The sequence below is a fragment of the Adelges cooleyi genome, unplaced genomic scaffold (assembly GCF_023614345.1).
Source record: "Adelges cooleyi isolate 19-005CV unplaced genomic scaffold, UGA_ACOO_1.1 ACOO_flye_CR_arks_rails_tigmint_CR_PRNA_30, whole genome shotgun sequence".
Classification (NCBI taxonomy): Eukaryota; Metazoa; Arthropoda; class Insecta; order Hemiptera; family Adelgidae; genus Adelges; species Adelges cooleyi.
This window is the reverse complement of record NW_026095971.1, coordinates 13,674,693-13,939,335: the sequence shown is the minus strand read 5'-3', so window position 1 is coordinate 13,939,335 and position 264,643 is coordinate 13,674,693. Positions and strand designations below refer to the sequence as shown.

The 264,643-nt window shown below is 31.7% G+C and overlaps 13 protein-coding genes across 20 annotated transcripts; 7 read left to right on the top strand and 6 right to left on the bottom strand.

Moving 5' to 3' along the window:
• Nucleotides 1-54,880: 54,880 nt before the first annotated feature.
• Nucleotides 54,881-57,706, bottom strand: LOC126839386 (uncharacterized). The gene is made up of 4 exons (XM_050574694.1): nucleotides 57,534-57,706; nucleotides 57,303-57,458; nucleotides 56,094-56,261; nucleotides 54,881-55,048 (listed from the first exon to the last, which is right to left on the bottom strand). Exons 1-4 carry the CDS (start codon nucleotides 57,624-57,626, stop codon nucleotides 54,881-54,883), a joined length of 585 nt encoding a protein of 194 aa, XP_050430651.1. The 5' UTR covers nucleotides 57,627-57,706.
• Nucleotides 57,707-89,744: 32,038 nt separating this feature from the next.
• LOC126838441 (sialin-like) lies at nucleotides 89,745-236,271 on the top strand. 4 transcript variants are annotated; one of them, XM_050572845.1, is made up of 11 exons: nucleotides 215,473-215,784; nucleotides 222,043-222,136; nucleotides 223,485-223,663; nucleotides 230,667-230,939; nucleotides 231,666-231,750; nucleotides 233,337-233,560; nucleotides 235,033-235,182; nucleotides 235,270-235,402; nucleotides 235,484-235,639; nucleotides 235,709-235,794; nucleotides 235,887-236,271. In XM_050572845.1, exons 2-11 carry the CDS (start codon nucleotides 222,070-222,072, stop codon nucleotides 236,079-236,081), a joined length of 1,548 nt encoding a protein of 515 aa, XP_050428802.1. In that variant the 5' UTR covers nucleotides 215,473-215,784; nucleotides 222,043-222,069; the 3' UTR covers nucleotides 236,082-236,271. The 4 variants fall into 4 exon arrangements, with proteins under 4 accessions (XP_050428806.1, XP_050428802.1, XP_050428805.1 ...); XM_050572847.1 differs by lacking the exon at nucleotides 215,473-215,784 and adding an exon at nucleotides 220,660-220,817; XM_050572849.1 differs by lacking the exons at nucleotides 215,473-215,784; nucleotides 222,043-222,136 and adding an exon at nucleotides 89,745-89,750.
• LOC126839385 (uncharacterized) lies at nucleotides 117,802-130,516 on the bottom strand. The gene is made up of 4 exons (XM_050574692.1): nucleotides 130,510-130,516; nucleotides 126,479-126,630; nucleotides 118,418-118,585; nucleotides 117,802-117,939 (listed from the first exon to the last, which is right to left on the bottom strand). The coding sequence occupies exons 1-4, from the start codon at nucleotides 130,514-130,516 to the stop codon at nucleotides 117,802-117,804; spliced, it is 465 nt and encodes a 154-aa protein (XP_050430649.1).
• On the top strand, nucleotides 167,596-168,402 carry LOC126838445 (uncharacterized). Its single transcript, XM_050572852.1, has 3 exons — nucleotides 167,596-167,879; nucleotides 167,951-168,073; nucleotides 168,133-168,402. Exons 1-3 carry the CDS (start codon nucleotides 167,722-167,724, stop codon nucleotides 168,314-168,316), a joined length of 465 nt encoding a protein of 154 aa, XP_050428809.1. The 5' UTR covers nucleotides 167,596-167,721; the 3' UTR covers nucleotides 168,317-168,402.
• LOC126838440 (importin subunit alpha-6) lies at nucleotides 171,684-176,735 on the top strand. Of its 2 annotated transcripts, none has more exons than XM_050572844.1 (8): nucleotides 171,684-171,938; nucleotides 172,126-172,299; nucleotides 172,800-173,018; nucleotides 173,079-173,299; nucleotides 174,266-174,529; nucleotides 174,813-175,017; nucleotides 175,680-175,823; nucleotides 175,898-176,735. In XM_050572844.1, exons 2-8 carry the CDS (start codon nucleotides 172,135-172,137, stop codon nucleotides 176,243-176,245), a joined length of 1,566 nt encoding a protein of 521 aa, XP_050428801.1. In that variant the 5' UTR covers nucleotides 171,684-171,938; nucleotides 172,126-172,134; the 3' UTR covers nucleotides 176,246-176,735. The 2 variants fall into 2 exon arrangements, with proteins under 2 accessions (XP_050428801.1, XP_050428800.1); XM_050572843.1 differs by lacking the exon at nucleotides 171,684-171,938 and adding an exon at nucleotides 171,950-172,064.
• LOC126838439 (xaa-Pro aminopeptidase ApepP-like) lies at nucleotides 176,860-190,812 on the top strand. The gene is made up of 14 exons (XM_050572842.1): nucleotides 176,860-176,985; nucleotides 182,599-182,731; nucleotides 182,822-182,906; nucleotides 183,463-183,639; nucleotides 183,724-183,949; nucleotides 184,255-184,516; nucleotides 184,601-184,721; nucleotides 185,118-185,264; nucleotides 185,425-185,638; nucleotides 186,280-186,513; nucleotides 187,694-187,765; nucleotides 187,886-187,953; nucleotides 188,044-188,139; nucleotides 188,340-190,812. Exons 1-14 carry the CDS (start codon nucleotides 176,946-176,948, stop codon nucleotides 188,535-188,537), a joined length of 2,073 nt encoding a protein of 690 aa, XP_050428799.1. The 5' UTR covers nucleotides 176,860-176,945; the 3' UTR covers nucleotides 188,538-190,812.
• Nucleotides 188,684-193,751, bottom strand: LOC126838444 (oxidized low-density lipoprotein receptor 1-like). The gene is made up of 5 exons (XM_050572851.1): nucleotides 193,518-193,751; nucleotides 193,290-193,435; nucleotides 192,638-192,773; nucleotides 189,364-189,546; nucleotides 188,684-189,259 (listed from the first exon to the last, which is right to left on the bottom strand). The coding sequence occupies exons 1-5, from the start codon at nucleotides 193,588-193,590 to the stop codon at nucleotides 188,949-188,951; spliced, it is 849 nt and encodes a 282-aa protein (XP_050428808.1). The 5' UTR covers nucleotides 193,591-193,751; the 3' UTR covers nucleotides 188,684-188,948.
• Nucleotides 194,325-207,681, bottom strand: LOC126838438 (protein bark beetle). Of its 2 annotated transcripts, none has more exons than XM_050572839.1 (35): nucleotides 207,155-207,681; nucleotides 206,901-207,076; nucleotides 206,641-206,837; nucleotides 206,355-206,529; nucleotides 206,115-206,284; nucleotides 205,822-206,051; nucleotides 205,631-205,749; nucleotides 205,432-205,568; nucleotides 204,131-205,130; nucleotides 203,457-203,699; nucleotides 203,190-203,373; nucleotides 202,936-203,096; nucleotides 202,650-202,876; nucleotides 202,385-202,567; nucleotides 202,012-202,259; nucleotides 201,701-201,941; nucleotides 201,430-201,535; nucleotides 201,123-201,371; nucleotides 200,638-200,882; nucleotides 200,368-200,552; nucleotides 200,034-200,306; nucleotides 199,408-199,969; nucleotides 198,215-198,359; nucleotides 197,880-198,143; nucleotides 197,564-197,821; nucleotides 197,251-197,489; nucleotides 196,978-197,192; nucleotides 196,595-196,825; nucleotides 196,395-196,519; nucleotides 196,186-196,323; nucleotides 195,853-196,123; nucleotides 195,573-195,768; nucleotides 195,256-195,500; nucleotides 194,977-195,163; nucleotides 194,325-194,911 (listed from the first exon to the last, which is right to left on the bottom strand). In XM_050572839.1, exons 1-35 carry the CDS (start codon nucleotides 207,452-207,454, stop codon nucleotides 194,751-194,753), a joined length of 8,286 nt encoding a protein of 2,761 aa, XP_050428796.1. In that variant the 5' UTR covers nucleotides 207,455-207,681; the 3' UTR covers nucleotides 194,325-194,750. The 2 variants fall into 2 exon arrangements, with proteins under 2 accessions (XP_050428796.1, XP_050428797.1); XM_050572840.1 differs by having other exon boundaries at nucleotides 194,325-194,878.
• On the top strand, nucleotides 209,559-210,899 carry LOC126838442 (eukaryotic translation initiation factor 3 subunit G-like). The gene is made up of 3 exons (XM_050572850.1): nucleotides 209,559-209,768; nucleotides 209,892-210,406; nucleotides 210,500-210,899. Exons 2-3 carry the CDS (start codon nucleotides 209,901-209,903, stop codon nucleotides 210,843-210,845), a joined length of 852 nt encoding a protein of 283 aa, XP_050428807.1. The 5' UTR covers nucleotides 209,559-209,768; nucleotides 209,892-209,900; the 3' UTR covers nucleotides 210,846-210,899.
• Nucleotides 236,272-239,002: 2,731 nt separating the features above from the next.
• LOC126838694 (uncharacterized) lies at nucleotides 239,003-246,907 on the bottom strand. Of its 3 annotated transcripts, none has more exons than XM_050573327.1 (4): nucleotides 246,685-246,906; nucleotides 244,422-244,591; nucleotides 240,420-240,654; nucleotides 239,003-240,209 (listed from the first exon to the last, which is right to left on the bottom strand). In XM_050573327.1, exons 2-4 carry the CDS (start codon nucleotides 244,511-244,513, stop codon nucleotides 239,088-239,090), a joined length of 1,449 nt encoding a protein of 482 aa, XP_050429284.1. In that variant the 5' UTR covers nucleotides 244,514-244,591; nucleotides 246,685-246,906; the 3' UTR covers nucleotides 239,003-239,087. The 3 variants fall into 3 exon arrangements, with proteins under 3 accessions (XP_050429284.1, XP_050429285.1, XP_050429286.1); XM_050573328.1 differs by having other exon boundaries at nucleotides 244,422-244,572; XM_050573329.1 differs by lacking the exon at nucleotides 244,422-244,591 and having other exon boundaries at nucleotides 246,685-246,907.
• A 224-nt stretch (nucleotides 246,908-247,131) lies between these two features.
• Nucleotides 247,132-249,534, top strand: LOC126839382 (cAMP-dependent protein kinase catalytic subunit alpha-like). Its single transcript, XM_050574686.1, has 6 exons — nucleotides 247,132-247,275; nucleotides 247,359-247,472; nucleotides 247,557-247,726; nucleotides 247,829-248,106; nucleotides 248,366-248,755; nucleotides 249,363-249,534. Exons 2-6 carry the CDS (start codon nucleotides 247,415-247,417, stop codon nucleotides 249,532-249,534), a joined length of 1,068 nt encoding a protein of 355 aa, XP_050430643.1. The 5' UTR covers nucleotides 247,132-247,275; nucleotides 247,359-247,414.
• A 4,749-nt stretch (nucleotides 249,535-254,283) lies between these two features.
• Nucleotides 254,284-255,193, top strand: LOC126838588 (uncharacterized). Its single transcript, XM_050573119.1, has 2 exons — nucleotides 254,284-254,432; nucleotides 254,642-255,193. The coding sequence occupies exons 1-2, from the start codon at nucleotides 254,418-254,420 to the stop codon at nucleotides 255,017-255,019; spliced, it is 393 nt and encodes a 130-aa protein (XP_050429076.1). The 5' UTR covers nucleotides 254,284-254,417; the 3' UTR covers nucleotides 255,020-255,193.
• On the bottom strand, nucleotides 255,177-256,713 carry LOC126838589 (pupal cuticle protein 27-like). The gene is made up of 2 exons (XM_050573120.1): nucleotides 256,448-256,713; nucleotides 255,177-255,614 (listed from the first exon to the last, which is right to left on the bottom strand). Exons 1-2 carry the CDS (start codon nucleotides 256,711-256,713, stop codon nucleotides 255,515-255,517), a joined length of 366 nt encoding a protein of 121 aa, XP_050429077.1. The 3' UTR covers nucleotides 255,177-255,514.
• Between the last annotated feature and the right edge of the window lie 7,930 nt (nucleotides 256,714-264,643).

Sequence of the window (264,643 nt, the reverse complement as noted above, 5' to 3'; positions counted from 1 at the left end):
TTCAATATTCTCCCCCGGACGACCGCGTGTTGACTTATTGACCCGGGGCGGTATCGCACTGGTCGATCTCCATCGGTCCTACAACGTCTTCCCGGTGGTATGTATCACCCACGGATATCATCGCCAGCTTATTGGACAATCCAGTCGTGTCGCCACAATGACTAATGTTTACCCGTGAAGTCATCGAAGCTTACCGATCACGACACGGCTGCACGGTCGATCATCTATCTGTAAACAACAAGAAGCGATTCGAAATTGAAAGTCGTATTTATACGCAATACCAGCAATCAAAATAACACCTATTAAACCTTGACGGAGTGTAAACGTTTGCAAACTAGAGCAGCGCTTTTAACCCAATAAGCGTTTAAAGGTCAAGCTGAACTTTTGTTTTTTTTATTACATAATACCGCATAACCTTTTAGATTGACTCCCTCGTCGAGAGGTCAACCAACAACGCGAACTGAATAATAATAATAAAAAAAAAGAAGCTTTTTCCCTCCGACACTATTGGAGCATTGTTTACTAAGGTCAATGAAAATACTAATTTGGTAGTCTCTATATATTATGTTGTTATGTTCAGTTAATACCACATGTATTAGGGTGCAGAATAAATCAAACCCCGAGAACGTCCAGAAATAAGTGCTCGCTAAAACACGGAAGACTATTTGCAAGTTATATAATGGCATACACGTAAAACCTTTTCCCAGACATAAGAAAATCCTGTGTCTCTGTAGACGGAGGCTTGATTAATAGCAAACCCACGCCCCACAACATCCTTTCCAGCTGTGTTAATTACTTTCTATCTAATTTTCAAAAATAAAACAATGTATACTTTTTTCATTTCTAACTTATTTATTGGTATTTTAATTTATTAAGTAGCTGTATTATTGATAGCTTTATTGTTGGATCTCTTAGTTTTTAAATATATTTCAACTAAACCAAATACAAAATTAAAAAATAGTTCAATGTATTAGATTTGTTATATATTTTCAATAAATGTATTAACAGTGATCAAAGTTGGGTATAGCTGATTAAAGACTTGTATCAGTTTCAAAGCATATCTTTATACCCTCTTACGTGTATAAATGATTATGCTTCAATGAAGGTGTGAGAAATTAACAAAACTGAAAACATTATCCAAAAAAGTACAACATTTTCAAAATACTCAAATCGTTTACATTTTTTCAAGTAAATTTCTAATTAGGAGCTGGTACGATCTCCCATTCAACTCGCCCGCAAACAGGACTTGTGCATTGAATAACTGTACAGCTGGCGCATGATAAAATGTTTTAATTAACAAAAATTTCACAGGTGTTAAGGAAAACTCTTTACCACAATTGTTTCGAAGCGTTTTTTTTTTGTCAGCTCTTAGATTTAAATTAAAACTTATTCGTGCAGTGTTGCGGCCGGTACATCAATAGCGGACACACTTTTTTCACGAGACAAGAAACAGATTCGTTAGCCCCGCAGTAATACAGTCTTCTTACAATGTATATATATTTTTTTTTTTTGTATATAATAATACATTATTATTATTATAATGCGTCCCAACTTATGCGTGCTGGGTACTGAAACAAAAGTCAACGGCAATACTTTTAATTAACGCGCGTACTATTGTTGCCGAGTGTTTTACACGCGTGTTTCGGTTTTCATTGTGTTCCTCCGGCTCAGGTTTTTGTTTTTTTTTGCGGTTGTTGTTTTATAAAAAAAAATTGTTTCTCTCCTTCGACCTATCGACTCGGTGGCAGCAGCAGCAGCGGTATCAACGACGATATTCACACTAACACTGACACGTATACTGAATAATATAATATCATAATATATATTATGTTCATAGTATAATGATATTATGTATAAAGCACACATGTGGTCCGCCGGAACAATAGGCTTGGAATAATATACATATGCCCTGCCCGAATTTATATACATATTAAAAACACTTGAACATATAGGAAACCGCATGGGCGCGCGCGCCAACTATACATACGTAGATACACACTTCATACATATTATATTATATCTATAAATATGTGCATGGATAGGACAAGTAGTGCCTCGGAGGAGAAAAGGAATGATAATAATAATAATAATACAAAAAGAAACACAATAATAGGTCGTCGCCAACGGTATGCCATGCAAGTTTGGTCGCGTGCTCGACTGCAGGATTTAAAGTTGAATAGGTTGACCACCCTCCGTCGTTGCTTTCACTATTGGCTTTTAAAAGTCGCGTCTCGTACATAAGAAAACAATGAGAAACTTATTTTATATAACCAAACCACGCGTGTTTATTCGCGATGAACCGCAGAAGTTGCACAAACCAAAACTATATCTGAGTGGCGTTGCATAATATAATTGCTATATTATAACAATATAATATACTAAACATTGTTATACATCAAGTAAATTATGTATGTTTAATCAATGACCGGAATACGGTCGACTTGGCTTTGTTTGCAATGATTGCATTATAATGAACCTAAAGGATTCAACTCTTATAACTGTAAGACAGTGTAACATTTATTGTAGTTAGTAACCGAACTTGTATTCATACAATTTTATAACAATGACCGAGAATGTAATGTTTGAGATTAAAAATATCTCAGGAAATTCAAACATAAAAGTTGTTGCATATCAATTATTTTGGGAACTGAATATTTGCTAAATTTCTTTTTGATTTACAATTAGTGTTTTAGTTTCAATGAGGATCTGAAAAGGTTTGAGTTTTACAATAATATTGTGTTTTAAAATATTTGTTTTCCTCAAAAGAGGAAGTTACGGTTCCCTGGAATTTTTTTTTTTAATCTCGGGGTGGAGTACACACCGATAGTAATGTAGTGTAATAGCATTCAAAACTGCATGTACATAATATATTATACTTTATCTCGTTGGTAATATTTTTTTTGCATTTGGTTTTAGCACGTACCTATAATCCATCCACCATTATAATATACTCGAAGCTATACGAGATATTTTCTCTACAATACAATATAGCACAGCTTCGACCCAGGAAGCGAATACCTGTGGCTATATATTATTTTGTAGTGTTTGTACACAGAGTCTATATTATATGCGCAAACGACGCTTTCTTATGTTTATTGTAACTATGTGTATTGTTTGAGTAAAAATGTATCCGAGTAAAACACAGTCAGGAGAATAAAAACAACAATAACAAAGCACTTGTATATTTTGTATCCAAGCGAGATATTATAGAAACCGATACGCGTATATGTACTTTTTTTTTTAGTTACCTAGAAGTTTATTATTATTACTTACATATTATGCACGTTTTTAACGACTGTATTTGTGTATCTAAACTCTACTATACCACGAAGCTAGTGGCATGTTCAACGTTAACCGTTATCCACATGAGATGTAATGAACAAACTAATTATTCTTATTATCCGCTTCAAGCAATATTGTTTTTCTAGAAAAAACGTATAAGCCAATAGGTACTATACAATGCAAATGAAGGACAAACATCAAAGTTTTAAGCACATAATCGACCTTGACTAAAATATTATTTTAAAGCATGCAACATAATAAGATAAGTGTAAACATCGCGTGGCCTCCGGTGATATTTTTAAAAATGTATAGTCAGACATGACAATATGGTAAAAAAAAATTCAAGAAAGCATTTTATTAGCTACTCTTTGTTGTTAAACGTTTGTTGGACAGTTCGTGTAAGAATGGCTACTATAAAATCGTTATAAATATTTACGGGGTGTCCTGTTTAAAGTTAGCCTAACCGTGAATTATAGCAATATCGGACGTTCACTTCGCCCTGTATACTTTATTTTTTTTTTTTTACATAATTGATGCCAAACGGCATTTATACATAATTTGTGGTTCTACGATTAACAAAAATGTAAAAAAACATGATTAACAAATATGGTCTACGTACTATGATGATTATTGAAATCGCGCATCATTCGGTCCAGGGGCGCATTTCTCATAAAATTCGTTTTACCTAATGGAAAATAAAAAAGATTCTGTGACTTGGTGATTCACGGTACCCGGATACTGAGTCTTTCTATAAGACGTGGAGCGTTTATACGCCTATTTAGTAATCCCAAGATAAAGCGAGTACCTAAATACTTACGCCTTTCGTCTAAATTATCCAGCCTAGTACCTGTATGACCGGTCCATAGTCATGAGGTTGGTGTGTAATTCCCAAAGTGAACCCTGCAAAGCTGAGGAACCTATTTTGTACTCGATGAATTCTCCGAATATCGGTTGCAGTGTAAGGCGACCATACCATTGTTCCGTATTCCAATACTGAACGGACCGAGGCATTATATAAGGCAAGAAGAAGGCGACATGGTGAAATAATTGAGTCTATGGGGTTTATAAAAATGTTGAATAGTAGTAGGGAGAGGTGACTTGTGGGACACCAGACGTTGTACTAAAACGATCGGATGAAGAGCCAAAGAGACCAACAAACTGAGTTCTGTTACTCGGGTATGATTTTATCCGTGAAAGAAGTGGTTCGCCAATACCTAAACGATCTAAAACATAAGTTAAAGAACCATGATCGATCATATCGAAAGTCTTTGAAAAGTCTGTATACACTACATCTACTTGTAGCTTGGATTCATATGCTTCATAGACAAAAGTGATGAAATCAACCGCACTAGTTCCAGTAGAACGACCCGGAAAAAATCCGTGCTGGTCAACTGATAGAGTTGATTGCACAGTCCGCTCAATCTGCTTTAATACGATTAACTCGAACATTTTTCCCAAGAATGGTAGGCCTGATATAGGACGGTAGTTCGGGACCGGAGCCACGGGTGTTTGATAGAGACTCTAAAGCTACTAATACTTCATCTGGAGGTAGCGAAAGGGTAGACGGTAGAAATGAGAATTGTCAGCTAAGAACGTATCTAACTCACTTTAAGAAATGTTTATTGGTTCTTTATAAACTGATGAGAAATAAGATGCGAAAAGACTAACCACTTGGGTCCCTGAAGTCTTTTGACTTCCAAGATCGACTTCATGAGGAATAATACTCTTTCCTTCATAGTTTCGGATAAAACACCAAAACGACAGGTGGTCGCGAGTTAGCTGTCTTTGAGTTAAAATCAAATAATTATTATAAAGCCGTCTAGACTCTGCCTTGCATTGAGCACGTAAAAGAGAAAAATTGTAATATGGGATAATATACCTACTTGGGTAGGTATATTATCTTGTATGTCGGTGGTGTTTCAGGTGAGCAATGCGATATTAATAATCACATGTGTTTTGTTTTTCACTGAAAACGGAGTTGTGTAATTTGTAAAACATAAGTGTGCGGGAGATGACGAAGACCGTTTCAACAGAGTGAATTAATAGCATTTATAACCCGTATCATTCACAAAATTAATCGCTTGCAATTAGTTTCAGACATTTGTATGCGTTTCTGTGCGTTCTGGTGCATCATACCACATGAGATATACTCGGCATAAGTTTGAAAAACGATCCAGAGAAGTGTGCGCACGTATTGTTATCTTCAAATGATAAATATATATGTATATATTGGTACACATTTTGTTCAGTACAATCACACCAGCCCACGTTGTTTTCATAACAAGCCCAGAACGCGTTATTACAAGGGATGGATTTTAACGCCCAAAGTAGGTGTATACACGTCCTAAAAATATATACTAAAACGTTCATTTGGCCGCGACGGACATACCGTCATATTTCCATAATGCCCGACGGTTTATCATAAAAAAAATAACACGGTGTGTAAACGGTAGACAGAATCGCCTTGGGCAAGGATAAGCCTAAGCGTATTTATCGTTTGACCGACTCTCATTAGGCAGCACGCGTTAACAAGACGTCGAGAACACTCTTGTACATTACACAATAATATACGATTATGTTCCAAACGACCGTTTTACACAGACCAACAACAGTTCGATTGAGTCCAATGTAAAAACACAAACATCGTCCACCGGTATACTAGATTTTGCGACTGTTTTAGCTAAACGCGCAACAAAAAACCCTGCATGGTGTTTTTTTTTTACATTGAATAATGTTGACCTTAGCAACACCTAATTGTAACTATGTACACATAGGCGGGGCTATGCTTCGGTGTACAACCGACCGCCGACGACGATCAACAAAGCGTTAATACGGCAACTTTCAAAAACAATTGGAACGGCGTCAATGGGCTAGAATGGCCTATAGTACCCGGAGATTGATTCGCCTATACATAATGGGAAAAGCAACGAGCATTACAATGTTGTTATTATCGTATAGCTATTATAGGCGACCGCACAACACCGTCAGCAGTCAATTAACTTATTGCATAACCACGTCATGCTAAGTGTACATAAAACGTTTTTGTTAAAAAAAAAATCCAAAAACTCGTCGCCGTGTTTTATCTTAATTTTATGTAATGTTAATGTTCGATTGCCCAAATAACGAATTGCCGTGGAATCTGTCGTCCGTATCCAGTGGAAATACTTACCATAAGTTTGACTATTTATCATGAATGCATATTATAATTCAACGGTGTATTCTGTCAATGGACAAAGCGTTTGTGTCGTCGATTGCACCATGGTAACGTCGTATACCGGTTTACTCGGTGTACACATATAAACATCCGCCGACCCTTTTTTCGAACTGTTGTTTGTTTTTCGGGGATGTATTTACTACACGTTTCCGATAACCATCGACGGTGCCTATTATATATACACAATATATTATGTACAGCACACCTGCAATTTTGCAATCGCATCAAAATTATTATAATGCATCAGATGTTTTGATGAAACACAAGGCGGTACGGGGGGAAGGTAGAAGTTAGAACGAGCCAAATAAAAATGTTTTGGAAACGAATTGTTTTCCGGAGAAAACAGACCGATTATGTTTTTCTACCTCAAATTTGCGTAGTCAGTGTTAGACATAAACAACTAGAAATTGGGACCAAGTGCGTTACATAAATACATTGATTTTGTAGTTAGACTAAAAAGTTAAAATTACCTATAATTTTTACTTTAACTTAAACTTAGTAAGCTTAATGCTTAGCTTTGTGTATTAGTAAAATATGCAATTATTGCAGATTCTTTTCCTAAGAAAATGTATTATAAAGGCAATCGAATCCAATGGCACCTGTTGGTCGATAGTGATTAATGTTAAGTATCAGAAGTCCGAATTATGTGTTATTGTGTGTGTAAGTACAGCGTGCGTTAAATAAATTATCTTGGCTACAACATAAAATTAAGACTATCATCATAAATCGGAAGGAGATTATAGATTTGAAATAATCATTATTCGAGAGCCAGTAGACTAAAGCATGTTCCATGTTTTATAATTTTAGCCGTTAGACTTTAAGTAGACTGTAACTTTTTTTTTTAATTCGGGATACACACACAACTTTATGGTAAACGTATTAGGAAAATATAATTTTATTTTTAGATTGTTTTAATACGCACTTGAGAGTTTCCTCTTGAGAAATTCTGCTGCAATATTGTTTTATTAGACTAAAAGCTCTAGGTAAGTACATAATTAATATTACTATCATAATTAATAATTAGCTATTTATTTTTTTACATTAGAGCACATTCTTGTCTAACTGAACGAATATTATTTTAACTCGTATTATGTAAATAATAGGTATACTACAACCGTCGTTTAAACGTTGGCTCGACCAAAGTTGGTTAATTTTCAATAGCCGTAAAAAAATACACAAAATTATCGACACAAACGCTCATTGGATAATAGTGTTTCCTTACTAATTTACAAGGCAAGAAGACAACAAGTAGGTAATAACAACATTGTGTTCAAAACAAAAAAATTACATATTATACTATCTTATTCGGGAACTCTAATACTCGTACACTGCCCGTAACAATATCATAAAAGTGATATGGACAAAAAACTAACTACTATATGCATATATTAGTGTCGCGTTAATGCATGTTATGGCTTTTATTAGTATCATTATTTTCATGTGTCAACATATGAACATATACATAATATTATAACACTAAAAGTAACCAACGATACTGAATTTTTACGAAGAAAAAAAATGATGCACTATCTCTTGCCTAACACACACTCAAAAGTCGAATCCGTTTGCATTAGATGTAATATAATGTAATTGTCCTTATAATATAAGAATATCTAGATGTAAAATGTAATAAGTATACAATTTTGTTGGTTTTTTGTATATGCTTTTAGTAGGTTTACACTAATTATAACTTTGCACGGGAAAATAAGGCAAAATCAATGTTAGACCAGAATTGGGCAAAATTTAAATAAAATAATAAATTATAAATAATTTGACGAATAAAATAGTTATTTTATTTGTAAACAACTTTGAGATAAAATGTTATTTCAGTAAATTTCAAATTTAAATACAATTTACGAATAAAAACAATTATTATTTAAATAATTTTTTTTACCTCTGTTATTTATTTAAAATGTTTGATTATTATTTATAAACTCTAGTTGTATACTTCAAAGGTCAATATTATAAGGTTTGTTTTAATCACTAAAAATGGTAATCTAATATAAGCTCAAAGCTATTATTGGGATAAAAAACAGTTTTCCCTGATCCTGTACTAACGATAAGAGTTAAGAGACTATGTGGCATTATTTAATCTTACCTACAGTTATCTCAAGTACTTTTTGATCTTCCTTCTTGTAATTTAAGTAAATAAATAAGTACGTAAATGTCGTACCTAATGAATGTTTGAAGTGTACTTTGAGACAAGCATTTATTTACAAATGTAAAGGCAGGAGGCTACTAAACGTTTCTATTCAATATCTTATCTAGAGTATTAATCTATCTACCCATGTCCGTAATAGGCTAGTATTTACAGTTGGTATTGTAACATACGAGGTTAAGAGTGGGAAATGAAAGTCCATGGGAGTATTGGATTGCAAAACCGATAGTGTTGTCATTGCAATCGATCATAGCGCGTTCTTCTGTGAAAATTACACATGCAGTGCTTAACAGACCGAGTGCGCGCCTGACAGGTCACACACAGCTATCGGGTTCACTGAGCATGTAATGCATAATTACAGTAGGTACAGCTTAAGTCATCGATTATGCCATCCTCGATCATAATCACCGGCGATCAATATTCGCCCGTGTACAATATTATGCACGGCATTCCTCGAGGACCCTAATCGGAGAGAAAGGTTAATTAAGCGTCCTATCCGTCGTTAACCGTCCGATAAATCAACGGGATCAAATTATACGCATAATTAATTGAAAGAAGACGAAGAAGAAAAAAACTATTAACGACTCGTTAATAAATATTATGGTTATGATTACACACCGTCAATACCATTACATATTTTTCTGTCATATTAGAATAGCGTAGAAGAAAAACAAAGCTATTAGTATAACGAGCCCGGGAGACTCGGAGCTGTGCATAAGTATAATAATGTTTTTTGTTTAATCGACTGCCAGTAGATTTAAATGAGTAGGTAAATCGCAGTGCAGTCTAACTGTACGCAGCGCTGGGTCCCGCCAATTAATCATAGACGCGGTTAGGAGTATATTTACACCCAAAAATAGAAATGCCTGTTGGCATATTATGGCCGTAATTATTATTAATAAGTTTATAACACGGCGATGATGTCCGTATGAAATTTGGTAGTTTTTCATAACTGTACATTCGGTCATTACAGCACGTTAATTGTCTCCAAAGCGTACGTGCCGCAATGATAGATATCATAACGATATACTTGATTCAATTAAATAAGCTCATGTGTTATGTTTCTATAGCGGGCACGAATAATATAGTGGAATACTCCAAGCGTGCCAGCTATTTGGGCCTAGTGCAATGTGTGTGGATGTACGACTTAAGGTATAATTCACCAGAAACCGAATAAGGCATAGCGGCGCATGTACACTAAAACGCATTTATATTGTTTTTTAACCAGTCGACAGCTATACCCCGTAGTGATTTTCTGGCAATTAAGGCGGACTTATAATAGGGTATGACTTATGATAAAAGCGTTCAACAATAAGACGTGTACAACAACTATAATAGCAGAATGCGCTTAAAAACAATTTTAAGTAAAACGTTTTTTAAATGCGTATCTAGATCTCATGAAGTGCAAGTCGATGCGATGGTTTGCCTTCGAGACAATCTATGTTAGCTATTTATAACTGGTCTGAGTAGAATGGGGTTCGATTATAACACAGCTATAACACATGTTGTTTAGCATAGACCATAGTTCTTGTACAAACTCTTGTATTGTACAGTTTACTAGGATGAGTTGTTGGGTATTAAAATTGAGTGAATCAAATAAATTATTATATCCATATTGGTGCTTGATTTTTTTCACTGATCATGCATGACCTGCGTAAAAACAATAGGATATATTATGAAGTCTTGAACCGTCAATGGTGTAAGTATGAAGGGTCTAACGCGATAATATCGTATCGACTGTTTGTTCTTTATGTTATTATTCTATAAAGAAGACTAAGAATTCGAATATTGTAGTTGGTCGATAATTCGCAACATATTGAATTATTATCATAAGACATCGAAGAGATAGACAATTTTGCACTAATATACTCGGCGTAGTCAGTTATTCTATTGTAATTAGAGAAAAGGAACATTAAGAACACAAAGAAATATTGTTTCAGTACCCGCAGAGAATATTTGTTTGTAAATTAAAATTTTTATCTTACAAATTTACTATACTATGTCTCGAGAGAGAACGGTATTGCGCAGACAAAAGTAAACAGCAGTAACGCATTTTGATTTCTGCGCACAGTGCTGTTCCGAGATAGAGTATAGTCTAACAATTTCTAAGCAAATTTGTTTGTCTTAGGGTCAATGCCTGGATTTTGCGACGGTCGGCCTGCGCGTACACCCTTTTAACTCTGCGGCAATGGCGAATAAATAACTTCGAGAGACATGTTTGAAGACATATTTGTTTATGTCTTCACCGTGCCGGCGGCCGTGGCGGGTTTCATTCAAATGACATCAAAGACCTTACGGCGGTACTTGCGCGTACTTACACAGTAGCTGATCCAGGAGTGCTGAGGACGTTGGGGCGTCGGCGTGACAACCGTCGGCTTCAATGGGCACGCCAACGACCGACGTGTATTTATGAGACCCCTTTGACCGAATGCACACAATGCTGATAATATATGTACGACAGTCGGTGGTATAATAGAACATTTAAACGTGGTGCTGGTGTCCAGCTAATTATTAATATAAACGCGAGTGACCGGTGTGTGACACAAACGTTTTAGGTCTTGTCTCTCGTCCGTCCTCGTGATCCGAGCACAGGCCACAGCGTCGGTATGGCATGGCGTGCTGTAGTTGTATACACCACCTATAATATAGTCTCACTGGTGCATGGGTGCCGTATTATGTATAATAATAATTATGTGGTACACCTCTGTATGGACAACTTGCAGGAAAGATAAAAAAATAAATAAAAAACCATGCCAGCGATTACGTAAGCGCGGTAGCATCTTCTCGTGTCGCGTTGTCCTGTGCTGTGTATGTGTGTTTTTGTGTGTGACCTACACGAAACCCATTAGAATAGAGTGTGTTTGGACGTGGAAAATTTGTTCAAGAGAAATAAATAACAACGAATCGCCGTAATAATTGTACACGTAGAACTAGTTGTTTGCCAAAAGATTGTCCGACCCGATACTGCTTGTACAAATATTATTCGATTAGTGATTTTTTTTTATAATATTGTAATAAATTTATTTTAAAAAACAATTTAAAAAAAAGTATACATAAATAGCATGAACTAGGGTCTAGGCGGCAGCAATGTATACCGCTTCGTATTTCATTTTGGCGCTATCGAATATAACGATAATAATTATTGCACCGGTTGTTATTTACATTAAATTTTTTTCCCACAAAACCGCGCTCGCTCATGACATTAGTGTTTATAAAAATTGACTAAGAATTTGAAAACGAACAAAATAGTATGGTAAACAACGTCGGTTGGACAGAACTCAGACATTTCTCGCCAAGCTGAAAACTCTTTTTTAAAGGTACCTTATAATTTTGAAATTCTTTAGTACACCTCGTTTGTACTCATTAGGGGTTAGATGTGTTCGTCAAATTTGTAAACTTACCGCCATAAAAAATAGTATACAAATCGAACACAGAGAACCACAACAACAGCACCACAGAGAGTGGTGCTGTCTAAAGGTCAAGTTTGTTGATATTAACTTGTCACACTGATACACGGTAACTATAAACAATGTGATGAAGAATGCTTGTATTTCCATGTTACTTTATTTATTTTGGTTACGCGTGGCTGTTTAATTGAAATTCTTATTGGAGTTGTTAATTAACTTAGCTGACACTATTCTGGTTAATTAATGTTTAATTGTATTTGTATATAATTGTAATGTACACATTTACATTTTATTTAAGTCAAAATCAAAGTCGTACGTGCGAAATGTGAATTGTAACAATTCAAATATAGTTATAGGATTATACTATGGTAACTAAATGAGTTTTCTTAATAAGGCCAACAAGTCCTTACAAGAAATGTAAATGAAAAATAAAATGTCAATGGTCAATATTTCATAGAGTCAATGGTTCATAGAGCCCAACTCTATGTATGTGCAACGAAAAATGTTTGTACCAATAGAAATCTTTTGTCTATTTGTTATATAATTAGACACATTCAGAATTTAATTATCAGTTTATCGAGATTTGTAAGAATTGGGAAATATGGGGTTGCTTTAAAAAAAAGTCGTTATGTTCGAATGTGTTCCCTATATGTGCCTATAACCTATACAAAAATAACCAAGTTGCCCATTTATGTAGTTACAAAGAAATCACCATACTGTACGCTGTCCAATCTCAAGTCATACAACATTTTTAAAGTGAGCCACTCTAAATAGTCTATATTTTCCTTAGACCTTTTTACATATAAAATCCTGCGGAATATTGGACGGATGTTGTAATATTGAAGTATACAACTGCAATACTGTTGGTGTACGCCTCGACTATATCATTGTGTATAAGCTATTAAACTCTGTAAATTATATTCAGCAACGGTGCGCGAACCAAATCATAACATGGAAATATTAAAACAGCGAAAGTAATAATGAGTTGAAATACAGCGACGGACACGGCCGTTTGAAAGTAACTCATTCGTGAACTCTCACCTCAGTACGCCCGACACTCACAGTTACAGTCTATCCCACATGTCCTTAAAATTTCATTGTGTGTGTGTGTAATATGCGCGCACGCGCAAGCCTACAACTTGGGTCAAGCAGGTGAAAGGGCAAATAAAAAAACATTAAAAAAAACAATTTTTTTCAAAGGTTTTACACTTGTAATGGGTTATGGAATGTGCATAGTTGTAATAAGTCATGCACTTCGATCGTTGTCAAGTAACGTGTGAATTCGCACATTGATGGTCATTTACACCCCTTATACTGCATCAAAATGTTATAACGTGGAATAATATTGAGGAATAAGGCGGTTGTCGAAGGGTAACGTTTTTCGCATAGTATTTTTTAATATCAATATATATGAAAAAAAATCATGATTATAATTTTGATATTAGCAATGATGTTATTTTGAACGTTGTAAAAAGGTTGTAAGTCGAGTCGAGTTATTTGCCATTTTTTGGTACACTCAAATGGTGCGAAACCGCGTTCCGATTAATGACTTGTGATGTATTGGCTTTAATTTTTTGTTAGCAGTAAGGGTTAAGACATTGGTGCGATTTCCGGTAAATAATCGAGCAGCAACGAAAACTCCATCCGACTGATAAAATTCAATTCTAAGAAACAATATCTTTTGCCTTCATGTATAATAAAAACGGATTTTTTTTTTAGAAAAAAAAATAAGGGTCAGATGAAGAATAAAAAATGTAATTAATTGCTGAACCAAAAATGTTTTATTTCAAATTATTATTTAATTTATGCAAAACTATTTATTATATTTATCATACTATATGTATTATATTTATAGCTATTGCATATTATAGAAATAAAATGTTCCAAATAAACGATATCAGGCGGTCGGTATTAAACATTACAATATAAATTAGTACGTTTTTAAAAAGGGTGCATCTTTGAATAACAGCACTGTGTTTGTCCTCAAGGCATTTGGCTTAATAAAATCACAGGTCGTTTATTTTTATTGAATCCAATTGACATAAAATAAGCTTGGTGACGCCAAACAGCATATAATAAATTTGTTTTTATAAGAAAAATAAAAAAGTAATTATATTATCAAATATAAATAAAGCAGTAGGTTGAACCTATATTTATATAGAACATAGGTGAGAAATAGTCGCATATTAAAATTTTATATCGAATCGATTACACGTTACAATTACTATGGCCAGTCCTGGAAATTAATAATACGTTTTCATTGCGTTACTAAATTATAATGGCTTCGAAGCTAAGAATTTGCAATACAAAAATATATCAATTAGTTTCAATAAATTACCAAGTTATACCACACTGCAATATTTAAAAAAATTCTTTTGTCCGGACAGCATGAGCTCCCTTGGCTACATTCGACCTCAATGGACTATGTATGTAAATTAATCATTCAGTTAACCTTTTTTTTTTCTTCATTGTATTTAGTTTTGCGTTTGTACACACATTATTCTTCATTGATTTTTTTGCCAGCAAAACTCAGTTGTTTAAGTATATAAGCTATAGCTTATACTATAAGCTATAGTTGTCACCTAAAATATTGTAAAAAGTAATTTTTGAACAACAAATTTCACATATAAAAAGAAATAGCCTGGTTTAATATTACACTATTTAATGATCTCATCGTTTATAGCTCTTTACATATTTCTATTTATCATCATTATACATTTAAAAAAAAAACTCTAAACAAAACATACCTACCCATTTTTAGTATGATCCTCAGAAGACTGTTGAACTCACAGCAATCAATGCAAATTTCATTAATTAAAACGGATTTCAAAATTACCTTTCTTACTTTCTTCTATGTATTCCAATCAATATAAATATATTTTATTTTTTAAGGACTGCAGAAACAAATTTTAAAAAAACTGGTTTACACGTTAACTTTGTGACTTACACAAAGTATTAATTTTAACGACCAATATTGCAACAGTCATTCTAAAGACATACTTTAAAATAATGTTGTTGTCTGACCCAAAGTATTATTTACCGCCGCGCCACTGCGACTGGACACATACTGAGTACATAAAAACCTATTCGATACGCGTGATGACCATGTAAATTGTTTAATTCTTTTAACTTGTTTATTTTTTTGGCCGTTTTCCAAACACATCACAGACGTGTGTAATCGTACTTGTTTGTACCAATGAAGCCGAAGTATCGTGTTGAACGCGCAAAGAATAATATTTTTATTCTTATAAAGTTTTCTTTAGTATGAACGTTTTATTATTCTGAATTCTTTGTTTAAACACAAAATAAATACCACGACGAAAGTTGTCTTGTATAAAATAGATTTGTTAAATTAATATTGATATTCTTAGTCAGTTATATATTAATTTAAAAAAAATACCTCATTCAAATTCATATAAATTATTATCAGTTGTGTATTAATTGTTTAGGAAAACGAACCCTATAGAAGTCTGTATGTAGGTATATGAAAAATTATCTTATACCATCCATGCGAAATTTTTATTGTAATATATATTTGATATTACTCCTAATATATTACACTACGGTTAAAATAAACACTACTGAGTGAGACAGGGGCGACGAAATCTAGTAGGGCAGAAGTAAACTTTTGAATGGTGCTTATACACACAGATTTATATATTATCATGTGAATTGTGTACTCACGGTAAAAAATACTAGAATCCCGCAGGACATCTCACGTGTCGAAGGTATTTATTATGTGGGCGGACACGGTGCGACTCATATCTTAGCTCGCACACTCTTCACAATCTAATTAATCGTTTTCGATGATCTAGACAAGAAGTTGTAGGTAGGCAGATAACTTAACACGCACGCAGATGTTTGTCTTATCAGATATTTCAACGCCGCTGCTTTCATCGTCATAGAGCACACCGCCTGGTCGCCACGGTGACGTTGACGTTTGAATATTATGTACTTGAGTAGATATTACATTAGTATGTTCACTGTAAAATAATAACACAATTAAAAACGGTACGTATTCCAAACGACAGAAAATATATTATATTATACATTACACGGTAATGCATATTCCTTATCGGACGCAGACGCACATCCATTACTTTTTATTATTATTATACTTAGACTAGCGTTTAGAATTACACGTGACCATGCGAAAAATGTGCTTCGGCTTTCTGTCGTCAGATCCGCACGGTTTTGCGGTTTTTTCGTTTTATTAGATTACAGTTTTACACACATGCATATACACACACGTTAACACCATGCTCTTAAAAGCCGTCGTAAAACATTTTCCATCCATATGACACAACATCACACAGACCTGGACCGCCGACCGTATAATATAGAAATCCAACTTTATTAAGAAGATTTATCAACAAACAACAAAGAAATATATGTATATACATATATAAAGTTATATATTCTAAGACCACGGCAAGTACAAGAGCATGGCATTATGTTTCATGTTCAGTAGCGATCTAAGAGACACACGCTTCATATACTACATATGATATAAATGACGTCCTACACGATGATTAGCTCATTGCGATCTTCTCGAGTAAATAATGTTAAAACTGCTTCACTCGTACTTTATAATTATCGTTGCACACGTTTTTATTTATTATTTTATGACTCGTTTGTCGTGACTGATGAAAATAGTTAAAATAGCCATTTTTTACTAGTACATATAATACTGGATACTGTAATTAGATTATAAGTTTCGAATATACATTCCGCCCTCCCCATGTCTTCCTCTTCCACCTAACCCCACCCTCTAAACGTTAACGATTCTAGTGTGTTCGGGTTAATAGATAATAGTTTAAAGTTATTTATATATTCATAATAATTGAATATTCGTTATTAAATGTAATAAAACGATTGTTTTGCGAGCATATTTTTTATTTGAGCGCTAAGTAATGTTATTGGAGAAATTGTGTAATGTTTCAAGGTCTGTACGAGGAGAAGTGTGCATAACGTTTAAGTTCGGCGTGCAGCACTTTATTCTATATACATCATTATACTAATTCGTGATGATATCAGGAAAAACGCCACAACTTGATTAAATCAGTTCAACGATTTAAATAAACTAATAATTTTGAACGACTAATAAGGGCCAAGGCTGATTTTTAAATGTTAACCAGAGATTGTTTTTCATTACCATTTATCATGTTTAAGTACTATCGAAGTCTCAATTTTCACAGGCAAAAAAAAAAATAACATTTTTGATGACCATTGTACGTTTACCCGTTCAATGTACAAAGGTTTCGTTTCGGTCACACGACAATCCTAACCTACTCGCCAATCCCTTTCAGTTCGTGAGATTTCCTGCACACAATTCAGTAAAATAAGACCACTTGCGGAGTACTGCGACCAACCAGATGTGACACTAAAACGTGACCGTCCCTACGAGTTCCCGTTTATGGACAGCCGGTCTTCACAGACAGGAGTCGAATCCGCGATATAGATACCGAATGAATAGTATTGTAAAACCGCGAGCACAATACATCGAAGCACCTGATCAGTGAAATTTGTTTCCCATTCCTTCAAATGGCCATATTCTCACAAACTTTTTATTAGGCTTCTAAATTAATAAATTGTTATACTTTCAATGACTTAAAAAGTTACATGAAAAATATTATGAAATTGATAGTGTCATAAAGTCAGTAAGTCATAGTAAACTATCATTTTAATGGAAACTAAAGTTATTTTAGTACATCAGCAGACGTTTCTCAATACTGTCCTCTCTTTAAATAGACACAAATCAAATTATCAAACTGGCAGCAATTCATTAACTATGGTACCTTTATTTCTAAATAAGAATATTATTTGCATCGATGAAGTTTGGAATAAAAATTAAAAAAAAAATTATAACAATTGTTGCACAGAGCCTGCATAGAACAATACGATTCGAGTTTTGCGACCATATAGTGTTGAGCATAAAACGGTACTTTTAACCTGTTTCCTGTTTTCTGCGTGTTTCACACAAACTCACAAGTGCCTTAATCATTTCCCGAAAATATTCCAACGACAATTTTCATATAATATAATATAATGATCTTATGTGCGTGGGCGGTATGACCTTTTTTGTCTCCTCGCGGTTCGCAGGAACCCGCACCGTTAAACAATGTGTCGTACACATGTGCGTCCGGAGCCCATATTGTTTTTTGGTTAACTGTTTTTGTCTGTTTAAAAACCGAATTCTTCACATCCGCTATCTCGCGGTTTGCAGTAAAACGTTTTAAACCAAAAACAGAGCCCGACCAATATTGTTATGGCGAGCTGGCCCTTATCTTGCCCAGCCCTATGGCTAACGGTTTCAGCGCGAGGCTCCTTTATCAATAATTGTATAATAACAATAATAATAAGTTATATAGTTTTATAACACAGATTTCCATTTGGATTCCAAGGGCAGGCCTGACGTACGTGACTTTTCACTCGTTTCGAGTCGTCGTAAAAATACTCTTAAGCGCGCACATATGTTTATTTTCGACTACTATCATGTAGAAGTCATTAAAATTTAAGACATTTTGTACAAAATCACATTATTGTGTACAGTAAGATTTTTTTTTCTCGTGTTGTTTTTACTACTCTAGGTCTGTCGGGAGACGTCGAATCAAACTCCAAGGATTTCTCATTTCAACCGTCGCTGGCCTTTATTGTGTATACTTTTACGGAGGATAGTTTTGATAGTATAATACAATAATTATACTATCTGTTGTGATCGCGTACGAACAGTATTTATAAACACTATATATACAGGGTGTCTCACGCTGTTCCGATAAATTTACATACAGTACATAGAAATCGGTTAATCGGTTTTAAGCGATTTTTTCCCATTATCTTTTAGTACGACGCATTTTAATGAATACAATAACTGTCAATTAATTAAAAATTATGAGCGCACTATTAAAAGATTAACAATAAATGTATTATTGTACTTTTCGATTCTACGATGCCTCGTTAGATAGCGGCTAGTTAAATAAAAGGATGATAAGAGTGGAAAGCTAACGAGTTGTAATTTAATGTACTATTAATACATATAAGAACTATTCTAAAAAATAATATACAATGCATAATAATTACATTATGAAATCAAAGCCAAGGGTTAGACGCTCGGTCGACATAATATTGTTATGGCCTAGTTTTTTTCTTGTGTTACTCAAGTATAGATATTCGTCCGGTTTTTTTATTGTATTCTGTACGGAAAACTTTGTTTTTCACACTTCAGTAATGATACACAGTAAAAAAAAGTTGGCAAAATTTAGCGGATTGCGTCAAACGTGCATACAACAATACTTTTTATTTGTTACTACTAAAACATATTATATGCAATAATTGTATTATTCAACGGTTCGGCGATTCCGCAGTGTTGTATTTATTATTGTGTTAAAATTATACTATTATTATGCAGTACTGTACAATACAATATATATTAAGTAATAATTTTTTTTTTTAACAGTATAACACATTATAATAATTTATACAACCGCGCTTTTTTTGTGAAATAAGCTCCAGAGAAAGTTTTTGTATAGTTATTTATAATATAAACACATAGAAACAATTACAATTAGTAACATTAGTACATCCTGACTAAAAGTTGATGCTTGCTTTTTAAATAGCAATTATATTTTAAAGTAACTTACAAAGCGTTTTCGATTAACAATTTACTTTGTAATACGAAAGAAATATATCAGTAAAATATCAAATAATTTATGAAGTCGGCTAAAATGACCATCTAATTTTTTAATTTGTTAATCAATAAGATAAAAAAACAGCTGTATTGTCGATGTAGGAAAATAATTAATATTTATACCAGAACTGATTAAGAACTAATACCGCGGAATGGATCAAAAGATATATTTACTATGTTGACTAAATTGTGGCGCCCACTTTTCATATAATAAACAATCAAATATTACTTTATATCAGCTGTAAATAATTAGAACATAAACATCACAACGCGATATAATGTCGTGACATTATGTTTCCAAGAATAAAAAAATATTGTTAGTCTACAACATGTGTGTCAATACAATCGAAAATTTGAAATTAGGCTTGTACTTAATCACTTTATAATATTATGAGCCTTATTATGTTCCCACACTTCTCAAATTAGTAAGATAATTTTAATGGAAATTGTAGATACAGATAGATCTAACTACATATTATTACGACGATTGTATTAATATAATACATATTTGTACAACGCATACTTATATTGTGTATGCAATACAAGTAGGGTTTTAATAAATAACGCTACCCCGTTCTCGGTATCTTAAATTCCTTCCAGCTATCGTACATTCTGTCTGATACTGATCGCAGTTTCCTTGTTAAATTGGATTAAACTTGGATGTAACGACTTGTGCGGATCCCAAATGCACAATGAACACAATTTATAATAGACCATATGATCGTGTTGTTTTTTTTAATGGCGAGTATATATAGGTATAACATAAAAAAAGAGAATACAAATAATATGATAATCCGTTGAATGTGTGTAATAAGATTTGTACGACTACAAAATACATACAAACGAAAGGCTGCGGTTGTCGATAAGAAGCTGTATAGATAAGACAGCTGCTGGAGCGGACTTAATGCGGTAGAGTTCAATTGTTGTTTTTGATCGCGACCCTGGAACGTATTATGTTATTGGTCGACATCATACTAGGTATACTGTTGTTGTCCTGCAAAAACCATCTGCGAAAAAGGATTTTTCGTACGCGAAGGGCAGGAGAAGGATTGCGAGGGCGATAAGGTAGGCCGCAAAATGTAAACACCGAGATGAATTTATATAGTGTTTATATCATATATATATATATATATATATATTGTATTGCTACAAATCGATTTCATGGGAACGAGAATGGTCTGAATGGAGCAGTGAACATATGGGGTGACGGTGGTGGATTTATAAAATGTATAACTCGAAGAAAGGAATCCCTTATGTCTTTTTAAGCCGATTCCGGTGTGGTGTGGTATACTTAAAAACCTAAAAAAGAAATCAAAAGTGCAACGGGTGAAGATTTTTTGTATTATTATTTCTATTTAAAGAATAATATGTAAAAAAAATCCTACCGTAGCGGATACACAATTTGTGCATGTGTGTACGGCCCGGAAAACCATTGTACGTTTTTTAAACAAAATGTGTATTATACCTATTCAACTACTACCCAGCCCCTGCGATAAATGTTTATTTTATGCATATACTCGTGTAAATATATACAAATGGCATGCATACCATTTTGGAAAAATCATATAATGTAATATTGTTATATTCGGTTCATTCAGTGTACTCGGTAGCGATAATGCTTGTAGTTTGCACAATGTTTGTTTTGTGTAACCAAGAATTTGTATGTGTTGCAAATTTTTAAACATTTTTTTGATTGTATTGTTGTTAGTATAAATTCTGCAATATTTTTTTTGTATAAAAAAGTAAGATAAATATATCATATCGCACTTGTAACGTTACGTAGGTTCATCACATCGTTCTGTCGTGATGAGGCAAACGCAAGCAAAAACGAAATTGATTGTATAATTTGCGCAAGTAGTAAAGCTAAATAATTGGCAACACATGGAAACAAATTACTAGACGTTAAGTTAGGTTGACCTTTGTGCAGTTAGTGGTTTTATATTAAAAGAAATAATCACTTTAAACCGTAAACTAGACGCGACTGCTGAGGTTACCTATGGAGGGACCCTTATGGTACAAATTAATAAAAGCATTAAGTAAGCGACCGAGCGTACTCTCGTCTGCGTTCTATAGATATATTATAATATTATTATACTCTTGAGTATAATAACAATTATTAATAGTGTTCCCTTTTGTTGTACTTACCGTCTTATACTAGACTTACATAGGTACACCGTCTTTAACCGGCCTATTGCACGCCCGGTGTTATTATCGTCCCGCTGTGGTTATTTTTTAATGCGTTGCAGTGACGAACAATAGTCGTTCGTCGTAGACATGTATGAATCTAATATTATAATGTAAGAGACAAAAACAGAGGTCTCTACACAGAGATCGCCGTGCCACTTCTCTCTCTCTACATCCAAAGATAGGTCCTATTATTACTATAGTTATTATTATTGTATTTTCTCGAGTGCGTCCTACGCGCGTTAACGATGGTCCGGGTACTAATCGAATTCGGGAATAATAATAATTAAACACACATATAGCATATCATTGTAATGTATACAGGTCACTGTGGTCTCTGGCACAGTTGTATAAAAAGCTGTCGTGGCTCCAAGAGGAACGTACGGGCATTATGTTATGTGTTTTTTCGACGAGGCCAACACAAAGCGGACGGTAACTGGCGAGCACAGGATATCAGGTTTTTTGATACGGTTTTGTGTGTTGTTATATGCAAAAGGTAGGGCATTCGCCTCTATCCACGTATTATTAAACAATAAAACAATCGGAAACGCATCTGTGATGCAGAACATACTAATTTGTTTAACGCACGCGATGTCATCGTTCGTAAAAATACATATGTACCTATACATTTTTTTATTTTAGAGAAGGTGGCTGAAGAGCGGTAGGTTATAGGTCTTATGTGTTTGTGTACAAATCATAATACATACTTTAACAATCTGATCGGTGTGTCTTGATAACCGAAATCTAATGGAATACATTGTGCACGCTTTAAACACATATTATAAGTACTCTTGTTTTTGTGCATTAATAATGTAATAATAAACGGTGTATGTAAGGCAAAAAGTATATACTTCGCATAAATTATAAACTAAAGAACTAAATTGTTTTTAGAAGAATCATATATAATAAGGCCGTCGCTCGACCAAACATTCGGAGAGGGTTTGCTAATTTTGTACCTATTTTAGGCTATATACCCCTGAAATTGACATCATTAAAAAAAAAATAGTCAATGACGGAAAATAAATTCGGGGAAGGTTTTGACCCCAAAAACCACCCTCAATACGACCATCCAAATTAAAGCTGGCAAATGGCGAGGAAGCGTGACCTACGCTAGCACGAAAAGAGTAAACATTAGAGAATTAAGTATTTTAAAAAAATGTACGAACTAGCTTTTGAGAGTGAAATGAGTTTTGTTCTCCTTAAGATTTCACTAATCATGCGCTATTTTAACTTAATAATTACGCATAAATGCTCAAATAGGTTAATAGTAATGATGGCCATCCATTCAGGTACATTAAACAGTTAACATAACTTAACACTAGCAACGATCAAATTTGTGGTTTAAAAATTGTCGTATTCCTAATTAGGTTGATAGTGTAAAAGAAAAAAAAACTGACTTATGTATTCTTAATTACAACATAAATTATTATATAATACTACTTTTCTTAGGTACAAATCTAAATTTTCCAAAGAGCGTCAAACATTTATTTTACCGTTTTCAGTGCGCTCGTCTAGAACAGTATGTGCTATACAGGTTTTGAAGAGTTCAAAATTCGATGACAATATTACACCCTAACGTTTATGGTTATCCGTAAAACCCGACAACGAGGGGATAGTGTTTTATTATTATTGTATCGATTAAACACGCCGCCCGAACGTTCGTTGGCGTTGTTCACTAATCGGACAATCGTGAAATCAAATAAAACCTGAAAGAAATAAAATTCTGTTAATGGAACTGTCAACAACACCCGGCAAAATCCGGTTTTGACGCATTTTGATTGCTGTCATTTACCCATTTCGTTTTATTACTGTTGTTGGATGAGAAACGCTACACGCTATTTTGTAATTGATAAAACCGTCTACCCACGAAAATGAATTTGATAATAAAAAAAAAAAAATTAATACAAATTAATTATTTAACGCATCGACCTTGTACGTATACATTAAAAAAAATATAATGAATTCAAAGAAAATGTGTAATATTTTGTTTTAGTGTAACCAATTTTTAGGTTTTTTTTAACATCAAAGAATTTGTTTTGTTAGTTAAAACAAGTAAATTATAATTACATCGCTATGGCTAATATTATACTGAATTTGCACGGACAAAACCTAATTATGCGCCGAGGACGCTCGAACAATATGGATTTAGATTACTCATACATTCTTATAAGGAAAAGTAGCTTGGATGACGTGCACACACACCACCAGTTGTAAAAACAGAAAAAATTAAAAGAGAAGTATTGTTAAAAATAAAACGTAATTAAAAATCGTTAGCTCCTTGCCAATCCAAACACGTTTGAAATGTTCCTTGTTATCTCTCTTTTTTTTTTATACAATTAATAAAGCACTGATCATTCTACGATTATCATGCTCACCTTTGTTGCCGATGCTATAACAGATGTACAATATGATCATCTCAATAACAACAACTGTATATATTACGATCGTTTGCTATTAAACACATAGTCTTTTGATTTCAACCATGCGGAAAAAAAAAGATTCCATGTAATATTATACAGAAATATTTTTTTATTAAAAACAATCTATACAAAACAATTAAACACAATAGTTTTTTTTTAAATATTTTATACATGGCTTGAATAGCATGAGAGGAAGTCCAAATTGCTAACACCTCAAAATATATATAGAAACTTATATAGAAAGCCAATTCCGGGATAACTCGATCGGTAGACAACGGATTTATTGGATTTGGTATGGCTTTCACAGCCCGGACGAGGGAAATGCGTAGCTAACTAAAAGGGTCTTATCTTATACGTTTTGTTGACACGTATTGACAGACCCTGTATAAGAGGTTCGTGTAAAATATTGGTCGTAGGTTCGTTGAGATTACTGCGGTGCGAAAGCAATCTTATTGCTGAAGATCGAAGGCAATGTGCGCTGGGGCTGACAACGACGGTAAGCTTAGGTGGCACGGGTCGTTTTCTCGGACTTAACCGATATATTTGCATTGCCCGATTGACAGTTATTTATGCGAGTACCTATCTCAAAAACGAGCACCGTGTGTTGCAGACCGGAAACGGTTTCTTACACTTTGCCAAACGTTGTACCCTTTGTGAAGGTGCCACATGACGGTCGTGTCGATGGCAAAAGACTCACGAGGCAGTTGGTATCATCATATTATAATATGTACGGTGTATGCTTATATTATTGTATTATACATTATACAAATAAAAAAGTTTTCGGACAATACATCGGCGGCCGGTTGTAATTAGATGTTTAACGGCCACTGTGATGGCGGACCGGAGGTGGACGCGGGCACGGCCCGGATCGTGACCGGCGACTGTGGCCGAGGTATTAACAAGGAGCTCTTCTAATACGGTCAACATATTCTCGGTCACGATGCGTCGAAAAAGACCGGAGAGGAACAAAAAAATAATAAAAGAAAAAATCAAATATGTATGGAAAAAGAAACATCATACACACATGCGTTCACACACAAAACGTATTTGTCCTGATAGGTGTTTTTTTTTTTCGGGTGTAAGTATAATAACGCGGGACTCGATGACTGGGCACGTACATTTACCGGTCCGGCTATATGGCTATGGGTATGCGTGTATGCCGTACATGTTAATAATACTACACCGGCGGCTCTTTTTTTAAAAGGCGTAGAATACCGAAAACTGCACGTAAATGTAATATAACATAAAGGCCCAACGCACAATCGCCACCCTCGCATGCCGGTATCAGGTCATAGCAACATCCCGGGTAAATGTCATTCATTACACTCGTGCATGTCGGTGTGATATAATAGTCAAAACGCGCCAGTTCGGAGCGACACAATATTTTATCCGCAATGACCGTTCCTTAATATGTTTATGAATGCTTATTAAAATACCCACAACGCAGTTTGCTTTAGTCCACCGAACCTTTAGAAAACCAATCAACTATAATCGAATTTACCGTATTATTATGCTTGTATTACTCGACCGGCTACCGCTCACATAGGCTTTCTAGCGGCATTGTAAAGACACATCAAAACGTGAAATATGATCTTTTAGAAAAAAACAAAAATCCGAACACAATAGCCGTCGAGATTAATATACTCAATGAGTCTTTAATGTCTCTTAATTTAATTTATAGGTAAACGCGTCAGCCGTTTTCACAGTAGTTATAATATAAATGTTGGTAGTAATTTTAAATAATTAATCATATTTTGCTAACGGTTATAGTAGTCAACGTAACTGTGTACCAAAAGAAATCCGCAGTAGGCAGTTTAGGATGTCCATGGTTTATAAATACTAAACTCCGAGGCTGGACATTGACGCGTTAATAACTTAATATTGCCTCTTTAATTTCCCTATAGGTATTTGTTCATTACAATTCATACAATTCCAAAGACATCAGACGGCTTATAAGCACTTGAAGCCATATAAATTACTTTAAACCCATACACTAACAGGGACCATTCCTTCGAATGTGTAACCCCACGCACGTTTTGTTACACTTCGACATGTATTGTTAAAGATCTTTGACCGTCACAATACAAAGACCCTCGGATGGTTAATTTATATTTATAAATCAAAAAAGTTTTTATCACATACAGAATAAATTATTTGTGTTACATAAAAATATCAATTATCGCTAGGGAAAAACGGGTTTTATACATTCGCTAATGGATTTTATATAATTTATTATAGTCTTTCGAAATCGCGACTTCATCGAAGAAAATTATATCTTTCTTTTCAAAATCTTGTTTTGAGCACTTGTGCTTGTTAAGTAAATAAATAAATAAAATGTTTAAAATAGGATTCAGACGAAAATAGTTTTTGGTAAATATCATAAACGTTTAGTAGTGAATAAATTATACATGGGCAGAATTTGTAAAAATGGTATAAACAATTTAATATTGGTAAGGTAGAGAAAAAATAGTCATGTAATTTTCCATTTACTTTTAGATTTCATGAAAACTAAAATATACACTTAATTTAACTAGATTTTGTTTAATTAATAAAACCTATACCTACGTTTTGAATATTTCTTCTTCATCAGTAATTGATAACGACAATAGTCTACAGGGAAAGTCAACAGGGGTTAGGTTGGTGGTTTAGGTCACTTGAAAACTGTATGCAATAAAATCTTTGCCCTAACGTGTGACTTTACAACTGCGTTCAAGTGCCCGTAAATAATTGAAGGTGTACTCAAAGTTTTTGAACGATAAAATGGTACCCTTCGTATCGTTTCGCATTTGCTTATCTGGATAAAAAACCAGTCTCAGAGAAGGATGTGAGGGAGAAGCGGTTAAACACAAAATAGTAACCCCATTAAGAGCGGTTACAAGTGAACTTAATATATGAATAAAAGTTAAATGTGATCATATCATGTACTGAGGTCAATGATGTATTTATATTACCGTATAGTGATTTTAATTCAAGGCAATCGATCGTTCTCATCGCTTGTGTGTGTGTGCTGGTGTAGGTACTCGGAGATATCGTTTTAAAAAAGAGAGCAACATGCCGTACATGTTACAAGATTATTCTAGGAGACCTCAAGTGTCGGCGTCAATACACATACACAAGTCGTTCTCAGCCGTCTATGAATATTCTTGGTGTAGACGATAAGTATCAGCAGCTCGTCTCGGTCTGAACCGCGTGGCGTTGCTTAACGCGCACTGTAAGTAGGGCTTCTGACATTTGCATAAATCCATATTATATCGAGTGACTATAAATATAATACAGCACATACAGTATAATAAACATACATGCAGAACACAGTTCTCGATGCTCCTGTGATGATCCATGGCGTATACCTGCCTACCTGGCAACTCATGCTCGCCATATATGAGTTGTTACAACGTTTAACGTGAGATACTTTATATTTGACATTAATCGCCAAAATTTGCGATCAAAACGTTATGGTTTTGATATATTATATTACCGTGACCATGTGTATCTCGGTGGGGGGTAGGGAAGGAAAAAATATTCGAGTGTGGGCTACACACATACACCGCGATGGCCACCCACTAGATTCCCCGATTATACATCTACACACTCACAAACACACAAGGAATCTCTTGTGGATCTCGGTCAGTGTGTTTGTGCACTGTAATAATAATTATTGTTACCCATAGTATAAGTAAAAATTCTATATTTTTATAAAACAATATATATTATAGTAGTGTGGATAGGTCGATTAAATGTTATGTCGAAATGTTTCTCAGAAAAGGAATCCCGAATGATACAGTGCAAGCTACATGGTCTCGTCGTTTGACATTACCGAAGTACCAGAGTATTCATTATGGTTTCTGTTGCATACTTCAAACGATGTTTCGACATAGGTTATAATCGTGTAATTGATATTCATTATTCACGATGTTTCAGCCAAGGACGAACGCGCAACGATCATTGCGGTTATTTTCTCAAGAAAACACTGACAATATTTTCCAAGAATTCATAAAAAATTACTATTTATCCAAAAACCCTAATTTTTTTTTACATATTGACTCATGTCCCATGGCATTGCCTAATATTAACTCGTGTCAAAGTAACTAATTCTCCATACTAATATAAACATTTAACCAGAGGCTTGAAATTATAATCGTATGTATCAAAGATGTCAACTTCGATTAAATGATTAACAAACCTAATTAATTGTTGGCCTAAGTTTAATTATACCGCTGAATCATTTTGTTTTGGCTCATGAGTTAAAAAAACAACTGACCGAGTAACTTTTTGATATTTTGGTGTCTATCGAAATTAAAATTCAACCTAAAAATATATTTCTTATATCATCTCAATAACTGCGGTTTGATTATAACTCTACGAATATAATATAGGCTTCAACTCCTATAACAAGTTATGTATTCGTGTCTGGTGATAGTTGTGAAGTACATAATATTATGTGGGGTGCATTATATTTTAGTCTCTAATAATAAATTCTCAGATACCATAATACAATCATAATCATAATAATATTAAATATGATAGCATATTGTGTTTACGAGCAAAATATGGAAATCTAATAGCGGTTAACGGCGGTGTGTTTTTTATTGTTATTATTTTAATGTTCATATAATAAAATATCATGAGAACGCTGTGCGGGTCTCTATAATATATACTGCAGATACTAAAGCTATAACGTTATGATATAAGATACAGGAAAGAATAAAAAATATATATATTATATTGTTATTGACACGCGGTATCCACCTTATTAAAAAGTCGTATACAATCGGTATTGCAACTGGATATATTATGTTTGCCACCGACGAGGTGTCTAACGCGGCAGTAAGTTACACTTAATTTTCAAGAAAACATTTAAGTTAGCAATATCCAAGTGTCTGATGTAATTGCAGTTAATTTATTTACTTTGAAAGTACAGAAGTAGCTGTGCGTTAGTGCGACGAGAAGTGCATCATTTATACCCGAAACCGCGTTTGTGGTTTAACGCGAGATCACAGGTTTTTGACTAGGTAAACCACAATATCGAATACAATTATGGTTTTTAATACGATGACCACCGTGCCCGGCCTGAAAGGAATTGAATAAACTCTCGATATAAAGACTGATGCCTCCTCCTCTAGGTGAATCTTTCTATTAAGTACCTATGAGAAGCTCTTTGTTGTGAAATCCTAATGCCTGTTGTATGAACGTTAATTTAATGGTTTAATAAATAAATAGTGAATTCTTTAACGTCATTAAGTGGCGACTCGTGACATTATGAAGATGACCGGTCCTCGTTTGGATTTCAGTGGACTTTAATATTATTATACATTTATTTAGGATAATTACTTGTTTTGATTCTTAAAGACCACCGCTGGCATCAAAATGGGGATTTAAATAAGAATTTAATTTGTAACATATCTTATAAGCTATGCTGTTCAACGCCTGTTGGTGCTGTTAGGGTATATTTATGACAAAAATTAATTTCTTCGTATCATACTAATAATTTGTTTTAATGCGTTTTTGTATATTATGGTAGCATGTGATCGTGAAATGTATAACGCTTGGAAGATTATGGATAATTAATTTTGCAGTTTTCAATAAGCTCGGTTAAAAGCAAAGGGTTTCACTCATAACATTACACAGTGAACACTTCATAAATACCGTTGACGCTGCTTGTTTTTTTAATAATTAACAATATGCGGTTTATATTTTCCTTATCGCCGGCTGCACATAATACGGCAAACCTTGATAATAAAAATATTACAATGTACAACGCAACGGGTGTGGTAAAGTAAACATTCTATAGTTTTAGCAGTCGCACTACTGAATCAACGAAGAGACCATGAAACGTCAAACTATAAGTTCCTTTCTCGAATTTATTTACATTCTTTGTATACGTCTCAAAAGTCCCTGTGGCCTGTACATATAATTTAGCCCTCTGTTTTTCATACGTGCCCGGTCCAACTTAATCTTTATCTCTGGAGTATGCCCACTTTATTAAAATCATTGAATAAAGTACTCAGCCCTCTGTTAGGTCTTATTTAATAGCCACATTCCTCATTTCTCTTTAGACCAAAAGCTATTCATAAAATGTTCCTCTCAAATATCGTTTGTTTTAGTCAGATTTAGTGAATGCCCACGCTCCTCGAGCACATAGTACTATCTTAGCCTTACGAGGGTCTTAAATAATTTTATTTTGTTCTCCTCAAAACTTTTTAAACATAAATAATTGAATCATTGAAAAATAGCTTTTGTTTCCTGCTGTGATTATTTTATGTATTTATTCGTGACTATCTGCTTATATCTTGCTTAATTCTCTTCCTAGGTCCTTTAATAGTTAATGACGGTTTCGAAAACCAGGTACTTTATTGTTATCGCATTTTGCGAGTGCTCTCTCTTAGATACAATCATTTGTTTAATTATTTCAACGGGTAGAAACCTAATAAAGAATACAATAAATTGGTATTGCGATCGATACAGTGTGAAAACACTAATACCAGATAAACCTGTACCTATGATCAAATACTAAGAGGTAATTATTATACATTAAACAAATAAAATAGATTAGATTGCCTAGATAATAAATGCTACAATTAACGTTATAAATGAAATAAATTGATGTTTAAATGAAAATAGCGTATTAAATTTAAAAAAATAGCAATATTTAAAAAAATTAACAGAACACATAAAACGGTTAAATGGCGTATGAAATACATAATTAGATCTCTGTCGAGTATGAAAAGAGGCATTAGATCTAGTGAAACGAGATGGGTCATGAAAAATTTAGATTATGAAAAAATTCAGGGCAGTTTACTTTATTTTTATCTATATTATAAAAAAAATGTGTAACCAAACTTAGCTCTTCGGTTTACAAGGACGTCAAGATTAAAAAAGTAAGGATAGGACCGCAATTGTGGCGCTCTAGGAGTGTTGCAATTAAACCAAAGGAAGCGTAAAAACGCATGCTGGAGACTTTCCAATACCCTTTTTTGACCTCTCATAAAAAGTGACTCAACCACTGATAATAGATTTTTCCAAAAATAGTTAGAGCTAATAAAACCACTGTTTTACACGAATATTTTCTCATTTTTCTATCATCCGTCAAAGATACCTACAGCCAAAGCAACAGTTCGTGATAAACTCAACTCAATTTTAGACGTTTTTTTTTTTTTTAAACTTCTTAAGCAACAGCCGTCATTTGACTGTAGTCCGTATTATTATAATAAACGGTCGGGTCACATCGTTTTCTGGTCGTGTGTCTCGTATTTGCTACTTTGGAGCTACCGCGCGTCTTTTTTTTACTGCTGACAACTATTTTCTTTTTAAATTTGTTTTATTTGCAGCGATCGTACGCCCAAGCACGTTTTCGTGCGTCGTTATTTTGCCTGCATATGATGTGCTTGTATTCATGAGTGTACATACATATATATTATATACTAATACTATGATATGGATTTGGCTCAGCGCCGGAGTCGAGTGGACGGGACGAGTCGCCGATATAATATTGTAATAACCCAATAATTATCGGGTTTAGACGGAAGAAAAAAAAATAACCTACCGCGAGTATTATGGTTCCCTCCGGATGTACGGCATGGAATGAAAAAAACGGCGAATAATACGGTAACGGTCTATTAATAATTGCACGTTAGCAATATTGGGCCAATGGATTTTATTCCTATATATATGTACACTTATGTATATGATATTATTATTAAATATATAATGCTTTTTCCATATTGCAGCCGAAGCAGTACACGCGTCGCCGCCGCCAAAATCAGGACGAAATCGTGACAATCCTTGAAACGGCAGTTCTTTCTCTGTATATATACTATAATAATAGTAATAGTTCTTGTACACGCTGTTATTATTATACATCCACTACCCGTCGTGCTCGCAATGAGGGCCGCGAATGCATCGAGATATTATTGTGTAGGTATAATATGTATGCGATGCGCATAGACTATACCCAGCTATATGTATAATGTTGAATTGCACAACGACGAGAGTTGTACGCGCTCATCGTTTTTTTTTTTATGGCCGCGTATATATTTTATGGGCGACTCCTATAACATTTTTATAAGACTACGATGGTCGGTCGACCCGATTGTTTTTTAGCATACGTACGCGCTTTAATGATATTGAGTAATTTTTTCGAACACACACGCATAAGAGGATAGCTGTGCCGGCAGTCGCACCCACGCCGCCGCCATCGATTACGTTGGACCGATTTAGCCACGGGCAAAATTAATAACACAATTATTGACGCCCCAATCTCTAAGGCTGTACCGTTAATCTCACTGATCCGTTCGCATGTGCCTACCTTACACACTATATTACTACATAATATATATTATGTATACGGTTCGAACAGGGCTGATAATATATAAACACACGACAAAGAGTAAGCATTTTGTCATCGGTTTGGTCGTTGGCCTCAAAGCTACATACCTACATGGTCCATGGAAGTCTTACGCGAACCTCGGCTATGAGTTGTAGATCAACTGCCGAGATTTTGATGCTAAGAGTAGAAAACTATAGACGATAGCTGGAAAAGTTATTTTAAAAATCATAGTATTGGAAGCTGTCTTCGATTGAAATTCCGACTCGCCAATGTCAAACTTTAACCGCAATCTAAAGTCATGTTTGTTTGGTCAGTATGTAGGTGACGTTAATACTTTCGAGAGACTGTTTGGTCGTCAAACATTGTTTAGCTCATTTTTTTGATAAATGTCACAGTTTTTAAGTTTTTTTAATATGAATCCTAACATTTAATCATTCAGAAGAAGTTTTGCTGATTTTTCCTAATTTTGTTAATATTATAGGAACAACTTATAATAGCCGTTGAGATCTAATAACTGTAGATTATATCTATAACTTTTTATTTATTTGGTATGGTCAAAACAAATTTAACGTTCTAGTAAAATAATTTTAAAAGTTAACGCATTTTTTCTTTGGCTATATTTAAGTAAGTAAAGTGAGATGATAAATTAGTTCTTTATTTTTATTATTCTTTTAATTAACGTATTGTTTTACCGATAAAGCTCTAAGCTGTTCCGTGGAAAATGCTACTTGTTGTTTTCTTGAACCATAATATTAAATTTTTTAATGTTATTTGGCGTATATATCAAAAAATACTATAAAATATATTATTTTTGAAATTATTGAGATATATTAACGTTCTAAAATTAATGTACACACTACACGAATAGGATAACAATTTCAATATACTGTCTGCAGTATTACACATAATACACAAGCGTTCCACAAATACTCGGTTCAGTGCGTTATAATGTGTATCGTGCGATTATAACTGCAGTATGATATTATAGCCGTATGCAGACACGGACTAATGTAATATTTAATTCTTATCGTAGCACCCGCCGCCCACTGTCGAGACACTGATGGATTTTTTCCCTGTGCAATAATAATAGGATATTGCCAAATTCGTATTATTTATTTCTGTGGCGAAACTAATTTGCCGAGAATGCGGAAAAAACCTTACGCACGTGGAGATTGTTAGAAAAATAGACAATATTACTACAGTATTACTTTGCTATTACTCATCGTGACACAACGAATTAAACGGTAACGGATGCGGTCAGGGACAAGTGGAGATCGTCCGTTACCTATACCTACTGCCCAACATACATAATATTATTATAATGTTGGTTAATCGTTTTGATTTAAAGCTCAATAAGTCGCACGACGTACGAGATTGGGCGGAGTCGAAGATTTCCTGGGCTTATGTGTTAACGGAATTAAAAACTTGATAATATATTCGACGGTCTTCAACCGGTTATTGGAAGTATAAAATATTAATGGGAGTCTTAAAATGTATACCTATACCTATTCTAGTACCTTACTTGCATATGTTTTAATCTTATTATACGAATCAAGTAAAAAGAAAAAAAACTATTACTCAAGTCTCAAAATTAATATTTCACCACTCATACATATATAATTATACAACAACTATATGTATATAGGCCTAATACCGTACTTTTCAGGTACGATTTCTAATCCATAAACTTGCTATAATAGTGTGGAAAATTACTGTGGTCCAGACACCAAAAAAACAAATCACTGTAAAAACAATACTTGCTCAGCTCCACGTCGAAGTTAAAAAGTCTTTATCGTTTGCAAGCGGTGAGAATGCCAGTGACATTATAACATTATTATGTTTAAAAGATAATTGAATTATTTTTTCTCACGAATAATAAGCCGAATTGTAAACAGTTGCGCAAACACGTTCTGGATAACTTATTTGCACCTTTAGATTACATAGATATTATAATATGGCGCATTGTAAAGTAAACACATAATTAAACGAGTGTGTGAGTTACATGGTTTTTGTGCAAGTAATTCAATTGCTCTTTGTCTGCCATGGCTAGATGCTAATCTGTTATGATGTTTAAGTGAAATTATCATAACGTATGTCATATAACATATAGAATCATAGCTACATCTTGATGGAGTAATGATAAGCTTAAATTTGTTTAAGTAGAGGCTATTAAGCTTTACATGTCACCTCTGTGTAGTCCTTTAAAGTAAATTTTCTTGCGATATAGAGATTGGTTTTCCCTTATAGGTCAATATATTAACAACATATATGACTGCTGATAAGGTTAAAAAACAAAAACTACGTTTCTGGTCAGTGTTGCAGCTTGCCTTCATTTTCAGTCGTCTCATGAGTGTGAAACACTGTGGCAGTTGTCTGTTAGCAATTTACACTCTAGTAATATTAGTTTCTTATTGAAACTTGAAACTACAAAAAAAGAAAGAAATCTGTTGCTAATGAAAAAACAAAAAACAGAATCGTAGACAATAAAATATCAAACGAAGGGATTGTACTGATACCTTAAGCCGACAATGGACTATATTTTCCAAATCGTCTGTTTCTGGTCTGACCTAACCGCGTTGGTTGTACGTATGTCTGACACGAAACCGTAAGTAAAGGTATAACATATATCGTTCACGCACGTATCCGGGTCCATCCGACCGATATCTGAACGGTCCAGCGATCACTCGGGGCGTAAGTCGGCCGTCGTCGTCATCGTTTATCAGTCTTTATTCGTCTATATACGAATCACACCACCGTGCACAGGTGCGACGACTACTTTATCTTCCATACACACGAACGGCATAAGAACCCGACAGGGAAAGACCGTAAGTACGTGACCAGTCCGATTCGGACGTGACCGACCGTCCCCGATATTTAGTGTACAACGGCCAGCAGAGTCCTTTTTTTTTTTTTACCGACGGTGGCCGACCTGAGAGGGTGTTGCGCTATTAGGCCGTGTTTCTATACAGATTATAGGCGTTACACAACACGGTTTATATGCGGATGCACCCGTAAAACACGGCAATTAGGAGTAGGTTACAATATTATTATTATTATTATAATAATGTACGGTGTATGTGGTCGGGGAGACCGCGTGTATTGCACTGAAGGCATCACGTTTCCTTGGTCTACGGATAAACGGAGATATTAAACGCTCCGGGAAAACGTCCGACGCGGCTTTCGGTTGGCGGTCACCTAAACGGCAGGTACACGATATTATGTAATTACTTTACAGACCTTTAGAGGCCACCGCCGGACTCGTCCGAATTACACATAATATTATATTGTCGCTTTTATCTGAGCGCATTCTATATTTATATATATATGTATATGTATGACTACTTATTATTTATTATATTATTTTGCGTTATATTTTTGCCCGGGCGGTTCATCCGTGCGGAGCAGAACAACAGCAATTCCGTCGGCGATAATAATGTTTTGTTGTGTTTTATTGTTGTTTTCCGTCGGATTGCTTTTTAATAAATTCTCTACGCTTTTTTATGGCGTTCTGTGAAATATAATAGTGCAATTTTTAACCCTAAGTCACCACTGCGGTCAATAAACCGAACGACTGCGCGCCCATGCCGCAGCGGATATACCTTCCACGCGAAGGATTACATGGTCTAACAACAATATAACAATACAAAAATGCGAAATACTGCCGAGATTACAATTATTGTAATTTGCAGGCGCAGTAGGCGTGTGCGTAAGCGTAGTATATTATAATACAATATTATAGCCAACATTTGCAAGTTATGTTCGTTTGTGGAAGACGACCTGAGGTGACAACGGCGTAATGCAGTTGGAGATTAGGGACAAAAAGGACATTTTTTTAAATAAATAAAAACCGTTGCTTTTTTTTTAACTACACGGAACTCACGAAGTTCACGAAACACGGGACGGAGTATAATTTGGTTATCGTTCTCAAGTAAAAAACAATATGATTTCAATTGTGTTCGTCAAATGTAAACTTACAGAGAAAAAAAAAATAAGTATTTGTTCACAAAAATAAAATTAAAATAACTATCCAAAGATTAGTTGGCCAATAAAATTTTAATATTAATTTAACTAGAAAGATAACCTGGACTTCAATCTTTAATTTTCTTATATATATATATTTTAAATTGCAGTGCATAAGAAAAAAAAATGGTAATTACATTAATTAATATATAATCAGAAAGAACATAATTTAAATAATAATAAAAAATCTGTATTCTATATTATAGATTGATTAATAACTAATAAGTATAATGTATAATTTAATAACGTTAATTATTTCATTTTTGATGAAAACACTTGAATTATTAAAATATGGGCCCACATGCGTGGATCCAGGTATTTATTTTTAATGGAAAACCCAACAACCGCCATTAATACCAATAATTATGAGTTAAATTACGAGTATTATAGAATTCTTAAATACCCCTTATTTTCAACGAAATAATAAAATTATTCTAGTTTCAATACTGTTTGAAAAAAAAAGTAATTATAAATTATATCAGATTTACAAGAAAATAATATTATTTTACTGGCCTTGGTCAAATTAGTCCCATTTATAATTTCTAGATCCACGTCTGGTAGAACAGTATTATAATTACTACTTATATTATTCGAGTTAAGAGTTATATTTATTTTGTTATGATGTAAAAATATAATAATTATTAATTTATTATTTTGGCCTACGTGTACTATATGTACATTTGTTCAAATTTACGGTCTTATTAAAAAAAATATTTTAATCGTGAACAGTTTTTTCTAGAATTTTAGAATTGGTTATTATAAAATCACAAATTATAATGTTTGTTATGTGATTCAGTTTTATGTTTGAGAACAAAATATACTTGTGTTGTTTTTTGAGTTTTTTCTGAAGAAATGTACAGCATAATATCGTATCTATGTCGTATATGTTTTGCTTCCTAATTAACGTTGGTGTATCATAATGTTCTTTTTGTAAGGTTATGTTTGAGAACGATAAACTAATTAAACTTATTTGTTCTGTTACGTTACTTTCGAGAGCAAAATATTAACGTTTTTGTTCTGTGACTGTTCTTTATCACTGTTATTTTTTTACGTTATAATTGCGAACAAAAATAATATTATAGCAAAATAATAATATAGTAAAATAATATTAGTATGTTTAGGCTTTAGTTTTGATAATTTATTCGGGAAGGCTTAAACAACTAAAATACAAGTTCTTAATCTCTGTATGCGGTGCGTGCTTAAACCTAGCTTATACACATAAAACCTATCTAACTACACCTCAGCCTGACTGCATGCGTTAGCATGAGTGCAATTTTTTTTAGCTTCATGCAGAAAAAAAGTGAGAACTTCTTAAACAATAATATATTTTTATGTTTTGTTTTCACTTTCATTTTATGACACCACACACCCGTCCAGTATACTATGGGTTTCCCTCGGCGAAGATTATTATCAGCAAACCTTGTTTACATGCAAACATGTTAGGTACACACAAACAATACGAGTATTTGCATTGTTTTATTATTTTTGTCGATAATTCTAGTTAAAGTTAATTTCTCTTTTAATAATATGTATATATTGTTTTTCTTTATCGAATTCATGATCTAATGCTATCGTTTTTGTTCCCGTGGGCATGCTTTTCGATCAATAGGTCGCATCTTCACTTGCTACGATATACGTTTCACATTCACTGCCGAAGACAACAACACTGCGGTCAAAAGGAGTGAAATCCACCTCTATATAGTGGGTGTACCAGGTCAAAAGGTCGTGTATCTATATTTTGTATACATAATATAATAAACATGATTGTTGTGCTGTAACGGCCCACGGTTTTCAATTATATGTAGGTAGGTATGTGTTTAATTCGCTCAGTTTATACATGTACTTGGTAAACGCAATGTTTTGGTTTTAATGGAAACGAACCTGCACAACTTACCCTATTGGACCTTTGGACACGACTGAAATATCCATCGAAAGAAAGGATTTCTAGTCTAATAGTAAAAATCATTAAGAGATGATTACCTAAAATTTCAATTGCTTTATATATATTTGAATATGACGCCTATTTTATAATTTTAATTGATACCCATACAACGCATCACAACAGTACATTTTGTAGCTTAAAATATATTGCAATCTGCTAAGTTTAGACAGGAAAGCTATTTGTTGAAATATTGTGTAACAAACACTATGTTCGTAAATATTTATTACATAATACCCAACGGTGTGTAATTGTGTATAAATATTAAGTGAGAAATCTATACTACACACGAGATCCTAAAACGCGTCATTTCGAAAACCTATTAAGTGAAATTATGTAACCGATGGGCGATATTATAATATGTTAATATTTATAGTGTCATTCCGGCGTAGCACACGAGGCCGTCAACGGTATGAAAGAACTTCAAGAATATATCACGCATAATAAATTATTGTATATTATTATACTGTCTCCAATGGCGGTTCGTGTTATTAAAAAAAAAAAATACAGAATTGTTAATTGTCCAAAGACCTATTGGCGAATTCGTCGTGGTGAAACGCGCGGGTTGTCGTAGGTCGTTAAAAAAAATATATAAATAAGTAATCGTTTCGTGGGAAATGCTTGTTTCGAAACCAAGAGAAAAATTAAGCCGTTTTGTCCGAATATATTATTTGATTTTAGTATTAACGGCTTGTCGGTTACCGCACTAGGCATACCTACTATTATAATAGTGTAGGTACACGACATAACGGCTGTCCAAACACAGCTGATGGTGCGAATAGCAGACAAAATAATATTGTCAAATAACGTGAGCATAATGGTTTTTGCCCGACGACAACATTTATATACATATTATATAAAAGAAAAATCTGAATGAAATAATATCACACAAGGCGACACGATCGGATTAACGCGTTAGCTCCGTCCGTCCTCAGTAGGTATAGCGTTCAAAGGGAAAAAAACATTTTTCTTGTACACGACCAACAGTCGTTCATTATATACTTACAGGTTTTTTTTTTTTTTGATCAATTACTATTTGATGTGCGATCGCGAAAGTGAAGCGAAATCTATTGATATTTTGTTTTGTCCACGTCTTGCGATAAATAATGATTTTTCCAACGGTTTTTGTTCTTTGCACGCCAACGCTTTCCTAAGCGAATATTTCCGTGCGGACAGCACACGCGTCCCATTGTAGAATCGTTACAGTTTCTGGAGATAGTACTTTTTTGCGTTACAAACTCTCATTTAAGGGGGTCTAATAATAAACGGATTACATCAAATCGCAATTAACGCTTTGTCGCGTCGGCAACGGGCTCGCGCTCGCTTATTTGCTTGAATTCATTTACCATTCGATAGTGTCACAAGAACCGTTTATAGACAAATAGAAGGATTGGAAAAAAAACATGGGTATTTCTTAACGTGTGTCAACAAAGCGTAACCAGTAGCGCGGCAATAAATAAAAAAATCTAGAGAAAAAAATAACATAATTAGTTTATTTTATCGAGATAACAACATGTACGTTTTTTTTTAAGTCAAATTTAAGTGGGGATAATTGTAAACAAGCCGGACAAATGTAAGCGATATTTTGTTTAAAGAAAAACCAACAATGTTTGTGTTTCATTTGATTGTATAATCATATATTATCCTTCCTTCTTCTGGCTTAGTATAGGCTATTTAGGCCCTTCGCCGCAACCACCACACCTCTCCATGTTTCTCCGTCACTAGTTCTTCGCCATTCATTACTCCTAGCATTTGCATGTCATTCCTAACTCTGTCTACCAATCTTTGTCTTGGCCTTCCTAATGGCCTCTTTCCATTGGGGATCCATTTTGTTGCCTCTCGAATTACCTGGTCTTGTGCTCTCCATACGTGTCCTGTCCAGCTAATACGCTAACTATATATTTTATATAACCTAAAATTTTATTAAAATTTGGCGTTTATTTAATTTAAAAAATCGCATTTACATTTACTCCTTATGACAAGGTCAACATTTTTTGTACTTTTTATTTGTTGTCATAGAAATTAGTTTTAATGTAGAACATATTTAGTGGCCCTTTCGAAAAATGATATCAATATGTTTATTGGCCCTAGTTTTAGAGAAACAGTTCACTGTTTATGCTTTAATAGTCCATCCGTCAAAATTTAGATTTTTTCTAAATAAATTACTATTTTATGTTAATTTGATATTAATGTAGTTTAATGCTATTAAATGTAATATAAAAATATTTTTATACATGTGCAAAGTATGAAAACTCAAATCTTGTTAACTACACTCATACTATTTTACATATAAGAACTTGTAAGTAATGCTAGGACAGTCTTTGATTATTTTATACCACCATTAAAATCAGTCGTTAAACACTTGTAAAATGATCATAAACATTTACATAAAAATTGCGTTTTGCAAATATTTCTCAAATTAGAGCTAATCGGATCAAAATAATGTTATTTTTTGAATCAGTTAATAATGCATATTATGTTTTCATAAAACATGTCGGTGCAAATATTGGTGAAATCATGATGAAATATTTTCGATGAACGTTCACAACAAAAATTATGAGGATTATAAAATACTGTTTTCTGTACAGTGCGTGGGCCGAGAAGTTGCACTGTTTTTGTAATCATACTGTGAATCATAATATTATAGTGTTTACCAATGACGTAGCCGTCTCGTGTTTTGTTTTAATGAGTATAACGTTAGTATTGTTAAATTTAACGTTAAAGTTTGTTTTCTGTTTAGACCTGATATTTATTCTACCCAAACTCCAGTCTCCATGTAGTTCGAAATCACGTCTGTTTCCTTTCAACAAAATACACAGAAATAACCAAGTGAAATATTATGTTTAGGGGTAATGAATGTATTATAGCAATGTACACCCTTCGGTTGCGTCCATAAATTCAAATTATTCGATATTTTTCTCATTCCCATAGGGACATTTAACGACTGCTTTAATGTGAGAAACCCATACTACACTGGATATTAATAATACCCGGAGCTGGTCATTACCACCAGAAGGGTGTTGACATCTGTTGTTGTGTTCTAAAACCGTCTGGTCTACAACATTTCAAACGAAACTCCACCCAGTATAAATAGAGCACTGGTTATTTAATTGCTGCTGGGTATATATTATTATTATAATCATTCGTTTTTACTGAGGCCTGGGCGTTAAAGCGCTAATGAGTTTAAGTTAACTAATTAAAATTAACTTATCTAGTTATTTATCATGATTAGTATATTTATGACTTCATAATACCTTTAAATCAATTTTAAAAGTTTTTTAATAAAGTAAGTAATGTTTATAGTTAAAAGCATTTGATTAGAAATCAAAGATAACATTTTAAGGAGTAAAGGCTGATACTAATATAAGTATTTAATATTTATAGTTCCTATACTATTTATGACGTAATATGTATTTGATTTATTATTCTAATAAAATACTTTAATGTACAACAGCCCCAGAAATGCCAATCATTACAATCCAAAATTGTACTTCGAGAGTTCCAGTGATTCCTAAGAATTGTTTCCTGGGAGTTCTCATTGTTGAAAATGGGATAATTCCGAATAAAGATAAAACTTATTGTAAGTACACGGTACTATCACGAAGAAACTTTATAAAGCAAGATCATGTCGGGGATGACATAAATTTCAAGAGGGTAGACTCTTTTAAATACACGAGATTGGAGATAAATTCGTCTGGAAATAACCATCAGGAACACAAGCGAGAATAAACACAGTTAAAAATTGCATTGCTTTGAGATCAGTATTCAAATCCAGTATCACATCACATAACACAAACTAAGCACTAATGCTATTCGTTTTAACACTAATCTAAATATTATATAACAACGAGTTCTTGTCTTTTTATCTGTCCTTTATGCATTAATACACCATTTATCCAATCGCCATGAAGTTTTGTTTTTTTATAAAAATCATGATTTGTTCTATTGCACTTCATAAAAGTAAGAAATGGTCCACAGCTAAAATTGATAATCAAACCCTTGCAATATTCGAGTCCTGTGTAAAATATATGGGCTAAAGAGAGACCAGACTAGAACAAGATAGTAGCAATAAAAAGAAGAGTAATAATGATATTATTTTAATAAAATATAGAGAAGTTTAAAAAAAAATGTTTATCTTGGCCAGCCTTATTTATATGCTCGAGCTGAAAGTATTGTAGACAAAAGTTAAATTTGTCAAGAGTTAGACAACTGCGACGGGTTATAGCTATGCGATTTCTTCACGATAATTTTCTTTCCTCGTACGAATAAATCAATTTAATCGCCAGACCGACATCTGCGCACACATATCATTTCGACAAATTTCCGGTCTTATAATTACTTCATAGTTCAGACTAGTAATAACGTCGTGGTGGACATTAACGAAAAACGCGTCTTTAAAAGTCGCATCGCCCTGGAGGAACCTGTTGCAAATTAAAAATAAATTGGCGTGTACTCCAAAAATGGTGACGGACATCTGTTTTTCTCAACTTCCTAATACGCGCGTTCGCGTGTGTGTATGTACTATGTATGCAATGTGCTATGTGTGTGTTTGTACAGTATAAATGCATAATAATAAACGTGTAGGAAACGCAGCGCCGAACCGAAGATTTGCCTCGTCCCATTCCCGCCTGTTGTCCGTTAACGACCGTAAACTTCCTGCGCGGCAGATTTTTGTCTTGAGCATTTTTTCCTCGGCCGTTGTCTTCTTATACACGACAAGACCGTAACAGACACACGTGTCTCTCTCTATATATTTAATGTGCCAGACGCACACGTGTTGACTCCGGCAGAATTCCACCGAACACATGGATTTTGGTCGCCCGATCCTGCAAGTGCAAGCGGCAATACAAACACACAGACGACCCTTTTCCCAGCCTGTAGACGTACCCGTACATTATAATGTAGTGCACGTTGTCTTCGTGCACACAACGCCGCGTTTGTGTACGGAAACGTTCGGAAATACGATCGGCCGTGTCCTTTGTAGACGTTTTGATCTTTACGTGCTCCCCAAAAAGATCTAATTACACACACGGTGCACATGTACAGTGTACACTTGTGCCACCGTCTCACTACCCTGTTGCGCAACACGGTCATTATATACTGTATTCGAGTTACCGTGGCCCCTTCGACGGTATAACCGAATTATAGATTCCAGAAAGAAACGCGTCACTCCCGTATCGTACTGGCGTGTGCATCCGTAGCAGCTATCAAGGACTCGATTGGAAACAGATGCGCAAAACGCTAATGGAATGATGCAAAAGCCGAGCGGTGGCGAACAAATTTCACGGTCCTCGGATCCGCTGATTGTCTCCCCTCTGATTAAATTACCGCAGCATAAAATGCCTTTGGCGTCATTTGCCTAACGAGCTTTCCACTCGTCCGGGCATAGTCTTCACTTATAATATTATAACCTAATATGGTTTAATAAAAGAGAGTTATTAGGCGCGTTCGTTTCACCCTTCTGTATGGAATTATAATAACAATAACGATATTATCTTTTGCATTCATTGTAGTCGTGACGTTGCCAAGCTGCATGCTACTGTTTGAAAATTTACCAGAAATCTCAAGTATTTCATCGGCCGTTATACAACGCCAGTTGTACATAACTTCAGCACCGCGAGTTGTGTAAACTAAAACAATTTCATGTTATATTTTATAATTTTTTAATCATGGAACTATGTTTCTCGTTGAACAGCGGCTGCGTTGAAATCGGATATATTCCCACGTTCGAGTACATAGCATCTCCCGTCCCACATAATAATACTATGACAATATTGTACACTATCGCATGCGTATAATATTATAAGGCCTAAGCGTTTTTTGTTTTCATCGGATGCTTTTGGTGCAAAGCTGTGTGTACCTACCTCTGTTTGACACGGCCACCGCCACAAACGCACTTACTCTGTTTGTAGCCTTCTTAGGTTGAGTTCCGATACATAATATCGGTGTGATAAACCGTGTTTTGCCTTTTCGAGATGCTATAGCAAACACAACCGTACGGCATTGTAATACAGTTTGTGTGAGCACTTTCCATTCTTCCGTGCTGGGATACATTATGTTTATTTTTGTTTATACCTTCTACCTTAAGCCTATAACACTATTTTTAATATATTTTGTAGTTGACCCGTGCCGTCGCTGGTCATACATGATAATAGTATTATAATGTCACGTGTTGTTTACATTATACCTATAACACAGCACCAACACTCGGGAACACTCGAGCTCACGACCATGCGTGGCCGTTGACAGCAGCATTACCATGTACTATAATTTGTATATATTATTGTTATTGCTATTCTTGGTCCACCTCTAGTGATCGGAGGAAAGAAAAAAGGAATTTTTGCTATTGTTTAGTGTACAATATATAATGATAAACGGAAATAGAGAGGGAGAAGTATACATTATTGTATAGCTATACGTTTCTTTCACATTCGTCGATGAAAAATAAAATATATTTTGTATCATTTTAGTTTACCTTTACATAAATTTAGAGTTCAAATTCATAAATTCATCTCCTAGTCAAACCAAACATTTAATTAATTACACATATCTCAATATACGAATAGTTATAACCAATTTTGTTCGATTTGGTTTGAATAAAATAAAATGTTCAACTTCACAGCCGTGTCCGTTGTAATGACGCGTACTGTGTTTTGGACAAATTCTACACTATGCCCTTCGGCCGAGTCAATAGTATATGTGACTAAAATGTGTTTGTTTTCAACACAAACACAGACATCTGAGCACGCACTGGAATACCAAACAGTCGTGACGGGTTTTTAGTGGATTGCGCTTGTCGGCCGAAATTCCTTTAACCGTTTCCTCTTTGTCACGTCTTTGGTTTATGGAATTAGCGACCAGTAATAATTCCGTTGTCATGAAATTGCAATTTCGTCCAGTCTAGTTTACCAAAAACCAATTACCGTTTCCACCTACTCAGCCTCAGACAGTTGATAGATTGCTTATATATTTTTTTACTAAACACACCTCTATATACGTTTACACGGTTCAACATGGATCGTATAGCGACCGAGTAAAATTACTTAAAATTAATTTTTATAACAATTCGTTGTTTGAAAATATTGTAAACAAATTAAAAAACCGCTTATAACGTTCCGAAAATACACTTTATATATTTCTCCTCATAACTAAAGGCCGAAACATTATTATCGGTGACAATTTTATCGCTATACCGAGTAGTCCACTTACATAAAGTGTACTATAGCAGAAATTGTAGTTTGTTTGAATATGCAAATATAATATTAGTATAAATGACATGTAATTTTCATAGTTTTATTACACTTCATACGCTTTTATATTATATAGTCAAGTTATGTAAATAACAAAATACTCTAAATGTACAATGTTTTCACTTGTGTTTTTGGGAAATTATGCGGTCAGAAGTTTATCATGCAAACGGTTGTTTATTTGAATGTTCATGTTTATATTTTATGAAGTTATAACAAGTTTATTCTAAAGCGTTTTATACGATGAACTGCGTTTTGTCTACTTTTAAATGCGAAATAGAATGTACTTTATTTTTGCATTCTATACCTACTCGCGTCTCAATTTGTCAGAAAATGATATCTTATTCGGCTCACGCATACTTGCCAACTAAAATTGGATATAATGTTGTATATTATGTATACCGGCGCACGTACCTACACATACCTAGAACTCATCGCTATTGTTATATTTTAGGCCACCGCACTCCGAGTACAAAATCCATTGTTTAGTACCCAATATGGTTTGCGGCGGTCTGAATCATAGTCATGACGAGAGTCCGGTTGTGACTCAAAATATTATTAAGAAAATAATATGAAATACCGTGTGCTCAATCATTTTTGTAAAACTTTCTTGTAGATTATCACGATCTGTACAGCCAAATAAAATATGTAGTATATTCCATATAAATGTACGTTGACGTCATAAACGCTTTAAACTATTTCTGTCAACTGCCAATAGAAACTACCGAAGACGAATTATTATCGTTTACCGTGTGTAGTCAGTAAAACTCGAGTACCTTTTTTTTACGATCGTTTTAGACATTTTCAACATTCCACCAAAGTTGAATAATTTCAGTTAAAATGTTATTAAATATAATTTATGTTATGATCACTCGGAACTCTGTCGTGATCGAGATTAAGTGTTGTTGTTGTCTTTTGTTTTTTTAAATACCGTGGAGCCCAAAGTACCTTCTTAATTTTATGCTGTCGCCGGATAGCCCTAAAGCCGTCAAATTGTCTCTCCGACAAACCAACGGTGAGCAACCCGTAATATATGTATATCATTATCACCACAAGGCACAATGTATGTAAGTTTTTCTGGGCTGACGCCTGACCCTTGTGATATTCATAGATCTTGTGTTTAGAGCGTACATAATGTGACGTGTACCCGACGTAAATGCATGCCATTAAGCGCACGAGCGTCCTCGACAACCCACATATAGCACACACATTATATTATTATGCTTACTCAAACCGAAACCCGGCCGAACCGTAAGCACAATAACAATACCTGGCTCAAGAGAAGTCAGGGCGCGGCCGCGTCGGGTTTGTCACCGGACCTGGCTTATTATTATATACATAATTTATTGTGTTTTGTGTATTTGCATCATTAGCAACATCATTGTTTCTTATTTTTTCATTATTATAATTATTTCACTCTCTCCTCCACCCCCGCCGCCGATCGAACAATGGCGATATTGCTCGCACACGCATATGTAACTATTAGCCGGATAACGCTAAGCCCGCGCGTCATTTGCAGAAGATGGGCGTCTTCTTCTCCTATAGCGTTCCGAGTATATACAATATACATAGTAAAAGACAAATGTTTTTGGCCACCCGGAACTGTATAATATGCCAAGTACCCGCATGATAATAACAATAATAATATACAATTAATAGAGCGTTAGAAGTATATGGAGGTACGGCCGGTCGTCTTGGCAAAGCAAACGTGAACAATCTATTTAGAAACTTAAAAGTTCAAACGTTTCACTAGTACAAAGAATCAAGTCACAAATACATTTGGATCGTACATACGAAAGAAAAACCACATGGTATATGTACATATAAGCAAAATCATAATTTTTATTAAACACGAATAATATTAAAATATAATTTCATATGGATTTACAGAGAAAAAAAAATAGAAATCCCATATATTATATAGACTAGAAAACATAGAATATAAATCCAAGTATAAACTTCTAATATACTATTTAAATCTTTATCTCACCCAAAATATAATTCTTATCTTTTACCTCCCAATATAAAAGCATTAATCGCTGAAAAACGCAGGGCCCGCTCCCGCTGGCAAAGATCCAGACTTCCTTCCGACAAGACTACTTTCAACAATCTGGCAAACACCATTAAAAACTTAATTAAAAAACACAAAGACGACCTTTTTGATAGAAAATTCAAATCTTTAAACACGCAGGATGGGTCATTATGGAAAACCATAAAAAACTTGCTCAAATTAAAAGAATTTTCCTGTCCTATTCAAAAATTAGACGGGTCGCTCGCCCTATCAGACCTCGATAAAGCCAATCTGTTTGGGGAACACCTCTCAAATATTTTTATACCTCATCCTAACATTATTCCAAATACTATACATTTAGAAAAATTAAGTAACTTCCTTGACGCTCCATTACCTATGTCTCTTCCTACTAAACATGTTTCCCCAAATGAAATTGTAAATGCGATTCAAAGATTAAAGGTTAATAAATCCCCCGGTTATGACTTGGTAACGAACAAGATTCTAAAACATCTTCCTAAAAAAACAATTGTCCTCTTAACTTTTATTTTCAACTCAATGTTGAGATTGTCTTATTTCCCCGCCGTATGGAAATTATCCATAATCATTCTCATACTCAAACCAGGTAAACCCTCCAATCTAGCAACCTCATATAGACCCATTAGTCTACTCCCAGTGCTCGGAAAACTATTCGAAAAAATCGTCCTGAAAAGATTAAGACCAATTATGGAAACACAAAATGTAATACCCAATGCACAATTTGGATTTCGTGCAAAACATTCCACCATACAACAAGTGCACAGGCTAGTCGATGTTATTTCTTCTTCTTTTGAGAACAAAAAGTATTGTCCGGGTGTCTTCCTGGATGTAGCACAAGCCTTTGACAGAGTTTGGCACACCGGATTGTTGTATAAAATCAAATTATTCCTCCCTGCTCCTCTTTATTTACTAATTCGATCATACCTTGAAAATCGTTCATTTAAAGTTCGTCATGGTAATGCCTTTTCCTCCCTCTTTCCTATATTAGCAGGAGTTCCTCAGGGAAGTGATCTTTCGCCTGACCTCTACAACATTTTCACTTCAGACATCCCTCACACCCAAAACACTATTCTAGCCACCTACGCCGATGACACAGCTATTCTATCCTCCAATAGAGACCCCACCGAAGCATTTAATGCTCTTCAACAACACCTCGATCGAATTGGAAAATGGTCCTCAAACTGGAAAATTAAAATTAATGCAGAAAAATCTGTACATGTTTCTTTCACACTCAATAAAAAAAATACGCCTATTCTCACCCTCCAAGAAGTTCCTATCCCTTCCTTGTCTCAAGTCAAATATTTAGGTATTATTTTAGATAAAAGACTAACCTGGGGCCCCCACCTAAAATCAAAAAGGAAGTCTCTAAATACTCGCTCGCACTTACTACGTCCTATACTGAAATCCAAACTCCCGCTTCATAACAAAATTCTTATTTATAAGTCAATGTTAAGACCAATTTGGTCATACGGAGCTCAAATATGGGGTTGTGCCAAACCATCCCAACTAAAAAGAATAGAAGCTTTCCAATCGATTTCCCTCCGTACAATCACGTCCGCTCCATGGTATGTTTCCAACCTCACCCTTCACAATGACTTACACATCGAATCAGTTGGAAATTTAGTTAAGACTCATTATAAAAAATTCCACTCTAGATTACTGCTCCACTCAAATCCTTTAATAGCAAGCCAGCACACAGCTACTATCCCGGACAACCCCCCTCGTCGTCTTAAAAGACGTTGGTGTCGGGACCTCCTAACTTGTAATGCTACCGTTTAATTTCTAGCCGTAACATGTCATAGGGTCCTATCACTGGATAGGTTCCCTACCCAAAGTCTCCAAGTTACATATTTACTTTGTTAACATATTTGCTTATTGTATAATATTTATGTACAGATTGTAAATGTTTTTAAAAAAAAAAAAAAAAAACTTAAAAATCTTTATCGTCCTTTCAATATCTATATAAGTAAATATGCCACTGTCGACTTATAATAGCGTTTAGGGATTTTCTAAGTCAAATTCATACAAAACACTAAGTCATACCCGTTTGTGCACGCGGCTTACGCAAAACGAAACTGGTAAACTGAGTCTAATCGCCGTTATTTTAGGTAAATTGAATCTCAACTAAAACAGGTATAAGTTGAATCGAGATCAACTAAAAGGCGAGTATATGCGAATAGTTAAGTCGTTAAATGTTCAGTCTATTTTTTTTATTAAGGAAAAACAGAAGTAGGATGAACAGACATCCGAGTTTTTCTTGTACTTCTTTTTATTGAAGCAGTGCCAGATAATGCTAATACATCCATATCACTAGTTTTTATTTCTGAACATAAAAACTTAGACGATGGATTGAAAATATCTTTTATTATTTTTCTTGGAAGAATGTTACTAAACTTTAGTCTTTGAAGTATTTTTTACAAGTTTTTAATGGTTATGACTTTTGAATAAACTAGCAGTAATAGAACCATAACCATTAATTTTTAAAAACCAATCACATGAATGGCCGCTACATGTCCAAATTTAAACCTTATATTTTAATTTTGTATTATAAAATCTAAATTTATTAAGTGAACTGTCTTATTTCTTTTTATTTTAGAATAGTTACAGTTTTTAAACATACAAATTAGATAATTATTAAATGTAATATTTTATTTAAAAATAAAATGTAAATAACCATCTTATAATAATTTTGCTAACACAAGAAGTACAGAATTCATTTTTTTGTGAAATTAAAAACAATTTTCTATAAATTTTTAAAAATTGAAACTTTAGTTTATATTATACATTATATCAGACAGTGATTTTCATAACCCAATATAATGTAATTATAAAATATATTGTAGTTCTTTCTTGTCAAATAGTAATTAGCCAAACGAAGATAATTAAATTTAAACATATTTTTGAGTAAAGTCATTTTTATTATACCGAAAAACCATTATGATGACTACCTATTTTGTGAATGCTCATAATCGTCTAATTTTGAATTCCCTATCCCCAGCTTTATCTAATAGCCCTAGTCTGTCATTGCTTCCATATACCCTAACATCCATGTAGGATTACCTACCGGTACGACTATTGACCTTTTGTTACAAGAGCGTGTCTTTAAAAGCTTTGTGCGCGACACGAATACCTCGACAACGCTTAATGCAATTCTGCTCACTAGGGGATTACAAGGTATTAAAAGAACGTGTCGCCCGGGCAGGATGTGCTAGAACGTTTTATTAAGCCTATCCTTTTCCTGGATCGTCGACACGTCGTCGTGATACTCTCGTCCTGTTGAAATCACGAACTACACTCATAAACCGTTGTCATATACCCATTGCAGTAAGGTTCGGTTACATTATAAAAAGTGACGGACACGTCAGACCCTCCTCATATAATGTAATGAGAGCGCATCAACTACTCCTCAACTATACTTAATATACATCCATACCGTAGACGTCCGCCAGTCGTTCTCGAGTGTACCTACCAGTCATCTAAATGTCTTCTTCGTTTTTTTCCCATTTCTTTCGACCATCTCTAATCTCACCCACCTTATCCGTTACGGACGTTAACGATTAACGCGTGAGTCTTGTACTTCATCTTGTCTAGCGAGTGTCGAGCAATGATGTCAATCCCGAAAGGGATGAAACGACAGAAACGTGAAATCGTAGTCAACTCCAATTGAAAAATAGAAAAGTTATTAAACAAAAGTTACGAAAGAATTATAAATTGACTTTAAATAACGATTGTTATTTATAAAAACAAAATATTTTTTTAAACTACAGTTTCTTGAAGATATATGTTGATATTATAACACGTCCATTCTGCTGTGCCAAACTTTAAATCTTTTCCTCAAAATTGTGCTTTAATGAGCACTACAAAACGGTAATTTGGCACTTGGACAGTTTGCCGACAAAAGGTATCACTGCCAGGCCACTGTAAGCTCAGCGATAGCGTACGGATTTGAACTTGTGTCGAATTTTACTTGGTAAAATAATTATGGTACTACTCGCGTGGTAGCAAGTTTGTGTCGTCGGCTGCGGTGTACTTAATGTAAACAAGATTCTTTTTTTTTCTATTCTTTTCGTACCCATCAGCTAAGCGTACTGGTTTGATATTTTATTATACTTGCTGATACGAGTTACCATCAACTATTATAAGGTAATAATATAGTGTTTCACTGATAACATCATCAAAGACACCGCGTCATCAACGGCCATCGGGTTATCTGTTCTTTTTTTTTATTCTAATTTTTGTTTGTTTTGTATGCTCAATCTCTAACACGTATGCGTGTGTGCTTGGGATTAATATCATTCTCCTTGAAACTCTCTGGTTGTTTTACATGCATTATTGGAAATTTACACGTTTCGTGCACTTCACTGTTTCGGAAACGGTCGTGAGTCATTGTATCTTATTACTACGTGCGTAAAAAAAGCAATGCGGATAACGGAGTCTACGTTATAATAATTGTGTGTGTGTATGTTGTTTGAAATAAACATTGGTCTGAATAAAATGTATATAAAGGGTGGGGCGTGGTTACTTCCTTATTTTAAAAAATCGTAACACAAAAAGTATTGGAAATATCAATTTAATTTTTTTCCATTGTACAGGGGTACATTTAAAGTTTTATTTCATTGGGTTATAAAAACGACATCTCGAAGGTGGCCACCGTCCTCGTCAATGCACTGAGATGGCCGAAATCTCTTTAGCCGCCGAATGTTTGCGTGCGATCGCCTAGGGGATTTCAAAAGCGCCGCCCTTACCCTCCCGATGTTTTCTGGCGTCCTGGCGGTTCTGGAAGGTCCATCACATTTCTTTTTCATAACTAACAATATCCCTAAACGTGTCCTCCCATAAACAAATCGATTTCCGATCAGGCACACAACCTACAGGCGCGATGTTGAAATGCTTTCTGAAGTTGAGTTGTAATGACCGAACGGCCGAAGGAAAAGTAGGCCTCCACGGCGAACGCGCGCTCCTCCTTTGTCCACTGCATTGTTGACATTGAACTAATCATAAAAAAAACTTTAGATACCGAGCTTTCGAACGCGCCATATACCAACACTCTAGGAGTAATGGTCACTTTGTGGCGCGAGTTTCAAATAAGGAAGTAACCGCGCCCCACTATGTAGATTGTGCGGATCAACAGCAAAAAAACCGTATCTGAACAAAAACCGTAAAACGAAATTGCCAATGCTACTATGAAAACGTATGTTAAGTGACTGATAAGTTCTGTTGTAGGATCGTAAGTCATAATATTAAGAATAATGTTATGTAGGGTTTCCTTTGTTATTGGCATTCACCATAAAATCAAGATGTATACAGTGACACGTTTCTGTAACGGACTAACGAGAAATATGTGTAAATTGTAAAATTGGAAGTGTATCTATTTCAACACATTTAAATATTAATCTGTGGTGGATAAGAAAAAAAACAGGATTTAAGCGGATGTATACACAAGATATACACAACGAATGTCCGAAAATAACGTATTATTGCTATCGATAGTCTTCAAAATTCATTCCCATTGAAATACTAGGCGGTTTTTCTTACCTAGCGTACCTACACAAAACCACGATGTAAAGAAACATGAAGTGTGAATGTGTTTTGCATAGTAATTTACAAGAAAAAAACAACAACAGCAAATAAGACAATAATGTGTAATTTCCCGATAGAGTGTTAGTTTACATTCAAGTTGAAATGCGGGCGCTTCATTTGTATTCCGCGCCGAAAGCAATTTGCGTCCGGTCTTTTTAACGGTATTTGCCATCCGGGTCCGAAAAATATTACATTATTTTCCGTTTGTCTTCCATATTATAGTCTATACCTATAGCACAAACATATTATTAAAAAAGTAGTGCTCACGTTCAATAAAACCTGCCCATAGTTGGCCTACAGCCTTATAAAATATTAACTTTTAATGATAAAAAGAAACTGTCATATTATCGTAACTGTGGCTGTGTAAAATTATATGAATTAGTACTTGGATTATTTACAATTAGTGCAAATAATACATATTACAATAAACAAGATTGCTAGTTTCTCTATGCCAGGGGGAATACTTGTGTTGTTATAAGCCAACCCTCAATATTTAACACAAAGTTTTAACAGTGTGCTTATACTGCTTAACATTGTCTAGCATTGTCTACAGTGTAGACTCTACAATAAGATGAAGCTCTTCGTTATCAAAAACATTAGTATTTCTGGTACTCGCATTGTCATAGGTTGGCCCTTGGGAAATTTAGACATTAGTTTGACATATCGTAGCATACTGTTTTGGGTTGACTCGATTAATTAGCTCACATTGGAAGACGCTGTTGTTATAATATTATTGCGCCACGTCCGTTATCGCGTCTGGGATAAAAAAAACGCACGTGTTACCCTTTTGTAAAAGGACCAAAAATAAAATATAGTCAGTTTTTTTTCTGGTAGTATAATACAATTAGGGGACTGTGTTTCAGTTGATAGTATAATTGGATTAGGGCCAAACGATTTTTCATCTTCACATGTTTTGCCCCTTCATGTTTTTTCAGTCAACGTTTTTTTTTTTAATGAACCTTTTTCGGTCACTCCGGTAATATAGTTTTAATTATGGTATCGTAACAGAAGTAAGAAAAAAATATATTTATAAAATCTTTCTGAATCCCGATGACTAATTATAATTAACCAACATACAGCACACAAAATATTTTGAAAAAAAAAGTTTAGGTACAGAATAGAATAATAAATATTACATTAAGCCTTAATCTATAAAAGAAAAGGTGGTGCCGGTATTTGTTGTATTTAGTTATATTAGAATGTAACCAGAAACGTTTTGCACTTTTATTTAAAATAATTTGCCAAAAACAACAAAAACACTTACATATTATTATTTTAAACAATCCTAAGAAGTATATTTAAACAGCAATTTAATAGGAATTACATTTTTTTTGCGTTACATTTTTTATTATAAGATTAGAGTAGTTTCCAATTATTCCCATGGCCGTATTACATCTAAAACTAACACAAAACAGCCAAGTTTTTCTCCGGTACTCTTTGTGAACAAGAATGTCATTTTATACTCTCCATAAAAAAATTTTTTTGGGAAATTATTTTGCCTCAATTTTTCCATATCAATTCCAGATGTCACGTATACACCCTATAAAAAATAATTTTAATTAATTTTTTTTCAATGTAATATTCAAACATTCCTTCTATCAAAATATACAGACCTAGATTTTAGTCATAAATGTGTAAGCTTATTTAATATACGACTTATATGTATGTTTTTATATATTTATACTAAAGTAAAACCAATCATCACAGTTCAGGCATTTTTTTAGAATATTTTACTTGTTAAGCATAATTGAGAACAAAACTTAATAATGCGAAATATCACTACAGTATTATTTTTGGCGTCGACTTAATGTACCCTTCTATTTACAGCTATGTTAAAATAACTTCAGGAATTCAATGTATAGGCATTTCAAGACGGTGCACTCAAAATTACTTTCAAAAGTTTAGTAATATTTTAGTGAATTTTACGGTAGTAAAAACCAAAATGATAACAAAATATTGCTTGATTATTTGTAATGTGTTATAGATACTTGTTTATCTTTTATTTAATTTTCAGCTCTTTATTAATAAAATAGAGCATGAAAAATTTGTACAAACGAAACAATTCTCGGATAATAACAAATTTAATGAATATTCAAAAAAAATGTTAACACTTAGTCACATAAAACCGGAACATTTTATGTAATTTTTTCCGAACTAGTGTGGAGTATGAACGCACTTGTTTTGACTTTAATATGATGTACGAATTCTAATCCATATATACCCAGTTTGAACCAAGAGATATAATTGTTAAATAATGGGACAATATAAATCCGAATTTTTTAAATAATACCATTAACAATTAAATTTAAAGATTTCAATCAGAACATGTAAACTTATTTCACAATACAAAAACTACCATTGTTTGTTTTTCTTTTAAAAAAAATGCATTTACATTAATTCTACATAATGTATGAGTACATCCAACATTTTAGATATATAAATAAACACATCTTACAATTGATATTGCATTATACACTATATACAAATATAATACAGTATATACTACTTGAAATATAATGTTGATCAAATATTAATTAGTTTTAGATTAGGTATTTAACGATTTACATAATTATAACAACTTTTACCGGCGGTGTTGGACAATTAAATCTTGGCAAATGAAATCCCCTTACAATATCGTTCCATAATTCTCCAAATAGCCATATTGTTTTTGAACAAGCGTTAGTCGTCGTGTAGACATGCGCATTGTCTTTCCAACCACCAATTGAACTTTTCACGGCCATATTTATGCTAATCTGTAAAATCATTTAAATTAAAAATAATTATCTTTAGCTTTTATTTTAATTTAATCATTATTGTAAATGCATTTTAAATAAAAGTTTGTACAAAAATTATATGTGTGGGTTATTGAATCCTATTTTATATTTGAGCCATGCAAATTGCTTCCAAATAAAAAAAAAAATACACTAATGTTTTGAGAAATGTATTTATTTAAATTCTTCTATTTGAGCAATAAATTTGGCATAAATGCAGTTATGATTCCAATTTTTATTATGTCTATACATTTAGTTTTTGATGTAAGAAACGCACACAGACTTCAGTCAATCAAACTTACTTTTGAAGTTATTTACAAATTATTTTTTAATATCATTATGAAAGTTAACTTTTTATTTTTAAAATAATTATTTTAAAGAAAATACATAATACATAGTTTTACATTTATGAGTTTTATATCAAATAAGAATAATTTTGCATCATCAGCAAACAGCAAAATATTAATGTTGGTATCAAGGACCAATGGGAGATCATTTATAAAGATTAAGAATAGGAATGGTCCTAGGTGAGAGCCCTGAGCAACACCCGAGGTCACAGAATAATCATCTGAATAGTAAAACGAGATTTTTACTGATTGTATACGATTAGTGAGATAAGAGTAGAGCCAATTAAAGAAGTTACCTCCAATCCAAAAGCATTTAATTTATGATATAATAATGTGTGGTTCACTTTGTCAAACGCTTTTTGAACGTCCGTGATACCCTTTATCTAAGGATTTAGTTAGGAAATTTTGGAATATTAACAAATTTGTTTGTATAGAAGTGTTTAGAAAGAAAGCCTTACTGATGGATAGATATGTTTTTAGATGAAATTTGATAACTTTTTAGTGATTATCGCTTCAAACGCTTTTGGAATAATTGATAATTTTGATATAGGTATTATATCATACTTATAAAACTAAAATATTACTTATTGTGTATACATTTCCTTAACTTTTTTATCATGTTGATAATAAAATAATAATTAGCTAATGTCTTAGAACTTTGATATATTATACTTACACTAACTGAATCGTCGAATGGAACGTGCAAAGTCATATTACCCTTTAATTCAAATTCAGTAGCAGTTTTTTTACTAAAATATACGTTATATTGTAGCTTATGATTTTCAGTAGATTCGCACGGAAAGAGAGCTTTAAATTTTAATTTATACTCTCCCTAAAATTACAGACACAAAATTATTTACAAACTTACAACTACATTTAAATTGATATAACAATTAATGTGCGTTACCAATGGCAAATTCGGAAAGTACGTTGGTGGTTTATCTCCTTTTATCGTTATAAAAATAAAACATAAAAACAATAAAACATATTGCAGAGACATGTTATTAATGATGTAAAACAAAGCTTGATTGTCGAACTCAAGTATAGTTGAAACTTTCAGAAGCGACTTACGTGTATAGCTCGTTGTATACACACACATTCTGTTTAAATAGCTTACAAATAATACTAGACTTAGTTTAATTATGTACACGTTACATTCAAATATAAATTATATTCACTAACAATACCAATAATATTTAATGTATTTTTAATATTCTTGTATAAAAGATCTATAAAATTGTATTTAGATTACATTTCAATAGCTATTCAAATTTTAAACAAACCCGGATTCTACAAATATAAAAAAATATAAATAAAACCGTGACAAAACAAAACTGATGACATAACATTTTATAAAAAAAAAAAAGATTAACAATACACGTTTTTTTGAATTTACAATAGTTTCAATGCTATATTTCGGTACATGCATTTTTATATTATCAGTTGTGTTATTAGTGTTCATGGTTAAATCACATTGTAAAACCAGCATTCGCTTTTAAGCAAAAATTTTAACCAAAACATAATATATCCCTAATCATAAGAACAATTATTTTTCTTCAGAAATTAAAGAAAAAATTTGATTGAATATTAAATTGAAGTGTAGAAGGACAATAATATGTCATAATACAGCTATAAGTAACAAAAATGTTGGTACTTGCTGCAAATAGGTAGTAAGTAGTAGCCACTAAGTGGGAAGAGAAAATGGGAATACGAAGATGAACGGATGATGTGTGGTTTAACTTGGTTAGGAATTAAAATAGAATTAGAAAGACTGTGTAAGAAGAAGCATCGTTGAAATCTTCAGAATTGTAGACAAATGAAAATACCAGGCTGAGGCAATTTGGGCATTTTAAAAGGCCGGAAGACGTCAAAAATGGAAAGAAGATAAACAGAATTTTATATTTGGAAGGGTTTTCGTAGATCGTAGTACCTTTATACACTGATAATTGAGTTACCGTTTATTACCGGTAAAAAATACATGTAATTAGTTTTGGTATCTTTTTAAAATCTTCCAGTGTTCAGTGTAATATAATATACTGTGACTTATATGTTGGTACACATTTTTTTTTCAGTATACCGATTTATTGCTTATTTCCACACATTCACTTTGGTGGTGAACTTTCCGTTATCTTCTTATCATTAACGCCTGTTTCCATGTCGGAAATATAATATAATATTTTTAATTGAGTAATAAATAGTCGCGGGCCTGTTATAACAGAAGAAAAAGTCATTTAAAGTCACACCTATCTCGGTGGACCACCGACCGTTCTGAATTCGACTATGCGATAATATTTTATAGGTGTGATCAAGTTGATCCGTCGGTATTCAAAACGGACGGCAGTCATACATTATTTAGCTTGGAAGTCGTAAAACAAAAAATCCAGAATAATTTTTGGTTTTTACGACTCTGGGCGTAAGTTATTACACTTAAAAAAAACGAGTAAAATTTTTTTTCTCACTACACTGCGTTTATCCCGACCCCGCCGAATAATCGGCGACAATCTTAACTATTGCTTGACACATCGGCGCGTTATCAAATGTCCCTAAGACTTGAAATGACGACGGCGTTAAAGTCACTTGACACAAAATACCGTTTACTTTTTTATTTCTCTCATACCGCTTATAATAGTATACGTGCCCTCGACTTACTCATAATATTATGCAGTGCGGGTCCATCGACAGGTGTTGCTTCGGCCGTTTTTTATTGCTTTCCGCCACGGATGTGTACACTGACCGTTGTGAACATTGTGTTTATGATATGCGTACAATATATATTATGCCTACACACACTGCCCATAGCCCATAGGGATAGTTTGTGAAAATCGTACGCACCAAAAACATATTATAATTCTCTACGGCCATAAACGCCTAATAGCACAATATATACATTATATTAATATTGCAGCTAGTATACTACAGTTGTAATATCGTGCACTCGTATATAATATATTTATGTTTCGGTAAAAACATACTGGACACGGTCCGATCGATATCCCATAGGGTTCATATGGCGTGCTCAATATGCGATTTTTCACTGTCCTAGTCCGAGACCGATGACGACCAACTCCACCTCCTCGGCGCTGTAAAAAGCCATATGATGTACTTTTGACGACGGTACAATATATTATTATTATTATAATACTCGTAAATGTCTTGAAAAGAAAAAAAATTCATTGTTTTACTAGCCTACATATTGTGTAGTCCGGTGATTTATGTTGACGATTTGGCCGTTCTGTACGCGACTCGTATTAAATATAAAAAAAATACACCGCATACAAAAGCAATTACTTTCAATGGGATTTTTTAACTTTTAACGGCAACACTATTATACTCACCTACGTGAGTGATATACTCGTTCAAAATAGTCGTTAAGTACACATATATATATAACGTTGTACGTACGTTATTTGCAAATAAAAAGCAAGCAATATACTTATTTAACGGCCCTAAATACCACGTAGGTATGCAATTAAAACATAATGTAGTCGGTCGTTGGCTAAGACGGTGTTAATATTATATTTTAATAATTTTATTGAGCGTAAAAGGTTTGAGGGACTAAGTGGTATTCCTTTAACAGTAATAGACCGTTTGCTACGGATCACAGTATTTTATATCGCATAGCATCGACATAGCTCGTTTGCGCCAAATATCAATTCGCCCACTTACAACATAAAAAGTTACTTTTACTACAGTAATTTGTCGAAAAAAATCACACTTTTCCCCAGTCTGTGCCAAAATCATATACATTAACCGTATCATAGATATTAATTATAATAGATTATAATAAAAATTTTTAATATTATTTGATCGTAATTTGTATTATAAATAAGCAAATTGTTTTCTTAATGTAAAAATATATTCGTTTTATTGGCTTGTGATTACTACCCGATAAAACATTACTTGTTATTTATTCTTTACATATGATATGTGTTTTATGTAGCATTTATTAAATATGTTATTTAAATTCAAATATATTCAGAAGTATTGCCAAATTGTTAACATTATAAATTATAATACATACAGTACAACTATTTGATTAATATCGATTGGTTTGCTTATAGTTGTAGCATTGATTTTATATTATAAATAGTTTATTTTAAAATCAATGTTTGTAGTTAATACAAATTCGATGTTATTATAAAATTGGTAAGTCTCATTTTGTTTAAAAAGTTTGTATTTCCTGTAGTATTCTGAATTCTGATACACGTTTATGAATATTTGATTTATCGTTGTTTGTTTCTGTAGTGATTACAGATTATATTTTAAGACACACCTATATTATTGATAATATCATATAATATAAGAAAATCATGCTGTTATATTTGTTCGACAAATGTTGAACATGATTTTGTAATCAAAACCGAGTTATAAATGTTTATGTTATTGAATTATTTTCACTTAATCATAATTTGATCTTATATTTTCTGCAAAATTTCTAGTTATTAAAAATTGTGTGGTAGGTAGTCTCTAACGTTGTGAAAAATACAGGTTTTTGGTGTATTAAAAATATGTTATAGATTTCTTTTAATACGTGTGTTTATAGTTTTAAATGGAAAATTTAAATTTAACTTTTTTATGTTTTTCACGGATTTAAATGAACAACTAAACGTTATAGAAAATAACTATAGCTCCGGTTTAGGAAGATGTATCTAATTAATTAATGTATTTCAGTCTTTATAAAAAATGTCTTCTTTAAAAGTTAATAATTATAAATTCAAAAATACCACATCTGACCATTGTGTTTTGTTACATAAATACATGCATACTAGTGCATAACTAATAATTAGAACAAAAGTTAATTATGAAATATTATTTTTAACGTTTAAACGGAAGATCAACTGATTCGACACCGTGTTAGGTTTGAAAATAAAATGAGTGTACAAAAGTGATTCGTCGTTAATAATATGCATACGTTATATTTTCATACTTCTTGCTTGTTGTTACTATAAACACCTTAATATGTCTACGCGCCTAAATGATTGTTTTGCGGAATATGAAAAAAAAAAGCTAAGATAATTTTTACGGAAATCACAGCACCCGCACCAGACAGACTTTTCTACCGCTTCTTATCTCGTTTGTATAAAATAGTATTGCGTGAACGATAACGCAAAAAATCTGTCTATTCAGCTGAGATTTGTCAAGGTGGGTGTTTGTTTGTAGGAGGCAATTTGTCAAGTCTGCCCGAAGAGTCACTGGCGGCGGCGGCGGTTGCGCACATGGAACACAACAGAATAATATACACAATATTGTATACCTGCAGCATAACCTTTTGAGCCTATTGTTCGCCGGACAGGGAATGGTGACTGTGAATGGTGACGGAGAAGACGTGTAACTCGGATGGAATAAGATATATATATTAATATATTGTATATGTCTAAATCGTATTTCCTCGGACCACACCCAGTGCTTAGCCACCGTCACATAGAAAATAACTAAATAGAGAGGTGTGAAATGTGTTTTCTACAAACAAGTCGGCCCGAGGTGGCTACCGGGAATCGCCGGCGGTAGTTGTAAATCCGTTGACCGTCGCATGGGGTGTTGGTTTGTAAGTACCGAGAAACACACTATTCGGGGAGGTACCCATAATGATAATATGCGTTACTCGTAACGACAACGATCCGGTATAAATATACCGCGTTTTGCTCTTGTTTTCTTCCAAAACATACCCATCCCTTCATGAGACCCTTGAACTATGCCGGACATTATCTGTTTCCTTAGAGCTTGGAATAATATGCGTTGAACACGGGTCAGGTGGGGTATTCATAAACGAACGAGACAAATGTAATTGTAGCCTTTTTTTTATATACTAAAAAAACGCAAAATGTCGTGTTTTATGTAGGCATCGTGTAATACGTTGGCAATTTATTGCAATTTTTATTTTAAATAAAACAAATTTAATTATTTTATGACAATCCATATTTGATGCGAAATAATTTATTAGGTCCAGCTTAATAATGGTCACACTTGTACGCTATTCAGCGTTAAATTAGCTGTATAATATACATATGTAATTTTTAAACAAATTCCTAAAAAAATGACACCTTTTGTAATTTGCAATGTCCATTTATTTCTTAGGAAGTCAAATATAATAGTTTAAGATTATCTAGCTACTAATATAATCATAGCGATCTAAAGAAAACATAAACGAGACAAATTTAACAGTGCACATTATGATAACAGTGAATAAAGCGAATGTCGGTTCCCAGACATAAACGTGTGAGTGGCACAATGGTAAGTGCGACTTGCTAACAATTAATTTTAGGATGGTGAACAACCGAAATCACAAATATATAACTTCTATAAAAAATCTCGAATTTTACAGTACTCAGAAGTTTAAATAATATCACTTGAGCGTCTCTAAACAAGATCTGACATAATGCTGTTGGAAGTATAAAAGTATTTCTGTATAGAATTTGTTTGTTGAATACATTTTTATTTAGAAATCATGGCTAATTTCCATAATACATTTTTTTTATAAATTAATTAATTAAAAACACACTTGATAATTATTTTGTTAGCACAACATAAAATATATGGGTTCATTTTGATACGAAAGACTGATATTTCAGCATAAACATGCAACTATTTCGGACGGCAGACACTATCTAGAATATGCTAACGGCGTTGAGGGATTTGGCACGCGAAACCATATAGTGTATACTGAAAAGGCAAGGTTGAGTGCTCAAGTAGAAAAAACAGGTTAAAGACTCGGCTTATAAGTTCATAATATTGTCGCTTTAGAATTTCCTATCGAGAAAGTCGTATATAAGTGGCCGGTAACCGTAGCAGCCGTTATGATGATGATACTGATATACAAGGGCAAACAATAGTGTACACGGCACAGGAGTTGTAATAAGCCACACTGAAAACTAGACGTAATTATGTGAATGTGCGGAGTTATTATAACGACCATCGTCGCTGAGCACCACCTTAAAACCAGCACCGGACATGACAGTTTCTTCATGGTATGTGACGCTTTAAAAGTGTTTTTCCTTTTTATCCGTACAAACGACATGATTGCTTGTTAATTTTGGGAAAATATAAAGAAAACGTTTCATTAAAATATTATTATTATATTAAATGAGACAATAGAGTCGTTTGTGCAGTTTGTAGACAAATTACCGCATTAACTATTCGAATAACACACAAAGGACGTTTACAAAACACATATACCTACAAATGATTTACCTATTGCATTTATTATAAACGAATGCACGCTGTACGAATCGCAAACGTATGACAATGAACGTAATGTCAAGGATATTGGTACGATTTATTGGCAGTTATCCTAACCCTATGAATAACAAGCGCTTGCGTTATTAACTATAATAATATACGTCTTACGATACATTTAAAAATCGTTGTGTTAGACTTGACCAATTTATCTGTACTGTGAGCTGTTATTGATGTAGCTGTATAATACCTAGCGTCTATACTCTCTTATAAGCAGTACAATTATATATTTCTTTTCTGACACCTAGCGATTGCAATTTTGTAAATAGCTTAAACAACGCTTTTCGCGCTGATTTTACTTTTTATATTATTATTATTATTTATGTGTTTAATATTATAACTCAGTACAATACAAATAATGTATATGTTATAGCAGGCGGAAGATAAATCTTTCTGGGTGATATTTTTATATTTTATATACCTGAGCATAAATGCGTTTCTCGCGTGATCAGTTCGATTATTTATCGGACATGAAACGGTTTGGAATAAAATAATTTTTGATTAACATTTCATTCCTTATAGACTTTATGATTACAGAGTATAATTTCGTTCCAAAGATACAAGATGTTTTATTTTTTTATACTCTAAACATATAACCGTTCAGGTGCGATACTTTTGAGACTCTATTGGTATAATAATAATGTACTCCATCGATCGTGGCGGGCGCGTCAAAGGATCCGTTTTGATTAGGAGTCACGCGAGTACACTATCATCGATAACCGATCGTTTATGGCTAAATACCAAAGAGATCAACGCCTCCAGGGGAATTGCGCACCCCATCACGCGAAACCCAATCAAAATTACACGGTTTTAACGCAAAATAATGGAAACGACAACAACAATGAATATAACGACTATAATCATGTATAGTTAAAAAAAAATCAAATAATAAAACACTACAGGATGAACGGCGAATGGACATCGTTTTCGGAGATCCGCCACCGACGCCGTGTTCCTCCAACTGTGTTTCCTGCCACTTGCGTTCCGCTGTAAAAAAAAATATATAATAATACAAAACTACGGTATAATATGGATTCCTATTTTGTATACATGCACGTCATATCGTAGGCAATACATTGTTATATTTAGTTCAAAAACAAATATACATAATGAACGTATAGTACCGGCGCAATTGTTTTATCTCCTGGTATTCATTTCGCGACACAAACACTAAATAAAAACCTGTTAATTGAACACCAAAAAATTGTAAACGCGTTCGCGTTATCCGGTTTTCTTTTCCGCCGTTCGTTTTGATTCGACTTATCGTCCACGTTGTTATTGTGTTGTTTGATCGTTTTTATCATAAGCTTACTAAATCATATTATGACGATGGCAATGCCGCTAAATAATATTCAAATCTGTAATCTGTTAAGATTTTTTTACAGTTAGATTTTTTAGTTGTAATCGATTTTTTAAAAGTAATATTTTAATAATTAATCTAATAAGTATAATATTTAAAAAAGCACTAGTGTTTTCAAATGTTTCTCTAAAATTATATGTCCAATACTTTTACTGTGTCCTTTAACAAGTCAAAAGCCTTGCGTAGTCTGCTTAAATAGTTTTGTGACGACGTTTTTCACTTACTCCTACATAATAACAGATACTTGTTCGCATTAACGTTCTGGATTTTGAATGTATATCTGTGGTATATTTATGTCGTTATGTGGATATATAGGTTAACTGCAGTGCTGCGCCGGTCGTTGATAGAGATTCACTTTCGCCGGTGTGTTGCAGTCTCTTTGTACCGAATATATAATAATTATAGACGTCATTGTGCGGGGGTGCAGGTATGTAGAACAGATAGGTGTTTCCCATTATAGCGCGACCACGTCAACGTGCCAGGCGTCGGCTTGTAGTCTAGTATTATATGAGAATGTACCTAATATTGTACCTATGTTGTTGATTATTACGATGTAATAGATTATTCAAATTCGACTAGAAAGTCAACCACACCGCGCAATTTATTTTCGACAGCAAAATACTATACATACAACCTGTACACTAGGCACGTCTGTCGCTCTTTTATTAACAACACTTCAATACAATATATTGGTTATTTCTTTTATTAAATCAGGTTAGGACGCTGTGCAATAGCAATCGCACGCTGTATATTATTACTTTTTCATTGTACTCTTGTCGGCTTTGGCAATAAAACAATTGACCCGCGATGATTAACACGTTGCGACGGTAACGAATTTCGCCGTCTCGTTCTTGACGTGCAGATATTTATATTTGTCGAATATCTAGTTCACTTTAGTGCCCATCGACCCATGTACTAGAAAAACAGAAAATACCGTTTGATCGTGTAACACAATATTATCATGTATAAGTTTTAGCGATTACACTTCATATAATTCTAATTGGTATACTGAGCGCTATCAGTGATACTAAAACTATCGTTGCGATAGGACTTCTGGTAAAAAACTAATAAGAAACTAATTTTCCAGAGTTATATAAGTAGATACACTGTTACGGATATTCTTCGGGCCTACCTTTGGACCTAACCTAACCTAGCCGGTCACCGACAGTAGTGCAATTAGTCCTAAATCTATAAGAAGTCGAGTCCACTTTCAGATTCCTTGTCATAATATTGCTAACTTAATTACATTAATAATATCTTGTCATTTTATTCTGAATTTGTTTAGTAAAAGGACTTATAACATAAGTTATTGTTATTATAGGAGTAATCGTTGTAAGGAATTGTCGGTGTATTTTTTTTCTGCATCGGTTGAACTAAAAAAAATATATATATTTTTTTATGAAAAACTACATAATTTGTAACAAACGACCACGGTAATAAAAACAAACTAATTGAACGATGTACTAATTGGTAACAAAACCGATTAAAATACCGACTATACGACGAGTGACAACCCTAAACGCTGCGCTGTTATTGTAGTCATCATAACACTGGTAATTATTGCCAGACTATTACTGCGATAATTTATCGACCGAGCTGTTTCAATTAGTTTAAGCGAGACGGGCGGTTAATATTGTCTGAACGAAAGTAGTATGCACTACACTGCAATTCACTAAACTACATAATTTAGAGTCATATTATGTGTTATTGTATGAAAGACAAATCGCGTTCTATTCTAATCATTCCTCTCATTTCCACTCTATTCTACTCATTGCTCACGACTATCACGCATTCATACGTTATTATTGCCACCGGTTTTAATATATTAACAAGTATTGTTACTACCGTTACTAAAATATAGATACATACACAGGTATATGTTTACGAAGCCGTTTAACGAACTCGCATAGGCCCTCATCACGTTATATACATATTATAACAACTGAAGATTAACGTAGCTATTATTTTTGTGCGCTCTTGCGATACGTTAATAAGTATAGTTTTAAAAAACTATCCGGTATATTAAACAGAGATGATAATAATATAGTCGTATTTCTGCCTGCCGACAGTCGTAGATAGGTGTGTATAGAAATATAATCTGAAACCGTTTTACAGGGTTCCTTCTAGCGCGCACACAACAATACAAATCCTTTACCTGTGGGGCGTTAAAATCTCTTTTGCGACGGAACACCTGGGGGCAGTGATAGGTACGTCGCTGTCGGCCCGCTTCGCATCTGCTGTGTCGAATAATAATAATAATAATATAAGAAATAAGAAATAATATGTCCGTGGAAACCCTTTTGCCAAACGCGAGCTCAACATCTCCAGATGGGATTTAATAAGCTTCGTATATTATGTTATGGCATGCCCGCGCGTTTGGGACAAAAGGCTTGTCTGCGGTTTGACGCCTTTCTTATGCTCTACATGCGGGTCATGCGTCGAAAGGAAAACAATATTATTTCAGAATAGACCAAATAAGCCCCGGAGTAAGGGTGAAAAGCATACGTTGTGCCTAAATATATATACTCGATTAAACAAAACGGGTTCGAGGGTGCTTTATCGAGAAGAATTTGATTCATAAGATCCACCGTTAAAAACAGCAAGGAGTCTTCAAAAGACAACACGTCAAAAGAAATCCGTGTTTTGACTACATACATTGTACGGATGTTATACAAAGGGATCTGTGATAACAAGAGAAGAGTATTGCTCTGTTTCATCGAGTTGTGAACTCGACAATTCTTGATAGAACCGAGGGTACAGTAAAAGGCTAATTTCGATTAGACTTGTGAATGTTTATAATAGTTCTCGCTGACGTTCATAGGAACTCCTGAACAGTAGGACAGCCCTCGCCGGTTATATAAATTATAAGGAAGCCCATATTTTTCATCGGGGTAATATTTAATACGGCCGAAAAATAAATAATTAGGAACGATTGCATTGACAGTCCTTAACGTACGGCGAGAGTAAGATACAGAATTGAGTTCATGGAGTTATTAGCAATAGTCCCAAGGGCCAAGGGTACTGCGGCCGAGTAACCGAAATGGCGTTAAGTGCGCGGCTTCTCACGGCGTCAAGGAAATATAGGCGGTAGTGCAATTATTGGATAGTGCAACGACAGAAGATGACTTGAACGATGGTAATAATAGTAAACGGCAATGTGTGGAGGCGGATATTCTTAGATTGTATGTTATTTCCTAGCGGCTAAATTGTTCACTGGCTCTATAATGGATTTGCTCGCACGATAATTGCGCTTAGAAAAGGAAATTGGTATTGTAGAAATGATATAACGGCAAAAATACTTAAGAAAAATCGACTGGACGCTTACATTGTTCCATGTGTATATTTCCATGGGACACACACATACCTCGTGTGCTGCAGTTTACTTAATAAAATAATATTTTTGTGTGCGTTTTATGAAATATGAGTCTTGCGATTGTGCATATACCCGGTCTTTAAGACTTCTATAATATACAACTATGGTCATGTCGAGGTCGGCTGTATAAGAGAATTAAGACAATTACCGTTATTACTATTGACCTTTCTTATCTGTTTTTTCTGCTGCCGATTAGAGCTTAATATAACATACAATTATGATAAAAAAAAAGTACAGTCATCATAATTACGATTAAGAATAGTATTATTTTTTTTTTACTAAAATCGACTAACCGTGTGCTATATAATTTTAAGCGGTTAATTAATGTTAACTGTCAAACGTTTTTATAGTCTAGACTTTCCGTTTAGTGTTTGTGGATAATCCTTAACTCTTAATGGACATTTTCGAACCTTGATGGCGATAACGGTGAGAATTTCTGTTAAATATGGTGGCTTTATAACATACATTCTGTTTTGTCTCAATTTTTAAACAGTCTGTCTGCGTGTTTAAGACACAAGCATGATTACAACTATTTTGTATATCATCTATTATACTGTTATAAAAATATTAAATTCTAAACGCCAAGAGGGCACAATAGACCGGCGTATGGCAATGCTTTTTCACACATCCAGTGCACTTAGTTATTTTGTTCGCGTTGAAAATTGTTTACATATTATAACGATGCACTTGTTTTATATACTCTAGTGGCCAGTGAAATGTAACTAACACGTACTCGGCACACTCGGTAAGAACATTACTCTTGTAAATATATATTATGTATATATAACACGACAAATCCGTCCGTAAGTACTTAACCCTAAATATTAGCCCTTGCTCACAGTTTGCTGTGTGTGTGAATTTAACCGTGTACGAGAGTCGTTCCATTGTTAAGATACCCGAAGCCTTACATCCGGCGGCCGTCGTCGTGAGACTATCGGAACGGGATAATCGCTTTTGTATTGCACACAAACATGTACCCTTCGCACTCGATACTGATTCTATACAAGAGCCTCGGTGAAAGATATATAGTGGGAGATTAAAACTATGAAAAGGGATATTCAAATTACGGACGGATAAATATTATTATAATTTACTTTATGGAAACACCAGTGAAAATCACCGGCATTGTTAGCGTCGAGAAATTATTTAGTAATAATTAATATAAATAAGTTTAGTACTGCTAACCGATCCGAAATTACCGTTCTATGGATGGCATATTCGCGATGATCCATAAGAGCTCCGTGCTGTCCTTATACCAATGGTTCATACATGCCAGATTTTTCATTAATTTGACATTATTATTTTTTATTTCACCTATACTTTTAAAAGAGAAAATATTTTTTTAATTAAAGCAGTTAGGCGAGATTGTATAACCGACAGCTAACGAGCATGTAGTATACCATTAGGCCGAAATTATTATGGTTAAAACACACATTTGTGTAGTTTTAGTTTGGGGGACCGTTAAAAAAAGTTTCGTCTTGATTGTCTAACATAGCCGGTGAAATCGTAGGTACGGCAATAATAGCTATATAGCCTATACACACTCATAACATAAATACATACACACTAGAGTGTTTTGAGCGCAAACAATAGAGGCCACGACAAAAATAACACTAATCGTTTGCCGGCCGGTAAAAAGAAAAACGAGGCGGTTAAACTGAATTTCATTAACCGAGTCGATTTGTTTTCGACGCCTTGAATACCAGCCGCCTAACCAGAGTGTTCTTATATCCTGTACCTTAGATCCGCTACCGCCAATTATTTCACCTCGTAGGGCCTTGTGAAGTAATTACTTGAGGGAAAAAAATGAGCGCACCTTGGGAATATTTGGATTGGCATGTGTCAATGGCATTCTCGAGCAATACCGCCCGGCATCGTCACAACACCTGTTATCTAGGACAGAAGCCGTGTCAAGCTATCCAACGGTTAAAAGTTTACTCAGAATTAACCTTAAAGTTACTTTACGACCGACTATTTCGACACCCATGAGAACGTTGGGATTGTGACTAATTGTAAGTAATAATATCCGCTCGATCTTAGAAATCTGTGCACCAGGTACCACTGTACCTGTTCACGCTTAATATCAATACACGGTTGAACGGTTTAATCACAGTAATATATGCATAGTCAGATGTCAACTCCATACTACAAACTCTGTGTTAACCACGCGTATTGTGTAGTCGAATTTAAAATAATATGACCGTCGAAAGGGTGCTAAATCGATTACCGCATTACTACTGTATAATGTCCGTGTACAACTTTTAAAAACGATTACAGACTTTTTTTCACATTATATTATACAAAACGCAGTACCTACTCTTGGGCATAGGTATTATAAAACTACAATAATAGTAAAACAATTTTGCCTTCACAGCTTAAGTCTTCCGAAATTTACTATGCTTATATTTACCGTTTATAGTTTGTGTGAATCCTAACATGAACAATTTTGCATAGATAAATATTTTTTATCTGCTATACTGCTCTCTCGCCTTATAAATTAAATCCATCCCATTTCCAATACATCCCAAATAACATTCTAAATTTCTGTACTGTTCATTTACAACCTCTATTAGTTTCTTATTCTAAGCGCTGTCTTTTCAAAATCTTATCCTATTCAATTGGCTATCCTTTTTCACATTTCCCTACACTTGTCTACTTGACGCCATTTCTCCATTTACTATGCAAATCTCTGTGACTTTATAGTTTATTTATAATGTAATTAACGCTAAATAATGATAAAAGTTGGATTGTAAACGTATATTAATATATCAGTGTACTTCAACACGTTTTTAAAAATGCGGTCACCAGCGTATTTAAGTTATTTGAGTTCTGTTATAGCGTTAAACGTACAATGACTTTGACCAAAGTGGTATTAATAATTTAATCGACAACACTAGTAACCCCGATCACGTGCGTTGCTGCCCAAGTGTATAACCGTCGAAAGCGTGTGTGACATCAAAATCGAGTTAACCGAATTCCACTTAGTATCTTTAGAACGCCTAACAAACCTTATTGTGTACCCACGACACAACAATGTAATATACAAACCGGGTTTTCTGTGGACAGTGTTTATAGCGTGCACGCTACTGTGCCGCCTGTCGTGTATGTAGGTATGTACATTATAGGTACACCGTGTTGACCTCCCGTGCTCTTACCTTATTCTGGTACAAAAGATAAATTTCGGTGGTCAGTCCAAAGCAAACATACTTAGCGGCGGCGATACCGCGAAAACCATCTTCGAAAGGGATTTGTTTGGGGTTTTTTTTTGGATGACGGGGCACGGCGGGGAGTAACGAGTGCGCACCTGTCTATGGTCGTGTTCATGCATCACCTGTGCACCGAGGTCATATACGGAAAAACAAAAAAGCGCAGTTTAAGTTTTGGCCGTAAACCGGTCACTACCGGACCGTAAAACCGGAAGGACTTGTTGTCGATCCGACCGTGAACCGTACACCGGTTGTAAAATAATAATGTTATCATATTGTCTAGGCGTCGAAGCTCCTCCACTAGGAACTGCGGCCAACAACCCTGCGACCGCGTCCATATATTATTATGTACTACTTATTATATACTCGCAGTGTACCACTGCACTATAATATCAAATATAATAAGCATATACCAACGTGCGCACATATTACGATATGCTAAGTGCGCCTACTGCGATTTGAAAGGGCGTAAACAGCAGAAGCGGTACCGGATGCGCCCGTTGAGGTTGATGTGCTCACATACAAGTCCTATAGGGGACACAAAATAGGTAAAATTATCATTATTCGATTATATTATATACATACATTATTTGCCATCACCGTGCGTGCGTTTCGTTGCACATATTATGTCTGTCCGGCTGTAATACTAGTTGGACGCTATCGTATTATTAGATCACATCGTGTAAATCCTGTGTTGTTATTACTGACCGAATGCGAAGTGCACGCGACCATTTTGCTAACGGAACAAAATATTCCGGATGGAACAGTCCTAAAATTTAGCTGTATTATCGACCTCGATTATTTCAGAATAGTGTCTTTCTTTATAGTTTGCAACCTCAATGCATCGGCACAACCGAACACTTTGTGTGTGGTCTCCGCGATTTTATTACTATTGATCAAGTTTTTGTAAAGCTCAAATAGATACTACAGGTACAGATACATATTTGTGCATCAAGTTACACAAGGCGAAATACATACTGTGCAACTAGTAGTTTCATACCGACTGTCGAATGTGGGACGTGGACGTCGAACTTGAGAATTTTCCCGCATTTATAGTGATTATCATGTTGGAGAGTTATCATTTGTACTTTTTTAGTATGTCCACTTACCTGATCTTTATTATTCTTTTTATAATTGCTTTCAGCCACGTCGCTTTGTAGGTAAGTTTCATAACTTAAATACCCAATATTGCTTAGAGGTTTTAATAAAACGGTTATAAGTTATCGTCCAAATAATATTGATTCTTCTTAGAGAAAAAAATTTAACAAAAATAATTCTTTAGCTGTTGATTCTGGTGTCACTCATTGTCACTAATTATCATGATCGAGCACGAGGTACGTCCTTTTTAGGTGTCCCAAAAAAAGGACGCGTACGCCGACTTAGCGTTTGATGCGACGGCAACTGCACATCTAACCATTTGACTAATGTTAGCCAAAAGCTGCATCGGTCCACCTCGATGTTAGGCCTCATTCTTTTTCTTCTCTCTCCAATTTTTCTCTTTCTTCACTCAGTTACTTGCTTGATTTTGGCCTGCGGAAAAGTCTTGTGGCAAATAAGACTCAAGTAGCCCCTCGCTTCATCCAGACTATTCTCCGCCCACGCAGAAGAATCTTCTTGACTGAGCCAAGTCGGGCTTGGTTAACTACGGCCCAGCTTAACCGAATCTAGCCCGTGCAGATGTGTCATATAACAACGCAAAATAATTCAATATTCTTTATATTATTATGACATATATTTTCACATCACACCCAAATTTAAAAATATTGTATGCTACTACTCACAACTGATTACTGTACTCTAAACAGTATGTTGTGTTTGGCATTTATGACAACCTATTATTTTGTTGAAACGGTTTCAAACAACACTTTTCTTGGCAAACCCATATAGTATTTTCTCTTTTGTTTTAGTGGGGATTTTGTTAGGTTTTAAGATGCGTTCGTTTATTGCCGGGAATACTATATCTTTATTATCTGTATTATATTTTTACTGAACGTTTCGACCGAACGCACTTATGGTGGTGATTTCGAATGTAAAACAATACGGGTACGGTGCGAGTGTTGGGGGTCGTTACACAATAAGGTCGAGACGGTGGAATAAAGTAATACCTATTCAAGTGGACGGTCAAAAAAAATATATCTATATCATAAACGATATTTTTCCCGTCCGATGCACTCGAACGTAATAAAAAGTAGGTTTAGCCGGGAGTAGTTCTCACGGAGAGGGTAGAGGCAGCGGCAACCGCGTACTAGTTGTTGACAATACATACATCCATATATATAAAAGGACTGCTGCAGGTGCGGTTTTTCAGAAAATTAAAATCGCTTAGAGGATTGCGATTCCGTCGCAAAAGGTTTAATGAAGACTTCTGTGGTGCTGCATGACACTCTTTTCTTGTCTTTTTTTTTATTTTCATTCTTACGCCAATGATTTGGACATTATACATTACCTTATGTATACGGAAAAAGCGAGGTAGATGACCAAACGTCTGGTGCGACATACATAAAAGAATATGGGCGTTGACGGGTTTACACAAAACTGTGTGAGTTTAGTGTCGACGTTTCCATTTGTACGTTTCTTTTTTACGACCAGACGGTGAGAGTATGATTTATTTTTATTTTTTTGAATAGTGTCTACACATATTTTAGGGTGAAAATACCGTATTCTCGTACAATGTATGTTATTTTATTTATTTAGTTTTTTTTTTGCACGCGCCAGACTAGTCGTCGGACGTTTTTAAACATTTTAATAGTGTCTAATAACAAAGCCCGGAATACACGGTACCTAAAATGTAATGGGAGTTCACACGTTTTAGTTTACTTCAAAGATTATATTATGATTTGTCTCGATGGATTAAATTAATGCTATGTAGGTAATAAGTTATAACTGAATGAGTTCTTTCATAATGGACTCGGTTCAAAACCTATAAACAATGATTACCAAACATATTTAAAAATCATACTAAAAGTATTTTTGTATTATTTTCACTAAAGTTAAAATTTACAGAAATGTATTTTTAATAGGCCAGTCAATAGTTTATATTAACTGAATACAAGTTAACCTATAAATTAAAAATCAGTAAAATTAGGTTACAAGTTATAGATAATAATTAATTACTGGTTACAGATAATACAAGCTAAATTTGACAATTACAATGACTTTAATTTTAAAAAAACGATATCTATAATTGTAGAAATAATGTAAAATATCGTTTCAAATAAAGTAATCAATTAGATAGAGTTCATTGCAAATTATAATGAATACATAAATACTTAAATTAAAAAGCATTGTCCAGAATTCTCTTTTTTATTTTAATGTCACACTCCATGTAAAATTGTTGATAAGTGATTTCCTGGTTTCTAGGTTTACCACATTCGCGGTAAGCAGTTTTCTTTTTTTATAGATCACCTGATTTAACTAGAACTACACTGTATTGCGTGCAGTGTTGTACATTTATAATTTACTAGGTTTTCGCTTATTGTTGAGTTTTTCTCAACTCTATATTCTTCTACGAATATTATACCTATGTGTTGCTTATGCATCGACTGACGCTTCGTGATTATCTAAACATCATTTAGTGGCCTGTGATTGACCAATCACAGGTCCATTAAGTTATAACGAACCATTCAATTTATTATTTTTTCCGGGCAACTCTGTTAAATTATGTTCGCATTTTTTCGAATTCTTATTCATCTTAATCCTTGTACTATTCTGATAATATAATTATTGGTATTATACTTTATGCAGCGAACGATTTGAGGGGGCTTTGCGCCTATATTTGTATATAATATTATGAACCACGCTATGGTTTTGGAAATGAGCAGTCAAAAACAACGGTGTTTTTGTTTTCTCGATCGAAGCGAGCGAGGTGCCGCGCCTAATAATTTCACTCTAGGGCAGTATTATGTTACATTAAAAATGATAATTTATTCAGTTTTTTTCTTTTATAAACTCCGGTACACTTATTTTAATTTATTTAATATAATACACGTCGCATGCGTTCCGTCGTTAATAAAAAAACATGTGTTTTACGTTCGAAAATATTTGAAATTACAAATGTTTCAAAAACAAATACATTAACTCGGATTTAAACATATAATATAATTGTTCTGCCCTAGGAAAACTCGATCGTTAACATTTTGCAAGGTCATGCTGTCCGTGACTTTTTTCTGCGCCTGATCCGTATAATGCCACAAAATATGCATTATTAATGACACTTGAGTTGAGTATGTGCGTTGAGTGCTGGTAGCGGACTCGTGCAGACGGTTGAATTTGGAATAAACCACGGAAAACCGTGACTATAGCAATGTATATTATGATCGAATAAGTGCGTAGATTTATAAGTACAAAACACAAGATACTTTTCCCGTTCGGTGTCGAAGCTTAAAAGCTAAATCCAACGTTGTGATTTATAGCCACCTGCGGATAATTTGACTATATTCATATAATATAATATATTCACACTCTTGCGGTTTTTTAGGCGGCCAGGATTGATGAGTGGTGGATCTGTGTTGTGACGAATTACGATTTTTTTTGTACACTTATGGAAGTGAAACCGGTTTCCAGCAATTACGCGCTTTGCATAATAATATATGATATCACGTTATCGCTATACATTACTATACGTACGAGCGTACGAGCTCGACTGACAATAATTTTATTCGCATTAGCATATTTAACAAAAACAAACTGTTGTGTATAAAAAACTCAAACACACACACACACATACATTCATTATTATTACAACGGCGAACACGAACGGTGATCAACCGATTTGTCTTCTTTCGGCTAGTAAGAAATTCTGTTTATCGCACGAAATACGGAATATTATACTGTTTTATATTATATATTTATTAGATATTATGTTATTATTATACAAAAATAGTACCTTGACCGTGCGCTACATTAGTTTGGTCGTCCTCGCACCTGATCTCCTTCAGGTACATTACATTTGTCATGACGGCCAGTACAACCCGGGCACGCGTCATTGAGCACCGATTAACCCGCGACCACCGCCAGCATTTAACGTGCTCTCATTCCCATGAAAAAAGGAAATCGACGGCGGCGGTACACGGCTACAACAACAGTAATATAATAATAATAATAGTAGTATATCGGACTCGATCATTTTTCATGATTTCGAGAAAAAAAAATAATATGTACCGGACGATAAATCTGTTACTACCAAAAAACAAATCGATCGGGTGTACTTCTTTTTTATCTGCCGGCATACAAATGTCATGCGAGCACAAGGCAACGAGTTAAGTGCGTACACTACCTATATCGCATCTTACACCTTAAAAATATACCCAGTCATTAGATCGAGCTGTGTTGCACTTCCGTTGTAACCCAAACTCGAGTCCTATGGTAATTAAAAATATTTTTAAAGCGCCTCCGCGCGCCCAATCGTACGGCTATTGTTTTCTAATGATGGTTGGAATGTTTTTTTTTTTTAAACATCTGTCAATATCAAAAAAAACGTAGCGATTAAAAATACTTTCTCTCCCGAAATCACTTATGAATCTCACTGAACCATTAACTGCAGTTATAGCATTGAATGTTATAATTCAATTTTTAGTTAAAACTATAAATTTTATATGCAGTTAATATGTAACTTACCTTATAAGTTATGGAATACCAGCGAAAGAAACTTATACCACAAGCCATAATAGCATTGATAACTTTAAATACTATTAGGTCTAGTGCTAGCTAGACCCAAGAGTATAATACATAATATAATACAATAATTATATAGTTTTATTATTATGGCGTAAAATTAAACTATTTTTTTTAAAGATGATGCATTTGGTTTTTTTGTAAGGCCTTCAAATTCATACAGGCTACTGTATTACATTTTGTTCAATCTCGTTTTGATCTCTGCTTCCGTTTATCGTGTCTTTACATAATAATAGTGTATTGTTCCTTTTAAAAAAGCCAATCACAAATATATTATGTGCATACATAAACAAACTCGAAAACCCAAGACGCGTACACTACAAGTAACACGAGCCTTGACGATTAGGTATTCTTGTAGAAAAACAATAATTGTTCTGTAGACGAAAAAACCCTCCCTCGACTTTCAACAACTGTGTGCGATCATTGTGAATCACAGATCGTTTGGCTTGGAGTAATGCAGATGCAACCGTGAGCACATACTCTTCGTCTATTCAACGATATCGGATGTAGTGGGCGTGCGGAAACTCGAGATGGCTTTTTTCGATATAATACCACGTACTAGGTATAACACATCCGAATAATGATTGAAATGTCTCGAAAATCGGACGGAAAGAGGCGTGCGAGACCTCCTTAGAGGGTTTTATTCCCAACCACCTGCGAGTGTGTGCTACACTGTCGAGCGGCGCAGGTTCCCATCAACCGCCTATATACCGGACAGATGATAATGGTGATAATGCGATGATGAGCGCAGAGGGCGGACGTGCGATTTTCTTATTTTATATTGTGTTTGTTGGCGTGCACTATATTATATATTATATTTGATAGGTAAAACACGCGTACGCGGATCCCACAAACCAAATACAACAGCAATAATAATAATAATAATGAAAACCGTGTGATTCGCGTGAAAGTTGTCTCAAAGTCATAGTTCACCGACAGAGTCACGGCCGCGGTGACCTTGTTTACAGTCCACACGGCGGGCACCCAATCATTTCCATGTCTCTTGGTGCACAGTCGTGCATTGGGCTACTGCATACGAGCGTCCATTAGCTGTCAGTGCTTTAGATTTTTTTTATTATACTGTTTTACCTATCATTTGCCCCACGACGACGACCATCGGCTATAAAATGCCATTACATTATAAAAAGTACTGGTAACGCGCAAGCACGACGACGATAAGCCGAAATGCGGGCACTGTTGTAACCGTCAGGTATTTTTCGAGCCTTTAAAATTGATGAGACAACGGGACCAGTCTAATGGATTTATTTCTATGTTTCTCACTAAATAAAAATACCTCAGTTGAACTAATTATCGTTACACGTCCGCAAAGTATTTTAAATGGAAGGAAAGGTCCAATGCGTGAGACCAATACCCTAATTCTATAATACATCTGCACGAAGAACTGTTTCTATTTTTGGAAGCCGTTTGGCCACCATTAAATTAAAACTGTAACAACTAAGGTCAATAACAGAGCAGTTTAATGAACTTTTTGTACATCTTTCCAGAGGGAAATAGTTTCATTAAAATCCTGTACTAAGCGTGTAGGTACTATTCAATTCCTGGGTTGCCAAGCTGTCTCTTACGACACAGTACACAGATAGCAGTAAGTGTAGGATATTTTAGAGTAAAAATAAGGCATTGTTTACTAAGTTTAGCCAACTTAGTGCCTACACTATGTTTAGCCGCTTAAATTATAATCGTTTATACTAGCAATTTATGTCCGATTATGCTAAGTGATCTGATTTTGATTGTATATAGACACTTGTGGTTTTTATTAATATGCACCTACTTAGCACAGTATTACCACAAGTTCAAGAACCCAGCGAAAGCAGACGTTTAGATATTCGCACAGTCAGCTGATGTCTGAATAAATCAAATACATTATTTTACATCGTTGGCAGTTTATTTGTTCTTTATTCGAATCAAACGAAATAAATAAAAATTATACGACCCGATGGAGTAAGTTTCTATTCGCTTTATGTTAAAATCTCAACAGAAAAAAGAATCAAGAAGTAATTTCCACAATCTTATTAAAGGCTGCTGAGACCAAGTGTCCGCATAACAAAAACATATGCGACCCTGGATCAAGTACACTTATCAAAAGTAGACTTGATCCTTATTTCTCTTAGCATAAAAGAACTTTTTTTTTATCCTTTCGGTGATTTTATTCTTTTATCAATTGTTGGCCACGCAGTATGGTTTTAGGAGTATAGTAAAACCTTTTATTATTATATACTTGTTTTTTATAACCATAATCTTTTGCGTATGAGTTACGGCGTGCCATAGTGAAAGACTGGACGAGAATAACAGCTCTATTGTCAAGCGCCTGGGAAAGGGATGCATGAACGGGATATTTTTTTTTACTAAAAGAAAAAAACGAGTATTAAATTATATTTTTGCCTAAAGAATACAATTCAGACCAAAACGAATGCCTCGACGACTTAAGAAATGTAACATTTTTATAATGCAACTTAAGAAGTAATATATTTTGCAGACCTTTTGTACCAAAAAAAAAATGAACGTTGCTTTAAAATTAACGCCAAGACAACCGAAGGAAAATAATTCACTTTCTTCGACACACCGACCAGCACAATGTCTATGTCATAATGAAATACGTTACTTATTAAATATAGTTGCGACTTAACATTTAACTGCAAACATGATTTATGTTGTGTTTTTAACTCTATGCTTTTTTTATTATTATGCCATTTACAACGCGTTAAACACATGCATATAAATACAAGTAAATATATATAACTTAAAACGAATAAACCAAATGACATCCAACCATATCTAATCGTTTTTACAATATTATTAAGTTACACTATATAATTAAGTTTTGTTAAGTTCTTGTCAATTTTTTTTTATGATATTGTTTCATTTATATATTGTGTTTGAGTAATGGTCAAGATTTATAGTAGGTATAATAGACTATCTCTATAAACGTAATGTCCAACTTATATCGTTATGTTTTTATAATATTTCCGTATTATATTAATATTTTAGGTAATATCAAACCCCACAGTTGACAGCAATCGTTCATCGTTCATCTGACAGTCGTAGTAAGTACATTTTAATATTTTGGTACATATGTTACATAGTTAATATTTTACATCTTACTGATATTTTTGCAATACTAGATATAATTAATTATAAGTGAGATTTTAATATTTAACACTTTACTTATTATGATCAACATTTTTTCTTCTTTTATTTCAAAGTATTTTTCGTCCAATCAACGAGAAAATAAATGTATTTATATTAAATTTTACTATACATTTACTTATAAATTATAGTTTTGATTTTTCGAATTTTATTACTTGATAATTAGATAAGTCTGTATACTTTTATTATTTCTATGTATGAATATTATTTTGTAACATTTCTTTTTTTTCAGCCGTCGCTCACCCCTCAGAGTGAACACCGATTACTTATTTGATAAGGAGACGGATATTTCGGATTTCGAAATTGGGGCATCGAGTGGCATTTCACGCTTCTCTGGTGATATTGAAGCCGTTGGATCCGGTCATTAATTTAAAATTGTTTGTTGGAGTTCTTTTTTTTTAAGAGTTCAGACGAAATTGCTTATACCGTGTTTTTTTTCTTCAATAAATATGGCCTCCCTATAATATTAAGTTATTTTTAAAATGTCTATAGGCATTTCCGTTAATATTCTGTTCCAAGAGATAATACTCCCGGTCAAAATAGTTTCTTTTGGAACAGAGTATACTAACGTTTAGTAAAATGTCATAGATTATTTATTAGATAACCATTAGATTGTACGCGATCACCTGTAGTATTTTGTTTGCTTAAAACTACTAATTGCTATACTAATAAGTCTTACATGCCTTTTAGCTCTACTCTATAAATGACACAAAGCATGTAATTTGACCGCTCATAAAATTGCCTGACCCCACAGTCTTGCAATGGTAGATCCGTCAATGTATACTACAATGTAATACCAACTCGTATTGTGTCTCTTTGATAACGACGGACGGTATAAGACACGCGGACGAAAGCAATTATAATTATTATTTAACACTTGAATACCATAAACGGGTGCGAGTATTTAACTGCATATCAATTTCGAAGTACACGTGTTTCACAACTATAATAATTGTTATCTGAACGGTTTGTCGTAAGTTCGCAATAATGAATATCATGAACACGATACTTTCTAATATTATATATTTTGTACAACTATATAACTACTGAAAAAATGCATTGTAACGAACCAAGTGTGTTGTTATGCGCATGAGAGAATTTAAAAGAATAAATACAATTTATAAGCGCATAATGATTGCCCTAAATAACCAGTAGGAGCTCATGAATATTGTGTTATTATTATCAGTAGATGCAAGTCGAAATTGGAATTCAACTTTGAGTAAAAGCATAGTCTCGATGGGGTCAACAGGTGTGGTAATACATTTTGGCCGCAATCACTCGCAATACTATCCATTTATATGAAATACAATCGGACAAGTTATAATTAACTATTAGGTTTTCTTAACGTCTATAGGTTCACACAAAACAGATCCACCGAGTAGGTCTATTTGTGGCCCGAGTGAAAATATATTACATGTATATCATAACTCTAAGTGTCGGTAAGTCACAAGTCGAGGTTATACATACATTTATTTCTATGTATCGCCTTCGTCCGTTTGGCTTATATTTTAGAGTACATTGTCGTTTAGCGGGTTTGACGCTATAACTAAGATCAAAGATAATTTTTTTTTTCAAAAATAAAAAAACCTATATCGTTACTTCATATAATATTTTGACGTACAAAATAGGAAATTACGACGCCAAACAGTTGTGACTTTGTAGGACGATTTTTTTTTATACAGCACTTAGATTGTTGGTACACAGCTTTTACGCGTGTACCTACACTATAATACACTGATTGCTAAGTACGATAATGACACTTTTAGTGTCCGAAGTTGGTGTAATATTATAATAGTAGAGATGTTATCTATTTGAACGTGTGTTGATAGAGACAACGCACACTTCTTGAACACATGCCATAGCAACAAACACATCTAATACAAACAAAATAAGAACGTCGGTGGTATACAAATATTTTGTTTCTTATACCGAAACAGAATATTATAGCGCTTATATAATATTTTGTAGAATTTCGACATAGCCTGATCTGGCTGGCGGTGGGTAAATCTTTTTGAAACGATTTTTGATTTTAAACGCAAATAATAATATAATAAAATAGTCACCGGTCGTTGTTTCCTCGACCAAACACTGTTGGGAGTACTGCATATTATGTTATAGTAACGGAATTGCCACCCGACGGAGGGGCGAGGACATATCTCATGGTCTGTGCAGTGCCGAGTACAGGAAACTCGTTACACACCCACGGGGAGACCGGAAGCCCAGTTCCGGTAATGATCACGTACAGCTAAACCATAAACACTCTAATTGTGTGTTATTTTTTTTCACTTCATCATTTAATATAATAATATTAAAAAAAGTATTTTCGCGATATTGTCCTCTTAAATACTATAATATATATATATCCCGATCCTGAAAATAAAAATACTCGACAATTTTATTTTGTAAGCCTTGTTAGCCAAGTTGTAAGCTTTTTACCTTGAACACTATTGAACACTACTTTTTTCGGAGACAGGGGGATTTGTACAATTTTTTTCATTGTTAACAGAACATTAATAATAATTATTAACCGAGCCATTAAATTAATAAAATTGCAGTCCTAGTAAGTTCCAGACCGAAACCGAGAAAAAGGAAAAGTCACGATTCCAAAACACATCACGACGACCACGCAGACATGTGTGCAGTACTTACTTTTGATTCCACTTTTGTCTTTGCGGCCACTATATTTTTAACACCATGCGCCTTATCTGACGGCCGACATCTGGCAGACCTTGGACGCCTAGATCGAGTTACGGACCCCGATGATATAACGTGCCAGTTCCTCCTGTAGCCGTGTACCTATACATATAATAATAATAATATATATACATTCTTATGTCCGAAACCGTTTTGCGGCCGTACCGCAGCCCATATACAATTATACAATATATCACCGCAATGGAAACCTGGAAAAACTGATACAATTACAGATATAATATATAAGTACACGCGAGGCGAGGTGTTTGCCGCAATGGGCTTCAATTCTCTCACACATACCCAAAGTACGTGACGAGACGAGGCGTTGAAAGAGATTCGAATATCTTCTAAACGTTTTTTTTAGGTAGTTTATATTTTTTATCTCTTACAGCTTCAAGATTTTTTTTATTATAATATTACCATCCGACCAATTTGCAGCTCACATGAGTATAATGTTATGTATGTGTGGTGTAATAAGGTGGTAAATGTTCCTAACCGCACACATACACGTGAACTATGATTGAGCTATAAGTGAACACGCTATAAGCGAGTCTGCGCGTCCCGTACCGGTTTCAACGGCTAGCACGTCGGGCATACAAGTCAAGTAAGTATAGTACAACATGTTATGAAGGAACTAAAAAAAAACGTTTTGAATATATTATAAAACGGACGTTAGCATATAGCTCACACTCTCCTCGCACACTCAACATAAGGTAAACGTGCACTTGGTCGCCGGTCACGTGTTATGCTGTCCGGTGAATAGCATACATGCATGCACTATAGGACACAGGTGGGTAATATTTTAATTCGTGTGTATGTATAGGGAGAGAGAAATTCAAATAGTTTTTATAATTTTTTTTTCTATAATTATTATTTTAATTAAACTCAGTACGTTATGGCGAAATGATGAATTTTTTTTCATGTGCTTTATATACATTATATATTGTTACGGTTGGTCACGCTGGACCATAATATCATTATGCACGGTGACCTACGCGCAAATCATCAGTAGCTCCCAGCGTCCACCACGTTATACGTTATTATTATACACTAATATATGAAAAAATTCAATTTTCCAGAAAAACAGCACGTGCGCCATCGTTGATATCATTTTTTTGTTAACGGCCCCCGTGGCCCGTACCATATTTGTTGTTATTTTGTCTTGACAGCTCGGTTAGTTTTAAGAAAAGATACTATAATTGTAAAAAATGTCAAATCAATTTCATTTTGGTATTCAGATAAATCAAAACTGTAATTAATAACTATAAACAACCCGATTAAACATTAAAAGGCTGGCATGCGGCCTTTTTTTCTTTAAGACCTACCATATGGGAAAAAGCAAAACTAAATTAGTAAAATGATGGCTTAAAAAGTAATTTTTACCATCAAAATTACTATAGTTCACATAAAAGAATCTATACGTAAAAAGTTGTATCTTAAAGCTCAACCGAATTAACCTAAAAATAAGTTGGCCCGTTCGAAGTTTAATAAAAATATTTTTTTGTCAAATATTGCCTAAATTTTGCCCCTTAATAAAAATCCAAATGTGGGCCTATTACATACTTTATTTTATTTAAGATAATAAAAATAATTTAGTCGGATAAAACAATACTATATTAGGGATATAGATAGTATTTATATATATATATATATATATATATATTTTCATTATGCTTTTAATTATTAATTACTTTTTGAAAATAATAATAATAACAGCTTCTGGTGTCCTATTGTTATTCTTGTATACAAAATTAATAAACGTTTATTTTTTACTTTCTGTATTAAGTCTCGTAACGTGCCTTATAATTTTTTCCCAATATTTGATAAACCCGTTAAGGTGTTTATTATTATTTAGAAATATGTTTATTATCTTATAAAAAAAATAATTAAAAAATAAATGAAAGGGCAAGATCGTAAATTAACTTTTGGTTGAGTCCTATGTAGAAGTGTATGTAAGCAATCAATCAAAATATCGATTAATACCCTTAGACCTGCGGTGTTTGATGTACACATAAAAAATACTCGGAGTAATTACATTTTTTAAATTCTTTTCCTTATTATTATATTTCATCTAGTATGTTATTAAGTTTTTATGCTATATTTAATGGATTTTAATTTTTATGTAAACATGTATTTTTTATATTTGACAATTTACTAATTTCGATTAATATGCCTACACAAGATTCAAATTTGTGGATTCGGATTAGAACTAGTGATTTGTTGATGGAAAAGGAATTTATGGAATTTTTGTATACATATCGCTTCTACATAACGTTTTTTATACCAACTCTATGAAATAATGACAAATTGAAAAATTGAAAGATACAAATAAAAATGCACACATTATGTTTGTTTACTTAAAAATCGAATTGTATAAGATAAAAGTATAGAATAAGAAATAAAAAATATAAAATATAAAATGATTGCTTTCACTAAAAATTAACCGCTCTTTAGATTGTTGTCTTCGTATTTTTTCTTTAAAACGCTAATCGTGTAGTTTTGAGTATAACTATATTTGAATCAATTAAGATGCTTACTTAGTCGAACAATAAGAAATATTATTTATGTAAGAACAAATGTGTGACTGCTACAAATTAACAACGGTATTTTAAATGATTGCACTTAGAGTGGAAAATAGCAGTAACAGAATGATAGGTAAACTGACTCAATCGGGTAATTCAAACAATACTAAGAAGTAGAAATGAAAAAATGGAAGTAATTCAACAACAATGGCACAAAAGCCGTTTTCAGTTTTGACGCTTAATTTTGTGTCTACAGGCAAAACGGAATATAATACATAATATATTGTAAGTACTAAGTGATTGTAATAACCAAAAGTGCTTGGCTGGTTCAGCACGTTGTTCGTTTGTCAGACTCGAGTGGACACGTTGTGCACTAAGGTGCTATCGTGTCATTTAAGTAAATGTTTATTATAAACACGTTGGGTCATTTACCTTGCGAATAGGTCTGTCCATCCGAGCAGGAAACCGCCCGTCAAAATGGTACATCCGGAAAAAGGACCTTCATGATATTATAATAAAACACAAATAACTTTTAACACACACATATTGCCGGCACTTGTAGGCCACAGGTGTCGAACAACGTCGTTTTGGCTGTCTGTATAAACATTATAATAATTACAATAATATAAACTTAAAAGCTGCGAATGTATTTTGTCAGTATTTGTGTACAAAATATTATGGATTATGTGTGACGTCCTGTTAATGGTATAAACGTTTTTATTGCTGCAATCGTTTTTTTTGGGAAGGCGCCAATAATATTATAACGTTATTTACATTTCTGACAAATTTAATAATCACATAATATATTTACTTACATAAATCACGCAAATACATATACCTAGTACATAATATTTCCTAATATTAGGCGATAGGGCCTTAATTCCAGTTTCCATCATCTGCCAAACCTTAATGGCTAACGCGACAGAAAAATATGATGTATACGCGCACACGTGTACGTTTTAGCGCTTTATTATTATTTTTTGAAACAATATTATATAAAAAGAGCATAATAATCATACTGGTATACATTTATTGATCTAACAATATTTATAAACTGAGGCCATCGAAGGTTTAACACGGCAACATTAGAGTTCAAAGTCAATGTAGTTAAAACATTTATTTTGTTTGTACTAATATGCCAACTTGTTAATTGTTCATAAACTAAATAATTCAAATTGTAAGTAGACTTAAGGGAAAGATACAGAGGTGTGCCTTTTATTAGGCTCTAGGAGCGAAAAACAGAATAATCATTTTAGATCCTACAAAACATACTTCTGCCAGCTGAGAGATTGCTTCGCTGAAAATTACTTGTGTCTTCGTGCAGGAACAGAATGACATTTACAAAACTCGATCTGTGATGAGGTTTTTTTTAAGGGAAGATTGCGATTTTTCGTTTTTTGTTCGGTGAGTCTAATAAAACACACACCTCTGTAAAATGGATAAATATAGAGTACCTACTACGTATACCAAACGGTCGAAATAAAAGTAATAATATTGACACTATATTTTTAACGCAATGTTAATAGACAGAGAATATTTGTTTAATTTATTTTATCCAATAGTGTCCATGTTAAAAAGTCCAACACAAATTAGTCCACAGCTAACCTAATTGATTTAGTCCATGTACCTTCAATTTTACAATCCAACATAGTTTATTATTTTTAGTATGTTACTAGCATATGATAAAAATAAAGTTCAAAATTTATCTAATACTTTATATTCATACTTCATTTTATACTTCTAATATTCAATAATTTATTAAATTAAACAAATTAAATAAATAGTGAACAATATTTTTTTGTACAAAATTGGTCTATAGATTAAATAATTTTATGAACTAACTGAAAATTGAAGGCTGCTAAAATATAAAAATCACTTCAACTACTATACAAATAAACTTATTTTAGTACCTAATAAACAAATTTTAACTAGCAATTAAATGGACGAATTAATATTTAATGTTTTATTCAAGTTTTCATTTGTAATTAAATAAAGAGTACTTCATTTTAACTTAATAATTCATAGGATGTATTCAGTATGCATTATCACTGCCAACATGTTTAATTCGTTCTAGTCGATATTCGTTTATAATAAATGAAAAAAGGTTTTCAAAAAAAAATTTTCATATTTTACACTAAAGATCATTAAGACGTTTACTTAATATTTTGCATAATAGTTATTTCACATGTATCGTAGAATACAATCATATTATGATATTTTAAATGTTGTGTGTTACAATAAGTATATATATTTTTTGGTTTCGAAAAAGGAGTGTTTAATATACGAGTGGAGTTTGCTCGAGTGATTTATGGTGTGCGCGCATGTCTTGTAGTATATGAATTTCAAATTTTATTTTCTAAACGCAGTTTGTTTTTCTAATGTACTGATCAAACATGTTGATGGTTTCCGAAAACCGTCGACGGTGTCCTTAACCTTGCTCTGTCAGTCGGCGAGTTGTTATCCGAAATACACATCTGCACGACCTGTAGGTTGAATATATAAATGCTCATTTTTAATATAAGAAGCGGTGTCGCTTGAGAACTTTTGTTTTTTGATAACAGTAATAATATGATTGTCCACCGTGGATGGACAGAAGAATAACCTTAAGCCGACGGCGGAAATGGAAAAAATAACCGTACAAAAAGTTAAGTATATAATTAAATAGGTACGTGGTGTTATGACGATTGATGACTGTAGTGGACGAATGATTTGTCTGTCGTCGATGGAAAAACGGTCTTCATTGCACAGAAGTGTTATGGCTCCCGCTGTGCCATCGATCGCCACTGTATACGGTCTTCCGATTATTGTTGGGTATCATTTTTTTTTATTGTTACCTCCGGCTTCGGTTTAATAATAATTTTCCTTCGATAATTTGTCCATCGTCGAACGACACATATACACACACACGAGCCAAGCGCTACGGTTACACTGTATATAATAATATTGTTATGTTATTCGACTTTTTCATTTTTTTAATTTTTTTCCACGTGCTATTGTTGTGTCCAAACGCGCCATATCGGCACGTGCACGACGCGCCGCCATGCCATTGAATGGTAAAAAGAAATTGTTATTATAGCAGGTACACCTAGCTATAATACAGAAAAGAAAAATAGGAACCGTCAACGTCCGCGGTCGCCGCTTTTCCTAGTCGTCGCCACCGTTACATCAATCTGTCCTCCTCTCGTTTAAGCGCTTGGCCCGTGTCAAAAGAAGTGAGTAGGTACGCTTTTCCCGACAACCCGCATGCCGGCGCGTACCTCATGTCCTTTTATGATATTATTGTAACCACTCTCGTCAAAGAGTACTCGAAGCACAGTCGTACATATAATATATATTCGTTATTCCACAGTGGATCCGTTTTGATTTATGTTTTTACTGTTGTCCCAATTTTTCTCACGAGTCTTGTTCTCACATGCACTACATAATATGTATTTTCGTCGAACATTTCGAGCACTATCAATTATTGGGGAAAATATCTATTTGTACAATTTAAGTATAAAATCCCAATTGGAGTGCAACAACAGAATAATTTATGGCATGTGTCTATGAATTACAAACGGTGCGTAGAGAAAAAAGAAAAAACCATTACTACGTTTATATTCGGTCGTTAATTCTCATTAACAACTAAGTTTATGTGCACTAGTAATTGGGTTTTACTTCCATTATTTAATCATAACTTAATTCAATAAAAAGGAGCAGTCTTTCCCTCTCCAGCGGCCGTCTTACCGGTCCCGCTACAAAAATAGCAAAGAAACCTTCCCTTCTTCCCGACGCAGCGTAGCCTGTTAAGCTACAAAATGCATTCAAATTTTAAACTCAATTCTAAGGCGAATTAACTTTATACGCATAAATAATAAATGTGGATAACGCCGGCATGTATACGTGGTAAAAGAAACCCGTCATAGAAAAATATTTTATAGATTCAATATCAGTTAGTTATTTATGTTTACATGCACGGATAAAACTGAAATATCATATACCGGTTGAAAAGGTGTACCTTAATACATGGTTTTTAATTCCAGTTAACTAATTCAGATCAAGTTAAGTCGGTTTTAACATCCATGAAAATTTAATAGTTATTAATGAAGTTAATGCGTTTAGCTTTGTATTCAATTTTAATCTCGGAATTAATTCGCATTAACTACTACATTTACACGTGTTAATAGTACAACAGAAAGAAGGTTACATGGATACATTTGTAACCATTTATATTAGTTACACCGCGTTTAAATGCGGAATAAGGTAATCTGGAATTCAGGTACATGTTTACCCGTTTTCATGCGAAATAATTATTTAATTAGATTCAACAAATTTAACTAACTACAATATCATTTTATATACATGCGTTAAATCTCATTTACAAGAAATTAAACCGATACACTTAACTTAAACTAATCTTACAAAAATATTACACATACATAGTTTATTGTAAAATACAAAAATTATTATGCATAATATGTATGTGAGAAATCTAAAACACTTGATCAACTATAGACTAGAATCTAGATATTATGCTTGTTGGCTGTTGGGTGATTATAGCGTAGTTTGCGGAAGGATAAAATACGTGACATAAATATCTTAGTACAATTATAGTATAATTTTTATTAAAAAATCATATATTTAAGTCGGACTCTACGTATATATGTTGTATATCAATACCATATCGTCATGAAATCTGTAGCCGCATTATCTTACGGTCTTTCACATAATATTATAAAGTATATACTAATAAAAAAAAAGTATAGATGTTTAAAAAAAAAAAAAACATTAAGCGTTCCGACGATATTGTTTTTTTTCTCCAAATGACATTTGTTTCTTTGAAGACAGTTGGCAAAAGGGTCGTCGGCGCGGCGCAGCGTTTAAAAGAAGAACAGTGTCATTATAAGGATCGTAAACGTTGGGGTGGCCTTAAGGACTTCGGTCTCGAATAAATTACTAGTTAGATTGTTACATTATCGTGGAGGGAAAAAGACAAACACAGGCTGTACCTTAAACCTGTCGCTCGGCCAAAGACTCCCACAAAACACACGCGTTGCATGTCGAAATTTTAATTTTCGGCGTTATATTTTTATGCTATACTATAAAGGAAGGGTTACTACGGCACAGACTAATAATTATAATTGTCTGGTATGTAAGTATGACGTCCAAACGTAACACGCGACCCGAAATCTTTGAAAAAACGTCCATTTTAATAATACTTATACGCGTTAAGATCAACAAAGGAAAAATAATGTGTCCGGCGAAGTTTACACAGTATGTACGTATATCATGTAATATTGTTTTTTTAATAGTTTAAAAAGATTATTTAACGACATAATAAACGCTACACAAACCAGATGTTGCTTTCTATAACTTATAAATAAAATATAATTTGACCGGTTTCAACACACGATTGCTCAAATTTCAAGAAAAAAAAAATTAGACGTGATTGGATTTTATAACTTATACCACTGTAGTGCTGTAATATTCTAATGTAAGAAACCGAACTAGCGATTGATTGACGTTCCGACAGAAACGTCAATCGATTTCTTCACAGACTCATCAGATAAAAATACTGACGTTCTAATGGAAACGATGAATTGTTAAAACGAGAACTATTAAGTGATGAATCCGGAATCAAAAATTACATTAAGCTTAACGCTTACTATACAGTATACGCCAATCGTTTTATATTAATAATTACTATATTTTATCGTTTTTTTAAAGAAATCATCGAGTTGTATTATAAAATTGTTAACTGAAAAATTGTATTAATTTAATTAAGTAAACATTATGTGTACTGTTAACATTTTTTTTGTTTGTTTGCACTATTTAACACTTGAATACATTGCCACAAGACATTATACTTGAATTAAAATATTTATTTATCACTTACAGGTAATATTTAAAAGAGTCTAGAGTAGAAAAAGTTCTAAGAAATTACTTCTATCAATGTGTAATTTAAAGTAAAACATTTATTAATATGACTATTTTAAACGAAGTATTTTGAATTATAAAATTTACCATCCGACAGGGGAATTATGAGGGATAGATTTTAGTTTGTTGGGTTAAATACTGCAGATTAGACTCTTCTTGTAACCTGTGTAGCACATAAGTGAAAACTAAAATATCAATTCAATATGAAATCGGCATACAGTTGAGACTGTTGAGTGAGTGAGGTGACACTTATGTAGCAGCAAGTGTAAAAGGGGGGGGGGAATCTAGGCAAGAAAAATACATTGGTGTGAATCTGTAGAAAGTTAAAAAAAAAATCATGCGTGTAATAAAATTAACTGAGTTTTTTTAATTAGTTTGAGTAGTGACATACTGTAGTTTCGAGCACTGCCTTATAATAATGCTGGTACTATACTGGTCTTCGTCGCTAAACGATGATGGACTTTTCCGGTTTATAATTAGAGTGTTTTATAATATTATTTCCTAAAACCGTCGACGACGACCGTATATGGTTTATGCAGTTCTATCGTGATTCGAGTCCTCCGTAAAACGCAATAGCGTATACAAGTATAGATACCTATTCTTTATTTTATTTTTTTTTTAATCGTCAATTCCAAAAATAAATTAACTCCCTCGTGTGTAGTTTTCTCGTAAACTCGAAATTTTCACGGACAACCAATTATACTTATTAGTTATTATAGCTATAATGGTATAACGGGTGCGTTGGCGTTCACGCTGTCCCCTTATAATAATACAATAAATAAAATAAAACACCAGACTGTAACGACTCTGCGGCCTACGCGGAATAATAGCCTAAAGATTTGGATAACACTTAGTCAACAATAATTAAGCCTGTTGGCCGGCAAGTTAAATAAAAAAAGAAAACAAAAATACACTCTTCTATTTCCTCTTTCCGATGCTGTTGTAAGTTTTTTGGTGTTTACATATTGCTTAAACGTGTATGATAGGTATCCGTTTACTGTGACCTGCAGGTGGCTATGAAATAAAATATTATACAAAACAAATGATAATACTGTATTGATACTGATACGTGTTTATATTTTTCGAAGACGACCAAACAATTAATCAATTTTAATAATATATATAAGGAACGATAAAAAATGTGCATAAATTAGAATAATATTATAATCATAAAATAATTAATACTAACATAACGGTGTTTCATGCCTACTAAGAATATTATGCACAACTATGCATTTTGTACTTATAAAAGGAATTTAATCATTTTATTTTAAAACGTATACATTTTTATAATAAGTACACTGTAATTTTTAACCACGCTGGCTGGGTATAAAAATAATAAAACTAAGCACAGTATCCCTAATTCAATTCAAGTTGATCCTTACCTCCACTAGACTGGCAATACATACTGTTACTTATTTATATATATAAACCCAAAATGATACCTTAGATGGGTTTTTATGTAAAACATATCGTGAAACTTGTTACCCGTTTTTATTTACGTTCTTCTGAATCTTGGAAAAAAAATATGTTGGTAATTTAAAAAGTGAAAACATGAATCATTAAGAAAGTTAGTACCCGTGCCAGAGTTGTCCACCGACATCAGATAAAAAAGACCAACGACAAATGAAATAAGCACGCGCTCAATTTAATGAACAGCAATTTTTCTGGGCGGACGTTCAATTACTCGAGAATTCATCTAAAGTCGTACGGTATTTAGAGTTGTATTTACATCATTTTCGAATGACGGTTGTTAACGCTATTAACACTTTCACAATTGGTTTGACGGTCATTCCCAATTTATAGTGGTTTCAACAAAATCACGTTAACAAGGTCTAATCACAGTATTGTTATTAATAATGAAGAATAGAGTGATTTTACTGAGAGAAAGTCATTGACCATTGTGGGTATGAGTACATGTTTTTTTTCCGTACTTTATAGTGCAGTATAATTCACTAGTTTCAAGCTTAAGTTCAGAAATACTTGAGTATGTTATATAAGCTAATGAAGCATTAGATAGAAAACAAGTGTACTCTGAAATTAATTAAAGTAATAAAACAAAGTTTTTTTTAATTTCAAATCCAGAACGTATATTTTTAAGAAACAAAAACAACCTCTTTAAAAACCAAATGAATCGTTAATTTCTATGCAAAGCGACATAAAAGCAATTGTTTTTACGAAAATTAAATTATGTCAAATTTGATACCTATATACTAATAGTTACAGTTGTGCTGTTTTGTGCTGGACCAGAACCAGACCAGAACTTTCCAAACCGTTTAATCAACAAGTATCAAGTGTATGGAACAGAAATCGTCTTAAAAGGTACTTTATTGGACAAAAAACTCACCGATTCCCCTTAATAATCAAGAAAAACGCTCAAAAAGTTGAAATATTTTTCAACATTTAAGTTAAAACTACGGCACGCAATAATGTTATTAAAAATAGTCGAAGTAGTTCCAAATTTGTATAGTATATATTTCAGATAATATAGTACTATCAATTTACCTTAAAAAACTAAAAAATATATAATATATTAAAAACCTGTAATTTGAAGACCATAACCTAGTATTAATTTAGGTTCCAGGGCATGTGTCGATAAAGGCATGCCTAATTAATGTTCTATACAACAGCTCCTCATTGAAGCTAAAATATAGGATTTAAGACCTGACTTTTTTCTGTTAGTTGTAGTTAGAAAAAATCAATTTTTTCTTATTCGTTTTTATCAAAATGTGTGGAATATTGATTTTCAAAGTAATCGAAATTTGACCTTAAAAACTGATTAGAGACTAAAATATAGTTACTACTAAAAATCAATAAAATATGTTTTTTGTGGAAATTCAATTTTGCGTATTTTAATGATGGTTAACCTGATATATCATAAAAACCACGTGAGTTATCTTTAAAATACCGCGAAAACACAGTGTCTCTTTAAGGGGACATGGGGTCTGAAAGGGTTAAAACGATATTTTACAATATATTACCTATGTTATTATTGAAAACAAATTATCTAAAACTAGATTTGCGTCACATCTTTAAAATACTAGGTTGAATAAAAAATTCGTTACATTATATACAATATTTTATAATTTATAACATTTCTCCGGACTTGTTTTGAACTTAAAATAGTTGCAAATAATTAAAAACGGAAAAAAACTAAGCGAAGAATATCAGCTTACACTAGCTATCTATTATAGAATATTGTTATGTTAGATTGGATGCGCTGTAGTATTTAAAGAAATTAGCCCATTGTGTTTGCACAAGATTAATATTGTGAATGTCATACAATGCTGCGTGTAGGTATATTATATGTATAATTATAATTGCATGGCTACTGTTACAAAACGATGTGGCTAATTCGATAATAATTATTATACAGCATTAACAATGAAATACGTGCCCGACTAACAATGGTTTGTTAACTTAAGAAAATTAAGCGTTACGCACTTGACTAGCACGTCGCCGTTGTAACAACCGCAATTGCCGTCCTACACTACTATAGATTATTAAAATGATGTAAAATTTCCTGTCCCGATAACAATATATTATGTATAATTCAATGCAAAAACAGTGATTGTACTCTGGTCTCTATGCAGAGTTACCGAGAAAAATTTGAACGCGACGGGATACAATGACTTATCTACAAAACGCAAAAAATGAGACGGCATTTTTTTTTAATAATAATTGCATTCAAATGTAAACAAACGAATAATACGATTGTAGCAATAATCTTAAATAGAATTATGTTAAATACCTGAACTATATTTAACAGTAAGTTAAAACTATGCATAAGTAATTAGTCTCGAATACCGCCAGAAACTCCAGAATTCAATAAAAATGTTGATATAACTTCGACTTTTGTTGGTTCTGTAAGTAGTTTTTATTTTGATATTCATAGTGCGTTTATCTTTCAATTTATTTTTACATAATAATATAGTAGACTATATTATTGTTATATTACAACATACATCATGTATATTAATGATTTTTTAGTAGTCAACAGTGAGCAGTACTAATATTTTTTAAAATTCCGTTGTTTTTTACATCCTTATATTTGAAAATAACACAACAGTGTTAAAATAAAGTAGAGGCTACTAGGTAAAATGTATGCTGTATATAGATATAAATATTGTTTTTTTTTTTTGTTAGTTTTAAATAACATTTCTACTTAAAGAAAAAGGTACTACCAACGTTTGTTGCTGATTTTACTTAAAATGGCAAGTCAAGTTTAATTTAATACATTTATTTAGAGTCAACTATAAAATATTTGGTTGAAATTTGTCACTGTTATACATCAATTTTTTTTTGTGTATAAATATAGTAACGCTAATTATTAATTCTGGTTAAAAAATTATTTTGGCATTCAAGCGGTCACCTATCGATAAAGTGCAAAAGCTATACAATAAACATCACATTAAAACTATAAATTAACGCAAGACGTAGTTCAGCAGTCAAACTATATTAATATCTACATAATTTGTAAATATTGTATATATAAATATATACTTCTACATAGATTGAAATTCATATTTCCTTAAATAATATTTGTTTTACAATCCTATTTCCTCAAATGACATTGTGTGTCTTCTAAAGTGTCGATATAAACGGGTGACTACGCTATCTTCATGTAGTAAATTTATTTCCTTTATGTATTTTTACAACGCCCCTGTCACGGTGTGGCGGTGTATTTTATTATCCCTAATGTCACTATTATTATTACTATTATTATATAGAGTGCTATGCCTAATAATCGTCAAAATATTATGTATAACGACATTGTCTACCGGTACATTTATTTTAGGCTGCTTAACGACTGCGTACAATTTCGAAGAAACTACCTACGGAGACTACGTCTAATTTCCGTTTCGTCGATTCGTCGGTTAACGTAAAAAAATAAAAAAAACAGAACACTTAAACGTAACCCATTATCCTCAAGGGGATGAAGGTAATAATGATTTCTACCCGCTGAGCCGGCCGGCAGCACCGGCAGCAAGCAGCAGACGGATACCATGAACACTGCTGTTGTACCAAATAACTCAAACGTTTAGGGACGGCCAGACTGTTTACCATAATTATTATTATACTACAATGTACCAAATTAGTCATGTACATTTTTTTTTTATTATCGTCAAAAATCAAACGCCCGCCCCGTGCCTTAACGGCTTACCTACTGTTATAAATATATTACGATACCTATAGTTATCATTAAAATAACTACTTACTACCTATACCATTTGATTTTACGATGGGTTTTGGATGCTCATTTTCAATGCAATTTACACCGTAACTTCACCAAATACCCTATTTCGGTAAAATGCCTTTACGCGTTATGAACAAATTACGCATGAAATAAAATAATTATTTTTTGATTGAGACTAAAAAGGTTTTGGTAACCCTAATAACTGTAATGTTATAGTATTTAGCTGAACAACAATACAAAGTATAGTATTTCTTTTAAAGGCGATTAGATAGAATTACAAAAATTACAAGTTTTATTTTATGATAATATCCACAAAAAAAAAATGTATTATGGTAGCGAAATATCACAGAACAGTATTTTTTTCTAGCTTGTTACATTATACATTTATTTTATGTATTTATTAATACTTAATATGTACTTACAACAAAATTCGTTGTTTAACTAGAAATTATTGATATTTTAAAAGTTATATACTTATTGACTTAATTTGAAAATTGCAAACATGGCTACGAATTTGTATAATTTCCAAGCTACTTTTAGTTTTTAAATTTGTTAACTTTATTGTATGTTGTGACTATTTATTTTGCGTTGGTTTTGAGTTGTTTCGATAGTTAATTTAAATACAAATATAATATTATCATTTTTGCCGAGTACAAATAAAAATGCTGTTTAATTTGCTTATTATTTCTTCATTATTTTTATGGAAAAAATATTTTACTTAGTAGAACCAGATGAACCTGAGTCAAACGGAAAAATATGCAATCATTCGCTTTGCCTAGCTAAAAAAGAATAGACGATTCGATACCGTTATGTCATGATAATATTTTATAATTATATATTTTATGTACCGTAATTTAAAATGGTCCGTAGGGCACCCGGTCATATTATTTCGTTTAATATGCAATTCGGATTATCTCTTTTCTTTCGATGTTGGTGTTCGCCGAATATTTTTCATCGGCCACCAGTAACCAGTCAAAACCCGTACACCATGATTCCCATTAGACCTACTATTATTAAATTATATAGATACCCCGGATGAACGCATAGGCTTAATCGGTTTGTGATTATTTTTCGAAAATGAATAAACAATCAATTGATAATTATATACAAAATATATGTACATACTGGCGATAGCGATTATATAAGCGAGAATTTGATTCGTTTGAAAAGGCCGTCTTTACGTATAATTATAATATGTTTTTTAATATCTTATCTTACACACACACATAAGTAAATTGCGCGCATAAATGTTCAACTCCGTGTCAAATACCTCCCATGTCGCGGGTTTCTTTAATCGATGTCCATTCATAGTGTTCAGATTAAAATCGGTCACATCATTTGTTGTGTGCATTAAAACAAATTGCAAAAACGACTGGCAATCCATTATATCTCACACGGTTTGGTCTACAGCCGGGAAAAAAGCCAGACGGTCATTTGTACCCGTAACCACCTCCTTGGTGTAGCCGTGAGTAGGTACGGTATAATATTATTGTAATGGATTAAATGTGTAATGTTTCCTTCTTTTTTTTTTAATGAAACTAGCATGTAAAACGCTTAAGACGACAGCAATAACTCTTGCGAGTACAATATGCGAACATCGAATCGGTGTTGTATATATTAATATATAGTATTACTTGAGCTTGAGTTAATGTTGTAATTTATATGCGAAACAACTGAAAAACGTGTTCTTTTATTAAATGGATTGCAAATTGTGTATTTGGACCCCAATTATTATTTTTAAATAGGCGTTAAAAAAAAGTACACCTCTCAAAAAACATAAATTTCAACAAATAATAATTATACGATATTATGGATCTCCTGACACAACCAAATTTTTAAATTATCGAAGGCATTTTTAAATTATTATAATTTAAAATAACTTGATTTATTTCCTTTGTGTATTTTTAAAACCCTTCTGTAGCGGTATATTTTATTATTACTGATATTATTATTAGTATTATAAATATAGAGCCATGTCTAACAATCGTCATGCTATTGTGTATAACGACATTTTCTATCGGTACACTTTTTTAGGGTGCTTAACACATTTAAGCTTTATAGTTTGGAATATTAATTGGAACTGCGTAAGCCTCAAATTTTCCGAGATAAAAGATTTCTCGTGCAATCGACTGCATGTGTTTTAAGTGTGACTTTTTCACGCGCTACCTTGTGTAAAATCGGATACATTTACAAAATTGACGTCATGACTTGTCGACGAGTGCGGTTTGTGGCCACGCAAAGTACAAAAACGCCATACCGTGTGTACGAACGACATAATAAAACGTGTTTGTGGTCCACGATATTATGTATAATTCGAATTTACAGTGAAAGTGTATTGTACGATTGTACTTTATTGCACCGATGAAGAGATGATGACGATAATCGGTTAACAATAAGCAACAACAATAATAATACATGGTCGGCGCAGACGTAACCGAATTGATTTGTGTGTTGTTTTTTTTTCTTTATTTTTTTTCAATCGTACGAGAAACAATTTGTACGTTGAAATTCCTTATGTTTTTTTTCTCAAAGCGATCATGACGGAATGTTCATTCCTTTACGCACAGATCAAACCGCTCATGTGTGCAAGTTTCTTAGATAAAAATATTAAGCAGACGCCTGTGAATCTTACCATACATATAATATGTATTTTAATCTATCAGATACTGTATGGTTTGATTGCGTCATTACATTAATTGTCATCACACAAGTGCATCTACGGATAAACGTTCTTCAAATATAATATTATTTTCAACAGTCATAATCAGACAAAATAACCTCTTGTCCGTTAGCAAGGACTTATAATAACTTTTATTCTTAATATTTAAATTTGATTCTAATACAAAACATATCCAAACAACATACTGCCATAAAAACGATCATTGAACTTACTTATAATTGCTGTACAGAATACTAATTTATTAAATAAAATATCAAGTTCTTAAGAACTTGATATTTTATAATTTTTTTTTATAATTTAAATGTTAATAAATGACAATTAAAATAAATAAATAATCTTAAGAGAAGAAAAGAAGAAGAAGAATGATTATTAGAGTTATATAATAGAAATATTTAGAAGGAACTTAAAGAAAGAACTATAATGCCTTGCGTTACGATTTTTTTTTCATTCAATTCAGTTAAAATTGGGACGGCCCAATTTTTTTATAGTTATCAAAAAAAGTCAAAATATGAACCACCATAATCAAGACATGTCTTATATTCTATCATGCGTATATCTTCTTATTCCATCCCCATTTTATCTGCTATCTCTATATAGTAAATATTATGTTATGTACCTATATTGTCTTATGCGAAATGATCGGATGACAAGGAGATGAAAAACATTGAATAACAGTAATGCAACTGCCTGCTTGTCTTTCACTAGTGTAAGTACGTATAAACTAAATGTGTAATAGTATTTCTGTCGTAAAAAATCATAGTATATATGAAACCGTATGTTGATGGACTAGATACCAAATTATAAAACTTGCTTATTATTATTATTATATTATACCCGAACGAGGCGCAGTACAGTTTTTCGGGAGAATTAAGTCTTCTGTGGCCGATAATGGGTTTAGACCTAACGGGCACTCGCAGGGTTTTAGTAATTCGACGGTAGGTATAGAATAATATAATACGAGAGCATCGGTTAACATATAATAACTTTACCAGATCGATATAATGTGTATGTATACACATTTTTTTCTTATTTCTCTGGTCCCAATCATGTCGAACGTTCATCTCGGCCGACGTTTTATTAATTCACCTCGAGGACGAGCCATTGGCAAAACGATCGATGGAAATTACACACACACATACTCAGGTGTCTAAAAAATAAGATAATTACCCGACAAATGTGGCGGCGTCCGTCAAAACTCGGGCCGGTGTGATACGCGTTTGATTTTGATGTATGCGTGTATTAACATTAATCATTATTATCCTAATATTATAATATATTCAGGTACGGACATGGGCCGCATGATGGGCGTGTACCGACTAAAATCTGTAAGTAGTAGCAACGGGTATTAGCTTAAAACATAAAAAGGATCTGTATGCATACCTTTTTCAATACATATTTATAATTTATATATTATATTATAACTACAGTGGCGGTCAACCACTATGACTAGTGGTAGAGTACGATATTATTAATGTTTCAATATCGCTATAAAATGTTTTAAGTTAAAAACTGCGAGTGAGTACGCCAGTTGGTGTTGCTGAGTGTACGTATACCACCTGGTTTGGACAATAATAATGCGACTTATTGACAAGGACTATTATACGTTCTGCAAGAAGTAGCGAGTGTAATAATGTGTTGGGAGGGAGAAATCCCCCTTTAGCTTTGGACTTTACTAGTTTTTTCCTTAACTCATTATAGATTTTATATTACTCGTAAATTTTTGTAATTTATGTCTGAAAAGTTATACTGATAGTTCGTAAGTTAAACATTGTACGTAGTACATAATTTATATTTTGTTTTAAAGCAATAAACATGTTAATATATTAAAACAACAACGTTTCTTCAGTAGAATGTTTCTTGTTTTTATAATTAACTATCAATAATGTAAGTGGTATAATAATTTAGCTTCAACGATAAGCATTTGACAAGATTCGCTTTACAGCGTTTTTTTAGAGCAAACTTTCCGTCGAAATAGTTCCTGAAAACCGTTCATGCGACCTGAGGCAATGTTAATTCTATAAAAATAAATGTTTAGTTTTTTGGGATTTTTTATTCGTTCCTCACACCGAATGGTTTATTATAGAACCCGATGTAGTAATAAACTAGAAAGCGTTCCTGTAGGATGTATATTATGAAAAAAATTAATCCAAATTTACCGTTCTACTGGGTATCAGTCTTTGGAGCTCAAGTCTATCGTGCTAGGCTAGGTTAGGTATCATTAACATTTATCACACCCCCCATAAACATCCTCTACGGTTGATAATAGTAAAAATAATAACAATAATAGTAACAGTATCTATGAAGTAGTATGTAAACTGATAGTGTGTGTGTTACTAAATCCTATACTAAAATGCTTGCAGTTCAAACTTATCGCCAGTATAGGTTATCTAATAGTTGTGTGAAAGATATAAAAAAAAATTATGCTACATAACTTAACTTGTTTAGATTTTCCTACTATTAAAAACAATCACAGTTTTTGACATCTAATCTAATGCAAAATCACGAGTGAAAATATTAATAACGTCTATTAGTTGAAGATGTACATTGTTTTTAAACTCATATTCATATGACGTGTGTCGTGTACACACAAATGAAAGAATATCACGTTACCGCGTTGAATAATTGCACTAATCGCACAACCCTTTGCATTTGCAAATAGTTGACTCAGTTATAGATTTTCCATTCGTTGTCTGTAATTTTGTAATACAGCTTTATGTATGCTTTGTTAATTGTTGCACAAAAATAATGATTTTTGTACTTATATTATGGTAATATGGTATGAAGAAAGAAGGTAGACATATTATTTTACGTGTTATTACATTTAGTCTAATTGTGGGTTTACAATTAAAGCGTTCGTTTTTATTAATGTCTAGGTACACAGTATAATGATAAATTATATTATAGTATTATGTTAAATAATTTTTTACCGATAACGTCTTGAGGCTAGCAAAGTTAACATTAATCGATTCGATACAAATAACCATACCCGTTTGATCACTAGTTAAACGTTTTTATTTCGTTTCGATCATGATTATACAATATTTCCATGACAGCTGACGTGCAGCACGTCATCGGTCTACTGCCGTCTCTTAATACAGTCGCCCTATCCGTAGACAAGAAAATTTGTAGCGTTTTCTTGTATCGAATTAAATAGCTGTTATAAACATTATGTATAGTGCAACATGGAATTACCATTCGCATGCCACCTTGAACACGAATTCTTTAGGCAGAGACTTTAACGCCTTGACAACTCAGATCGCCAAAGGGGTTAATCGATTATTTTATGTTAAGATCAGCTTAGTTGGAACAACAACAAAAGATACTATTACAAATATTGTCAGCTGGCCGATTGGTAGTGCGTGTTGTCGTCCGGATAGCTCGTGCAGTGTGTTGCATGTTGTACACGGCAAAACGAGTCCAAAGTCTTGACGTGAACAGTTCAACATGCCCCTAGGGAGGGTGGAAAACCGAACTGGAAAACGAATGCTAGAACGATCACGTCATTCTCACGGGTTGCTCTTCAGTGTACACCCCGGAGCAACCACGACTCGACTACCACTAAATGCGGTTCCACGTTCTGGTGTCTTCGATAATGTGTATAATTTAACGTTTATCGGTTAGGAAGGGGGTAAAATAGAATAAAAACATACATAACAACCATTTCCAGTGAAATCATAATGATACACTGGCCGAATATATTAAAATATTCTTACTAAATTAGTAGCGCCTTTTGATATTGAATATCATCTAAAAATAATATCTGTATAAAAATATTACCCATATTTCAATAGGTAATTTTTAGTGCACTATCAACTTTTAATAGGCACGTGTAATATATTTAATTGAGTTGCTAAATGAAGAACAATTAGTGGAAATTTTGACTGGTTGATAACCAGATTTAATAATTATTTTTAAAGTTTTAAATTTTAGATAACTCTTAGTAATGGTGCAAGCATTATTTATTCGCGTGCGGTTTAATAGGCCCAGTTGAAGGAAGTACACGTTGAACACATTATACGCAACTTAATAGAAGATATGAGTATCAGAGGAGATAATTTGAAAGTTCATAAATAGCAAACATTGAGGAAAAAAATAATGGGGTAATTTAAGTATGAGGAGGGAGGACAAACCAAAATATTAAAATGGCCATAATAGGTCAAAGCTAAATAAAAACAAAACCAAGGACGGTCAGTTGTTTGTCTTATTTCATGTGAAATTCGTAAAGAAGACAAGAATCGGATGTGTGCAGAGTGAATATAAAAGAGAGATGGTGGTGGATAAAATACTGCATAATTGTTCAGGTGTATAACTCGCCTCTGTGTATTGGAAATATCGCTGATAACAAACGGGTTTAACTCCAACCCTTTTTTAAGTTATTCGAATGAGATTAGTTTTATTACTCGTTCAACCCTAAAACTATTATAATACATTATGTATAAATCAGTATAACCCTTGAATTGTACAATCGACCTTGCTTTTGGTATAGGTTACACCGCAGACGATAAAATTATATGTTTTTTTTTCTTCAAAATTGAAACCTAATTGATCGAGATCTTCACGTCAGATCGAATAACTTTTCCGTTCGTTCGCGCACCGATAAGTATCATTTATGCTTATTTTATTTATCGTTTGGAATATTATATTTTTCATCTCTGACTCACATATAACTTTTGTATGTCATCGAGGAGACTATTTCAACATCCACAATGGTTTCCAAGTCGATAACCCCGAATAATATCATGTATATTGTGTGTGTGTAATGTGTACACCAAAATACTAATTATTCAATAGTTTTTTGTACTCTACCTCATATAGTTACATGTTTTTTGAATAATATTGATGTAGGTATGCCACGTATAGGGTACTGAAACTCGATATCGTGTTTTCCATTTTTTTCTGTTAATTTTTATTGTGTCATATTTGAGATTCGGTTTGTTGCTCTCGTAGTGATGTGAAAGGAAGAAAAGTCTCAACAAACAAAATTCCATAGCATACTCGCCTATAATATTATAAAGAACCATAATATGTATATAGTAAACCTAAACAGTAAATGAAATACACAGTAATTTAAACGATAATTTTGACTCTGAAATGCTTGTTTTTTCAAATCTCAGGTAGGTAATTAAATATGGTATGTTCTTTTAAACTACTCTGAAACTGCAAGCATTTATATGTAAACTATAACATTTTTTTACGAAAACAATGGTCGATAATTAGTAATTTAACACAACAAACACCAATAAAGTATATTGCATTTTGCCTGAACGTATTCACTTGTATAGGTATTACAAAGTGTATGGAAATAAATTAATTTGCTAAGACTAATTTGTACAAACTGAAATTCTCTACAATTTTTACAAACCCTAAATTAACTTGGAATTTAGTCAATTGATTATTAGAATCTAAAAATATAAGTAATAATGGTCTAGGATGTGTGTATACACAGGGTAGGTACTTAACAAACGTGGTAATGCACTGAACTCGCAGTAGACAAGGTATGATTAAATAAATCAAAATTCATAATTTTATTTTTTTATAAACTTATAAGATTATCGTAATAAATTATGGAAAACGTCAGTTTATCAAAACCATTTAGACTTGAGCGAACATATTGGAGGCTGAGTTATGAGTCTGCGACGTATTACCTATACGGATTTTACAGCTATAATAGTAAAAACAACACCTGAACGCCTTTTATTGTTAAAAAAATATCATTTTATTTAGGTCCGAGTTTATGGTTTATGATTTTTCTTAGAGTTTAGAAATACATATACAAAAATATTATATCGTGTAAAAAAAAATCGTTATAACATGCGTGTAATTTTTAAGCTAAGACATTTTTATGTTGCCAAAGATTATATATTTTTTACTGCACGTTATACAAGTTAAGAAGAAATAAAATTAATACTCCATTGACTATTTATTTGTTTCATAGGTATTCCATCTAAAAATAAATTGTATTGTCATAAATTTATGAAACTGATATTTTTTAGTTTAACTTTGTTGGGGTACGCTCGTTTAAGTCTCCGGTATGTCGGGTTGGCCAGTTAAATTTATCCTCTTCACATTTTTCTTAAACCTTCCAAAACAGTCCTATTGAATAGTGCGTTTCTCTCTACTCTTCTAGACCTATTGTTAACTTCTTCTGTACTGTCTCCTAGTGGTCATCTTCTAACAACTAGTTAATAGGCACACTTATACTTTCATCCATAACTACGGATAAAAGCTCAAAGTCGAATTCCTGTTCGTAGCATCAAATCGTTGAACACTAAAAACTTACTAAATTATTATACTGGTAAAAGAGATAATACTGATAATAACTGGATAATTGTGAATAGTAAAGCCAAAACACGTGTGTATTAGTTATTATTATTTAATATATTGATAATACGTTTTCGGTCGTCGAGCAACTTGTACGCTGTGGAAGGTATAAGCGGCTAAAACGCCTTTAACGGCGAATTTAAATACTATTACGGATGGTTTATGTGGGATTCGATCGCGTCCTGGTATAGACCCCGTGGCCCCGGGGTCGTCAGAGGTAATTGGTTTTTCTCGTCTAGATAGCATAAAGCATATTATACAAACATAATGTACACCGACACACAATCAATTTACTCGAAGACGAGTATGGGCGACAAAAAAAAAATAGAAGGAATAATAAAAAATAAAAACTCGAAAGGGGTTACGTTATTACTTTATCCTTCTCGCACTGCCACTTTGCCCGTGCCTATTACATATTATGTATGGACGTTCGTCTTTATGCCTGTGCGATGTATGTAAGAGTATAATATTATTAAATATATACGTATACAATACACGGATGGGTATCCTTTGCGCAATGGAAACAGTGCTGGAGGGAGCCAAACGTTTAGCGTGTCAGCCAGACCGGTTTACCCGTTATATTTTATTGCCCGCCCGAACCCATAAAATCGATTTATTTCTCACTTCGGAAATTTCGTACCGATATTTTTCGTGTACATACAACAGGTACATGTAACTATAAAAAAGGTGCTAGTGTAATCTCCCCTCGACCAACCGTTGTTGTGTTAAAAGAAGAAAATATTATGAGATTTCGGAAAACCAAAGCCCCCGGGCCGGACCCGGCAAAAGCGCGTGTAAAGTTATATATACTACCACGTCCTTGGCCGGGTACAAATAAGATGCATATAATAAAGGTAATAATAATAATAATATATTTTACGGATACAATATTGTATGGGATTTGTTTTTTTTTTAAGAGCTCGGGGCGTTCAAGTCTCCGCGACTACGTACCTTATGCTGCTGGCAAAGAAAGAATGCCGGTGTATCATACATATGAATACGATTAAAAACGACGTTTCTAATTCCACGAATCTCCATAGCTCTATAAGTTCTAACCGCTAAGTATAATACAAAAAGTTTTAGGCTGAGAGTTTTAGAGTTCACACGACACACAGTATTGCCGATAGATCTTGTCATTGCGAGCGCATCCCATCTCAATAATAGGTATATATGCACTATGCAGTCGGCTAATATAATTTCATGCATTTTAAAGTTTTTAATTTGCTTAATGAATTATTGTAGCTCTTGGCCGTGTCAATGGTAATTTAATGGGATAAACTATACGATGTACCCCATAGATCATGGAAGAACAATAAATTATTATATGAAACATATATTTATCTTTTTTTTTAATTTATTTATACAAATTTTGAAAGTGTAAAAACAAGATATTAACACAAAACATTTTGCATGGAATACATTGACTCCATACTTTTTATTTTATTTTTATACACTACACTATTGAAGGTAAGCTGTTGATCACATGACTATCTTTTTTTTCTTTGACTGGAAATTACTTCATGAATCTTGTTTATCATCAAATATAGTGTTTTTGTTCTTATTTAATAAGTAAACTGATTTCCGTACTCCAATTCATTACAGACTACCTATAATGTAACATAACCATTGAATATCTTGTCTCTTACATAGACGTAATGAAATGGACAACGCGTTACGCGACCTTTACATGTCTTGGGTTTGACTAACAAACTATAATATCATTTAACTTTTAAGCCATTTGTAGCCATTTAAGCTATTTTCCATCTAATAATAGTTATAAAAATACGAATGGTTCATTAGTACACGTTTCACGCTTGAATTTGAATGTAAATACTTAGTAGACAAGACATTTTTTTTATATATTATTTAATTCAAACTTAATTAGACATTATTGACTGCCGTAGTCATATTATATACTACAAGTAATCTCTGGCAAAACAATACTCCTTCGATTTAATGGAACGTATATAATAACTGAACTAATCAACGTCAGCTATATAGTGGCTAGCTAATAATACTAGCATAGATATTTATTACTTTGAAGTATAAAAATGTATTCCACTTAAAATTAGATGGCTAATGGTATAAACGCATTGACGTTTATTTATACAGTATCTGCATGGACGCATATACACAACTATATATATATATTATATATATATATATATATATATATATATATATATATATTATAATACATTATTATCTCCTATAAGTACCAAAATATATGATATATTATTGAGTAAATCCCCGATGGTTCGTTAACCCACGGCTACCAGATACACACGTGTAGCAAAAAAAGTAACCGATTAGTTAAAACAAAATGCACAGAAAATTTAAGCCTTGAACATGACCTAGCAAACCTGTTTCCAATTTCCATACATATTAGCCATTAATATGTGTGGCCATAGTTCAAATTTCAAAACTACTAAGTACGACCCGGGTTTCCACCACAATTACCGCGGTTTTTTTAATAATACTATGAATTGCATTTCAATGGTAAAAATAATACCAAGCTTTGAATTGACGTCATAATAATGTGTATGATATATGTATCTGCCACCCGGGGATTCAAAAAACAGTTGGGGCTTTCAACGATCCAAAATTAGGTGCGTGATTTATATTTATCGAAAACAATAAATCATGTTTAGGTAGGTAAGGTTAGGTTAGGTACACAAGACGTACGACCAAGGTAAGTCAACCTAACCTAACATGGGAAACGTTCGTCGGTAGAGTCACGATGGACATTTGTCTACAGTCGATTTAAAAAATACATGTAGTTGACATGGCCCGACAAAACATTACACACCCATGTATCACTTCGAGTCGCTGGTGTACTTAAATTTGCATAATTTTAATTTACTTTTTAATTTACTTCATAATGAAAAAAATAATAAAGACGGCGTGCGTCGTTAGAGCCAAGACTGCTCGGAAACCCCGTCGGTTTGGCTTTTCATAGAAATGATAATATTATATTCTTCAAAAAGTTTTTACACTATTTGTGTGTTAATTCCACTGGAAGAAACGTCCAACGCACGACGGCTGTTTCAAGTAACAATCCGTCAATTACTGTTTCAAAGTTATTCTAGAACCGTATGAAAATGAGTCCAATAGTGTGCCTCGCCGTGGCAACAACATGTTTTATAAAAATAAATTGTTTATGTGAGATTTGATGTGCTGGTTGTATCTTCAACGGGCGTCCTATAGGCCTTATAATTCTTATGAAAGATAATACCTTCAGGCAAAGCTCACTGCTCATCACATTAAGCGAATAAAAACATTTAATTTCATTGAAAGATAGACAGCTTATACAAAAACTTAGTAGAAATAATATTTATTTGCTACTTTAATGGCCGTTAGCACTTAGTACTAACTGTACTTAAAATGTAAGGGTAGTTCAACAATACTGTAACAATTGGACTCTATTTAAAACTTGTTATTTTATTTGGTGTGAACGACCAGAAAAGTCATCTGGCTATCTTTTGATTAACTATGAAATTTTCGAACAACTACTTAAGTCTTAAACTAATAACTTTGACTCGGTATAATTGTTGGAAATAATAATAATTAGCCGCCCTCTTTCATATCAAACCGTGGTAAATATTAACGATTTTTTTTAATTTTGACGTGGACTAACGTTGGTAAAAACTAAAAAGTTAATCGAACCTAAACATTAAGTAAATTATCTCGATTATTATTATATTTTGTTTTTTAAATTGGGAAGGACCTCACCCGAATTATTATTATGCTATGTAGTATGTATAGTGCATACATATGTATATACTATATTTATATATAAGTACTAAGATTATGTGCCAACCACCCAACACATTAGTCCCTTCCCCCTACACATACATTTTGTAACGCTCGTTATTATACGGTAATTGTTTCCATTATATTTTTATTACTTTTTTTTCGTATGTGTTCAATAAACGTTTTATAATGTAAATTCCTTAGTCTTCCAAAGTGTTTTTTTTCTGCTGCTGCTTCTGTTATTTAAATGTCAAATTACAAATAAAATAGTCAACGCATTGGTTTGATAACTGTTTACTCGAACGTTAAAACAACATTATTTTTACGAGCCATGCCTATTTTAGTTGGAAAGGTAATAAAGTATCTTCCTAACATTGTTTTTCCGTGGTTATAGACCTAACTAAGTTAGGTTATAACTAAGTGGAATCGTAAAAATGATTAATTTACATACACGTGTGTTCAATTACAGTCAGACTGGTTGATAAAAATCACTCAACTAAGCTAAAATATTTGCATGATTTTCTATTGGAAATAATAATTTATATTATATTACTAGAGCTTCGCTCTAGCTGGGGGCTCCGCTAATTATACGTTTAATTTAATTTAAGTAAAGTACTAACTCGCCAAAAAAAACAACACACGCCGTCACCATTATTATTTGATACGATAACGTTCTGACATGATAAAAACGCGCGCCAACGCTATGCGCTGCCTAAGCCGCCACAGATTCTTTTCCATGAGCGAGATGTATTATATTTTCTTTTCTTAGGTCAAATATAGTGTACCGCGATAAGATTTTAACATTTTATTATATATGATTATTAGAATTGTTAATTTTCATTAAATCGTAAAATTTACATAAATTGTTTAAACCACATGGAGTAGTTCTTAGTTCATTATTCGGCATTCAAATTGGGTGTAACGTGTCATTATTGATTATAACTTATAAGCCATATAATATAATATTTTATATTAGTTTTATGTATGTAGATCCATTAATTATTTATTGTATATGTAGTGTTTACATAAACATATAACCTTGATCTTATATAAGTGTCGAGTGATGTGTGTATAATGGTTGCAATTCGTAATTCACTGTAGTATATGAGAACATAATTTTCTAGTGCATAAATCAGTATCCAAGAGTTTGGCGAACTTAAGTAAATTTATAGATACCATAATAATTAATAGTAATTATGCTGAAATTTAAAAGAACGCATATTTATATTGTGAAACAAAAATGTACCGTCTCAAGTTTTAGAGAAAACAGAATGTAATAATCAATCATTTATGTTATCAGTTATCACTTAATAGTTGTTATATTTGTAAACTAAAAAAAAATTCAAAATCAGTAACACACATTGTATAATGTAATTGGTCCTGAACTAAGGTTCCTTCTGTGTTAAACTTGTGTAAATAGCTGCTAAACTTGTGTCTCGTCTTTGAGCCGTGTCGCATCAGACTTACGCTCTATAACCCACCGACGAAAAGCGACGACCGCGTCTTAATTTATCAATAATTCTAAAAATCACAGGCAGATGTATTTTCGACTTTCCACGGCCGTGCCATATCATTTTATTGCATGCAAGCTTATGAATTATATCGGAATCGATTTTTCCGCCCCGATAATTTCGTATTGTTTCTGCTCTGCCAAGTGACAGATTACATTGTCCAAATTGATGTCAATTTTTTAATGTAGGTACATTTGAAAACAGAAACCTTATGGTTTGATTGCTCTGATGTTTAAAGATGAGATTGTGCGCTCACGTTATTCGGTTAACTCGTTGATGCATTCTAGCTGAGAATTGTCTGAATTTGTTTTCACGGTTTTCGTTCGGATGACTATTCATTTTGTCATTTTATTATAACTCTGAAGCTAACGAGGCCGCTCTTGAGTGCTGCACAATTGTTACTTCTTCTTTTTTTTGTTGGCATTACATCACTTCGGTCGGGCCACTAATAATAGAAATGTTATTTTTGCTTCAAAGAAACAGGAGCCTGGTATTCGGTACAACGACAACTCAATATCGTGTAAAAGTACTTACCGCTAAGACTGTTAACATACATACGGAATAAGTTTACATACCGAGCTCTTATATTATGAACACTGTACTTCAGGTGACCTCCTATCGCCTTGTAATTCGTCATTCGTCTGTTTACCAAAATCAGCCAATAATAACGCACTGATTTGTCTAAAGAATTAAAAAATTTTACTTATGCAGTGCGTTCTTAAAGGTTAATTGAATGAGTTTTTGGTGGACTATTTCTTATTAGAGACGGACGTACCGATATTGTTTTAAATTTTCTATTTCCGCCACGCGACATTGTGTTGATCGTTAAGTGAAAAATGTTAATCTAAACTTTGAATGACGATGGAATTATCTACACGCTCTTCGTCGTCCTTCGGCCATGGTACCTGATGATAGACTTATCGATGCCACGTCAATAACCAGATGACCCGACGTGACGGCAATCGACGGCGATGGGGTCGTAACCACTACCTTGTCAGGAATTTTCGGGTCAACGGGAATGTAATGTAATTCGTTTTAGTGTTCATAATTTTTTTTCTGAAATGAAATATTCTCCATTATCAATAGAGTTTTGTCAATAACCGGAACAAGTATACTACCCTCGGCCAGATGGTCATCTCTACTGTTTGACTAGCTCTCTTTCGGGCCCACACGGACCGTACTGAATCGTGAAAAAACAGTGGGCCGAGTGCAGGACGCATACCAATCATTAACTATTAAACGTCACCGTTCAAATTACCGTTTACACGTCCGAGAAGATGATTGATGACAGACGGCGGGTTCGACATTGTGTTTTAACGTCGACTCCGTTTAAAAAGATAATTATTATTGAGGATTTAAAACTCGTAGCTGCGAAGCCTAGTCGGAATTTCTGTTTCACATAATACATGCAATGTCTGTCTAGGAGAGTCTGAGTTTTTTCCAAACGATTTCTCGCGCGTGCATTGGTACGTTATTCCTCGTCGCATTTACATTATTGGCACCAAAATGCGTTTTATGTAAACGCCACAACATAACCCGGTTTATAGATACCGTAATGGCCGTATAACAAACACTGTACTTATTTCTCTCTCTCTAGTCATCGACGACCGCGACGTCGGATCCCCAACAGCAATCACGATATGATATTGGAGTCGAATTTCCCACGGCTGGTGCATCTGCCGACGACCACGTAACACACTTTTCGCTTCTCTCCGGCTTTGACTCTCTCTCGCTTTGTCTTTCTTATTCCGATTTCGACCTAGCTCTTTTCATCATCATCTTCTTCTTCTCGGTATACAACCAAAAGTATACCTATATTATATTTTACGATCTGCGGTGACGATGGCTACCGGTCGCCCCGGGCTTGCGAAACTTTCAATTTCAACGTCACACTTCTACTGAGTGCACCTTAGTCAATCCATCAAATCAAGGTATAAAGGTACACTAAACATAATAACCGGTCGACCCAAAGTAGCAAAACATAATTGCACGTTTCTACATAGCTTTCTTGTAATGTAATCTAAGCTTCTACCGCGTTAGCTCAGTGTCGGAAAGCGGATATTTTGTACGTTTTAGCTAACAATAATAAGGTTCGTTGTACATTATGAATGATAACACTATTATAATGATGACGATATTATTTCACCAGTCAACTAGCTGAAGTTTGATAATTAAAAACTACCGAGTAACGTATTATATTTTTTCTCATTCCAACAACAAACGATTTACCAGTCTTGACCTTTGGTCAAACATTATTATTTTGGTAAGAGTATTAATTGAGTTTGAGTTAATACTATATTCTATATAATTAATTCTCTATAGTGAATATATTTACCTTCATAAAGTTAGCAGCACAACCTTGGCAGACATTAATTAAACTTATCCAACACATTTGTAGGTAGTTTGTTACTTGTTAGATATTGTTGAAGAAGAACGAAATATTGTCAAGTTAAGGGTTAATACAGAATAAAACCCGGATTTTACTAAATATATCTGAGCGTTGATTTCAGTATTCGTTCGTTTTTTTCAACGATTTCCTAACGATTCTCGTCAAGTGAACTCCTTAAGTGACTGAATTAAATTACAATAGTAATGTCCTATACAGAACACGGTAATAACAACTCATTTTAACAATCACCCATAGGGCCTACAAAAACATAAATCGATTTCCAAAACGTTTTGTTCTCCGCGCCTAAGACGATTGCTTAAGTGTGATTGTATTTTTTTGTTTTTTCGAAACCGGTTAGCTTGATCTCTTTAAACGTCTTTTTTTTTTGTATTGTCGTGTTTGGGACAAATACTTTTTTTTTTTGTAATCGGCAACCCGGGACAACGCTAAACGGTTGCACTGACCACTGTGCATAGAACCACTATACTTACTTTTTTATAAGGTGCAACGAAAACAACCATGCCATCGAGAGACGGCGGCAGCAGCGGCGACGACTACCAAGACTTAATAATGACATACGACGACGTCCGTGTCTTTTTTATAAATATATTTTCTTATGTGTGTCCGCTCCTCGTTGGATTTCCGCCGGGCTCGAGCTTCATAAATCATTTTTCTAGACCTCCGCCTCCACCGTTACTACGGTCTCCCTTGTTGTCGTGTCCGGCGGTTAATCTCTGTACGAGGAATTTCAACGCGGCCGAGGCGGCGGCGGTGCAACGCTAATGGCTTTCTGCCCAATACGTCTTCATATTATTACACACATATATACACTAAATGATAATATACTTTTATTATCAAGGCAATAACAAATTAATTTCACACCTTAACGACCTGTTCGACAAAACGGGACGTATTAACTAGCCCGGAAAAAAAAGTCGTTAAAATTTTTTAGTCATTTTACAACGAGGGCCACAGCAACCAACCGAAACGTGCTGGGTCCGTTGTAATAACTTTATAAAAAAGTGGTAATGCGTTACATATATATATATATATATATTTCTTTTCTATATATAATAAATAAAAGCGATTTATACTTTACACTAGGGTTTTACATACATATGCACACGAACGAGCCGGTAATGGTTTTTTACAATACGAAATTTGTATGAAAAGCAAACCGTGTATACACTACAGTATAAAAGAGAATACTGTGTTGATAATATGGTGCTGTTTTTTGGTAAACGTAATCTAGGGGTAACATAAATCTGGTCAAATTCCGGTTGTGGAATATAAAAAAAAATCTTCTACAGTTAGTATACAAACAAAAATTGAAAGTAGTGAAATCACTTTTATACAAAACAGTTATCAGTAGAATATTTGTTTAATTTTTAAAAACTGGGTTTACATCAATAATATAAATTAATATTTTTTTTAATCCATGAACGAAATAAAAAAAAAAAAAACTATTATTTAAATGAATTAGAAACTTATTTCAACGTACATTTTTTATTTTTACAATATTATAATTTGTGCCATAATTATTAGGCATTTATATAATATAGTACTTAACATATCAAATGTTACAGAGAGCTAAATAATATTTCATTTACTTTAAAAGGTACTTCCAGTATTATTTATGGTTAGCGAATGAGTATAGTAAAAGAAAATTATAATCGTTAATATACAAAACAAGCGGCACAACATGTCACACTTATGTTTTTCTCGCTATAAAACCACAACGTTTATAAAATTATCTACACTCAAATTTTAAGTATACTCTATGTCTCAGAGGATACACAATTGAAAATTAATATTTTATAAAAAAAAAAATTCTTATTTTTTTTTGTTTATAAGATTCCCTACTTTTAATCCAATTTAACTATGAATAACAAACGGACAACAATTAGCGGAAATATAAATTATTAATATAGATATTTACTTGAAACATTAAATGGTGTGCATTTATGTTAGACCTATAACCGTTCACCAACGACCGATAAGAACGTACGTAGGTTCGATTTAAACTTAAAACGTCCACGCAAAAGTTATTTAGACGCGTCAATTATTGTTCTAATTATTATTTATGTTCGAAATTTTATCGTATTCGGTCGAAACAAAAGGCGCGGACGGTGTCATTAAACGATTTTAAACACTATGTAGAGTGTGGAAATAAAATGAGATTTTCGAAGGCGCTACGTGTAAATCTATGTATATAAACATAAAATAATATAGCGTACTATTTTAATTATAATCATTGTCATTATTAAACTTATAGATCCGCCTCCGTCCCGAGGTAATGGTGCCAGCAGTCGTTTTTACGTTACTTGTATACATGTATATATATAATAAGCTGAATTCATGAGACAAATTGATTTGAATAATAATATTATTATCATATTGTTTTTGTACAATAATTGTATTTGTACACATATATTGCATTGTATTTTTACGTAGGAACATATTTATTGTATAAAGGCGATTTAGCATATTATAATGTTACAAAATTAAATAATATTAATATTGTATTATATGATTATTTTTTTTTTATATATATAATATTGGTTAGTAGGCGTACACTGAGTTAGGATTGACCGATTGTTCTATCTGTCCCATACTATTATTTATGCTATTAATTCGAAATTCGTGTGTAATGTGCGTATGCATTTTTGCATCTAAAGAATGAATCTATATCAAATGGTTTATTAAGAAAAAAATTCGTTTTAATGCAAAAAAACTATTGAACCCAACCTGTCATGTGTCACTATAACATTATAATAAGTTTATTCGTACCTGTATGTGAATAAGTTACGCTAAGGAATGTTCAGTTTAACAATGGAAACAATAAATCGATTAAGTGGCTCGAAAATAATACAGATAAATGTAACTGTATAATCCACATAATTCAATTTAGATAAAAGACAAAATACTTGTAAAAGCATTGATTTATAGACAGTAGAAACATCTTAAATTACAAAAATTTCAAAAAATATATACATTCGAGAGTTTCTATTATTTTTGCTATTCTTGGTAGTAACAGTTATTATTTCTAATCCTGCATTTATTTTGTATTACACCAAATTTTTTTAATTAAAATGATCTAATGAATCGATTTATTCAACTCGTATAAATCATGTCTTTAAACTATGTAAATTTAAAAATAGTTTAGTCAATAGTTAACAAAGTGCAAAATATTATTATGAATACAAATTGCTATTGTGGCTTACCCTTTTTCCAGCAAATTCACTCTCAATATTTGAACGTTATTATTTGGTTTGATAGAAGTTTTACGTATAAAATACTAAACAAGTATTATATAAGAGCTTACATCAGCCATTAATTAGTAATTAATTACAATCTTTTAATCTTCTAAAACAATTTATTATTAGGCGTTTAATTATTCAGTATTTGTGTTATTTTCCATCCGTATCTAACGGAACTTAAGCGATTAGATGATAAGCCTACACTTTAAAAATATGGGCACACTGTACATATTACATCTAAATACTTTACATATATTAATGGTTAGAAAATGGAAGGTAAAGCCATACGCGTGGACAGCTTTTTAGTGGAAACAAATTATTGGTCTGCCCACAAGCTAATATCGCTTTTAAAACGGTTTATTATTTCCTACGGTGACAGCCGGACCGTGATTTATAGATTTTTACTCTTTCACGGCGGCAAAAATTAACGTCATTAATGAAGCTGACCGAAAACGATTTTTTTCCTTCTACCCTATCAACACAAATCTGTGGAAATCACTATATAACCTAAAATCGTGTTTCGTTCGCAATAACACTTGTGCGTCTGAAAATAACTCATAAATCAACGTTAGCCAATTATATTTGTCCTGAAACAATATTTTGTTTTGTAAAGTTTATGGTAATATTAAAAATGTAAAATAATAAAAAAAAAATTACATTTTCACATAGAAGACTACTAGATGAGACCAATAAGTTACGGCTTATAATAATTTACAAACATTTCTAATCGTCAATTTATCATCAATATGCGGTATAATAAATAAATTCTTTTTACTTTGAATTTACATTTAGACGAGTAAAATGGATACATATTTTATTTAAATGAAACAAACTACAATATTTAAGCTACTGAAATACATTTTATAGGTACTTAAGTATAAGTATAGTATTTAAATCTCCCATGGTCGTAAAATATCTAAAACTAATACAAAACAGCCAAGTTTTTTGGCAAAACTACTTGATAACGTAATATCATTTTGTACTCTCCGTAAAAAAATGTCTTAGGGAAATTAGTATTCATCATTTTGTCAATGTCAATTCCAGATGACACGTAAACACCCTACAACAAGGATAAAACATGTAAAAATAGTTTATAAGATATAATGCGCAAGACCCCTAAAAAATACTTATATAAATCAAATGAATCAGAATACATATATGGGTTCATAATGATCACAGAAACAGCAAAAGTAAAATTTTTTAAATGTTTGGATAACACGTGGATGATTTTCAGATATATCTATATTCTATATAGACAATAGAATATAGATATATCTGAAAATCATCCACGTGATATTTCAAGCTGTGACAATTTTAACACATTCATATGTTTGGATAATTGATGAAAATGGATAGAAACACATGACTAGAACGTTATTTCTACTAAAATCTCAATTTCATAAAAAATGTTACTTATGTCGTTTCTGTAATCATCGATTTATACATAATATATATTCGAATCGAAAATGAATACCGCTCATTCAGCATTTCGTTACCTACATTATGGAAAATTTTAATCTAATTATAATTACTTTTACCGGTTTTATTGGACATTCCAAATCTGGAAAATGAAATCCATGAATATAAATGTCCCACGAATCTCCAAATAAAAATTTCATTTTCGAACAAGCATTAGTCGTGGTGTAAACATGTGCATTATCTTTACAGCCACCAATTGATCCTTTTTCCGCCATATTGATGTTAATCTATAAAATAACATAATATATAATATAATACACAACATACAAGTATGTGTTATTTTTACTACTAACAAGCTGTCCGGACCCGGCGTTGCCCGGGATTTAGTTTGCCAGGGCTGAGTAAAATAATTCCCATTCCCCCATTCTCACTCCTATCCCCATTTTCACCCACATCCCTCATCTCTAATCTCTTATCTGTTATCAGATAAAAGCGTGACAGCGTTTTTGTGACACTTTTTTAGGTTATTATGTCCTCCTCTTACTCCAGGGTCCCAGTCCCGGTCCCAGTTCCAGTTCCAGATCCAGTTCCAATCGTGAAAAACGTCTCCAGAATCGTAGTACATAGAATCGGCCTGTTCCTTTAATCATCACCTACCATTCGCTCGCGTACCGTGGTTACAAACCAAGTGTTTATTTTGGGTTAACAACAGAAAATAGTTAGTATTTAAAGTACAAAGTTCGTGTTTAAGGCCATCCTTAGGGGTGGAATTTTCGAAAAGTACTATGCCAGTTAGGTTCACGAGAGCATACTCAACAACTTCCCAAAGTTTCATGGCGATCGGATGAATGGTGTACTAATGCATTATGAACAAACAGACATACATTAATTTAATTATATATGTATACTCGTATATACAAGGTGTCCCGACCCGGCGTTGCCCGTGTATTAGAATAGACACACAATCAGCTGATCGGATCACTGTATCCCTGTGGTATGAAAAACCATAGAGATGTATTGATAACTATTGATAATATTGGTAATCATAATTAATCATTTTAATTAATTAAACATTAAAAACATGTTCTGTCGGATCAAATTGTGGATCTAAACCTTTCTCGAATCAACTTAATCGCTCACACAGACTTTCGTAAAAATCTGTCCAGCCGTTTAGAAGGAGTTTGCATACTGACACACGGACAGAAAATAAATATATATATATATAAAGTTATATAGATTAATTTACCTACTTAGTTCTGAGTAATTAATATATAATATAATATTAATTATTTACTTTTATTAAATATAATCAATAGCGAAGGCATACAATATATTTAATAATATAATATAAAAGTTACCGGAAAAGTTGACAATCAGGAAACCACGACTATTTAATCTAGAAAGTCTATTTATATTGTATAAGGTGCGTTTCCTAAATTGTCAACATTTCCAGTAACATATACATAAATACGAGTGATTATGTATAATATTAGCTAACTTAGTATTTCATACAGGTAGAAAATAAAGTAAAAACGAAGTATTATACGATTTTCAATTTAAAAACACTCAGCACAGGGCGATCCCCTATGCATAGTGAGGATGAGGATGAGTGAGGGCGTATTGAGGTTGAGGAAATCACAGATCTTCAAGAATAGTTATAACTGAAAGTCATAAAATCCCTTTTAAATACACGCTTACATACGAAACTGTAAACGGTAAAAAATATTAATCATAAATATAAATTACTTAATAGATAAAAAATGTGTTTATAACGATGCTATTTGATTTTTTAGTTAATCTCAAATTTCAATAAAAAAAATATTACTAATCATTTTTTTATAGCCTATACAGTATACATAGGTAAAATAATCATCCAATACGTAAACCACCATCTTTCGTTTTCATTCAGTTACCTATATTATGTACATTATTAATCATCATGTTAATTAATTTACACAATTTTTAAATATATTGAAATAGTAAAATATTCTAGTTAATAATATTGGTCATAATATTGATTTTCAAACTCTAAAACCTATAATATATAAACTAACGTATACAAATATATTAAACCATTCATCTAAAAACAATATATTTTCGTTAAAAATAAAAAATTAACTCACACTAATAGAATCATCGAATGGAATCAAATAGGTTATATTACCCTTTAATTCAAATTCAGTAGCAGATTTTTTACTCAAATACAAGTTAAACTGTAGCTTATGATTTTCAGTAGATTCACATGGAAAAACGGCTTTAAATTTTAGTTTATACACTCCCTGTAACCAACGATTTAAAATTATAATTTGTAATACATATTTTTCAAGATTTTATATACATTACCATTGGTAAATTTGGAAGGTATGTTGGCGGCATAACCAAAGTACTTACTTTAACACAAAACATAAAAATAATAATTTGCAGAATCATTATTTGCACCAAATGACATCAAACGTTTTAAAGTAAAGTATGTATAAATACCTATTGTATTTTGTAGAAATAATGAAAATATTATAGGCTCAGAAACAAAAACATGTACTAGCAAATTCTAACTGCATAGCTTATTAAATGCAACATTCTCTTGTTAGGTATTTTATTGCATGTGATCATTCTACCATGAATATATCTGATAATATAAAATAGTTTTGTCGAGGATGTTTCTTATTTTTGGAATTTTAAAACATTTTTTTTTTGTTTATTTATCATAACAACCTAATTATAACTGTGTAAAATTTAAATCGCAATAAAGTCGTTAATAATGTTTATAAACAGTATTATAAACAGTTTTTTTAAACAGTATTATCATAATTTAGCTTTTGTGTGGAAAAAGTTGAGACGGTATTGTTTTTTAGTTTGTACAACGATGAGTTTTTATTTTATTTTGTTGTAATCATTTTTTAACCGCTGGGCCTATTTCCTAATTTGTTATCCGAAGGTAAGCCCGAAGCCTAGTTCGGACACCTGCTTGACAGAGTGGGCAATGTTCTGCCGTTGTTTTCTGCAAGTTTTTGATATGGAATCGTCGCTGTAATCCACTCGGCCAGTGTGTCATATTTCCTAATGTAAAAATCTGTAGATCAAAGTTTGTACTCAATATGTACTCGACAAGTTCGGAAAGGTTGCTGGTAGCTTTATTCCTGTTAATATTTTAAACATAACATATATTTTTATGTATGTATGTTTTATTTATACATTTTATTTTCGTATTTTCTTCATTTTTCTAATCTTTACTTTTTTTTAAATAACGGTTAAGTAAAGTCGGGTGTTGTAATCATAAATAAGGATTGACAATTATATAATGTTTTTTGAATAAAATAATTGACAGTTATAAGTGTTAATTGAATACTATATTTATAAGATGATAATGTGTTACATCATTTAAGAAAAAGTACAAACTATCAGATTATTTTTAGGAGAAAAAAGGAGCGGAAGTGTTGTTTGGAAATGCGCGCAGATAAAAATGATTCTACACTCCACCTTTCCTCCTCACCTAAACTTAAAACTTCAATGAATTAAAAAATAGTTATCCGAAACTGGTTATCGACCAGTCAAAATTTTTAATACATTATTAGCAACTTAAAAAGTTAATAAAATATAGACGTTACCTTTTAACTTTCAAAAGTTGCTATCAAAAAAGTTGGGAGTTATTCTAACTACATAGCTTATTAAATGCAACATTTCCTTATTAGGTATTTGATTGCATGTGCTAATTCTACCATAAATATATCTGATAACATGAAATGAGTTTTGTCGAGGACGTTTTTTATTTTTAGAATTTTAGAACATTTTGTTTTGTTTATTTTATTTATCATAACTACCTAATCATAACTGTATAAAAGTTAAATCACAATTAAGTCCATAATGATTTTAGCAGTATTATAATATTAATATTATTTTTTTTTTTTTATAATAATTTTACTTTTGTGTGTAAAAAGCTTAGACGGTATTGTTTTTTAGTTTGTCCAACGATGGATTTTGTTTTGATTTTTGTATCACTTTTTAACAGCTGGACTAAATTTCCTATTGTAGCAATTCTGTAAATTAAAAAGTGTATTTAAGGGTACTCGACAAATTTGGATAGGTTGTTGGTGCCTTGATTCCGGTTATTAATTATTATTATAATATAACATATATTTTTATGTATGTATGCCTAATTTGAGCGTCAATGCGAAGCTGTGAATGTGTTGATTCTTAAATTATGTTTTTTTTCGTGTCTGTAAACACGATAACTTTTTTCTTCTGGACTGATTTACTTGAGTAGCAGCTCTGTAGATCCGAAATCGTATACGATTAGTACTTTGGTTCGAAAAAGTCAACTGCTTCATCCCTAAAATTCGGGAAAACCCCTAAAAAACCTAACCAAGTATAGTTTAAACCAGTACAGTTAAAACCAAGTACAGTTTATTTAAGCCAGTGCAGTTTGAACTAGTACAGTATAAAGTAACCAAGCTCAATTATAAATTAGCATAGTGATTCAAGGGGTATATAATTTTTAAAAAATGTTTTTATTTACGAAAGCTACAATGCGAATCTGTAAATAGTATAACCTAGTACAGTTTAAAGTATAAACCATGTCCATGTATTGGCATAGTTAGATAACACTAGGAGCGCTGTAGTCACATCAAATATGGCCACGAAACAGTACTTGATATCATAACCGGCATATCATTAATATACGTAAAATTTACAAATTAATTAGTACATTATTAGTATTATTATATATTGTATTATTGGTTATAATTGTTATTGTATATAAAATATAATACTCTAATTTCCTGCTGTTGGAGTAGTTTTGGATTGTACAGAAATATAAGTGCAAAAAACCTGAATATCTCTCATGCAGAATAAAATTGTACAGTAATTACAAATCAAATTTTACCCTTAAATTTCTTATTGGAGTATCTCTTGCTGGACTAATAATATTTTTAGTAAGCCTTATGTGGGTAGAGCTTTCAATAATGTTATACCTATTTGAATAAAGTAACTTGATTAAAATAATGGATAGTAATAATGCAATTATGGTAGATTATTAGTGGCATATAACTTAAAAAGTCCTAATTTTCTCCTGAAAAATTTAATTCCTAGTTTATAAAATATTGAAAAAATGTTTCAATATTTTAATAATACTAATAATGTACTAATTAATTTGTAAATTTTACGTATATTAATGATATGCTGGTTATGATATCAAGTACTGTTTCGTGGCCATATTTGATGTGACTACAGCGCTCCTAGTGTTATCTAACTATGCCAATACATGGTTTATACTTTAAACTGTACTAGGTTATACTATTTACAGATTCGCATTGTAGCTTTCGTAAATAAAAACATTTTTTAAAAATTAAATACCCCTTAAATCACTATGCTAATTTATAATTGAGCTTGGTTACTTTATACTGTACTAGTTCAAACTGTACTGAATTAAACTATGCTAGGTTTGATCCGTACTGGTTAAGACGCAACGTGATTTATATTCTACAGGTTTAAAGTTTAAACTATACTAGTTTGAAATGTACTGGTTACGGTTGTACTATACTAATGTAGACTGTACTTGATTTTTTGTTTGATATTCATAAAATGCACATTGTTTTCTAATTTAGTTCAGATCATTGTAACCCTTAAAAATGTTGAGAAATTGTATTTTGTATTTTCCTCAATTTTCTAATTTAGAATTGTTTTTAAATAATAGTATGTAAGTCGAGTGTTGTAATAGTAAACAAGGATTACAAATTTAAATAATGTTTTTTGTATAAAATAATTGACAATATTAAGTTTAAATTGAATACTTTATTCATAAGATGATAATGAGTTACATCATTTTAGCAAAATACAAACTTTGTAGGTTACTTTTAAATAAAAAAAATTAAACTTCCCATGGCCGTAAAAAATCTAAGACAAACACTAAACAACCTAGTTTTTTTTTCTCGCCATTTGTAAACGTGAACGTCATTTTGTACTCGCCGTAGTAAAATGTCTTTGGAAAATTATTATCCATCAATTTTTCAATATCGATTCCAGATGTAACATAAACACCCTGTAGAATAGTATATTTCTAAAAGTTAATATTAGTGTAGAGAATCATTTCCTAACCAAATTGTGTTCCATTACAGTTTCGTGGGCGGAAAACATTTCTGCCAAAATAGACAATATCTTATCGGCCACCCCAATTTAAACACTAAACCCATAATACAATATTTGGGAATCTATGATTTAAAATATATATATATATTGTAATTTATAAATCTAAGTTAATATTCTATGTTGTAATTTATTATTTAACTTAAGTTTTCCTTTTATTTGTTAACTTCTTCTCGTAGACAACCTCTATTTATGTCACTGCCGTAACGTCCGCTGCCTCTGCAATAGGCTGCTATTGAAGGAATTGAGTATTGACATTTCAATAAAAATACAAAATATAAGTACCATAAAATAAAATAACGGTAATGAACTTTGTTGTTGACTAACTACCTGTGTCATAATGATATGCTTTTATTTCGCTTAGAAGTAATATTGTCAATTATTGGCCAGTGAAAGAGAGTATTCTTTAAACTATCGGGTTTAATTGAGAACCTATATTATACCTAATATTATTATTATACTTAGATTATCTAAAAAAGGTATAAAAAGATATACACATAGAATTATAATGTGGTGTATTTATAAGATATATGTAATAAGATATACATGTGTGTGTGTGTTCATGCATTGTAAAGCAAATTATATCCTTGTAATTGAGTTTTGAAAAAATGAGCTTTTTGTAAATTAATGTGTATGAAAAACAATAAAAGTATTCATTCAGTGTTTTTTATTTTTTATTTATTTTTTACATTTTTTGTAGTTGCTTTTCTTTTATAATGAATTATATGACTAAATTTGAATTCATTAAGCAAAAATATGTATTTTTTAAAAATTTGGAGTTTTACAATAAACGTACCATAATTATGAATTCTTGTAACGAGTTTATTTTGTAAGAACTTATTTTGGAACTCCTTTTAAAATAATTAAATGTATTAGTCATTTATTGGGCAACTTTTTCTAGTAAAGAATTTACTTAAAATTATAATATTATTTGTATATATATTTTAATTTTGACTAAATTTGTGACCACTGACTAAAATCTATACTAGAAAATATTGTCCAATGAATGACCATACATTTTATTTTTAAAGGAGTTTATATAATAAGTTCCATAAAAAAAACTCATTAGAAAAATTATTTTCGTTTGGAAGGCGTTCCTTCTCAACACTAAAACAAACTATTTCAAAATGAACATAAGTAGGTATGTCAATTTTTACCGGCTTTATGGGACAATTCACAGACGGCATATTAAATCCTTTTATTAAATCATTCCATAGATTTCCATACAACCATTTTGTTTTCGAACAAGCATTAGTCGTCGTATAAACATGAGCATTATCTTTCCATCCACCAATTGAACTTTTTATGGCCAAATTAATGTTAATCTATTCGAATTAAACATAAATATTTTTCAGATTCAATTAAAATAAATTATACTATCAAAAAGTCACAATTTACAAAGAGATAAATTACCAACGTAGAATTAGGTATACAAGCATAATATGATTTCCAATATTATCATTTAAGAATACTCAATAGTGTAGAGATTACACGCGTTAAATAAATATAAATACAAATTTAAATTTTTTATATTTTATGCTACTAGTTATTTTAATTACATAATTATTATTGTTGATAATAACTACTGTTGAATAAAATTCCTCCTTGAACACAGAATTTAGTAACATTTAATTATTATACGCATCTGTAATCCGATTTTATGTAAAGAAATTTAGATAGTACATATTAGCTGTTGATAAATGATTGGCCTAAATTAAAAAGATTAATTTACACTGCCCTCTTCGATGATGGCAGATACCGCTACTAACTTTGCCATAAGTCCTTCAATAAATTTAATTTAATTATTTTATTTATAAATTTAATTGTAATTACTATTGACGATAAACTACTTTCCCAGCCGCTTTAACCAAGACTGTAGTATTATTTTAGATTCTATTTATTTGTTTATAAAGCTAAACTGTTGTACAGTATAAATTATAACTTATAAATAAATTGCTTAAATTAAAAAATAATTATTTGTACTGCCCTCTTCTATAATTATGAACTTTACTATTCTAATGGACCATAAACAGTTTACTCACATTAATCGAATCGTCGTATGGAATAAGCAAAGTCATATTGCCCTTTAGTTTAAATTGAGTTGGAGATGTTTTACTTAAATACATGTTATACTGTAACTTGTGATGTTCAGTGGATTCACATGGAAAGATAGCTTTAAATTTCAATTTATACTCTCCCTAAAATTAAAAATCCACAATTCTTTTTTTTTATATATTTAATTATGTTAATACCGCATCAATATAAATTATTTGGTTGATGTACATTACCGCCGGCAAAGTCGGAAAGTATGTTGGAGGCTTATTTGCTGTTACCATAACCACATAACTTAAAAATATAATAGTTTGCACGAACATTTTTACTTCAATATGTCGAATATAAAGACAAAGAAAGGAAAAATTAAACTTTATTATAAGGGAAATTTTCAAGAGTATCACGCGAATAACTACCGTGTTGTTTAACCGCTAGTTCATTTGCATGGAATACTTCTACTCATAATTTGATTATAATAATTACTTACACATATTTATGTGACACTCGGCCATGAATAATTTTTTTTTTTAATAATTTTTTTATTTTGTATTTGATATTTTGGTTTGTATAAATGGATAAAACATTATGTTTTTAATAATAAATATAATACAAAAGAATCACGAGCGTAATGGTATCCGGTAGTTGTAATATAGCGTATTATAAAATGAGTAGTAAAAGATACATATTTTGATATATTTTTTTTCATTTTTACAACTGATACAGATTATATTTTTGTATAAAAGTATATTATGGTCTTACATAGAACAGTAAGCTCAAAAATACTCCGATTTAACATTTGATTTCTTCAAATATTACAAGGTATCGACCGTAGGAAAATTGTTTTTTAATTAACTAATAATTTCTATGTAAAGTTTTTTTAGTTAATAATGTAAAGTTTTTAGTGCTCAATGCGGCATAAGAAGTTTCACTGGACGTGACCATTTATGCTAATATTAAGAACTTCGGTAGCTTTATGCAATAGTCATAATAATATGCTTATTAAATAAACAAAAATGTTTTGGACACAATGCAGTTTAAATTGTTTTTTTTAGAATTTAATCTTATTTTAATATCACACTACATTGACATATTATTAATTATAATCAGTTAATAATAGTAAACAATACATATTTGCATAACATTATATTATTTTGCATGTTATATATTTCACCAATAAAGCTTTCATTTTTAGCTACAACTACAAATTTATAGTGAAAATAAAAGCGTTGAAATAAGGAAATTAAAAAAAAAGTATAGGTAGGTATAGTAAACTTGTTTTTATACTACCAATAACCTGAAAATAATTAGTAATAGTATATAAAAACATGTTTTCTTTGTATATTACCCTATAGTTTATACCTATCTAATAAGTAACAGTTATTGGGACGATATAACAGAAGAGTAACAAAATATTGTCTATTGTTATATGTTTATCATTTATGGGCTATGTGGGCATATTTAAATTATGATCATGCATTAACTTTACAAAAGCTGCTATGTAAGAATGAAATTAAATAAAGGAATTTAATTTATAAAATAGCTATCAACTAATACCCTCTATAAATAATATTTTTTCCAGAGTAGGTATCTTATTTTTGTCAAATTATATCAACACCATATCGGGACTACAGTTAGTTTTAAGTATATTACACATAACACAATCCAGCACAGGCTATACTAAGTACAATCCAAACCAGCCCAGTCTAAACTAGCATCCACAGATTCGCATCAAAGAGTTTTCTTGAATGTATTTTTTTAGAAACTTCGCATCTACTGACTACCTTTATTTTAAATTATTATATTTTACTTTGTTAGTTGTATTATATATGGCAGTGTTCTTATAACTTACAGAGTTATGAGCGAATTTATTCTTATGAAAGGTAACGACTGCTAGTTGTCTTATTTCCTTCAAATGGTATTTATACTTCATAATCAGATGGTGTCTAATGGGGGTCTAACTCCATTATACTAACGTCTAATTATGTTGGTTTATAAACGAGCCACAAGACTGGTTTCTATTTATAGAACCTTCTGTCATACGCCAAATTATATAGAACTAGTTTAGGTATATTATTCGATTATTCAGTTCTTATAGACCTGTGATTTGGAGGTAGTAATAAAATCACAATAAAATCGTTTTTTTTTCAAAAAAACGTTTCGATGTGAATCTGTGGGTACTGGATACCACTTTGGTAATTTCTTACTATGCTGGTCTGGACTGTGCTGGTTTATAGTGTGCTTGGTTTAGACTGTACTGGTTAATACTTTACTCGATTCAAACTGTGCTGGTTTAGACTATGCTGGGTTAAACTGTGCTGAATTTTTATTATTTCCAGATTCGCATCGAGGCATTCAATTATGATTTTATCATATGTATATTTAATAACTGCTTTCACCCAACTTTGCTAACTTCTTCTGTACTGATTTATACAGTACTTGGTTGGGACTGTGCTAGCTTACACTTTACTGGTTTAGACGGTAATTAGTTTGTACTACTGTTTAAAGTTGTGTTTTTTTTTAACTGTATTATATTATTATTGATAAACGAAGTGTAGTCAATTTTTTACAAAAAAAGACTATTACATGATTTTAAAAAAAGAACAAAAAGATAATACTTTGCTGTATTAAAACGAATAAACCAACAAATTTTACACAATGAATTTAATTTTTCATAACTATTTAAAACGTCCCAATCGTCGCTCTCCTTGGAAGAATGTTTACTACCACTTGTAGCCGGTGTCAATGTTTTTAAACAGGGTATTTTAGACAAAGGAACCCGGTACTGTTATTATGTTTATTTTATAATTATTACCATTTATATTGTCTTGTGTCTGGCTAAAACTCTTCCAAAAAAAAAAAATGCATATTATTTCTAAAGCCAGACCTTAACTCAGCAAAGAAAATATAATAAACCCTCCTTAGAAATAAATTTTAAAAAATTACATTGGAAAAATAATTCAATCGTAAAAAAACACGCTGAAAATACTACAAAACCGCGTTTACTTTCGACTTTAGAAACTTTGAAAACTTAGCTAGGAAAATTCTGATGTCAGATTCGGATACAACGAAAAAAACAAAAAAAAACAATGTATTTTATTCTTTGTTCCAAAATCGTATTTTATAGTATAACAGGTGAATAAAACAATGTACATTTTTTCCATGTATACTATCTAAAAGTCTATTTCCTACATATTTCAAACTCAACTTCCAAGTAGCAAGTTTAATATGATTCACACCTGATTTCTGTCCGTTGGCGAACATAGTATACAGACTTTAAGTGTTTGTCATGGATTAATTTACCCGACAAATCGTTTATAGTTCTCCCTCAAAAGAAATATAACCACCCATTCATATGCGGATCGAGACAAGACATAATAACTATTATATGTGGAAAATGATACTAAATGTGTATAGTTTTTTCACCCTCGCGATAGCATATAATGATAAAATAAGGTACGATTGGTCTGGATTTCTCACCGCCCTGGTAATATACTAATTATTATTATTACGACCGTGAACAACGTGAACAATGACATGCGAACAAATGTCCGTGGCTAAAGAACAAACGACTTTTGCCGCCACCGTAACCGTTGACTCGGCTCACTGTAGGGAAATAAAAATTGAAAATATCATTTTTTTCGACCCCCTACAAGTAGCGGCTACACGACTTATTACACGTTTACCGGAGAGTCTTATAAGTTATAATAACCACGGCCAAGAGATGACGTCGAGCCTTGCGTGTAGCCAAGCGTTGATCATTTACGAATATTTCAGAACTTCGAATTTAGGTACCAACCATTAAAACAGCAGGGAAACTCTGATTTTAATTAATAATACATCAACTCCATGTTAATTTTTTTTGTTTATCACCATCCACACACACACACAGATACTGTGCGCACCACTCATTATCATGTTCATATATCATAAATAATATATATGTTTTTTACACCGGCGGCGGCCGAGACTATCGTGGGCGCTCGACGGGTGTCCATATAACACAACTAAAAATTACACATACTCGTCATTTGGATATAATGTAAACAAGATATTAAACGGCAATTATAAAAACAAAAACACAAAAATAAACGTTTGTAAAATCATATTACACACATGTCAGTGCTGTGTAAATTACTGGCATATGCTCTTGGAGTATAAAATAGTACATCCATGCCTATTCTACTATACTTGGATGATCTTTCCGACCGATCATTTCCCATTACGAATAATATTTAAAAAATAACAAGTGTCATAATATGAAGGCACCAGTGAATCGGCGTCAGAGTGAATCAACTATGTTCAACTTTCATGACTAAGACCTAAGGATTATAATGACAGCTACCAGTCGATCTCGATTTTATTTTAAAAATAGTGAGATCAATAACCATTTATATCAATTTTAATTTGTCTAAACCATTAATTTATAATTTAAAAATTATTACAAAATGTATTATGTTATAGGATTAACCCTTTCGTTACTGACATTCTCGTACGAGGATTTAACTTAAAAAACTTTAAAACGTCGAATAAAATATTAACAACGTACTATCATTATCAAAAATGTCTTTAAAAACAAGTTCTAGTATAGATTGATGATAAAAAAATCGACACAGCTATATTGATAGTCAATATCAGTCCGATAAGTAAAAAAATTGTTGATTTTTTTTTTCGAAAAAAAAAATTCCCAGGAACGAAAGAATTATTATGTATTATATAGGAATAAAAAATATTTTTTATTAATTTACTGATATTTCTGTTAAATTGTTAAGGTCTTTTCGCCGTGGTCGTAAACATTTTGGCCAGTCAAATATATTATGTTTGTAAGATATATTTTTAATGATAAATACATGGGTTCTAGTCATGAAATGTGATGACAACTGCTACTACATATATTGTTGTTTTTTATAGCGCAAAGCCAAATTGAGCCGGCAACTATTACGGAACTATGCAAATTTTTAGAACCGATTTTCACGCATCATAACGATTTTACAGGATCACTATGAAAATAAGAATGCGATTTATGTATGCATGTGTGTGCGACGTCATAATACCTCATAGCACGAGTCGTTATAAGTACGTTATTGCGTTTCAAAGATTTAAACGCTGGTTCATAATGCATTCGCTAACATGCGATACTTAACATCATTATGCTAATGTTTCGGAGTAGCTATAAAATGATAACGTATTTGAGCACCTTGCATCAGCGTCACGATAATCTTCTAAAACGACTTCGAATAATCTGATTTACAATTCCACAATCATTATGAATATGTATGTAGAGAACGGTCGACATCTGCAGCCCGATTGATTTAATAACTTCAAAATAGTTTTCTATCAAAATATTATGTCTTAACCGGATGTATTTCTTTAAAATCATTTTCTTACGGTATGGCCACACAAAAATAATAAAACACCTGTTGGTACTATATTTTATTTTATCGCATTAACCGTTAATCCTATTGTAGTTTTTTTACACATGTGTTTTATTTCGTGTTTTTTATATGTACGGTATATTCTATATAGTGTTAAAACATCTGGAGCTCCGTTGGATTCCACCATACTTTATTACAGGATCAGTTTGGTTTTAAATAATTTGACTAGCTTATAAGTATAATTTTGTCGACTTAACGCCAATGATCTGTACTAACTATAAATCGTAAGCTTAGTCAATTTTTTTTTGGCTTCTGGATATTGCTTTAATAAAACCAGATCTATACCTTTAAACTTAAATTAACGTTCTCAGTTATCCCTGAGCTATATTTTTACTCATGAAAATAATCTAACAAGACTATATTATGGTGGAGCAGTGACTCTTGAAATAGTTCAAGTTAAAAAATAACAATCAATAGCAGATTCAGAGTGGTCATTGGTTTAACGGTAGCAATTAAGTAAAATCTGATATCAATGACCTTAGTCAAGGCGTATAAAGCCTACTCTACCTTTCGTACAACTCAAAGAATTAGGCCACGCATATAATAATTTAACCTGACGGGAGCCTATGATACACATACACGCTGTGTAAACGTATAACGCTATCCTATACTACGCAATGCTCACAAACTAAAAGTGCAGAAGGTGGCGGAATATTTTTGTTAAATTTAATAAATTTAAAACGTGCCACAAATTAGAAAATCTGTACTTTTTTATGAATATTTCCTTAATTTTTAGGGAGAATGGATGAATTTTTAACTTTGTTTATAACCTAATCTTAATCTTTGCATGGAAGATATTTTTGTTTACTTAGGTATACCTAACAAAATAAATAATATTTGTTGTAAGAAAAAAAATACAGATTCTATATATTGTTAATGGTTTTATTATTGATATTTAAAGGCAACATGACCATTGTTGAGGTATCGTTTTAGTTAAACCACAGCATGTTATGTATATAATTGATGAAAAGTCGGTATATTATTACAAATAGTGTTTGTAACATATCATAAATGAACAAATAATTTTACTTAATTTGTATACAATCAAGTATAGCAACGTATAATTTTTCTATATTTGTTACAAACAAGTATAGTAAACATATTATACCGAAAGGATTGTTACTTTTTGCCACATCAATGCTGTTATTTTGTAGACGGATAACGCACATTATGATATTATGTGTTTATATAATCGTGTAACTGCGTGCTTATACAATGCGATATTTTCCTGCTTTTTACCATTGTGGTATCGAGCTATAGAAACGAGTGAATATGGTTAATCATAATATATGTATATATCTACTCACATCATTTATAACGCGCATAACGGCGGGGCTTTGAATATTTTATATTCACGCGTTCAGTGACATTTCAAGGCGATTCTGTTTGGTTATTTTATTTTCATACAATCATTTAAATAAAATAACTGTATAGGTGCACATATTGAATAGCGTTAACGAGATAAATGGACAAGCCCATAACCATGTGCAATCATTCATTACCTGCAGTGTTCAGAAACAAAAGATGACTTTCAAATGCGCCCTTTTACTTTTTAACCCGTTCACAACGCCAAATTTTACAATTGCCACGAAAATGTGCCGCACACATATTGGCATCATTCGTATGTCCACAGCTATATTATTCAATTTATATAAATTATTATAGATATGCGTTAAACCTAAGGAGAATAAACAGACGTGACGTTTTCCATGGAATTGAAACGTATTACGACTCAGTATTATTATTGAACGACAGTAGAATGGGAATAAAACACCAAAGCTACTGTTTAACCTTTGTCACCTTTAAACCTTTTTTATACTACTCGCGGCACATCATTTCTGTGTTCGCTTGAAAAAACAACAATAATCAATAAAGCCCACTTACTTGTTTTGGCGCTAAAAACACAAGTCGTGGCTTCAATGATTGTATTGCGCTGTACCTCTTAAGTAAGTAAGTACAACCCCTTGTCAAATATGTCTCTCGAGTTCACGCATATTTAAGCAAGCACTCAAAAAACGTTATTGTCCTTTTCCCGTCTTACACTTTACACTGCCGAGGCTGTTACTGCAACAGTATTTGTTTATTTAATTTGCTTAGAAAATAAAGTTACTATTTTTTCCAATTTCTTATAGTGCCAACGTTTAAATTGGAGTACACCGTGGATAAACTTTTAAGAGAACAACCATTATTGTTTAGCAATAAATAGCAAAACCTCAACGTTCACATTAAAAAAACAGTCGCGTATTGATAATTTATTACCGGTCGGATAACCTTCAAAATTATTTTTGGGATAATAAACAAATTTTAGCAATTTTATATTATTTGCGTGTGTGTCATAGTAGTGGTAAGCGACTTAATCAAAATATACAATGCCATACATCTTTTTTTAAAAATAAAGGTAAATAAAAAATACCGTGAGAGATAATTTTGCAATTAAACTGTCGATTGAGTTTATTATTTATTGATTATTGGTTCCGAGTGTGTAAATATTGTTCAGATGAACTTGAATATTGGTGGCAATAAATTTGATTAAAAATCTGCTATACAACCAAAATTTACCCATTAAATCTGTTAAAAATAATGACTACACTGAACTAAAAATAACGTTATATTCTATAATATTAAAAAGTGCAGACTAATTTGACAACTACTTTATTGCTATTGACCACATAAATGTTTTATTAGTATAATAATGAATTATTTTTTAACAAATACTATATTGCGGAAATCGAAAAATACATTGTATTAATAAAAAATGTATCAAACATTTTTTTGGTTTTTAAATTAAACACAATTTATATCAAAATAATATTTTCTTTTATCGCATTGACAGTATTTAAGAGGAAAAAGGGTTGATAATTAATGTTTATTCAAATTGGTTGTTATTTTTCGTCGAGTGTAATAAAGTATACATACTAATATTTTGTTCTTTCAACGGCTACCAAGCCGAGACTTGAGTGTGTTTGATTCTGAACTATCAGTTTTCACAGTGCACGCAACACGATCAATGAATAAATAATTGATTAATCAACGGCACAGTCTTAATTCGTAAACAATATCCTTGCAAGAAATAGATACTGTGGGAGTTAATACCGGTCACAGAAAGGACCACGGTACAAACATCCGTTAATTGTAGGGCACATCGACTAAAGGGGAAACTATAATTTTGGATCATATTTCGTTTCCAACAAATTACTCATAGATTAAATAAATATTAAATTAGGCTTTTGTACTATACACATTTAACTATCAAGTATATGTTTTATATTATTACTAATAATTAAAACTTTTAATAATACAAGTTAATAACACTCAATTATCTTTTGGTTTACTTATTACGAAATAAATATTGAATTTCATTACTAGTGTCGTGCTACACGTACTTTTATTAGGATATTTTCTTATTCATTGAGAGTTTACTATTAACCCTCTATAGTCGGATAGGGTATTAGCTGTCATTCAGCAAAAATAAAACATGCTGATAAAACCTTATTTAAACACGACACTCCCTCGTAATGTAATATTTATTATAATATAATTATTATTATGAATTTATTAAACATCAACTATATGTGATATTGTTCAATGAAAATTACCAATTTGTTTGCTGGTATTAGGCATCGATTTACAATGTATTACAAAACTATTAAACAACTACTAACGTCTTTATGTTTAAGTAGCACAGGTTAATGATTTATACTTATAGTTATACAATTAGGTAACTATAAGTTTTCAATTGTATGTTCAATGTATTTTACATTATATCTACGTGTATTTAATTTATTAAAGTTAATTATAAACAAAACAGTACGTTACTCCACTTTATTTTCTTTTTAATTAACAAAAACATTAATTTTATTTGTTATTAATTTATTATACAATTTATAATAATAAAAATAATCACATAAGTTTAGCTATCAAATCAAATTTAACTCTTTAAACGCATTGCCTGGTTTACAACTAGCTTTGTAGTTTAGTTAGTAAAAGAGATATTTTATAATCGACCCAAGTATTTTTTTTTTTAACCTATATGCATCTTAACAAATAACATATAATGGGCAGCATTATGTATGATTAGATTATTGCACTAACAAAGTGATTAAAGTCATTGATATTGGAACGAAATAAGTAATAACAATGTGTAATCACAGTGTTTGTAGAAAGACACTTAATTACATTTTAAATAGTACCACCATATAGGTTTAAGTACAAAATCGATTTGGCTTTCTTGACTTAGGCACACGACGATGCTTAGCAAACTCATGCAGTAAAATAGAACACACATCTCTGAAAAGAGATCTGTATATAATATTATCCATGTCTGTTTGTTGGTGTATAATGATATCTGTACGTGTGCCGCCATAGCAGCAGCAGCAACCACCATCCGACGCCGCCACAAGTACCTAACCTAACCGTAGAGTTGTCGGGAGCACAACTCCAAGACAATGGGACACGGTCTGAACAAAAGAGGACCTACCGGCGTGGTACAATTATCTATCTGGTTCAAATCCATTTGTCATTTATGATTGATTCTTGGCCGTACAATGGCTGGTAAAAACAGTGGTCCAGTCGGGTTATCTTTAAGCTTCTATGAGTTTTTTTATTATTCGAAACATTTTTAGTCGTAAAATAAAAAAAATCTAAGAAGACGTTCGAGAAAATGTGTAGATATTATATTATTTTGTATCTCAACCTTACCTTATGGGTAGCACCATTGGTAAAAGATAACTTATTTAGTATAATATATTACATTCTTATATGTATAATGGTTAACGTTATACTTTTGATGTTGATGGCTCAGGCCAACTTAATTTTTAGTTAAAGCAACTAAACATATAGTTTGGCCAACTATTTATTTAGTAATTCCAACTAGAAATGCATTGTGTATTAACCATAATTTTAGTTGGACCAACTATATGTATTTTTCTTGTGAATAATCTAAAGCTGGGCGTGAACAAGTTTAGTTTACGTTTGTTTCAACTTAATAGATGTAAACATAAATAATTAGTTTTTATATTAAAATTCAAAAATAACTTAACTACCAAAAATTTTTATTCATTAATATGGTCTTTTAAGCTAAAATCTTATATTTTCAAAAATTGGTGTAAAATTTTACGTGAGATTGAAAATGTAAAACTTCAAATTTTTCAAATCAACTAAATTAATCTAATAAGTTATTAATAGAAAAAATGCCGGGTACGCTATTTTTTTCAAGTAAAAACGTTCCCCTTTTTTATTTTTCCAATTCGAACACTGCATTTTCCTTGTATAAAACAATTTCTTCTTTTTATTTTGTTATGATATTGGATTCATTACTATAAAAAAATACTTTTAATACATTTTGTTTCTACTGGTAAAAAACGATTCCAATACATCCATACTAATTAAACATAATTCTAAGTAAAATATATGAGTACAATATTTATGGAATTATTTTTCCGTTAATTTATTAATATTTTAAATTATACAAATGAAGGGCACAGGGGAAAAACGGTATTTGTCACATTATGAACATTTTAGAGTATAGCAAAAACAAAGTTCGTGAATTCTTCTACCTCTCACATAAGAACAAAAAAATCACATTAAATGCTACTATAATAATAAATGTATTTATGTAAACAATCTATTGACATAAATAAAAAAAATAATTGGCATAAATTGAAAAAAACTGTTTGAAAAAAAAAATTTTCATAATGTGACTACTACCGTTTTTCCCCTGTGCCCTTCAAATATTAACCCCGTCGAATTCATGTGAGAAAATTGTGTGTAAATACTATATCTGTAGTCCCATTGTTAAGTTTTTATTTAACCTTTAACCTTTGGGTTTAAAAATGACTAGTTAAGTGACAGGATAAATATTTATCAATAAGAATTTAATTCAAAATCAAAATTAAATAGAAAATTAACTATTTTGTATACAACTGTTGGTTTGTAAAAAAAAGTTTAAGGGGAAAAAAACATTAATAAAACGTCAACAAAAAGCATAACATAACAATTGGGGAATTTAAATTTCAGTGTAAAGGCAGAGAAAAGGTCAAGCTTAGGGTAACACACGACTGCAGGTTGTGTACGACTCTCATTTAGTTACCCCACACACGTTTTGCTTACAGACACTCGTGTACATTGGTTTGCACATATACATAATATACACACATGGTACTCATACCTATACAATGAGCATCACGAATTACAAATGTCTGATAAATCTACACCGTGCTCGGTTATGCATTGTCTACGTAGACGTGTAAATTCAAATGAGTCGCCGACTTCGTGTGTTTATCGGATTCATCTGTTCATGCTGGCACGGTGTCGCTAGTCCGTGACCTAACCGTCGGCTTAAGATGTGCGCAATATGGAAATCATCCCCGGATAAGTCCTACACAGTATAATATAAACCTTATTAACATTAAATAACATACATACGGCATTCACGACGATCACCCACGCCGCGAATGACGCGACATGACACTTTTCCATCGTTAAAGTCGACATGAGTTTAACACTGTCTCAATGAGTATTATTTGACGGGTAAACTGACCAAACGCGGGTTATAATAGTTTGTAATTCAATTCTGTGAAGCTCGGCATGTTAATCATTTGTATTCATTCCTACGAAGTTAATAGAAATAATATTGATTATGTATTGGCACAAATTAAATAAAAATGTACATCGACTGAGTCAAGTTCTCGGATGACAATTCAAGACATTATCAGTCAAATATTGTGTTTTCATTGAAAAAAAACTAAAATTAACAAAACAGTTTATAGTAGTTAACAAAAAAAAAACAATACCTCCCCAGCTTTCTATCGAAACTAAAATTAACAGTTAAACTCGGATTAGTATAATGTCAATTATTAACAGTTCATTTAACATTTTCAATTTCTCCGTGGTATAAATGAAAAATATATTTTAAAAACATAAATTTGAATAATTTATCATTCTGCTGTATGTAGTTTAAACGTTCAAGATAAAATATACACATTTCATAGGTCTATACTTAGGTTTTTCAGTATCGGTACCAATATTGAATTTTAAATCCTCCTGTTTTATTGTTCTAAAATCAATAGATACGCACAAACAAATATCTGAAAATAAATGCCAAAAGTCTATCATGCTCTTAAAGTCTTGAATCTTTTTCTTATTATTTTATATATTCACATTTATTATACCAAAAGCATATATAGAATAAATACATTTCGAGTGCTATATTATATTACATGCTATCTATACAACATATACAATATACCTACGTATAAAATAAGTAATTTAACTTCATAAACTCTACCTTTCGGATTCAGAAAGATATTGTTTATAAATTATAAATAAATCTGCTAACCGGTTTAACGCGCAGTTCGCCATTTTAATCCAAGACGTTTTAATGCGAAAATGTCATGACGTTAACTGTGATAAGCTTAAACCTGATCCATTAAATCAACTGATACCTAACATAAATTACAATAAAAGCTCTGTTTTTCAATGTCAGACTATCAAAAAACTATTCAAAGCGTAATACATCGTACTCTTAAGGTTACATTGACAATACCTATATATTACTATTATAAATAAATTAGGTATTACAGTGCTTTGTAATACTTTATTATATTATTGTTTGACTATAGTATAGATTTCAGTCGAGATGGTACATGTCACGTAAATGTGGACCCTCGTTTGATGAAAATCAGATGTCTGATGTAACATTTATAATATAAAATGCGTGATTTGAAGAGTATCACCTTACAACTGATGGGGTTTATACATTATTTTGATAAACTTTCTTGTATGGAATAGATTTTTGTCTCGCATCTAATTGATGATAAACGCCATTATTATTAATTATGCCGTAATTTTATAATATTCTATATTACAAACAAACACATCGATTATAAATATGGACAATGTGTACAAATGCATTTTAATAATTATTCCCCCGTAACATAAAACATACTGCATTCAGGAATAGAAATATGAACATGTGGCTGTTTCGAGTGGTTCATTGTATGTCAGCTCAGATGCTCAGATTTAAAACATATTTCCAAGTTAGTACTTAACCCATCCTTACGTTGCACATAATTGTTAATTATTACGTTTAATATTCATTGTATGTAGTATATAATTTTACAAGCTATTTTATATTTCTCCCTTCCATCAACACGGCTTTCCCTCCGAGTGCCGCTACACCACCACACAATATTGAAAAATAATAAAAAAATATATGAATTTACATATATATATATATATAGTATAGCACGATTTTATTTATAATATTCCACGTTGCTTGTGCAATTTAATCAAACATTTTATAATAACGTATCAATATAATTTCTATGTCGGCAAAACTGGCAAGTAATTTTAATTTTATAAAAAATAAAACTGGTATTTTTTCGATTTAAACATCAGACAAATGTGTTTATTATTATTCATTCGGTGAATCGATGTGCATTATTTTAAGTATATATTATAAACTATTATTCAATGTTATCTTCGGTTATTACTTAGGTATTACCTAGTTATTATAATCATACTAAAATCCAAAATGTCTTTAGAACGCGAACATCAACTCTCGATTAAAAAACTCAATGGAATGAATATGTTTTTAAATAAATATTACTTTGTAAAAAAGAGTGTATTTCATATAAAACTAAAAAAAATATGAACATATATATAAAAAAATTATATTTTTGAAAAAACTCCAGTTTATGAAAAATGTTTAAAATATAATCACAGTGCAGAAGTGTCCTACAGAAATATAGAGGACGACAAAAAAACTCACGGAAATAATGTCTATTATAAAATCTGAAATAGGCAAAATAGACAAACAAGACAATAAAAAAGTGAACAAATATATCCTCGAAAAGATTAATCATAGTAATTTAGGCCTAAAAAAATATACTGAGATTAAATCAAAAATTAGTATTAATATATTTTTGTTTCCTTAATTACAAATATGTGTAATTCCTATGTCCTTCGAAAGCGACCGAGCGGATTCTAAATTTGCCCTAAAATATTACCAGTATGTTTGTTCGATTATCTAGATAAACCGATTAAAATTTGGTGGTGATTAGGTGTTTGGATGATCGGGTTTCATTTTTATGAGAATTATTTTCTCACAATATGGTGAACGTAGATAACTGAAATTTGCACAGTTTATGTAATTTACTGAACTCGACATGTGTTAAAAATGTCGTATTTTTTATCTAACAAGTATTTATGTTTTTGTTTTCTTGGACATTATTCCTATAGATTGTGTTCACTATTATGGCTGTCGCATGACCGACTAATACTATTTGTTCTTATATAATAATCTTAAAAACTTGTTTTTTATGAAACTATATCCTACAGTTAATATTAAATATTGTATAGATTCCGAACGAATTATAATAAATCTGGGAGGATGACTTATCCCGTTATGTATAAAAAAAAATGATTTGTATAAATCTTGTATGCATAATGATTACTATTATAATATGACATTCCTACTTAACTACAAAGCGGCATGGTAGATATAGTTTATGAGTTAAAACCTATGTCGTACATACATTGTTAATATTTTGTCAGAACTTACGTTATTGTGTTTCTATTGATATTTTATTATTATACCGTTTTACTTTTATATTAACCAATTTGCATATAAATCCATAGGAGCTTACGCATATTACTATTTATAATGCTACTTATGAATAGAGAGAAAAACTGTATAACTCCTATATCTATACTTAATGGTCCCCGACATTCAAAGCCGAAAAACTACTTGCAATTTTGCATATTTATTTTTATTTTATTTATTTTTGTTTAAAAATACGTGTAAGAGGCATATTAGAAATTCTATTCAGATATAATTCAATGAAAGCTGGATTCATTTTCAAATTTCCACAATTTTTACTATATGTCTCATGGCTTCGGATGGAGGGTCATATAAATTAATTAATTATATCCAAGACAATTCTTGCAAAAGAGTAATGTCCAAGCGCCAAGTGAAGTGGTACTAGGACGTTGGAGTTGGACGTTATCAAATACATTAAGTGTTATATACAAAAAAAAATAATACTATACTATAAATTACTGTTTTTATTACTATTATAATAAATATTGTTAAATTATAAGAGGGGTAGAAGCGGATGGGGTGAAATAGTAAAACATTTTGTTAATGATGATTATAAGTAAAAACTATCAAAATAACATTTTTTATAACGAATTATAACCACGAAAATATTTGACTAACCTCACCTGATAAATAAGACATATCCAGACATTCCATCAAAGAAAAGTATTTTATATTTAAGAACTTTACATACCTACTATATATTTTATTGCAATGTAAAAAGGTTGTACCACTTTAAATATCAGACAACAAATATATATTTTCATTTTTTGAAAAATAGTAAATGTAATAGTATTCAGTATTAAACATCAAAGATACTGTGATTTGTATAATTCTGCCAAAGACAAATCAATTAGGAGTTCCTTGATGTGCTACAGTAGGTATGTATGCAAAATATGAGAGCTATTGATTTTGATAAAATGTATAAACTGTCACGAATTACACGAAATAATGTAAGTCGTAAGCACCGCATATTATGTATTTTAAAAAGATCTCAAGAGGATTTTGTCATCTCGAGAGATTTATTTACTACCCAAGTACATATTGTCAATGTTTCGTACTCGACACTGTTGCCGCGTGCCGGCTATTCACTGTGACCAAGACTTGACCGCCCCCTGTAAGATCCCTGCTAGGTCCTATTTGGTGGTAGAACATTATTCGGCTATTGATACGGTGGCGGTTTTCTTCTTACCAAATGTACCGTCGAAAAATGGTCTGCAAATCGCGTTTAAATAACGTACACACCGCGGCCTCGCGTCGGCAAATTAGCCATCTGCTCGTTTACGGATTATAGAAAAAATCACTACCCGGAAAAAAATCGACCAGCGGGGGGCGACTTGAGGTTGGCCGCGCATTAACATTTTTAAACACACAAAATACTCGGTGGCTGTTGATCTCCAAGGTATCGTTTTAAAAACGCATCTGCTACTCCAAGGAATACATCAACGGTGTCCGAATGCCTTTGCAGCTGTCCTGTGACAGAACACTATTTTTTTTCTCCTTTTCTTTTTCTTTTCGAGTCTCGCAACGTGTAAAGGGTCCGTGCAGCGCCAGAAGCCCAGAAGTAATGTAGTTCGACAATAGGAGCCACAGCAGTTCATAATAATAATAATAATAATAATAACAATACACGATCGTTTATAGATACTTTGCACGTGTATTATGCCTCGGATAAAATACTCCAGAAAATCGGATCAACAATAATGGGGCGCCCTCTTAACCGCACAATACCGAATCGGTAACAATATTAACTCGAAATGCTTATTGAATTTAAAAATCACGACGACCAGGCCACTATATTATAACAGAATAGCAACACACTATACCTATGTATAATATATATATATGTAGGTATTATTATATTGGCGCTGTTTTTGTGTGTTTTTCGAGCACCGGTCTTGCGGTGGAGCGATCGATAATGGACCGCGCCAATGCGATGTTGATCGAAACCCGTGGCGAACGACTGACGTCAAAGCAGTAAGAGGTTATATGGTGGTTGTTATTGTATGTACAAAATATATATTAAAATAATAATATATACTGGATATGACATTTTGTATGCGATCAGTGTATAACGCGCGAAAAATCGACATTATTGCCTTTACGAATCGCGCATTCCAAAACACACAAGCCGTGGCCAAGTGAGGTCTTCTAATATAATATCACTAACAATGAAAGGGAGGTTCGAGTTAAAATTCAATATTTGCGTTACCGAGAAACACGCGCGTCCACTGTTTGCGTGTATTGATACTATTACTTTTTACACGCCCTCTCGTTTCTTAATAAAACCAAACCCAGAAGATAATGCACAGACAACCGTTCTTCTCCTTGGGAAAAATCTGCACGCGTCATTGCATGGTGGAAATTCAGAAGTCACAAAAAGAGCCGACTAGTAAATTCATAATTTCTAGAATAAAATATAGTAATTGTTAAATCAAAAGCGAAAATCCATTATAGTAACCACACAGTTAACAATAAAACAATTGAATAAAAATTCTACACGAAGTGATTTCAATCACAATATAATAACAATTGTATTGTTTCCAGAAGGAAATCGATTTTTTTTTCTATCTACTGATTTACAACAAATTATATCTATATGTAACCCAAGGAGTTTATTTTTACACTGATAATTTTAACCAATTATTAGCGTACCAAATCGTATATTTTTTGTCTTAAAAGAGCGAAAGTGTGGTGACTAATCCGATAATATCTAATGACTTGTGAGTATTCTTGACTGAGAGTGAATAATATTACAAAACTAAAATTCTTCCGACGAAAAAAAAAAATTAAATTAAAATTAAAAAATACTACATCGACGTTTCCGGTTTCAAATTCAAAACTGAATCAAACCAAAACTACATGCACTATTTTGTTACCCTCTATTCAAAAATATCTCCCTGCTCAATTTTCTTAAATATGCTTTTAATAAAATAGGCGTACCTACACTTTATTTTAAACCAAGATATATTAATTAAGTAAATGAAGGCCAATGTACCTAAAATCGTACAGCAAAATGTCAAATACAAAAAATATATAATTGTGCAATTTTGATTTTTTGTAGTTTTAAACCGACACCCCAATTTGTACGTATTAGTATATTCTAATATAATATTGACTCGGGTCTTAATTTACATGACTTTCTACCATATAGACAATTATCTAATTAGTGATTACTATCGACATGATAGTAGTTACAACTTCCAATAAATACAAAACAAATATGTATGAAGTTATTACATAGGCGATGGCTACAATTTACAAAAAAATAAACATTACAGCACCCAAAAATCCAAAAACTATACGTTTTTAATTACTTAATAGCTTATCTATATTTTTTTACATGTAAATGGTCCATTGGTCTAAGTAATTACAACATTTAACTAATAGATTAACATAATATTTAAACCGATACCCGTTGGCTATGGAATTATATTAGTTCACATGGTAAATAAATCGAGCCAGAGATGTTTGCGGGGGGCTATAAAATAACGAACTGTATGCGAGCTGAAGTCAATACGGTTGGTAATGATGAGCCCAATTTCACCGCGGTATTCGATGTAAATAAATATTTTACAATATCGCCTCGAGTATGGTTTTGAATAAGCGTTATAAAAATAAAATAACACATATATCGTCATCGTTTAAACCTATAAAAAATAATATTATGCCAAATTATTCCATTAACCTTTGACAGTGGATAATCTTATTATAACATGAATATTTTATTATGAGCGTGACAAATTGATAATAATCTTGTTAGATCGAACCATGCCGCAGTATTGTAGATTTTGAAAAATTCATCTTTGCTACGTTTACAACCTGTTTCCAACTATTTTTTAAAAACTAAACATTTTTACCGGTTAGGCAACTCATAGGGTATCAACGTAGAAAGTTAAAACTTGAACAAATCTGTTAATATTATATTTTACGGAGGTTTATACATGATTTTAATCGAGAAAATATGATGTTTATAAAATATTTACTGTTAAATTCATTATATTATATAATACAATTTTAGAGAACTTATTCATAACTAAAATATTTGTTAGTAAACGAGAGCCGATATTTTGAGAATTGATGTACCGGTATTACGTTTATGACTTCGAAAATATTTCCGCTAAAATTATGTAAAAAAAAAAACTAGTTATTAATAGAAAAATAATAAAAAACAATATAAACACAGTTGAAAGTTGAAAACAAAAAAATATAGTTTTATAAGATAAAAAGTTTTTTATAACGTAATACTCGTAATATCTTACAATTCCGGTGGGAATATAGATTTGTATTCCATATCATTTCAATAACGTATTCCGCGCATCTTGACTTGGGAAAAATAAATCTCGGTTCTGAACAATACAAATATCTTTTCAAATTGCCGACCTTGTATAAAAATTGCAGTTTTTTTCTATCTCTTTCGGAATATTTCTATTTGCGGAATGTAAATCTCTGTCAGGTGCACAAAGACTGGTAGCAGATTTATTATTGAATTGCCCGAAGCACTTCCATGTTTCGGAATCCTGTATGAGGCGGCTCCTACAAAAAGGACTCCGTTTCAAAGCTAAACCGATTAAAGTACAATAATAAAATATATATATGTAACGAAACGTTTGGGAACAAAGAAGGAGGGGCAAAAAATCATTAGACCTTCTGTCTGTCGAATTATGTGCCGTGACAATCTACTTATAACAACAACAAAAATAACCGTTTAAATATAATAATTAATAAATAATAGTATGTTCTTCAGAAAAATATAAAAACCGTTTCGGCATTTGGGATCAATTAAACAAACAAAATAGTACTTTGTAATAGTAGACAGTAATATTCTCAATGATAAATACTCTAAATGTGATTTCCGTGATTCATCCGTACGGACGATGTAGTTCATAAACTTAAAACTAATTTCTCCTCTTCTTCTATTTTTTTTTTTATCGAAAATTAGAATCAAAAAGATATTTGAGACGGCGCGACAGCCAACCGATGTGCATTTGAGCGTGATACATTTGATGGTGGCACAGACTCAAATACCGTATAAGCCGCCATATTAACCCATCTGTGATGATGACAAGGGTGAATGTTAATCCTCGTATCGTGAACCGTCAGTGCCCGCCGTCGTTTAAAAGTACATAATCGTATGAAGTATACGATATATGTAACAGTATGAACCCCAGAAGAGGTACTATCTCATTGTGTTAGTCACCCCACACGCTTGGTGGTGTTTGAGTGTTTTTTTTATTTTTTAGTAGATTTAAACAAAATAAAAAAATAACAATGATATGCTCCATATTTTATACCGGATGTATCATGATTATTTGACAAACGTATACATTTAATATGCAGTTTGCCAATACAACGTGATACACCCTATATATAATGCGATTTGGTAAGCCGTGAGAGCCTCCTGAGAGAGACACGCGCACACAAATATTCACCACCCTCGCCGAGACTGGTCCAACCAACTACAATGGCCATCAACGAAGGTCCAATCTCCCTAAAATTAATAACGGTATTACGAACACTATTATTGGCGTGTGCCTGGGATTTGTGACACACTCGGTTAATAATATAGGTTCATAATATAGGAAGCAGGTTTATGATATTATACTTATTCATTTTTTACTATTTATCTTGAATGCTCAGATTTAGATTAATTTTCGATTTTTAATTTTGTGTTCCTCGGGAAAGTTTATTTCCTGAGACCTGTTTTGTTAAAAAATAATAATACAACCAACTTATAGGAATTGAAAAAACATCAGTATAATATTAATTCACTAACCTAGGAAGTAATAATAACCAATAGGATACAGCCGTACAAGTGACATTTTGTTCCAAAAACAAGTTTATTTTATATACATTTTTGAAAGAGATTGAAGAAAACTAATCACCTATCAAAAATACTTTGTAAGCATACTTTCCAATTTACCATCGTGTAAATGTTGCAAAATGTATTTATACACTTTAGGTTTCCACTACTTCACATTTTAAAAATGTTATTTCATGTTAAAACAATTAAGTTAATCCAGGAATTAGGTGCATACAAACCAATTTTATTTTACGTTAGTTAAATGTGAAATAACTATTTAATTAAATTCCTCAAATTTAATTAAATCTAACTCCGGGATTCAAAATTGCATATAAATCCAAATGCTAAAGTACATACATAAGCGAACTAACGATTGCGTGTAAACATGGTATATGTAAACTCTTATACAATTTATTATTATGCCTAGATAACAAGACCGCGCCCAGCGCAAACGAAATGTTCGTATAGGCATTGATGGTTTAATAAGATTAATGAATTCAATTATTATTATTTTTCATTGTATAAATGTTTAGTCAAGAATAATGTAGGGTATCATTTAGTATATGTATAATTAATCGTACAATAACCTAACCTAACCAATCCACCATTGAACAATTTCGTCGGTTGCAACAGATAACAAGATCGCCAATAACGAAATCCATTTATATTGGAGTTGTCAAAATTCATTGGTTTCCCATCATCAATTAAATGACAGCTGTTTTCCACTGGCGATTGTCCATCGTAGACGTCAATAATGTATACATGTCCAAAGGCATAACTAATCACTGTGTGTGTGTGTGTTTGTTTGGTAGACAGACAGTTGGCTTTATTTGGTTTTGACGGTTAGACATGTAAGGGGTGTGGGGGTATTTATTCCTTATTGGTACTAACATCAATTTTATAAAAGCATTATAATATACTAATTAAAACATAATATTACCATGCACTAGAAGGGTAGAAAATTACATAATTTATAAAGTAGGTACTAAACATATGAAATAATTACACACATTACACATTTTACCCACAATACACTATAGATTCAAGTTCGACGCCTTATTCACCACGTTTTGTTTGAGATTAAAAATACTTATATATCATTCCCAGAAAAAAGTTAGCAAAGCCAATAACTTTAACGCGAATCTCTGGATATGAAAATTCTGGCTACTTCGTGGGTAAAAACTCGCAAAGAACTAACCAACGTATAAATTAAAGTAGAATAAAGTCCGTTTTCTTCTTAGGGAAGGGAATTTCGTTTTATACAGACTTCGTTTAAATTTACCTAAAAAATGTCAACCTATTCCGACTATTTTTAGCAAAATTATATTGATTATAAGCGTCTTAGAAAATTAGCTATTTATCAATTACATATTTTTACCCAAACGTATTACCCAACATATTTACCCAACGGTAAAACGTTTTTACATTACTTGTCACATTTAAAATAAATTTCAAACGAATTATTATTATTATTCAAAAAAGATTTTCAGATAACACTGCGGATTGACTCTTGTTGAATTTTTTTCGCTTTTGATAAAATCTAGAAGGCTCGTTGCCGTCGTCGTCCCCTTCGATCAAACTCGAGAGATGTTTATCGTGAACACATACGCCTGCCTATATAAAAGTAAGTACACGAGCATTTTATTTTGGGATCTAACAAACAAAACAAACATAGGGTGCGCGCATAGACAGTGACCTCGGCATATTCAAAGGATGACGGGCGCCCGATTCGATATTGTCGCCGATCGAACAAAAATGTATACATAGGTACTTCTTATTAATATTATATAAATATGAGGCAGCGGCGGTGATCTGACTATCGACCTCCCGTCGAGACTTCGGCAAACGATTTTTACTTAGTCCCCCTGTCCGACGTTGCTGTGTCGCCTCACCCGCATTCCATCCATTGCCCCTTGACGAAGGGCCACCTTAAACGCGGTCTATCCGTTTCTATCAACTTCCATCCGTTCGTCCGATGTCGATTTCCGACGTGATCTCTTTCGGATACGCATACCCAGAGACCAACATAGGTTGATAGGTATACAATTATTATTTATCCATACCTGTTACAATACGGATTCCGTCACAATTTCAATCGGCACACGCCACACCGATCCTATACCGAGAAAAATAATATACCGAAACTAATTCAAAAAATAAGTAATATATTGTGTTTTAGGCGTGTGCCCAGGACGCCGACGTATGTGACCGGACGGATTGGCCATCGATTAACCTTTGTTCGCCGTGTCTGACTTCTGTATGTATGTGCATCATCATGTTATTATTGTTTGTGTATGGTTACGGAACGAATTGGGATCATGCGTGCAGAGATCACGGAGTCGTGTCACCGGATTTAAAATTTCCACACACAAACACTTAAAGCTGACGACGGGACAATAATATCGCTGGATCGGATAAAGATTTTCTATCAACCGTTTTTTCTTCCATAGATTCGAGCAAAACACAATGCATATTATTATTATTAACCATCATCATTGTCCAACGGTCGATAATGGATTTTCAACTAATAGAAGATTTTTCCACGCGCGCGATCGCGTTTTAATTTTCTCGCGATCGTTTTCCATTCCGGAATAACAACAGCAATTCGACAACAGCCGATGGTGATAACGATGATAATATACATTTATATATATACGTATATATAGCGTACAGTAATCATAATATCCTATGTGTACGGTTGTAATCTCCTCCGGGGGCCTCGCACGTCCGATGTGTATATATCCTCCCCTCTCATACGAATATATTATATACAATATTTAAAGTCGATATAAAAGCAATAATAATAATAATAATAACAATACAAATGTACCTACAAACAAATTTTAAAAAAAAGCATACAACCATTTGTTGAAGGTCGAAGGTCTGACGCCGAAGAGTGTGCGGACTGTGGGTGACAACAGAAATTATTATTACAGTCACCATTCGTAGCTACTATAACCGAAGCTGAGCCAACGAACCGTAGCACAGTAGCCCGCAGACATTTGCACGCAACCGCTTCACTAAGTCCTAGGGTTTAATAATGATAATTACAGGCACGGGTAACACTCTTCGGTTTGATAGCCGTTCAATCTTGCTACAAAACATCGCATTAGATATCATGTTATGCATGTAAATTGATGGTTCGATGATACTTCTATGTGTTTGTGCCGCTGTAACCTGTAGTATACAAATACGTGTCATTATAAGAATCGTACAAAATAAAATATAAACCTACCTAACTACTATACGCGTCTCTAATAATATATAATATTACGATTATATTAATTATTATTAGTATACAAATACTACTGGACACAGGCACATTCCACTTTCAACGCGCAACATAAGTATTAATTATTAGCATTAAAAAAATGTTTTCAAAATAAATACCTTTCCGATCGTATCGTACATCATTTTACCACGTAACATACACTCTCAAAATTATTTTTTTTTAATTTTTACACCGTCTTTCGTAGTATCACTTTATGGGTACACACTATTTTTTAACTACCTCCCAAAGGTAAACAAAAAAAAAAAAAAAAATAGTAAAGTTTTCAAAATGTTTGTTAATATTAAAAAAAAATTTTAAATTTTGTTTTAGTAAGATTCAATTTTTTTTTAAATATCATTTAAAAAATGTTAAAGTATTATGAAACAATTTCTTATGTACTTAATACTATTTTCTGTATTTTAATAATATCTAAACATAATTTTGTTTAATTTTATTTATTAACATTTAATCTCCTGCCAAAACATGATTTTAAAATATTATTTAAATATTAACAAACTTTTTGAATATATTAGATTGCATTAATATTTGTTTGCAATATAGGCTGTAGGCTAAAAATATGAGTGTTTTGTGTTTCAACCAGTATTCAGTGTAGTGAAAAATATATTTTAAAAGTATTCGAGTACAACTATAGAATTTAATTAGTAATGGATAATTTATTTTGTAAATTATTTTTAAAATAACATATTTTATAAAGTATAAGTAAAAAACCCGTTGTGCACATTTTTATAAACTGTCTATACCTTTTTATATTGTCATTCGTACATGTTATTTATGGTTAACTGTTATTACTATGAAGAAAATAAATAACTAAAAACAGATGTGAGAAAATTGGAAAATATTTACTTTTTCTTTTTATGGTAGACTAAGACAATAATCGAAAAAAAAATGTATAGATGTTTTTATAATGTCTAAGCATTGTATACTCATTGAATAATTAATTAGGAAATTCGATCAGTTTATGGCATGACATAACTTTTGTCGGTTGATATAATGACAAACATGAACTTTATAAGAGTTGTTCATTGAGAAATAGTATAAATCTACAAAGCACAACGTCGAATGGGTATAACGCTTTTACTTTTTGCTTACATGACAGTAATGTATAAACACGTTTCATAAAATTGATGATTTGTGCGGAAAGTTTTTTGGTATTCACAAACCAATAAAATATTTATTAATCGCCAAATATTAAATGAGGGCATTGAACAATTGCTTTTTAATAAAATTGATTGCTACAACGGTTGTCTTATAGTTTCCAGTAAGTTTAGTTGTGTAATATCATACTAATATGTGAGAATGTTAAGCTGATAAAGTGAAATTTTGTTGCCATCCTCATAATTGGGACGCATTAAAAATTAATTTCTAATTTTATTGTTTTTTCTCTATAGAAAACATCGGTTGCTCAGCGAAAATAAAACAAACGTTGTATTTCATACAAAATCGAGGGTTTCTCTAGAATATGATTTATAGAGTCGGTGTTGTTTGTATAAAACAGTCGGGACTAGGATACAATACGGTTATATTTATGTGAATACTTAATACACAATATATTCAGTCAATACATTATATTATATTATGCCGAGGAATTGAACGTTTTTAATTATGATTTCATCATATCATAACAATAATAATCCGTCGTATAGACACTGAATACAATTAAAAAGTACGCGCGGTTGGATGCCGAACCCACGGGGTACAAATGAAAAAAGTAAAAACAAAAAATATGCATAAGACATTTTTGACGTGCACCACTCGCCGGGAGTTCTGCCGTAAACCAGTTTCCTATGTTATAGGTACACTTTGGGCCTATACAATCTATAGACCAAGCCTAAGTTTAAGAGTGTACTACGCTATTATACGGTGGATCACGGCGCGCACCAATATAGGGAAAACCCGATAGGGAATAAGAGCAATATAATAAATCTTGAACGTCATCCTGATGGAAACAGGGAAATGTAACATTTTAAAATCCTTTTTCCCTGTTTATTTTTTTTTTTACGCCACATTATAAATGAAATTTGTTCAGTAATTAACCGCAGCAATAACCCCTCGTTCGGAAGGGTCATTACTCATTACTAATAACAATTATTATTGTTATTAGTAAGACGTACCATATGGAATCAAATAGGAAGAAGAGAAAAAATCAGTTATAAAGGTAATCCGTCAAAAAATCACGTTTCCCGGTTCCGCCGCCGTTCAGATTAGTGACGGTGATGATGAACGTGTGCTTTGTGGACTGTGGTCCAAAGGTGTGTGAATCATGCCTAAGAAATTTTAAACGGGTATTAGGCACACGTTTCGAATACATAATACGCGATCAGAAAAAACTTGATCTGTACAAATCTATGTTTAATAAAAATAGATAGATGATATGGGTGAGACCCGAGTGTGATAGTAGATGTAAATCCCAACGTCGATTTGTTGCAGGCCGAGTGACTAAAACAATAAATTAATTTACCTCAGCACGTGAAAAATAGAATACCGTAAGTGTAATTAATTATTACGGTTGTCACATTGTTTATGAGTATTTTTATTTTAAGGGGGAAGGGCCGTGTAAACAGCCGTTTTTTCCAAGATTTTTTTTTTAAATAGTAAGATTTATTAAAATTAAATAAATTACATCATGAAATTTACTATTCAAAGTATTTTATAACAAAATTTCCTATCGAAAAATTAAAAAATGGTGGCGTTACAGCTGCTTGAATTTGGTATTTCGATTTTGCGCCGTGCAGCGTACAGGTCGCTCTAAGTATGTAAAAAAAAATCCAACATTTTTCTGTTAAAACACGTTCATACGCTTTGCGTGAACCTAAAATTTAAAAAATAATTAAAATTAAAAATTCAGGATCATTTTTAACGAAAAATACCTATTTTTTGTATAAAACATTACTAAAAAAACAGTATTTATTATTAATTAAGTAATAATAATTAATAAACTTTTGGGTTCACTCAAAAACCAGTAAGTTCAGGAAAAAATTGCGCCAAACTATATACATGTCAATCGAATTAAAGTGAATTTAGCTACATTGCACGGCGACTTTAAATTTCAATTTGAAAATTTAAGAGAACATTCTACAGATGATAAACTAATTTTCTAAGCAATAAAAAAAAATTTTAAAAAAAATTGTTCACACAACTTTCCCCCTTAACAAAAACGGTAGACCGCAAACATTAATTTAGTAAGGTCAGTCAGTTCGACTGGATGTCACAAAAAACATACACAATATGTAAACAAGATTAAAATTTAAATATGCAATTACTTAAGTACTTGTCGATTAAAAAAATGATAATCATTAACCTACAATTGTTCAATACCAAATTAAAGTTTTTAAAAATTGCTTCTCCCACTTCAAACGCATCGTCCTACTGAATTTAGAGTAAGTTTAAATAGCCTAAACTACTTGGAGGGCTTTTTCTGGAAAGTGGATTCTGGAATGCGAAATACTATAATTCTAAACATAAAGCTGTTGATGATCTATGTGAAAGACTATCTGTAAAATACATAATGTAATTAACACTTCGGTTGCAACGAATAGATGACTGATTATTGCAGTTATGTTATACATTTGGGTAATTAAAACTTATTGCAAGTTAGGTAAATCATCCAAATTAAACAAAACGAAACTAATATTCTGTTATAATTTTTTTATTCGTATATTTAATGGGTAAATAAAAATATGAAGTATTAAGTTCAGACCTATGTGAATACAATATAATAATGTGATTGAAAAAAATCACACTAATGGATTAAAACGGGGTAGTACATTAGACATGCGGTTATAACAAACAATTACATTAAAGTACCTTTGCCCAACAAAAACTAAGGATCGCTAATTTAAGTTGAATAATAATTATAAAAATTTTGCTATGTTTTCTTGTATAAAAAAAATATACCAAGTTCCTTCAGTCATATAAATTTGATAGTTATTATAAATTTAAAAACTATTATATGTAAACATGTATTTACATATACGTATACGTATGTATGAAGGACTAAAATTGTACAGTGGAACTCTATGACTAACAAACAAGTTAATATAAGAAATAGTTCCTGACAACAAAAAAATTATAGAACGACCATATATTATTATGTTTTTTTATTTCGTATCGTATGTTCGGGATTGAAGTTAATATTACCCTAAAAATGTTCTCTTCTTGAATTATTTCACTTTTATTTTTTTTTTAAACAATTAAACTATATCGCACTAAAGATAATAAAAACAAATGAAACTAATTTCAAAAGCGGGATATTTAAAGGAACTACAAGTATGCCATTTTACTTGTTCCCATTAAAAATGGGATAAAACATAATTTCGTTCTAATCGAAATAAAAAATTTCTTTTATCAATCTGCCGCACAATTATTAATGATTTTCTAAAACCAGCAGGAATGACTCGACGACACGCCACACCCAATCATGTATATATAATATCGCCGTGTAATTAATATCGAAATGTTCTTGTTCACCGAAACAGCATGTGTATGTATATTTCACCCCATAAAAACAACCTTAAAACTGACAACGGCATACTTAATGCCGGCGTCATGTGAACACGGTGATTATCGTATTGGAAAATTATTACAGTAATTAATATTGTTTCTCTACGACTATACAACACGTATGACAATAAATTACGTTAATACCTACTCAGCGCTAAGTATCCAACGTATTAAATAGGCCCACAGGTCACATCACTTTGTTCTCAGTTCAGCTGTGATGGTCCGTTTTACATTGATACTAATAATTAATAAATAGAAATCGATAACGTTCCAACCATACGCTATCACCTAAACCTTGTCCTGAGGTTTCGTTGAACATCCATATTTCTCGATTGGCATAAATAATTATTACATATTGTTTAGGTTTAATACAATTTTTAAAAAAAAACATTAACATACATTAGTAAAAACATATTATGTTCTCCATACGACGTAGGGGTCCTTCCTCATCTAATAAGTAAGTCGACGGCCGAGGGGGACACGTTATTTGTCCACCTACCTTAATACATGGCATATCATTTTGTGTGTCGAGGTTGAACGGTAATTTAATGCGATACAGTTTTTAAGCTTCGATCGTGGGCATATATAAGAATATACCTGGTATTATTTTTATATTGTATGCGCTTATGCTTGTATTATAAAGGAGCGCGTTGTCCGGTAGCAGTTTAATCCCGCACCGAGCTGCATTAACACGGCAAGAGTAATACTGTGTAACAATAATCGGACAATGATAACAAATACAATTTTTTTTCTTTTAATATCCCATAAGAATAAAAAAAATACATGTAAGCGTAGTTGACTTCTTATTAATTATTCAGTTATATATTATATACTATTTATTATGTATATCCATTATAATACATGGTCTGTAAAGAATATTATAGAAAAAGAGTTGATTCCGTAAATCCGGTAATACCAGTTGCCCGGTGGTAGTTACATTCGTAACAATACCGTACTTGTTTATACATTAAAAAAAAATGAAAATAAAAAAATCCATTCCGCTTGTCTACTTCGTGGGTAAGGGTTTATGTCACCTTATACTTTTACCTGTATGGAAATCTGTCTGTCGCGTCGTGTCGTCCGCGTGATTTGGGTAAAGGTAAGTTTTTATTTTTGAACGGAATAATTGTTCTATACATTTTTTTTGTTGTTCATTTTTCTTATTAAAATCCCATTGGGACAGGCGGCTGCACCACTTGCTTACTCCCATCATGTATATATATATCGGCGCCCTTTTATACTGCTTGTCAGTTGTCGTCTTCGTCCGAAGAATTGCCTAACCTGTCTGATGTACCGTAGACGGCGTCACGGAAGGGCCAGCCTCGTTTCCAATGGACACGGTAGTCCTTAAACGAGGCGTCGGTCAGAGGCGACTCGAAGGGTTTATGTCGGCCACTATTGTAAACTATATTATGCAGACTGCTTATAGGACCGGCTAATAAACGAGAACGGCGACAGGACGTTACGGGACATTTAACATATTTTGATTATTGAGAAGAAAAAATGAAAAAGATCTACAAGGATCGATCGTACCGATAAATAATATGTTTTTTTTACGACAAGTATATATCCGTCTGGCGACAGCGACCAGCTCTATCTCGGACGATAGAAGTTATTATAAAACTCGTAGATCATAAATAAATGATTTCACCATACTTTACGACTCATACCTGTACGCAAATCTATTTTTTAAGGGCTAGACGAGGGGATCTACATGGAAATACATACACTCAATTGAGAACATTATAATATTATTAAGACTTCTTTTAAATATAAAATGCTCACGAAGTCTGAAAGACTCACTGTCAAGTTCTTAGATGAAGAATAAATAAAAATAAAATGGTATAATATGTAGCATATTTTATTTATCGTATGGCAATGTACATATGTTACATAAAACGATTATTATCAACCGATAAATCTGTTTAGGGGCAGTCTAGATGTTGCATCAACTGTGGAGAAAATGAGAGACAATAGGTTGAGATGGTTCGGTCATGTTATGAGAAGAGATGAGGCAGAGGCAGTGAGAGGTGTTATGAAGATGAATGTAGAGGGAAAAAGAGGAAGAAGTAGACCAAAGAAAAGATGAGTGGACGAAGTACAGAGTGTTATGACGATAGCAGGGGTGATTGAACGAGATGAAGAAGACCGAGCTCTATGAAGGTGTAGGACTAGGGTGGCCGACCCCATGTAGTTGGGAGTGTAAGGCGAAGATAAAGAAGAAGAAGTAGAAATCTGTTTAGCACCATTAAAAGTCAGGCTGAATATTGTTTATAATTTAGATTGTTTATTAGTTATTGGTAATATGTTTAAAGCAGATGTTAAGAACTTGTACATTCAAAGAACAAAACATTCATTAAAGTATTAAACATAGAGTCCGTTTGCTAAATTTAACATAAAAATAGCTAACTATGGATGTATACTTCATATTATTATTATAAACATATTAAGATCATTATTTTTATTTAAAAGAACATAATTGTAAACCACTTTTAATATAATGTAATACAAAGATTGAGTAACTCAATCTTAGTGATAATTATGTAATTTATAGTATTATAATCGCACAAATAATATTATTGGTAACTATTTTAGTATGCATTTTACATATTTTATTATGATTTTGTATAAACAACAATTTTGCTTATTGTAAATTATTAATTTTGTAAATTAAAATTTTACATTTAACATAACATTAATTATTTTATGTTCATGTTAAAGAACGAATACTCGTTTTGGTTCTACCACTATTGAACTATGTTATTATATGTGTTAATATACCTATTATGTTGTAATCGTATATCATAGTGCGGTGGATACCGTCAAAAATCGGAGATGATGGTGAGATAAACGTTTTTTTGGCCACAAACCGATTTTAGTATAAAAGCATATTCGCATATAATAAGGGTTTGTCGTATAGTTTTGGGACCGGTTTTTGCGGTTTAAGTTTTCTAAAACCAATTTGATCGCTGTCCACCAATCACGTAGGCAAGACTTAGCCTATTTCATGCATATGAGCGTCGGTTAGACATTATTTTGTTTTTGTTCAATGAACTCGATCGTATAATTTACGCCCGACGACGAGGATTCCTTGTCCGGATATAAGTAAATGTTTTTTTTTTATTGAATATTAATCGGTAAAGTAATAATGTCGTCTTACACTTTCCCGTGAAAAACAAACGGTCTTACCAGTGGGTAGGTAACTACGTTGTCCATAAGCATCTCTCACAAAAAACTTTTTCTTAACTCCTTAATTTTAAAATAATTTTACAATTGACGTGTTGGCGAGTTTGTTAAATTAGGACTTAGGTAATTGTATCCCGTTGAATAAACTGAAATAGGTGAGATATCTGTACAAACTTGAATAACTTACTAGATGTTATTATATTTCATTATTCCTCACCTACTGATTTTATACCCATTATAAAATAAAATAAATCAATGGACTCATTTGTAACGAGATAAACGAGTACAGTACCTCACTAAAATAGTACCTTATGTTTAAATCTATTTTATTATTATCCAGGTGACATTTTAGTTATCTTAAAACTTATCCTCTTTGGGTTCGGAACGCTACTATCATCTAAGAAACCATTCATACCCACAGTGGATCGTGGTACAATATGAATCTTCTTTTTCTTTGTAAATACTAAGCTAAATAATATTATGTTTTATTAACTTATGAGCCATCTCTAATGGTTTTATTTTAAATATGCTGTCTGATACATTTTACGTCAATTTGATATTTTACCCAGAAACACATAAAACAAAACAGGAACGCGACATTCACAATATTCTAGCTTTATATTTTTGAAAGAAATGCTTGAGTCCTTACTAAGGTCATTACTTAAGTCATCCACTAGGTTTTATTAGTACAGTATTGCTATTTAGAAAGGATACTATTTAATAGTATAACCATAAGACCATAGTAATAAATAATAATAATAATTGCCTACGCCAGTTTCAAAAATGTTTTTTTTTTCTGAGGCGTTAACTCAATTATTGATATGTAGTCACAGCGGTACAAAGAAAACCAAATCCTAAAATGGAAACGACGCGTATTGAAAAACGATTATCCAAAGTATCGGTCGATGGTCTCAAATGGATAACCACAACTGAATCCGGTGGTTTAATCGATTAGCACTCATCGGGCACACAACTTTACACCTTTTACCTACGACGTAAAATCCTTCCTTTTGTTGTGGTTAAAACTATACTGAAATCAATTTCAAATATCATCTTCTCTCCTTTGTGAAACCATTTCCAGTGCGTTAATCTATAATTGAAACGAACAACGTGTTTTACACAGCATCGTGTTTTATGTTTTTATAATTTTCATTTGTGAACGTTGCCCAAGAATCAACAACATTAAGAAATCCACTTAAACCAAAATGATTTTATACGATTATAAAAACAACTTTGGTATAAAATAGTAAATAACATTAATATCAATGTATATTATTAATTTAATTATTGAATTAATTATGATATTATAATCAATTCAAATGCATATTAACCATTTTAAGTGTAATTTCTTTGTCAGTTGTGCTCAGCGTTAAATATTAATTACGATGTTCTTGGAATATGTTATGGCTAAAAACACATTTAAAAAAAGAACATTTTTATTTTAAATCGGCAGAGGTAGGAAAGAAGGTAAGTTTTTAAGTAGTGAAACTTTCGATATAACGGCGTGAGGTAAAAATAAGTCACAATAACGATCAGGTACATTGTTATAACATTATAAGAAAAAAAGAAAGAAGGGTGGGGGCGAAATCGAAGAATAACGGAGTACTGTGATTGGTATAAAACAAAAGACGCTTTGTCCTCACTACGGTGTTAACCTTTTGGATTTCTCGACACCCAGAGGATTTGACATCCGAACAATTATTAACGAGCACCGACACCTGTAAATTAATTACCCAACGCTAACAACGCAGGATAAAACGCAGATTTATCAAAAGCTTATGACAAGTAATTAAGCATTATTGCCTATGGACTCTTTGCGAGTCGTATCTACTATAAGACACCCACACGTACCTCTGATACGTAATAACTCTGCGGGTGTAATTAATTAGGATTAGATGTTATTTGAATTCTTCTGGTTTTCCCCTCTCTCCACGCGGGCTCGATAGTGTTTATTCGTCTCTTCTCTTTATGTATACACCGCGGACCGCGGCTTATGACGACACACTTAAGGTACACGTGTGCGCTACAACACAATGATAGAATAACGTCATGTCCGAAGCCAAAAATACTTACATGGTCGGAGCGCCTAGATATCCGAGAATAACAACATCCTTAAGCCGTCACTGCCGCCGTCTGAGGTTAAACAGAGTTAAGTCCGTCAATGCCAGTTACTACTCACACATATGTACACGTACATTGTAGCTATATAGATAGTAATTTATTACCTTACGCTTAACATGGTTCTCTTTTGATATGCTTTAGTATTAATATAATATGTTATAATTATTTTCTAATGACTCGATTCCTCATAACCGTTGTCTGCAACATAGGTTAGCCCCCCCCCCTCATTTTTCATATTTCCCTTGTATGATTGTGATGGCTGTAGTAGGGAGGATGAAATATCATAAACATGTTGTGATAGCCCAAAATATAAGGATAATTATCGAACTAGGTATTATCCCGATTACCATCCCGAGCCAGTTTTGAGTATTTTTTCCCTATGATCCTTAATTTAAGTTTTCCAGGTAAAAATGTATGCTGGACACAAAATAAAGAATGCTACAATAGGTTCCGGGCCCAATTTCATTAAATATTAAGGTTACACGATGCCATCACTGCCACGCTGTGTCACTGACAATTAAAATTGATTCCACGTCAAAGTGTAAAATCACCACAAAACACTACCGTGAAACTTACCGTTGGATTTTTGATTACGATTCTTATCGAACACAAGAAGCTATTGTTTCACCGCACACCGTAGTCGATGGTAAACAGAATAATAGTAACTTATTATTTTTGTTATTGTCTTAGCAGAGAGCGTTGTCTGCCGCCTGATGAAATTGATGGAAAGATAAGTTATTATAAATAATATTATACATACTTTCTTTTCGATGAGTTTTTCATCGCGTCCTTCAATCACACCTTTTGGCAATCAAATTACAACCGATCTGCACCTTGTCATGTACTAAACAATATTATATTATTTATTATTTATATTTAATTTTTACACTAAGCCCCTAGTTGTGAATCGGCGAATATTACATAGGTGTAACATATGTTGCCTATCGGCTATCGGGATGCATTTCAAGTGTTCTAATTGAAGTGGCAGACCACGGCAACGTTGGTTGGATAGCGTAAAGGGTATTTTCAGAGCTGTTCACGTATCAGCAAAAATAGAGAATGTCTGACCGGAATGGATTGAGAAACTTAGTCGACGCTGAAAAGGGCCTGTAGTGCTTGTGGAGAATAAAGGAACTAAGTTTAAGAGCGCATTTAAACTAAGGATTTTTTGTAGAATATTAGTTAAAAACTAAAATACCCGTACTAAAAAATAAAATAAGTATTTGGCAACAATGATATAGTCCCCAACCTTAAAGTTATACCATATACAATTTTAAAAACGTTTGATTTAGTTCATTAAAAACGAAACAATTATTAATTAAAGTGAAACATGAAAAATACACACGGTGTATAATGTTATTTTCTAAATATTTTCAACATTTAAAAACATTATTAACTATCATAAACAAAAAAATACCGTTTAAATATAAGCTAAATATTACAACAAAGACTATAAATGTATAGCACCCTCCTACAATCGATGAATAAAACCGTAAAACCGATGATAATTTATACATTTTTTTTTTTTTGTCAATACAAAATTATTAACTATTCGAAACGTTTAAAACATTTTTTATTCTATAGCACTGCCCGACAGTGGACGATTTTGTTGTTTACATCACAAATGTAACTATGTGACTAATGTGACATTATACCCATATCACTTGGGTTGAACATATTTTATGCATGTGAAACAATTGCTGGCTTGTTATTTCCGGCCAGTTATTTGACAGATAATTAAACTGCATTAAATACTGATAAAACAACGAGCAACTCAACGGCGTTATCAATGAACTATGCGTCGGATTTTAACGACAGGCGCCACACACCACACGCGCCATCTCATACAACACCTTTTTCGGACAACCGGTCAATCAAGTATATGATGGCACGTGCGGAATTATATACTTATTATTTATTTGTATGCATTGGCTTTGACGTCGACGACAAATGACCGATAAAAGGCAAAATAATTGTATAGAAAAGACCCAAAGGGTTAAAAATCACTCTACTCTGTCTAGTGTCTATTATACACATATAGCCCGTCCAGTTGCATCTTGAACCCGCGTGACAATTCCAAGGTTTAAAAATCCAGTATTGGATATCAGTGTTGCCTCATTTGCCGATACGTTAAGACTTGTACCTAATATTTGATCGTATAATGTAAATCTTGCACGGAAAACTGGCAAATGTATTATTAGTTTATCTTAATAGTGTTTGTGAAATGGGAGGGTTGTAATAACATTTTAGACATTTGCAACATTTAATATTATTGAATAATTCGAGTACTTAACCGATACTTCTAAAATTAATCTAGTACTTTCTCAGCTCCTTTTTCACCGTAAGACGAGAATAACAAATCTTTCTGACTTTTTTCATTATCATTTTTGTGCATTATTTTGGTTAATATTTTAGGTATGTTTAACTTAACTACTTTATTATATTTTCATTACAATTATGTGTTTTTTTAAATAATTTTACGATCCATTATTAACATACATATTTCAATGACCATAAAAAACAGTTCGGACACTTTTACATACTTCCCTGTTACGACCAATATTGTAGTCACGTTCATAACCGTAGAACCTTGTGACCGTTGGGTAAATACCAGTTTTTCGAATGTCTGTAAGTGATAATCATGTGTGTAAAACCAAAAAATATGGATAAATTCGCTAGGTAATAATACTTGATTAGGCAAATAAAAAACCGAATGTGTTATGTGACTAATAGAAGAGCACATTCTTATACTTAAGTGGACTCTATCCACGCGTACTTAATATTTTGTGATGTGGTAACATGGTTTGCGCGATTAATCACTCTAGAGGCTGTGATAATACTACATTCACCAAATGTTCATAGAAAGATGAAGGATAATATTATCTATGCTTAAGAGTGGTAATTTTTTAATAGATCCAAATTTTGTTTATATTCGTTTTTCTCTCTCTTACGTTTAACATCCGTTATTCCCACCGATCGAGCCTTAGACGGTTTAGATTTGGCATTTTTTTATATAAAAATTACTGTAATAGCTCGACCATAATATTATAACCATGAAAAAATTATCATTACTGTATCAATAGGTACACACTGCGCGGCTTAAATAAAATTAAGATTTTGCGAAAAACTGCCTTTATTATACTCCTTAAAAAATGTGTGGGTACCGTTCTTTTAAGTATAGACGTTCGAGTATGTGATTTAGGTTTCAGTAATAATTAGTATATACCGTGTTTTTATTCCAATGAGTAAAATGTACGTTGTAGGTATACTGTATACCACGCAGACGCTTTTACAGGTCATGAACGGCTACGGTGCGGTGGTGGATTGAAAAAAAAATCACCTTCCTATTTTGGAAACACATAATATACTTATTAGTTATTACACACATATACATTATATATCATCATAACGTTATATTATCTCAGTAGGTACGATGCACATAATATTGTGCTGTACACAGCCACAACCAAACGTGATGTGAGAAAAATTACACTGCGTGTGTTTTGTATGCCTATAATCTATATCATATACTTATCAGCAATTATAGAATTTACAAAATATGCTAAGGATGCTGAGTACAAAAACCGCAATGAGCTTTTTCGACGTTTTCCTGCGATTATCCCGTTACATTAAACAGACGTGACTTTTTGATTTTAGTTACGAATACCCGGTTATTATTAGGGTGTATTAGCTCCCCATTAGTTGTTATTCGATAAGTGTTGTGAACACAACCGTATTATATTAAAGCAGTTAAGAAGACAATATCATACAGCCAATTTACCAACATTAAAACACACCTACGCAGAATGCGTTTTACTCGATCCATGAAGATTTTAGATATAAAATACCTAAAAAAAAAACGAAAGATCACAAGATTTCGGAGACAATATCATATCCTTGTTTGGATAAATCTAAAATTTTGCCTAATATTTAACATTAAAAAAACAGTACTTTGAAGCTGAGCTAATTGACATTGTGTTGACAAACGTAACTTATATTAGGCGAAAAAAATCGCCTTATCGCCATATTGTTGTTATTATTTACGTATTATTATTGTAGCGATTTGTATGAAAAGAGATCTAGTTAATATTAATTATTATGTTAGCTAGTGCTGAGGAGTCCGTCCATGGTTTCAAGGGGTGTCGAACCTTGATACGAAGCCTACGAGTATACGTAAATGTTAAATTTTTTTTTTTATTATTATTATTTATACAATTTATACATAACAAGTTTTATTTTTGATAAAGATGCGTATGGTCTTACTCCTATACATCCTAGATTATAAAACAAATTCGTAGCTTTCTCTTTGAGGAAGCAATTACTGAAATATTTGCACATTTTCAGAAAGTAAATGTTCATAATGAGTCACACCATAAAAGTTTGAGTAAAGTAGTAGGAAAAGTTAGGGGTCAATAATCAATTTTTATTTATGCCTAGAAGGTCAACATTGGGACCAGTATTTTGTGCGACGCAACTAATTTTTAACTTTAAAGTAGAAAAACATTAACTAAAGTTTTTATAGACTTAAAAAAAACACATGACAAATGACTAGACTGGTATTAAAAAATATTCTATTGAAGAAAAGCGTCCTAAAACTGTATACAAATATAAAGAATCGCAAATTTTTTGTTTCCTGTTGTCAAATAATAGTGAGCTTTAATTGTGCTAATGTTATTTAATATGTATCAGAATCAAAATCCAATGAAAAGTCTTTGGTTACAATTTTTCCTAGGTTTTAATATGATTTTAATCATATTGACAAGATAAACATTTTAAGGAAGAACATTACATGACAATATACGAAAATTGATATTCCGTGTATATAAGTTATAATTAATTTGCCATACAACTATAATATTACTACTACTTAGTAAATTCAAGCTGTTGTTATTATTATATAATATTTAACAACTTAATATTAGAGTGAGCATCGTGAAATACTTATTTAAAAGTTAAAACCGATGTCGTGCGGAACAATGCGTGTAGAAGTACTAAAAACATAATATTAATATCTTTGCGCTGTATCACTTTGTTGCCATAAAAATCATTGTTAGCTAACAAAGAGCACAACCTCGTTTAACAAAATTAATTTACTTTCCAAAGGATATTGAAAAATGGCTAACAAGTGACGTTTAAATAAAGGATAATAATATTAGGTATTTAGGTAACTTCATTCTGCTGTACACTGGGTTTCCTTTAGTCATCTTTGAAATTTTGTATTTCATATTTCTTAAGAATAGAACTTAACGCCAAGTCACGTATCACAGACACGTATAAGAGACAAGAACCATGTTGTCAAAATAAACACGCTTCCGTTGGCGAAATAAAAGAGTTTCGAATAATGGATAATAAATAAAAAATGATACAATACCTATAACGTACTTTATGAGGTAATATAGATATTTCTTATGTTGCCATGTTGCAAGCTATAAATTAATAAAGAATTAGGTATGCTTCAATATAAGTGATTTATATAATTAATAAGTAATTTTGTTTTTTAAGCTAATAAAATTAATAGTAAATTAAAAATAATACAATTAGGTGCATAAGTTATCTTACAGATTAGGTAATAAAATATAATATTTTAGAACTCATTGAATAACTTGAAGAATATTTTCTCGATAATTAATTATGATTTTTTTAGTTTGACGATATGTAATAAATAATAATTTTATAATCACTGGGGACTTGCAAGATTGATTTATTTGTATGTTTAATTTTGTTTTTAAACGATGCTTGTCTTTACAAAATATGATTCATTTAACTAAAAGTTCAATTGCACAAATTTTCAAGAATTTGAGTTATAAAGTATTTTTTTTAAAGAACTGATACATTTTTATTTTTTGCATATAATAATATTACAATAATATGATATTTGCCACAAGCGGTGGTTTTTATTGATAGGGATTTCAAGTTTTTTTTACAGTTTTTCGATTTTATACTTTTAGTGCGACATGAAAATAATACAAAAATATAATAATGAAGAAGACCAAATAGTAATTAGTACCATATATTTTACATTTTTTTTTAAATTATAAATATTGTAGTTTGTAACTAGTTTTTAAATCACAACCTTAAATAATAGCTTATAAAGTAATTTATTTTAAATGCTATCATCTAGACCACCCCAAACTAAATAGCCCATATTGGTAGATAGACTGATCTAAAGCAAAATATATTACACGCATTGTTTGCTTGGATACCAAACCAATAAGCTTATGAAATGTAGGAATTATAGCGCGTAGCTTTCCTACTAGATTTTGTGTATGCAAATTCCATCGTAAACTATTATCAAAAATGATACCCAATATCGGGTGCTTGTTACTTCTTTAATAGTTTACTATTCCCACCGACACATATATGTATAATTATCGGATTAACATTTGATAACGTTTTATTAAAATACTTCATAAACATTGTTTTATCTCCATTTAGAGTCAAATTTATGTCACGTAGGCATTAATAAACTTTGTTGACACCAACAGTTGCTTTATAATTAACCCATTCCCAAGATTTGACAATGAAAACTATAAGTATGTCATCTGCTTAAAATACAACTAAACCATCAAAATGTAATGTATACAATTTACTATTTACTATTTATATACATATATAGATATATCATAAAAATTAAATCGTTTAAACAAAATTATAAGTATTTGATTATTTTATTAAAGAAATTACATTTCTATGCTTGGTTTTTTATTTCCAACAGGAATTGACAGCGCTATCTATCATCAAACGAACGCTAAAATGTTTATAAAAAAACGCAGTACAAAATGCCTACTTTACGATTTTAATAATAAATAATAATAATTGAAATTAAAAAAAAAAACAGAAAACTATACTACAAAAGATATCATAATTTATTTTTAATCGAATACAATTTTATTTAACAAAAATGCAGAGAAATAATTACTTTTAAAAATACAAACATACATTGAAATTTCCACTAAATTGTAATTATCCACGAAATATAAATAAAACTGTAATACATTTCTCTTAAGAACGAATAATATGTTTCCGAAATTTCTAAAAATGGTTCACTAAAACTGAAAATTAAAAAATATATGCGCGCCATTTATTACCAGGAAAAAGTTACCATTTTATGTAGACACATCAAGTTTACCTGCTGTTACTTTTGATAAGACAATTTTTTTATCATTATTAGTAGTTAATGTTTCGGCCGTTCAGCTCCAATTTCCAATTGATATTCTATATTGTTTTATTACGTTTTTAGAATTAGAATTTAGAACAGTTTTTTACTCTTTTTATACTTTGTACCGTATCAAACACACATAATGGCTCCAGACAAAAATTCATTGATTGCTAAAATCGTTAGCTATAGACCTCCAGCACTTGACCGAAATTCCGCGATAAACTTCTATGCTCCAGCCTTTGGTACATTCAGTTATACGGTTTTATCTATAAATGTGATGAACCCTGGACTATTGCAAAGGTATGACAATTGCTGCACGTTATCTGTATATATATCGAGATCAACTCTACTGAAATGTCTTTTTTTTTTAGAATTGTACCCATGCCCGACCTTACCAACTTGCTGCTACTGAATTCTTGTGTTGGATCGGCTTTGTTCATTTCTGGTCGTCCACATTTAAGTGAATCACCTTTGAAATTGCGTGTTCTCTACAGGTAAAAAGTGTATGTTTTTTAATAATAACGGAAATTAATTTACTAATTTTGATTTTCAGTGCATACGGATCGATCATTTTCAATTTGGGATCAGTGCTGACATGGGCTATAGTACGCAGTTTGCTACCAAACAACTCTGTTTTGGTTACGCTGGTTGGCCTAGCTTCTGGATGTGTTCTTACATGCTGTGGTAAAGCTTATTTAAATCTTAATGACGAAAATGTAAAAAAAAATAAAAAGTAAGCCTACTTACACTTTTAGAAATGTTGGAAGTAATAGTATGTTGTGTGTAGAAAATAAATTCCAATTTTGTACTATACCTATTTAAATATATTTTCATTTTTTATTCGGTGGTATATAATAAATAAATTCCTTGAAACATAATCCGTAATCATTTTATTAGTAGTGTTACTTGTCATATTTGAATATATATTAAAAATACTTATCTTTTAAAATTTTAAAAATGTACGGGTTATTTTTAATTTCTATTCTCGTCATATTCTATCTATTCTTATACATTATTTATTCCCCAAAAATGATGCTTGTCAAGATTTTTCCCCTAATTCATAAAATATTTATTTCCAAACTGGAATAGGATTTTTTTTATAGTAAAATTGTCCATAAACTATGTTTTAAACAAATTTATTTCATAACTAATTAAGACATTTTCAGTAGATATCATTAAATGTAGAGTCAAATAAACTAACTAATTACATTTCAATTAATTAATTATATTATTATAATTAAATTATTGTGTATGACATAATATATTATATTAGACAAAAAACAATGATCAATGTATACTTGAAAATATGCTTGTGTAACTTTTATTTAAGATAGAAACAAAATTATCTACTGTAATGTAATTATTTCATTTTTTTGTTCTATACTGTAATACAATTTTTTTTATATATCTTATTGTTATTATCACTTATTTTTTATATGTACCATCTATTATGCACCTACTGCACTTTAAAAATTCATGAAAATCTTGAATAATATAATAATAATAAATAATAATAATAATAATATAATCATTATAAAATGATGGCTATTAGTTTTCAATAGGTTATATACTAAAGTCTGGGAATATTGTATATACCCTGTAAGTTAAACTATATAACCTATTTTACTTATTAACTAGCACTAGCCTGACTATCCTAGTATAAAACAAATAAAGTTGTTTTTTAATCTACTATTATTAATAATTTATTAACAATTCTATAATTGTTTAATTGGTTAAATATAAATGGCGTAATCAAACAAATATTATACATTGGAAATATATTAAAAATAAAAGTAGTTTATATTCTATCAATGCAATGTAAAGTTCAATTGTTCCATTTTTAAATAATTGCTTTCTGTTTACATTGTCAAAACTTTGTAATAATTTAAATGTTTTTGTTTATACCTATATATGTCATTGACTATGTTGTGGTATTTAAAATAAAAAGCACAAATAAAAGATAATTATTTTACTATTAGTTTTTTCTTGAGTAGTATTAAGGTAGCGTCATCACTCACATATTATGCTGTTAAGCTAACAAAAATGTGTTTGATCTATGTACAAGCGCAAAAAAACTGTTACCATTACGACACAAATCTTCTAAAAATTTTAATCAAATTGAAAATATTGTATTTTGTTTTACCAATATTGTTTATAAAATAGATTAAAATACTTCCGAACCTATTAATATACAAAATATAAATGTTATTTAAATCAATATTAAAAGTTTTGTAAATTGTATACTAAAATTCTACAAAACTTTTATCATTTAAACACAACTCTATATCGACGCGTCTTACGAAAAGTACCACCCTTCAAGTTCTTACAAAAACTAGCACTGTTGGCACCAAGGCTTGAACAGTGCTAGTCTTCATAAGAACTTGAACGGTGCTACTTTTCATAAGATTCTGTGAACAGTGATTGTCTCCGTAAGAAGTCACGAATGGTGCTACTTTACGTATGACGCGTCAATATATAAAATAAAATGTTCTTACTGACTGATTCATCATCACCTAGACGGAACTACTGAAGCTATGAGTATGAAATTTAGTTAGTAGTTTCGTTTTATGACGAAGAGACCCACTAAGAAAGGATTTTCCAAAATTCATCCCCTAAAGAAGTAAAAATGAAAAACGTGAATCAAATTAATTTTACTTAAGTTTTACATTAAAGTTATATGAAAAATATTAAACTAATAATTTCTACTCAAAAATTCAACTAAGCTATGTTAATATGCAGGGTATAAATGTAAAAAAGAGAAAATTTAACAAAAAAATATACATATTTAGTCTCAATCTGTATGTATGTGATTTTGTTAACTGGGTAATGAAAAAACTTAATTTGACTCTCCAAAAAACGAATATGTATTTTTTTCAAACAATAAAATTATTTTTAGTAAGCAAGAATAAATGAATTGTCAAATTTTAAAAATATATTGTAAAATTATACAGGTATGCCTAACATTTTTAATCAGTTTCGGTGAAGGCAATGTAATCTTAATTGAGATCTAGTATTGTTTATATATTATAATATTGATAATGATATTATATTATCATGTATATTAATTTAATTTCTTTTTCTTTTTTGTGAACAATCCAATGGAACTTTTTTATACTACTATACCTAAAATATATTCGTCTTAAGCTGAATATAATTTACTTACATTCATTTTAATTTTCTGATAAGTTAGAAAGCAATGTTTATAATTTAGTAAATTATAAAACAAATGTAATTGCTTAGTAATTAAATACGGATTATAGATTCAAATATATATATTTGTCGAGCAAAAACCATTATGCTAAATATTCATAATAATAATGCGTATGCCTTATTAACATCATTAGTAGTATCGATATCAAAAAAAGGGACACACAGGTCGCATGTAGGCTGAGGCCCATGGGCTGTGGTTCGTTAAAATAATTTTGATGCGGCATCTCGCGCCAATACGAAATTCTTTTCAAAGACGTTGTAAACTTCGGCGGCGGGATGACAATAGACTTCATAAAATGTCTATAGACTAGACGGTTTTTAATGTTTATTGTTCAGAGCGGCAGTAGTCTAACAGCATAGAATGGATTTAATTTAAATTTTGTGCTGTTAGCATAGGCCATAGTCGCAGCCGAGATGACAGCTGGGTTATGTACACCAGGTTATTGCATATCACCAATTTACCAATTCACAAAATGACATCGCAAGAGGATATCAATGTTTTTCAATAGACCTAATATTACACGTAATATCTACTATTATTATAAAGTATAAATTAATTTGATTGCACAGATAATAGATAATATAATATTCATATTTATTATAATTATAATACGATAATTATAATAAATGTTTGATTTGCTTATTTTGCGCAGCCATTTTGTTTTTTATCATAAAAAAAATTCGATGGGCCAGGGAAGCAATGCAATAACCTAGTATATTTAAGCCACGGGTTATACTTAACTATAACCGGGATATCAGCTGTTTGTGATCGTTCCAAGGTCTTCTTACCGCGCACCGACATCCCCACCATCTACCGCACCCAGACCTTTACCATGTTATTTAACGACCAACCTATAGGTTCATCTGATATTATATTATTTTCCCTATGGTTTTTTATTTTCCTAGTGCGTGCGCCGTGCGTGTTTGAGTATATAGATATATATATATGTATATTATTTGATTACGATTGCTCACATCGAATGCTTTGTGCACTGTAATTCGTAATAATATGGTGTTGTTCCCAGCGCCTTAGCAAACGTTCAACTGTCAACGATCGTCGATTCTGTGTCTACAATCGGTGTCCACTGTCCAGGCACCGCCGCCGTAAGCCGTTGTACACTCACGCACATTATATTATATCAAAACATCGTAAGTAAGCGGTCTTCGCTTCCCATGCGCGCGCTCCCGCTTTTATATTTCCTTAACCTTAAATACACATGTACAGGTAAATGTCAACCCTTCGCAAGGGTTTTGGCAGAAAGCGCGGGCGCCGTGGTATGATATACTGTTTTTGTGCTACCAGATCAATTTTAAATTTTATGTTGATAATCCTCAGGTCAGTACCATGTCGAACTCGCATAGAATGCGTTACAAAAACGAAGGCGTTGACTCCAAGGAGTTACGCCGACGGCGCGAAGAAGAAGGCATACAGTTGCGCAAGCAAAAGCGAGATATTCAGCTTTTTAAGAGACGCAACATCAATGACGGTATTGAGAACGATGATCTCGATGTAAGTAAAAATTGTCTGTTGTTCATTGGTTCTTTTGCGTTTATTGTGGTCAAGGTATAATTTGAATGTTTCTATAGATTTCTGTATTTTAAACTTGTTTTTCTATATTTTGTTCTAGTTACCTACTGAATTTTTTATTTTATTGTTTTAATATTTATTACATTCCATTCTTTATTTACCAATGTTTTTAAACTATTGTTTTATCATTGTGATGATAACCAAAATATAGATAAATTTACAAAATGTAATTTTAATGTAAAATAAACTGGCGCTGTTTATATTTGTTCTATTTCTATTTACCGTGACTAAATAAATAAGCATGATCTAAATACTACAAATATCTTTACACTTGCCTCAGTCATGTTATAATGAGAAATAAGCATTTAGCACTATAATACTTCTTTTTTTAATTCTGGGGATGAATTATCTTGCATAATATTATCTAACGATCATAACTGTTTATTAATCATATTAAGTATTTTATTGTTATTATTTTATAGTCTGCTGTACCAAATATTGTGTCAGAAGCATGCAATATCAATGATGAACTAATTAAACATTTATATAGTAACAATGAGGAAGATCAACTAAAGGCAACACAAAAGTTCAGAAAGTTATTGTCATCGGAACCCAATCCGCCTATTGATGCGGTCATTGGTACTGGTATTATCCCTCGGTTTGTTGAATTTTTGAAAAATACTACAAACAGTCAACTTCAAGTATGTTCTATCAAAAATGTATTTTTAGTATAAAACTCCAATTTAATTTTTATTTTATAGTTTGAAGCAGCATGGGCACTGACAAATATCGCTTCTGGAACATCAGAACAAACCCGAAAAGTAATGGAAGCTGATGCCGTGCCCGTTTTTATATTCTTATTGGAATCGTCCCATGAAGATGTACAAGAACAAGCCGTTTGGGCTTTGGGTAATATTGCTGGTGATTCCCCAATGTGTCGTGATTATGTTTTAAGCATGAACATAATGAAGCCATTATTACAGTAATTATTACAAATAATTTGTCCTTAACAATATTATATTTTAATTTTTGCTTATGACACCTCAATAATTATATGCATTTATGATATATTGAATATATTAATATATATTCAATTATAAATATTAATCATGTGTACAAATTTAATTAAGACATCATAAATTATATATGGGTGTGCATAGTATGAATGAATTCATATATATTTTTTGATTAATTTAGGCGTTGGCGAAAAAAATCTTTTTACATAAATATTATTATACATAATTTATACACTGATCCAAAAGAATATACGCAGAAACCAAAATGCATTACTCCCAGCGGCACTGGCACAGCCAAAAGTAATACGTTTTAGTTCTGCGCTGGTATATTCTCTTTTAGAACAGAGTATAATGTATTTAAAAGTTAATTTTGAAAATGTCACTATAAAACCAGCTCTCAATTGACTGGTAGTACAGGTCACAGATTATTATCAATTATCAGTACCTAGTTAAATAAACAGGCTACAATGTGCTCTAGACTCAATTATATAAAATTAACATGAATATAATACTACTTTTTTAGAAGATATTAAATATCTCTTTTTTAATTCCAGTCTTAAGGTTTATATTTTATGTCTAGAGCGATCACTAAAAAGATGCTCATTTATATTTAATGACAAAAGAACACATTTTTCTTTTTAAAAATTAAAGCATTCACTTTTTTTTTTTTTATCCATTTAGTAAACCTTCAAACATGCAAATGTTATATTTAATAGGTAATAAAATATAGATAATACAAAAAATATCTTAAAGGCAGTTTCATTTTTTTTTTTTTTTTATGTAAATGAACAAGTCAAATTTCATTCACATTCAACAAAAAACTGAACCTTTTTGAGTAACCTCAGATAAAAGGACAAGTTCAATTTAGAACATATTTTTTCTTAGCACTATTTTATAAATGAAAGCTAATGAATTATTTTATATTTTTTCAGACTTCTACGGAATTGTTCACGTTTGTCAATGACTCGTAACTCAGTTTGGGCTCTATCTAACTTGTGTCGTGGTAAATCTCCACCTCCAGATTTTAATATGGTATCGCCTGCTTTGCCTGTTTTGGCTGAATTGCTGACACATTCTGATGCTGATGTATTAGCTGATACGTGTTGGGCTTTATCTTATTTATCTGATGGCCCAAATGAAAAAATTCAGGCGGTTATCGATGCTGGAGTTTGCCCAACTCTAGTTGAATTACTTATGTAAGTTTGATATTATTGATCAAGAAAAAACATCGGCAATACTTGGTGGTTTATTTTTAATAAAACCCCTTAACCACAAAAAATAATACACTTAGCGTATAACTAAAAAGTTCTCAGTCTGTTGTGAGCGTTGATGTTGCATAACATGGCTAACAAAATACACATATACGCTAGTGTATTATTTTTTTGTAGTTAAGGGTTTTTAAATATTTTGTTATTCTAGACTTTACTAATAATATTAATACTTGCGAGCTTCTCAAAGTGCTAATTAATTATTCCTTAGGTGTACGCAGAATAATGTTGTTTCCGCTGCCTTACGAGCTGTTGGCAATATTGTAACTGGTGATGATGCCCAAACACAAGTAGTGTTAAACTGTTCAGTACTACCATGTCTACTCAGCCTATTGGGTTCGCCAAAAGAAACTATTAGGAAGGAAGCCTGTTGGACAATTTCGAATATTACAGCTGGAAATAAAAACCAAATACAAGTAAAAGATTATAAGTATACAGGGTGATTCATTAAATATAAGACACTATTTTTTTCTTGAAATAATTACTATTTTGTAGTTTTTTAGAGATACTATAGTTCATGTTTTTACATTTTAAAATATTAAAAAATATTTATCTTTTTAACTTTTTTCCAGAGCGTTTTCAACTTTTAGGAACGTATGTTTTTTATTAACTTTTTAGATAAAGAATAATTTGCTGAACATGTTGACTAGTCAACCAGTTTTGGATAATTACTTTTAAAGATATCACAAAGTATTATTTTTTATCTGCACGCATTACTTTATCACTTTCCACCACCAGTCCTACATTTTAAACTTTAATAACTTAGTGTAACTATACTATACTAAACTGGTTATCAACCAGTCAAAATTTTCAGCAAATTATTCTAAATCATGAAAGCTAAATAAATGTACACGTTACCATTTAAATTTTAAAAAATGATAGAGCTCTGGAAATAAAGTAAAAAAGATAAAAATGTAGTAGTTTTTTTAATATTGTGAAATAAAAATTAAAATGTTATAAAAAATAAATTAATTTTAATTTTCAAATATTTTAAAAGAAAATGAGTGTCTAATACTTTATGAATTACATAATATAACATACAAAACAATATACATTTGTATATGCTTACTTTAAATAGGCTGTGTTGAATGCAAATATTTTCCCCACACTAATTCATATAATGGGCACAGCCGAGTTCAAAACTAGAAAAGAAGCAGGCTGGGCTATAACAAATGCTACATCTGGTGGAACGCAAGAACAAATACAATATTTGGTCGAAAATGTATGCTTAATTATTTTTATTTTTCTCAGATTGATTACGATTTTTATATTCCACCTTTTTTTTTATTTTAACAGAAATGTATTCCTCCATTATGTGATTTGCTGACTGTGACGGATGTTAAAATAATCCAAGTAGCATTAAATGGGTTAGAAAACATTTTAAAACTCGGAGAACAGTTATCTAAACAAACAGGTACCGTTAACCAATATGCCGTGCTCCTGGAAGAATGCTACGGATTAGATAAAATAGAGTTCCTGCAATCTCATGAAAATATTGAAATCTATCAAAAGGCGTTTGGCATCATTGAACGCTACTTTGGTTCAGATGAAGACGATCCTCGAGTTGCGCCATCTGTACAAGAATCTGCTGAACAGTTTGATTTTAGAGATCAGAGTGTTCCTATGGCTAGATTTGAATTTTAACCGTTGCAGGAATTATGATTTGAAAATTATTTTTTTCTTTTTGTTTTGTTGTCCTTGATTACGCATCAAAAATTATACAAAACGTAAAACAGATATTTTGTATCTTTAAAAAAAAATTGTGACTGATCATACTCAACTACTGGCATATTTCTTTAAAAATAACGAAATATAAATAAGAACATCTTAGTAAAAGATTTTTTTTTTCGACTAGTGATTTTACAATTTTCTTTATTTTTAACTAGCAAATATTTGCTCGGTGATTTAAAATCTTACCATTTCAATATCAATAAACTTATGTTTTTAGTAATATTGTGTAATATTGATGTACAATCACCACATTGTGTGAAAACTTCAATTTACAATATTGTAATAAAATATAAAACAATTTTTATATTGTACCTAATTTGATGAGTTGTAAGTAATCAGTTTTTTTTTTTATGAAATTGTAATATTATCATTATGAATATTAAAAAATTATTGTATTGCCTTACTACTTGATGGATTTTTTTTCCAAATTGGCTACATGGCAACACTGTTCTTGACAGCAGGTATTGTAGACACCCCCTTGTAAAGCAAAGCACAAAGTGGCGCTCACTTATTTCAAAACTCTTGAGGATAATTCAAGTGTCGAATCTTTGTTAAAAAAAAGATGTACATTTAAATATAATATCTCGTTATCAAGACTGGTTCAGATCAAGAGATGTTCATTACAATGCGAACAGTATGTTCACTAGTTATTTGTAAGTATATCAAATATTATGTTAAAGTCAAATCATTTAAAACTTAAAAGTAACTATGATTAAGGTTAAAAATTCATTTTGAGACATTGGACATTTCTAATGGATTAAACTATTGATTTTATAATACATTGTATTATAAAAATACATGTATGCTCTTGCCAGCTAAAACATTAATTATGCATTGATAATCATTTAATTTTATACAGCTTGCCTACAAGTGTGATAAATGTTTTGTAGCTCAAGTTAAGAATAAGTTTTTTAGTTATTACTCAGTACTATTAATGGGGTATAGTTATAATGAAATCTAAACGTCCAGGACAGTAGGACTTATAATATCAAGATTTACAAAAATACGGTAGATGCTTCTATTTTTAACTCTTAAAAAAGTCAATATTAATAAACAAATGACTAAATAGAAATATAGTACAAAAAAATGTGTTAACAACACTGATCTAGAAAATTTTATCTCGAATTTTATAAAAAAAAAAGTACTCTGTTTGGATTTTTTGAAAACTTTTTCATTTGAACATTTTCAGACTATAAAAATAATCGCCCCTATAGTAGTACTCGTTACTTTTACACAAAATAATTTAAGTTAAAACTATTTCAATTTGTTATGAGTATTATTTTTCCGAAGGGCCTTGACTATTCGCTATAATATAACTTCAGTTTTTTTTAATGCTAATTGTATTGATTCAAATCTGTGATTTTTGGCTAATTCTGTTTATTTCTTACACTCATTTTAATTTTAAAAAAGCAATGAATTTGAGGACTTGCTACCGTTTGATCAAATAGTTTTGATTGTACGTCTTGCGTTTGTACAGTACTTAAAAAAAAAACGATAACTTATAAGAGTATTTTTGTATACAACTGTCTGACCACTCCGGGAGGTTTGAAATTTTCACAATTGATCGAAGCTCACCACCCGTCGTGGTGTGCCATGTTTTAGTATAATTTGTCATTGGGATTTTGACGTACAAAAAAAAATAATTGTCAAAATGCAATTACAACTGTACTACTCTATTCCAAACAAAGTGGCATATTATACAAAAGCCAAACTTACATGTCTTGTAAGATACTACCTACTTACTTACTTAGAGGCCTCAATTTTTATACTGTAGACGTGCCAATAAGACTGGCCACTGAAGGAAAATCTATAACGAGTACATTACCTACTTAATACTAGGGAACCTTTATGGTAACTGAAAGTACAAAATGTCATATAAATACTAAAAAACCATGTTACTTTTCAGAATTTATTGATCAAAAGGATTTCAATTTTTTTTTTATGGGTATGAAGGACAGTTTTATAATTTTGTTTTTAAATTGGTATAAAAATGTTTACTTCTTAGCTTCGTATAAAAGCTAAAATCGAACTCTAAGCAAGTAAGCCTCAAAGAAAATCCGTAGCCTTCACAAACTAATTATTTATTTAATAACCTGTTTAGTATTCGCAATAGCCAATAACACAGAAAAAGAAACTTAAATTAGTTGGCATGTATAAAATGCCACTAAATATTACCTTTAGTTTAACCTTTAATAGTAGCATTACTGAACCGTTTTCTAACCGTAGGTTAGATTTAAGAAAGACTGGCCAAATGTACGTGATTGAACAAAAAATTGGTGTCGAATATAAATATTCGATTTGATTATTGTATTTTAATTAATAGGTCTTACTCAATGATATTAGGTTGTCTACTTAGTCCAAAATAAAATACGAAAACTAAGGAGCCTATTATATTATATGATAACTAGATACGAATTGATTATTTGGTCCTTTTGCTCATGTTTGGCCCACAGCGAAAGTGGTTTTAATTTAGTGGTTTTCTTTTCTTTTTTTATTGTTTACTGTTTAGTATACATAATATCTCTCACCTCGACTTTTGTTCACCTATTTTAAAAACGTCTACGGCGTTTATATTACTTCTATCAATTTAACTTTGATGGAGTTACGACACAGTACTTCCTCGCGGGCCATTTCCGCAAATTGGGCGTTGTCCTGCGGACTCGTGCCCATAACACTTAAAAGAAAAGCAAGGGCGCACATTATTGTAATGATGGCTAGTACCACCGCCCGTCCGTCCTCGATGATTTTTCGTCGGTTTGCGTTCCTATTATTATTATTTGCTAATAAAAAATATTTTTCACCGAGGGTGGGTCTTGTTGAAACTTCTTTAATTCTAAACTACATACATTTACATGAATACATTATCACAGGACATAGCTGTTGTTCGTGTTTGAGAAATCGCACCTACAAAAATGTAAACCGCTAATTTTTCTTTTGTATTTTTTCTATGTGATGTCGAGTGGGTATGTTTTTTACAATAACTATATTCCAGAATTCCATCTTAAGTATCCTGACAAACATAAACAACTAAATATAATTATTATTGTTTATTGACTAGTATGGTTTTCAACCTTTCAGGATATCATAACTAGGTACACGGGTATACATTTATACGCTACAAAAATCCCGTTGACTCCAAAAGCCGCACACTTGTGATAAAATATAGGACAAAACCGCACACATTTTAAAATTGCTGTTTCCAAAAAACCGCACATTTTATAATGATGAATAAACTATTATTTATATATTTATTCAAAAAAACATTTTTAGGTACAATTTATATGTTGAAAAATTTTAAATATAAAATTAAAAAAAAAATCCATAGATGTAACGCACTAGTATAATATATTATAATAATAATTTCAAACAAATAAATATTGTAAGATATTCGTAATTATTATAGTTATGAAATATTTTTTATTTCTTCAGTTATTTGAATCCACTTATTGTTAATTCATTCAGATAATTGTTCATTGAAATAATATCTCAAATATATGTTTATAAATGTAAACCTCATTGTTTAAGTATTTAACACAAAGTTAACGATTAATGTATCTTTACATAGGTACTGATAAATATAAAATTTAAAGGGACACTGAATCCATTAGTTGTGTAAGGTGTTATGGCAATCGCTATTGTTAACATTGCTGTTGACTGTTGTGGTGCGTTGGTTTTTTTTTATTGCAATTTTTAGTCAACTTTTCTTTGAAAATGGGGTGGGGAAAAAATAAGCGCTTTGCATTTGGTAAAATAATTTTTTTAGTTGACCTAAAATACAAGAAACGCGCATTGAGTTCGACGTGTCCAACGAATTTTGAAATGTCAACACATGTATTCATGTATCGTATAACCGCGCAACCTTTAATGAAACAATGAGCGTCCTTTGGGAGACTTTAAATGTCATTTGAAAATTGGGTCAATACAATACTATTACCACACTAGTCGGCTTTGAAGTATGTACAGTAAATTAGAAAAAGGAAAAAAATCGTATTTTTTTTTATTATTATTTATTATCCTTAACTTTTGTTATAGAACGTGAATATAATTATTCGAACAAATAAGATTTTTCGCTTGTAATCCCAAGTCGCCGCTATTGCCGTCGCATGTCTTAACTCTCAAGGGATCCGCTGAATAATACCTAAAAGCTATAACAAAAGAGTGTACTTGATTTCATTATGTCTGACAAAATTTACCCAATCGTGTATTGATGAGTACGCCATGTACCTACACTTGCACATCCCTGATCCCACGAGAAATCGCACATTTCGTTTTTAATATAACACATTTTGATAACCCATACAAACTTTATGGGCTGAGAACAAGCTGGCAAAAATTAGAACCCTGGCAATTTGTAATTGCATTGTCTCATATTTGATTATTTATTAATTATCAATTATAAAAGTCATAGCATGTTGTTTTCTATTTACCTAACACAACTCATTATATCTGAATCTTAGACAGAAGCTTGTGATTATAACCTAACACATTTATTAGAAAACAAAATAATTTACAACTGGGGTCTAAGCCCAGAGATCTCTACCATAGTATAAAATATCTGTTGATGAAAACTGAATTTCTTATGACTCAATTCCTAGGTGTGCAAGTAGTATAAACAAGGTTTTTATAATAATATTTTACTAGCATTACTAAAGACGATTGCGTAATGCGATATTGTTTTGAAAGTATAACTCACTATTCAAATATCATAGTTCTTAATAATATAATAATATTATTTTAATCATAACAGAAATTCAGAGCAAAACTAATAATAATAAACTATGCACTAGCATAATAATAAACATAAGAATCAATATAACTACAAATGCCAAAAACTATACTAACTTGTTGGTAATTATTACCTGGATAGCTAAATTGTAAATAAGAAATATCAAAACTTAATAATTTAAAAACCGTTTAGTTTAATTTGTTTTATAATTATAAGTGTAAGGTTGGTTAATACTTTTTAATCTACCCTGAACAGAATGATACATGTTTAATAATTAATAATGAATGCAAGTAATTAATTGTGTTTAACAGTAGATACCAGTCTTGATTGCAAGAAGAAAATAGCATGTTTTAGAATTAAGCATCAGTTAATGTAGGTAGTAGTTAATTTATAATGATTAATATTAATATACGCAAATAAAAGTCAAGAATAACGTTGTCGGTAACGTTTGCGCCTTTACAATTACTTTTAAGAGTATTTCAATATATATTTTTTATAAAATTAATCATTTAAAATATCATCTGATTTCTTAGTTAAATTTATTTGTAGACAGGATTGCTATCGCAATGAATTAGGTTTCTATTGCAACAACTCTAATTATGAATTTATGATTTACGAACAATGAACCTATTTAGTTTACCTATATAAAATCAGCTATCAAGGATTTTTCCTCCGCATTAGTACAAAAAAAAACTTAGGCATAATTTTTCCGGGTAACCTGGCTTTTCACAATCGCATTGAGAGTGTCTGCACTCTACTGTAAAACACATAACGTACTGGTTATAATCAAGCGCATTGCGTCTAAATTTAAATTTAGTATTTCGCTAAAGACCATTTAAATATTGTTAATAATGAAGTCCACATTGGGACCCATTTACTACGGCGGATTCGAGCCTGATCGAAAGAGTATTTAGAATATTTTCTTTATTAGCGGGTTCTGCTAGGGACAAACTTTACCCATCAGCCACCTCACGATTACTTACCAGTACAAGATCGCCTTGGTCTATATACGCTTTGAGATGGACGTGTCAAATCAGAACATTCCTTTTTTCTGAAAAATGAATTTAATTCATTAAAATATTTTTTATAAAAAATGAATATTAATTAAAATAATTAATTGTTTAGTGTGTTCTGTATTTAAACATTCGTACCTTAAGTTTTTTTATAAATAAAAATAAACTATTAATGAGTTTAATGATTGTATTTTTTTAAATTATAATTATTACAATTAGTTAAAATAATAAATGCAATGGACCTAACGCAGTGGATGAAATAACAGGATTAAATCAGAATTTCGAATATTAATGGAGGAAAGAAATAAATCTTATCAAATAATGCTCATTTAAGAGCTAATTTGTATTCATTTTAAATGATTGAACTTTAAAAGACCATGGTCACTGTTGGATATTACTCAGATAATTTTGTTTATACTCCTGTCACGTGTGTAATTAAAATATAAATAGAAAATTTAATCAAACCACAAAATAATTTATTTAAATACTTGTTGCTTTTGAAATTAAACGCTATTGTTTATTTTTAGTTATCTTATGCACTTGGTCGTACGGCCATAGCGGAAGTGCAAACGAAAAAATAATGGGACGAAAGTTGTGTCCACCAATGGCAAACGTGCCGCAGCCCGTCAACCGTGTAAACACATCAAAGATCCTCGAACAGTATGACAAAATATTACCATAATTATGTCTTACAAATTATTGAGGGTTTATAATATGGTTAGTTATAAATATTTAAATATTGCATTATAGGCTGAGATATGAAATGAAACGGATAAATGCTTTTCATGGATCCCCTATCGATGGATACATTATACCAGATACAGACGAACATCAAGTAAATATGTGTTACGAAAATTCTTAATGACCAAAACGTTTCTTTAGGTTTGATGTGTATGCACCTAAGTTCAAATTTTATATTTTACCATTATCTGTTTTCAATTAGTATGAATGAAATAATAAATACTATACGGTGTACAGTCTGAGAGTATAATATTGTGGTTTTGGTGAGTTCTATACCTAATTACATGTTTGAGAATAATTTAGTGTTGGGAAGCAAAGCTAGTATAATCAGTAATGTAGATGAATACTTAAAAGAAAAGATCAGAAAATGATAGTGATGATGACATTTTTACCTTTAAAATAAGGCATTGACGAGCTATGAGCTATAATGCATGAGATGGATGATTGATAGGTATAAGTTTAACATTAAAAAAGACACAAAACAATTGAAAACAAATTAATTAACTGACCCCAAAAAGCTATTAGATAAATTATGGGAAAGAATTTACTTACATTCTTGGGCATTGTGATGAATAAATTGTGTATTTATAATGTATTTTTTCTAATTCGTAAAAAAAATTATATATTTTTGTTTGTTTGGTCCTAATAAGAACGAAGAAGTGGCCGATCACGACAAAAGACTGAAATACATTTCCGGATTTAGCGGTTTGGGCGGCGTAGCGTTGGTAACGCAAACGAAAGCGATTTTCTGGACTGTTTGGATGTACCATCAACAGGCCGACGAAGAGTTGTCTTGTGACTGGCAACTTTTAGTTCACGGAGAATCGGTATGCGATTTCAATAGTTGTTAAACGTGTTATGGTAGTCGATAACAACAGTAATTACAGTAACTTACTTTGATCGTTTCGCAGTTGAGATTGGACGAATGGATATTGGATGAGTTCAAGCCGAATTCGAGAATAGGCGCAGACCTGAAACTAATATCCAACGGCGATTGGGAATTTATGTATAGGACTCTAGCAAATGCTTCCATTAATCTTGTGCCAATCAATAACAATTTGATTGACTTAATCTGGGTAGACAACCGGCCAAACTATCCAGCGCACGAGGCATTCGTTTGGCCTCTGGAATACGCTGGTACGTATGGTACATGTAGATTATAAGATACGACTGCAGAAAAAAATCTCTATTAACAGTACATTTCTGCAGATGTATTTAAGTTCTACGCCTTATACTATCCATTTGGGTCCCGAAATCCATGTTTTCTTTTAGATATCTATCGATCAATAATAAAACAATAAATTTACTAAATCATTTTCCTCTGATCTACGGTTAATCAATAATGGAGTCTAAAACTATAATTAGCTCCTTTCGGGACGCACTCTTAATTTCGAAGGTCGGCCAAATTATCATTCTGATCGTTTATTTTGGATGGTACACAGGAAAAAAATGGGACACCAAAGTGGATGACACCAGGGAAAAGCTAGTGGCAATGGGTTTTGACGCTATGATTGTTACGGCTTTGGATGAAATCGCATGGCTCTTGAACATTCGAGGCCATGACATACCGTACGGACCATTCCTCAAATCGTACGTCATCATTAGCAAAGATCAATTGCATCTATATGCCGATTTGTCGAAGTTAAGCTCCGACGTCCGCAAGCATCTACGCACCGAAAATTGCTATTCGGCTCACTGTGTCAGGTTTGTAAACAATCTGCTAAACTAAACCACCTAACCAAAATGATATTGACGACAAAGATTAACCGGTGTAAACTCCACGCGCAGGCTTCACGACTATGATGCTGTGTGGACAGATTTGAGGAGTTTTTCCCAGGTATGGCGCAAAGTTCTAGTGCCCTCGGCCACAGAATTCAACAATGGAGCGAGTAGATGCATTTTCATTTTAGTAAGTATTTCGAAAAAAATCTAAGTTACAAATAATGTCCGTATTTTAATTAAAGTATTAACGAGGCACTTGAACCTTGCTCATAGTTAGTTTGTTCCAGTGACGTGGGTACCTGACCTCCACACCACTGATTACTCTCTTCCTACTTGACTGAATGTATCGTTGGTCATATTACAACTAAAAAGCTTCTAATAAGTCTAGTTTTTTATATCACGCATTTTGTGCTTGGTAGCATAATTATTAATTTCTACTTAATAAGATAAAATAAATTAAATTTCTACATAAAAAATGAATCAAAGGGATCAATAAATATATTTTTTTTCTATAAATTTGTCATCAAAATGAATTATTCATTAAATTCAATAGCAATTAGCACTGTAGCCTATGTTGTTACAGATTAGTGCGGAAAAGCGAAAACAAGGTCCATCGCCAATAATGTATATGATGGCTGAAAAGAACCCTGTGGAAAAAATAGGAATGCGGCTGTCCCACATAAGAGATTCAGCGGCAATGTGTAATATTTTGGCAAAACTCAACGAACAAGTATTTATTTTAATTTCTTCAGTCTTTTTAAGTTACGCATAGTGAAATGTTCTAAGGGCTTGTGACTATGATATCTACTCACAAGTTTTCTTTAAAATTATTTTATACTAATTATATTTTCCTCGCAAGCTGTAATTATTTGTTTTTAATATTTTAACAGTTTAATAACGGGCACCAATTGACAGAGCTGGCTGTGGCAACTATGGTGGACACATATAGACAAGCGCAAAATTATAGTAGAGGAGCAAGCTTCAAGTCGATCGTGGGCTATGGACCTAATGGAGCGATACCGCATTATACACCTTCAACGGCGAGTAGTCTTAAACTAGACCATATGAGCACTCTGGTAATTGATAGCGGAGCTCATTATTGGGGTAAGGTCTTTTATGTGTTAAACTTTTTTATATGCCGTGTCTTTCTTATAGATTTTCATACGAATGGTTAATAATACTTGTTTTATATGTATTTAAAAAAAAATTCACATTTGAATTGTAAATACTAAATAGGTGGGCGTCCGGAAAGCTAAGAATTGCATCCGATCCTTATGGTAACTAAAAAGGTCAATCTAAAATAGTTTCCTTTCAGGCTCAGGTATATATATACTATAATTGCATTCGAAAAATTGTTAAATATTTGGTGATACTAGGTGCATCCCGCTGAAGAATCAGGGGTTCCAAAAACTACCTAAACATGTTTTTGAATTTTTCTTTTTTTAGTGGTTAATTAAACTGATATTATTTTAGCGGGTCGTTGGTTATTATGTATGTAATAACTTTTGACCCAATTTTGTTTATGTACCTACATAATATTTTAGTACCTATACCAAACGAAACATACAGAAATTACGTACCTATAAAAATAAACCCTACACATAATGTTTATTATTTTAGCTAATAGCTATCTATTATATAGGTCAGTCATTTCAAAGGTCAAACGTTTTATAAATGCCAAACATGAAACATGTTAACGAGAATATAATTAATGTAATTAACTAATACTCTAAGTCGGTTTCCAGACGGTACCACGGATGTGACTAGGACCGTCCACTTTGGTCAGCCATCGGCCGAGCAAATCGATGCTTACACCAGGGTGCTGATGGCTTCTATTGACTTGGCTTCGTTCACTTTCCCGCACAGTCTCAGAGTCAATCAGATCGACGTGGTCGCCAGGGCACCTCTATGGGACACCGGTTATGACTACAAACACGGCACTTCTCATGGCATAGGAGTTTTTCTCAAAGTGCACGAACGTAAGTCCAGAAAAAGTAATATAATGTTATCAGACGTGTGTCCACCGCCTTAACACGACTGCCGAATAACAATTTATTTTTATTTTATATGCATTGCTTATTTTATTATTCTTCAAAGTAAAAATTGCTACTTAAATAATTGAATTTTTAAAGGCTTAGCTGCCGTTATTTATTTTGTATTCATTTTATTTTAAAGTGAGCCGTGTGTACTTGCCTACTTGTTTTTCATGTATAGGTATCTATTTATTTGCGGTCCCCGGGGAATAACTAGATAAGTCAATTTTTGTGGAATTGAGATTTCTTGTAAAGAACTATTGACTTTTATACTTACCTGCTTTTAAACAATTTATGTATTTTAACAAGATGCCCCGGGCAAGAGACCCATATCAATTTCACAAAATCGACTTATCTAGTTATTCCCCGGGACCGCAGATATATATGTATAATTAAAAAAATAACTGATGATCTAAAATGTATTCAACTGTAATATGTTGAATAATAATAAAAATTCTTCACCTCTTACTAAATAAAAAAATAAAAAAAATAGAAAGTTTAACGTTATCTAAACGCTATCGCCCTCTCCTGCACAATTGTAATACAATAATGGTATATCATTAACACTTAAAAGTAGTATGTTAATTTCCGAGTTCAATACCCGTATTCGAGTAATAATGGAACGATATCAGATTGGTATACTTAAAGTATTCATTCCCCGTTTCACCATTGCTATAGATACTCTTTTTAGGTAGGTACCTACCATTGTTATACATATGTCATATAATTGAACATAATGTTTTTTTTTATGACGGTTTACACTCAATCTGATTAATTTGTATTTAAATACGATCATAATTATTTTCCATTAATATACTATTCACTGTTCAGTGTTTAACATGGAAATTAGAACGCCTTACACCTTCATAGGTCATTTCAAAAATTGTATGTGTTACATGTCACTCATTAAAAGTCTTCCTCTTATGATAAGCGATATTCTCAGGTGTCCACTACTGTAATAATACGTAGTAATATGAATATAATGCAAATATAGTTGAAAATTTAACTTTTAAGTAATGCATTAACGTCGCATTATTAGCATACTAATATTATTATTAAACATCTATAAATTATAACTCAAACTGATTTGTTTAAAAATAACGTAAATATTATTAACTATTTTCAGCTCCTGTAAACATGTATTATGGACAAAAATCAACCGACGTAGTACTCAAAGAAGGATACTTCATATCGGACGGTACGTATAAACACATGTTCATGACATTACGTATTACATTTTTTTTTCTAAGACAAATTTAAATTAAATATAACGTTATAATAAATTGATAGTAATAGTGGTATATACATATTTTCACAGAGCCCGGCTATTATAAAGAAAACCACTTCGGCGTTCGCTTGGAAACCATATTGGAAGTAATTGCAAAGGTAAGAACAAGTGGGGTTTTATACTTTAAAAATGCGCTTACACGTGAACAATAATTATTCTTAATCGTCAAAAAAACTTGCCTTATATAGAATGAAACAATGGGCAAATTTTTGACTTTTACGCCAATTACCTTGGTACCGTTCGAACCTAAACTCATCAACTATTCCATGCTCAGTCCTAAACAAGTAAGTTTAAACAGATGATAGTCCGAATTAAGTTGATTTCCACTGGTATTTTGTTGTGCGATGAAATCAGATGTAGGAGAAAAGTGATTTGAAAAACATAATATTAAAAAATGTATGAGTATGGATTTTAGAAATGCGTGTAAACATAATATAATGACTTTGTTAGGCCGTACCGGCTAAGTACATGTTTATTGTTTTAGATCCGCTGGTTGAATGAGTACAACGCTAAAATCCGCTTAGAAGTTGGTGCCGAACTACTTAAGCAAGCCGATCATCAGCTTGGCTATGGCTGGATGATGGACCGCACAGTGCAGGTGTCGAGCAGTAGCCGTAGCATAGCGAACTCGTTTTGCTTTGTCGTGCTCGTCGCCCAGATAATTTCTGTCATCGGCCAATAATAATTTACAACAGCTACATTATTAATTAATACCATCGAGCATATAATATCATTCTATAATCCACGATAACATCCAAGTATAAAAAACATTATCCCCCGTTCGCGTTTATTAGATTTCATAATATAGTACAACAAAACCTCTGTATAATGCTATTGACTCTGCGACAATGTAAAGCACCAAAATTACATTGTGTTCGTGATTCAACAATTCAACAAATTTGACTTCCAGCGCTCACATTCCCTAACATTTATTCGATTTAAATTTGTTATCGGTAAACCGATTTACGTACACCACGACAGACAAAATATAATGTTTAGTAGGTTTATTTTATTTTTTACACACAATTATATTTAAGTACTAAAAATAGGTACGGTCGGATGGGGGGGGGAGTCTCTTGGCGGAATTGGTCGCTTAAGTGGTGGCGGTGACGATTCGGCTCAAATATCTTTCTCTGTCGTCTCTCAGTGCTTTGTGTATTCTGGTCAGAGCCTTGTCCGTGGCGTTTTCCTCGTGCTTACATATGTACCTGTGCCGGTTGCTACACTCGGCCCCGCTGTACGCGTACACCTTACTCGCCGGGTTTAACGCCAACCGCAAACATCTACCGGACCCGTTTACTTGGTCTTCCGGCCTATTTGAGTCTTTAGGCACTACAGGACGAGCGCTGTTCGCCCAGATCCACAAAAGTCCCGGGTTCAAACCGCCAGTCCAATAGTCGTATCCTGCGAACAAAAAATCAACAATGTCTCATTGAATCTTAACCAATTTCTCGCCAATCTGCGGTATCTCTATCTCTCCCCTTCCGTTAGTCACCCCGCACACGTACCCCGTAGGTATTTGTCGCTTATCAAAAACGTCAGCACGTCGATCTGTTCTTCTTTGTTGTCGAATTCCAACAGGTTTCCGCCCAAGCTCTTGCACATGGACATGGCCGACTTCCAGTTGTACTGTCGCTCACTAAAGTGATAGCACGTGTGAGAAATGCGCGTGAAGTTGCCCGGGCAAGGATCTGTGTACATTTTACAAAATATTATTCATTTTTTTTAAGTACCCAATTATATGTCTTCTCTCGTAGAAGAAGCAATAACATTTTTTTTGCAATCTAAAAGTTTATAATAACAGCATCCGGGAAAGCGAACTGAATGTGTGAAATTTACAAATAATCAATAGCATAGATTTTAACAAAAAAAACATGATTTGAATTTTAACGAAATTAAAATAAAATACATAAAGAATCAAGAATAGTCAGTTTGACCCATAAAATACGATTTTCTCGGCGCAGTCAAAAAGAACACAGTTTTATTTATTTTTATGAAATAATAGTTTTAGCAAAAACAATTTTAAATGATGTCAATACTATTTTTAAAATCAAAATAGTTATTATTGTTAATATTAATAGACAATAGTTAACGCAATATTGACAGCATAATGCACTATGCTATTGATATTGTATTTGGGTAAATTGTGCTCTTTTAGATAACGCTCGATTTTCTTATAGTATGAAACAGGTATAAATGCTATTTTAAAAAACCATCATCTATTTTTAGGGTAATTACTGAATAAATTAATTTCAGTTGTGAAATAAAAATAGTTAATGACACTATAATTCAACACAGTAAATTATTCAGTATCACCGCCCGATCCATTAAAATAAAACAATTACTTTTTCAACTTTAAAGCAAGCTGCCCGGTGAAACACCTATTTCTCTAGGACCACATGACCAAGTCACCACTGTTACATCAGTCTATACTTAAATAATATCATTAATTATTAATGTATAATCATTGTTAGTAGGTGTTATATTATGTATTATAAACACAATTTTAAACTAACTGTATTACTATTGAAAAATATTAAATATATATATTTAGCTATGTAATCCTCAGTAGATACTTACTACCTTAAATTATTATTATTATTAGAAAATAATTGAATGTATCGTTATTAATTGTAATTAATAATTAGTAAGTAGTTCGGAAAACCGGAATGACAGTAGAACTTAAGTATAGTTAGTATAATAATAGTTATGATACTTGCGAACTATTGAATGACTTAGGCAAAACCACAACCCGCAGTTGGCTGTTGGTTTTGACAAAATAAAATTATCTACAGTTAGAGGTATAAAAAACTATGCTATTTACGGTGGTGTGTTTTGTAGAGCATTCGCGTAGAACTTTCTAAAAATTAAAAAGTAACGACTTGCTGTGTAACCACTTGTTATTGCGATTATCTTATTGTCTAAGTAAAATATTAATAATATTTTAACCATGTAAGTTATACATAATAATTAATATAATACAATAAACGACGTGTTCCTTTCGGTCTATTTGTGAATATTATTATGTTAAAACCGCAACAATATTGTTTACAGCGCCGAGTTCAGAATGTTAAGTACCTACATAAGAAGAAACCGTCGAGCAAACTATCAAAAATCATAATATATTGTAGTTTTTTACTTTCGACTGACGTTTATTTGCTAAAACCACAATTAAATGTGTAATGGAAATTTAAAAAAACAGCGAACCAGTTTAAATATAATTTCATATTGTTATCATTTATGATGTTGAAATAATTACTCATAATAGCCTAACAGGTTTATGCTCTTTAGTTAATTACCAGAGCATTAAATTTATAATCCTTTATGGTCATGTAAAATGTTTAAATATGTCGAAAGATATGATTCTCTGGGAAATTGCCAATCTGTTAACTTGGATCATAGGAGAGAAAACTCGGGTTACCCAAGTCGGAGCCCGAAAATATTTGCAATACACAAACGCACAACCATAATTTAAAACAAAAAATCAGGTCTTGAATTAGGACTTAAATTTATCAATTAACTCGAAACGATGAAGAATATGCAACTAAAATAAAACGAATAGCCTAATTATACCTGTTTCCATGTTTTTTCCATAATTTTATACTATATTAACCAGTGAAAGATTTATGAACAGGCTTCATAGGCTGTTGTCTACAGTAATACCTATTAATATTTATGGGGGAGGCGAATTTTCTTTTTTTTGTTACTTTCTTTTCTCTCTTCAGACATTGGTATAAGTACGAGTAATAAGTGATTTATAGTAAAGCAATATTGTTTTTAGGGAAGGAAAATAGTAAAAACACCTCTATTAACTGATAAGATAATAGAGTAGTAATGTACTACTGGGATAAAAGTGTAATGAAGCATATAGTTTGTTTGAGTTTGGATTCATGTGGAAAAAGGGTTGCGAGGAAATTAAACTAAGAAATTGTCTCCTGCCTAATACTAATTCTAAATAAGGTATAGAATTTTGATAAAAATATAAGAATAATTATTTTAGATACTCAAATCTCGATTTCTAATCACGGACGTTGTACTTTCGGTATAATATGTACATCCGCCTATAAGACATTCAGGTGCGCCAAAATTATGGGTCGCTTACCACTAAAACGCACAACAATGATGAATATATTCTATTATTATATTTATCTGTACCGAGATCTTGGCATTGAAGAGTGAAATCTTCATACATCTCGAGTAGATAAACAGGTTAAGAGTTAAGTTCTAGAATAATTCAAAAAATATTTAAATCGATGTTCCGTTTAAGTTTTAACTTCAAGGCCTAACCATTGCCATCAGCTTTAGATCAATAAAACAGTACAATTAATTTTAAATTAAATTATTTGTCTAGTTTTCTTGAAAGCTTTGATGATGCGAAATTCCTTTAACACAACTTAACCGGGTTCGGGTTACAATTGTAGGTATACATTTAAAAAAAAGATTAAATACAAAAACTATATTTTTATTTATTTTTCATCCCCAGTAAAAGGACCTACGATCTAAGTCTAAATATAAATGTAATTAGGTACGTATGACATGATTTACTATAGTCATGATTTAGCAAGATAAATACTAATGGTAAATATAGATATTTCTATGTAGATATTTCTAGCTTCATGTCTAAGAAAATGAATAAACGAAACGTGTCAAATGTACCGTTTTCAAATTTAAGGGATGCCTACAAACCAGGTGGCCTAAACTCGGCTCTCCTGTCTTTTCTTCCCGATTTTCTTGTGACTATTATTCAGCATTTATAATACCTACAATTCATAACTAACTAACCTTCTCTGTTCGCCGCATTTCCTTCCAGTACGTGTTGAATGAGCTCTTCGGATCGTTTTAACCGTTTATCCATTAAATCCATCCGATGTACTAACTTCTCGATGGCTCCGAGTAAATACATGTCAGTTTCTGAAACCTATTACAAATCGAAACGGACGGTTAGTTTTACTATTTTCGTTAGTCGTTCGTTACACATTAATTTTACCTATGCCCTAATAGTACTTATGTGTTAGTAGGGATTTATTAAGATTTAGATCTTCCCAATTCCGGATTCCCCCTATTTGCATTAATTGGTTCCTGAATTATACCTAAGTATTAACTGTCCAGTACATCTCGAGCCCGGCGGTCAATACGTTTACATAGTCGCCGGTCTCAAGATGTACTGGGCGGTTTGGTAACTCGTGTTGATATATTGTTCAACTGCCAACTCCTCGTTGTTCGTGTTCAGTTAAAATTTAATATTTATCTATTTAAGGTTTTTTTTTTATGTGTGAAAATAGTATATCCCTTTATGGAAAAATAATTGAATTATAAAAATGAGCTTTTTCTGTCGGACTTCCATGAAACAGTATATTGTTTTAAATAATAACGCAACAATTCATCTGGGACGTATAAACCGCGCATAATTAGTTATGTATTATAGTTTATTCACTTCTTTGTTTACATCCACCCTATCGCCTATGGTTGGATTGGGCCTGTTGACCACGTAACCCGTGGGCAGCGCGGAAACCGGTACGTTTATGACGTTGTCCCGAGTGGCTAGGTCCTCGATGGTCGTCAAACGGTGTGCAAAAGTACCTTTTGAAAAAAAATCTATTAAAGTGGTCGGTTACGTGCAAGTACCATGAATCTATAAAAAATAAATATTTTGTATGTTTACCTCGGTTCATTTCGACGCCTCGGGTAAACGCCATAACGACGTAAACACAACATGTAATTTGAACGAACGACATGGTATAGCACGCGAGTACTTGATAAATAAACGTTTAATAATAATTTTGTAATTATGCTGGAAGAGCCGGTGGAAAATAGTCGAAGAACGGTCATGCACCGTGTAAACGTTGGCGTGCACCTGCCGGTGATCCTAGTACGGTACTGAACGTTAGAAAACAATGTCAAGGATCTAAATACGCCGAATGTGTTACCAATAATAAACGATTATTGACCTAAAACCATTGGACCTTAACTTTGGTCGCGTTGGTTCAGTTGCACGGGAAACGCTGGCCAAAACAAACGTGTGGCAGATCCGCCTCACCCCCCTATGTGTTCTGAATTGGTCACTCCCCGAGAAATTCCGGGAAAAAAATCTACACTTAAATTTTAGTAAGAAAACGAAAGCAAATTCAATGCAAATTGTCTTCAGTTTCCATTACCGCGAATGAGAACCACTGACCAAGTGAAAGTTCTAGTAACGTTAAAAAACAAATAGACTGTAAAAAAAATAAAGACATTTATCAGCATGGGGGCACATCCCATGAGTAATAGTTCTGTTGACATCATTAGCAATTACCTCTACGACATATGGGTTTTACCTCATTGCCATTCTGATTCAAAGGTAATACCTAATAACAACAATAATAATAATAACGCATTACAAAATTAAATATACTGTTTATATAAAAAAAAATTACAACTTTACAATATTAATTATAAAATAATAATAATATTACTATCTATTCAACGTAATAATTAATAATAAAGTTAGGTATCATTTTTGGACGGCTAATGTGATTTTGTAAACTGGACGGAATACTTTTATTTATAATAATCATAATCACAACAATAATACAACTCTTAAAATCTAAATAGTTATTATTATAATATATAATACGAAAAAAAATGTTTTAATACCTTGTCAAATTTCCCTAAACCTATAAATAATAGTCTTCATAAATACATTAACAAGTCTAAGAACTTTCTGAAAAGTTACAGTCGCAAGCAGGCAGTGCAAAGTGTAATACAATTAACTCAGAATGAATGACTAAAGGTTAAATAATAATAAAGAATTAAATTTTATATATAAATATTAATGTGTGTGTTCTCTGGGCTAAGAGATCAATTAAGCAAAAATAAATAAAGATTCACGTAATAAATAAATTAGGTACAAAGGGTATCACATAGAAGTTTCTAAAGGCTGGCTGTGGGACCTAGGTGGAGGTGATGGAGCCTGGTCTAAATTGGTTTCCAATACATCAGCGCTGCTGTACACACCACGGCTACTCAAATCCGTCCACATACCCACTGTGGAAGCAAAAGTAGAATTATCTCTAAACCCTATGCACACAAAAACAGTATTAATGTCTGTATGATTTAAAAAGTTAAATTAAAAATTAAGTTACCTTTATTTTTATAAGCTAAATCGTAGTCATTTTCGATGTGTGTGGGGTCGTTTGAATTATGAACTTCATAAAGATCACTTGGTTCATATTCATCGACCGATGAATTAAACTGTGATTTTTCTATGGAATCGGCACTTCCGTTTATTTTGGTAGATATTGTGTTAAATCCGCTAGTGTTATCGATTAACTAGAAAATATGTATTATTATTACTAATCATTTCTTTATACATGTAAAATGTAAATAGTAATTTCAGTTCAGTTATTATTGATATTACATACCGGTTTTCGCCTGTAATTCAAATCTGAAAATGTAGGCTGTGATAGAGATAGTGAACGCAATGATGTTAGTGATTGACGAATGGAATTCCTTCTATCTAATCTTTGAACCTGCCTACGTTTTGATTTTGTCCACCAACAACATAACACAGACACTACACATATTAAACACCCAAATATCAACCCTGTCACTGCTATGTTAACAATATCGTCCCGCCATTTCAATGGATTTATTACTACTTGAGGATCTGTTTATTTAAAAGATTTAAAAGATTAATTTTGTTGTAACATAAAAAGGTAGCCAAGTTATTATCACTAACCCATCTCACACAAGAATGAATTACGAGCAGAACATTCTAAATTTGTTTGAACTTTGTTAAATCCAAGAGCAGTACACTGACTTATATAGTCAATATGTTGAACCCATATTAGACCATAGTCGTAAATTTGTAATTGCAGCGATCTCCTGATATTTGCATAGTCTCCAGTAATGAACGGCATAGATGCATTCAATGTCTACAAAACACAGAAACTACATAAAAAAGGAGCTCCCCATAGCATATTGTCTGCTACAATGTAAATGATCATGACGTGTCTTACTGTACAAAATTTCTTAGCTTCATGGAACGTCATCGGCACAGCTATATACGCAAAACACGTGTTTGACGAAGTCATTAAGATCCATGGAGGTGGACATTTTTCTGACTCCAGTAACGTTTTGTTTGACGAGTAATACGGCATGACATCAACTGGCATTAATTCTATTTCATCCTTATAGTCTTTGATTCGGCCAAACACAGCTACTGTATCGTTGAAACCCCAGTAGTTATGACGGGCATCAATAGATCCATCAATGGGATAAATAAAGTTACTATAAAATAAGCATAACATACATTCACATATACCAATGAAGATTAAAGAAATATATCTTACTTCAATGTTCGATTGTTGCTAGTAGCTGCGATAATTTCATAGTTATTATCTGGATCATAAAATATATTATGTATGTAGTATTGACCGTTGGACAGAGCTAATATAGTGCCCTTGTTTTGTATATTTGTTGCTTCGTTCCTACAATTTAAAAAAAAAGTACATAAATAACCATCTAAATTGTATAACATAATCTCCTGTTTAATATTTACCAATAAAATCCATTATGTGAAGTAGATGACTGTAGTGGTAGCCTAATGCCTTGAAACCCAGACATTTGTAGTATATGCAAACCGATGTTACCATAGACATAGTTAAAGGTGAAATTTGAAATAACCTAACCCGAACGTGAATAGATTATACAATTGAGAGCAGTTACTTTAAAACAATTGGACCCTAAAATATAATTTACCTGTGCAAGTTGAATGATATTTTCAAACGGTGCAATGTTGTCGGAGAAGAAGTTTCTAAACATAGTGATGTGCTGTTGAGGAGCTATGCGACTACCACTGATATTTAACACTGGCAAATTGAAGTTTTCGGCAAACAAATTGTTATAAATGTTTGCCTGTAAAGCAGTAGCATACCCACTAGAATCGGCTGTTATTTTTAGACCACCTTGGTTCTTCATTAGCACATTATTCTGAAATGATATCAAAAGATAATACCATTTTTTTCTAATAAAATTTCTTGTTAAAAAACAAAAAAGCCAGAATAGTAGAACAGGTCATTTAGAGAACAAGGAGGTCAGAGGTCTTTAAGAATTATTACAGCTGAAAAAAAAATAATACTCACATGCATTTGAAGACTTTGAGTGTTTTGTAACTTAAATTGCAAGGGCATATCACAAGTGCTTATGTTCGTGTCAGGTATATGCAAACAATTGTTTGTTATTTTATTCCAAGCAACACTTATATGCGGATTTACCTCTCCAGCGCAGGCATAACTTATAGCTCCCATAAAGTTATTATTTATTACCGAGTAAGAAACATTGTGTTCGGTGTTGCGGTCTGAAAATCATTGTTGATATTATTATTGCTATACTATTGAGTGTTAAAGCAAACCTACCAAAACCGATTGCTGCAATAGGAAGAGTCACAATTTCAGCAATAAAACCGTAAACGCGAGAAGACGCAGCCTGAGCTACAGCTTTTAAACTTATACTGCCATACGTAGACTTGATAAATCTCCTTCTCTGAACTTTTGGAGACTTGACCAAACGGAAAATTTCAGAAGTCTTATTATACAAAATACCATCGTATACGCCAATATGGTCATTATCGTGTGCTAAATTCAGCTGTAATATTCTGATAAAAGTGTTTAAATACTGTTAATTAAGAACATTTTAATAAAATAACTATTTTTAATTTTTTAAGCATACCTAAGACCTAAAGATTTGAATCCTAAATGACTGCGGAAAATCTTTACACAAGTTAAGGGTTGGTCACCGTATTTAAAATGTACAATCATACGTTCGTACACTATAATGTCTTTAGTAGGATCACACATGTCTAGCAATCCAAACGTGTCTTTTGGCAAATTTACTTGTTTCAGTACATTAAACGAACTCTCATCGTTTTCTTGGCCTTCACCAGTTAAAGAAATAATGTTGACGCCGATACCAGTATTATTTTCTATCCTAAAAACCAAATGTTATATTATAAAACGGATTTATTTGACTTAATAAAAATACGTACCAATTAGAAAATAGATGTATGTTTTGATGTTTGAAAGTTAAGATGGATATGCCATGAGATGCTGAATTCGTAATGTTAATCCAGTTAATAGTAGGAGATTTTCCAATCACCATAACAGCAGGTGATAATTCATTATGCAAAACGCCAGCACCGTCTATTCGTACAAACTGTAATTGTGATTGTATATTTAATTTCAAGCCGTGATTCTCATCGTCGTGTAAGTATTCAGTGTAATCATTCACTTCAAAATCATTATTAGCGAACCTAAAATAATGTACAAATGTGAGTACATATAATATAATTAAAAAAAACACATTGAAATAAATCATTTTTACCGCAATCCTCCCCAGTGTTGTTGAATGTGTGGTAAAATACTTTCTGTACAATATACAAACACAAAAGATTCATCATTCCAATCGCATGTCAAAAAATCATGGGTGATATTAAGAATTGGACAGTCTCGTAAATTATTTTCATGACCTATAATAAAAAAACATTAATTTTAAACTAGCCATCTTATTTCAAAATGCAGTTTTATTATGTGTTTGATTATACGATTAAGTACACTATATTTATTTGCAATGTTAAATTTTAAATAGTTAATAGGCGGAAAAAAATACTTTCATAATAACAGACTGTATACAAAAAAAGGTCTATGAAAACTATTCGTTAAAATTGTTTTAATACAACAAAAAATACATTTTTTTAAAACAAAAAAAACCAACGTTTTGCAACCCCATGCAAAGTATCTTGCTCTTGTAAAGTATAAGCAATTTTTTTACAAAATCTTAATTTAAAGGTTAAGCTGTGATGTGTAATTACTATTTCAGTAGTTAAGACTCTTTTTAGGTAGTTAAATTATTTTTCGGACTATCACAGCATCCTTGACAGCGATTTAAAAAAAAAATGTCCTTAAAAACACGTTTAGCTTTTTACATAATGGTCATACGGTTGAAATTTGGGTTTCATCAATAAGAGAAGAACATAAACTATAATGTCTTTTTTCTTAACTTTAAAATTGCGCTCAAAATTTAAGTTTAGGTTTTTGGTTTTATATCAGTTAATTTTTTAGATTTTAAAGTTAATTATTGAAAAAACAGATGACAGATTATAGTTTAAATTCTTCTTATTTTAATGATACTTGAATATTTCAACTCTACAATCATTAGGTACCGAGCTACATAGTTTGGCGTTGACCGTGTTTTACTTCTAAATTTTAGGGGTATAGCGTCCTCTTAATGGCTGTTATGGAAATATGGTAAAAAATGTAAGACAATGAAAAAGGATGCAGTAAAATTTTTTTTAATGACCAAAAACTAAAAAAAAATTAGTTCTCAACCGAAAATTAATATTTAATACAGTATCAATAAAATAAAAATAAAATACTTAATACAGTATCGATAAAAAACATATAATATGCATCCTTGCTTAATATACATTTTTATTCATTTTCACTATTATCTATTTACCTTTTTTTTACAGTTTAATTTACACAAAGTTATTATAAGCACAAGTATACAAATTTTACCTGAACATCTAAAACGTTGAGGCCAACTCTGAGCTGCAACGACCATTTGACTTTCATTATAATAATGTTTCTTCCAAGTAAACCAAGTATTCAAAGTAGTACTGTTTGAACCAATTTCTCTGCACACGACTTTAGAGTTAGCTTCAGTAAATGAACGATCGCAGGTGGGCAACCACTGCATAAGCGTGCTATTCCATATTTCCAGAAATCCAAAAAAGTTTGTATTCGAGTCATCAACATTCTTTATATGGTTCAATCTTACACCGGCCATCGGCTTAAGATCATATGCTACTGGTTTCAAAGTTGGTCTGCTTAAAGGTTTGAATGTTATTTCTCCACCAGTATACCCTCGAGCTACTAAAGACCCGAGAACGAGAATACCAATGTTGGGCGCAAACTCTAATGTTGTTCCAGGCAATATAGTCAAAGTAGCACCAGGCATTACTGTAATGTCTGATATAACGGTATAAGGGTTTTCATTTGGAGCTACAGTAAAAGATTCTGTAATTTTACCACCCAACACACCATTAGAAACTCGTAAAAGATCATCATCCCAAGTCATCTTAAAAAAAAAAACAGAAAATTAAGTTAAAAATGTAATACAAAAGAGCACAAGTTAAACTTACAGATAATGATGCATCAAACGTATCGTCAATTAAAAACGGTGTGAAAACCGCGACTGCATTATTATTCCAATCGTCAAAGTCAAATATAAGTTCTTTTATACGGTTTACATCCACAGAACCCCACCAGTTGTTGGCCATATTTATTACAGAACTTGTCCTAGAAGTTCTCAATCCAGCAATAACAGCATAATTTAAATTATTACTAGACGACATTAAATTACGGTCGATTTTGACATTTTGAATTCCATCAAATACAACCAATGCAGAATTTGACTAAAAATATTAATTAATAAGAATAAAAAGGTACAAAAACTAAACTTTAATAAGAACTTACTCCTGTAGTTATTAATCTTGAATTACTTTTAAATACATTTTCTCTGAACAAAGCAAATACTGAACTCATAATTTCACATTGGCTTTGAACGCTGAACTTGACCATAAACTCTCCATTATTAGATGCAATAGTATTTTTCCAAACAAGTAAGTATTTTTCCATACCCGATATTGTTATAAGACCGGCTAAATATAATAACAATTATTGATTAAATTAAAATATGTTAACTGTTAATTATAATTGCATTTATCATGATTATTTATTTATTACCTTTGCATATATTATTTTGAATAGTGTTTCGTGTAATATTTAACATTGAAAAATGACCACCGACATCTATTCTTAAATTTGAGTTATGCACAAATGTATTGTTATTAATTATTACTGAATGTGTAACATTTTCATCATACGTGTACAAGTAAGGCAATGTTAGTTGAATACCATCCATTAGATTACGCTCAAAGGAATTTCCAGTAAGCTCCCATTTGTAAACATTTAATGAATTTTGTGCGTCTCTAAAATTGATTAATTATTACAAAATAATACTAAATTTTTTCCTAATATTATTTTTAATTGTTTATAAATTAGAGCTCTTAATTTTAAATAAGCACTTATATAAAATAATACAACTCGGGTACCCGAATCAAACTCTTGTACCCGGGTATATAATGTTACAGATATTACTCAGTATTCAGTAAAAATCAAGAACCCTATTTAAAAGCATATATAGCAAATACATATTTTTTGTAACATACTTGGAATAATGATTAATAATTATGCCATTGTCAGCCATTATAGATTGATTGATAGTAATATGAATATGTGATTTATTGTTTAGTAGCGATGGAAACATAAATGGTTCAATTTCACGAATAAGTAAACCTTCTTTTTTGTTATAAGATATATCACAATCGTAAAGATGTATGGTTTCATTTAGTGGTCGCATATAATATTGAACTTTTTTAAGTTTTTTAACATTTTTGTGACTTTCCATACTGATAAACCTAAATACATTTTATAAATTATTAATGTGAACACAAGAATTATAATATAATTACTTACTCGCTGTAATAAGAACTTAAAATACCAACTTCATTACTTTTTATGGCAGTTTTAGTAACATACAACTTAGGTTCTGGTTGAACCAATAGTCCTAGGTTAATTGTGGCTGTAAACATGGTTGAAATTAAAAATTAAACACTAAGTCAAATCATAAATTAAATATACAAAACCAGGCAACAATAATATAACAATCGACAACATTATCATAACTACTATGAAATCTAAAAAAATAAAGCTTAGTTAAATATATAATATCATTGTTGAAGTGTACCTTGGGTACAAGATATAAGGAGAACAATATTTCCTCGAGCACTTAATCCACTGCTGTAGTGCATGACAATGCTGTTGGAACTACTTTGTGTTGGAAAAATACTACTTTCACGATCAGAACTCCACAAGACGTTATCGTTGATTTTGTTACTGTGAATATTACGAACTGTTATTTTTTCACTAGTACTATTATGAGGAATGTTAAGCATCTGGATTCCAACAACGTAATTGATTCTAGTACACTAAATATTTTGCGAAGAACAAATATTATTTTAAAAATACACTTACAAAAATATAATATAACAAACATACTTGAAATACAATTTTTGACTCAATTGTTTCTGCGAGAATTGATGATATTTGTTTGGAGATTACATATTTGAACTCGTTGGGTTTTAGTTCTATTTGAGTGCTCGATTGATCACTGGGCAACAAAACAGGCCTATAGAGATATGAACTCGAAACAAATGGCTTGAACCATCCGGCAAGTTCTCTTTGTTTATCAATACTAATTGAAACATCGTGTTGAATACCAATTTTGTTCCTTTCAATTGTACTATCTGAAATAATTATTATTATAGGTACAAAAATGATTTATAATATTGAATTATTTACAAGGAAAATGTGTAAATTAGGTAAGTCAAGTTATATTGAGTAAAACTAATTTAAATAAATCAAAATTTACCATGAATTGTTAAACCAAGTTGTTTGAAAAATATTCCCGCTCCTTTATTACCGCTAAATTCTGAATTATGAATATAGCTCAAACTGTTGTATAAATCAGAATAAATAATTTCTAACCCATTTCCAGCATTATCTATTATTTTTACACCTTCGAATGTATGTCTGTTTAAGTCCACTTGCAAAGCTGTCAATAATTGTAATATAAGTCCAAAATGTACAACACAAGACAACCAAAAAGTAATTCAATAAAAAAAAAATCATAATACCTGGCCCAAATTCATTAGTTATGTAATCAAAGAGTCCAGCTTTTTCAATAGTAATATATTGTAAATTGCAAGTGTCCGCTAATACTCCTAATCTCAAACCAGTCCAACCTGGCTGTTCGCATCGAAATGCAACATCTTGAGAATGATCACAACCATGTTCAAATTCAATAACCTTTTCAGCTTTACAATTTGTCATGTCTATATCTTCATCTGAACATGTCACATTTCTAAACAATAATGATCATGTTTAACAAATTGTAAAAAGCACTATTTTTTGTATATTTACGTTAAAAATATAGGCTCGGAAGGATCTGCAATAGGAACGTCAACTCTCCAATCTAAAGGATTTAATACTAATCCCAGTTGTCGACAGACTAAAGCAGCATTTTCCACTGTCCAACCGTAGTTACATACTGATCCCCATGTGTTTAGCTCTTCAGAATAAACCTAATAAGAAAAAAGTTTAGTCAATATACTTAATAAATTACTATTAAGAAAACAGATTATTTTGAATTTGAAAACATGAAAATATGAACATACCTGCAATCTTCCTTCTGTATACGTTCGACCTGCAATTAAGCGAACATTTGAACTAACCGTCTCGGTTATATTTTCATTAGCAACAGAGCTTAAATCTTCACGTAGAGTAAATTTAATATTTCCAAATCCTCTGCCTCGCGCCTCCAATTTACCAGCAACCATTATACCCACACCAGGATTAAACCTTAATTTTAACAAACATTGTTTAAATATTTCTATGAATATTAAATATTTTAGTTATTATAAAACAATTATTTTTATAAATACTTCAAGGTGACATCAGGATAAATAACCAGTTTTCCACTGGATGCTACATTGATATCTCTCGTAACAACATATTCTCCACTTGGAACATATTCTACCCCGTCTACTTCACCCCCAAAATCATTGACATCTTTGTATAACTGAGTGACTACTGTAGAAATAGTCATGATCGATGTAGTGCCTGGATTTGTAGGATGCAATAAAAATGGTACAAACTCAATTTTGGCTAAATTGTATCTGTCACGTCTGAAAAAATAAACACAGGGAGAATGAGTATTCAATACATTTCTACTATATAAATTTTAAAATAACAAATGATTTGCGTGTGTTTTATTTATCAATAACTTAATTCATTATTTGGTCATTTGGGAGTAATTATTTTAATTCATGCATAATTAATTTTACTTGTGAATAGTTCAATTTATTAATTGTGCAAAAATGATTTAATTATCAATTTGGCATGCATATGCATTCTTTTTTATTCGAGATTCGTGAATACATTTTTTTTTTTTTTTGTTATTAATAAATAACTGTTTCACATATGAATAGTTAAATTTATTTTGAATAAAAAAATTGTATTTATAAATAAGAAATTATTCATTCGTCTTTATTAAAATAACTTTTGCACAACTCAGATTAACTGACATAATAAAATATTCAGTGTATTTTTTACATACCTATGAAATAGTCTATTAACAATATAATGATCATCAGTCTTTCCTAACCAATTATAAGTTGCATTGACAACAAGACTTTGGTCTTCAAGTTGTACGCCAATTTCGTAGTTGGACAATGGATTTTCAATTATATTTCTTATAACAAGTACGTTAGAAGAAGTAATTATAACTACTGCGGCTATTTTGTTTCTCGAGATTACTTTGAAAGGCTGTATTATTTGATTGTTTTTTAAATAATTCCAAGTGAACAACATATTATGTAGTTGGCTATATGTGCTCAATCCCAAATTGACTACATAACTACCACTATTGCCATAAAATTCATTATGTCGTATTACTGCATTCGTAAAGGACTCGTCAAAATCTTCATCAAAATGATCGTTTCTAATCAATATACAACCATGATTGTGTTTCTCGAACCGGTTGTACTCGATAATAGTATCCATATTTAGCATTGGTTTAACAAGAATAGCTAACTTTTTATTTTTAAAAAATGTATTGTATGATACAATTAAGTTTGTCGTGTCGGCTTGTCGTTCAATGCACGACTTTATTTCCAATGCATAAATACTAAAATTGAACGTGTTTCCTGTTACATTAATACTAGATTTACCATGACACCAACCATCGATTTCCACAGAATTATTAGTAATTTGTGTGTATGTCAAAATTGTTTTTTGAGGCACGTTTTTAGTATGTTTATCTAAGAGCCGCACTGCCATGCCAGGTCCCGAGTTTGATTTGATTACAGAATGGGTAACATTACGAATACCTCCATAGTTGTTGGTGAGTATTCCAAAACCATTATTATGTGATATTTGTGAGCCTAGAAGTGTGATATCAGCTGACCCGTTGTAAACATTAACTCCGGCGTTTCCACAATTATTTTGAACTGAACTGTTGGTTATTGAGATAGCACTGTATAAGTTTTCGACAAACAATCCGGAACCAATATTGTCTGATAAAACGCTTTCAGATATATTAACACTATGCCACTTCACTAAAAAAATTAAAACCATTATAAATATGATGTCAAAGTCATACCATATTCAATAATTTTGTAATCAAATTATTCATGCGTTTTTTTTATTTATTACTCTTTTTTTAATTATTTGGTTATTCATAAATAAATATTTTTTTTTGGAAATAAGTTAATCTATACATAAATAAAACATAAATTTGTATTAATAAATAATTTTGTTCGTAAATAATGTCATTCATGAATAAAATTGTATTAATTATTTGAATAATTTTCGCAAAACTGCTGTGAAATAATACATTAGTATTTTTCTAATACATACCAAATCCAGACGTAACTCTGAGCAGACCAAATACACTTGATCTACCTGTGGCAGTAAACTGAACTAATATAGTATTACGACTTGATGTTACAGACTGTGGCGCAGTATTATTATGTACCGAAATAGTAGCCAGAAGTCTTTAAACATAAATATTTATTACACATTTGATATATACTAAAATTAAAACGTTAACACTAACCTATCAGGAGTCGAAACTTCTCCATCGTAGATATATATAAATGAATTGTTATCAACTTGGTGTGACATTGTATGTTCGATATTAACTGTTAATACTTGACCAATTTTGGTAAACAAACTCTACAGTAAAAATTTATCTACAGGTTAATAACTAAAGAAGTAATTATTAAAATAATAATATAAAAGAAGTACTTTATAACAATTGATTTGTTTAGCATTGTATAAATTTTGTTGTACAGAAACAACGACAGGGAACGTTTGACTAGTTGTTGTTGGCAATGAACATAATTCGTTGACGTTACTCATGAGATCTCGATCCACGTTACCTTGTACAATATGAACCCCATCGCCTTTATTATTTGATATTAGAGCTCTCATTAAACTCACTTGACCAAAAGATGAATTCATAAAAATTCCATGTCCTAAGAATAAATAGTTATTTTTAATAAAAATGTGTACACTTTATTTTTATATAATAAATTTACCTTTATTATTTTTTATAATACAGTCTTGTAAATCTAGCACGGAATCGGAAGTTGTAATATTAATGCCATTGTATGCAGAATGCAAAATTGAAACATTTTTTAATAGAGGAGGAACTCCATTTATTTGTATCGCTGAAGTAGCTTTAAAATCAGTAGCAACGCCCGCATAACTTAAATAAATAAATATGGCAAATTAAATTAATTATTTTTAAATTTTTTTATTTTTTATTTTTAACTTACGTTAATATAACATGGTTCAGTTCAGAAAGTGAAACTGGCTGATAAAGAGTATTGTGGTGTATCAATGATTTTTTGAATTGTGCTTTTTCAAATTTTAGACCTTGCCAATAATTTTTTACTGCATAACTATTTTCATAATACGGTAGACATTCAACAGCTATATCTTGTTTTAAATCTAAAAATAAAGTACAAATAAATATTAAGTTTCACAAATTGTTAACTGTTGACCGTTAGAACATAGTTGTATGTTTGTAATATAATATAGCAAATGATTAAAATAACTTACCACAACTGCCTGAACCAAGTCTTTTATTTGTCCATCCATTACATCCGAATAGATCATTTTCATTTCCCTGACATTGCAAATCTGATAGCATGAGACGAGAATGTAATTTATCAACTTTGGGTTCCATCCATCGTAAAAACTGTCCTCCACGGTATCCCAAATGTCGACATGTCGTTTGAAGATCTGCTTTGTTCCATCTATCAAATACAGGACATTATGGATTATGAATATTTCAACATAAATGTTTATGATCTACTTACTGTGTGGATGTACATATTGATCTCCATGCACCTTTGTAAAATAACTGCAAACGTCCGGCTAAGGTACTAGGACCATCTACAAGTCTAATATTTAATGACGACTGACTGTAACTGTTATCATCGGTGTCTTCTACATCCATACTTGATGTCATTAGAATTTTATTATGTGCATCTCCCTAGATTGATAAATATTTAATGTTATTATTTGTATACATAATATTGATTGTTAAATACTCTACACACTATCTACTTACATTGGCTACAATCGATCCTTTGACTGTAAGACCAGTTTTTGGGGTGAATTTCAATGTCACACCCGGATCGATAATTAGCCGCCCCGTGTCTTCTATGATGACATTATTCAAAATCACATAAGGGCTTTGGTCAATCGTCAACCGATGTTGGTCGGCTACAATACCACCTGACCATTCGGTGAAACCTTTGGAGGTCCTTTGGTTGTTCGTCCATGAGTTGTAATCGCGGGCGTTCGCGATGGAGTTGAATTTCAAAATTAACTGAACCAACAATAAAAACTTCAGTGTCGTTGAAATCATATTCGTTTATTATCACATCATTGCAGAAGTGTAATTGTTGTACTAACAAAAAGTGGACGGAACGGATTTCAGTGAGAAAGGAGGAAAAACAATTATACTACTTAACTAGAAAATAAAAAACTAAACTATATAGACATATTTGAAATTTCTTAACAACACCCAGCCCGTTGTTGTGTGTAATGTTTTCGTACGGTATTATCACTGCCCACTGGACACTGTATAGTATGAATCTTTGGCGGGCGGGGAAACATAGACTGGGTGTGGTGAAGTAGTGTGTATGGTAACGGAGCAACAGGTGAATGGAACAAAGAGATTGTACATGTTCGGTATTTTTTTCCTCCTCTTTATTCTTTAAAAGCGTCTTAAAATTCCTCAACCATTAAATTGGCCAATAGCTACTACGTCAAATAAAGTTAATATTAAAATATAAATATTTTATTGTTTGCATTATTTTGTTGTTATTATTATTCAACGTGCGAAATACCTATTTATTTTACCCGTGTCTTTGTCAACGAGACCCGAGACCTTGACGACAAATAGCGTTTTCGACGAATCGATTTAAAACGCTAATAAATGTAAATACACATAATTATCCATCGATTCTCTAAATTGCAATTACCTACCAAGACTATTTTCTTACACAACACTCAATTGATGTTATAAATTAGTCATATATATAAGTACTGTGTTGACTTTGTAGCGACTAATCGTTAAAAATATTTCATAGCACACCTTATCTCTGGACTTTGTGGCTATTAGTCATACAATGACACATTTTTTTTGTACGTACGCCCGAACGGGCGCAAGTCCATAAGGGCGCTTAGCATCTTCAGTTACAATAATAGTTTGGTGCTAACTTGGCAACCCCCCTCCCCTCCCCCATAAGTTGTTCTTACTTCGTTTTACCATATACAATAATTATAGATTAAGACATATGATGTAAACACTTATTATGTATACTATACTCCTTACAACGAGCCTACGAGAGACGGCACGACCACAGAATAGATTAATCTATTCTATGACACGGTTTCCTGTTTGCGTAGGCGTAGACGAAAGTATAGCGTTTTTGGTTTCTGCGCAAGTGCGTTCTCTCGTGGCATATAGTATAGTGCTCAAGCACCCCCTAGATATTAAATTAATTATTTACGCCTATGCTTTAATAAGTCGACAAACTTTAATCATAACACGATAATCTATATAATTTATTCAATTTCATTATTATTACTTAACCAACTTAGGAGTTAGGTATATCAAAAGACCAGTAAAGCACCCATCAGCCCATAAGTTTTCGTACAGTAGTAGCCTCACAAAATTTGTTTATTCGACGTAAATTGACGAACACAAATTCATAGCAGATAAGATTTTGCGTCATTTGTATTTTGTAGAAGACGCATAAAAATATGAAATAACGGGCACCGCACCAATTTTTAGTATTTTTAAGTAACCACTTTCCACACGGTAACAGCTACTGTGTCTAGTTAAATACTTAGTACTTAGTATACTTCTAGTAAAATACAATGTTTTTAATCTAATATTAAATATACTAGAATTATAACTAAAATCTATTCACACAATCATACCATAATATACCATACTATCATAATTATTTATTATTATTATATATGAACTCGTAGAAACTATAAATTTTACAATTTTTTATAATGTAAATTAAATTGAATAACATATTAATTGAACATTACCAATTATAAGAATATAAATATTAACCAGAGTATTAACACCTATTACACATGTAACTTAAATTATTTAAGCTGAACACAAATATTAATATCGATTAAATATATTTATAACAATCTTTAATAACATTTGTAATTGGCACTTATTTGTTTTGACCCCCCCCCCCACTAATTTTTTTTAAAGTAGGTATTGACTATTGATCAAATTTTTGTAACTCGTATTATTTTGTAACACAGATATATATATATATATATATATAATATTATATATATCTGTGTTTTGTAATGAACTTTCATTAACATTCTAACCTTAAAAATGTAGTGGTATTCTATGTGGCGTGATTGGTGATACTAGCGTTATCATAATTATTTTTTTATAATACTTTAATATTTATACTATCATCATCTGCAATACGCTGTACGTGTACACCTTTAACATAATTCATAAATATTATCTTAATTCTTCATTATTAAGTTCGAGTTACTATTAATACCTATTGTTATTTATTAATTATTGTTGAATAGGTAACATATTAGATTTAGTTTGCTCTTTACTACTTAAGGCAGTTTTTCATTTTAATTGTTAATCCATAATTCAAATCTATAGGTTATATAAGGTAAGTTGTAATCTTTTTATCCATCTAATGTAAGATCAATCAAATGTCTAAGATTTTATACTAGCAATTCATTATTGCGATGTTAAAGGACAGTAACAATTAATGTAACTTTTTTAAATTTAGGAACCGAAAATGCATAATAAAGATTTAATAAAATCTAGCTGGGCAGATGAAGTAGAAGATCATTTAGAAAAGACAACGTTACCGTCTCCAAAAATTGAACAACATGGCAATACCAAAATAATAACTGAATACCGATGGAATAAGGATGATAAAAAAGAGAAAGTTGTACGGACTTATAAGATAGAAAAACGTGTTGTATCCAAGTCTATTGCTGAACGCAAGGCATGGTCAAAATTTGGAGACTCAAAAAATGATAAACCAGGACCAAATATTGCTACTACTATTCCAGCTGAAGAAATACAAATGCAATTTTTAACTGGAAAAGATGGCGACCAGTTGGAAGATAATCCATTAGATAAATTGAAGAATGTCAATATGAATATTAAATGCCGAAACTGTGGTGGTGAGCATTGGTCATTTTCTTGTCATTTCAAAGGTACTGGATTAGCAGTAGATGATAAAAAATTGGTACCAGAACAAATATCAGAACCTGAAAAGAATACTAACACAAACAGGTAAATATTTTTTTTAAATAACCTTATGCTTAATACCCTTAAAGTCTAAAACTTACAATTATCACATTTATTATTTTTTTAATTATATTTTAGACCTTATATTCCACCATCTGCACGAGAAGGGGCTACAAATACAGCTGGAAAACGTGATCCATATGGTCGCAACTTTGATGAAGTGCCAGCTATTCGTATTGAAAACTTATCGGAGAGTACATCTGAAGCTGATTTGAGTGATCTAGTTAGTAAATTTGGTCAAGTTGCTCGGATATTCTTGGCTACTAACAAGGTCACAGGTACTTGCAAAGGTTATGCTTTTGTTAACTTCAAGTCAAGAATGGATGCTGAACGAGCTATTAAAGGTCTACACGGATATGGTTATGATCATTTAATTTTAAATGTTAGTTGGTCAACAAATAACCATAAAAGTACTAATTATTAAATAAATAAATACTATTTTATTGCAAATAAAATTTATTAAATTTGTTATATTTTATTAGGTTGAAGGTTGTTTTATTTAATATATTTTCTATTTATTAATAACCCTTTTAACTCTTTCCAGTTTTTAACTATACACACATAATAATGTGTGTATAAACTAAAAAACATAACCTTTATATAATGAAGGCATATTTTAAGATCCATTAAATGTTATAAATCTTACCTCTAGAAGTTTTTCTGCAGAGAAATGATAAACTATATGTATACAAATTGTAATACGTGTAATAGTATTATATTATAGTATTTTCATTTTCATTAGCTTCTTAATTTAACTTTAAATGATATTATAATACATTTTAACTATTTATATAATTAATATCTGTATATTTAATTATTATATATTAGAAAACGTGGTATAAATCTACTTTAATCTTATCTGTATTAGGGGAGAAGATGTATATGGTTGCTTCGACTTCCGCGCAGTGGACACTGGGCAATATTTTAGTTAACTAGACGGCAAAAAATCTATAAACTTTTGCAGCCAAACAATCGCTTAACTGTGTTCTAACTTACTCTGGTTACATATTAAATTAATGCCATACGCTAAATAAATAAATAGTCGGGGAGATAGTCTTGATTTTCACAAATTTGTCTCACTATTCAAAATTGGTAAGGCTAAAAAGTGTAATGATATTTTCTAATTAGTATATGAATAGTTTTAAATCGTATATTTATAGTACCGTTTAACTTAGAAACCCCAAACAAATTTCGAGATGACTCAAGATAGTGTTTTCAGAAAGATATAGGGTACTGGTATATATTATGTACGAATATATTTTTTAGATTTAATTTTTAATTTATTACCGTTTACACCCTAATTAAGCATTACAGTCAAATAAGTCATTGAATAATATATACATTTTTATTAATTTTTAAAAGGTTTGGTGAACGATTATTAATCTATAGGTATACAAATTGAGTATAGACAGTATAAATGAAGAAAGTTATCAAGAAATCCTAAATACAAATTTTAATTGTGTTAAAAAAAATTCTAGAAATGCTATAAAAATGGAAGTGTGCAGTAGTCGGTTGCCTTCATTTCTTGTTCTTTTTAAAAATGTCCCTCTTGTTTATTTTTAATAGAAGAATCAAAATTCAAATTAGAGCGCATTCTTATTATATGATAAGACAATATCATAATACTAAAAAAAAAATACGTGTTTTAAACAATTTTTAGAATTTTCTTACAGTCGGGGGGGCTTGTTTATTGTTATTTTTAATTTTATTGTTAACTAAAGAAAAACTCAAAAATATAACATCAAATAGTGGAGATTAATTCGCTTTTTGGTTTAGGGTTATTTCTGTAGTTCCTTAAGAATCAAACTTGGTCAAAATACTCATTTTGGTTTTAGGTATTTAGGATACATATGTTTTACACTTAACAATTGTACAATACCAATTACTCAATGGTAATATATTATACATAGTTTTATTTTGTTAAAAATCCTTATTTATGTAGAATCGAAATAATTATATTTAGCTTAGTAGGTTTTGATAGGTAAATTATCTAAGAACAACGCGGTAGCCCCTTTTATTTAAGGCGTTCGGTATAGGCAATTTTCGTAAAATCTTAATTAAATTTAAAGGTTAGGACTCCGTTGTTTTGGTAGTTAATTTTTTTTGGACTATCACAGCATCCTTGACAACGATTCAAATTTTTTTTTTTATCTTAACAGCTACACATTTTCTATTTTATTGGCTAAATAATAATCGTAAAAAAGACTTTTTTAATATTTAAATAATGAAAACTTCATCTAGGTTCTCTCGTCGGATTTATTTCATATTATTAACACAAGATTCTCTATTTATATTTTAATTCTGTATTTTTTTTTCAAGTGTATTTTAAGTTGCATTTAAGGTGGTATTAAAGTTTTCTATAAATACCGACGAGAGAACTTAGTTATAGTGATCTCTTTAACGATATCAAAGTTTGTTTTTATGACCATTTCGCTTTAACTTATACAAACATGATTTTACGATTATTTTGTAGGATATGTCTACTTGACATAAATGACATCCCACAAAAATAACTCATAACTTTTAATAATCGATTATAATATAATTGATTTATACTTAGCCACCAATTTTTTTTCCGTTGTACATTAATAAAGTTACTTAATAAAATAAAAAGATGTATGACATTTCTTAGCTTCTAAATTGATATCACAACTTTTCTATTCAATTGAGTTCCTTTTACTATGTTCTTAAGTTCAAACAAACAACAAAATATAAACATTCGAAAACTAAGGGTTTGGATGGACTTGTTTTGTTTAAAAACTAAAAAAATTATGATACTTTAATACCTATTATATTTATGTAAAATACATAAAATATATATTTTTATCTTCTTTAATATATAACATTGTCAGTTCTTAATAATAAAGGCAAATACAAAATAAATGTTTAATTCTTTTATACGTTTTTTTACTGGTTCTGTAATTATTTTTTAAGTCAAATGATCGAGAGTATAGATATGAAATTGATTTTCCAGTAAAAAAACGTATGAAACAAATCACTTAATTATAATTAATAATACAATGATATCTAAAAAAAAAACAAATAATAACCCAAGGGCAATGTTTTGGAGTATATTATACACGTATATTGATTTTTTTATTCGTAAGATAATAGCACAATACATACAAGTTATCAAACTCGTAGTTAAGTCAAGGGTTCATTGAATTTTTTAAGTCGACATTATAAAAGTGGGTTGGTTAATTTGTTTTTTTTTTTGTACTCAAACAGTTTTGATTAATCATGTTATTGAATACCACAAGGCACAAACGCTGTATCATCACAGCCGAAAATAACATTTAACAACAGTAGATATTATAATACCATCGGTTGTCATTTACTTAGGTACTTGTAAGTAGATATTGATTTTCTTCTTTTCTGTCAATATAAAATGTAGGGACATAAAAATAGGTTTAATACGTTTTTATACTTAAGAGAACGCTATGCCACCTATTTCTAAGGAATAAAGTTTGGCAATTTGTTGTAATATCTTAATCTAAAGGTTAAACTGACATGTGTAATTATTAGTTCAGTAATTAGTACTTTTTTTTAGTACTTAATTTATTTTTCGGAATATCACGGCATCTTCGACAGCGATTTAAAAAAAAATGTCATCTAAACAGATAGACTAGCTACGCAGAATGCGTTTTACTCGGTCGATAGTGATTTAAAAACACCTATTATAAAATCGAAAGATAATAATATTTTGGAAACAATATCATATCCGATTTTGAAAATAATAACGTATAAAAAAGTAATAGTTATTTAAAAAAAATTTTAATGGTATTTATTCATTTATTTAATGGTATAGTTAATTGTCTCCTAAATTTTACAATTTACACACATGCTACTATTCCAGTGATCGCATGAAACAAGTTGGATACTCCGTTGGATATTTTCGTGTTTTTTATTTTGCCATAGTCGTAGGGTTTTAAATACCTGCAGTTCACGTGTATATTACACTTTAACCCTCATCAACAAATATCCTATATTAGTGCATAGTGTTAATTACTACCAAGTCGTATGGTATATACCTATACATTTTGATATCACGAAGTGATATAAAACTTTTTTTTTTTTTTATAAGGAAAAGAAATACAATTCAGTATAATAAAAAAAAAACAATGAACTGTTTAATGAGCCAAAGTGCCCTAACATTAAAATATCTACTCAATTCTATTAGGATTTAGAGATAAGCGTAATATTTGTGCATTCAATACACTAGTGATTAGTATATTTGGTATTATAGTATTTAGTCTATGATACAGGCGAATGTCAGGTTTCCTCTTACAATGAATAACCTTGCACTACTCATTCTCAAAATTACTAAATTAAAAAATGCAAACTATAAGCTTTGGATTGAAAAACGAATAGAAGGTATTTTTTAATGTAAAAATTAATACGTGTAAAATTATACCATTTGATACTTTGAGAGGTCTGAGGGGATCAACTGAGAGGTGGCTTGACAGCTTAGTGTACCTAATCGAATTTTTCTTTTTTAATTAGACGTAATTACACTAAATGAATTTTAGTTTTTGTTTCCAATTAGCTTAAACACATTGTATGTAATTAACTTTTATATACTCTCTCAAATATAGTTTTATATTAAACATTAAATTACTGCAATTACCTACAGATTCCAGGGAACCGCCGGGGTAAAACCAAATTCGGATGGGCCCCATGCTTCAGTCTAGCGCCGCTACTGCTTGTTTTGCCTAGGGATTTGCAAATTGGAATTGGAAAAATCTAAACAAACGACATTTTAAAGATTGAATTACGTTGAATAGAATGCGATGGCAAAGTGTTTCATTGTTCATTATAAATTATAATTTTAAAATCCAAGTATAGTTATTCTTTTTTCACTCGCAATTTATTGGCTCTATTTTCGCAATTTTTTGTGTACCGACAATACCGACTGGCTGCCGTCAACATTTTGAGCGAAAAAAAATCAGCTGCTCGTGCCGCACACCTGTAGAGGAAGCGTTGCGTATACCCCACAACGGCCAACTTACCGCGGACACGGGACAGCATTGGTATAATAGTAACCGGTATAATAGTTGCGTACCTACCGGCGCCGAGTATGTCCGATTAGGGGTCCACATTGCGCTTCGGCCGTCCGTCCGTCATATTATCGTCTAACGCTGATCGTAACCGACGCGAAACACGTGTGTCGTCCGTCGGTCACTGTCAGACGTTATCGTTGTTCGTTGTTGAGCGCGTTCTGAGTTTATTATTATTTGTTTTTATTGTTGAACGATTTTAATATTTGTAAAAATATGTTTTTTTTATTGTGACGAGTTCAACTTTTTTTATTTTTGGACGGAACCCGCAATAAACGAACGATTGGAAAGGAGCTAACGTTACCGGTGAGTCCTAGATAAATCATTTTGTAAATAAAACTACCCACTAACCAGGAATAATAATACTAAATCTATGTTTAAAGTGTTTAAAATAATAGTATATTTTTGTATATAGTGTTTTATTATCATTTTTATATGGCTGATTTCGTCTCCCCCATTTTTAATAAATTAATAATTTGAAATATACGAATTATCACTTTTTTATCGGGAATCCACGTGTTGGCGATTTCAATATAACTTCAACTCCTGTTCATCGTTGATTGAAAATAGTTACACATAAATAAACAATGGTTACAGCTTTTTTGTAAATAATATTATTGTTTATTACTTATTTAGTGAGAAAACTAAGAATTGCAAACACAACCCATTGCTTAGAATTTAGATGATCTCAATGAAAACCTGTTTAGTTAATATGAAAAATGTTGTGAAAAGACTTTTAAAATATTTTTTTTGTTGCCACAAGTCGTTTATAGATTTCAAACACATATTTTTTTAACTTATCCTCCGCTATGGCTCATTTAATATGAATTATGCGGGAACCTTACCACATGGAGGGTGTTCTGTTACACGATACAACTACTCATTTTAAAGAGCATACAAAGCGCTCATACGAGTATATGCATAGGATTTTGACAAAAATATTAGGTAGTTGACCGATTAATAGCACTATTAAGTAGCCATGGGTCACTTTTTTTTAGTGTCTCGCTCAAACTTGGATATATTATATTTCGCCAACACAGCAATTTAAAAATATTATTATTATTTTCCAAATACTTTTTTTTGAGGTCTAATGTGTAAATGTGTTATGTAATATATGTGTTTAATACTTTAAAATAATTTATAAATATTTTTAAAAATTAATTTTTTTTTAAATATTACTGAAACATGGTAGTTAATATCCTATTAAAAAAAACGACGACACGTGGCAATCATTATTAAATATTATATTTTTCAATAAAATACTATTTAAAAATTATTTTTAAACATTTTGCCGTGTTGGCAGTTGTGTAACTAAAGATTTGAAAATTTTAGGTATAATATATGTATTTATCTCATTGGAGGAAATACTAGCCTAACATTAACTCACCAATAAAAAAAGACTGGTGTCAAAACTGTTAAGTATATTGAAGACAACTGAGATGCAAGTTAAAAACCTCTAACTTAAGCTTGCCTAAGAAACCAGTGAAAGTGCTTGGAAACAGCATACTGATTATTTTAAGTTTTATTTAAAACAAAAAAACCGGATTAATTTTCTATTAAAAAACCATTACCGTTTACGTTATTGCCGTGATGTCAATTTTTAAAAATTGTTTTCCAATTTTCCCTAGTTTGATACGTTTTTTATACATTGAGATATTATTGAATTGAAAAACATTCACCGGGTCGTATCGACGTACAACAATAGTCCATAACCGACGGTTGAAAAATGAGAATGACACGTCGTTAAAAACTTTTAAATGATATAACACGAATAGTGAATACGATGTAGATACTATATGTGTTTTGGCTCGAGCTGGCAAAGAAATCTTGTTTTATTAAAACCAACGTTAGTATATAATACACAATCGTGTTTTGGTTTACAACATTGTCATTTGTATTCAAAATTACAATCACAAAAATAATACTGCAGACGGTTTATTCTGTTAGGAAGAAATCAATATGTACAAACTTATTTTAATTCTTCTTCTTTTCGTGTCCGGTCATAGTAGCATTATCATTTATAGAAGAAGTTAAACTTCCCATCCCAGTAATTTGCCAACCATATGGCATTGTCATTCACGTCTTCACTTATGGTTTATAATTTTGCTATTTTTTTTTTGTAATTTAATTTTACATTAAAAATGTTTTATTTCGCTCGATTGCCATTTATGTTTTAAGAAACAAAAAATAGACAATCGTGACAATGATGGCAGTCAGAAATTATGTATTTAAAAGTATATTTTACGGGCTTGTAATAAAAGATTGTAAAAATATTCATGATTGTAATAATAATTTAAAAGTGTTTGTAATATGATGACCCTAAAAAACCAAGTGGTTTTATTCTAGCGATGGGAACGATCACTGAGGAGAAGACAGACAATAGCGTGTAAATCTGCTGCAGATGTGCGCTTTAATAACAATAAGAAAAGTCATTTCTCTGGGGATCTGGTGCATACCTAATACATACGTACATCGGTATTATTTATTATCTTATGTCATTTGAATTGTATGTACTTGAAACCAGTCGAACATAGGCGCAATTTCAATTTTTAACTTGGGGGGGGGGGCTGAAATTTTTTTTAAATTACATATATAAGTAAATATATTTTTTTATTTAAAAATTGTATGCATAACCTAATTTTTTGGTGGGGCTATTTCTAGCATTGAGGGGGCTAAGTCCACCCTAGCTCCCCCGTATTTGCGCCTATGCAGTTGAAAAAAATCTTGCAGCCATCATGAATTTCGTTGGCAATTTTTGTTGTTTTAATATTATATGTGTATGTGTATTCTATTCAGTCGTCGACGGGTGAGGTAACGCCCTTCGCTCTATAATAACCGTACCTACATAATATTAATCTGTAAAATTGGACCATAGGAAGTAGAATGAGTCAAGAGCAAAGTCTCTCTAATGTGTCATCTTTGTCTGAATTTTTTCTCGCGGAAAAAAATTGATTCTGAAACTATTTGATTCTACCGTTTATTTAAAACGCAATGATGTTATATGAAAATTAATTGGATAATGTAAAACAAATTAAAATAACGCCTACTGTAGACCATATATTTGGACGAGAGTAGGGATTTCCATGTAAAATCCAAATTAACTACTATTATGTATTTATGTATGAATAATAATTATTGTATCGACACTCATTCGTTATTAACCCAAAAAACTGTAATATGAGCAAGCTTGTTAAAAAACAACTATTTCCTTTTTACGAACACGCAAAACAATAATGAGGCAAACCGTTACTTATTAAAATGTACACGAACATATAATTGTTGTTACGTTTTCTTTTAATATACATAAAAATAGTAGCTAAGTATTTTAGCTAGTTGGCCAAAAAAAATTATGAGTATGTTACTTTTGTTAAAGGGCTAAAATCAAAATGTTTTTCATGACATTAACTGGCTTATTACCTAAAACGGGATAGACCTAGTGGTCATTTGCCCACCAGATGACAAATATCAATGAGGTTAAGGCCCAACTGTCGTCGTAAATAAGTCGATCATTATAAACGGGCATGGCTGTTTTCCGCCAAAACCGTACCTTTCCCTTTTGCGCCAAAAAAGATTTCGTCTGATTCCATTTTCCGCCAAATATAAAATCGAATTTAAATTAGTCGATGAATTAAGTTTAAGATTATAACACAGGCCACAGCGTGCTATAATAATATGTTTAATGCACAACAACACAAAAGTTTAAATATATTTATAACACAAATTTCCTTATTTTACACTAGTAGGTACATACAAGTTATCTACAACACATTTTATACATTTAACATATTTTCAAAAAAATTGTTTTGTTAAATTGTCTATGATTAGTTTTAAAGACTTAAATTTAATATGATTAGTCATATATCTATATACCTCATTTAAAAAAATTAACTAAAATGATTATGTAAAGTTTTTTTTTTTTTTAAAGTTCTTTTAATCGTTTGTTGAGACAAAACTTAGAAACGATTTTACTTTAATAAAGAAAAACACTAAAATATTGTTTTCCACTAGGCTTAGTTTTTAAATTTTGAACATTATTGGAAAAATAACATAAAGTATAGAACAATTAAAAATAATTGTTTGTTATATCTCTAGTTGTTTTAGACATTTTTTTCTTATATTTCAAAAAAATAAAAAAACGATAGAGTTGCTACTCCAGTAAATCTGTTCGTAGGAAAACCTCCCCTCCCCCAAAAAAAACATCATTATAAAATCAAACGTTTTTTAGATTTTTTATCGAAGATAAAATATATTAACGGGATGCTGGATGGTTAGGTTATCTACCATTATAAAACCATGTTACACTGTACGGTTTATGGTATTCGACGAAGATGAGAAAAACGAAAAAAAAAGTTTAATATTTATCTCGATTTCCGTTAGCATAATATTGAAGCATACTTCTAATTTATAATTTTGAGTTCTTTATTTATCGTAGATAAAATAAATTAGTATTTTTGGGGTTTTCGGATCCCAGATGTTGTTTTTAACGTTATATTCGTATGATAATTTACATAATTGCTCCGACAGCACATACTACGGTGCGGCGTGACGTTGACCGTTTTGAGGCTTCAATAAATTAAAACGGGACAGTAAACAGTGTAGCGGCCAAAGAGCCATTTATTCGATCGAGTTTTACATTTTTTTATAACCAGGGTGGGATATTTTCAGTCCTAACCTAAACGACCGGGTCAAAATATGATCACCTACACTCTTCGTTTATTATTCAAATGCATGCAAACCGTATCGCGGTTCCGATGCACGCAACCCTACGATATTTTACCGACTTTATCCCCACCGATTAATGTAATTCTCTATACAAACACACGTCATCGTGCTTTACGGTAGGATCGATGGTTGACCCGATTTCCGTCGTATTCTTATGACCGAATAACGTTGTCTAACCAAGTTTACCGTGAACTTAAACAATCGACTTCGGTCAAAATCCGAGCAGAAGTCACGTGCTCCGTTACTGTAAAAATGAAAACTGAGATTGCAGAGCGGGAGAGGTTACAAGGCAGAAGCCATTCTTAATTTTACAGCTAAAAATAATTTGTTCGCGCTGGTCACTGACGAGTATGTGATCTTTACTACCTACTCTCATCTGATGCAAGGTTTCTCTCTGTTTGAACATTATTATTATTTTTTTTAGATTTTCATGAATTCCGAATGTTTTAATAAAAAATGAGCTATTATACAAAACAGTCTCGCGTCGAAGATCAAATCTAAAAATTATTATTTTTGAACTAACGAAATGACATAGACTGTAATGGAAACAAATATGTCACGCATGAAGTAAACTAACCCAACCTAACACAGCCCGTTACACATGTCAACAAGTATATGTAAATATGTCATGTCAATGAAGATGTATGTTGGGAAATTTGAACCTACCTAGGGAATCCGTACCTATTTTGCTTATCGACAGTGTCAGATTATGCATCTGACAATATCGATTTTTTTTGCTAATGAGATCTTAAATATATAGTGAGGTACGGTTTATCGTTTATGTATCGTATTCATTTGCTTTGTAATTAAGAAACGAGCTTAATATAAAAGGTAACTTTTGGGAAATACAATTATCGTAAATATTTCGGTTTTTGGGAAAGATGATAGGAAAGAAGGAGGTAGGTAATTTTTGTTAAACTCGAGAATTAAAGTATTCAAACAAGTAATTTCCAGTGGCTTACACATGCCTGGTCGACACTGGTCACTGATGTTTTTAATTATTAAACCTAGAACAGCTAAAATACATGTATTTATTTTTAAATGGATTTGTTATTTAATGTTCGTTTAGCTGACACTTGATGGTTTGTCAAATATAGTAAAAAGCACCGTTTCGTTAAATATGTTATTTAATGTTTTTATTGCATAACAATAGAGTGTTATTTTTTATTAATACACTTTTGAGTAAATCGATTTGGAATTACTCTTTTTTTAATCCTTATCGTTTTTATTGGAAGGTAAATGTTATACTGTGGTGTAATATACATGAATTTGCATGCATCTACACACATTGGAGTACTTAATTTCTCTGAACATAAAATAAACCGTTTAGCTACTTGTCATAATTAGTTTTGGAAGGGCATTTTTCTGATTTTTATATGACAAACTAAATAACCAGGCATGATTGCTAGATAATACTGCGCAAGATAATTGCCTCAGACTTGGATAAATAAGTATATTACCGTGTTCATTTTTTATTATGTCATAACATCTTCCATGACTGGGAAAAACGCTTGCAAGTGCAGGAAAAGTTCATTATTTAGCAATCGTGCCTGTTTATTTAGACATGGTTTTTATATTAATATATATTATTTTCTTATTATTATTGTTGTTGATCTAACATTCATTTTTAAGGTTAACTGATAATATGCCGTATTTTCCCGTTTCCGAATAACGTTACTAGGTGTAATATTACTTACTGTAGTATTACATCTTAATCACTGTTCTAATTATGACGTTTCTGGCTGGACTACCGTCCACTAATAATAATTACAACCGATTTTGAAATAGTTCAATTAACAACATTTCTTTTACGGAAGAATAATAATTAAGTGTTTTTTTCAGGCATTTAATTCTAAAAAAAAAAACAGAATGTCTGAAAAAGAGAAAAAAGAAGTCGAACTTAACGTCCAAACGGGACTGGTCATAAAAGAAACCCGTGAGTACACAATACCTACATGTTACAAAAATGTCTAACATGGAAATACCCGATATGTCATTGTGGATTATTATGAACCCATTGTCCATATAATTAACATTAATGGTTTTTATTGTATGTAAAGATACGCACTCCGATTCTCTCCCCCCCCCCCCAAAGTTATGTTTTCATAATCATAATTTAGTTTTTTAAATAATGGTTTATAAATTAATGCTAACATAAAATTATCGATAAGTGTACAATTCTGTTAATATATGATGAATTAAAATTAGGGTTAGCTCCGGTTGGAATTGTTTAGACCGGTGCAAACCTGTTATGATTAGGGCGGGCGCGGTTTATCACATGAATTGCTTCATGCAAAAGAACCTAAGTCACCATTTTATCAAAAACGTGATTATTACAGATTCGTTATCACTTTCGATAACGCACACGACACGACGCAACGATTCATGTTAAAACGGCTTTAGTCCCATTATTATAACCCATTGTAAACAAGCATCTTAAATATCAAATAACATATAATCTTATACAACGTATCAAAAGTTTTTTAAAATTTTTTCAAAACTTTTAAGTTAAGGGTAAGGCCTTTTTTGCATGAAGCGATTCACATAACTTTATAACCTGTAGTTACTAGATTACCTAGTTATTAGATAATGTATTTTGTACATTATTATATTCAATACAATAACGAGTATATTTAAATAACGAAATTTATTCATTAATAGTTTGCATTCGTTAAGATTATGTAGTAAACCTAGTATATTGTTTCAATTAAAATAAACAAAATATATATTTATTATAAAAATATAGTATAAATAATTGTACACTAATAAAACAACATACTATTTTTATTAATCATACTCCTTATATATTTTTAAAACTTTTAAATTGATTTAATGTTATCAATTAGGTGATTGTATAATAATTGTTTAAAAGTTTTAATTTTTCTGACTTTTATTAATTCAATTATATGTGTATAAATGCCCACTACTTAAACTTGTAATTACTTTATATATTAATTGAATAGTTCGTTTCAAAGAAATATGGGGTAAAAGTTAAAAAATGAATATCGTATTACATAAATCTAGTACTCGATTTTAAATTCAAATAAATCATTTGCACGTCGAATCATCGTAGTACGATATTAAAATATAATTATGTTGTCTTGTTTATCGATTATTGTAACTTTCACTTATTGACGTAGATCATAATACAGAAAATATTCATCTAAACTAAGACAAGTATTCAGTGTATTTATTTTGTAATTTTATACGCCACAATATTATAATGATTTATTTTTGTATATTACATTTTTAGAATTATTTTATAATAAAATATTTCGCTTTAGGGACGATGTCGTGCACAAGAATACTCAATTTGATGGTTTTGATCGGGTTTATGGTAAACTACATGCTCCGGGTCAATTTCACCATCGCCATCGTTGATATGGTGCCTAGCAAGAATGACAATATTACCGCATCGCCGATAAGCTATTTGCCATCGTCTCTTCAGCAAAACGGCACCAACGTAAGTTCACAGTATATTATTTGTTCGGTAGTGTAATAATACACTTATGTCATTCGATAGCAGTAACATGCAACAGTCACCCCAATTCATTTGTCAGGGCGTGCCTCGAGTGCGTGTATTGAATCCGGGCCGGGCGTCACCTTACACAAACCCAGTGAAATCAACGGATACTGACCAATATCAATTGGATTTTTTTCATTTACCAAGTAGGAAATTTTTGACATTTTCCCGTGTCGACATGCTAGAAGTCCTTGAATTTGATTTCACTTAGATATTGGGTACGACCAAAAAACAAAATTCTGTTGTCGACCACAATAATCACATGCCCCTTTGGCACCGCCGTCCGTTTGGACTCGGACCAAAATCGTGAAAACATTGAATTTTATAACATGTTGCACGTCAGCTGATCTATTTGTGTCGCCGACACCGCAGATCGTTTAAGTTCTTAAATTTCGTCGGTAATCCTTCGATCTCGTTAAAAATGTGATCAAATCTCAAAAAGAACTAGGGCGATTAATGGAGGTTATCCTAAAATTTAAGCCCTCAGTAGGCTTTTTTTTGGGGGGGGGGAGTTTGTAATTACGAAGTCGGTAATTTAGACTTCAGCTCACTAAAATCATGTTTAGATAATCAACACTGGATTATTACAATTATTAGCCGTGTTTTGTAAACGTACAATTCTACTGCACTTGTTATAAGAGATTTGTAAAAAATTTAAGTTTATTATGAATATGTTTTATTTACAATGAAATATCTTAGTGAAAAATATAGCATAATTATGTATTACAAAGCAATATTTTTTTTAAAAATGTAGAGAAATATACATGGGGTTGTTCATTTAACCTAATACATATGAACTGTAGCCCATATTTATTATATTAGCTTTATTGTTTTGGAGGTTCCGAAGTGCCGCCACTTAGTATGATTTCTCGTACTAGTGGTATTAAAATATTATTTTTATCAAATCGTCATGACAATAAAATTGCTGACGAAATAAACTTATTTATCGTTAATCAGAGAGGAAAACCTATGCACAAATGTAATAAAAGCTCATAGTTCTATGCGTAATGGGGCAACAGTTTTTGTTTTTTATTATTTTGCGTTTTCTATGGGTAGCTCGTGTGCGTTTGCCGTACAATTCAAAGAAACCTTGGACTTTACATTGGCCTGTACAACGAGTAGTTGTGTTTCCGATAAAGCAATAGACAAATGCGCGTTTGGTCCACTAAAAATAACATTAAACATTTTAACGAGGCACAATGTTATTAGTATAAAGTAAAAAATCGAGCACGCTGACGCGTTTATTGATTGGGAATATTAGGTACTTCACTTGCGCGGTGAATTTGGGCGAAATTGTATTATGTACATAATATTATTGTAAGACAACATAGTTTTTGTTATGGGAAAACGGCGTTGAAACCTTTTTGATGAAACAAACGCTAATTAAAACATCTGCTGAAACCAAAGAACTTTGGAACTCAAACGTGTTTTTGGAACAAAATATTCAGTGTATGTTATCGAGTAGTGTATATGTAATACGTATGCACATGCATAATACACTTGCCTACAGATAGAAAAAGAGGAGGAGTTATGTCTGACTTATGTGTTAACATTTCAACGAGAAAACGCAGAAAAAGAAGGGGAATATGTTAAAAGTGCAGAGTTGCAATAATCATGGTCCTTTGACCTTGGCAAACGAAATGAAATTTTTAATTCTATTTTTGTTTTTATATATATTGCACTACTGTCATGTTTATAAATACATAATGATCATCGTCATGATTATTGTATAATTATTGTCATAATGTTTTAAAGGCTCGGTACAAACTACAAACATTTAAAAATTACCTATGATAAATTTATCATTTCATTATCATTTATCATTTAAAATAATAATATGTTTTATACGTTACAAAATGTAATAGTATGGTTTAAATTAAAAAAAACTAGAATAATATAAAATTAAATATTTAAATTGTATATTCACAGATAACCGTTTTGTTGTATACAAGATGCTATAATTCCATGTTAGTTATATCGTAATAACATTTAAAAAAACATGTTCTTTAACTATGTCTGTGCCGTGAAAATAACAAATTATATCATAACGGAATCTATATAGAAACTTGTTGATGTTTGTTGGTTAGTCTTTAATTAAAAATAATTCCCATGTGATCTGGAAAAATATTGCAAGGTTAGTCGAGTTTTTATCTTAGAGTGTGAAACATCGGTAAGAAACATTATATATGTAATTACTGTTGCCTAGAGTATTAAAATATCCAGTCATTTATCCAATCTAATTTATTCACGGCCAATTTACATATCAAAGAACACCTCGCCATAAATACATACCTAGCATAATACTCTTTATTTGCGTCATTATATGAACAGTGGTTTCCTGTATTATTATGTTTACAACATTCATAAAATCAGTTGCAATCGTTAATCGGTTGTGATTTCAGACAAATCAATCAGGTGTAGTATTAAGAATCAATTTTTTAATTATTATCTTATTTCACTGTATTATACGGAATACCATTACGAATTCTTAGTAAAAATGTTTTGGCGGTACAACGGTAGACACAACTGTCATTGAATATTAGTTTTAAAACTAAAATAATCCCGAGTAGTTGGCGTTTCACTCGTTACTCGTATATAGTATATACCATATACGGTATACCTTACCTAACCCTATGAACATCATCAGTTAAGTTCACTGTATTTTTGTTTTAAGGAATTCGCCGAGTAATACAGTACAGTAACTGGTCCAGACACACACAAAACATAAAATAAAACACATATTGTAAAAACAATCTTTTCAGCTACGCAAATTTTAAAATACCTTTATTGATATTAGATATTTAAAAGCATTTCAATTAGAGTTTCAAAAATTCGCTTATTATTATTCACATTCGAATTAGACTACAATGTTAAGCCAATTGTTTTACTTTCAAAGTGTAAACTTCTTCTTTTGTAAGGGATTGAATTAGTATTATAAAAAGTAGCAACACGCTGAAGTCACGTATGTGTTATCACGGTGTACATAATGTGTACCTGTACGTGTTTCTGAACATTTTCACTGTGTTGTGACTTGTGATTATTATTTTTGTTGGCTAGTAAATGTTTATGTCCGCGAGAGATTTGTTTGTTAGTAGGTATCATAGTGTTGACATAGTGGACGTAGATGGTTATCCCCCTCAGGCGATCCACTATTAAAGAAAACTTACTATATTATCACAATAGTAATTAAACTATAACTATAGCATAATAACTACCATTCACCATAGAAAAAATACTATAAAAACTTTCGGTAAAATAATAGTTGAATCGTTACAGCTTTGATGTCCAACGAAAATATAGGTCACGTACCCCACCCCTCACCCGGTTATTATATAAAAACATGATTTAATTATTATTATTAGATTTGTGGCTAATTTGTGTTTAGGTACATGATAACATTTAATTAACGAGTAGTTTAAGAAGTTTTTTAACAACAAAATTGGTTGTGTGCTAATTATCTGCAGATGTATAACACATTAATTTTCAATATTTTTACTTGATTAGCCTCAAGGTCTTAATATATAAACGATTGAATACTTTGATCAAAATAATACCACATAGTGTTATTATAAAACAAAACGATAAGCCATGCGTGTTAGCCTGTAAATTTAAATAATATAAACTGTAAATATAAAATAATAAATATTTACTATACATGTGAACACTGTGGACAATGTGATAAGCTCAACAATTATTATGTTATTTTTAAATGTATTTTTTTATAAATCTGTTATGGTCTCTAAAGTTGCAAAAATAAAATAATCGCTGCCAAATCATATAACTTCCTCTTCCTTTTTTGAAATTTAAATATTAATTAGGTTTTTGGATATAAGTTTGACTGATAATAGCAATAATAGTCATAACTCATAACGTTTACAATTATTGAGCTAGAGGGCCAAAACTTCTTACACACGTCGAGCTCAATCAATTACATTAACATTAAACTATGCAATTCAGATATACCTACGTTCAATTCATCACGAGAAAAAAAAATCCTGTCAAATTGAAACACAATCACCTAATCACTATCACATTTTAATCAGTTCATCTACACAACCGATCAAACTTACTGGTAAAATTTCAGAGTAAAATTCGAATCCGCATATTCGCTATCGAAGAACATATCAATTTCAGACAAATACACACATTTACGGACAGAATGCCATGTTGTTCTATTTCGATAATAATACATCTTACTCCCATCCTATGTAGAAGCTTTCGAGGTTGTTAATGTTTTCGGTCAATATTGATTTAATGTAATCACAACACAATATGAATAATAATATATTTAGTTATTTGAATTTAACATTTAAAATTTTAATATTGTAATATGTAAACTTCCCCTGTGGGTGGGGGCCAGAATACACCCGCGGTAGTCCATGCCTGTCGTAAGAGGCGACAAAAATGGACTTAAAGTTGAGCGGCAGCGCCTTCAGTACTGGCTATAGGTGGATGCCTCGTAAGCAGGTACAGCTATAGCCAGGTAATAGTAGTAGGCGTGCATGGAGACCATGAACACGGCTATTATACTACGACGTGGAAGGCAACGGGAAACCACCACATTATAGTCCCAAGACCAAATTCCTACAAACTCACAAAAAGAAGAGGAAGATCTAGAGCAAAGTTCATATCACAGTCATGTGGAAAAGTGGGCCTAAAATATGTAGATATTAAAAGGAAAATAGAAGACAGAATGGAGAAGAATTGTAGGAAGGCAATACCAGTCGGAAGACTGAAAAACCTAAAGAAGAATATGTAAACCACCAGGTTTTTAAAAAGAACAATATTATTATTATAAAAATACTAAGCAATAGGTTACTGCCTACTATAAATCACATTGGATAATAATAGTGTTTTTTAGTTAGTCGAGTTTAAGGTACTTATATTATACATGTTTTTAATTTACGACTGCTATCGTGAATTTTTATGTCAACATAATACGCTGTGTCGTTGACCTGGAGACTGAAGTAAAGCAAGGACCAATCGATAGCAGAGACAACAGAAATATATTATTCTTATATTTATAATCATTGAATGTAAATATAAATTATTATCAATAAATATTTAGAGGATATGTGTAGGATATACTCTCTACACATAGGTTTTTTTCTTGAATTGATTACATATTTCTAGTCGAAGTTTCTATTAATAAGTTTCTATCTTATAACATGAGAATGCAAGATTCATCTATTATCTAATGCAAATCTGATTTATGAAAAGTTTTTTAGAGAATTATAGTTGTACTGATTGTGAGTTTTTGGTCGTTTTCCACAGACCCTCGTGATTTTCACGGGAAATCATAGACGCAACTAGCCCTACATTTTGGGGGGTACTAAAATTATGTATACCTGACTAAACTAAATTCTTAACTTCAAACCATTAGGTATAAAATATTCTAAAATAAAAAATTCGAACAGAGTATGTAAATTATTACAATTTTATGCGTACAAATTAAGGATGGGTGTTTGAATTTATAGCGGTGCTAATTTTGAGTCTTGAGGGTGCTAAGTCCCCTAGCACCTCCCTAGTTGCGCCTATGCAGTAAACCTTAACTCGTGGTATCTGGTTTTGATATCATTCGGTTTTGGGCTTAGGGCTTAAGCATTATCGTTTTCGACAAAAAATTAACTTTTTGGTATTAGTTACGTCAAAATAATATTCCGATTGTGACTAGTAAAGAATAATAATATGTATTGTATAGTGTACGAAGGTGAGGTGGTATTTTCTTACTAGGACATAAAAATTTAATATAGTTTAATTTTTTATCCGTCCAGTTAGTTGTTTACTTTATAATAGTCAAGGTTAACATATTAATAACAAGTTCCTTGTTTTTGTAATTTGTCGCGCATCTTCTTCATTAATCGACTGCGGAAAAAGTAGGATAATGTGGTTAGGCGTAGTATATTAGTATGTATGGGTATTTTCCCATTTTCGGCTATAACTACTAATTTAACTTGACTTAATCGACATTGGTTAGTGTTGGTAAAATAAAAACTAAAATAATCTGTAAATCCTTAGGAGTGTTCTAGATAGGTTTAATCATAGTAGAATAGTATGTTATAACCTGTCTATGCTAAAAATGAAAATAACTAGGCATTATCAGTACTCAGTAGATAAATATGCAATATTTTGATTATGGTGAATGTGTATGTTTGGATGACAGTATTTTATGTGTTCGAGGTCAATGGCGAATGGTAATATATTAAACAAGTGTAGTATGCTAATGTATTAAAATCTACTGTTGTAGATATTTTATGTCTTGCCTTGCATTTATATTTATTTCTCCATTAATCCAATAACGTATTATGGTTTATAAATTCAATTGACGTAGACACAGGATAAAAAACACGTTTTTGTTTCAAGTATGGTAATAAGAACCTGCCGATACCCTCAAGAACACTAAAGTGCTGTGTCCATTTTTTTCAAAATCGTGATTTGGTATCCCTGAATTCATGATAAAAAACTGAATCGAATTAACACCAGTGATCTGTGATATGTCCAAAGAGCATAAATATAACGTTCAATTACAAATAACCGTAAAATTCTATGGCCATAGTGGATTTTTTGCAATTATTCAAAACCATATAAAGTGGAGAGAGCACTTGTGTGCTTTAAAGTATTTATTGTAGGAATTATAAGAACCATGATAAATGATAATTAAAATATAAGTTTTAATCTTGTATAGTATATAAATTTGTAGTTCCGGATACAAACGCATAATGTAGCCTTGTGCGGTGTTTTATAAGACTTTAAACTGGATAATATAAACTATAAAATTATAATTTAACAATTAGCTGTGGTGTGATAAAATAACAATGCTTGTTTTAAAAGCACGAATAACTAACAATATTTATTATCTGTATAGACTATATTTCTACTATATTATTTTTATTAAGTTCGTTAAATAATTATGAACTAAATGATTTCCAAACACGTTTTTTAGACGTCCTCGACGAATTGGGTCCCTACCAAGCTGACAAATGGCGTGAAGTTTAACTGGTCCGAGTATGAGCAGAATATAATACTTGGAAGTTTCTTTTGGGGATATGTCCTAACGGAATTGCCTGGAGGCCGAGTAGCCGAAATGATTGGGGCTCGGACGGTGTTTGGTTATTCCATGTTGTTGGCGTCCATGATCACCTTACTGACACCCATGGCAGCAAAAATTGGACTATATTGCATAATATTTTCTAGAGTATTTTTAGGCTTTACATTAGTAAGTTTAACATGCAACTAAATAGTAAGGTTCTGACTTCTGTCGAGTTTGTTTGGAAAATTATATTATATGCACAGGCGCCGCTATTATAATTACCAGGGGGAGCACAGTTTTTTAGTACTATATTAACCCAACCGAGTAGTCAAATATCTAAAACGGCTTGAGTCACAATGTGCTTGGTAAATGAGCGTTATAGCTGCCTAGGTTTACATAAACAGTATACTGATTTATTTCTACAAAATAAAGGTATAATATAAATACTAAATAGGTATAATAATATTATCATAAAATTGTACCAACTAAATTGATACAATAATTAAGTTACTATTAAGAACTGCTTTGTGAAATGAGTTGATCATCTGAGTATAAAAGCATTAGAATACTTTCTAAAAACTTTCTTGTTATGTCCAAAACTTTGGCTGAACTATCAAAAAGTACAGCAATTTTAAAGACAAAAGTTAAAGCTTACCAGTTTTTATTGTTACACTGCAAGTAATGGCCGTTTATTCTGCTAAATTTGAATCAGTATGAGGTCAACTTTAATAGGTGGATATTGATTTGACAACAGTAAACAATCACATAACTTTGATCCCTATTAATTATTTATAGATAAGAAGTCAAGGTTTTTAAGAATCATAATACCGCGTTAAAGAATTTAGTCATTTAAATATCACAATAAATTATACTGTTCATTGCAATAATGTTTTTGACTGCTATAATTTTCAGGGAGTAACGTGGCCGGCTATATTACCATTGGCCGCTAACTGGATTCCGCCAAACGAACGTGGCAAGTTCATGGCCAACATGATGGGTAAACGAAATTCGTTTAAATATTTTGTATTGTTCTTATTGATAATAAAGTGATACAATGGGCTCATAGCCTTATATCCCCTCATAAGTTAAAATCTGTCATTCACAAACAGAGGGTGGTTATAGTAGTTTTAACGTGACGCAAACTGTAGGACTGAAGTCAATCTGCCTAGGCCCTAGTTAGTAGATAAAAATACCGTTCAATATATCGTGGTGATAAAAGATATCAATGGTAATAGTATCTTGTAAAAAACAAAAATATTTTAAGATAAGGATAAAAAACTTTTTTTATCATATAGAGTACCAATCGCTAAACATTGTGGACTATTTTTTTTCCTTTTGTGTGGCCATACTTGTTTTAATACTACTATTTACTTCACTATACAAGCATACAAGCTAAATAGTATATGTTAGTTCATCTCTTTTTATTGTTACTCTATGTTCACAAGTCACAGTCGTTCATTTGTTATTTATTAATCCTTATTATTTACAATAGACTATATTGATTTTATAATAGTATGGACATTATTATAGGCTTTATTTATCTCAAGAACGTAAATTAAAATAAAATAATACAAGAAGTAGTCCAAGTCCTTAACCACTCCAAGTCCAAAGTATCAAGAGTTTATCAATAAAATTTACTGAATACAAAAAATGATAATTTCGTAAACGTATTTTACATCATTATCTGAGTAGGTGATTGCAAGTTACCTAGACCTATATAAAAATTTCGTTTATTAAATTTTAAATAATTTTAATTGATTAAGTATAAATTGTTTTGCTGTTAACATCTTTTTCGCTTTAGAAATATTTTTTATTAATTAATAATAATTTTCGGCTTTTCCTTGAACCTGATTATTTGGTGATTAATTACATTTGATTGTACTACGGCCTTATATTGTTTTATAAAATTGTTAAAAAAGTAATATAATTAGTATATCATATTACTCATATATATTAGTTTTATATTTGTAGTATAAAAATTATATAATAGTGAAAATAAAATAATTGGTCAATTTCAATAATTAAAAAGAACTGAATTATAATAGATTTTGGCTAAGCCTATATAGCTGTACTAACACGAGGAAGTAAGTTGAGTAATTACAATTAAATTATTTTACTATGAACATTAGATACCCAAGTTTTATGCCATGACTTTATCGAAAATACAAAAAAAGGTTAAATCGCCTAATACATGTGAAACACTACGTACCGGTGATTGGTTAAATATGACATAACTTAAAATATTAATTAGTTTTTTATACTATTATAGCTATAAGTTAGGCCAAATTTGAAATATTTTTTAAAAATATAACACCATCCCTTATGTGTTAAAACTTAAAATCCTATCGATTTAAGATTTTTTAATAGCATTCGTCGTATTATCATATATTAAGTTTTAGCAACCGTCGTATATTTTATCATATTTTTCGAATTTCAAACCACCTAATACCGTATTTAAACGAAATAACGTGTTATTATCTTTAGTTATCAATTAGTCAATCACCCGGTATATATATATATTTACCATATTTTTTTGTTTTATCAAATTGAATTTCCTCTAACAATAATTCATGTTTGTTTTAGCTTCTTCTCTGGGTGCTGCTATTACCTTACCAGTTTGCGGTATTTTGATATCTAACTGGGGATGGGAATCAGTGTTTTACATAACAGGTCTCGTAGGGATTGCGTGGTCTGTGATGTGGTTCACTTTGGTGTTTGAGAGACCCAGTGACCATCCTAGGATTACCGAATATGAAAAACATTATATCGAAGCTCAAATCGCTAAACAAAGCACTCCTGGAACGAAGGTAAGACAATTATTTCGTGTTTTATTACTTAAACAAAAAAATCAAACAAGTACCGAGTAGGTTCAGACCCTCGCCCAAAATAAAATTACGAAAACATGTTTTATAAGTATTTACTGTCAATTACAAACAATTGCTTATTGCCATATTGTAACACTGTTTAAAAGAGAACGTTTGTTTCGGCGACCCGGGAATCTGTGATTAATTAATAAAAACCCGTGCTAATCTAATCAAGCAATATTCATGCGTGTCGTAGCATTTAGAACTACACTCCCTAAAGCGGCATTAATTTTGAGAAAATTGTAACTTTCAGATTTTTTCCTTTAGTTACACTATGTGCGAAATTTCACGTTTCTACCTTTACGGCAAGTGTTTTATAACTTTGATGATGAGTGAGTGAGTAAGTCAGTAACATAAATGAAAACTTTGAAATTCTCCCCTTTTGAAAATGCTTACTATTAAAGGCTCAATTGTTTACAGTATCCTAACCTACTCGAGCTTAATCAATGTTTCAAATTTCAAAAGTTTATCTTAAGACCAAACAGAGAAATGGGGCTTAGAAAAACTAGGTGAATTGGTTCGTGCGCTCAGTTATATTTCTGCTTTTTTTATTCAAATAGATAATGAATACGTTTATAACTGGTAAATGTTATTGTTAAATGAGTGCATAAACAGAGAACTTATAAACGTAATCTTTAATCTCTATTGTTTTGAAGTTGTTGACAAGTAGTTTGACAAGTAAATAACAACGGGTGACTATTAAGAACCTATTAAAAATCAAAAAATCTTATGTTGTACAATTTTATAACATAATATAATATTTCATTTTTTGTCATTTTAAATACATAGCATTAAATCAATATAAATCAACAGCCTAAGCTTTGGTGATCATTGAATTGGAATCTTTGGATACTTTTTTTACTGTTCACATGACTAAAATTGTTTTTAAAAAACGTTTACATAGTTTACAGTAATACCTATATTTACAAATAAGCTTTGCCAACGTTTCGGAAGCCTTTCATCTTCCATCTTCAGGGCTGTGTATTGTGATGCGTGCTAGTTATGTTGTTATGTTGTTCGCTTCGCTGCGGCCTGTAAACTGAAGCGATCGTCTCCGCGGTCGTAGGTTACGATTTATACTGATGTGTCTAAATACCCTACACAAACTTCAACAAATTAAAAAAAAATGGTTTCGTGAAAAGTTAAAAAAAATTTTACACAAGCGTATTTGTCACAGACTTAACATTCAAAACGGAGTTCTTCCTCTTTTAATTATTAACGTTTAACTATATGGAAAAAATGTTATTATTTCTGCCTGCATATCACTACAGCTGTTTTATCTGCTTATATACGTCCTGTACATTGTACTTGAGCATTTAAAGGCTAAAACTAAAGGCGATAGTACAAGTCTAAGACTAGATTTAAAAATGACCACCAAAAAAATCATGTCAAACAGAAAATATATTTTATTATAGCCGAAAAAACTACCTTGGGTGAAAATTTTGACATCGTTGCCAGTATGGGCTATTGCAATCACACACGGTTGCAGCGTTTTCGGATACTTTACCATTGTCAATCAGTTACCAACGTACATGAAACATATGCTACACTTTAACATCAAAACCGTAAGCGCCCTTTATTTAATTTTCTCTGCTCGAGAGTTTTTTTTTATATATACTTACGCTACTGTAAACGAACTTTCGCAATTTTAGAACGGGTTCCTGTCGAGTCTTCCGTATTTAGGCAAGTACGTATCGGCCCTCATAGCCGGAATAGTCGCTGACCGCATGTTTAAATCCGAAAAATTATCCAAGACTGCGATTAGAAAATATTTCACTACCTTAGGTATGTGCAATTCTGTTTAATGATATCTTTAGATCGGTTAATTAGAAATTTCTAACGTTATTGTTGCTCTCCGTCCGTCAGGTGTGTTAACTCCGGGTCTGCTGATGATAGTACAAGTGTACTTTGGAGACGATCAAATTTGGTCCGTGATCGTATTTACGGCTGCCATGACGATTAACGGAGTCATTACTGGCGGATACTTAGGGAACGGATTGGACATCGCACCGAATTTCTCTGGTAATCATTTATTGTACGATTTAAAATAATTAACAAATCCAATAAATGTTTTTTTTCGTTGAATTTCAGGTACGATATTCGGCATAGCCAACACGATGTCCTCGTTTGGTGGATCTTTATCATCGTACATCGTCGGTAAACTCACAAACAACAACGTGAGTTGAAAAAATACAATTTTGACAACTACTTGTATATTTGGCTAGTACTGTTGTAAATCCTGATATTAACGAGAAGTTGATTTTTTCAGCAAACTTTTGAACAATGGCGTATAGTATTCTGGATACTGGCTGTAACTTACACTGTCGGAGCGTTAGTGTTTTTGATTTTCGGTACAGCTAAAACTCAATCGTGGAATTCTACGGAAAATAATCACAGCGAGTTTCAAGGAAACACACCAATCGACCACGAAGCGACGAAACCGTTAAAAAACTCGTCTTCATAAAACATTTATTTATTGAGGACATATCTTTGTAACAAAGACATATTATATAATATCATTTATGTTAATTATTGTACAGAATTATTGATAATTTATTGTTAATTATTATTTTTTAATACTCATTACTACATATATGTATTGTTGTGTATACTTATTATATACATATAATTTCGTTTACTTATATTACTCGTAATCGTGGTTTCAATTTTTATTTAAGTTTTTAATACATAAAAGTTAAAACAATGTATATATACAATCCTCCAAAGCAAAAATGTATTAAGCCACAAAATGTAAATTTTACAGGAGAGTGAAAAATAGTATTATTATTATAAGTTTACATTTTGTGACTGAATAGACAATTTTAAATTTGCTAATGATAATTAACTCTCTCTCTCTGTCTCTCTTACTGTCATACACAATCTGGTTTTGCAACTCAAAGTCACTATCAAGAGAAATTATTTTTCTTCCTCAATAAAAAAAAAAATAATCTAACTTTTAAACTGAATATTTCTTTACTGGATCTACGATGTACCGAATAAAAAAACATATTTTATACAACAAATTTGGGGTGTTAGGTCAACGATCCTTAGTGTATGTATTTTTTCGGTTATTTTCATATAAAAATAACATATACAGCTCAACAAGTTTTTAAGTATAAAATTTTAAACATTTTTTTAGTTAAAAAATTGAAGAATATTAGAATAAACATATATAATTGTATAAGGTGATTTGTGAAGTCTGTTAATTTTGAATGAATTATTATGTGTAAGTAAGCCTTTATAATTGTTTTTATTTAACCGGAGATATGTTAAGTTAGAAATCATAAATTATCTCGCTTATTACATTTTAAACCTCGGTGTTTTTCGTACAGTAATATACTTTTTTATCTCGCTTTTATAAGTTTTTAAAAGTTGAAAATTGGACTTCTGGATTAGGAAAAACACATATTTTTAAATCCATGAAGTCCATTTCTATTTAATATTATTCTCGCGTATATTTTTATTTTTAATAATTAATTAAAGTTAATATTTTATAAAAAAAAACCTTAATAAATTTATTTGACATTTAAAAACATATTATATTGACTTCATAATATACATTTGTAGTCTTAGGATTAGAAAATACTCTTATAGATAAGGTATAGTATATACATTTTAATTGTTTGTATTACCAGTCCTAATGTTGTCTGTGATATTTTACAAATCGACTGCTTGATGTTATGACTTATGCACTAATGAAATATAAGAATACACCTACAGGGTGTTTAACAAATTTGGACTTACTTGTTCAAGCCTATATCGACTAACTTCTCACGTATTTGAACACCTCATATAATTTAGCACATTTTTAAAAAAAACATTTTATTTTGTTCAGGCTCAGCGTGTAAAAGGGCGTATTTCCACTAAAGGATCGAATGAAAGACCGGAAAATAGTTTTATATATTATATGAAAAACCAGTATAGTTTTTACATTTATTTTTTAAGATAAAGTTATCAAATCTCATTGTGATTAAAGTAGTTATAACCGATTAGTGATTCCTTATTTCAAATTGATAATTGTATTTTAGTATTGAGTGCTAAACTAAAAAATATAATTTATCGTATCAAAAAAAAAAACCTTATGGCTCAATTATCATTCAACATTTTATTAGTTTTTAACTAAAATACATCAAAGTATTATTACGACTTTAACCAGAAAACTTTGCTAAGAAATCTATATTAATATAAATTTTTGGTTTAAAAAAACTAAGAAAACTTTTATACAAACTTTTTTTGTTAAAATACAATATTTTTGAACTTAGGTTAGGAATTTATTGGAGGGGTGTATAGTATACTCGTATTTTATAAAAATAGTAACATAATTTGTTTTTTAATGTAAGCTCCTATTTTTTTTTTACACTACTGCAAATTGTAACCCAAAACTAGTTCGAAAAGATTATAGGTTAGTTGAAATATTTAGTAAACTGATAACAAAAAAAAAATATCCTAAAATTAAATTTTTTTGAAATTAATTTGAAGTTTGGATCATTACATTAAATATGTTGTACTGCCTATACTTAACGCAAACTGAGTAGCTTTTAGGCTCTGAAATGTTTTTATCATATAATAGACTTACACCATCTACACATTTAATTAATTTATGGAATCGTTATATTTAGGGTATACAAGTTATAACAGCATCATAGGCCATACGGCTGGCGCACGAAATAAACATCTAAGACGGCTCATCAAATTAAGTTCATTAGCTTGCGACTTGAACCGGTTCTATCACTTAAGTCTGTTGCAGAAATTACCATGGCCATTACCATATTCCTACTGTGCTAGCTGTTTTACTTATTACTAATTGCCAGTAAATAATAAAAAAAAAAAATCTAAATATTCTTGTAATATTATTTTACAAGTATATATTTTTAAATTGTGTTAGGTAAGTAAGCACATTTATTTTTGAAAAGGAAAATTATTATTAAAATAATAATATGAACGTGCATTTTTATAGTTAATAATTATAAGCGATGTCTTTTATAAAAACATACATTTTGATGTATACATGGATTTTACAAATATGCTCGTATTATAACTTCTACAATTATACAGATACAGTAGATACAGTTTATCTATACATCATATTACTACCGCATAACATATTATTAATGGTTTTACAACTTAATTAACAAATAAACAAACTATTTGTAGGTATACACATGTTATATATATATATATATATATATATATATATATATATATATATATACATGCTTATATTATATAATTAAGCTTACATATTATAGCAATGTCAAAAAGGAAGTATTTTAGAAATCTTATTAGTCAATAAAGTTGTAGTGTTTTTTAATGTTCAGTATAATTTAATTTGTAAGATTTAGTGTATCTATAGTCTCTAACTCGATATTAAAAAACACATCAGAATTAACTGAAAAAAATACTAAAACGTATTACATAGTTTAATATTTTAAGATTTAATTCAATTTATGTTTTTTAACAAAGGTACAGATTATGTCACTGTATAGACCGTTTTGGAAAGTATTGTATTCGCGTCTGTCAAAGGTTCTTCGTCAATAGGATTAGGACCGGGTCCTTGATCAACTGCCGGCATTGTATTGTTGCCCTGTACCGTTTGTAAGCCGATTCTCATACTTTCCAGGGCTTCTCCTAAGCCGATTTTTATCTCCTTAAATTCTTGAGTGACCAGCGACAGTCTGCCCAGTAAGTAGTTGAGATTCTCATCCACCTCAGACATACGACCTGCTATAGCCGACACTTTGTTATTGACGCCGTCCACTGACTCTAAGGTACTGTTGACAAACGTGTCGGTCTGTTTCTGGAGGGTGGCCAGAGTGTCGGCTGAAGCTGTCAACGTCTGGTACATAATACCTATTTGTCTCCATACTTGACTTATTTCAGTCTCAATTTTCAAGCTCAAGTTGGCCATGCCCACAGCCTGCGCGTCCAATACGGTTTTAACGGCTCGTTCCACGCTCGTGTTGATCGTCTCGTTGATCTCCTTCGTTCTTGTATTGACCACATCCGTCAATTCTAACAGTATCTGGTGCGTGCTGTATTCGATCCTTCGCTTGGTATCCAAAACATTGTCGGCCGTTTGTACCAGTACTCGTTCCACGTCTGACAGCACTTTTACTTCACCTGACATCAATCGGAAACTGTTTTGCACGTCGTCCTGGAAGGCTTTGGAAAATTCGGCCGATTGAGTTAATGTGATCGCAGCCGCATCCCTCTTTCGCTCAGCCTCGTCCAACCTGGTGCTAACCGATTCGATGGCGTCCATTAGCTCGTGTTTAGTCTGCTGCATCAGTTGTGACGTGATGTTTGACGACTCGGATCCGCCCACAGAGTTACTGTCCGCAATCTTTTTCAAGAGCTCATATAAGACTTCGTTGGTAACTCCAGGTTTAGGTGCCTGTTCTACGGAATCAAAACGGGCCTGAAGAGCGCTGATCTGTGAAGATAGTACTGTCAATTTATTGTCAAACGCTTTGTAAATATCTCCTGATGTTTTTTGTTCCATTTCTAAAATTGTCTTGAGTTCTGATGCACCTGATACGACATGCTCATCAATGCTGTCAAATATAACTTTAGAGTTGGCTTGGTTAGCGACCTGCAAAAAAATAAATATATATTTGTCTCGAATACTTGATTCTTTAGTTTGAGATTTGTACAAATCTTTAATGAGATAAGAAACAATTTTCCTCAGTTAAAACAAAATATGAGGCAATAGATTGAGATGATTGAGGTATGAACGGGAACAAAAATTTAACATAGGACAAATAAATGAAAAGAAAAAAGTTTAAGTATGATATTTGTTTACATCTTCGACAGCCGCTTTTTTTAGTAGCTCGATACTGGGCATTAATCCACTCATAACCGTATCCAGAGTTTTGTCAGCGGAGTCGGCTTCCTTTTGCCGGGTTTCAATTGTAGCCAAAACGTTCTTCAACTGTTCTCCCAACTCCCTCTCGCGGTACTCATGCCTTTCCAACTTGGCCATGTTGTCCCGAAACATGTGTACCAAAGTAAAAATTGCATTTCGAATATCCTCATGACTATAAACAAAATATATACAAATTTGAAAAATGGCCAAAAATATTAATTTTTTTTTTTATCTAATTGAATGTGAAATGTGTATACGAGAAGGTGGAGCAAAAACGTTACCGTTAACAGAAAAGCTTTTGTATTTAAATGTAATGCATATCAAATATATATTTTCTATTCCGCATTCTGCAGATTCAGCTCTATAGGTTTTTCAAAAATGTTTTTTTTTAATTTATAATTAATTACCTCTCCAATGGAGAGTCACCATGGAGAGTCTCCATGTACTCAGCTTTACCCGGGTAAATAAATACAAATGCAACATACATATCATTCCGGGCATCCAGCATAATGTCCCTCACTCTACTCTCTTCCCTCAAAATATATACTAATGCTAGGCTATAAAATCCGGCCGGAAATTAGCTCCTAAGTCCTATCGTGGAATTATGTTTGTTTTTCAACTATCTTCGAATCGCCAAGGGCGGTCTCGTTAAAGGAGCAGGGCAAACTGACTATGAGAAGAGACTGCCATCCCTCCGCTATGCATGACAGAAATGCTCTGCGCTACACTCGGCAACCGAACCCTAATTGGGCCTCTCCCGATCAAAACGCCATTCGAAAAAATTAATAACTATAATGTATCAAATATCAATATTGAAAATATTCTATTAATTTGAAAACGAAATAGACGTTTGGCGAGAAAATCCGAAACTTGAAAATTAAATAGATTCCCCTCCCCGCCATAGTATGGTGTGAAGGAATAGGTCAGTATGTATACATACGGTCATGATTATAGGTGTAATAGTTAAAGCTATTCGATTGGAAATATTTAGCAAGCTAGTGGTTTAAGTACAGGGGGTCTATTCTTGAAACCATTCGAAAATTATTCGTATACGACCGATTCGTATACGAAATGTTCGTATGCGAATGTCAAGAATACCATTTAAAGCAGTGTTATATGACTATTCGTACACGAATAATTTTCTATAATTATTTGCGGTGTTTGTACTTTGTTAACTACGGTGTCATAATTTATGAGAATGTACTATAATCAAAAACTTTAACTTAATCTTAAAAGTCAAAATTACCAATAGTTGTCAATTTGTATTGTATAGTCAACAGTGTCGACTGTGTAATGTGTTTTACTGAATTTACCGTAAATTATTTTAAATAATGTGTCACCTCTATTGTTGACTACGTTTGTCGATATCCATTTATCGTTTAGTGATTACTGCCGGTGTCTGAACATTTCGGCAAGATTATTACTAAAGACCGAGAACCCACGAGATAAGTAAGGTCTGCCTTGTCTAACTATAGGTTTTAAAAAAGCTAAGTATTGTCATTACTGCATAACTTTTTTTTTTAAATGGATGATGATAATGATTTAATAATGCAATTATTTGCTATCGAAGAGTTGGAACAAAGAGAACTTGACGGAGAAGTAACTAGGCGAACTTATGAGCCTATTGATCCTTTTGAATGTAAGTACACAGATTTAATATTTTATGTTACTATTAAAATAGTTATTATATTACTAAAATAAAATATGTCTATATAATATATTATATTATATATTTTAACAATTTGCTGTCATTACTACATACCCATAATTATTAGTATGCAAGACTGTTTGGAGAAGAATAAAAAAATACAAATTAATTCGTAAATATTTAGTAAGTACAACTTTCTAAGTTAGTTCTTCCTACCAATAATTTTCATAATAGTAATAAAGTCTTAGATAATTATAATTTTGTATTATTATTATATATTGTAATTAATTATCAACTAAAAAATATTTTCAATACAATATAATGAACATAAATCAGAACCAACCAACCAAATAAATGATTTATTAAAATTTAAACATTACATTAGTGTACTATAGAATGTTGATAAAGTGCATTTTGTACTAAATACCACCTACTAAATATATAGACTATATTTTATAAAGTATACATTTAACTAAATTTAATTTTACTATTTAGAGTAATCATAAATATTTAGAATTATTAAATAGTAAACCAATTGTATACTTAAATATTTGACAAGATTTTAGACTAGATAATTTAATAATTCAGGTAATATAACGTAATTCGTATACGAATGCCTAGTAGAATAGAAAGAGTAATAGAAAACGCAATTTCAAGAATACAGTTTTAAAAAACCAGTAGAAAGTCACATTTCGTAAACGAAATGGTAGTAGAAAATTTTCAAGAATAGACCCCCAGTTCCCGACTTGATGCTCTTTTTTTTAATTTTTAATTTTAATTTACCAATGTTCTTCTCTAAAAAATATCTTTAAAAAAAAAAACCAAAAAATATGAAAATCGCGTCAGTAGTTTCAATGAGTACCCCTGAAAAAAATAAAGAACTCTCTTAAGGGCGCCCACAAGTGAAAATACAGAGGGAGGACCTCCTATGATTTTACAAATTTGGGATATTGAATATACATTTTTTTAACTTTCAGATAAGGTAAGGGGATGTTGACCTCCCTGCCCCTTCCTCTGGACGTCCTTGGACTCTCTTTTATATACATAGAAAATATTTTTATTTGACCATATTTAATTTTAAGTTATTTTAAATAGCCTTTAAAAGTTGTGTGATTTTGTATGTGTTATAAAAAATTGCATGTGTCCTAGTAGCCTTTAAATTATATGAAAAAAAAATCGAATATAATTCAGTAACTTTGATGTAATCCTGAAATAGAAAGCACAACTAATATTATGGTTCTCAGTCTGATAAACGCCATACTTTGCACTTCCTTAAAACCAACTATGTTGTTATATAGGTGTTCAAAAAATCGAAATAACTTACTTATAAACACTTCTAAATATAAAACACGAAATATTTTCCCTTTTGCTTTTTGAGCACATCAAGTAAATGTTCGTAGGTATGTTATAATGTAAATGGCCAACCATTCTCCGTCCCTCATTATAAAACCCATTAAAATGTAATAAAATACATTTCGTCCAGCAAAAGAATTCGGTAAACCATAATGAACGTTTACGCGTCTTAGCATAGAGTTTTTATTTAAGAACACCTATTTTAATGAGCCTATTTTATCTTTATATTACTTTAAGGTACCTGTTTTTTCATCTTTTATTATACAAATATATAATATTTTTTGTATTATGTAAAATTCCGGCGACGGATTGACGACCCGCCCCGGAAGCGAATTCGTTAAGAAACCATCTCATGATGGCAGCGTTGGGCCTTCATGGCCCGTTAAGTTACATGATGATGATGATGATGATAGTGTAAAATTATGTTGTTGTTTTACGTTTCACGATTCGCAAGAAACAAATTAGTAGAAATAGAAGTTTAAATGTGTATAGATTGAGCGATTGGATATAAAACACAATAGAGAATTACAGTATAGGTTTAAGTACCTATTTAAACAAAATATAAGATAAAATATGAATGGGAGATAAACCAATCAACTAAATAGTGAGTTAACTATGAGCCTGTGAGGCCAACATTTTTTGATCATAATGTTATGATTATAACGGAATTACATTGATAACATAGTCTATTTGAGTGGTACCTACGACAAGAAATGAAAATGTAAAGAGATTCAATCCTTTTTGTGAGTGCAGGGGTTGAGAAATTCAATAGATGGAAACTATGACGAGTATGAAAAAGAAGGTAAGCCATTAGCCATAAGTATGTTTTTAAAAAAATATCGTGAGTGTATTTTACATTAAAATGTGAGTTTTGGAACTACGTCAGTGGTAAACAATTTGATTTATAATCTTACAAGCTAAATAAATACATCACTCACGTCACTTCTCTAGTTGCTGGTCCAGACGCACCTTGGACGTCGACTATGGCGCAAAAAACCAGACAGGACACGGCCACGATTTTCGACCACATATTTTCGTCCCGTGTGCAAAGAACCGTTGGTGTGGCGTTTTAGGCACGTCGTCGTAAGACTAAAACGGGATGTGTTATCTTCCAACAAAAACAGTTTCGTTTTCATTATTCCCCCCAAATCAAAATCGAAAAATATATAGTATACATTATTGATATTATTAATATTATTATATATATATTACAGCTACTGATAAAGCCCACGTTCCGTTTGTATAACGGAAACGTCGATTAGCCGGAACATGATAATGAACGCGCGTTAAGTAATGGAAAGTAATATAAAACCAATAAATGAAAGTAACGTTAAATAAGAACAAATATCTTCAATGACGAAATCAAATGGTTTGGGTAAAAAACTCGGTTTTCGGAGATATAGCCCAAACGCAAATTGTAGTGAATAATTCCAAACCCTTTAAAGACATTTACAAAATAGCAACTAGCAGTAGAACAATAAGATAAAATATTGACTAAAACTGTTAAAAATCCTATAATTATTGATGCCCGTGCTTGTATATTAATACCCTACGGATATTACATAGATTACATTGTAATGGCCTCATTAAATTTGTTGGGAAAATATTTATCTGTAACTGTTGTTCCGACTTCCGATAGTTGAATTATGTTTTTTTTTATTTGAAATGCTTATGTTTAATATAGCTATTTTGGATATTTTATTCAATATGAAAACAAAAAATGATTAGGCGTCTCTCAGCAAAATAATTTTAAAATATCGAACTGCTTATATTGTGTTCTTTGTTCGTATGTTCCTTTTTATACAATAATAGTGTTTTCTTGATAAGTGTTTTTATTATTTAATCATTATACATTTTTTTAAACTATTTACCTACAAACCAGTTTTGTAATAATCATTTTTTTAATCAGTACCTATGAACTGTTTAAGGTTTAAATTAATACAACATAATTTTGTTAAGAGTTATAAGATATTATACTATATTAATTATGTTATAGCTCGCTCTAGCGCACATACCGTGTAGTGAGTTTTACATGTATCGCTACTATCACTTTTTAACTTAATTTTTTTTCCAGCACCACCCATGTAACTAACTGATAGTTAAAATTATTTTGATGCCAATTTAAAAATTGTTGTATTATAAGTTTCCACTCGTAAGTCGTAATTTAATAAACAAAAAATAACAATTAGAAAGTACAACATTACATTTTTTGTTCAAAAAGTGATGTAAAAAGGTAATTTTAAACTAAATTTGCTTTCTAATAATCATAGTACATTTGCTGAAGGAAATTCTGTATTATAAAAGGTTGACTAGTACAATACTCGTAAATTCCATACAAATTAAATTTATTTTATGGTATTTGATAAGTTGAACAATTTAGGAGAATAAATGTGAACTTCATGAAAAGAGTTGGTAAGAAGTCCCATTTTTTTAAAACGTTTCATTATTTAACTGTGATGCTTTTTGAGAAATATAGGCTTTTAGAATATACCTTTTAAATTAAGTTCTAACAGAAAATTTGATACCGAGCAAAACACGAATTTAAATTTCAACGAGAAAATTTACTACCTTATTCTAGTTAGGCTCACCAATTAAAAAAAAATGAAAATACATTTTTTCATCTATACTTTTAGATACTTTGATATTGAATAAAAGGTAAGACCAAAGCTTGCTCTTTAAAATGTATTTAATTATAGCAGTAGAAAGTTAAATGTTCCATAAATTGTATAAATTATAATTGTAGTCTACTAATTAACAACTAATTGTCAAATCTCTATGTATTATATCGCACAAGTGTTTCTAAAAAGCAAAAATAAAAAAATAAATTGTTTTTGAGTTATCACCATGGTTATAATCCGGTACACAATTTTCTAATAAAAATTATGTTTTAAATTTCTGTTTATTCTTGACTTGTGGTGCCTATGTTTGAAACACGTGTGCGATATATTGAACTTCATAAAATGTCAAAAACAATAAATTCGAGACTTCAACTTATCTTTGGAGTATGGGCTTTCAGCGAATTGTTATATTTACTCCAATAGTTAGTACAATTGGTACAGTTATTATGTTTTGGGTACAATAATTGTAAATATCCCCACAAACTATGATATCCCGATTGTCTAGTACTTGAAATCCATCAAAATTCGAATTTTATACCCAGCCCTAGTCATATTATAATCAGTAATTACCCAGCGTACTTACTATATTATTTTCCCAAAACAACTGGGTTCACAGTTTACACGGGCACGAGTGTGTTATCACTTGAAAAAGTATACACATGATTTATTTGATTCAGAGTACACGAAAAAATATCAATTATAATGTAAAGAACGCGATCTCGCACGGTTGCCCATAAATAACTGACCTGTGGTCATTTATTTTTGAAATACCAAAGCGGTTCTCTCGTTTATTAATTCCGTACTATTATAATAAACGTCAATCAAATGATTTCGAATGCAATCATTACTTGTTGCTAACTGCGCCAGAGTCTCGTTAACCTCAGGGTCATAAAATGCGCTTTGAATATGATTGTAATCGGTTAGTAAACAGTATGTACGTATATTAATTTATGTAACGCTTTTAGGATTACACATGTGTAAGAGAAATATGATGATTTTGTTTTATACAAAGTTCAAGGGCGTCTTTAAATAAAGGAAACGCGATATACTGGTATACACATAGTACGTTGCACCGTATTTTAAAACATGATAAATCTCCTCTCCTTCTTAAAGCATGATAACGCTGTTTATGTACACATAATATGACAGAGATCACTTTTACAGTTTCATAATGGTACCTAATAATTTAATATTAAAACAAAATAATATGTTTAAAAAAAAACTAACTAGCGATACCTAATTTAATTTTTTGTCTAGTATGCTGGATAATAATATGTTCATGTCAAAACAATTCTGGCCGAATAACACAGAACATGTGTAATACATATAATAAACAAAGTATGGTTCGATTTAAAAACAGCTCTATCTTAGGTATACATATTTTTTTTGAAATCTATTGTTTTATGATGGACCGTGACGAAAAATGTTTACAAAAAACATTGTCAAGCATTTCAGAGTATTTGGAGTGTGCTGCAAAATTGTTTGAAACCCGTTTGGAAAACGAAAAAATCGCTGAGTCTAAGGTGGACGAATTTCAGTTAATTAAAACTATAGGTGTAGGCGCTTTTGGTCGTGTAATACTAGTCACTCATAAATCTGATCCAAACACGTTTTTGGCAATGAAAGTAAGTGATTAAGGTGAATATTAAACCGATTTCTATATGTTTGGAAGAGCATATTGTGAATGATATTTTACATATTATTCAATTATCGTCATTTGTTCATAGGTAATGAAAAAAGATCATGTCTTTCGCAAGAACAACATACAGCATGTTTTAAACGAAAAACGTTTTTTGTCTGCCATACGCCATCCGTTCATTGTTCACATGGTGTATTTTGCCAAAGATATATGCAACCTATATTTTGTTATGCCGTTTGCTATTGGCGGAGACATGTTCTCCTTGTTAAAGCAGAAAGGATCATTGGGTGAATACAACTCCAAGTTTTACGCGGGTCAGCTGGTCTTAGCGTTGGAGTACTTGCATTTGTTAGATATACTATACAGGTAATAATATAATTGTTGTGATCGAAAGTGCCCGGTAGTCCAGAGACGAACTTTACCGGGGGATAGATGGACAAAGGGCCGTTCCTGTTTTATGTTATGAGACAGTTATATTATAATTGTGGGTGCTAGTTTTAAGAAGAAAATAATTGGGTTTTTTTTTAATTTGTTTGGCTGTTAAGTTAGTTAACTGCGCTTCAGTTGTATACTGGTCGTTGGCGATGGGTTGGGTATTTTTTTTATCAAATAGCAACTCGTTTAGGGATCTGAAACCTGAAAACGTGTTGATCGATGGCAACGGTTACATAAAACTGACGGATCTCGGATTTTGTAAGAGAGTAGTCAAGCGAACTTACACCATGTGCGGCACGCCACAATATTTAGCGCCAGAGATAATTTTGCTCAAGGGTTATGGCAAAGCGGTGGATTGGTGGGCACTGGGTGTCATCACGTATGAAATGGTAATTGGAAGTCTTCCGTTCGACTCAGACAGTGACCGCAGAATGTACAAGAAAATCACGTCCGGTCACTACAAGATGCCGTCCAGCTTTTCGCCCGATCTTGTGGACTTAATAGAGAATTTATTACAAATCGATTTGACCAAAAGATACGGAAACTTAAAAAATGGTACCCAAGACATAAAACAACACCGGTAAATCGTAACAATAATTAATCATTAATAGCGAGTACACTGAATCAAATATATTTATAAAAATAATCGAAAATAATTGTATCAATAGAAAAATATATAATATTGGTGTATCAATTCGTTAACGATTTAAAATCAATGATTTAACGGAAATATTATTAAACTAATTGTTTAAAATAACACTTGCAAATAGCTTTGTACATTTTACCAACATATAAACTTATAGTTTTAACAAAATTAATTTGTAATATAAACAAAATCTTTTTTTTAAATTATTTATTAAGCTTCAATAAGATGCTAATTACATGTAATAGTTTAGAGAGGGAGCGAAACAACCTTAATTGAGGCGAACTGCTTGACAAACGGGTTGCCAAAAATATACAGTAGGTATAGTTTACAGACATAAATGTTAGAGCAATAGTTATAAAATATGGTAAATAAAAAGTATAAAGTAGTCTAATAGTAATAATTATAATAACAATATAATAGTTTTCTAAAAATGCTATAGTATTTTGTTTCTGTAAGTTAAAAATACCAAAATTAAATATTTTGTATTGATGTATTTTTGTATAAATGTGCATGAATAACTCTTATGAATTTGTTTTCATAGATGGTTTAGAACAATTGATTGGTTATCGTTATTTAACCGGACCATGGAAGTACCATTTTCGCCTAGTTTCAGTAGTCCTTCAGATACAAGAAATTTTGAAGAATTTTCCGAAGATATAATTTCAAGCATTGGGTGCAATGATACTGATCAAAACGATTTTTCCGACTTTTAAATAAAATATACTGTATAGACATATTATATACCTATAACCTAAGAAAACACTTAATGATTATTGTTAGATTTCAAAATAGTAAAAATCACAACATTAAAAGAGTAAAAGTTTAAAAATATAATTGAACAAACCTATACGTCTTTATATTTAAATTTTAAATAATTCTGTAATTCTAGGTATTGTTATACATTTTATTTAATCTAGGTTTTAGAACTCCATTAATTAATGATCTATAATAAGCTGACTAATACCAGTATACCGTCGTTGCCGCGAAAAACCTCCATGTGCCAATTTTACGATTTTGAGGTTTTGGTATCCCTGGATACAGAAAAAATAAGCTATTATATGATAATATCTTCAACGTGCTATCTCTATTGTAGAATAAATAAAAAATAAAACCACTTTTGTGTAACCTACTATAAATCGTATTACACGTTTTTGTGTCTCTTGAATAATTAGATTTTAGCACATGGGAGTTTTTGACGATAAGTAGGTATTTTTTTAATTTATTTGCAATTTTAAAATTTTTTTTTTAAAAACATAAAATTGTAGTATATTTTTTTTAAATAATAAATGGGCCTCTTTAGCTGTATGATTAAACTTGACCGTTGATTTATCGTTTCCTGCATATATAATATTATCTATCAAATTTTAATTCAATACAATTGTTACAGTTAACGTGAATGCTTATCGTGCATGATATTTAGCATTTACGAAAGTACCTAAGAATAATTTATCACTTAAGACACAAATAAGACGCGTGTGGAATGCTTGATAATAACAGACTCATTAAGTTAAAATATATAGAACTGTAAATATGTCATAATACCTTGTACACGGTGGATTTATAAATTCACCTTAGCTTTGAACTTGGTAACGAATTAACGGAGAGCGACAGTGTCACCACTTTAAATACAAATAAATCCTTTTTTGTAATTTGTTAAATACTGCACAAAATTGTCCTTATCAGCTATGTAGATGAATAGATAAATTCAAAATTCATATGATAATGTGATAATATTATAAATGTCAAGTCATATGTTTATTACACGTTTGGAGTAGTGAAACAAACTAATAATATATACCAGAGAAATTTAATTTCGTCATGCTGGTCACGCTACAGCTCTTCGTTACGCAGAAAACTTGTAAAACAAAATCAAAATGTCCATTCCATTAATACAATAAAGTATAACGAATACTACACACTTTAGAGTATAAACTTTTAAACAAGAACCAAAATAGTATTTTTATAAACATTATACTGATCAATGGTTATTATAGTTTTTTTTTTATTTAGAGTGTGACATACATAAGTTTAATGTTTATAATTACTGAATATTATCAGTAAAAATAAAATATTAATAATAAAAAAAATACAATTTAACCTTACAAAAAATAAAATAGTTTATACATACATTTTTAAAGATTAATATTTAAAAAAAACGAAATTGTAGTTATTCAATAGTTATTTTAAAAATACCGCTTATAAATAACCACTTAAAAACCATATTCGTTTTTAAAAGTTTAAATGTAAGAAATATTTTAGAGAAATACCTTGAAAATCGAAATTAAATAAGTTTAATTAGGTACAGAATTCGTCACAAATAAATTAAATATTTAAACAAGGTGAAGTACGACTAAATAATAACATAATTATTATATTGTTGCGGCATAAGTAGTTACAATTCTAATCATTAATATGTTTTAATTTGACATATTATATTATAATTATATTAGTTGTATAAAAATAAAACCAATCAAATGTTAATATTTTTTTTGAACCTAATATTTTCTATATTTCTATTATAAAATATCTATTAAATTATTTTGAGTATTTAAAATAAAGTTCCTACATTGTTTTACAATGGATGTATAATTTTTAATTAATAAGTTTTGAGGGCTTTAGTATCTCTCTATACTTGTAAAATGTAATCGAGTAATGAGTTATACAGCGATACGAATTCTTTATCTGTTTATTTTTAAATACATTTTTCCCCGTTAGTAGAGGATTTTATTAAATATTTATTAAGATATATTCATTAAAAATTATGTATTATGTTATGTAGTATACCAGTATGACAATTGAATCGGTAGCAAGAATTAATATTTCATTATATAAAATATTGGCTATACTGTAACGGACTAAGCTCACCGAGCACATGCGTGATAAACCTTCTGAAGTACTTGAGCTCGTGATATCTATTATTTCTAGATAATCTAACCAAAAAGGCCTTTTTTATGAATTTAGAGAGATTAATTGATATATGAATCGATATTATATGCCAGTGGATACAAACTAATGCAGCGTACATAAACAGTGTTAATTTAATTACAAAACAATGTTTTGCAATATAAGTTTTAGGTATTAGGTATATAGTTTATCAGATAATGACTAAAAAACTGATAAAAAAAATATGTGTCGGCTAAAATACGTTTCTGTCAAAATATTTTCGGACGATTTATTTTCGGCTAAAATACGTGTCGGCTAAAATGTGTGTCGGCCAAAATACGTGTCGGCTAAAATACGGATCGGCTAAAATATTTTCGGCCGATTTATTTTCGACTTAAATATTGTCGGCTACAATACTGTTCTGTTAATTTATAGTTCGGTAGAAATACAGTTCTGTTAGTTTGTGTTTCTGATCATTTATTTTTCGGCAAAAATACGGTTCTGCCGATTTATTTTCGGTGTTTTTACGCGCCCCTCGTTGGAAGTATGAATACATAGGTACTTATAAGAACAAATGTTAGCGTTTTTTCAGTCATTTTGCATAACTATACATGTATAAGCGGAAAGCATAGACCTGTACCTAATACCTATATCGCTAATATTAGACAATTGACATCCTTCATAATGTAGTTATTATGTTTAATACTACTGTTTGCTGATTTGGTCTATGTTGTTCATATTGTTTATTACTATAGATTATAGACTATAAGGCCAGAACGACAATGTTTAAATTATAGGGTTGGAAAAAAGGTCACTTCTATGGAATACAATAATAGTCGAAAAACAAATATCATGATTTGGCATTTAGATAGAGCGGATTTCATAACACTTTAGAAAACAAATATTAATTTTAAAAAATGAATATTAATACAAATATTGATTAACAAAATTATTAATAAATTATTTTCTCCGATGTAAGGCATCTATGTAAAATATTATTATTTATCATTAATATGCATCACATGATTTATATAATCATGACAGCAATATAATATAACAAAGTGTCTTGATATTTTTATTATGACCTTCACGCGTCACTCTTGTTAGGGTTTTTAACCGTTAATATTTAATATATGATATAACATTTGCCAATTACAACAAATTTAGTAAATATTAAATTAATAGCTATTGTGTTTAGTGACTGGCCAACTAATAATATATTATATGGCCAACTTGCGCCATTGTGATATAAATCCTTAATTGTATAAATACTTGTATTGTGTAATAAAAACCCAGAAGACCCATGTCAACGTTATAACTAATTAGGTATGTCATAAGATATATAGTGTTAATATAACAAAACAATTATTATGAGCTCGAGTATTTGTATATGTATGACTTTTCCGATAACACGTCTTGATTATTAAAGTAAAACATTATTTTAGTTCAAAATTGATTTCTGTAAAACTATTTTTGACATTTTCATGTCTTAGCTCTGGCACATAACCCTGACACATAACCGAAAAAATTATAACGAAAAAAGCGTTACGCTGTTATCTGATATGAGATAAGAGATAGGGGTGAGTGATAGGTAGTGGGAGATAGGGGTTGGGAGATATGGGTGGAAGATAGGGGTGAGTTATAGGGGTTAGGGATTGGGACGGGAGATAGTGGGTAGGGGATAGGGGTAAGATATAGAAGATAAGAGATAAGAGATATGTTGTACGTTCAACGTTCAAATTAGAACTAAATAATAAATTCAAAATAGTTTAATTCTCTATGTTAAGTTACTGTTAATAAAATTAAATAAAAATACATGCTATCTTATTATTCTTGAAAATCTAGGAATGGATAGCGCTGTTGATAGATTCGTAAAATTTAATTAAAAGCTAATCAAATTTCGTCAATTTTTAAGTTATTATTTATAAGGTTATTCATATTATGATATATCTCAATATTTATACAAATATATAGTGTATGTTTGAGAAATGTATTATAGGTACTGATTTTTGTTTAGGCTATATTTATTATATGTTTGTTTGTCTTAAATTTAAACAATTGATGTATTAAAATAGCTGAAATGTTCGAACATTATTTATCATTAAAGGATAATAAAGAACATGAAATCGGAAAATTGAATAGCACGTGCAATTTATTATTTCAACGAATATTAAATATTTAATAAACAGAAGAAGCTAAATCGATTATGAATAATGATAGGATAATGTTTGTAAATTGTACTATATCAAATTATTATTATTATTATTTCAATTTACATTATTATAATATCATAGTACAAACTACACAATGTAAAATAATTTTATTTGTTTAAATAAATACCTAATTTACCGAATTTGTTTCTACATGTTATTCAACTCCATAAAGGATACACAGTTGAAGAGTAACTACGAAAAGAATGTTATTTCTATTAGGCAGGTCGATGTTTCAATAATTACTTATAATATTATACTATTTTAAGTGTTTATGTTTTGGGTTCAATAAAGGATTAATTCTGCTTAGGTATGTAAACAGTAAAATGATATTTTAAGCTACACGCAGACTGGTTGACATTGAACCATCCCATCGTTTTATACTTGTTTCACGTATGTTCATATAAAAGAGTCCGTCACTGTTCCACAAAGCACAATTCACAGTTCTACCTTCCGACTGACCAACCGATCGTCCGACCGTCTTCGACTAAACTCATCTAACCATGAAGCATTTTACTGTGAGTACCTTATGCGATTCTTTACACCTTATATCACCGACATTTTACTTATTAACTTGTATTTCCATTCTTCTGTAACATTGACGGGTGACGGGTGACGGTGTAGGTAATACCTAATATAAATAGAGTTTTTTTAACAACCAATTAATAATAATACTGTAGTACTATACTAACAAAATAGACATTTCACGTTGGAGGCATTGTTACAGGCTGTAGCCGTTGTGTTCGCTCTGGCAGCCGTGACGTTGTCGAACTGTGCGCCAAACGAAATTCTCGAAAATGACGGACAGTACCATCCCGAACTTTGGGCCGAACGCGATGAACCCAACACCGATGACTACGGTTCCCAACAGCAAGTCCAACCGGCCGTAATCGTGCCAACCATCCGAAGCGGCGGTCAATCGGCATGGCAACAAGCCTATCAGCCGATACCGGTCGTGTCGCACCAGAACTTCCAACAAGTCGTGGCTGAAGACGGCACCCTCAAAGGTCAGTACTCGTACACGGACCCGGCAGGTAGATCCATCACTGTTAAGTACGTGGCCGGACCATCCCCGCTGCAAGCAGACTACCCGTCGTCCAAATAAACACTCTAATCCGCGAACCGCAATACATATGTATATATATGTAATATAAATATCATATATAGTAATTATCATTAGTTGTTTCGATCGATATTTTTCGTCGAAAGCAAAATAAATAACAACAATATGTTTATGAATATTTTTTGTATTAAGACTAGTATATATTAATAAAAAAATTGACTAGAGAACAATAGTATGGTACATTTTTTTATTTCGTTATATGGCAGGCATGCGCATCAGTTTTGACTGAACGAATAGCTATACCCGTCTGGAGATCTGTTGAGGGTGAATTTGCCGGACGCTATTTGGTTGTACGGTGACGGGGTAGATGCCGCGGAACGCATTTGGCTCCACTTATCCGTCATGGATTAAATTCCATTGGTTCCACGGATCGTACTTTGGTACCGTGGTGGTTAGGATCGAGTTCCGTTGGTCCACAGACCGTCATCGTGCTTGGCGGCAGGTACTGAATTCCATATGTCACTCCATTGACCGTCGTCATACTTGGCAGCAGGCTCTGAATAGTGAATTCCATTGACCGTCGTCATACTTGCTCGCAGGCTCCAATTTTTTTTGGTTCGGGGCAACCGGCTGAGCCCTATTAAAAGTATATCAAACAAGACATTTAACAAACAAAAATTAGTGTCGAGAAAAAGAAATTAAATGTGTACATTTTAAAATACTTTAATAAGTTGACCTTGTAAAACTGAATAAAATCAGTAGAAGCCAGGTTTTAAAATTTTTAATTTTCATTAGAACTATTATTATTAAAAGGTAGTTTTTAATATACAAAATCGATTAGGGTTTTTATTACACCACTATACTTGGTATTAAGTAATAATAAATAATAATATTGTATTTTATACCTAAAGGTGTCAAGTTCAGTATTTTGGACGAATTGTGTTATAGTAATACTTAAGTAATATTATATAGGTGTTCATTCTCAAACCGTTCTGAAAATTTGTCAAAACAGTGTGAGACAACTTGTATAACATCTATATACATAATAAACTATCTATATCTCTCTATATTATAACACGTCTAAATTAATATTTTTATGAATATTCGCTTTCGCAAGTGGCCAAGTAACTTAATTATAATAATATAGGTCTAACCCAACTTATACGAAAAACATATCATTAAAAGTTAAAAGAAAAAAAATTGTTTTGTAAATTATAATTTATTATCTGTAGAATATAGATTTACAGTTTTCTAAATGAAGGCCTATTATTTTATTTAAAAATTCAATTTTAGAATAGAAACTCCGTACTTTCATGGCCATGGTAAAAATATTAAGGTGAAAAATACGAAGGTAGTTTTTGATATGTTAGTTATGCATTTCAAATTAGTTGTACAAATAAAATGTAGTTCTTTAATCTATAACGGATACTTGTTTAAATAGTGTTGACAACATAATTTAATCAACTTTACCATAGGGCTTTTGGCGCCAACGGAACTGCGGAAGCGACAGGAATGGGCGTCGGGGCTACAGGCAAATGATCGCCCATGGCCTTAAACCCGCCTTTGCCAGCTGTGTAGTCTACGGTACGCCTCTGGCCGTTAGAGTCCACATAGCTGTATGAGCCGCGTCTGTTTCCTTCAGCATCCGATTCTTCTTTGAACTCTACACCATTTGTCTGCTTGTAAGCAGTGCCAAATTGGCCGTCGATGGACAGATACCGTGATTCAGATATCATTACCTGTTGTTAATTGCCATAATTATTTAATTAACACGTTTAATATAACTTCACGCGACCGTGTATTTTCTACCTTACATGTTTTTTTATAGGTTTTGTCTAATTCGTTTATAATTAGTTTTTTATTATCAAAATATTTGTTTTAAGTTATTTGAATAATTATCACACGACACACCTCGTTTTATGAGTAAATTTTTTTCTACGCGTATGTGGGAAATTAACATAAATTAAATTATAAAAACCTGACGATATAAGCCAATTCCAATTATACTAATATCCTAACTATTTAAATTTTAAGACAATTTTTAATTGTGTATTAACAAGAAAATACTTTAATGACAATTCTTCTGTTGAACCTCGATGACTAGTAAGCTACATACAATATTGTATACTCTTTTATTTCTTTTGAGAAAGTAGACAAAGCTAACAGCACGAATCACGATTAAAGATCTTAAAACTAAATATTAAATTATCTCTAATAAAGATCTTTAATCATGGCAAACAGTAACAAACGTATTATAAAACATTAAGTTAACTACCACAATTCCTTATGCTACCCGTTATTATCTCAGTTTGTTTATAAAAAATTGATTTGCATGAATGAATATTCCCGATATTTGTGGTCGTGCTGTTGGGAACTTAGGAAGATGAGCGTGGCCAAAAGAAAAATAGTAGACACTCCGCACTTGACAGCACAATACACAACAATAATAATATATTTTAATAACAAATTAATTTTATTAAATTTAATTATATATTGTACATAATAATTACCCAAATATTTTGTACATAATATTTTGTCGATATCAATTGTTAAAATCACAAAGGAAGTCATAAGAACAAAAACGGTACAAGTGATATTTTTTGTACGTAGATATTGGTCTCGTTGGCGTTGCTATGGCTAGCCTTGGTCACCGGCCAACAGGACACCAGTATTCTATCTGAATCACGGTATCTGTCCATCGACGGCCAATTTGGCACTGCTTACAAGCAGACAAATGGTGTAGAGTTCAAAGAAGAATCGGATGCTGAAGGAAACAGACGCGGCTCATACAACTATGTAATACAATTATGATATTTAAACTAGTTAATATGCGGTTTATTAATGTTCTAAGCATTTTAAAATATAATACTCTTGTGTTTTTACAAAATATTTTGTTGACCCTTTCTTAACCCTTTCATACCACGGGCCCACATCTATATTTATGACAAAAGTATTTAAGATACTCATTCAAGTCATAAATATATACATAGATTGATTTGATGTATTCGTTATATAAATACAATAAGTAACTATTAAACACATACGTTGAATGAATTGGCTGTTCTAGGAAAATTATCCTAACTCCTAAGTAGGTACTGAAGTAATTCAAATAGTATTTTCTACCCTTTTCTACTAATCCACGATTACTTTTATCCGCGCTTTCTTATTTGCCGCCAATATGGTAATAGGTCTATGAATGCAGCTGTTTTATTTTGTCAGGTTTAATTAGAGTAATAGTGTGTTTCTCCGACAACATGATTTGTGCGAGAAGGTCATCTAACTAATAGTAAATGAACATATGCGTGCCGATCTTAATTGCTTATTTATATGTAAGGGGCAAAATATAAAGATAATTGTTTACACTTTTGCATAATTGCATGACACAGACCGATAATATTTACTCTTTTTTATTTTGATAATAATATATAGGTTTGCTTTGTCTTGAGGGGAAAAAAATCACTTATTTATTTACTATTATGAAAAATAATATTAAAACCTTCTAACATAATAATATTATAATAAAAATTGTCCCAAAAATTACAGCGTCAGCAAAACATTGCAATTATCGGCACATACGGGTGGTGTGTATGTGTATATAGGACTTCGTTTTGCGTGTCATAAATATCATCGTCTCGGGTACCGTCTGTGATTGTACATGTTACATTATTGTTCTCCGTTAAAATCATGATCATCAGTTTTAAATACGTTGTTTTAACATTTCTGTTCTAACGGTCAAGGAATCGTATTATAATATTTTATAATCGTGTCAAATTCAAATAATAGTATGAAGTGCGAGTCGGGAATTGGTGTCCAAGGATTGTCAGAAAATAAGACTCGGACATGTCTATGATTCATTTCTGACAACGCAATAACAAAAAAAGGCATTGCCTTACAACCGAACGTTTATAATTACGGGATAACGGTTAGGTTGAAGTTATAAAATCTGCCACGGCAGTTGTCTGCCGTCAAGGAATATGTGTTTTTTTTCTAGGTGTATTCCTAATAATCTTTTACACCGTGAGAAATGAGAATTATAATTTATATTTTTAAAGACGCTACCTAACAGAAGTTAATAATTTATATATTCGCGCATAATATGTATGATTCCCCCCCAAAAAAACAAAAAATTATACTTTTACAAAAGAAAAATAGAAATTTATTTTTCCTTTTCCTTATACTGCCTCTTGGAATTTCCATCAAGAGACAGAGGAAAACAGAGGAATTTAAGTTTAGACATAATTTTGGGTTCCTAGGTTATAATCTAAGTTCCCTATGTTATGTTTCTGGTTAGTGATAAATGGTCTGCTAATATAATTGGGTCTCTGTCTATTGCTAATACTCTTTTTAGATTGATCGTCAACAGCACTAAAAGTAGACCTATTACAATTATATTCAAACTTCCTATTTCTAGTTTCATTATAATAATTTTGGGTTGTCCTATTTTTCCCATTGAATACAGTCCTAGAATGATTATTATTTAACCCACGGGGGTGTCTATAATATTTATAATAATTAAAGTTACCCAAATTAATATTCTTATTAGCGCTATGATTACTATGCACACAAATCTTAAAATTCCTTTTACCATTATTAATCCTAGTATTCTGGCTAATCCTACTATTTTTATTATTCACATTCTTATTAGCCCTATAATAACTATTGTTGTTATTATCTTCAACCCTATTTATATTAATTCCATTATTATGTTTTTTTTAAAAAATCAATGTGTATTATCTCATTATTTACATTAAGTTGTATTTTTGACTTAGCAAAGTTAACTACGACCTTATATTTAATTAGAAAATCAACTCCAAGAAGACTATTACAATTTAAATTTCGTACGACCGCGCATTGTATTTCTACAGGAATATTATTAAAATATACTTTAATAGTTGACCTGCCAGCTAAGTATAATTTTGAACCATTGGCTGTATATAATTTTGTCTTCCCGTAAGAACTAATTACATGATTTTTGGGAAGCATATTTTCGTTAATAACGCTAGTACTCGCGCCTGAGTCAACAGTAAAATGATGTGCTACATTATCTAAAACACCTATGATTACTGGATTATTCCCTTTATAGTTTTTATTATTAATGACACAACTATCTATGTTTTCTACTCGGGGTGGAGTATTATAATTTTTACTCTCTTGTCTATCATTATTCCTAAAACGAGCGTTGTAATTGTTTTCACTATGATTATCAAAATCGTCTTCCTCACTGCTACCATAATCAGAATTACTCCTAGGTCTATTTCGTCCATATCTGCTATCGGATGCGGTGTCGTCATTATGATAACTTCTATTCTTATAATCATTATTATTATCGCGCTTGTTAAAATGTTTACCTACACCGTTACCATTAAATTTACTGCCATTATTTCTATAATTATTAAAATTTCTTCTAAAATTACCATTACTTTTAAACGGTCTATTATTCATGTTAGCTTTAAGTTCCTCAAGCTCTTCTCTTAAACGTCTTACTTCATCACTAATATCGTTATCTTTGCTAACTTTAAGTACCTCAATCTCTCTCCTCAATAATTCTAGTTCGCTTCCATTATTATTAATTGCTGCCATGTCCGCCTCATATGACCTAATATTTGATATTACCTTATCAACCGTAGAGTTGTCCATTGCATATATCCTCCAATATATATCCTGAGGTAACCCCTTCATTATTATCTTACTTATCTCTTTCTGACTCATTTTCTCATCCACTCGTTTACACTCTCCCAGTACTTTCAAAATGTAACCCTGTAATGTTTCCTCCGGCCGTTTCTTTCTCCTACTTAAATTTTCTCCTAAAAGCGCTCGTTGTTCCTCGGAATCATAGTATTCCGTGAACACCTTTTTTAAAATAGACCAAGTTAAGTTATTAGTTTCACTCTCTATCTTCTCAAACAAAATCTTCGCTTCCTCTCTAAGGTACAGCGGAAACATAACTACTTTTTGCCCGTCAGTCCAGGTATTTGCTGCCGAAATTCGTTCGTAATCTTTCAAATACCCAAAAATATCTTCGGTCATTCGACCGGAAAAGCATTGCGGCGTAATACTCATAATTAATTTTTAATTGAATAAAAAAAAATAACGTATTTTAAGTTAAATAAAATATACTTTAAAATTCCAGAGCAATTTGTACCGTAAAATAAAATACCTTAACACAAACCGAGAGCGAATAAATTAACCAGTGCAGTTATTCCTACCCCCTATCTCCTACTCCCTGTAACGGTTTTGTAACGCTTTGGTAAAAAACGCATTTTTGGTAACGCTTTTGTAGGTTATGTGCCATGAAAATGTCAAAAACCGGAAGGTCCAGTAAAGTGCAGTATAGTATAAATCAGTCATATCCAAACAGTGTAAACACTGATCACAGATTTGTTATTTTTGACTTTGTTTCAATACCATTTTTGATACAATGTGTTTCAATTATGTCTGTGTATTGATCAGAAATTGTGCCCAGGGCGGTACTTTAAATGGCCGGAATTGGAAAAATTTTACATTTAAAATTTGATAATTCACTATCAATGTAGTTTGTTGGAAATATCCGTGTGGAAATAGTTTGGTTGTTTTAGTGATTTCTCGACTTAGGTTGACAACGAGATGTATTTGCATTTGAAATAGACAGCCCGAAGTGTTCATAACAAATTATTTGTGTGTTTCGCAGTTCTCTATACAGTGACATATAGTCTTTCCTTTGTTATCCTATCGTTTCTTATCATTTGTTTCTTTTTTATGATATATTATCTGATAAAATGACCGAACAGCAATTAGTCGTCGTTGCACAAGTGAAGGAAGACAAGCCGATCGAAGTCGACGACATGATAATTGAAACTTGGCTTTTTGAAATTTGCGAGGCATCCACCCAGTTTGCAGACGGCGACTTTGAACCGGCGGTTCATTCAAACTGGATAGACCAAGCGGAGAAATTCGAGACGGCACGGCTACTTTTCAATGAGCTGCCATTTGGCGACGACAACTCGATCCGGGGACGCCACAAGTCCTGGGAAGACTTGATGGAGTTAATTGCTTTGGGGGTCCCGGGAAGCGATGTCATGGCCGTTCCCGAAGGTCCAGCCGAGGACAGCCAAGAAAATGCAATTTGTGTAGAAGCTTCGGCGCCACTGTGGAAACGAGTCCCGGGAAGCGATGTCATGGCTGTTCCCGAAGGTCCAGCAGAGGACAGCCAAGAAAATGCAATTTGTGTGGAAGCTCCGGCGCCACTGTGGAAACGTGTCCCGGGAAGCGATGTCATGGCCGTTCCCAAAGGTCCAGCCGAGGACAGCCAAGAAAATGCAATTTGTGTGGAAGCTACGGCGCCACTGTGGAAACGAGTCCCGGGAAGCGATGTCATGGCCGTTCCCGAAGGTCCAGCCGAGGACATCCAAGAAAATGCAATTTGTGTGGAAGCTCCGGCGCCACGGTGGAAACGAGTCAGGAGAGCAGTTAGCCGGCGAGTGAGAGCTTTTGGTAGAGCTTTGTGCTGGTGTCGTTGAATAGATAACAAAGGGACGACAACGATCACGGTTCCATGCACAGCCCACAGGATAATATTGTTTAAAATGTATGAAATAAATTGTTCTTCTTTATCATGTTATTAATATTACTTGTCTCTGTTGCTAGCCGCCGGCTGTGCATGGAACTGTGATCCGGTCGTCAAAGCTCTGTTGCCACGTTGGGTCAAACTTAAGATGTTTTGCTGACGCATCGTGACCTCCCCCCCCCCCTTATATTTTGTAAGCACGTTCCTGATCTGTAATAAATTATTATACTAATGTTGTTATACGGACATTGTTGTTTTGTTGTTAAGTCATTCGAGGCAATTGCCTCGTCAGGACAGCCTTGTCTAGTTTCCTAGAACAGCCAATTCATTCAACGTATGTGTTTAATAGTTACTTTTTGTATATATATAACGAATACATCAAATCAATCTATGTATATATTTATGACTTGAATGAGTATCTTAAATACTTTTGTCATAAATATAGACGTGGGCCCGTGGTATGAATGGGTTAAGAAAGGGTCAACAAAATATTTTGAAAAGAGTTCAAAGATGTCAAGAGGTAAGGAACCAGTTTGGCTTAATTTTAAAATGTTGAATTTAGGTTAATACGATAAAGTTTTATTTGGGATAGGTAAATGTTGTTTATTCCTTTTGTTCTATTTCTGAAAGTGACGACGAACACACTTTGAAAGTTTAACTGTCCAACGACCAATTGCCCAACACGTTATGAAATACTATGAACACTTTTTTTCGTTGTTCGGCGCCACTGGTTACTGTTAAAAACCCAGCTATATTGTTACAGTGCGCATTTTAATAAGCTGTGTAGCCCGAGATTTAAGGTTTGGCAAGCTTTTAGTTGTTACATTATACTCGGCTCCATTACCGAATGCGGTGTAAACAGACCATTAAAAAATATCGTATAAAAAAATTTGAGACATTTCATTTTCGAAGTGTTAATCTCAGATTGACTTATTTTATTTGTTGAATAATATTTTTATATGTTTATCAACATCAATGGACGATTATTATGTCAGATCACGAGTTGACACACATTATGCGGCGTATTCATTTTTCGGCTTTATAAAATAATTTCGGATTAGTTAATGAAACAATGACTGATATTTTACACGGCGTTTCGTTTTCAATTAACTGTTTTTAACTATGTTCACATTAAATCGGATTTAAACAAATTTATTTTATTGACACGCGGTGTGCAGATGCAACCATATTTTCTTTTTACGGCGATTTTATTTTTATATGCATAATTTTGCGCATGCTGATTTTCGTAACTAAATGAAATTATTTTGAAATATTTTCGTTTATTTATTTTTTATTTTAATAAAAATATTTTATTTTTCTTATGAGAACACTTACAATTTTAAAGGGTACTTACGTAAAATGACGTCCGAGTTGCTTGCATTATCAAACCCAAAATGTTTAACCATATAATTGATTCTATTCTTAACTAAATGTTAATTTTCCAAGGCAATGTGTATTTAGGGGCTATGTAAAATTATTTATGTATAAATTATACTGTATTTCATTAAGTATATACATTTATGTCTTATTAAGTCGACTTTTATATTAAGTTTTAGGCGCAGCGATACAATGGTCAACTTTTAAAACTGTCTTTTTAAAGACAACCTGTGTGTTAATAATGCCTTTGTTTTACATATTTTTATTATATACATATATATTGACCGATTTTTATAGTTAAGATAAATCGTTTCCCAGACATACGATAAGGGCGCAAGATTAGCCGACGTCAAAATATTTTATGTAACTTTTTTGTATCGTATGTATAATGTTTGTATACATTTTGAAAAAAAAACCGCGTAACGACCTGAGGACGGACATAATTACTTTCTTTAATTTAAATTGTTTACGGAAAACTACCCTACAATTAAATCAAAATACACCTGAAGGTGCGTGCATTCTTTAACTTAAGTGTATATTGTAAATGGTCTGGTTTTTTATGCAGCTTTTTCCCCAGAGCCATTAAGTTAACTTAAATTCTATTAATTTGTGATTACACATCATTTTATTTTATAAATATTATTCACCGGATGCACGCCCACATAGTTTGTGACCCAATAGATTTTAACTTAATAATGACGGAATTTTTAAATGTGGATTATTGTTAAATTTTAAGAACACTATTT

Coding starts and splice junctions, on each gene's coding strand:
- LOC126838440 (XM_050572843.1), top strand. CDS start 171,963: ATGCGCGCGCTCCCGCTTTTATATTTCCTTAACCTTAAATACACATGT. Junction 173,019..173,078: donor CTACAAACAGTCAACTTCAA/GTATGTTCTATC, acceptor TTTATTTTATAG/TTTGAAGCAGCATGGGCACT. Junction 174,530..174,812: donor ACTCTAGTTGAATTACTTAT/GTAAGTTTGATA, acceptor ATTATTCCTTAG/GTGTACGCAGAATAATGTTG.
- LOC126839382 (XM_050574686.1), top strand. CDS start 247,415: ATGTGTAATACATATAATAAACAAAGTATGGTTCGATTTAAAAACAGC. Junction 247,727..247,828: donor ACACGTTTTTGGCAATGAAA/GTAAGTGATTAA, acceptor ATTTGTTCATAG/GTAATGAAAAAAGATCATGT. Junction 248,107..248,365: donor TTGTTAGATATACTATACAG/GTAATAATATAA, acceptor CAACTCGTTTAG/GGATCTGAAACCTGAAAACG.
- LOC126838694 (XM_050573327.1), bottom strand. CDS start 244,513: ATGTGGTCGAAAATCGTGGCCGTGTCCTGTCTGGTTTTTTGCGCCATA. Junction 240,655..244,421: donor CCAGCAACTAGAGAAGTGAC/GTGAGTGATGTA, acceptor TTTTGTTTATAG/TCATGAGGATATTCGAAATG. Junction 240,210..240,419: donor AAAAAGCGGCTGTCGAAGAT/GTAAACAAATAT, acceptor ATTTTTTTGCAG/GTCGCTAACCAAGCCAACTC.
- LOC126838442 (XM_050572850.1), top strand. CDS start 209,901: ATGCATAATAAAGATTTAATAAAATCTAGCTGGGCAGATGAAGTAGAA. Junction 210,407..210,499: donor AAGAATACTAACACAAACAG/GTAAATATTTTT, acceptor ATTATATTTTAG/ACCTTATATTCCACCATCTG.
- LOC126838438 (XM_050572839.1), bottom strand. CDS start 207,454: ATGATTTCAACGACACTGAAGTTTTTATTGTTGGTTCAGTTAATTTTG. Junction 206,838..206,900: donor TCAATATGTACATCCACACA/GTAAGTAGATCA, acceptor TGTATTTGATAG/ATGGAACAAAGCAGATCTTC. Junction 196,520..196,594: donor ATATCATTCAACTTGCACAG/GTAAATTATATT, acceptor CGTTCGGGTTAG/GTTATTTCAAATTTCACCTT.
- LOC126839386 (XM_050574694.1), bottom strand. CDS start 57,626: ATGTCTCTGCAATATGTTTTATTGTTTTTATGTTTTATTTTTATAACG. Junction 57,459..57,533: donor ACTTTCCGAATTTGCCATTG/GTAACGCACATT, acceptor CTGTAATTTTAG/GGAGAGTATAAATTAAAATT. Junction 55,049..56,093: donor TTAATTGTCCAACACCGCCG/GTAAAAGTTGTT, acceptor TATTTTTTATAG/GGTGTATACGTGACATCTGG.
- LOC126838589 (XM_050573120.1), bottom strand. CDS start 256,713: ATGATATCTGAATCACGGTATCTGTCCATCGACGGCCAATTTGGCACT. Junction 255,615..256,447: donor TTGGCGCCAAAAGCCCTATG/GTAAAGTTGATT, acceptor TACTTTTAATAG/GGCTCAGCCGGTTGCCCCGA.
- LOC126838444 (XM_050572851.1), bottom strand. CDS start 193,590: ATGTCGTTCGTTCAAATTACATGTTGTGTTTACGTCGTTATGGCGTTT. Junction 193,436..193,517: donor AGGCGTCGAAATGAACCGAG/GTAAACATACAA, acceptor TTTTTTCAAAAG/GTACTTTTGCACACCGTTTG. Junction 192,774..193,289: donor GGGTGGATGTAAACAAAGAA/GTGAATAAACTA, acceptor GATTTGTAATAG/GTTTCAGAAACTGACATGTA.
- LOC126838439 (XM_050572842.1), top strand. CDS start 176,946: ATGTTCATTACAATGCGAACAGTATGTTCACTAGTTATTT. Junction 182,732..182,821: donor ACATCAAAGATCCTCGAACA/GTATGACAAAAT, acceptor ATTGCATTATAG/GCTGAGATATGAAATGAAAC. Junction 182,907..183,462: donor CAGATACAGACGAACATCAA/GTAAATATGTGT, acceptor GGTCCTAATAAG/AACGAAGAAGTGGCCGATCA.
- LOC126838445 (XM_050572852.1), top strand. CDS start 167,722: ATGGCTCCAGACAAAAATTCATTGATTGCTAAAATCGTTAGCTATAGA. Junction 167,880..167,950: donor AACCCTGGACTATTGCAAAG/GTATGACAATTG, acceptor TTTTTTTTTTAG/AATTGTACCCATGCCCGACC. Junction 168,074..168,132: donor AAATTGCGTGTTCTCTACAG/GTAAAAAGTGTA, acceptor TTTGATTTTCAG/TGCATACGGATCGATCATTT.
- LOC126839385 (XM_050574692.1), bottom strand. Junction 118,586..126,478: donor CATACGACGATTCGATTAAT/GTGAGTAAACTG, acceptor GTTATTTTATAG/ATTAACATCAATATGGCGGA. Junction 117,940..118,417: donor TGGAATGTCCAATAAAACCG/GTAAAAGTAATT, acceptor TCCTTGTTGTAG/GGTGTTTACGTGTCATCTGG.
- LOC126838441 (XM_050572845.1), top strand. CDS start 222,070: ATGTCTGAAAAAGAGAAAAAAGAAGTCGAACTTAACGTCCAAACGGGA. Junction 231,751..233,336: donor GTTCATGGCCAACATGATGG/GTAAACGAAATT, acceptor TGTTTGTTTTAG/CTTCTTCTCTGGGTGCTGCT. Junction 233,561..235,032: donor AAAGCACTCCTGGAACGAAG/GTAAGACAATTA, acceptor ATTTTATTATAG/CCGAAAAAACTACCTTGGGT.